The sequence below is a fragment of the Argopecten irradians genome, chromosome 11, assembly GCF_041381155.1.
Source record: "Argopecten irradians isolate NY chromosome 11, Ai_NY, whole genome shotgun sequence".
NCBI classification, from domain to species: Eukaryota; Metazoa; Mollusca; class Bivalvia; order Pectinida; family Pectinidae; genus Argopecten; species Argopecten irradians.
In genome coordinates, this window is record NC_091144.1 from 8,362,597 (window position 1) to 8,650,954 (window position 288,358).

At 36.1% G+C, this 288,358-nt stretch overlaps 11 protein-coding genes and 1 long non-coding RNA gene across 20 annotated transcripts; 5 read left to right on the forward strand and 7 right to left on the reverse strand.

Moving 5' to 3' along the window:
• Positions 1 to 20,567: 20,567 nt before the first annotated feature.
• LOC138335711 (uncharacterized) lies at positions 20,568 to 22,033 on the forward strand. Its single transcript, XM_069284871.1, has 3 exons — positions 20,568 to 20,944; positions 21,098 to 21,435; positions 21,720 to 22,033. Exons 1-3 carry the CDS (start codon positions 20,568 to 20,570, stop codon positions 22,031 to 22,033), a joined length of 1,029 nt encoding a protein of 342 aa, XP_069140972.1.
• A 6,535-nt stretch (positions 22,034 to 28,568) lies between these two features.
• Positions 28,569 to 43,728, forward strand: LOC138334683 (uncharacterized). The gene is made up of 7 exons (XM_069283344.1): positions 28,569 to 28,971; positions 29,657 to 29,834; positions 30,798 to 31,039; positions 35,611 to 35,709; positions 38,066 to 38,214; positions 38,525 to 38,732; positions 43,273 to 43,728. Exons 1-7 carry the CDS (start codon positions 28,713 to 28,715, stop codon positions 43,617 to 43,619), a joined length of 1,482 nt encoding a protein of 493 aa, XP_069139445.1. The 5' UTR covers positions 28,569 to 28,712; the 3' UTR covers positions 43,620 to 43,728.
• Positions 43,729 to 57,006: 13,278 nt separating this feature from the next.
• Positions 57,007 to 125,232, reverse strand: LOC138335712 (uncharacterized). The gene is made up of 9 exons (XM_069284872.1): positions 125,229 to 125,232; positions 124,738 to 124,768; positions 123,942 to 124,050; positions 122,632 to 122,719; positions 122,132 to 122,238; positions 121,459 to 121,582; positions 65,309 to 65,476; positions 59,640 to 59,734; positions 57,007 to 58,721 (listed from the first exon to the last, which is right to left on the reverse strand). Exons 1-9 carry the CDS (start codon positions 125,230 to 125,232, stop codon positions 58,377 to 58,379), a joined length of 1,071 nt encoding a protein of 356 aa, XP_069140973.1. The 3' UTR covers positions 57,007 to 58,376.
• On the forward strand, positions 66,692 to 119,808 carry LOC138334684 (sperm microtubule associated protein 2-like). Of its 5 annotated transcripts, XM_069283346.1 has the most exons (9): positions 66,808 to 66,829; positions 82,649 to 82,687; positions 89,233 to 89,263; positions 103,008 to 103,070; positions 109,133 to 109,267; positions 114,826 to 114,963; positions 115,988 to 116,041; positions 117,605 to 117,860; positions 118,312 to 119,808. In XM_069283346.1, exons 1-9 carry the CDS (start codon positions 66,823 to 66,825, stop codon positions 118,600 to 118,602), a joined length of 1,014 nt encoding a protein of 337 aa, XP_069139447.1. In that variant the 5' UTR covers positions 66,808 to 66,822; the 3' UTR covers positions 118,603 to 119,808. The 5 variants fall into 5 exon arrangements, with proteins under 5 accessions (XP_069139450.1, XP_069139447.1, XP_069139451.1 ...); XM_069283349.1 differs by lacking the exon at positions 82,649 to 82,687 and having other exon boundaries at positions 66,692 to 66,829; XM_069283350.1 differs by lacking the exon at positions 115,988 to 116,041.
• A 10,327-nt stretch (positions 125,233 to 135,559) lies between the features above and the next one.
• On the reverse strand, positions 135,560 to 179,263 carry LOC138334685 (transforming growth factor beta regulator 1-like). Its single transcript, XM_069283351.1, has 10 exons — positions 178,988 to 179,263; positions 177,266 to 177,399; positions 163,255 to 163,372; positions 162,687 to 162,757; positions 161,805 to 162,016; positions 158,276 to 158,412; positions 157,666 to 157,812; positions 156,942 to 157,039; positions 138,049 to 138,272; positions 135,560 to 137,694 (listed from the first exon to the last, which is right to left on the reverse strand). Exons 1-10 carry the CDS (start codon positions 179,258 to 179,260, stop codon positions 137,576 to 137,578), a joined length of 1,533 nt encoding a protein of 510 aa, XP_069139452.1. The 5' UTR covers positions 179,261 to 179,263; the 3' UTR covers positions 135,560 to 137,575.
• Positions 179,264 to 179,299: 36 nt separating this feature from the next.
• LOC138334686 (trichohyalin-like) lies at positions 179,300 to 187,263 on the forward strand. The gene is made up of 11 exons (XM_069283352.1): positions 179,300 to 179,477; positions 181,028 to 181,177; positions 181,787 to 181,922; positions 182,441 to 182,490; positions 182,665 to 182,781; positions 183,059 to 183,170; positions 184,360 to 184,473; positions 184,895 to 185,090; positions 185,571 to 185,762; positions 185,966 to 186,114; positions 186,434 to 187,263. The coding sequence occupies exons 1-11, from the start codon at positions 179,325 to 179,327 to the stop codon at positions 186,481 to 186,483; spliced, it is 1,419 nt and encodes a 472-aa protein (XP_069139453.1). The 5' UTR covers positions 179,300 to 179,324; the 3' UTR covers positions 186,484 to 187,263.
• Positions 187,264 to 188,748: 1,485 nt separating this feature from the next.
• Positions 188,749 to 201,835, reverse strand: LOC138334687 (post-GPI attachment to proteins factor 4-like). The gene is made up of 2 exons (XM_069283353.1): positions 201,713 to 201,835; positions 188,749 to 194,548 (listed from the first exon to the last, which is right to left on the reverse strand). Exons 1-2 carry the CDS (start codon positions 201,730 to 201,732, stop codon positions 193,300 to 193,302), a joined length of 1,269 nt encoding a protein of 422 aa, XP_069139454.1. The 5' UTR covers positions 201,733 to 201,835; the 3' UTR covers positions 188,749 to 193,299.
• A 6,506-nt stretch (positions 201,836 to 208,341) lies between these two features.
• Positions 208,342 to 227,311, reverse strand: LOC138334689 (protein TEX261-like). Its single transcript, XM_069283354.1, has 5 exons — positions 227,146 to 227,311; positions 226,607 to 226,686; positions 214,898 to 215,051; positions 211,669 to 211,736; positions 208,342 to 211,364 (listed from the first exon to the last, which is right to left on the reverse strand). The coding sequence occupies exons 1-5, from the start codon at positions 227,213 to 227,215 to the stop codon at positions 211,131 to 211,133; spliced, it is 606 nt and encodes a 201-aa protein (XP_069139455.1). The 5' UTR covers positions 227,216 to 227,311; the 3' UTR covers positions 208,342 to 211,130.
• Positions 227,312 to 233,274: 5,963 nt separating this feature from the next.
• Positions 233,275 to 236,418, forward strand: LOC138335713 (uncharacterized). The gene is made up of 5 exons (XM_069284873.1): positions 233,275 to 234,708; positions 234,864 to 235,103; positions 235,198 to 235,258; positions 235,578 to 235,773; positions 236,217 to 236,418. The coding sequence occupies exons 1-5, from the start codon at positions 233,275 to 233,277 to the stop codon at positions 236,416 to 236,418; spliced, it is 2,133 nt and encodes a 710-aa protein (XP_069140974.1).
• A 7,051-nt stretch (positions 236,419 to 243,469) lies between these two features.
• Positions 243,470 to 252,807, reverse strand: LOC138334690 (uncharacterized). The gene is made up of 3 exons (XR_011210134.1): positions 250,030 to 252,807; positions 248,193 to 248,467; positions 243,470 to 247,908 (listed from the first exon to the last, which is right to left on the reverse strand). It is a non-coding gene; the product is annotated as an uncharacterized lncRNA (long non-coding RNA).
• A 290-nt stretch (positions 252,808 to 253,097) lies between these two features.
• LOC138334691 (uncharacterized) lies at positions 253,098 to 262,735 on the reverse strand. 5 transcript variants are annotated; one of them, XR_011210135.1, is made up of 4 exons: positions 262,408 to 262,735; positions 257,493 to 257,588; positions 253,613 to 254,570; positions 253,098 to 253,489 (listed from the first exon to the last, which is right to left on the reverse strand). XR_011210135.1 is itself a non-coding variant. In XM_069283355.1 (3 exons), exons 1-3 carry the CDS (start codon positions 262,483 to 262,485, stop codon positions 254,397 to 254,399), a joined length of 348 nt encoding a protein of 115 aa, XP_069139456.1. In that variant the 5' UTR covers positions 262,486 to 262,735; the 3' UTR covers positions 253,098 to 254,396. The 5 variants fall into 5 exon arrangements, 3 of the variants coding, with proteins under 3 accessions (XP_069139456.1, XP_069139457.1, XP_069139459.1); XR_011210136.1 differs by lacking the exon at positions 262,408 to 262,735 and adding an exon at positions 258,991 to 259,139 and having other exon boundaries at positions 253,098 to 254,570; XM_069283355.1 differs by having other exon boundaries at positions 253,098 to 254,570.
• Positions 262,736 to 274,642: 11,907 nt separating this feature from the next.
• LOC138335714 (uncharacterized) lies at positions 274,643 to 278,372 on the reverse strand. Its single transcript, XM_069284874.1, has 2 exons — positions 278,312 to 278,372; positions 274,643 to 274,899 (listed from the first exon to the last, which is right to left on the reverse strand). Exons 1-2 carry the CDS (start codon positions 278,370 to 278,372, stop codon positions 274,643 to 274,645), a joined length of 318 nt encoding a protein of 105 aa, XP_069140975.1.
• Positions 278,373 to 288,358: the final 9,986 nt, after the last annotated feature.

The following is a 288,358-nucleotide window of genomic DNA, read 5'->3' on the forward strand; positions in this document are numbered from 1 at the left end:
ATTACAGGTGGGTGGTCTGACGCTCGGGTGTCATGTATGTTTTGTCATCGTATAAACTATGTTGGTCCTTGGGGCGAAGACAGGTAGCTGACCCACTGTGTTATATATTGTACGTCATAACTGCTGTGGTCGGCCCAGCCGGGGGGCGCATTGTTATTATCTTTGAATAAATGTTGTAGAAACTTATACGGAATTGCATTGTTTATTTGTGTATCACATGGAAACTCAGGCTAGAACCTGGGTAGAGAGGTCACTCCTCCTACACTACAATCGAAGGAAAGGTGAAAGAACTTGAGTCGGGTCTGAGTTTCGTAAATCAAGAAATCGAATCACTCAAAACAGTAAGCGTGAAGAAAACACATATCAGTGAGCTCGAAGAGCGTATATCTCTTCTTGAAAACGAACTAATCTATCAGGAATTCCGTAGCAGGAAATATAATTTGTTAATCTACGGTGTCAATGAGCCAAGTAATGAAGTGGTTGAAGATACCCTGTGTGATTTCATGAAATCGTCTCTTAAACTTGACGCTGATCTAGTTAAATCTATTTTACTGTCGGTCGCTAACGCGCATAGAATTCCAAAACTCATCCATGATGATACTAACGAGGCTGACAAATCACGACCCAATGCATTAATTGTCAAATTCACTCGGATAAAAATCAGGAACTTGGTTTTGGCTGCTGCGAAAAATATCGATAGATCCTCCAGAATGTCAGTACGCACTGATCTACCCGCCACCTTGAAGAAGGAGCGCTCTGAGCTTGCCAAAGTCGCATACAAGATGAGAAAGGATGATGGTCTCCAAACAGCGATAAGGGAATCTCCAAAGGGTGTTCGACTTGAATTTCGAAAGGACAAAAACTCTAGATGGGAAGTGTTCAAATCTCGCTAGACATTCGCCAAATACAATTTTTTACTTCAATTTCTATGATACAAATATCAGACTTTTTTCACACATTGAATTTGATTTATATTATTTATGTATCAAGCATTCTGCTTGAGGGAGCAAATACCTTAGTTTTTAGCTTTTGGTCGAAAAAGTGTATCGTTTGACGCGTTTGTGAATCTTAAATCTTTATTGCAGATAGCAATTTAGAAATATAAGTTTTTCTAGTCATGTTTATTTTTATTTGTTTAAATTGCATACCAGGCAACATGTCTGCATTCCGCCCAGGTTACGTACATTCTCAGTAGTCTCCCCTGACTATTGGTGTACAATGTATTGTTTAGACAGACTTGTACTCTTGCTATGTCGATCAATATTTTTTGTTTTGAAATCATGTTGATATGATACTAATATACCATAATTTCAGGTCAAGTTACCTTTGCCACTTGGAGTTTAATATATAGTGTCTGATATTTCCCTTAGAAGATAATCACCTACTTTGAAATGACCATATATATTTACCCCTATAAATATTAATGCTTACCTGTATTTTTGACGGGCTTTTTCCAGGGTTTCTTTCATGATCTGTCCATGAACGGAATAGGACTATCAATTTATATGTTTGTTTGTTTATTAGTGTGTGAGATGTGTGAAAATTGCTGCTGCTTCCTACTAAAAATGTTGCATATAATATTGCTTTCATTATGGCTGAAAACTTAAAGATTTTAAGCCTAAACTGTAGAGGTCTCAGAGATTCTAACAAACGTAAAGACGTTTTTAATTACCTCAGGCAAAAGAAATGCTCTATTTACTGTTTGCAGGACACTCATTTTGTTAACAATGATATTAACGTGATTAGAGCACAATGGGGTTATGACTGTGTTTTTAGTAATGGGAATCGCGACTCTAGAGGTGTATGTATACTTTTTAACAATAATTTTGATTTCAAACTATTATCAGTATGTATAGATGATGATGGTAATTATATTATTGTTAACTTAGAGATTCCAAGCAAGTTTAAAATTACCATAGTAAATATTTACGGTCCAAACAGGGACAACCCTGACTTTTATAAAAATTTAAAAAGAAAAATTAGTGAAAAAGAAGAGGAGTTCACTATCTTATGTGGTGATTTTAACATGGTTCAAGATTTCGAACTTGATTGTCTAAACTATGTTTCTAGAAATAATGTAAAAGCCAGTGAAGAACTTCGGAATATTGTGAATGAGCTGGGTCTTGTAGACCCTTGGCGAGTTAAAAATCCTAACAAAAGAACATATACTTGGTTCAAAAGAAACCCTACCAAAAAATCTAGACTAGATTTTTTCCTTATTTCAAATGAAATGATGTCCATATTAAACAAAGTGGAAATCTCACCTGGGTACAAGACTGATCATTCAATGATATCATTAGAGATTGCCTTATCAGATTTTAAGCAGGGTAGAGGCTTTTGGAAGTTCAATAACTCACTACTTAAAGATAAATCATATGTTGAAAAGGTTAAAGATGCTATTATTACAACTATGAAGGAATATGCTGTCCCTGTTTATAATCTTGATACTATCTATACCATTGATTTTGATATGTTTCAACCAATAGTTGATGACCAGTTATTTTTGGAAATGATACTTTTAAAAATACGATCTGTGACAATATCCTACTGTGCAGATAGAAAAAGAAGGAAAAAAGACAGGTATGTCGAACTTGAAAATCTTATAAAAGCTGCAAGTGAGGTAGCTATGGATTGCTCCGAGTCCAATAATGTATTTGAAGAAGTTCTGTCTGATTTGAAGTCCGAGTTAGAGGAACTTAGAAGTGAATACATGAATGGTTTAATAACTCGATCTAGGGCCCAATGGGTAGAGTTAGGCGAAAAACCAACAAAGTATTTTTGTAACTTAGAAAAAAGAAATTATATTAACAAGAATGTTACTAAGATTGTTAAAGCGGACGGTTCGCTCATTGATGATCAAAAAGAGATATTAAATGAAATAAAGGTCTTTTATCAGAATCTTTATCAGAATAAAGATGATGTTATTGAAGATGTTGATCTAGGTGAATTACTAAAATCTTACGATGTCCCTAAACTAAGTAATAAGTGTAAAAATATATTGGATCAGGAAATTACACTTGATGAGATTGCAAAATCTGTTAAAAGTCTTAAAAATGGAAAAAGTCCAGGTCCTGACGGCTACACTGTTGAATTCTTCAAATTTTTCTGGCCAGACCTTCGCTTTTTTATAACAAAATCCTTATTATTAGGAATACAAAGAGGTGAATTGTCTCACACTCAGAAACAAGGTGTCATATCCATTCTTCCTAAAGGTGACAGACCTAGAGAATTTATCAAAAACTGGAGACCAATTTCACTTTTGAATGTCTGTTATAAAATATTATCTAATGTGCTTGCGAAACGTATTAAATCTGTTCTTGACAACATAATTCACGAAAATCAAAAGGGTTTTTTAAAAGGCCGTTTTTATCGGCGAAAATATCAGACAGCTGTATGACTTGTTGCAATTTGCAGAGGAGAAAAATACTCCTGGTCTTCTTCTGCTGGTTGACTTTGAAAAGGCCTTCGATTCTATATCTTGGAGCTTCCTTGACAAGGTCCTTACTTTTTTTAATTTTGGTGATTTTATCAAAAAAGCAATATTTACACTAACAAACAATGCCTCTCTGACTGTTACTCAACATGGCTTTTTTTCTGAATTTTTCCATATCGGCCGAGGCTGCAGACAGGGAGATCCAATATCGCCCTATCTTTTCATAATCTGTGTTGAAATTTTGGGGATACTGATTAGAAATAATAATGAGATCAAGGGCTTTTCAATCGGGTCGAAGGAATTAAAATTATCTCAATATGCAGATGATACAAGTCTTACCCTTGATGGTTCAGAAAAGAGTTTAAAGAAGACGCTTGATCTTCTTGATCAATATGCCAAGTACTCTGGACTAAAACCCAATATCGAAAAAACTAAATGTATATGGTTTGGTAGTAAGAGGCATAGTGTTGAGAGGTTGTGCATTGAGAGGTCACTTAATTGGACTGATAAACCTTTTACTTTCCTGGGAGTTAAATTCAGTCTCAACATAAGTGATATTACTAAAATTAACTTTGAGAGTAAAATGAAAGAAATCAAAGCAATTATTCATTGTTGGTCAAGAAGACATCTTAGTACTATTGGTAGAATTACTGTTGTCAAAACAATTATAACATGTTTCAAAGCTAACTCATTTATTTATCAGCCTTCCTAAACCAAACAAGGAAATTGTTAAGTCCTTAGAACAGCTTTTGTACAATTTTATATGGAATGGTAAAAGAGACAGAGTCTCTAGAAACCAAATTGTTCAAAACTATAGTGAAGGTGGTCTTAAGATGATAAATGTTGATATATTTATCAAGTCTATGAAAATAGCCTGGATAAAGAGATTGATAACCAACAATAACACTTGCAATATTATTTTTGAAACAATTCTGGATAAAAGTAAAACATCACTATTCATATTTGGTTCTGATTTTCTAAAAATTAAATCAAATAATATAAGTAATTTGTTTTGGAAAGAAGTATTGGCTGACCTTCTTTCATTCTATAATCTAAATAGAGAAGAAAATCCTTTTTATGAGCCCTTGTGGTTCAATCCAAATATAAAAATTCAGAACAAGTCAGTTTTTTTCGATCAATGGTCAAAAAATGGAATAAATTTTGTTTATGACATGTGTAATGAGCAAGGAGAGTTGATACAAAATTACGAGGAATTTTGTGATAAATTCTCTTTTCAACCAATGATCACCAATTTCTATGGTGTAAGAAATGCTATTTTGTCAAAATGGTTTTTTCTTAAGAATCATAGAACTGATATAACTCTTCCACACTGTCCCCCTCATATGCATAAGGTTTTAACAAATAAAACACATGGTATTTCAGTGTATGACATTTTTATTAAAAAGTTAGCTGTTAAAAAGAATTATCAAGAAAAATGGTCATATGATCTTGATCTTCAGGCGGATCATTCCTGGTGGAAGAAGGCATGCTCCATTTTACTTAAATCTTCCTCTGATTCTAAACTTCGGTGGTTTCAATACCGAATTGTACATAGAATAATATCTACAAATAAATATTTATATACAATAAAAATAATAAAACTCTCCTCTTTGTTCCTTCTGCAAAGGAATTTCTGAAACTTTAATGCATCTTTTTTGTGAATGCCGTATTGTCTCAAACTTTTGGGAAGACTTTTCCTTGTGGGTTGAGACCAAGACAGGAATTGCTTTAGGACTTACCAATATCGGAATAATATTGGGTTTTCAAAGTCACAAATTTACAAATGTAAATTTTTTAGTTCTTTTAGCCAAATTTCATATATATAAGCTCAAATATACTAATGATCCCCCATCTGTCATAAGTTTTAAAAGAGATCTTGAATATTATTTCAGGTTAGATGAGTATACCAATAAAAAAAATCTAACTCTAAATGTTTTCAATAAAAGGTGGGAACACTTAAAATTACTTATTTCATGACTATCATAGCACTTTAATTCGATGCAGCTCATGTGTGGAAGTGTGAGTGAATGTTGTACATTCAGATTTTATATTTTCTCCTAACTCAACAATTTGTTTTTTTTTCATAAAGAAATATATAATTATAATATCTTTTATGAATGACTGTTTGTACATTCCATCAATTCATATGTTTTCTTCACTGTTAAATTTGTGTATTGTTTCTAATGATGTTTTTGGAGAATAAAAAAATTTGAAAGAGAAAAAAAAAAAACATTTTTAGGCATTAAGAAATCATGAAAATTTATCGCTGCGAAAATGTTTCAAATACAGTACAGGCAAAGTATGTATGAAAAGGGGAAATTAAGTCACAGTGAAAGTAAGTTGGTTTACAGTAAATATCCACAACATGTGTGTCTTAATGTACCTTACAGTGCATTAGTATGGTGCTGAATGATATTACAACTCGGTAAATAAAACAGATACAGAAGGATAAAAGTTCTATTCTGCATGCCTAAATGCATGTAATTACTGTATAGAGAGAAATGTGATTATTTTATTTTGTAATACATGTATTAAAGCATTTTGAATAAATAAATTTTTGTTTGGAGAGATTTTAAAGCTTTATTTTATGCATTTGTTAAATATTATAAATACATAACCAATGTGATAGCTATTGAAAAGGGAAACTGGTCTATAAAGGAATAAGTGTTTTAGGAATCACGATACTTGTAGTACGAGTAGGATTGTCTCCCTTTCTTTTGAATCACTTTTTAGCCCACCATCATCAGATGGTGGGCTATTCAAATCGCCCTGCGTCCGTCGTCCGTAAACAATGCTTGTTATCACTATTTCTTAAAAACTTCTGCAGGGATTTTGTTCAAACTTCACATGGAGGGTCCCCTTGGTCCATATTTGTGCCATACAGATTTTGAGGCTGATCGGAAAAACAAGATGGCTGCCAGGCAGCCATCTTTGATTTTGGCAGTTGAAGTTTGTTATCAATATTTCTTAAGAACTACTGAAGGGATTTTGTTCAAACTTCACATTGAGGTTACCCTTGGTCCCTATTTGTGCCATACAGATTTTGAGGCTGATCGGAAAAACAATATGGCCACCAGGCAGCCATCTTTGATTTTGGCAGTTGAAGTTTGTTATCAATATTTCTTGAGAACTACTGAAGGGATTTTGTTCAAACTTCACATGGAGGTTACCCTTGGTCCCTAGTTGTGCCATACAGATTTTGAGGCTGATCGGAAAAACAAGATGGCCGTCAGGCAGCCATCTTTGATTTTGGCAGTTGAAGTTTGTTATCAATATTTCTTGAGAACTACTGAAGGGATTTTGTTCAAACTTCACATGGAGAGTACCCTTGGTCCCTAGTTGTGCCATACAGATTTTGAGGCTGATCGGAAAAACAAGATGGCCGCCAGGCAGCCATCTTTGATTTTGGCAGTTGAAATTTGTTATCGATATTTCTTGAGAACTACAGAATGGATTTTGTTCAAACTTCACATGAAGGTTACCCTTGGTCCCTAGTTGTGCCATACAGATTTTGCGGCTGATCGGAAAAACAAGATGGCCGCCAGGCAGCCATCTTTGATTTTGGCAGTTGAAGTTTGTTATCGATATTTCTTGAGAACTACTGAAGGAATTTTGTTCAAACTTCACATGGAGGTTACCCTTGGTCCCTTTTTGAACAAGATGGCCACCAGGCGGCCATCTTGGATTTTGATAGTTAAGGTTTGATATCCCCATTTCTCAAAAAGTGCTGAAGGGATCTTTCTCAAATTTAATATGTAGGTTCCCCTAGGGCCCTTGTTGTGCATATTGCATTTTTGGACCAATCGGTGAACAAGATGGCCGCCAGGCCGCCATCTTGGATTTTGATAGTTAAAGTTTGTTATGGCTATTTCTCAGAAAGTACTGAAGGGATCTGTCTCAAATTTCATATGTAGGTTCCCCTAGGGACCTAGTTGTGCATATTGCATTTTGGGACCGATCGGTTAACAAGATGGGGGCCAGGCAGCCATCTTGGATTTTGTTATTCAAAGTTTGTTATCGCTATTTCTCAGAAAGTACTGAAGGGATCTGTCTCAAATTTCATATGTAGGTTCCCCTAGGGACCTAGTTGTGGCATATTGCATTTTGGGACCGATCGGTTAACAAGATGGGGGCCAGGCAGCCATCTTGGATTTTGTTATTCAAAGTTTGTTATCGCTATTTCTCAGAAAGTACTGAAGGGATCTGTCTCAAAATTCATATGTAGGTTCCCCTAGGGCCCTAGTTGTGCATATTGTGATTTGGGACCGATCGGGCAACAAAATTGCTGCCAGGCAGCCATCTTGGATTTTTAGGTCACCTGAGACGAAGTCTCAAGTGACCTATTCTAATCGCCTTTTGTCCGTCATCGTGCGTCGTCCGTCGTATGTCCGTAAACAATTTACATTTTCAACTTCTTCTCCAAAACTGCTGAAGCAATTTCAATGAAATTTTGCACAAACCTTCTAAGGCATAAGGCCAATCAAAATTGTGAATTATATGGTCCCCAACCCCCAGGGGGCTGTGGAAGGGGCCAAAAGGGGTAAAATTGAGTAAAATTTCAAAAATCTTCTTCTCTACTCACAGATGTGGTAGAATCAAATACTCTCCATAGATAGAAAGGTCTTAAGGTCCTTTACAAAAATTGTGAATTATATGACCCTGAGGTCTCTAGTTTCCTCCTGGGGAGGGGGTCAAGTTTACTATACTTTGTATTGAGAAAACACATTTTTGTGCATTATTTGGTCATTTGTAATAGGAAATGAGTCAAATGTTGTCAGAATTATCAGTATGAGATGGCCATTTAATCCTATTAACAAATTTTCTATAACTGACCCCCAGGGGCCTTAGAGGCGGGGTCAAAAGGGGTCAAATAGGCTAAAACTTCAAAAATCTTCTTCTGAAATTCTGGATATGGTAGAATCAAATACTTTTCATAAATAGAAAGGTCTTAAGGTCCTTTACAAAAATTGTGAATTATATGACCCTGGGGTCTCACGTTTCCCCCTGGGGAGGGGGTCAAGTTTACTATAGTTCATATAGGGAAAACACATTTATGAGCATTTTTTGCTAAATTTTCAACGAAACGAGTCAAACTTGGTAAGAATTATTAGCCTGAGATAGCATTTTAATATCATATCCACATTGGTTCTGGCCGACCCCCTGGGGGCAGAGGGGCGGGGCTAAAAAAGGGTCAAATAGGCTAAAACTTCAAAAATCTTCTTCTGAAATTCTGGAAATGGTAGAAACAAATACTTTTCATAAATAGAAAGGTCTTAAGGTCCTTTACAAAAATTGTGAATTAAATGACCCTGGGGTCTCCTGTTTCCCCTTGGGGAGGGGGTCAAGTTTACTATAGTTTATATAGGGAAAACACATTTATGAGCATATTTGCTCAATTTTCATTGGAAACGAGTCAAACTTGGTTAGAATTATTAGCCTGAGATAGCATTTTAATATCATATCCATATTGGTCCAGGCCGACCCCCTGGGGGCAGAGGGGCGGGGCCAAAAAGGTCAAATAGGCTGAAACTTCAAAAATATTCTTTTAAAATTCTGGAAATGGTATAATCAAATACACTTTATAGATATGAAAAGGTCTTAAAGTTTGTTTATAAAAATTGTAAATTATATGACCCTGGGGTCTCCTGTTTCCCCTTGGGGAGGGGGTCAAGTTTACTATAGTTTATATAGGAAAAACACATTAATGAGCATTTTTTGCTCAATTTTCATAGGAAATGAGTCAAACTTGGTTAGAATTATTAGCCTGAGATAGCATTTTAATATCATATCCACATTGGTCCTGGCCGACTCCCTGGGGGCAGGGGGGGGGGGGGCTAAAAAAGGGTCAAATAGGCTAAAACTTCAAAAATATTCTAAAATTCTGGATATAGTAGAATCAAATAATTATAGATAGAAAGGTCTTCAGGTGTTTTATAAAAACTGTGAATTATATGATCTTGGGGTCTCACGTTACCCCCTGGGGAGGGGTCAAGTTTACTTTAGTTTATATAGGAAAAACATATTTGTGAACATTAATATTATTTGCCCAATTTTCGTAGGAAACCAAACAGGGTCAAATTGATTAAAATTTCAAAAATACCTCTAAGTTCACAGGTTTGATGGAAGCAAATACACTTCATAGTCTAAAAAGGTCAAATTTATAAATCACTGACCAACTTCAAGGCCCAGCATATAGTGTTTATATGTCTTTAATTTGTTTCATTATATATTCTAACTAAGGTGACCGTTAAGGCCCATGGGCCTCTTGTTATATTCAAAGTTTGTTATCGCTATTTCTCAGAAAGTATTGAATGGATCTTTCTCAAATTTCACATGTAGGTTCCCCTAGGGCCCTAGTTGTGCATATTGTGATTTGGGACCGATTGATCATCAAGATGGCCGCCAAGGAGTCATCTTGGATTTTGATAGTTGAAGTTTGTTACCGCTATTTCTCAAAAGGTACTGAAGCGATCTGTCTCAAATTTTATTTGTAGTATGTTTGAAAAAGTTTAAAAAGTAGAGAAAAGATCCATCTTTCCTTTGTCAGATATAGATCATTCTTTGGTGGGCGCCAAGATCCCTCTGGGATCTCTTGTTAGGTCATCTGACCTGAAGGGTCAGGATGACCTATAGCCATCATGCTTCGTCCGTCGTCGTGCGCCGTCCGCCATCCTTAAACTTTTCACATTTCAATCTTCTTCTCAAGTTTGACCAGTGGAATTGAGCTGAAACTTACCTGAAATGATCCTGAGATGGTCCCGACAAAGTGTTCTTATTTTTCGGGTCAATCCGAAATCCAGGATGGCCACCACAGCAGCCATCTTGAAAACACATTTTGAACTTCTTCTCAAGTTCTACCGGTGCGATTTGGCTGAAACTTGCATGAAATGATCCTGACATGGTCCCAACAAAGTGTTATTTTTATTCAGGTCGACCCGAAATCCAAGATGGCCGCCACAGCCGCCATCTTGAAAACACATTTTGAACTTCTTCTCAAGTTCTACTGGTGTGATTTGGTTAAAACTTGCATGAAATGATCCCGACATGGTCCTGACAAAGTGTTGTTATTTTTCGGGTCGATCCGAAATCCAAGATGGCCGCCACAGCCGCCATCTTGAAAACATATTTTGAACTTCTTCTCAAGTTCTACTGGTGCGATTTGGCTGAAACTTGCATGAAATGATCCTGACATGGTCCCGACAAAGTGTTCTTATTTTTCGGGTCGATCCGAAATCCAAGATGGCCGCCACCGCCGCCATCTTGAAAACACATTTTGAACTTCTTCTCAAGTCTACCGGTGCGATTTGGTTAAAACTTGCATGAAATGATCCTGACATGGTCCTGACAAAATGTTGTTATTTTGCGGGTTGATCTAAAATCCAAGATGGCCACCACAGCCGCCATCTTGAAAACACATTTTGAACTTCTTCTCAAGATCTGCCAGTGCGATTTGGCTGAAACTTGCATGAAATGATCCTGACATGGTCCTGACAAAGTGTTGTTACATCTCTGGTTGATCCCAAATCGAAGATGGCTACCATTACACGATATCTAATTAATTTCCTATGTGATTATTGCCAAGGTAATCAGATGACCGTTTAGGCCCTTGGGCCTCTTGTTTTAAATGTTTACTGTTGGTTTCTATTGGTCTTTTGTTGTGCCAGAAATCAGCTTGATTCAATTGTAACTTACAGATTTATTGCCCTTTGCACTAATGATTATTGAACCTTCGTAACATAAAACTTTAGTAAATATGCACTGAGCGTAATGAAACTTTGCATATAGACTAACGTTTGAAATATCTCGAACAAGTTTGAAAATAAGCTTGATTCCACTGTAACATATGATCAAGTTATTGACCTTTGCACAAATAATTATTGAACCTTGTGAACACTATAATGTCAGTTTATATGCACCAAGGAAACTTTTGTATGTAGACCCATTAGATCTATATTACTATTTGAACAAAAGTCATAGATCAGTTGACTAGAAAATGACATAACTAATTTAAAGGGACAATTCGCTCTGGCTAATTCTTTACATAACCAAGAAGCAAAATATGGCATAAATGTATTGTTCTACATTTCTTATGAAACATATGACATAAAATATTGACAAATTCGACGTCATTGTTTAATATTTTAATTAATATCGTTGAAATATCAATTCGTTGATCAATACGATTAACAGACACAATATGGACGCTGTACCCCATACCCGAGCCAAAGTCACGCACGTTAAACAATTAAACTACATAACCACTGAGAAGGTGATAATAAAATGATTTTTAGGCAAGACAATTCGCCTAATAAGGTAAACACACTACTGTCAGAGCGATTTGAGCAGTTCTAGACAAAAGTTGCATTACTCTACCAGCAAGGGACAGGGTTCGGCATACAAGAAGTTCGACCACACTGTGTAATGGCGGACAGCGAGCGAGTTTGAACATCTACACACATGTCACAACCATGGGCTTTTCAGGCATATCACAGTAAAACCGACTGATCTAATTTCCATTAGAACTGGGTTTTTTTTCGATATATGTACAAATTTTAATGTTTTCTTAGACTGAATTGTCCATTTAATGTATCAAATATTTGGTGACCCTTAAGGCCCATGGGACTCTTGTCATGTACAATGTATGCATATTTCATGTGGTTACCATGGCAACTGAAACTACAAAATTAGAGACCTATCTTTACAATTAAATTAGGTATGTAATAATATGTAAAATCCAACAATTTAAATACTAAAAACAGTTTTGAAATACGGATTTAGGGGCCAAACCATTGATAGCCTTTTCATATGTAAATTCCTCTCGGACTCTATATAGATGTACAAATTGTGTTTTGAACCAATCTTAAAACAACATGGCTGATAGACAGCCATCTTTGAATCTGCGAGGATTGTTATCTCTATTTCTTAAAGATGCTCCACCGCTGACAAATGGTATTTTTGATGCTGTGAAACAGCATTCTTAGGTACGCTTGGAGAGCCTGTGCACATCAAAACAGTGAAACCACTCTGCGATGAAAATTAAAAGTTGTTTTGTTCATTTCACGTAATACTTGATGGTATGAAAAAATAAAATCCCAATATCCAAAACCAAAGACATAGAATTTGTACATACGTATACACCATGGATGGAGTGTTTTAAGTGTTCAGTTGGGACTCTATGATATTTGTATTACTCCCGAGAACACTGGTCTCCCGAAAATCATGAACAACGCCTTCTTCGCTGTCTTCCTCCGCGACAGACTTTCGGTGGATTTTGGATTGTGTATGTTCTCACATTTGCCAGTACGGCAGGTTCTTTAATGTCGGTATTGGAGTGATGATGATCTCACATTTACCAGTACGGTAGGTTCTTTAATGTCGGTATTGGAGTGATGATGATCTCACATTTACCAGTACGGTAGGTTCTTTAATGTCGGTATTGGAGTGATGATGATCTCACATTTACCAGTACGGTAGGTTCTTTAATGTCGGTATTGGAGCGATGATGATCTCACATTTACCAGTACGGTAGGTTCTGTAATGTCGGTATTGGAGCGATGATGATCTCACATTTACCAGCACGGTAGGTTCTGTAATGTTGGTATTGGAGTGATGATGATCTCACATTTGCCAGTATTGGAGTGATTATGTTCTCACATTTACCAGTACGGTAGGTTCTTTAATGTCGGTATTGGAGTGATGATGATCTCACATTTACCAGTACGGTAGGTTCTTTAATGTCGGTATTGGAGCGATGATGATCTCACATTTACCAGCACGGTAGGTTCTGTAATGTTGGTATTGGAGTGATGATGATCTCACATTTGCCAGTATTGGAGTGATGATGTTCTCACATTTACCAGTTCTGGAGTGATGATGATTTTCACATTTACCTGTACGGTAGGTTCTTTTCTGTCGATATTGGAGTGATGATGATCTCACATTTACCAGTACCGTAGGTTATTTTAAGTTGATATTTGGGTGATGATGTTCTCACATTTACCAGTACGTGAGGTTCTTTAATGTCGGTATTGGAGTGATGATGATCTCACATTTACCAGTACAGTAGGTTCTTTAATGTCGGTTTTGGAGTGATGATGATCTCACATTTACCAGTACAGTAGGTTCTGTAATGTTGGTATTGGAGTGATGATGATCTCACATTTACCAGTATTGGAGTGATGATGATCTCACATTTACCAGTACAGTAGGTTCTGTAATATTGGAATTGGAGTGATGATGATCTCACATTTACCAGTACAGTAGGTTCTTTAATGTCGGTATTGGAGTGATGATGATCTCACATTTACCAGGACAGTAGGTTCTTTAATGTCGGTATTGGAGTGATGATGATCTCACATTTACCGGTACAGTAGGTTCTTTAGTGTCGGTATTGGAGTGATGATGTTCTCACATTTACCAGTACAGTAGGTTCTATCTAATGTCGGTATTGGAGTGATGATGATCTCACATTTACCAGTACGGTAGGTTCTTTAATGTCGGTATTGGAGTGATGATGATCTCACATTTGCCAGTACGGTAGGTTCTTTAATGTCGGTATTGGAGTGATGATGATCTCACATTTACCAGTTAGTAGGTTCTTTAGTGTCGATATTGGAGTGATGATGTTCTCACATTTACCAGTACAGTAGGTTCTTTAATGTCGGTATTGGAGTGATGATGATCTCACATTTACCAGTACAGTAGGTTCTTTAATGTCGGTATTGGAGTGATGATGATCTCACATTTACCAGTACAGTAGGTTCTTTAATGTCGGTATTGGAGTGATGATGATCTCACATTTACCAGTACAGTAGGTTCTTTAATGTCGGTATTGGAGTGATGATGATCTCACATTTACCGGTACAGTAGGTTCTGTAATATTGGAATTGGAGTGATGATGATCTCACATTTACCAGTACGGTAGGTTCTTTAATGTCGGTATTGGAGTGATGATGATCTCACATTTACCAGTTAGTAGGTTCTTTAGTGTCGATATTGGAGTGATGATGTTCTCACATTTACCAGTACAGTAAGGTCTTTAATATCGGTATTGGAGTGATGATGCTTTTTACATTTACCAGTACGGTAGGTTCTTTAGTGTCGATATTGGAGTGATGATGTTCTCACATTTACCAGTACAGTAGGTTTTGTAATGTCGGTATTGGAGTGATGATGATCTCACATTTACCGGTACGGTAGGTTCTTTAATGTCGGTATTGGAGTGATGATGATCTCACATTTACCGGTACGGTAGGTTCTTTAATGTCGGTAGGTTCTTTAATGTCGGTATTGGAGTGATGATGATCTCACATTTACCAGTACAGTAGGTTCTTTAATGTCGGTATTGGAGTGATGATGATCTCACATTTACCAGTACAGTAGGTTCTTTAATGTCGGTATTGGAGTGATGATGATCTCACATTTACCGGTACGGTAGGTTCTTTAATGTCGGTATTGGAGTGATGATGATCTCACATTTACCGGTTCGGTAGGTTCTTTAATGTCGGTATTGGAGTGATGATGTTCTCACATTTACCAGTACAGTAGGTTCTTTAATGTCGGTATTGGAGTGATGATAATCTCACATTTACCAGTACAGTAGGTTCTTTAATGTCGGTATTGGAGTGATGATGTTCTCACATTTACCAGTACAGTAGGTTCTTTAATGTCGGTATTGGAGTGATGATTATCTCACATTTACCAGTATAGTAGGTTCTTTAATGTCGGTATTGGTGTGATGATGACCTCATATTTACCAGTACGATAGGTTCTTTAATGTCGGTAGGTTCTTTAATGTCGGTATTGGTGTGATGATGATCTCACATTTACCAGTACAGTAGGTTCTTTAATGTCGGTATTGGAGTGATGATGTTCTCACATTTACCAGTACAGTAGGTTCTTTAATGTCGGTATTGGTGTGATGATGATCTCACATTTACCGGTACGGTAGGTTCTGTAATGTCGGTAGGTTCTTTAATGTCGGTATTGGTGTGATGATGATCTCACATTTACCGGTACGGTAGGTTCTTTAATGTCGGTAGGTTCTTTAATGTCGGTATTGGAGCGATGATGATCTCACATTTACCAGTACAGTAGGTTCTTTAATGTCGGTATTGGAGTGATGATGTTCTCACATTTACCAGTACAGTAGGTTCTTTAATGTCGGTATTGGTGTGATGATGATCTCACATTTACCGGTACGGTAGGTTCTGTAATGTCGGTAGGTTCTTTAATGTCGGTATTGGTGTGATGATGATCTCACATTTACCGGTACGGTAGGTTCTTTAATGTCGGTAGGTTCTTTAATGTCGGTATTGGAGTGATGATGTTCTCACATTTACCAGTACAGTAGGTTCTTTAATGTCGGTATTGGAGCGATGATGATCTCACATTTACCAGTACAGTAGGTTCTTTAATGTCGGTATTGGAGTGATGATGTTCTCACATTTACCAGTAGAGTAGGTTCTTTAATGTCGGTATTGGAGTGATGATTATCTCACATTTACCAGTTATAGTAGGTTCTTTAATGTCGGTATTGGTGTGATGATGACCTCATATTTACCAGTACGATAGGTTCTTTAATGTCGGTAGGTTCTTTAATGTCGGTATTGGAGCGATGATGATCTCACATTTACCAGTACAGTAGGTTCTTTAATGTCGGTATTGGAGTGATGATGTTCTCACATTTACCAGTACAGTAGGTTCTTTAATGTCGGTATTGGAGTGATGATGATCTCACATTTACCGGTACGGTAGGTTCTTTAATGTTGATATTGGAGTGATGATGATCTCACATTTACCGGTACGGTAGGTTCTTTAATGTCGGTATTGGAGTGATGATGTTCTCACATTTACCAGTACAGTAGGTTCTTTAATGTCGGTATTGGAGCGATGATGATCTCACATTTACCAGTACAGTAGATTCTTTAATGTCGGTATTGGAGTGATGATGTTCTCACATTTACCAGTAGAGTAGGTTCTTTAATGTCGGTATTGGAGTGATGATTATCTCACATTTACCAGTATAGTAGGTTCTTTAATGTCGGTATTGGTGTGATGATGACCTCACATTTACCGGTACGGTAGGTTCTTTAATGTCGATATTGGTGTGATGATGATCTCACATTTACCGGTACGGTAGGTTCTGTAATGTCGGTAGGTTCTTTAATGTCGGTATTGGAGTGATGATGATCTCACATTTACCGGTACGGTAGGTTCTGTAATGTCGGTAGGTTCTTTAATGTCGGTATTGGTGTGATGATGATCTCACATTTACCGGTACGGTAGGTTCTGTAATGTCGGTAGGTTCTTTAATGTCGGTATTGGAGTGATGATGATCTCACATTTACCAGTACAGTAGGTTCTTTAATGTCGGTATTGGAGTGATGATGATCTCACATTTACCGGTACGATAGGTTCTTTAATGTCGATATTGGAGTGATGATGATCTCACATTTACCAGTACAGTAGGTTCTTTAATGTCGGTATTGAAGTGATGATGATCTCATATTTACCGGTACGGTAGGTTCTTTAATGTCGGTTTTGGAGTGATGATGTTCTCACATTTACCAGTACAGTAGGTTCTTTAATATCGGTATTGGAGTGATGATAATCTCACATTTACCAGTACAGTAGGTTCTTTAGTGTCGGTATTGGAGTGATGATGATCTCACATTTACCAGTACAGTAGGTTCTTTAGTGTCGGTATTGGAGTGATGATAATCTCACATTTACCAGTACGGTAGGTTCTTTAATATCGGTATTGGAGTGATGATAATCTCACATTTACCAGTACAGTAGGTTCTTAAATGAAAGTACGGTAGGTTCTTTCAGAGAGTTAAATGGTTTTATATTTAAATCTCTGGTTCTTTAATGTCTGTGACAATTTTAACGCAGAGACATCCAAAATGAGTTAATATACAGCATCTCAATATATAGACAATAAATCCCCAGGAATATATTAGCTTCATGCTTACATTGACAATCAAGTTTAATACCAGTATAATTGTAATTTCCCTGTCGTGATGTGGCAGTGGAAAAGGGACAGAAGAGGAAAGCAGTGAAAAGGTCAATCTTTCATTTGACTGATACACTTAATTCACAGTGTATGAACGGAAGTGTATAGTATTTTTTAAATTTCGTAGTTGCGAATCTGTATAGCGGTACTCGGGTCACTTGCTAAGACAAATGAAACAATGGATAGTCGATATTTCTGCCAATTTTATTTATTCTTTACGTTTTTTGTTGTAATCTAAAGTTATAAACGGCGTCATGGATAGCAATTTGAACTACCAGTGACTAAGGAAGTTTTGAGTGTTAACCGGCATTAACATTTCAGACACTCTTCGTGAGTTGATCTGCTGCTCATCATCGAAGAATTAAGACACTCGCCTAATATTTTGCACTAATGTATTCTGTATGGCTTTCATTATTTCAAGCACCATCATAGGACACAATATTTTATACTTAATTAGAGGATTACATGTTATACTTGATCATGTATGTGTCAGTATGTCACCAATTATCATGGTCTAGATCTAATTTACTTTGTTTGTGTTTTCAGACCGTGTTCATTGCTGAATAAATACCTTATGACGTAAACGGATTTGAGTCCCATTTATGAATACGTTGAAACCTCTACAGTTCATCCTACCACATCGCCACAATGCCAGCTGTTGCCTGCCCAATCCCCGACTGCGACTTTGTCACGGAGGACCTGAACGCCACTATCGTTGCGGCACTCATCACAGCTCACTCCGCTGTACACAACTCGGGACAAGCAGCAAAAGTTGAGAAAGTCAAACGACCAACGCTCAGCGCCGCAAGGACAAGTGAAGAGTGGGCCTACCTTAAATCCCGCTGGTCTGATTACGTTAGTGCCACGAAAATAAAGGGACGCGATAAAGTAGTTCAGCTACTTGAATGCTGTGACGAACCACTTCGCAAGGATCTAACTCGATATGCTGGTGGTAGTTTCGCGGACAAACCTGTTGAAGAGGTTTTAACCGCCATTAAAAAGCTAGCAGTGCGCGAGGAAAACACAATGGTCGCAAGAGTAGCGTAACATAACATGCGACAGGATCGCGACGAACCCGTCCGAAGCTATGGTGCCCGTCTTAAAGGACAAGCCGGTGTCTGCAAGTTTGTAATGAAATGTCCTGGAAGTGCAAACGATGTCAATTACACTGATGCTATCATGTGCGATGTACTAACACGCGGAATTTCTGACCCGGAAATACAGCTCGATCTGCTCGGACACAAGAATCAGGACATGACTCTCGAGGAAGTATTCCGATTCGTAGAGGCAAAGGAAGCCGGTAAACGTACTGGTTCTAGACTATCCGACTCCCACCCGGTTGAGGCTGCCAACAGTTCATGCAGGAGAGGCAAGTTTGACAGATCTGCACCAAAGGATACATCTAACAAGACAGATCCGTGTGCATATTGTGGAAAAGGGTCACGGCAAATCGGCCCCTGCTCGAATTCGCAAAACCGAGTACAGCGTATGGACACACGTGTGAGCATTGTCATCGACAACATCATTTTGAAATTATGTGCAGAATCAAGGATAATCCAAAACCATCCGATCGAGGCGCGATTTCTGGAAGTGCATTATTTGACGCTCTTTGTACTGGTCAAGACTACCATTGTCCGGCATGGAACGTTCTATCCGTATTGATCATCACATCTACGATGGAACTAACTAATTCCTGGGTGAAAAAAACGATCACAACCACAACCATTCGTGAATGTTAAGACTCGTGTTACACGAGAAGACTATGCGGCTTTAGGCTTCAAGCTACAACGTGATACCCGTACCATGTCATTACAGGCTATGGATGACACTGGATGCCAGGGTTGCCTAGCTGGCCTCAAAGTCATCCGCCGTCTTGGTTTACGCGAATCTGAACTAATACCGGTAACAATGCAGATGCACACTGCTACATACAGCGGCATCAAAATTCTCGGAGCAACAATTCTTCCTTTGGCGTCCGAAGACAAGGCAGGCAATACCAAGGAGACGAGACAAAATGACTTACGTTACAGACTCAACAGATAAGCTCTTCCTTGGTCGCGAAGCCTGTGCCATTTTAGGTATCATTCCAGAATCCTTTCCGCATGTTGGCACTCAAGACACCTCTGCATGCATTAATGCTATTTCGTCTCCCGTTAACCGCCAGGATGCACCATGCGATTGTCCTACACGTGAACAACCTCCACCGCCTCCGACGAAGCTTCCTTTCCCAGCTACAACGGACAATGTCGGCCGGCTAAAAGATTACCTCCTCGAGTATTACAAGTCGAGCAAATTCAATACGTGTGAACATCAGACCTTACCTCTAATGAACGGATCACCCATGGAACTCATGGTAGATCCCGATGCGAAACCGGTTGCTATCATACACCTGTACCCGTTCCGATCCATTCACTGGCAAGATGTGAAGGCTGGATTAGATCAGTACGTCCGTCTTGGGGTTCTCGAACCCGTACCGATCGGTGAACCTGTCACACTTGGTGCCATAGTATGGTTGTTTGTGCGAAAAAGAACGGTACACCTCGACGCACCGTAGATTTCCAACCCTTAAACGCGCATGCCACTCGCGAGACTCACCACACTCTTTCACGATTCCTCCAAGCGCGATCTATTCCACACGGAAAGAAGACATTATTCGATGCTTGGAACGGTTATCACAGTGTACCAATTCGCAAGGAGGACAGACACCTGACTACATTCATCACACCTTGGGGAAGGTACCGCTACAGAACTGCGCCCCAAGGCTACATCGCATCAGGCGACGGGTATACTAGACGTTATGACGAACTTGTCTCGGATATTCCTAACAAAACCAAGTGTGTCGACGATGTGCTCTTGTGGTCAGACACTGTTGATAAGAGCTTCTTTCAGGCTGTACAGTGGCTTGACATATAAGGCCGTAACGGGATAACCCTCAATCCTGAGAAGTTCCTATTCGCAGAAGACATTTTAGAATTCGCGGGATTTGAAATCACTAGCGATAGTGTTCGACCATCACAGAAATATTTACGTGCTATCTTGGACTTCCCTACGCCGAAGAATATCACAGGTATGCGATCATGGTTCGCACAAGTCAATCAGGTATCATACGCCTTCAGCATGGCCGAGAACATGCATCCATTTCGTGAATTACTCAAGCCTGATCAACCATTTAAGTGGACTGAAGATCTTCAACGAATATTCGATGAATCTAAAATCGTCATCGCAAACGAAATTAAAATGGGTGTTCTAATTTTCGATCCAAGTAAACCAACGTCCCTCGCGACGAATTATTCGAAGTCTGGAATAGGATTTTGGTTGCTACAAAAACACTGTACGTGTACCAATGATAGTTCCCTGTGCTGTCGCGATGGATGGAAAGTAACACTTGTCGGAAGTCGGTTCACGCACGCCGCGGAAATGCGCTACACTCCAGTTGAGGGAGAAGCTTTAGCCGTAGCGGATGCTCTAGATAAGGTTCGACACTTCGTTCTCGGGTGCGACAACTTGATCATAGCTATATGGAGATAGATCTTTGGAAAATGTTCCGAACAATAGACTTCGCAACCTCAGGAAAAGACACAACGTTATCGGTTTAGAATGCAACACGTATCTGGCATACGACATCGCGCTGCTGATTGAATCTCCAGACATCCTATTGGCGATACAGATAAACTCGTTCTCGAAGATGACGTTGCAACTATGTTCTCATCAACCACTGACTTCGGTGTACTACATGGTTTACGCACACCGTCCTCCGGATTAGCTTTTGTCGGGGAACATGTCATAGCGGCAGCTTTTACAACACTGAATGCCATCGATTTACGTTCCGTAACATGGGATCGTGTCAAAACAGCCACCACAAGCGATGACAACATGCAGGCGTTACACGCGTTGATAGAATCCGGTATGCCGAACGATCGGCATGAACTTCCGAAGTCACTACAGGAATATTTCACACTCCGTGATGACCTTCATACAGTAGATGGTGTGGTTCTTTACAAGGAGTGAATAGTCATTCCACCATCACTTCGACAGGAAATATTGGCCTCTCTACATTCAGCACATCAGGGGGTTACATCTATGACTTCAAGAGCTGAGACTTCAATATTCTGGCCTGGGATCACACCTGCTATCGCGTCGGTTCGGGCATCATGTAATCACTGCAATCGTATCGCCCCGTCGAACCCGAGTGCACCACGCCTGACTATCCGTTCCAATGTGTATGCGCCGGCTACTTTCATTACATGGGATGCAACTATCTCGTTATAGTCGTTCGTTATTCTAACTGGCCAATAGTGGAGAAAGCGTCCGATGGTTCTAGCGGCTTGATAGAAAGCCTCCGAAGGACATTTGTTACTTTTGGCATTCCAGATCAACTAGCCTCAGATGGAGGTCCCGAGTTTACTGCCATGAGCACACGACGATTCCTCGAAAACTGGGGCGTTCACCATCGCCTATCATCTGTCGCCTTTCCCCATAGTAACTGTTACGCTGAAGTGGGAGTCAAAACAGTGAAGCGATTGATCATCGGCAATACAAGCACCAGTGGAGATCTTGACACTGATGCGGTACATTCCACATGACACATGGATGGAAACCCTAGCAGCCCGCGAAGAAGCGTTACGGAACCGACATATGCGTGATAGCGAACGTTGGTCCGAACACCCTAAACGTCTTTCGCCACTGGTAGTTGGAGATCATGTGCGTATCCAAAACCAAGTCGGACCCCATAGCATCCCCTCAAATGGGACAAGACCGGTGTTATCATCGAGGTTCGCCAATTCGACCAATATGTACATGTAGTTCGGGTTGATGGGTCTGGACGTCCTGCGCAACAGGAAATTCATCCGAAAATACATCCCTGTTATTACCCCTCCAGCGCGTCTGACGATCGATAAAGACATTTCCATTGGCCTTCCTCATCGTGTATCGCTACCTACCTCAAATATTCCAGAAACTACAATTGCTGAGAAAGGGAAAGCTTTCAGTTAAAACACAATCGCGAGTCCTACTCCTTTCACACCGACGGTCACTAGAAATGAGGAGCATTTATTTCGCTCATCACCTGATGTAAATCACGATACTCCGCGATACTTGATCATGTATGTGTCAGTATGTCACCAATTATCATTGTTTAGATCTAATTTACTTTGTGTGTCTTTTCTAACCGTGTTCATTGCTGAATAAACACCTTATGACGTAAACGGACTTGAGTCCCATTTATTAATCGTATTTTGAAGTTGCTGGATGATCAGTTAAAATTGTATAGTCACTTGCATTGTTTTGAAACTGGCGATGTATAGTTGCTTGCGAGAACACTTGTATAGTCGCTTGTTATAAAGAGGAAATATATTCAGTGATAAAAGGCTCTGAAGCTAACAAATTCAACAAATCAGTCTAACAGAGTTATCAAATACACTATCAATTTAAACGTTTAGTCAACTTTGTTGCACAGATCATATATAGTCACAACAAAAATGCAATAGAATGCACCACGTTGATACTTAAGGTATACCTTGGATTTCCATGGACCAGTCATTACTTTAAAAAAAATGTCAGAATTACGAAGAAAACAATACTTCTAGAATCATAAAAGAAAATTACTTACGTTATTTCCATATTTCTTACGCTGGAAATGGCTGTTCACTTACAAAATTATTTTCATGTCTAACGTTATTCCACGGGGATTCGATTTCGCGATTTAAACTTTTTACTGTAATGCCATTGTTGCGGCGATTGATTTTCACAATTTCCTATCACCAGCTAAGTAATTAAATTCTAATCGCACGCGTAAATATATGTTGGGTTCAAATATACCTTACAGGGAAAAGAATAATTCCATTAGTATGGACATTTTCGAGGCGATTCCGTCCCATTATCAAGACACAAAAAGAACAATCAAAATTTCCTGATAATGACGTCGTGGTCAAAATGCACACATGCTCACATATTTGAATAATAAAATAAAAACACATATAGGCTGATTAATAATGATGATGATCATCCAATCTACCTTTGTAAAATTAATATATATGTGCGTCTGTATCGATCATCCTCGATACTCCAGGGGTTCCGATCATTTACGATCTCTACACCCCTGGACCATACAAAAAACAACTAATACTATACACTTCCGTTCATACACTGTGTAATTACTGGACGAGGATCCTTATATAATTAGCCACTATTCCACACAAATCAGTGCATTTAAAGGCCTACTACCTTTTCGAAACGGCTTTTGATTTTTAAAATGGGATCGTTGATTTTGTAGAGTCGCAAAAGTTATTAACTTACCGTTAATACTATACGTATTAATCGCCACTTCTGAATAATTTTATTAAAATAAATAAGATTTTAATTTTCATAACGCGGGTCGTTTTATGTTTCCCGCCTTCGTCCTAAATACCGCGCGGTAGTTGGCTATCACCGCACAGCGACAGGACTCTTCAATGTTTGTCATATATTACGCAGGAAATCTTGCATTTGTTTGGTATTGTAACCTCATCTTAGGCCATCGGTATATATTTTCTGACGTTATCAATGTTATTAAAGGCCCACTACCTTTCCGAAGCAAAATTTAAAGGTTTCTTAAAAACACTAATAACAAACGAAAATGCCTATCCATGGCCTAAGATGAGGTAACAACATCAAACATATGCAAGATTTCCTGCGTAATAATGATAACTGTGGAGATTCATTTCGCTGTTTTGCCGTCTGACGCAGTAATATTCAACTACTGTGCGGTATTTAGGACGACGGCGGGAAACATAAGACGACCCGCGTTATGAAAATTAACATTTTATTTATTTAAATTAAAATTTTCTGAAGATGAGGATGAGTGTAGTATTAAAGATGAGTTAATAACTTTTGCGACTCTACAAAATAATCGACGATCTCGTTTTACATTCCCATTTTAAAAATTAAAAGCCGTTTTGGAAAGGTAATGGGCCTTTAAGAAATGTTTATGCTTTCTCCGGAAAGGTAGTGGACCTTTAAGGCCCACTCTACCTTTCCGAAACAAAATTTAAAAGCAAATTGATCCGTAATCTATGTAAAGAGTGAAGTTTTGCTGCGTGTCACAGTGATAGTCAGCGTTATAACATTTAATTTATTTTAATCAAATTGTTCAGAATGCGATGTACATGTAGTAACTTGTACGTACAAGATACTTAATTGTACGTACAAGATACTAAATTGTACGTACAAGATATAACTTGTTCGTACAAGATAACTTGTGCGTACAAGATAATTAAAATTATGTAGTGGCCCTAATACGTCGCCGTAGTGATGATTATAACGGTAAGTTAAAAATAATATTTGCGAATCTACAAAATTATCAATCTCGTTTTACATACAATTTTAAAACTTTTCTGAAAGGTAGTGGGCCTTTAAGTCACCATATTATCTTTTTTTAAATATCAATATTTGCACAGAAATTTTGTTTTAAAACACAAGCATATACATGTGGCAATTCTGCTGACGAAACAGCCTGCAGAAGAAATCAATGGGCTGCCATATACAATTCAAGAACACTTCATAAGTTGGGGATTCCGAAGAAGGTGAAAATCTGAAAGATCTTAATTCCATACATGACCAGTGGCGTAGCGCCCGTGCATGCTTGCATGCTCAAGCATGCAAATAATAATCTGACTTACATTTTTGAACAGTCAGAAAAAAAACACAACATTTGAATACACGTAACGCTGCAGAATATAAATTATGTATAAATACATATGATATGCCCAACTGTATGCCTAACATTTTACTTTGTGCACATTTGAAAGATTTGAAGATTGGTCATTCTGGAAATTTATTAGAATAGTTGTTAAATATGTTTGAAATTTGTCGAAGACAATGTTAGACTTAAACTAAAGAAGAAGACTTCTTCACCAAAATCCCTCAAGCAATTGTGGATTTTGAATCGGGAAACACTTACGAATACCAAAAATAAACAACATCGCATGAAAAGTTCTAAAAACATATAATTATCTTAAAAATGATAACAAAACAACTTAAAGCAATTGCAACATGTTCTTGGCCTTAGTAACGAAAAAGTGAATTGGTCAATTTTGGTTCACTTCCCGCCCCGTTAAAACGCGTGTTAATCCGTGATTTCCGGTGTCACGAAATAGTTGGCTTTTATTTTTGTCGAATATGAATAGATTTTTGATTTAGAAAAAGAATTTTTGTTGTTGTAATTGTTAGAAATAGAACAGAATAAGTAGAAAAATAGGTAATTAATACAATATTTTTTTTTTATTGAGGTGGTCGAGGACTGGTCCCTTCTTACGCAATTTCCACCATTTTGACAGTGATCTTTGACTCGCTGTCATAAACAAACCAACACGTAAACTTAATTTTAATTTTGTTTAAAATATTCTCCATAAGTTTTTCATCAGTAAAAATAACACAAAATTCTGCCATTACTTACTAATTTAATATTTACAGCCAAAATCCGTGTTTTTTGTTCGAGCACTTGTCACGGGAGTCTAGTATACAATGTATATAGTTTTGCATGGTTATCACCTAAATATCGTGACCTCCATTTAACCATTTGTATATACGTTAAAAGTTACCAAATAAGTAAAATGGTTACTACATTGTAACAATTTCCCGTCAGCTTCTGGGGGGCTTCGCCCCTGGACCCTGAGCAGGGGGCTGTCGCCCCCCGCACCCCCAGGCATGCAGGCCTATCCAGACCTAGCTACGCCGCTGATGACCATTTAGATTTATGGGTCTCGCAATTCCTATTGTGTTAATTTGTTTAATTCGAAAATGGACCCAACAGCTACCTTCTTGAAAACGCATTTTGAACTTAATCTCAGGTTCAATCAGCAATTTAGCTGAAACATCACTGACATGGCAGAATATTTTTCTAGTTGATCCAAAATGGTCACAATGGTCAACATCTTGAAAACACATTTTGATTTTTTATGCAAGTTCTTCCAGTGGAATTTAGCTGAAACTTTACTGAAATAGCATGTTAATGATTCTGGTTGATTCTGCCAGGAACATAAATGGTTACTATTATTTTATGTCCATGTATATTGAATTAATTATATATATATTAATTAATACAATTTAATACGTTTTAATATGATAAATGATGGACGTAGGCTGCAAGACTCTATGTCCATATCATATAAACAATATACAGAATTATTAATTAAAAATAACGTCGGGTGTATAACTGTCCATTTCATTGTGTAGTTATATCAGTATTTAGATTGTTTTTTCCAGCAGTTATCCAACAGTACTTTGAATTCTTTCACATGTTTTTGGCATCGACAACATCATGCGGTACAATGTAGCTTCGACGGTTCCATTTGTCAATTACACGAAAGCTAAAAAGGTTTTTTTTCGTATCTCTAATCGACATTGTTTCTTAAATATTTTCTTCATATGACCTCTGGTTATAGGTTACATGTTTCTTGTATAATCTCATCAGTATCTCACCAGTCCAACATCAAAAGAAAACCTATTGGATTGTTAGAATGTATGGTTCTATTTACATATATTGTTAAATAAATTACGACGTGTGATTGCATGTATTTAAAATAGTTAATGGTACTTCCTAGAACTCAGCATGTATTTATAATGTCTATGTAGATATACACTGCTTGGATACGTATTTGTCCTAGTCTAGGTAGATGGTAGAAATTTTCTGACATCCTACATTTATTTATATAGACAAAAATATGGGGTAAAATGCATTACATTGACCGTCACATCGGGATGGTTTTTGAATAGTCAGTGGCGTCGCTAGCAGGAAATGAATGTGCACGCAGATTGTAGTCCGAGCGCCGGAGGCGCGAAAAATTTTGGTATTTCAAGGGGTCAGGGAGGGGGGGTTCCCCCTCTGGAAAAAAAATACGATTTAGAATAAATGAGATGAATTTTACGGTATATTTTTATAATTTTAAAGCTAATTTTTCGAATTTTTGAAAACGGATTGATTCATATTGCAGATTGAAAGTTAACGTTACCTACATTTAGAAATTATATAATTGTAAATGTCGTCGTATCTTTATGCTAACATGTACTGTATTTTTGCCAAACACGGCCATGTCTTTGATGACACTGCAATTAAATGGTAGGCCTAGAGCAATTTTGATAATTTTGTAAGAAAACAGAGTTTTAATAGACAGTCAATTTCTTCATGCATGCAAGTGCTGATACTCTCATTGAATCATTTCTACACATGAAAAGGCATAGTTTAAAAGTTAAATTGAATGCATAAAGGGGGACGAAATAAAAAATTGAATACAAAATGTACTCTTTATTTGTGTCCTTTTTTATTGTGATAGCGACGAAGATTAGCCACATATCAAAGTTCATTGTAATAACATCCTCCGGTTTTTTTTACCCATCGAAAATGTCAATAACGTTATCCACGTAGCCAGAACCCATGCTCGCAGGTTTTAGGGCCCTAAGGCGTTTCATAACACTCTATAGTCAAGTATGCTTCCTACTGCTGTTGCCGTTGTTAGTAGCATCGTTATTAAGATCTGAAAGATCTTGTGTATAGTGGGATATAAGTTTTTGTTAGTGTCTTGTTCATGTCGGGTTTTCGGCTTAAAAACGTCAATTTTCTGACACGACCTCGCACCAACTTTTAAACCCTGGAAACGGAACGGAAACATAATTTTCCGGAAAAAGTAAACCTAAAAAGTAGGCGATTCGGGTAACAAATTAAAATGTTTAATGTTAGTCTCGGTTACGTGTAGTTATGACTATGATTTTTTTTTTAAATTGATTGATGTGCACGCAGTTGCGTTTTTGCGTCAATGGTAGCTACGCCACTGATAGTTTTTCCCATGTCCTCTTGTTCTTGTATGCTTCTTAGGAAAATCTCTTCAAAAAAAATTATTAAAATTTCAAAAGTATATACACTGTAGGTACATGAATAAAGATTTATAGGAAAATAGCTTGATTTTAAAATTAAATGCGATGTTCTAAAATAAGCTGGGTGTTTATTTTGTCTGAAAAGGTGAAAAATTGTGTTGAAAGGCACAGTAGAATATGGACAATGGGAGATAACCCATTTTATTTGGCAAATCCGGATACTGCATTTGAGTTGGTTTTACGTTTAGAGATCACTGATAAACATCCGGTTTGAAATTTTCCCTATTTCACAACAAGAGGGACACACATAACTATAAATAGGATTACTTTAAGACAGTGTCAGCACAATTTAACTGGCACACGCCATAGAGCTTTGGTGTAGATGACGTCTGTTAGTAAGAGTCACTTTTTAACAAAATGAAATTCCTACCCGATGACAGTGACAGTTTATTTGTAAAAGTTTGTTATGCCGTTCCAATATCTTGTGTAACGTTTTTACTTACATTTTATTCCATTGCTTTGCTTTCGTCGGCTAATCGCAAGTATTACAGACTGCTGTTTAAACACTTCATTAACTTGATATCGTTTTATCAACAAAAGAAGACATGGAGGAAAAGAATAGAAACATTTGTTGCCAAGAAAGAAACGATTGAAACATTTACAACGTATGTTGTTGGTAAGTTCAAGACATTCCATGGACATAATATATATGAGATGATACTAAATGTAGTTACAGCGTATGTATTATACCATTGTTAACAAACAAATGTCCACAACATTTTATGCGTCAGAAAAATATTCAATAAAAGCAACTGTTTCATTGCTTGCATGTCATAAAATGTAATTCGGAAAAGCATATAAACTCCTGATGAAAATTTTCAAATTCAGTACAATATAATTAATCCAAAGGCTTTTGAAATCCGATTTAAAATAAGTATTTTGTCAGTAGAAAATTGATGCCAGACAACATTAACCTAAATACTTACAGCTATAATTCTAAGGAATTAACCTTCAGAATAATTTAAACTGTATGAGTCTTATGAACATGTACTAGGATTGGACATCATCATGACGAGACACTTTCGAAACATTACGTCATCTCGACAGTTCGATAAAAAACTGGCTGACCATGAGTTGAATTTCATGTTATGGGAGTATAGACTCATCAGTGACCTGACATTTGTAGCTACATGTAGCTTACCTCGGTAATCGTTAAAACATCTGGCTTAATTTTGTCCTGGATTAGATCTTGTTCTTACTGCTACATTTTCTCCACTCCAGTTATAGGTTATGTTCTTGAATATACTTACATGTATATATTAGTTATGCTTGATTATCTTTCTTTAATTTTTTCTCTAAAGAAAATCTTGGATCAGGTGTGCATGAAAAAACTTTGGAAAAAAGTTTACTACAAAAAGAAGAATCTGATGTCATCATCAATGTATACGTGGACTTGAAGAATACTTCGCAGAGAAAGGCACTGATTCAGGTCCCTTACCACTGCAGAAAATCCTGTGATCTGATGTCATGTAACAACACGTAAGAACCGTTTATATCAAAAGTCAAATCATGTGAATCGATTGATTTAGAAGAATGTTGAAAAAAAATCCTGTTGTAAATCATGCAGAGACAGGACTAAATCGAAGTCAAGATGAGCGATTATGATTCGGAATATTTTGATAAAAATCAAATAAATATTAAACATCGCTAGGTGGGTCCCACTTAGTCAAACTAGCCGAAGTTAGCCGACATTGTAACGTTGTTGCCGAGAACGTTATGTGACTACTGTAACTATGTAACGTCTGTCCGGTCTCTTCCGAGAATGGGTCATGAACTTTCCGACTTCCGTTCGGCAATAATCGTAACTTCTATGGCGACCATTTTAAAATGAAGGCATGTTTACATGTACATATGTATTGACTTTCAACAACTGCTGTACCAAAGTTATTGAAAAAAAAACCCATTATAAATATTCTTTAATATATCTTAATTTTAACTAAATCTACAAATACTTACAATATCGGAGTCAAATTTAATTTGAATTTTTGTTGATAGTTATGTATAGTGTGGCTTTAATACTGGTTATTCTAGTTAATGATTTTGAATCGTTTGAACTTTATTCGAAATATTGACAGAAATATTATTTTCAGATTCAAAACAACTTATTATAAACTATTTTAATTTTGAAATTTTAAACAAATAAATCTTTGTGTCTTTCTATATATACATGTATCATGGAGTTATTTTGCACAGTGATAGAGATAAGAGTATATGGATATTACAGTGCAGCAATGTCCAAGATACTTTCATTAGACTTAATTGGGACTACAGTGTATTTAATTTTATCTCATTGCTTGTTGTATTAAGCAAAATGATGGTGCCATTCAGATGTTTTAATCATAAAATAATTTTGCTTTATACTCAGGGTTATATCTTATATAGGTAATTCCAGAAGTACCTTGTACTCCTATATTTTCAAAGAGAAAATAATATCCTTTTCAGAAAAATAGATGACAGGAAAATTTCGATAAAAGTAGTAAAGAAAAGAAAACATTTACTGCAAAAAGACTTTAAATTGGTTAGTCCAAAACCATGCGTTATATCAACTGAAGAGAGACATTGTGATAATGAGGTTTGGAAAATGGGATCACATACAGAGTACCTGCTTATTGATGGAGGCAACAGCATCATGAACATTGATAAACAATTCTTAACAAGTGTCTTAACAAATTCAGATGAAGCAGGTAGGTTGATTTGTCTCCCTTGAATCAAGGCAAATTCTGTAAAATGTCATGGAAAGTACATGTATGTGTAACCAGGCGGTCAATACTAGCCGCGATGTACTTACTGGCCAGAGAGAACTTCTCTCTGGATCGGTAGAGTGATTTTGTTTATAAATACAATCGTGCGCTCTGTAACATACAGATGTATATGATGATTTCTTTCCGCTCTTTGATACAAATGTTCTTTATTTCTTATGTACTTATTTCTCTCCCCCATATCCTTGTACATGATCTGTTTATGAAATGAAATGATAACTTCATGTCTTCTAAACTTCAGAGGAATTATCCAGAAATCCTTCATGTTGATGATTGCTCTGAAGGTCATCTATTTCCTGAAACATAAATTCCATGACCTTGAACCTCAATAAGTAAACATCACTTAGCAAAAATGTGTAAAGCTTGCTATAGTTTATATATTTTTGATGCTGTGAAACAGCATTCTTAGGTACGCTCGGCGAGCCTGTGCACATCAGAAAAATGAAACCACTCCGCAGTGAAAATTAAAAGTTGTTTTGTTCATTTCACTTAATACTTGATGGTATGAAAAATAAAACCCCAATATTCAAAACCACAGTCACTGAATTTGTACATACATATACACCATGGATAGAGTGTTATAAGTGTTCCGTTGGGACTCTATGATATTGGTATTACTCCGAGATAGCAGTCTCCCGAAAATCACGAACAACGCCTTTTGCTGTCTTCCTCCGCAGCAGACTTTCGGTGGATTATGGATTGTGTATGTTTATATAAATTTTACGTAATTCATGCTACTGATCGATTACTGTAATCAAATAATTGGAAGGTTACTACAAAAGAAAGTTCTTATAACGCTTATAAAGTTTTTAGCTCACCTGGCCCGAAGGGCCGGTGAGCTTATGTCATGGCGCGGCGTCCGTCGTCCGTCGTCCGTCGTCCGTCCGTCCGTCGTCCATCCGTCCGTCCGTCTGTCCGTCAACATTTCCTTTAAATCGCTACTAGTCATAGAGTTCTGCATGGATTGTAACCAAATTTGGCCACAAACATGCTTGGGGGAGGGGGAACAGAACTTGTATAAATTTTGGCTCTGACCCCCCGGGGGCAGGAGGGGCGGGGCCCAATAGGGGAAATAGAGGTAAATCCTTTAAATCGCTACTAGTCATAGAGTTCTACATGGATTGTAACCAAATTTGGCCACAAACATCCTTGGGGGAAGGGGAACAGAACTTGTATAAATTTTGGCTCTGACACCCCGGGGGCAGGAGGGGCGGGGCCCAATAGGGAAAATATAAGTAAATCCTTTAAATCGCTACTTGTCATAGAGTTCTGAATGGAATGTAACAAAATTTGGCCACAAACATCTTTGGGGGAAGGGGAACAGAACTTGTATAAATTTTGGCTCTGACCCCCCGGGGGCAGGAGGGGCGGGGCCCAATAGGGGAAATAGAGGTAAATCCTTTAAATCGCTACTAGTCATAGAGTTCTACATGGATTGTAACTAAATTTTGCCACAAACATCCTTGGGAGAAGGGAACAGAACTTGTATAAAATTTTGGCTCTGACCCCCCGGGGACAGGAGGGGCGGGGCGCAATAGGGGAAATAGAGGTAAATCCTTTAAATCGCTACTTGTCATAGAGTTCTACATGGATTGTAACAAAATTTGGCCACAAACATCCTTGGGGGAAGGGGAACAGAACTTGTATAAATTTTGGCTCTGACCCCCCGGGGGCAGGAGGGGCGGGGCCCAATAGGGGAAATAGAGGTAAATCCTTTAAATCGCTACTAGTCATAGAGTTCTACATGGATTGTAACTAAATTTTGCCACAAACATCCTTGGGGGAAGGGGAACAGAACTTGTATAAATATTTGCTCTGACCCCCCCGGGGGCAGGAGGGGCGGGGCCCAATAGGGGAAATATAGGTAAATCCTTTAAATCGCTACTTGTCATAGAGTTCTGAATGGAATGTAACAAAATTTGGCCACAAACATCCTTGGGGGAAGGGGAACAGAACTTGTATAAATTTTGGCTCTGACCCCCGGGGGCAGGAGGGGCGGGGCCCAATAGGGGAAATAGAGGTAAATCCTTTAAATCGCTACTAGTCATAGAGTTCTACATGGATTGTAACTAACTTTTGCCACAAACATCCTTGGGGGAAGGGGAACAGAACTTGTATAAATTTTGGCTCTGACCCCCCCGGGGGCAGGAGGGGCGGGGCCCAATAGGGGAAATAGAGGTAAATCCTTTAAATCGTTACTTGTCATAGAGTTCTACATGGATTGTAACCAAATTTGGCCACAAACTTACTTGGGGGAAGGGGAACAGAACTTGTATAAATTTTGGCTCTGGCCCCCCGGGGGCTGGAGGGGTGGGGCCCAATAGGGGAAATAGAGGTATTTCCTTTAATTCGCTACTAGTCATAGAGTTCTGCATGGAATGTAACCAAATTTGGCCAGAAATATCCTTGGGAGAATAAGAACTGAGTTTGTATAAATTTTGGCTCTGGTCCCCGGGGCAGGAGGGGCGGGGCCCAATAGGGGAATTATAGGTAAATTCTATAAATTGCTACTTAATTGTCCTAGAGTTTTGTATGGATTGTAACTAAATTTGGCCACAAACATCCTTGGGGTTAGGAGAACAGAACTTGTATAAATTTTGGCTCTGACCCTCAGGGGGCAGGAGGGGCAGGGCCAATAGGGGAAATAGAGGTAAATTCATCAATCGCTACTTGTCCTAGAGTTCTGCATGGATTGTAACCAAATTTGGCCACAAACATCCTTGGGGGAAGAGGAACAGAACTTGTATAAATTTTGGCTCTGATCCCCTGGGGGTAGGAGAGGTGGGGCCCAATAGGGGAAATAGAGGTAAATCCTTTAAATCGCTACTTCTCATAGAGTTCTGCATGGATTGTAACCAAATTTGGCCAGAAACATCCTTTGTGGAAGGGGAACAGAACTTGTATAAATTTTGGCTTGCTGACCCCCAGGGGGCAGGAGGGGTGGGGCCCAATAGTGGATTTAGAGGTTAATATTAAAATTCCTTCAGAAAAGAAACAATGAACCTGTATTCAGAAAATTATTTGGCATTACAAACCAGGTGAGCGATACAGGCCCTCTGGGCCCTCTTGTCTTCATTCACTCGGAGTTGTGTCTTTTGTTTATCGACAACTGCGTTATATTGAAAGGGCAAAGGTACAAAATTTATCAACATAAACTTACAATATATAATGATGATATAGATCTATATATGTACGAGCATTTTAAAGAGACAAATAAACTATAATGCCGTGTAATGTACGGTAGCCTTATGAAGACTTGCTAAAGTCCGATGTATTGTATGAAGTTTTTTTGATGTTAGCGTTCTTATGAATTCAAAAGAAATTTGAGTGTTATAAGCAGCCAAATAATGTACCTTTTACTTGGCAAAAGTATATGGCCATGTTTCATCATGAGTCAAAAGTCAGCAAAGCACAACTCACAGTAGGCCTATAATGTTCTGCACGATAATATCTCGCCAACCAGTTAAATACTGTTAGGCTTACGAAAACATGCTAAAGTCAGGAACATTACATGAAGTTTTCTTGATGTTAACGGCTAGCGATCTTGTGAATTTAAAAGAAGTCTGAGTGATATATGTAATGAAATAATGTACCTTTAATTCGGCAAAAGTATCTGGCCATGATTTATTAGTCAAAAGTCGTCAAAGCAACTCCGTGTAAGTTTTCTAAAAAGGAAACCAAAACATGTCCGGAAATGGTAATATTTCTAATGTTATATTTTTCCGAAAATATTCTTCAATGTTAAGTGGATATTAAGATACGGATATGTTAACTTATTACTTTTTGTCTTTGAAGAGACATTGATGAAAATGATAATTTAGTAATTAAAAAAGAAAATTTTATAAAAAATGATACTCAGATTCTTAATGGTTTCATTTGGTGTCGAAATTGTTATTTCAGAAATAATTTAGATATAAATTTATTACAGTTATTTCAGGAAAATGAGTTATTCAACTTATTAATCTTGAAAAACTTTAAATATCATAAAATAATTACGGTATACTGTAAATATATTTTGTTAAACTCCGAAATTCAACACTGCACACTTAAAGTATACTAAATTCAATATTGAAATGAAAAACCAATTTCTTTATTATTTGGTTTGGATCCTTCAATCACAGCATCTATGAGTGGCTTTGGCACTTTGATATATAATTGAAATATATTATTATATATTATTTTGCTAGATCACTAGAAAGAATCATATGACAGTTGATGCTTAATTATCTATTAATGTACATAAACTGAACTGAGCCCTTGATTGGCTGAATCTCAGGGAAGGAATGAAGGAAAAAAGATTGCAAACATCTGAATTATTTCAGAACTTGATCAACTGTTACCAGCACATTGTAATTTTTTATACATTCATATGGATCACATTATTGAATTAAAAAAGATAATCGAGAGAACTGTAGAAAAATTGATATTTTTTTCTAGTTATGAGAAGATATAGCTGGCGATGTGTCCTAAAGTCAATCCTGTATTCTATTCCAAAGGAATCCAGTGTATGGTGTTAACCTGCAGAAACCTAAAGGAGATCAAACAAGCTGTGAGACTGTGTGAGAGATACCCAGGATACATGTACTTCACAGCAGGTGGGTATAATGTGACTGTGTGAGAGGTACCCGGGATACATGTACTGCACAGCAGGTGGGTATAATGTGACTGTGTGAGAGGTACCCAGGATACATGTACTTCACAGCAGGTGGGTATAATGTGACTGTGTGAGAGGTACCAAAAATACATGTACTTCACAGCAGGTGGGATAATGTGACTGTGTGAGAGGTACCCAGGATACATGTACTTCACAGCAGGTGGGTATAATGTGACTGTGTGAGAGGTACCCAGGATACATGTACTTCACAGCAGGTGGGTATAATGTGACTGTGTGAGAGAGGTACCCAGGATACATGTACTTCACAGCAGGTGGGTATAATGTGACTGTGTGAGAGGTACCCAGGATACATGTACTTCACAGCAGGTGGGTATAATGTGACTGTGTGAGAGGTACCCGGGATACATGTACTTCACAGCAGGTGGGTATAATGTGACTGTGTGAGAGGTACCCAGGATACATGTACTTCACAGCAGGTGGGTATAATGTGACTGTGTGAGAGGTACCCAGGATACATGTACTTCACAGCAGGTGGGTATAATGTGACTGTGTGAGAGGTACCCAGGATACATGTACTTCACAGCAGGTGGGTATATAATGTGAGCGGTGTATAATGTGACTGTGTGAGAGGTACCCAGGATACATGTACTTCACAGCAGGTGGTATAATGTGACTGTGTGAGAGGTACCCAGGATACATGTACTCACAGCAGGTGGGTATAATGTGACTGTGTGAGAGGTACCCAGGATACATGTACTTCACAGCAGGTGGGTATAATGTGACTGTGTGAGAGGTACCCAGGATACATGTACTTCACAGCAGGTGGGTATAATGTGACTGTGTGAGAGGTACCCAGGATACATGTACTTCACAGCAGGTGGGTATATAATGTGACTGTGTGAGAGGTACCCAGGATACATGTACTTCACAGCAGGTGGGTATAATGTGACTGTGTGAGAGGTACCCAGGAATACATGTACTGCACAGCAGGTGGGTATAATGTGACTGTGTGAGAGGTACCCAGGATACATGTACTTCACAGCAGGTGGGTATAATGTGACTGTGTGAGAGGTACCCAGGATACATGTACTTCACAGCAGGTGGGTATAATGTGACTGTGTGAGAGGTACCCAGGATACATGTACTTCACAGCAGGTGGGGTATAATGTGACTGTGTGAGAGGTACCCAGGATACATGTACTTCACAGCAGGTGGTATAATGTACTGTGTGAGAGGTACCCAGGATACATGTACTTCACAGCAGGTGGTATAATGTGACTGTGTGAGAGGTACCCAGGATACATGTACTTCACAGCAGGTGGGTATAATGTGACTGTGTGAGAGGTACCCAGGATACATGTACTTCACAGCAGGTGGGTATAATGTGACTGTGTGAGAGGTACCCAGGATACATGTACTTCACAGCAGGTGGGTATAATGTGACTGTGTGAGAGGTACCCAGGATACATGTACTTCACAGCAGGTGGGTATAATGTGACTGTGTGAGAGGTACCCGGGATACATGTACTTCACAGCAGGTGGGTATAATGTGACTGTGTGAGAGGTACCCAGGATACATGTACTTCACAGCAGGTGGGTATAATGTGACTGTGTGAGAGGTACCCCAGGATACATGTACTTCACAGCAGGTGGGTATAATGTGACTGTGTGAGAGGTACCCGGGATACATGTACTTCACAGCAGGTGGGTATAATGTGACTGTGTGAGAGGTACCCAGGATACATGTACTTCACAGCAGGTGGGTATAATGTGACTGTGTGAGAGGTACCCAAAATACATGTACTTCACAGCAGGTGGGTATAATGTGACTGTGTGAGAGGTACCCATGATACATGTACTTCACAGCAGGTGGGTATAATGTGACTGTGTGAGAGGTACCCCGGGATACATGTACTTCACAGCAGGTGGGTATAATGTGACTGTGTGAGAGGTAACTATTTATAATAACTATGAAACACTCATCATCAGTTTCCTACAAGATCAGCCTACACTTGGTTTCAGACTTATAAGTGTAGTGGAGTTTTGATACTGTGTTTTCTGAGGATGAGTAACAGTTTGCTGTCAGAAGGCTTTCTTAATGAAAGGTACTTGATAAAAATTCTTAACAAAAGGGCTTTTTATTTAGCCAACCATTGTCAGAAATCATTGTTGAATTTTCACATCAATTCATTTACCAATATTTATGAATGAAATTGGACATTTTGATATACATTAAGGGAAATCTGATGATGATGTTTTTTGGGCAACAAAATGAACTATTGCAGCTATTGAAGCTTCAAAATAAGTGATTTCATTGTTGATTATTTTTGCTACAGGTGTTGAACCATCTTACATTGATCAATGGAAAGAGGGCAGTCTTGCTGGGCTTGAAAAATATGCTGAACATCCACAGTGTGTTGCCATTGGGGAGTGTGGCCTTTTGGGAACTAGCAGTGACAAACAGGAGGAGATCTTCAGACAGCAGGTAGGTTATTGGTAGGGTATGTACACTAATACTGACCAATCAAGTACCTGCCCATATTTATTGATAGCTTGAGTATATGCTAATAAACATTACAATACACTTGTTCAGTACAATTAAAAGAAGATAATTCAAAAGATAATTAAGAAGGTCAAAGTAATTTGATTTGTAACTTGCCTACCTAAAGGGCAGGTGAGCTCTTTAAAAAATCATTTCATTTAGTAGTCTAGTACCTCAGGAATAAATCTATCTGAATTAAATGTTCAAAATACTTAAAAGCTTAATACAGTATTATACTGATGCTGTGTTTCAGATTGAGTTGGCGTGTAAGGTGAGGAAGCCTCTGTGGTTCTGTTCAGTGAAAGCTGATGACAGATTGATTCCCATCTTACAGGAGTACAAGGATAGACTGACCGGGATGTGTGTAGGGGAGTATGAACCTATGGGGAGGAAAGTATTTCCACACCTTATACCAAGGCTGTGGGAACTTCTACAGATGGGAAGTTATGTGTCTGTCTCCTGTAAGTACACACAACTACAAACAGGGAGATGTCAACACAAAAGGTTTACAGTGTTAGAATCTAACCCACATATTGATTGTAACTTCTCCCATGCTTAACAGGGTTATCTCGCAGTTGCTAGGGAAAAGATAACTCTGTCTTTTACCGGGGTAGGGAAAAGACAACTCACATGTGCGCTTGACAATGATATGACTTCATCGATACATGCAGAGACTATTGTCAAGGACATTTTGATGCTTATTCTGACTCAGGGCTGTTGATACTATTGTCATGAGAGTGAATATATATGGGTATGTTCTCTTCGTATGAAAAAGGAACCAACAACTGCATATAACTAGCTGACAGTTTAATTATACAAAAACGGAGACAGATAACCTGAAATAAAAAGAACAATACCTGACAATACATAGGGACACATAAATGTACCGGCTATTATATGCTATATTTATACTGTAAAGTAATAAATATAATATACAGGTATTTATAAATTATATGATTTTATAGTAAATTCTATTTTAATTTCAGAGCTATTACATTTAGTTTGCAATCACTTGACCCTATACATTAACCTAACCTAACGGACCATGTGCGGTTCTTTGTTATACATATACATATTATAAAGGTTTATGGACAAATTATTTAAAGAAGTTATAACACGGCACATATAACTTTAAGTGTATTAATTATATTGCATATGAAGAATGATTTAATTACTTTATTTCTAGTTATATATTAAATAAACATACCTTTCAGCACTGTGGCGGTAAAGCACACAGGCTTCCAGCTATAGGTGGCATCTGTCCGGTGCCTATTTTCCATGTAATTTGTGGACACGCTTCCACCAGGGTGGGCGTGCACGTGCAAGGACAGGGTCATGCAGGGTCAATGTGACACACTCAACCAATCCATTCACTCACCTCTCATACATCATCATAACAACTTACATACACACACATTTACATGTACAGGACATTGCATGACACAGGGACATGTAAATTCAGACAATACACAGCCCATGTAGTTTTAACTCCTAATATAATACATTATATACACAGTGAATTTAAACACCGCGACACTATGAAAAAATTTCTAAACAATAGAATTAATTATGGGAGAAAAAGAATCAAATCTTGTGAAAGATTTTGCCTGCGAACGCTTGGCAAGTCTCGGTTTGACCAGCCACAATCTTTCACTTAGGTAGAGTCCACATGACAGACTATTGTAAGATTCTAATATAATTTTAGGCAAAGCCTATATGAGAGCACAGCAGTTAATCCATTCTTTTGTTTGTTTGTTTTTTAACTGTGACACATATATAAGACAACTGTCTATAAAGGCACACGTATAAGACAATTGTCTATAATTAATTTTTAGGTCATCTGACCGAAGGTCAGGATGACCTATTGTCATTGTGTTTTGTCCGTCGTTGTGCGCCGTGCGTCGTGCGTAAGACTATTTATACAAAAGCCTACTCCTCCTTCATCCTTCAATGGATTTCATCCATATTTGGTTTGAAACATTATTGGGGAAGGACGATCATATTTTATATAAATGAGCCTGGTCTGACCCCTAGGGGCTTAGGGGTGGGGCCCGAAAAGCGCAAATTTTCTTATTTTAAGCTTTAAAATCCTACTCCTCCTTCAACCTTGGGTTGATTTCATCCATATTTGGTTTGAAAATTCATTAGGGAAGTACAATCATATTTTATATAAATGAGCCTGGTACGAGCCCTAGGGTCAGGGGCGAGGCCCCAAAAGGGCAAATTTTCTTAATTTTAGCTTTAAAATCCTACTTCTCCTTCATCCTTCAATGGATTTCATCCATATTTTGGATGAAACATTATTGGGAAGGACAGTCATATTTTATATACATGAGCCTGGTCCGACCCCTAGGGACTGAGGGGTGGGGCCCCAAAAAGGCAAATTTTCTTATTTTAGCTTTAAAATCCTACTCCTCCTTCATCCTTGGATGGATTTTATCCATATTTAGTGTGAAACATCATTGGGGAAGGACAATTATTTTTTATATGAATGAGATAGGTCCGACCCCTAGGGGCTGAGGGGTGGGGCCCCAAAAGGGCAAGTTTTCTTAATTTCAGGTTTAAAATCCTACTTCTCTTTATTCCTTTGATGAATGGCAACCAAATTTGTTTTAAAACATTGTTGGGAAAGGGCAGTCATATTTTATATAAATGAGCCTGCTCCGACCCCTAGGGGCTGAGGGATAGGGTCCCAAAAGTAGAAAATTTTCTAATTTTAGTTTTAAGTTCCTACTCCTCCTTAACCCGTGAGTAGATTTCATCCATATTTGGTATAAAATATTATTGTCAAAGTGCAATCATATTTTATATAAATGAGCTTGCTCCAACCCCTAGGGACTGAGGAGTGGGGTCCCAATAGGGGGAATTTTCTTAATTTTCTCAAGATGTTCATACACTGTGCAACTGCATTCTTGATTTGTTGCAGGTATACCTTGGAGATGGGGAGGGGGAGGGAGAGGGTCGTTTGGGGATTATTCTGTGCAACTGCATTCTTGATTTGTTACAACCGTCTATAAAGGTTCATATATAAGACAACTTTCTATAAAGGACACATGTATTTAGACAGTTTGTCTTATACATGCACCTTTATAGACAGTTGTCTTATATATGCGACTAGTCAGTTGTCTCCTGTATAACACACATACTGTACCTTTATAGACAGTTGGACACATGTCCTTATAGACAGTTGTCTTATATAGACAGTTGTCTTATACATAACCTTGATTTAGTTGTTGATACATGTATTGATAGACAGTTGTCTTATACATCATACCTTTATAGACAGTTGTCTTATACACATACCTTTATAGACAGTTGTCTTATACACATACCTTTATAGACAGTTGTCTTATACACATACCTTTATAGACAGTTGTCTTATACACATACCTTTATAGACAGTTGTCTTATACATGAACCTTTATAGACAGTTGTCTTATACACATACCTTTATAGACAGTTGTCTTATACACATACCTTTATAGACAGTTGTCTTATACACATACCTTTATAGACAGTTGTCTTATACACATACCTTTATAGACAGTTGTCTTATACACATACCTTTATAGACAGTTGTCTTATACACATACCTTTTACATATACCTTTATAGACAGTTGTCTTATACACATACCTTTACAGACATGTTGTCTTATACACATACCTTTATAGACAGTTGTCTTATACACATACCTTTATAGACAGTTGTCTTATACACATACCTTTATAGACAGTTGTCTTTATACACATACCTTTATAGACAGTTGTCTTTATACATGAACATACCTTTATAGACAGTTGTCTTATACACATACCTTTATAGACAGTTGTCTTATACACATACCTTTATAGACAGTTGTCTTATACATGTACCTTTATAGACAGTTGTCTTATACACCATTTACCTTTATAGACAGTTGTCTTATACACATGGTGACCTTTATAGGACATTATACATCACGAACCTTTATAGACAGTTGTCTTTTACACATACCTTTATAGACAGTTGTCTATATAAACACATAACTTTATAGACAGTTGTCTTATACACATACCTTTATAGTCAGTTGTCAGTTTATACATTGAACCTTTATAGACAGTTGACACATACCTTTATAGACAGTATGTCTTATACACATACCTTTATAGACATTTTGATTATACACATAGTTTAGACAAGTTGTCTTATACACTTACCTTTATATAGACAGTTGTCTTATACACATACCTTTACAAGATCTTGTTCTTGTACTATGACCTGTATAACTAGATGTCCTTATACACATACGCTTTATAGACATGTTCTTAATTACACATACCTTTATGTTCGACAGTTGTCTTATACACGAATACCTTTATAGACAGTTGTAGGTTAAACAATACCTTTACAGACAGTTGTCTTATACATGAACCTTTACAGACAGTTGTCTTTATACATGAACCTTTACAGACAGTTTGTCTTTACACATACCTTTTATAGTTCAGTATGTCTTATACATGAACCTTTACAGACAGTTGTCTTATACACATACCTTTATAGTGACAGTTGTCTTATACATGAAGCCTGTTACCATTATTGTCTTATACACAATACCTTTTAAGACAGTTTGTCTTATACATGAAATGTTTTATGACTTAACACATACCTTTATAGACAGTTGTCTTTACATGATACCTTACAGACAGTTTGTCTTATACACATACCTTTATAGACAGTTGTGGTTTATACACATACCTTTACAGACAGTTGTCTTATACACATACCTTTATAGACAGTTGTCTTAAATACATGTACCTTTACAGACAGTTGTCTTATACACATACCTTTATAGACCGGGACATTTTACTTAATTTATAGACAGTTTTGTCTTTTACACATACATCACATGTCCTTTATTACAGAGTTTTTTATATACAGGTGCAGGATTTACTGTTTTTATGTATTTACTGTTTTGTATTTCTATATCTTACGTGTTTTTTTCTCGCTCTTTTTTTTCCAGCCTGGTCTATGTCATTAGGTGGCTATACTACAAACTGGTTTAGAGACTGGCTAGATAAAGGTTATATATCACCATATAATGTCATATTTACTAGTACCGCCCCAGACACTGAAGTTTTTAACCATGACTTAAAGGATCTGATGAAAAAACGTGCTTCCGGGGGTTTTAAGTACCTCCAGAAAGGTACTGTGGAGAGATACTATATTAACTCGTCGGAGGAGATGGACGGTGATCCGAGCTGTCTGCCTGTCCTACTGGAGGTCATCTCATCTCACCTCAACTGCCCACCCCAAAAACTCGCTTCCATTACAACTAACAATGCTCAAACTTTTTTCAACTTTAAATGAATTTGAACACAGCCCCAAAATGCTCTACACTGACACAAACCTGACAACACACAGGCACAAAATGCCCTACACCGACACAAACCTGACCACACACAGCCACACATGCCCTACACCACACAAACCTGACACAAACCTGACCACACACAGCCACACATGCTCTACACTGACACAAACCTGACCACACCCAGCCAGACAAATATGCTCTACATTGACACAAACCTGACCACACACAGACACACATGCTCTACACTGACACAAACCTGACCACACACAGCCACACATGCTCTACACTGACACAAACCTGACCACACACAGCCACACATGCTCTACACTGACACAAACCTGACCACACACAGCCACACATGCTCTACACTGACACAAACCTGACCACACACAGCCACACATGCTCTACACTGACACAAACCTGACCACACACAGCCACACATGCTCTACACTGACACAAACCTGACCACACACAGCCACGCATGCTCTTCACGGACACAAACCTGACCACTGACCACACATGCTCTTCACTGACACAAACCTGACCACAAATGCTCTGACACAACTGACACAAACACCATGCTCTATACACTGACACAAAACCTGACCACACACAGCCACACATGCTCTACACTGACACAACCTGACCACTCACAGCCACACATGCTCTCTGACACACTGACACAAATGCTCTGACCAAACACTGACCACAGCCACACATGCACAAACACTGACACCACACACTGACACACATGCTCTACACTGACACAAACCTGACCACACACACAGCCACACATGCTCTCTACACTGACACAAACCTGACCACACACAGCCACACATGCTCTACACTGACACAAACCTGACCACACACAGCCACACATGCTCTACACTGACACAAACCTGACCACACACAACCACATGCACTTCACTGACACAAACCTGATGGACACAAACCACCACTACACTGACACAAAACTGACCACACACATGCCACACTTCTATTAACTGACACAAACCTGACCACACACAGCCACACATGCTCTACACTGACACAAACCTGACCACACACAGCCACATGCTCTACACTGACACAAACTGACCACACACAGCCACACATGCTCTACACTGACACAAACCTGACCACACACAACCACACATGCTCTACACTGACACAAACCTGACCACACACAGCCACACATGCTCTACACTGACACAAACCTGACCACACACAGCCACACATGCTCTACACTGACACAAACCTGACCACACACAGCCACACATGCTCTACACTGACACAAACCTGACCACACACAGCCACACATGCTCTACACTGACACAAACCTGACCACACACAGCCACACATGCTCTACACTGACACAAACCTGACCAACACAGACACACATGCTCTACACTGACACAAACCTGACCACACACACATGCTCTACACTGACACAAACCTGACCACACACAAACACACATGCTCTACACTGACACAAACCTGACCACACACAGACACACACATGCTCTACACTGACACAAACCTGACCCACACACACACATGCACTACACTGACACAAACCTGCTCTACACTGACACAAACCAGACCACTCACACAGCCACACATGTTCTACACTGACACAAACCTGACCACCACACACACCACACATGCTCTACACTGACACAAACCTGACACACACACAAACACACATGCTCTACACTGACACAAACCTGACCACACACAGCCACACATGCTCTACACACTGACACACAAACACTGACACCATCTGACACACACACACACATGCTCTACACTGACACAAACCTGACCACACACAACCACACATGCTCTACACTGACACAAACCTGACCACACACAGCCACACATGCTCTACACTGACACAAACCTGACCACACACAGCCACACATGCTCTACACACTGACACAAACCTGACCACACACAGCCACACATGCTCTCTACACTGACACAAACCTGACCACACACACACACATGCTCTACCTGACACAAACCTGACCACACACAGTCACACACACATGCTGACCACACACACACACATGCTCTACACTGACACAAACCTGACCACACACAGCCACACATGCTCTACACTGACACAAACCTGACCACACACAGACACACATGCTCTACACTGACACAAACCTGACCACCACACACACACATGCTCTACACTGACACAAACCTGACACACACAAACACATTCTACACTGACACAAACCTGACCACACACACCACACATGCTCTACACTGACATAAACCTGACCACACACAGCCACACATGCTCTACACTGACACAAACCTGACCACACACACACACATGCTCTACACTGACACAAACCTGACCACACTCTACACTGACACAAACCTGACCACACACAGCCACACATGCTCTACACTGACACAAACCTGACCACACACAGCCACACATGCTCTACACTGACACAAACCTGACCACACACAGCCACACATGCTCTACACTGACACAAACCTGACCACACACAGCCACACATGCTCTACACTGACACAAACCTGACCACACACAGCCACACATGCTCTACACTGACACAAACCTGACCACACACAAACACACATGCTCTACACTGACACAAACCTGACCACACACAGCCACACATGCTCTACACTGACACAAACCTGACCACACACAGCCACACATGCTCTACACTGACACAAACCTGACCACACACAGCCACACATGCTCTACACTGACACAAACCTGACCACACACAGCCACACATGCTCTACACTGACACAAACCTGACCACACACAGCCACACATGCTCTACACTGACACAAACCTGACCACACACAGCCACACATGCTCTACACTGACACAAACCTGACCACACACCTGACCACACACAGCCACACATGCTCTACACTGACCCAAACCTGACCACACACAGCCACACATGCTCTACACTGACACAAACCTGACCACACACAACCACACATGCTCTACACTGACACAAACCTGACCACACATGCTCTACACTGACACAAACCTGACTACACACAGACACAAAATGCTCTACACTGACACAAACCTGTCCACACCCAGCCACACAAGCTAGCTATTGGACTACAATGTATATAACCGACAATGAATTTTTACAATGTGATGTTCGTACAATCACATTTCTGTTTGTGTTACTTCTATAAGGAGCAAAATAAAGAGCGGAATACATGTTTAAGAGGAGGAGGAGGGGGGGGGGTCGACGCTATCTCGAACTCATTTCATTTTTTCCTGATACCTTATGTCCGAAAGAAGCCATATGCAAAGTTTCATGCTTTCTTCAAAGTTTGAACGATTTTGCCGAAAAACCGACCTTAGCCGCTCCACTATGTACCAATACCAACCCAGGGTGTATTGTTTTGCTGAAGGAGTATACAGCCAGCTGACAAGGATACAACACCTACCTAACAGACCTAAAAATAGCCATTTCCCATCGTATTTACCTGTATACTAATGGCAGCCTCAGGAACTTAATCCAACATTCTGCCCCGCTCTCACTTTTACACTCACACTTATATATACACTCAACACCAGACTATAGACCAGTCGCAACAAGAATACCTGACAAGACAATATTTCTCTGAACGCCAACATATTTATCAAAAATAGGTAGGTGTTGTTTTAGGAAAAAAAAAGAAGGCAATTATACTTTTTCACCAGTATCATAGGTAACATTGGTGGGTTTTGGAAAATAATTCCTTCAATATATATCTTACAATATACAATGTAAATTATTAATTATAGATAATCGGTGCTTTAATATACATAAAAACATAATCGTTGTAAATGCTACATGCGAATTTATATTAAGAACAATGCATTTTGGGTGCCAGGTGAAATATTTTTTTATCATATCTCAATTTTTTTCAGAAAAACAGGTTTCTCGATCAACATATATTCTAATGTAACTGTATTCTGTATTGACATAGGAGTTCTCCAGGGCTACATTCTTAGCCAATTTTCATTTCTTGTGACCGTGCATAGTTGTTTTCTGTTATCTGGTTAGAAAATGAGTGCAGAAAAACAAAATCATAAAAGTTTAAATTAATTTTGTCGGAAATTTTGACCTGTTGATTATAATTTAAGTTGGTAATCTTAAATGAAGCTGACACAAACACACATATATGACGTTTTATAAACATTGGTATTAATATATCATTGGTTTTTAATGCTCTATATGTATTTTAGATACAAAATATTTTTAGAAGTCACTTAATAATGTAAAAATACTAAATGAAATGAGATTGAAGATTGTTCATTTTAATACACATAATAGATGTTAATATAATGTAGCAATACTGGCAAAATTATTTCAAGTCCATCTGTTGAAGGTTTTGTAATTCTCAAAATGTTGCAAACTTTTAGTGCTCAGAATACCAAATTAACAGTTTTCGTCTTTTTTTCTGTTTAAAGATTATAGTACATATACCGATTTGTATCTAATAACAATGTTTGACCGAAAATCAACCATAGGAGAGAAATTTATATGTTATTTCTAACATGCACAAAAATATATCATTTTACTGCGCTGTTTCCGGACAACAGTTTAATTATTGGGTGCTCTTTTACTATAAAGACAGACATTTACATTATAATGTAATATCACGCTGATCTAGAAATACCATCTTAGGATAAGAAAGCAGGAAAATTATATAATTGTGATAAATGATGCATCCTAATGCAGCTTTCAAAATATAGTGTATGTTCTGTTAACTTAAAAAGGTCAGTCAAGTGCAAGTAATACATTTTTAAAGTTTGGAAACCATATTTGACATAAATTCGCTTACTCTTTAGGTAATTGATGCAGACGTTACATGTACTATATATGTATATAAGGTCACTTAACAGACATATATGGAAGACCATCTTGAAAAATATCACGTTTCAACAGGCAAAGGGCTTATATTATTTCAAACTTTTAATCGAATTGGTGTTACACTAAGTTGAAATAAGATAATTTCTTTTTGTAATTTTTTTTCTTTGATATTAATGAATGGGAAAGTTTACTTCCATGTGAAATAGGTTTCAAAGATTTTTGCTTGATTTTAGTATCAATCTATTGAAAATCTAATGAGATTTATACCAGAGATTTTAGATATATCAAGGATATCTTTAAAATTCTTGAAATAATATCATTGTGAATTTGATTTAATTTCATTCATAGACACTTAAAATTAATCAATATACATTTAGATAAGTATCAACACAGGTAACTTTTACAGGTAAATTTACCTGTTGACATTGGGACTCCTTTTAGGAAAAAGACTATAACCACTGTCACAACAAACTACCCTACAGGTAAATCCAAAATGTTGGCGTTCAGAGATATACCCGAAATTACGGGCAGAACATGTGTATTACAGGTGACAGTCAAGGGCAGATGACATAGAACAATGCACAGGGATTTGACACACTGACAAATAAACACAGTCGAACACACTTACAGCGTTCATACACCATTCGAGCCACTTTCTGTCACAATTAAATACAAGTAAACATGTCCCCCGCTACACATGTAGTATATGTACAACATAAATTCAGAATGCTATGTCTCCAACATATTTACATTCAGTTTTTAAATATGCTCAGAAAACTTTATATAAAAGTATAATGAGATTAATGATTTTACAGTGAACATATTTTATATGAATGTAATAATGAATTGTATGTTTGATTTATCTTATTTAATAAATATAAATATTTCTAAATTTGGATTTCATTTGGTGTGTATCTTGCTGTAAAGTCGCTATGATGTGGACATCATGGTTAAATGTACATTTCCAAAAAAACCAAGAAAACGTCAGACCAAATAAGAAAAAAAACCCTGATTTCTACAGAAGAAGGATTTTTTTGAAGAATTTGCTAAATTTCCCTTTTGGGGTGCAACCCTTCAAGCCTCTGTTTATACAAAATAATAAGGATATGGAATGGGATAATAAGGAACTGTCTGGCTGTAGACATCACTCTTGGTCTTCATACAACTTCTCTGGCAATCGATGGCATCGTTATATTTAGGATGAGGTTTAACAGATTCATGAATTTCAAGATGAGAGAGTCAAGGGTAAACACCAGAGTAGGAAATAAATGGTCAGGAAAGAAGAATATGAAAGAGTTAGTATCACAACTTCGACGTGGGGACATTGTAGGAACAGTAGCTGTGGGTAGGTAGACAAGGGCTTGGAGTGACAACGGGTAAAAACATGTAGGACATCAAACCAGGAGGAGAGGGAGATAAGTCGTACAGAGGGAAGTTCGGTTAGACCTACGGATATATGAAGAAAGAAGGAAAATGGCTAAATTAGGAAGGCGCCCGCAAAAAATTGTCATGGAGTGACATTTGGTGCATGAAGCCTCAGAGGCTGCAATTTCAATTAAATTCTGTCTTACGACACATTGCCGACTCCATCTAACTTTTGCAACGCGGGAAACGGCAGATGCCCCAGCTTGTAAACTCTGTGGCAGACCAGCCCATTTGACACATATCCTTTCTTTTTAGTCAGTAGCTCTAGTGGATGGATGGTACACTTGGCGTCATGACAAGGTTCTTTCTGTACTTGCAGACACCCTGGGAGAGCAACAGAAAGAGACCAAAGAGGGACAAAGGCGACTTGAAATATAGTAATTTCGTCAAGGTCGGGGAACAGACTTCGAAAGATGAGAGTGTGAAAGGGCTGTACTTACTAGGGAATACTTGAACTTAACCGACCCTATGGAAGAAGGCCAAATAGTTATGTGATGCCATTGTATAATAATTTAAAGATTAAAAGCATACACAAACAAGGAGCCGCAAAGCGTAGCATTATCCCCCGCGCCCCGCAGTTGATATAAAAACCCAAATACACAATTTTGTTTCCCATGGTAACGGGGAAAACTCCCAAAATAGAAGGTCTGCAATAGCGAAATGCACAACTTGGGCACTTGTCTGATATATTCAGAAAGTTTCATGGAGCTGTGTTAAATGGTTTTTGAGTTATAGCACGGAAAAGAATCTCGGACGGACGGACGGACGGAGCCCACCCCCCGCAAACGCGTTTCGCGGGGGATAATCACAAACCCATCTCGTTACATTCAGCTGTAGGAAAAATATTTTCATACATATCCACAACTAATCTTTAAAAACTCACTTTTCTTTTCAAGACGATCTGGGTCTATGTCTAATCATTCTACTGAGAAAACCAGTTAATCGAAATCAATCAAAATGTTTGATTACATTTGTAAAAGAACTATGATGTTTTATTTTTGATGAAATGTCAAAGGCATTTGACAGACTTTGTAAACGGGGGCTGATCAAGAAACTAAAATTCTTATGATATTGTAGAGATTTTCATAAACGGATAATTAATTATCTTAAAGACTGCCAGCAGAAAAGGTTTTTTCTTTATTTATTGGGGAATCATTTTCTAATGGTAAAATTTTAAAAGCTGGAGTACCTAAAAGCTCGGCCTTAGGTCCACTTCTATTTTCAGGTCACCTGACCATAGGCCATGTTATATGAAATTTTGTACGTAGACTAATATTGGAAAGATCTAGAAGGAGGTCGTAAATCGACTTGATTCGACTGTTACTTACGGAGTTATTGCCCTTTGCACTAATAATAATTATCAGACCTTGTGAACACGATAACTCGAGTAAAAGTAAACGGAGCTTAATGAAACTTTGTATTTAGACTATTAAAATATATATTTAACTAATGCAAATGCATAACAGGAGTAATTAAACAATTTTTATCATTTTTTAACAATATTAAATGAGAACACTTTGAAAATTAAAAGCTATGAAATGCAGTCAAAATATCCACCAAGCGAAGATGAGCACAAGGAATCATGAAGTTACATCACATCAACATATGGTTGTCCACACCACAGCCTCAGGTCGGTCACGTCCGATAACCGAGACATCGCCTGGCTACCAGTACAACCTATGTGCTCCAAAATGATAGGAAAATGTTCAACCAGAACCAAATTGACCCAACATGCCTTCTCTGTAAGAGCGCACCAGAAACCAGGTAACACTTCCTACTGGACTGTCCATCACTTTCTGAGGTCAGACGCCCATTTCACCTGACACTCTACACATATTTCAACACGATCGAGATTTCTACACAGTGTATACTGGACCCATCGTCAAGATTCGGCAGAAATTGGACTCGCGCAGACAGTTGTGAATCTGTTACCGGAGAATGGTCGCATGGCTGTTCATCACGCAAGAAATCTATTCTAGCAACACAGCCTGTCAAGATCAACGTGTGGTGCTGTGTTGTTAACCGATATATCCATGAACTGGTGCTGTTTTATAAATTTGATATATCCATGAACGCTTTTGATACATAAATACCACACAATAACTTAAGTAGTAGTGTATGTGATGCATCCCTGTATATGATAGAGGACACTTTGCTGGCAGACCCACTAGATTCTTTTATGGTGTATATGGCTGTACATAGTGTACATAGAGACTTTCAACTCACCCTAGAACTTTTACGATACCAGATACATGATTAATTAGGGGTGCTCCATATACTGGAGGGAAATTCCATACAACAACATCAATGGAGCGAAATCATAGGATTCGCATACGCGGCACTCAAGGCCACAGGGATCTGAGAATAAGTTACAGATTATATAATCATGGACCCACCAGACACAGGGATCTGAGAATTAGTTACATATTATATAATCATGGACCACCAGAGTGACCTAAGACCATTTTTAGACGTTTTAGAGGTTTAGATAAAAACGGTAAAAAATCATATTCTACATGGTACTATATACGAGAATGATGGAAAGCTCACAGCTCAAAATTTCTAACCCGCCTACCTTTAGCGGCTGTAAAACACATTTCTAGTACATCGTCATAAAAACGGTTCACTAACGTTGGAAAGAGCGATAATTTTCTTTTCCTTTCAAAATCAACCTATACCACAGCTATACAAAGTGCCGTCATTATGAAACACCACACCACCCAACACAACATACAAGAACACCACAAACACAACAACACAATACATCAACACACAACACCACACAACATCACACAACAACACCACAACACCATACGACAACACAACAAATCAACACACAACACAACATCATACAACAACACCACATAACAACACAACAACAAACAACAACACACAACATCACATAACACAACATAACACAACAAAACATCACACAACACCACACAACAACAACAACGCAATACACAACGATACAACAACACAATACACAACACAACATCACACAAAACCACATAACAACACAACACCACATGACCACACAACACCAAAAAACATCACACAGCCGCACAACACCAGTCAACAACGCAAAATAACAACACACAACACAACACCACATAGCAACACAACACTACAACACGACACAACATCACACAACACAACTATACCAAACAGCCCCACAAAACACAACACATCACACAACAACACACAACACTAACAACAACACACAACACCACAGAAAGCAACACACATCAACACGACAACACAACACACGACAACACAACACCACACAACACACAACCTCACACAACACAACATCACAACTATACGCAGATCACAAACAAAATTATCCATACACAGATATATAACACACGCACTCTTGTTTTACAGGGAATAAGATATATTAACATTCACCGAAGAACTATTCCAAGTAAGATTGGACAAATCATCTCAAATCATGGTGTTCCAAAAACTCTTATAACCGAGCAAGGGTGCGAATTTCACAACGTAATAAAAGAAGCTCTTTGCAAAAGAATGGGGATACAGAACCGAATAGCTTCTGCTTATCATCCACAGACCTTGGGTCTTACAGAGAAGTATAACTGGACACTATGTGAAATGATTTCGTCATATACAAACGAAAAAGGCGACGACTGGGACAAAAAGTCGGATTCTACCCTGTTTGCATACAGAACGACGAATCACGAGTCTACCATAATGGACCCATTCTCATTACTATATGGTAGAAACGTTGTGCTGCCTGTTGAACTGGATTGTCTGTTGTTGGAGAGGATTTACCAAATGAGCCGCTCTGCAGTTGAGGATGAAGAGTTTCGTCAACTTAGCTGCATAACGGAAACAGTCATCGGAACACGTGAATCGGGCACAGGGTCGACAAAAACATTATTATGACAAGAAAGCGTCCTTAGCAAAATTCCATAAGTCCTTTTTCATAACACCAGAAAAACACGAGAAAAGGAAGAAAGCTTGATTCCTGATGGCTTGGCCCATACAAGATTGAATCTGTTCTTCCGAAAGGGACATATCGCCTTGAAGGTTTGCGTAGCATCATGCTAGTGGACTGAAGCACCACTTGCAGGACACCCGATGTTCTGACGCGGGTAGTAGTGAAATAATGGGAAAAAAGGAACAATTGATCTAATACCATTATCCAAGCATGGGAATGTGGATATGAGTTTTAACTCTACACAGAAGGAAAAGGATCCTTCTCCGGATTCTGATTATTCAGGAACAACTTGTTCGTACGTGTACCAGTCAGAGGTACAGGAAGGAGACGACACAATTACTTGCACGCATGTTGAAACAGAACGCGCAAAACCTATTTTGTTTAGGAAGGTGGACAGAAAATTGCAGGATGATAAATCCACTCAGTTTGGAATTAATAAGGGTAAAGATATATCACCTAGACTCTCTTCACGTCCCAATACAATGATGTATGTACCCGTCCCGGGAATACGATTCCAAGAGAGAAGGAAATTGCGTATTCAGAGCATTCAGTTACGTGTTGTTTGGGGGTACAGTCGTATCGGTTTGATAAGCGATTACATCATTGATTACATGAAACAAAATGAGAATAGGAGAAGTTGGCACATGGGGCACGGAAGTAGAAATATTGGCTACGGCATCGAAACTGAACACAAACATATAGTTATATTGTGAATACAGCGAGGATGGCGAATGTTCGTGGCTGTTGTTTGCACCACTTAGGAATACGGGAAAAGTAGTTGAAGATAAAAAACATTTATATCAAAAACATGCATTTTGAGCCCGTCGTTTATGTCGATACCGAGGAAAACGCATTGATAAAGAACCCGTATATTGGAATAAAGCACAGTTTACTCGGGGGCTCTGGATGGAATTCTTGTAGACAATCACCACGACGAGGATATTTGTATGGAGCAAGGCCATGTCCAGGATATCTTTGTGAAGTCGTACACAGATGTTCCATACAAAATTAAGGTAACGGAGCAATAGATCCGAATGTGTTTAACCTTCTATGTGACACCGAGAATTTCGCTGAGTTGTTGTTAAGTTGAAGTACTTGTAAGCTGCATGTACATGCATTTATGCACAATAGTCATTTTTCAGATTATTAAGGGACTTCTATCAAAATATTGTGTGAATGCGATTCTCGGAAAGATATTTATGGTAAACGTCGAAATAGTTTTAAGTACATACTCAAAGAGATATGTGCATGCGCATCTGTCACGAAAAATTATATTAAAATTTGAACACTTGAGTGGTATTGTTGGTCTTGTTTTGTTTATATTCATAACTTAGTACACATCTCCAGAAGAGAAGTGATAGCTGCGAAAGCGCTATAGATTGCAGCCTTGTTTTGATTTTTGTTTTAATGCCTTCAAATTGTGTTCCTGTACGCAACCCTCATAAGGCGAGTTCAGTTGTTTGTCAGATACAATTTGTGACGTAAAATAAATTGTCGTCTTCGAAATATAATCATAAAACAAACATTAAAATCAAATTAATAATATCCCATAGTTATAGTTTTGTAACACAATCCACTGGTACTCGGAAGTGAATATCACACAGTACAAACTTTGCATGCAGTTTATAGTTATATAGCAATTCCTCAGATAAAGAACACTTAACAGTATCTACACGGATGGACAGTCAAAATGACTATAGAAAAATGAAAGTTTTGAAGTGCCGTATTCTTCTAAATAAACACACAAGCACCTAAAATATTTAAATGGGGTATTTGTTACGATGATAGCAAAACAAAATTTCAATTCTAATCGCGGTGATTACGTAATTATATTAAAAGGAACGACAATAACAGAGTTCGAGAATTATGTTTGTGCAACAGCTATATATGTGTATGTACTAAGGTCATTTTTCAATAGACCATCCGTTGAGAGTTTGCCAAGGTCATTTTTCAACAGACCTGCCGTTGAGAATTGACCCTAGACGCAATCTGATCAGGGGGTCAGAGCCAAACTTTATACAAGTTCTGTTTCCCTTCCCCAATGGATAATTGTGGCCACAATCCATGCAGAACTCTAGGAAAGGTAGCAATTTATAGGATTTACCTCTATTTCCCCTATTGGGCCCCACCCCTCCTGCCCCCGGGGGGTCAGAGCCAAACTTTACACAAGTTCTGTTCCCCTTCCCCCAAGGATGTTTGTGGCCAAATTTGGTTACAATCCATGCAGAACTCTAGGACAAGTAGCGATTTATAGGATTTACCTCTATTTCCCCTAGGACAAGTAGCGATTTATAGGATTTACCTCTATTTCCCCTATTGGGCCCCGCCCCTCCTTCCCCCGGGGGTCAGAGCCAAACTTTATACAAGTTCTGTTCCCCTTCCTCAAGGATGTTTGTGGCCAAATTTGGTTACAATCCATGCAAAACTCTATGACTAGTAGCGATTTAAAGGAAATGTTGACGGACGGACGACGGACGGACGACGGGCGACGCGCCATGACATAAGCTCACCGGCCCTTTGGGCCAGGTGAGCTAAAAATGACCCGAGGTCAATTTTCAACGGAGGTCCATTTTCAACGTTACACCTACTATAAAAAAAGTCTAGATGTGCATCTACAAATGTTTATATGGATTTCGCCGTTACTATTCAAACATATACAACTGTGTACTTTTTATCCGAAATGTTACACTATTTCAACTCATTCATTTTCAATTTCCTTCAAAGTCCTTGTGAAATATCGTTTCATCAGACCAATTTATACTATACAAAGGTTCTTATTATTCAATTCTGGAAAGTAACATATCTGTATTGCCAACCCCGTTATTGTTTTACATCACATATGACAAAAGATGTAATCCGAAGAACGATTACATCTTTTACACTGTAGTATACATATGAAAATTAAACGTGTATATATACATTACATTAAAGGCCCACTACCTTTCCGAAGCAAAATTTAAAGGTTTCTTAAAAACACTAATAACAAACGAAAATGCCTATCCATGACCTAAGATGAGGTAACAACATCAAGCATATGCAAGATGTCCTTTAATACATTTTTTTTTTTTTTTTTTTTGCTGTAAGTGAAAATGATAACTCACAAAGCTGTAAAAGTCTTTAAAACTCATTTATTTAGTTGTAAAACAAGTAAATGTATTATGATCTAATCTCGGTAAAGCATGCAGAATATGTAAAAAGTAACATCAATATAACATGGACATCTAAGGCTTCTAATCAAACTGTATGGCAAGTCAAAGAAAAGTGACTGAACACAATTTAATCAGTAAATAGACTTCGATAGCAAAGACCGTTAATGATTAAACACATCCCGGACTGTTATAAAGCCCGATACACGTTTAATATCTTCAATTATTATATTACATATTGACTGGTGACTGTAATATGCAGAAAACGGTCTGCATGTGTAATTAGAATATGCTAAATCAAATACGCCCTTAATTGACTTGATTTTAGAATATCTGGCTCTGGCCTGTGATAAAATAGGTTTTAGTGTTGTGTATAAAGAAAACCTAAATATATTGATTATGAAAATGGGTGATAAAAGATAAAGGATACAAACTGACTATCAAAACATATCGACAAATGGTCCAATCACTGTAAAATAAACATCTCAGCATCAACTGATACATAACAACGTAAAATAAAGTGACATCATTCTGATGTTCTATATGGCATTATTAAAATATATACAAACTAAATCTTCAGATTTAGGACGAAAAAAAAGTGTTAACATGTTTTTTTATTTTATCACTAGTTTAACAACAGTAAACCTATATAAAACAACTCAACAACATAACAACAAATCGTATATCTATATATATACAAATACAGCACGTACATATGTACTAAGGATCTAGTAATGGGTATGAAATCTATGAATTAACACAAAAAAGCACTGTGTGCGAACAAAGCCTAAGACATAACTCAAGTTTTAAAATTGTTTTTCAAAATGAAATTTGTCATTATAAAGATTTTTAAATACCAATGCAATACCTATGTACTTAAATTGTGCAAATGAACTAAGAGAAGGAACAGAAACAATGTGAAATTCAAATTCAATAAATTCTGCACATTGGTTGTTTCAGATTGTTTTTCAATAGAAAAAAGATACATCACTCAATGAGATTCCCAAAGAGACGCTTTAACTTCAGAAAAGAATGATCTAAAACATGCCTTGAAACAAACAGTAAGATAAGAATCAACCGTACAACTTTTACATGCAGATTGATTTTGTTTGGTGAAATGAATATGATAGACACCCTAGTTTGTTTTGTATGTTACAGAGCCATCTCTGTCTTGTGGTTAGTCATCTATTTTACGTCATGTTTTTGTGAGCGTTACGTTAGAAAAAACGACGTTATTTTTTCTCACAACGTGATGACGTCACGATCTAAACTACATACAAGGACAGAAAACTCTGTGCTATACAGAGAATGATTAGGGTAGTCGACTGACTCGGACTAACGGCCTCGCTGTCGGCCCCTGTCTAGGGCCTTCACCAAGCTGGTCTGTTCATGAGAAGCATGCACTCGGTAACCATCCGTTTGATTTCTTCGAAACAATCGCAAACTTCTTGCGATTTGAGTGTGTGTTGAATCCTTTTCGGTGATTTTTAAGTTTGTAAGTTCGGGTGATGGATGGAGTTTAGATCCACGATTTTTTGGCGTTTCTACATGACACTGACCCCAAGTTTTAAAGGATGACCGTAGCCGTACCGGCACAACGTAAGCGGACGTCATATTGAGGAGGCAGTTCAGTTCCCTGGTCAAACCGCTTCTGGCAGCTACATCTCTCTTTGGAGCTTTCTGGGTGATAAAACAGAAGTTATATTACTGCAGAAGCAATGGACGAAATGAAACAATGAATAACATCAATCCGTGTTTAAAAAAAACAACCCATTAATAATGATTTATTGCCAATTCATTGTGTTTCTGGACTTCTTAGGTAGTATAACAGTTATTTCATGCCATAACGGTTAACAATCAAATTTCTTTCCCCTGGTGATGTGACCAACCCAATACATGTAAACTGTTTCCTGTAAACACATCAGTATCAACAGGCTGATGTTGTTTCTAATCGATCTGTGCCATCAAATCCATAGCATCGTGAAAACATTAAAATTTGTACATAATATCGAAAAAAAACCCAGTTCTAATGGAAATTAGATCAGTCGGTTTTACTGTGATATGCCTGAAAAGCCCATGGTTGTGACATGTGTGTAGATGTTCAAACTCGCTAGCTGTCCGCCATTACACATTGTGGTCGAACTTCTTGTATGCCGAACCCTGTCCCTTGCTCGTAGAGTAATGCAACTTTTGTCTAGAACTGCTCAAATCGCTCTGACAGTAGTGTGTTTACCTTATTAGGCGAATTGTCTTGCCTAAAAATCATTTTATCACCTTCTCAGGGGTTATGTAGCTTATTTGTTTAACGTGCGTGACTTTGGCTCGGGTATGGGTACAGCGTCCATATTGTGCCTGTTAATCGTATTGATCAACGAATTGATATTTCAACGATATTAATTAAAATATTAAACAATGACGTGGAATTTGTCAATATTTTATGTTATATGTTTCATAAGAAATGTAGAACAATACATTTATGTCATATTTTGCTTCTTGGTTATGTAAAAGAATTAGCCTGAGTGAATTGTCCCTTTAATTCAATTGTAAAACATTTGCTGCTAATTTGCAGTATAAGTACATGCTGCCCCTTTATCTTACCGAGGTTGTGGCGGGTTTAGAGCTGGAGTTGGACCGCGACCTCGGGGGAACTCGTCCGAAATGTAGCTTTCTTTTCACTTTGTGCCAAGGGATAGCTGTCAAGAAAACAAAAATCTTATTATGAAAAATAACGCCAATGATTAAGAGACTTTCGTTAGTGTACAGTTGTACAAAAAATATATTCTTAATGGAGCGATGTCGTGCCGTCTATGCATATTAATTTACAGTAATCTTACCAATGGCTAGTTTACCTGGATACCAAAGGCTGGTCAATGGATATGTACTGGTATTGACAAGTGTATGACCAAACTACGTTCAAATATACGTTACCGAATTGTGGGATTAATCAATCTTTAAAAGTCACCAAAGCAAAGAAATGAATTCTTTAACCAATGCCGACAGTGAGGACTAGTGACCTTATGCTTATTTAAAAAGGGAAATAGGGGTATATTAATACTTGACCAATTCATCATGTTTGATTGAAATCTGGGTGGAAATAAAGTCACTGACAAAAGGTCGCTTTGAACGTACACCAATGCATGCTCAGACAACCAGTGAATGAATCACAAAAAGTTGAAAATAACGAGGTCGAGAACCATCTTTAGTAAACCATACGTCCATTACATTAATTCTTCGCTTTACGTCAGGTTACGCAAATGTCTTAGATAGTCATCACACGTACGTATATACAAGAGATCCAAAAGATGACATCAAACATCGAATCAAAGGTGGATCTTTTGTTAGCGCTCCCGACTTTCGATTCATTCCCCCTCTTTTTAAATCATGTATATTATAACATAGGAAAACTACAGTTAGTCTTAAGCGGTAACAACGTACATGGCATCGAGAGGAACAAATGCCAACTGTTGAAATCTGAAATGACTGACTACCTTTGATATTATTTACTTTGCTTGTGGAGGTACATTGTACAAACGGAGGGACAGACCACAGGCGTTTGACTCTAAGATATTTTCTCCTCGACACAGTATTACATTACTTAATCATAGAACCAAACGCCTGTGGACAGAACATATGGATGTATGTGATATGTGGCCTCGTTTAAAGTGTTTTCCATTTGTGGAGAAGGCGCCACGGTGGTGATGATGCGTACAGTTTATGGGTTTTTCACCTTCTACACCAACTTCTGTATCCCTCTTGCATTCGCATGGCTTCATATCTTTCATATCTTTCCCAACTGATGAGTTTAAGAGAAATAACTGCCAAAGACTTTAGATGCCAGTGTATTTACTCCATCTATTCCATGATAAAGACAGACTCTAGAGGTATAACAACGCTAAAGAGTGAAGACGAGTTGTACAACAATACTGAAAAGTGTTAGAAACATATAAGAAAACTGGACGTCGGGAATAAGAGAGTATATTAACGGTGGTTTGAAATTACCCATTGGATAATTAATTGACCTACTCTCGATATGGGTTCCGGTCACGTGACTTAGGTAAACAATAACAATTCACGGAGGTCCAGTAAAGTGAAAATACCGCGGTTATCCGAAGAGACCAAAGTTACCCAAAGACGGATAGTCTATTTAAGACTTCCTGAGGGTAGTCATTACAAAAAACATCAATCAGTGGGTAGAGAGGCGATGTAATCAACTGAAATACGAACCATGTCAACACAGTCTTCAAAGAACAATGGCGGCGTCCTTAGCAACGCACAGAAAAAATCCCGTGGAAGGCCTCCCGGCTCCAAAAATGTGTTGAAAACATCCCAAAGAGAGATGTCAACTGGCTCAAACTTCATAACAAACTATGATTTACTGAATAACAGTGATGAAGAGGATTTGGGATGGAAATGCATTGATTGCGATAATGTATTTTCCGATCCAGAGGACAAAATGTTAGAATGTGAACGCTGTACATCGCGTCATTGTATACGATGTCTAGGGAAATCGGAAGATGAATATAGAATCCTCCAAGATTCTGATTACATGTGGTTCTGCATGTCTTGCAGAGAGAATGTACAGAAAAACATAGCAACAGATCTGAAGATCGAGGAACGTTGCCAGGCTATTATGGAAAAATATGAGAAAAGAATAACAGCTATGGAGGATCTGATCAAAACCAAATGTTCGCAGTCCGAGGTGCGAAATATCGTCAAAGAAATGAGAGCGTCAGAGCAGGAAAACAATATTGAATGGCCTAAAATTACTGACATCCCTCAATCCCGATCACCACCACAGGATATCAAGAATGTTTTCTCTGAGATAAACGAAAGAAAAGCTAGAGAGAGCAATATAGTGGTATACGGTGTTCCAGAAACTGAATCTACGGACAGTAAAGTAAGGAAGGAACACGACACAGGTATTGTCTATAAAATCCTCAATAAGTGTGAAGTACATGATCTTGAAGGAAAGGTTACCAGATGTTCCAGAATTGGACAATATCATCAGAATAACAAGGAAACAAATAGGAAAAATAGACCTATGCTTGTGTCGTTGAACAATCTTGAAACAAAAAAGAGTATTTTCAGGAACATCAAAAACTTAGGCCACGACCAGGAACTAAAAGATATAAGAATAAGCAACGATCTCACTAGGGCAGAAAGGGAACAAGAAAAACAGTTATGGGAACTGGCTAAGGAAAAAAGACAACAAAATTCCTCGGGGGAATATACCTTCAAAGTCCGAGGACCTCCCTGGGCCAGATCAGTGAAAAAAGTGAGGAAAGCAGGTTTTTAAATGGAAACTTCAACCATGAAGATAAAGACAGAAAGCAGAGGCTTGTCGAACACCTAAATTGTATGTATACTAATGCGGATCAACTAAAAAACAAAATGACAGAATTAAACATAAGAGTGAGTAACTACAAACCAGATGTAATCGGAATTACTGAAGTGAAAGCAAAAACTAGATTACAAAGTTACAAGGAATCAGAATACAGCCTAGATGGAAATGAAAATTATTCACTGTTCAGCAAGAACATTGAAACCCCTGCGGGTAGGGGGTTACTGATGTTAATAAATTCCAAGTTCATAGCAAAAGAAGTAATAATGGAAACACAGTTTCGTGAAAATCTGTTTGTAGAAATTAAAACTGGGAAAACTACAAAACTGCTAATAGGATTGATATACAGATCGGAATCGGGAACCATGGACAACAACAAAAAATTACAAGATTTGATTGAAGAAGCCGCTCAGAAAAAAACACAACAAACTTTTGATAATGGGAGACTTTAATTATCCAAATATAAACTGGGAAACATGGAATACAAAGAGCGAGAATACAGATTCTCAAGAATACAAGTTCATTCAAAAACTCCAAGACAACTTTCTTTTCCAACATGTCCAAGAACCAACAAGATGGCGAGGTCAAGAAAATCCGAATGTCCTAGATCTTATCATAAGCAAAGACGAGCATTCACTATCAGATATTGAATATCAAAGCGCTTTAGGTAAAAGTGATCACTGTGTACTACTGTTTAAGGTCATTTGTAAAGTAAAGATAGCTCTACAAAGCAAGAAGAAAAAGAGTTATAAAAATGCCAATTATGAAAGGATAAACGAGGAGATAAATGATACCAACTGGGACGAAATAATTATGAACTCTAACAACATCAACGAGAATTGGAACACTTTCAAAAAGGTGGTCAAAGAAATAGAAGAAAGCCATGTCCCTACAAAAATCATTAAAATAGGTCGGAACAACAAGCATAGTTTCCCAGCAGATACAACAACACTTGAAGCCATAAAAAAGAAGCATTCGTTATCAAGGAAGGCTGCAACTACAAAGGATATGAACGTGAGAAAGGAATACAATAGGGTCAGAAATAAAGTAAGGAAATTAACACGCAGATTGAGGAAAGAATATGAGCACAATATAGCGATAAAGGCAAAGTCGGATCCAAAAGCAATTTGGAATTATATAAAATCTAAATCTACGTCGAAATCAGAGATTGGAGAACTATATGCAAAACCAGCGGACAAAACTTCAACTAAAGTTACATCAAATAAGGGAAAAGCTGAAGTGTTATGTCGGTTTTTTAGCAGTGTATTCATACAGGAATCGGACACGACCCCTCATCTGTACATAAGAGAAGTCGCCGAAGAGATGTCACAAATGAATATAGAACAAGAAGCTGTATCAAAGATCCTAAAAAATCTCAAACCGGATAAATCCCCCGGACTAGACGAACTCCACCCGATGTTCCTGAAAAACACCTCTGGTACAATATCATATCCAATAACGAAGTTATTCAACCAATCAATTTCAACAGGAACTCTCCCGGATGATTGGAAAAGGGCTCGAGTGTGTGCCATTTTCAAAAAAGGAGATAAGTGTGAACCGGGAAACTATAGGCCTGTAAGTCTCACGTCAGTTGTTTGTAAAACACTAGAAACTCTAATAAGGGATCATATAGTAACATTTATGAGGAAAAACAAGTACTTCTCCAACAAACAATACGGTTTCTTATCAGGTAGATCAACAACATTACAACTTTTAGAAGTTTTGGATAAATGGACAACTGCTTTAGATAAAGGTGACGTAGTCGATTGTATATACATGGATTATCAGAAAGCTTTTGATACAGTTCCGCACAACCGCTTACTGAATAAATTAAACTCATATAATTTCAACCAGCAGATGAAAACTTGGATTTCATCTTTTTTGAAAGGAAGACATCAAATGGTAACAGTGAATGGCAAAAATTCCGAATGGTCAAGTGTAACATCAGGAATTCCACAAGGATCGGTTCTTGGACCCTTATTATTTGTGACATTTGTTAATGATCTTCCAGATATAGTGCAGTCAGACGTATACTTATTTGCGGATGATACTAAAATATTCAAGGCTATCCGTGGCAAAGATGATGCTTTAGATCTGCAAAGTGATTTAGATACAATGTCGAAATGGAGTGAAACGTGGCTTCTAAAAATGCACCCAGATAAATGTAAATACATGAGGATACACAAACAGAGAACAAGAAACCAATGTGAGGAAATTATACAATACCAGCTCAATGGAAAAACACTGCAACATATAGACCAAGAAAAAAGATATAGGAGTAGTTGTAGATTCCACGTTAAGCTTCGACACCCATATATCAGAGAAAGTAAAAAAAGACAATTCCATGTTTGGACTTTTGAGAAGAACTTTTCAGTTTTTAGACATCAAATCATTTATTCCGCTATATAAATGCTTAGTTCGGTCTCATTTGGACTATGCTTGCCCCGTATGGGCGCCTTACCTACAGAAGCATATAGAAATGATAGAAAGTGTCCAAAGAAGAGCGACAAAATGTCTACCAGGAATGTCACATCTAGCATACAGTCAAAGGCTGGAGAAACTGAAATTACCAACATTGGCATATAGAAGAATACGAGGAGACATGATAGAACTCTTCAAAATTTTAGATGGAATATATGACTCCGAATGTTGTAACATTTTATCTTTATGGAAAAGATGCAACGGACCGCGAGAGCAGCAGGGGGCATAGGAGGAAGCTATTCCATACAAGATCAAACTATGAGATTAGGAGAAACTTTTTTCACTAAGAGCTACTAAGATATGGAACGATCTATCAGAGAATGTAGTGATGGCGCCAAATATAAACTCCTTCAAAAATGCGTTAGACAAACATTGGAAAGAACAAGAACCAGAAATAAACTTTGACCTATTCTCAATATAAGCCCCTTATATTCAATGTACATACCTTCCGATTTAGCGGCGCTGTTTCTGACGGGGGTGGGGACTCTTCCCGGGGGTGTGGTATAATGACCGTTCCTACGTTTTGCTCGGCGTTTCCTGGTATCGTGTTTCCGTACCACACCCATATCTATGGTCCGCGGTGGAGGCGTACTTCCTCCCGCCAGCCACACATCTGTAACAAACACGATAGATTGTCGTTAGGCAACACGGATAATAATGATTACGTCACGATGTTAATGGCGTCATAATTGATTCCGCAAATATCACTTCCTTATAAGTGGTTGCGGTCGATGCGTAGACAATAATATAGTTTTGAACTCCGTCTAAAAGTATTTAAGATTGACATCGAGATCCCAGATCGCAGCCAAGGGCATGTAAGGCCTACCATGTATGTGGTGTATTGCGTGTATGAAGTGCGTAGTACGTGTTTTTGGGAGACTGCGGAAAATTCGTGTTGCGTCATCTATTAAAGTGGAACTATCGTACTACTGTGGTGAATTGATACTGAAAAGAAGTTGGCGGTGTTTTTATGAAAAATAATTTGAACTGAAATATGTTCTTAAAATACACGTCTAGTTCTATGCACTTGTTTTGGGGGTGCAAAGACAATTGTCTTTTTTTAAATAACAAAAAGGCTGTTTATTGCCTCGCCCTGTATCAATGGAAGTTATATACCCAGTACCTTTGGTGGTTGAACTTTGCAGATTAGAGCCATTTTGTACTGAAGAGCTTCAAAAGCACTAAAAGGGGACATGTTGATAAACTTAACGCCGTGTGGTCTAATAAGCATCGGTCCGATTGTAATTATTACATAATGTAGATCTATTTAATTGACCGCGCGTATTACCCACCCAAAATCTGGTCACCACATTATTTTTTTCTTTTTGATACTAGAAGATTCTTATCTGATTCAATTCACCACCGAATAGTAGGGTATAAACTCTGATATTTCAGGGTGGCAATTCAATAGGCCAGGACACAATTTATAGAAGTTAACTTCAATAAAACTCCATAATGCCAATTACAAAGGAGATTAAATGTTGTTTGTATACACTTAAAATAATTTTTATACTTTCAACAATCAATACAATAATGGCTAGGCCTAGTTAGGCCTTATCTAGCTATTCATTTGTCATCATTTGAAGAGTTACATGTAAGGTGCAGGTTGGAAAAGAGGTCCATTGGAATAGCCTAAACGTGTACAATAAATTACAAGTATATTGGCAATAGTAGGGCTCCATACAAATAACCGATATTTTGGATTATTTAATAATGTATCTTCCTATTGCTAGAGTCACGTTTATCTAACTTTATCTACAAAGAAATCGATATTGCATGCCAACACACGAGAATAACGCTTTCCGCCAATTGTGACGTCACATGGTTTATTGGGGTCAGGGGTCGTTGCTACGAGCGCTATTTCTGTACTTTCCCTTCGCTCTGCTCTGTGGCCATGTGTGTGCTGCACATTTGATCGTTTCTGTCAACAGCTTCGGGTAACGGGGATTTAAATCGAAAATGTCAGGTAAGTGATCCCTCTTATAAGTTTGAGTAAAACTTTCAAAACTGTGCAGAATTGTTACATTAAATTACCTACGTCGACAGCAGACTAACATCACCCGCTAATTAATAGATGATAATTTGACAGGTGATCCGCTAATTGAGAGTAATGTATATGTCTTGGACACTGCGATGATTCTATCACGCAGCCACTAGAAGATTGTATTACATATAATTTGGATAAATTACTTCAGAAGGAAATCTTGACAAAAGTTGGCGAAAGTATAGATTAATTTTTTTTTCTTGCTAGCCAATACACGAGTTTACGAGTATTGGCTTATTACCTGAATGTAATTGAAGCAGACGACAGTTGGGTTCAATGGAAAGCTTTTGTTCGTTTATCACGGTGGGCCGAGTTATTCAGATAATCGCTTTAGCCGATTATATCCGTCTGATTGTATTAAATAAATTTGACACTGTTTAAACTTATTTGAGGTAGGTATAGAATGTAAACGGATCCAAATAACTGTCTGTTTCTATAATCACATAGGACTGGTAATATTATACTGGTAAAGCTGATCAAATAAAACCTATCTACCACTGTCAATAGATACAGTTGATACATAGTCACTTAATTTGTCAGTATAAATCGTCTGGTCGTATAGCCTGATAAATCAACAAGGCCTTTATTAAAATCACACTAATTGACTCATTAAAGATATATGATGATATCATTGAAATCCTTGATACTACATGCCATTTGTTAAACAGTTTACATTTCACTGATAAAGAATGATACCACTGGTCAGTGTCAGTAACATAAAATCTTTATGTATTTTGAAATCTATTCGATGATAAAACACATGTAAATCTATAGCTTTGGTTTGATCAGTTTTACCACTTAATTATTAAAACTGAGTTCAACCATTTATAAAAAGTTTACTTTCACACCTATATTGCATTTTAACAAGCTATTAATAGACCTATCAAGAAGTTACCATGTGAATTCTTGTGTGTGATAATTAATAACCTGGTATATTTCTTTTCAAAAAAAAATCAATCATACAACCACTAAATTAACTTCTAAAACCAAAATTGCTGATGGATGAAATTGGACAGCCAGATTATTTCAAACTGAACAGTAAGACCTTGGTATGTAAAAATATGAATTTCCATTTAACCTTCAGCAAAGTGGCAGATTTGTCCCTTCAATATTTGTTTCCCTATTATCCAGGTCGTTATCACTGGGAAATGCATTTGAGCTCAAAATTACAAAAAACTTAAAAGATTTTAATAAGATGACCAAGTGATTTTAAACATTGTAATATATATAATGAAATGTTTAAAATTCCCAAAAAGAACTGGGGGAGAATTGAAATATGAATATCTTAGATTTATCATCAATCAAAATAGTTCATTTAGGGTACTTGCTTTTGACCTGTGGTATAAAATGGTGTATTGAGAATTTATCAGTCGCGGACATAAAACATGTTGATATACAATAAGGTGAGTGATGATTAAAGTCTATTTATCAAGGTAAGATCAATATAATATTCCATAGTTGTGAACAACACCACAATACCACCATATATTGGACAAACATTCCACCTTGAATGATAAGGGATTTATGGTAATGTCATTATTAAATCTAATTAATTATATCGGTGAAAAGATTTTCAGGACTTTATAAATTTGATTAAATTGACACCAAATGAAAACTTTTATGTGCCTGTCAAATGAAGGGGTAGTTTTAATCAGAGCTAGCCGACTTACATTGTGTGTATGGTGTTAATGTACCAAAGGTGTTGGTACTAATCCGCAAGGCTGTATTGTCTGGCCATATAGAGAGTTCAGAAGTGGGCTTTTGTGGATGTCAGAAATTGTTTTAGACAATTTCAAAGGCAAACTTGACTTACTTCCACCTGTGAAATATTTTTATAAGCTTTGGCTTCTGGTTATGTTGTGAGAGCATCTCCAACAGTTCTGTTTACATCAATGAAACCATCTTTATCGAAAGTATATATTTTAAAGCTCTTCGGGTAACTATTGGAACATTTTTTTTAATTGCTTTCAAGCTTCATGTGTTGTTCTGCCTTTACATAGTAAAAGCGTTCTGCTTCTACATAGTAAAAGCATTTCTCACAATTCAATTCCATTGAATAAGAATAATCATGTTTTGTTAATTTTTTTTCTCATTTTCAAAGATCAAAACTATTTGGGGGAGAACTTCCAAAAGTGTTCTGTGATTGTTATATTATAAATAGGAGTGACCTGCATGTATATCTTTAGAATAGTGTAATTGCATACATGTAGTGCACATGTCCTTCCAGCCCTACAGATATAACGATAAGTTATTTTGCTCTTATTACCTTCGGTAAACATGAGAGTTTGTGACAGTGTCAAAGTTCACAATACATTATAAACTTAAACACCTACCGGTAGTAATGTGCTATTATCATCTTGTAAATATTCATAATATTATTTATAATATACCAGGTATATAAGGTTTTTGACTATAACTTAGTGATAAGCTCTTTTCATTATCAATATAAATTGTGTGTCACTCTACTGATCAAAGGCTTTTGTATTCCCATGTGGTCTCCAGTTTATGTTAAACATTTAAAATTATGATGAAACTTATATCTGATACTTCTTAAAGTACTGGGGAAGTTTATTGAAATGAACATTTAAATGATAGACCACAAAATGGCTCTTCTATAACTTGTTTTTAACTTAAATATCAATTTCTATGTCTACTGAAAAGTCTGAGTAGAAAACCATATACAAACTGATCACATGCACCACACTGCACTTTCACTAAGTGTAAATTTTAGATCTTATAACAGTATGCTGTACATTTCTGGATAGATGACTTTCTACACTCACATCTGACTACAACCCTGCAGGTTAAGAGCATACAAAATGCACCTGCTATTCAAATCCAATATCTTATATATAATTATCTTTGAACAGGTACACTTTGATATTTTATTTTTTTTCAAAGTAACTTTTTGAATTGTTTTTGAGTAGAGTCCCTGTAGCTGTGATGTTTTTTTTTCTGGCAAAAATATCAATGTGGATGTACCTAAGTCTATTAATTAAATCATATTTGTAGTCTCAGCTTACATGTTTTAAACTCATGGAATGGGAACTAAGTTTGACCAGCAGTTAGCCAGGGTTTATCAGTACCTTGTTGGGTTTAGTTGTCAAACCAAAGAAGACTATATCCAGTGGCTTGTTGTCTTTGGCGGTAGGCAGTGTCTTTTGTCAGGTACATGTAGGGTCGAATTACAGGTCTTGTCTTCTAGAGAAATTTGGCTATATTTTCCAAATCTCATATGAATATTTTTCGAATTAAAGGAAATACACAAATATATCTCCAAATTATTTTGAGGAAGCAAAAATGTACTAATTTCTAAATTTAAAAGGTTCAGGACCCTGAAGTTCTGTTTTTGCATATTACAGAGTTATCTGCCCTTACAGGTAGAAATTGATTGTCCCATTATGTGTTTGCAAGCGTAATGTCATACTTTTGAGAGAATAAGATGTGAATTTCACTTACAGAATAACGACATGGATACCTTCCCATAAGGAAAACCTGTGGCAATACATGTATGCAAAGAAATTATTTAGGATAAAAATCATGATCACTGCAGGTATTAAGGTAACACTATTGATCTATAATGGTTCCTCAACATATTATCTTTATACTGCTCCCAATGGAGGCCTTTGCTTCCAGCATTTTAATGAGGTCATAAGGTATGAAACATCATATAACCATTGTGACATCACAATAAGACTTCCTTACCCAGGCGCTTGCACAATAAACATGTACTATGCACAAGAGGTCTACTGATAGTCTGGTAGACTAAGTGTTGGTGTCATCCAGACTATAAAGCTTTGATTGAAACATTTGTTAGATGTTCTGGTAGTGTTGTCCTGACTAAAGCTTGGACTTGGAGTGAAACATTTGTTAGAATTCTGGTAGTGTTGTCCAGACTAAAGCTTCGAGTGAAACATATGTTAGATTTCCTGGTAGTTTCGTCCAGACTAAAGCTTCAAGTGAAACATTTGTTAGATTTCCTGGTAGTTTCATCCAGACTAAAACTTCCACTGAAACATTTGTTAGATGTTCTGGTTGTGTTGTCCTGACTAAAGCTTCCAGTGAAACATTTGTTAGATGTTCTGATTGTGTTGTCCTGACTAAAACTTCCACTGAAACATTTGTTAGATGTTCTGGTAGTGTTGTCCTGACTAAAGCTTCCAGTGAAACATTTGTTAGATAGTCTGGTTGTGTTGTCCTGACTAAAACTTCCACTGAAACATTTATTAGATGTTCTGGTAGTCTCGTCCAGACTAAAACTTCCACTGAAACATTTGTTAGATGTTCTGGTAGTGTTGTCCTGACTAAAGCTTCCAGTGAAACATTTGTTAGATGTTCTGGTAGTGTTGTCCTGACTAAAGCTTGGAGTGAAACATTTGTTAGATGTTCTGGTAGTGTTGTCCTGACTAAAGCTTGGAGTGAAACATTTGTTAGATGTTCTGGTAGTGTTGTCCTGACTAAAGCTTTGAGTGAAACATTTGTTAGATGTTCTGGTAGTGTTGTCCTGACTAAAGCTTCAAGTGAAATATTTGTTAGATGTTCTGGTAGTGTTGTCCAGACTAAAACTTTCAGGAAAACATTTGTTAGATGTTCTGGTAGTGTTGTCTTGGCTAAAGCTTTGAGTGAAACATTTGTTAGATGTTCTGGTAGTGTTGTCCTGACTAAAGCTTCAAGTGAAATATTTGTTAGATGTTCTGGTAGTGTTGTCCAGACTAAAGCTTCAAGTGAAACATATGTTAGATTTCCTGGTAGTTTCGTCCAGACTAAAGCTTCAAATGAAACATTTGTTAGATTTCCTGGTAGTTTCGTCCAGACTAAAACTTCCACTGAAACATTTGTTAGATGTTCTGGTAGTGTTGTCCTGACTAAAGCTTCCAGTGAAACATTTGTTAGATGTTCTGGTAGTGTTGTCCTGACTAAAGCTTCCAGTGAAACATTTGTTAGATTTCCTGGTAGTTTCGTCCAGACTAAAACTTCCACTGAAACATTTGTTAGATGTTCTGGTAGTGTTGTCCTGACTAAAACCTTCAGTGAAACATTTGTTAGATGTTCTGGTAGTGTTGTCCTGACTAAAGCTTCCAGTGAAACATTTGTTAGATTTCCTGGTAGTTTCGTCCAGACTAAAACTTCCACTGAAACATTTGTTAGATGTTATGGTAGTGTTGTCCTGACTAAAACTTCCAGTGAAACATTTGTTAGATGTTATGGTAGTGTTGTCCTGACTAAAGCTTCCAGTGAAACATTTGTTAGATGTTCTGGTAGTGTTGTCCTGACTAAAGCTTTCAGTGAAACATTTGTTAGATGTTCTGGTAGTGTTGTCCTGACTAAAGCTTTCAGTGAAACATTTGTTAGATGTTCTGGTAGTGTTGTCTTGGCTAAAGCTTTGAGTGAAACATTTGTTAGATGTTATAGTAGTGTTGTCCTGACTAAGGCTTTCAGTGAAACATTTGTTAGATGTCCTGGTAGTGTTGTCCTGACTAAAGCTTTCAGTGAAACATTTGTTAGATGTTCTGGTAGTGTTGTCCTGACTAAAGCTTTCAGTGAAACATTTGTTAGATGTTCTGGTAGTGTTGTCCTGACTAAAGCTTCCAGTGAAACATTTGTTAGATGTTCTGGTAGTGTTGTCCTGACTAAAGCTTCAAGTGAAACATTTGTTAGATGTTCTGGTAGTGTTGTCCTGACTAAAGCTTTCAGTGAAACATATGTTAGATTTCCTGGTAGTTTCGTCCAGACTAAAACTTCCACTGAAACATTTGTTAGATGTTCTGGTAGTGTTGTCCTGACTTAGAAGCTCTGAGTGAAACATTTGTTAGATGTTCTGGTAGTGTTGTCCAGACTAAAGCTTCCAGTGAAACATTTGTTAGATTTCCTGGTAGTTTCGTCCAGACTAAAACTTCCACTGAAACATTTGTTAGATGTTATGGTAGTGTTGTCCTGACTAAAACTTCCAGTGAAACATTTGTTAGATGTTATGGTAGTGTTGTCCTGACTAAAACTTTCAGTAAAACATTTGTTAGATGTTCTGGTAGTGTTGTCCTGACTAAAGCTTCCAGTGAAACATTTGTTAGATGTTCTGGTAGTGTTGTCCAGACTTAAAAGCTCTGAGTGAAACATTTGTTAGATGTTCTGGTAGTGTTGTCCTGACTAAAGCTTCGAGTGAAACATTTGTTAGATGTTCTGGTAGTGTTGTCCTGACTAAAGCTTCCAGTGAAACATTTGTTAGATGTTCTGGTAGTGTTGTCCAGACTAAAGCTTCCAGTGAAACATTTGTTAGATGTTCTGGTAGTGTTGTCCAGACTAAAGCTTCCAGTGAAACATTTGTTAGATGTTCTGGTAGTGCTGTCCTGACTAAAGCTTCCAGTGAAACATTTGTTAGATGTTCTGGTAGTGTTGTCCTGACTAAAGCTTCCAGTGAAACATTTGTTAGATGTTCTGGTAGTGTTGTCCTGACTAAAGCTTTGAGTGAAACATTTGTTAGATGTTATAGTAGTGTTGTCCTGACTAAGGCTTTCAGTGAAACATTTGTTAGATGTCCTGGTAGTGTTGTCCTGACTAAAGCTTCCAGTGAAACATTTGTTAGATGTTCTGGTAGTGTTGTCCTGACTAAAGCTTCCAGTGAAACATTTGTTAGATGTTCTGGTAGTGTTGTCCTGACTAAAGCTTTGAGTGAAACATTTGTTAGATGTTCTGGTAGTGTTGTCCTGACTAAAGCTTCCAGTGAAACATTTGTTAGATGTTCTGGTAGTGTTGTCCTGACTTAAAAGCTCTGAGTGAAACATTTGTTAGATGTTCTGGTAGTGTTGTCTTGGCTAAAGCTTTGAGTGAAACATTTGTTAGATGTTCTGGTAGTGTTGTCTTGGCTAAAGCTTCTAGTGAAACATTTGTTAGAATTCTGGCACTACCAGATGATATTGGTACTCATTTATTGATCCCAAACAGACAATTACATTAATTATTCAGTTGGACAGAGAAATTGGTAGATCAGCACCAACTTCATACCTAGATCTTCACGTCTTTTCTCTTGTTCATATTTTTATACTTTGATGTAAAGATAGATTTACTCTAATTGCTCCTAATCGTAGAGTACATTCACGACTCTTTACCACGGTATTAACTCCCCAGTATTCTGATGTATAACATATAGGTAGACAAATTTGTTAGAATGCCTTCTCAAGCATTGTAATGACTATGGTTAGTGGCCAGACATTTAAGCTGCTTTGAGGAAAGAATACTTAATTTATTGATTGTAAACTCTTAAGATCCCAGTGTTGACCAGTGTGGTTACTGCTTAGATGATTGTTGGTTGAATCAAGATGTGTTCTCAATTATACTGCATGCACATTACTTGTTTAATAGGTGAAATGAGACGTCTGAACAATCAAAGCCGTATGCCATTTTAGGATGGAACAAGGTACAGGATGATATGTATTGACTGATGTAATTCAAACATGTCTTTCTTTCTAACAGCAGAATTTTCCCAAGGAGACCACCAATATTTTGAAGGTCAAGGTAAAACTTCTCTATCAATGACCCAATTATTGTTTGAATTACCTAACCTTTGACCTAAATATGATTACCATAATCTATGTATAACATCTAGTTACATTATGTATTTGAACAAGAATTACACTGAACTTCAAAGCTCAGGTCAGTATTATTAAAAAAAAAATTCCTTTTCAAAATTAAAAGGAATTTTTGAAATATTGTAGAATTTTAGAACTACAAATTTTCTTCTCCAGTAAAAAATATTGTAGGTATAATTGTTCTACTCACGATCCTACCTATTTTGCATATGTCATTAATTGTTCTAACTATGAAAATGACTTCCTAATTAAATCCTTGAAATAATTCCCATGTGATATGGTGTGGAGTTGTCTTCCTTTTACGTTTCAAAAAAGCAGAATTGTTTCCCCTGGTTGTGTGATGATATTACTTTATGTGTTGATTTGCATCCTTTTAACAAATATAAATTAGATATTGTTTCATTGACTGATTGCATTGTTACTAAACAGAATGAAGAGTTATTTCCCTTTGTTCAATTAGTATGATAATTAAAGTGTGAAGTACTGTGATAATTTGCCACCCCAAAGTGTAATTATAATAGTGTAAAGTAAAACAATATATTATTGATCAAATAATTGTCTTCTTTGGTACAAGTGTTGTAAAGCATGTTGTCCATCACCATTAATTGTTGATCTATAAGTAGAGAAAAGTTACAAACTGACACAGTGTACAAGTGGGTTAGTATGGTAACTATTATCTACACTGATAACATTAACCTAAATACACTAATTGTGATCTGATTGTCACACAGTTATGTGTGTCTACAACATGTTATAATCTATACCACTGGATTATAGTGGTGTAACAGTCCGGGTATAATACCTCCATTTACACCTGTGTAATTCTGTAGGACTTTATTACAGGTATAAGTGTATTACAGGTAATACCAACAGGTATAAGTGTATTACAGGTAATACCAGAGGAGTTCCTTTAATACCTAAAATGTGACATATACATGTACTTGATTAGGAATGCTATACTGTGGTATTTCATCAATCACAGTTGAGTTCAAAGGCTTCCTAAACACCAAAGCTTCCATATATCCTAAAATACCAAGATCTCTGTCATAAAGTACCCTGGCAAGGCATCCTAACATACCAAAGGTTTCTGTTCTAAAGCACCAAAGACTTCTGTCCTAAAGCACCAAAGACTTCCGTCCTAAAGCACCAAAGATTTCTATTCTGAAGAACCCAAGGCTTTCGTCCTAAAATACTATAAAGACTTCTTTCCACATGTTACACTGATTGATTAAGTGTGAACAAAATTAATAAAAAAAAGCTTATAATTAAGATATTGGTCATTTCACAAAACCTGTGTATAGTAACCATGTATGATAACTAAACTTTCAGCAAAAAGCAACAACACCATGCATGTGCATGTACATCTAAATATGGTCCTCAATGTTGCTGCCAAAAACTGATCCAATATGTCTGGACAAATTTTTCTATCGACAGACAGACAGACACAATGATTTCAGTATCCATCCCGCTAACTTCGTTAAGGGAGGTATAATGAGTGTAGTATAGATAATTAATTAGGACATAGTACATAAATGATTAATGACTTTGAGATAGAGAGCACTGAGCAAGTGTTACAGAACTTTGATGTTCACTTCTGTCGAGTGCTTAAAAGCAGGTATTCATTTCTATAATATATACACATGGATGTACATGTAAGTATGTATGTAACACTGACCCAGTACTATACGTGTACTTATATAAAGATCTGTGATGCGATACTTTACTCACTTCAATTACTAAATTAGATGGAATAATTAATTGTCAGTTCTCAAAATATTACAGAAATATAAGAATCTTTCAATGAAAGCTACAACTATAATGAAAATTGATCCTTTAAAATTAGATGTATTTTACTCAGATCTGTCGCAAAAAATTGACCAAAGTTCAAATTGAAATGTCTGTGTATACGTACCTGGTAGATAAAAAAGCATGTTCATAACAGTGAACAACAAGTACAGACTTCTTAAAACTTGCCTCTAACCTTGCTAATATCTCTAATTAATTTTATCAGTTGGATCTTAGATCCTGATACTATCATGTTGTATAAATGAAGATGTATTTACTTCTGCAAAATTTAAATCAACCAAATCAATATCAAACATTTTACTATATGAATATTAAAATATCAGTCTACCATGGCCACATTAACAGTCATTACCATTAGACGGCTATTACAGAAATTCTAATGAATATTTCATAATATATTCAGTCAGTGTACATATGGATTTTGGAATTTTTAAAAGTATAGTACTGATTCCATCTACATATTAAAATGTATCATTTTCATAAGCCAATATAACCCTTTTGTAATACAACTGCTAATATGTATTTTCAAATTTGGCATTGTAATGCAATTGGTGATTATCAGGATTATATATTTCGCCATCATGCTAATTTTGTATTTTATTCACCAGATAATAACTCCTGCAGTTCTGTAATCCATGTACATGCTGTTCAGAACTAATTGAATGCTGTCGCCCAGCAGTACATAACAATTAATATTAGGGTATTGTTATATCAGCATGTAAAATGAAATTATTAAACTGCAAACTTTTCCATTAAGGTATTGATTAACAGGTGGTTCTGGCTGTATAAAACTCTTTATCAATTCACTTTACACAATACCATGTACATTTATTATGAGATTCTAATTCAAAGCAGTTATTTATATATTGTACAATGGCACATTGTTAGATTTGCTTCAAATTGATTATTTTGTTATACAACGTAATAATAATTCTTGTTCATTCCTGTCAAATGGCTTTATACTATAAATCAATTTTATTTTGTGTACGATTAACTTTCACGAATTTCATGATCTAAGTAAATTCGTGAAAGTTTATCTCCACGAATTACCATCTTCGTCATATTTTATTGATAGAAATTTCCATATGATTTTTCAATCTGTGAATGTTGATCTTTGCAAATTAACTTGTTGAAATGAAAATTTAATAGCTGTGAAAGACAAGTTGGTTTACATTATTCAGGACTGACAAAAATGATATGTACACTTTTACACATGTACATATTATATACCCTAATACTATATACCTGTACACTCTTATACATGTACACTCTTATACATGTACACTCTTACAGTATATAAGGTTTTTGACTATAACTTAGTGATAAGCTCTTTTCATTATCAATATGAATTGTGTGTCACTCTCCTGATCAAAGGCTTTTGTATTCCCATGTGGTCTCCAGTTGAAACTTATATCTGATACTTCTTAAAGTACTGGAGAAGTTTATTGAAATGAACATTTAAATGATAGACCACAAAATGGCTCTTCTATAACTTGTTTTTAACTTAAATATCAATTTCTATGTCTACTGAAAAGTCTGAGTAGAAAACCATATACAAACTGATCACATGCACCACACTGCACTTTCACTAAGTGTAAATTTTAGATCTTATAACAGTATGCTGTACATTTCTGGATAGATGACTTTCTACACTCACATCTGACTACAACCCTGCAGGTTAAGAGCATACAAAATGCACCAGCTATTCAAATCCAATATCTTATATATAATTATCTTTGAACAGGTACACTTTGATATTTTATTTTTTTTCAAAGTAACTTTTTGAATTGTTTTTGAGTAGAGTTCTTGTATCTGTGATGTTTTTTTTCTGGCAAAAATATCAATGTGGATGTACCTAAGTCTATTAATTAAATCATATTTGTAGTCTCAGCTTACATGTTATAAACTCTCACGGAATGGGAACTAAGTTTGACCAGCAGTTAGCCAGGGTTTATCAGTACCTTGTTGGGTTTAGTTGTCAAACCAAAGAAGACTATATCCAGTGGCTTGTTGTCTTTGGCGGTAGGCAGTGTCTTTTGTCAGGTACATGTAGGGTCGAATTACAGGTCTTGTCTTCTAGAGAAATTTGGCTATATTTTCCAAATCTCATATGAATATTTTTCGAATTAAAGGAAATACACAAATATATCTCCAAATTATTTTGAGGAAGCAAAAATGTACTAATTTCTAAATTTAAAAGGTTCAGGACCCTGAAGTTCTGTTTTTGCATATTACAGAGTTATCTGCCCTTGTGGGTAGAAATTGATTGTCCCATTATGTGTTTGCAAGCGTAATGTCATACTTTTGAGAGAATAAGATGTGAATTTCACTTACAGAATAACGACATGGATACCTTCCCATAAGGAAAATCTGTGGCAATACATGTATGCAAAGAAATTATTTAGGATAAAAATCATGATCACTGCAGGTATTAAGGTAACACTATATAATTGATCTATAATGTTTCCTCAACATATTATCTTTATACTGCTCCCAATGGAGGCCTTTGCATCCAACATTTTAATGAGGTCATAAGGTATGAAACATCATATAACCATTGTGACATCACAATAAGACTTCCTTACCCAGGCGCTTGCACAATAAACATGTACTATGCACAAGAGGTCTACTGATAGTCTGGTAGACTAAGTGTTGGTGTCATCACCAGACTATAAAGCTTTGATTGAAACATTTGTTAGATGTTCTGGTAGTGTTGTCCTGACTAAAGCTTGGACTTGGAGTGAAACATTTGTTAGAATTCTGGTAGTGTTGTCCAGACTAAAGCTTCGAGTGAAACATATGTTAGATTTCCTGGTAGTTTCGTCCAGACTAAAGCTTCAAGTGAAACATTTGTTAGATTTCCTGGTAGTTTCATCCAGACTAAAACTTCCACTGAAACATTTGTTAGATGTTCTGGTTGTGTTGTCCTGACTAAAGCTTCCAGTGAAACATTTGTTAGATGTTCTGATTGTGTTGTCCTGACTAAAACTTCCACTGAAACATTTGTTAGATGTTCTGGTAGTGTTGTCCTGACTAAAGCTTCCAGTGAAACATTTGTTAGATAGTCTGGTTGTGTTGTCCTGACTAAAACTTCCACTGAAACATTTATTAGATGTTCTGGTAGTCTCGTCCAGACTAAAACTTCCACTGAAACATTTGTTAGATGTTCTGGTAGTGTTGTCCTGACTAAAGCTTCCAGTGAAACATTTGTTAGATGTTCTGGTAGTGTTGTCCTGACTAAAGCTTGGAGTGAAACATTTGTTAGATGTTCTGGTAGTGTTGTCCTGACTAAAGCTTGGAGTGAAACATTTGTTAGATGTTCTGGTAGTGTTGTCCTGACTAAAGCTTTGAGTGAAACATTTGTTAGATGTTCTGGTAGTGTTGTCCTGACTAAAGCTTCAAGTGAAATATTTGTTAGATGTTCTGGTAGTGTTGTCCAGACTAAAACTTTCAGGAAAACATTTGTTAGATGTTCTGGTAGTGTTGTCTTGGCTAAAGCTTTGAGTGAAACATTTGTTAGATGTTCTGGTAGTGTTGTCCTGACTAAAGCTTCAAGTGAAATATTTGTTAGATGTTCTGGTAGTGTTGTCCAGACTAAAGCTTCAAGTGAAACATATGTTAGATTTCCTGGTAGTTTCGTCCAGACTAAAGCTTCAAATGAAACATTTGTTAGATTTCCTGGTAGTTTCGTCCAGACTAAAACTTCCACTGAAACATTTGTTAGATGTTCTGGTAGTGTTGTCCTGACTAAAGCTTCCAGTGAAACATTTGTTAGATGTTCTGGTAGTGTTGTCCTGACTAAAGCTTCCAGTGAAACATTTGTTAGATTTCCTGGTAGTTTCGTCCAGACTAAAACTTCCACTGAAACATTTGTTAGATGTTCTGGTAGTGTTGTCCTGACTAAAACCTTCAGTGAAACATTTGTTAGATGTTCTGGTAGTGTTGTCCTGACTAAAGCTTCCAGTGAAACATTTGTTAGATTTCCTGGTAGTTTCGTCCAGACTAAAACTTCCACTGAAACATTTGTTAGATGTTATGGTAGTGTTGTCCTGACTAAAACTTCCAGTGAAACATTTGTTAGATGTTATGGTAGTGTTGTCCTGACTAAAGCTTCCAGTGAAACATTTGTTAGATGTTCTGGTAGTGTTGTCCTGACTAAAGCTTCCAGTGAAACATTTGTTAGATGTTCTGGTAGTGTTGTCCTGACTAAAGCTTCCAGTGAAACATTTGTTAGATGTTCTGGTAGTGTTGTCTTGGCTAAAGCTTTGAGTGAAACATTTGTTAGATGTTATAGTAGTGTTGTCCTGACTAAGGCTTTCAGTGAAACATTTGTTAGATGTCCTGGTAGTGTTGTCCTGACTAAAGCTTTCAGTGAAACATTTGTTAGATGTTCTGGTAGTGTTGTCCTGACTAAAGCTTCCAGTGAAACATTTGTTAGATGTTCTGGTAGTGTTGTCCTGACTAAAGCTTCCAGTGAAACATTTGTTAGATGTTCTAGTAGTGTTGTCCTGACTAAAGCTTCAAGTGAAACATTTGTTAGATGTTCTGGTAGTGTTGTCCTGACTAAAGCTTTCAGTGAAACATATGTTAGATTTCCTGGTAGTTTCGTCCAGACTAAAACTTCCACTGAAACATTTGTTAGATGTTCTGGTAGTGTTGTCCTGACTTAGAAGCTCTGAGTGAAACATTTGTTAGATGTTCTGGTAGTGTTGTCCAGACTAAAGCTTCCAGTGAAACATTTGTTAGATTTCCTGGTAGTTTCGTCCAGACTAAAACTTCCACTGAAACATTTGTTAGATGTTATGGTAGTGTTGTCCTGACTAAAACTTCCAGTGAAACATTTGTTAGATGTTATGGTAGTGTTGTCCTGACTAAAACTTTCAGTAAAACATTTGTTAGATGTTCTGGTAGTGTTGTCCTGACTAAAGCTTCCAGTGAAACATTTGTTAGATGTTCTGGTAGTGTTGTCCAGACTTAAAAGCTCTGAGTGAAACATTTGTTAGATGTTCTGGTAGTGTTGTCCTGACTAAAGCTTCGAGTGAAACATTTGTTAGATGTTCTGGTAGTGTTGTCCTGACTAAAGCTTCAAGTGAAACATTTGTTAGATGTTCTGGTAGTGTTGTCCAGACTAAAGCTTCAAGTGAAACATTTGTTAGATGTTCTGGTAGTGTTGTCCAGACTAAAGCTTCCAGTGAAACATTTGTTAGATGTTCTGGTAGTGTTGTCCTGACTAAAGCTTCCAGTGAAACATTTGTTAGATGTTCTGGTAGTGTTGTCCTGACTAAAGCTTCCAGTGAAACATTTGTTAGATGTTCTGGTAGTGTTGTCCTGACTAAAGCTTTGAGTGAAACATTTGTTAGATGTTATAGTAGTGTTGTCCTGACTAAGGCTTTCAGTGAAACATTTGTTAGATGTCCTGGTAGTGTTGTCCTGACTAAAGCTTCCAGTGAAACATTTGTTAGATGTTCTGGTAGTGTTGTCCTGACTAAAGCTTCCAGTGAAACATTTGTTAGATGTTCTGGTAGTGTTGTCCTGACTAAAGCTTTGAGTGAAACATTTGTTAGATGTTCTGGTAGTGTTGTCCTGACTAAAGCTTCCAGTGAAACATTTGTTAGATGTTCTGGTAGTGTTGTCCTGACTTAAAAGCTCTGAGTGAAACATTTGTTAGATGTTCTGGTAGTGTTGTCTTGGCTAAAGCTTTGAGTGAAACATTTGTTAGATGTTCTGGTAGTGTTGTCTTGGCTAAAGCTTCTAGTGAAACATTTGTTAGAATTCTGGCACTACCAGATGATATTGGTACTCATTTATTGATCCCAAACAGACAATTACATTAATTATTCAGTTGGACAGAGAAATTGGTAGATCAGCACCAACTTCATACCTAGATCTTCACGTCTTTTCTCTTGTTCATATTTTTATACTTTGATGTAAAGATAGATTTACTCTAATTGCTCCTAATCGTAGAGTACATTCACGACTCTTTACCACGGTATTAACTCCCCAGTATTCTGATGTATAACATATAGGTAGACAAATTTGTTAGAATGCCTTCTCAAGCATTGTAATGACTATGGTTAGTGGCCAGACATTAAAGCTGCTTTGAGGAAAGAATACTTGATTTATTGATTGTAAACTCTTAAGATCCCAGTGTTGACCAGTGTGGTTACTGCTTAGATGATTGTTGGTTGAATCAAGATGTGTTCTCAATTATACTGCATGCACATTACTTGTTTAATAGGTGAAATGAGACGTCTGAACAATCAAAGCCGTATGCCATTTTAGGATGGAACAAGGTACAGGATGATATGTATTGACTGATGTAATTCAAACATGTCTTTCTTTCTAACAGCAGAATTTTCCCAAGGAGACCACCAATATTTTGAAGGTCAAGGTAAAACTTCTCTATCAATGACCCAATTATTGTTTGAATTACCTAACCTTTGACCTAAATATGATTACCATAATCTATGTATAACATCTAGTTACATTATGTATTTGAACAAGAATTACACTGAACTTCAAAGCTCAGGTCAGTATTATTAAAAAAAAAATTCCTTTTCAAAATTAAAAGGAATTTTTGAAATATTGTAGAATTTTAGAACTACAAATTTTCTTCTCCAGTAAAAAATATTGTAGGTATAATTGTTCTACTCACGATCCTACCTATTTTGCATATGTCATTAATTGTTCTAACTATGAAAATGACTTCCTAATTAAATCCTTGAAATAATTCCCATGTGATATGGTGTGGAGTTGTCTTCCTTTTACGTTTCAAAAAAGCAGAATTGTTTCCCCTGGTTGTGTGATGATATTACTTTATGTGTTGATTTGCATCCTTTTAACAAATATAAATTAGATATTGTTTCATTGACTGATTGCATTGTTACTAAACAGAATGAAGAGTTATTTCCCTTTGTTCAATTAGTATGATAATTAAAGTGTGAAGTACTGTGATAATTTGCCACCCCAAAGTGTAATTATAATAGTGTAAAGTAAAACAATATATTATTGATCAAATAATTGTCTTCTTTGGTACAAGTGTTGTAAAGCATGTTGTCCATCACCATTAATTGTTGATCTATAAGTAGAGAAAAGTTACAAACTGACACAGTGTACGAGTGGGTTAGTATATATGGTAACTATTATCTACACTGATAACATTAACCTAAATACACTAATTGTGATCTGATTGTCACACAGTTATGTGTGTCTACAACATGTTATAATCTATACCACTGGATTATAGTGGTGTAACAGTCCGGGTATAATACCTCCATTTACACCTGTGTAATTCTGTAGGACTTTATTACAGGTATAAGTGTATTACAGGTAATACCAACAGGTATAAGTGTATTACAGGTAATACCAGAGGAGTTCCTTTAATACCTAAAATGTGACATATACATGTACTTGATTAGGAATGCTATATTGTGGTATTTCGTCAATCACAGTTGAGTTCAAAGGCTTCCTTAAACACCAAATCTTCCATATATCCTACAATACCAAGATCTCTGTCATAAAGTACCCTGGCAAGGCATCCTAACATACCAAAGGTTTCTGTTCTAAAGCACCAAAGACTTCTGTCCTAAAGCACCAAAGACTTCCGTCCTAAAGCACCAAAGATTTCTATTCTGAAGAACCCAAGGCTTTCGTCCTAAAATACTATAAAGACTTCTTTCCACATGTTACACTGATTGATTAAGTGTGAACAAAATTAATAAAAAAAAGCTTATAATTAAGATATTGGTCATTTCACAAAACCTGTGTATAGTAACCATGTATGATAACTAAACTTTCAGCAAAAAGCAACAACACCATGCATGTGCATGTACATCTAAATATGGTCCTCAATGTTGCTGCCAAAAACTGATCCAATATGTCTGGACAAATTTTTCTATCGACAGACAGACAGACACAATGATTTCAGTATCCATCCCGCTAACTTCGTTAAGGGAGGTATAATGAGTGTAGTATAGATAATTAATTAGGACATAGTACATAAATGATTAATGACTTTGAGATAGAGAGCACTGAGCAAGTGTTACAGAACTTTGATGTTCACTTCTGTCGAGTGCTTAAAAGCAGGTATTCATTTCTATAATATATACACATGGATGTACATGTAAGTATGTATGTAACACTGACCCAGTACTATACGTGTACTTATATAAAGATCTGTGATGCGATACTTTACTCACTTCAATTACTAAATTAGATGGAATAATTAATTGTCAGTTCTCAAAATATTACAGAAATATAAGAATCTTTCAATGAAAGCTACAATTATAATGAAAATTGATCCTTTAAGTTAGATGTATTTTACTCAGATCTGTCGCAAAAAATTGACCAAAGTTCAAATTGAAATGTCTGTGTATACGTACCTGGTAGATAAAAAGCATGTTCATAACAGTGAACAACAAGTACAGACTTCTTAAAACTTGCCTCTAACCTTGCTAATATCTCTAATTAATTTTATCAGTTGGATCTTAGATCCTGACACTATCATGTTGTATAAATGAAGATGTATTTACTTCTGCAAAATTTAAATCAACCAAATCAATATCAAACATTTTACTTTATGAATATGAAAATATCAGTCTACCATGGCCACATTAACAGTCATTACCATTAGACGGCTATTACAGAAATTCTAATGAATATTTCATAATATATTCAGTCAGTGTACATATGGATTTTAGAATTTTTAAAAGTATAGTACTGATTCCATCTACATATTAAAATGTATCATTTTCATAAGCCAATATAACCCTTTTGTAATACAACTGCTAATATGTATTTTCAAATTTGGCATTGTAATGCAATTGGTGATTATCAGGATTATATATTTCGCCATCATGCTAATTTTGTATTTTATTCACCAGATAATAACTCCTGCAGTTCTGTAATCCATGTACATGCTGTTCAGAACTAATTGAATGCTGTCGCCCAGCAGTACATAACAATTAATATTAGGGTATTGTTATATCAGCATGTAAAATGAAATTATTAAACTGCAAACTTTTCCATTAAGGTATTGATTAACAGGTGGTTCTGGCTGTATAAAACTCTTTATCAATTCACTTTACACAATACTGTGTACATTTATTATGAGATTCTAATTCAAAGCAGTTATTTATATATTGTACAATGGCACATTGTTAGATTTGCTTCAAATTGATTATTTTGTTATACAACGTAATAATAATTCTTGTTCATTCCTGTCAAATGGCTTTATACTATAAATCAATTTTATTTTGTGTACGATTAACTTTCACGAATTTCATGATCTAAGTAAATTCGTGAAAGTTTATCTCCACGAATTAACATCTTCGTCATATTTTATTGATAGGAATTTCCATATGATTTTTCAATCTGTGAATGTTGATCTTTGCAAATTAACTTGTTGAAATGAAAATTTAATAGCTGTGAAAGACAGTTGGTTTACATTATTCAGGACTGACAAAAATGATATGTACACTTTTACACATGTACATATATACCCTAATACTATATACCTGTACACTCTTATACATGCACACTCTTATACATGCACACTCTTATATATATATATATATATATATATATATATATATATTAATTACTATGTACATGTACACTCTTATTACATGTACACTTTTACACATGTACACTCTTCCTATATAGATGTACACTCTTACAAGTACACAATTACTATGTACATGTACACACTTAAAGTGTACATGTACACTCTTACACATGCACACTCTTACTTTGTACATGTACATACTTTCCATGTACATGTACACGTTTACTATGTACATCTACATACTTACTATGTACATGCACACTCTTACATGTACACACTTACTATGAACATGTACACACTTACTATGAACATGTACACACTTACTGTGTACATGAACACTTTTACTGTGCATATATGTAAACACTTACTATGCACATGTACACTCTTACATGTACACAATTACTACGTACATGTACATACTTACTATGTACATGTACATTGACATCATCTTATATAATTAGTTTGTATTTATATACAACTTAAGAAATTCAATCCATTTGATATTCATAACTTTCTTTATCTGGGTTAGGGGTTGATTATTAAGGCCAAAGTGAGGCTGTTGCCAGGTATCAATACATTTAGTTGTTTTTCTCCAAGCACTCCAGTTTTCCTCCACCTAAAATGACCTTGTCTGTTGATAAGTTTAAAATCATACATGTCTTATAAGATGTACATGCCCTCAAATGCCCCAGTCACATATATCAATGTGGACCGACCACATGACAGTATAGATATGATTAAATGTAAACTTTTTGCCCCCTCCCCATTTCATGACTGTAACAGCATAACAAAAACGAGTCACAATATGATAGAACAGTAAATATTTGGATTAGTAATACCTTCTCATTGTCAGTTTGGTAATCGCAGCTATCTCTCTGTTAGGTCAGTTACCTGGGTAGTTATGTAATACACATTAGGTAATCCTACCCGGCTACAGGTAGTCGTACCAACATCGAGATGTAATCGATCAATCTGTCACCAGTCTAGACAATTAACTCCTTATACTGTGTATTAATATCTCATCTGATTTTATCTGGCTATAACACTGAAACCATAAGATCAGTATTTGCTCCTGTTTTCAATCATTGACAGTTATACAGATTACATAATCTTGTGATCATGTCTGTACGAGAATGTCTGTCGTACCTTGGAAGGACAACCCACTTAACCTTTAGGTATGGAATGGTTTTTTGCCAGCTATTATACATTGATTGTCTGATCTCATATTTATCTTATACCCCTTACTGGTTTGCCTCCTGGCCTTCTCTCTTTTTCTTTGCTTACTTTGATTTTTTATGTATAGTAATTATAATATAAGTCCTGCTATCCTTTAAGTCCTTGCTATGCCCTGCCCCCACCTTTCCAGATGTGTCTTAGGACCTTATTTATCAATCATTACTTGTTCTCACACTTTCCTAGTTTCTACCAATCGTTTCTGTTTATCTTTTTCTTGTCCCTTAAATGACATGTGTCCTTCCCTTATTGAAATATAACTCTTTTGACCTCCCCATCGGCAGTCTAACAATCTTTTGAAAACTGTAATATCTTGGTTTGAGAGAACTTCTCTTTACCTCAACCTGTTTAGAAGGAGACTTAAATCAGAGGTCTGGAGTTTGATCCCTATATATATGGTGGAGGCAGTGATTATACTTAGAATCGTTTGCTCTGTAAGATTACCATTAATCCATTGATGTCCTTCTAACCGGTACAAAGCTGTCCGTAACTGTAGTTTTAGTGAGGAAAATCAGTTGGCCATAGCTCTTGGTAATATGCTAGGCTTTTAAACCTAAAATCTTAGGGGCACAATCACCATAAATTACATGTATAGCCCTATAGTCCTTAAACACTAATTCAAGGCTGTAAAAAATTAGGGTTTTCTTCTTTGGTCTGTTAAAGAGTCTAGGTGTAGAATTATACATAATAGTGTGGTGCTCACCTGTAACCAATGTCACAAAGCCGTATCTAGTGAATCAGAGGTGTTAACGTTGGGTTACGATCACGTTATTGTTGTGTTACAATGACTTTGTCGTCTTACAGTGACCTTGATGTAAGGTTACATACATACCAATTCTTATCAGCTTCACAAATATACAATACCCAATACTGTAGGTTATAGATAAAACTTCTAACGCTGACTGTGGTAATAGTTGTCAAAGTCTGGTTAGCTTCATGATTGGGAGAATATCGTATGTGTTTTTATACGCTTGAATATTTGTAATTTGTAAATTAACATAATTTCCCTAAATAAAATATAGTTGTATACAGGTTCTAGATTATAAAGTATATAATTGATTTACCTTCTTTTCTAATCAAGGTATCGTAGTTTTAATTGGTTCCTTGTAAAGTTTGATATCCTTGGCATTGTGTTATTAAGACAATAAAACATTTCACCTTAAGTCTGTCATTAGTAATGGATTAGTGTGTTACATGGCTGGAACAAACAAACAATATCAGTAAGGTTTACCATATTTTTTGGCTGCTCAATGGTCTGGTGCTAAAACCTGGAAATTATGAATGAGAAAACTATGGCTACAAACTGGCTTCATCTGAAATATTGAGTGATTTGTCTTACAAATTTTAAAATGGTTGCCGAGGCCAAACAGAAGCAAACAGGTAGGTATATATGTGATGGATACAAAACATCCAACTCTGTACAAATTTGCCAGGATATATTGTCGTTACAATAACCTCGCATTGTTTTGATATATATCTGTACATTGATACATTGATGTATGGTAATTAATGTAACTCAGGACTGGTATTGCAAGATAATATAACATGATGAAACCATATGTAATCTGTTCAGTTTTGTCGAAAATATCACTTTATAGATAAACCAAGATTGACATTATTCTATATAAATATATTTCTTTTCATCATCTTTTTTTTTTTTTTTTTTTTTTACATTATTCTTTTTAAAATTATAAATCAAGTAGCACCTTTGGAGGGATTTATTTGAGTACATATCTATATAGTCTGTATTAGGAACATTTAAGAATTTTCTTACATTTACATTTTCACTGCAACCCCACTTAATGTGACCTTACCAAATGCAATTGGCCTTGTTCAGTATATGATCCCTAATTTTGATGCATATATTTTTGTATATTTATAATCGTTGCCATGCCAGCGATTATGGAATTTGGCTGTTACAATTGCTGTTCCATCCTTGAGGATAATGAATTGTTTATAAATTATGAATGTAAAATCTCATATTTCAGCTGACAGCTAGAATATTAGCTGTCACATGGGATGTTACCATTTTGATTGCAGATACGTACTGTACATAAATATATAATCCCTACACTAGTACTCTAACTATTAACTTATTACTCTACATGTTAACTTTAGTTTTCTGCTTGTTATTTCAGTGGAGTTTGAGCAGATAAGACAAAGCGGCAGGTAAGGAGAAATTATTCCGATAATTATTGCTCTGTTTAATGTAAACTACACAATCTGACCAATTATTACATTACTTAATACATTACTTAACCTAACGGTTACACAAGCCATAACTATGTGCATTTCTCACAACCAACAATTTTAAGGTTCTACTGTACACACAAACCAAAATGTCCAGACTAACAAGGTTCTATTGTACACACAAACCAAAGTGTCCAGACTAACAAGGTTCTACTGTACACACAAACAAAAGTGTCCATACAAATAAGGCTCTACTGTACATACAAACCAAAGTGTCCAAACTAAAGGTGCTACTGTACACACAAACCAAAGTGTCCAGACTAACAAGGTTCTACTGTACACACAAACCACAGTGTCCAGACTAACAAGGCTCTACTGTACACACAAACCAAAGTGTCCAGACTATCAAGGTTCTACTGTACATACAAACCAAAATACTCGGACAAATAAAGTTCTACTGTACATACAAATCAAAATGTCCAGACTGACATACGTTCTACTGTACACCCAAACCAATGGTCCAGACAAATAAGGTTCTACTGTACACACAAACCAAAGTGTCCAGACTAAGAGGTTGTACTGTACACACAAACCAAAGTGTCCAGACAAATAAGGTTCTACTGTACACACAAACCAAAGCATACAGACTAACAAGGTTCTACTGTACACACAAACCAAATTGTCTAGACTTACAAGGTTCTACTGTGCACACAAACCAAAGTGTCCAGACTAACAGGTTGTACTTTACACACAAACCAAAGTGTCCAGACAAATAAGGTTCTACTGTACACACAAATCAAAGTGTCCAGACTAACAAGGTTCTACTGTACACACAAACCAAAGTGTTCAGACTAACAGGTTGTTCTGTACACACAAACCAAAGTGTCCGGACTAATAAGGTTCTACTGTACATACAAACAAAGTGTCCAGACTGACATATGTTCTACTGTACACCCAAACCAAAGTGTCCGGACTAACAAGGTTCTACTGTACACACAAACCAAAGTGTCCAGACTAATAAGGTTCTACTGTACACACAAACCAAAGTGTCCGGACTAACAAGGTTCTACTGTACACACAAACCAAAGTGTCCAGACTAATAAGGTTCTACTGTACACACAAACCAAAGTGTCCGGACTAACAAGGTTCTTCTCTACACACAAACCAAAGTGTCCGGACTAATAAGGTTCTATTGTACATACAAACAAAGTGTCCAAACTAACAAGGTTCTACTGTACACACAAACCAAAGTGTCCAGACTAACAAGGTTCTACTGTACACACAAACCAAAGTGTCCAGACTAACTAGGTTCTACTGTACATACAAACAAAGTGTCCAGACTGACATGGTTCTACTGTACACACAAACCAAAGTGTCCAGACTAACAAAGTTCTTCTGTACATGCAAACCAAAGTGTCCAGACTAACAAGGCTCTACTGTAAACACAAACCAAAGTGTCCAGACTAACAAAGTTCTTCTGTACATGCAAACCAAAGTGTCCAGACTAATAAAGTTCTTCTGTACATGCAAACCAAAGTGTCCAGACTAACAAAGTTCTACTGTACACACAAACCAAAGTGTCCAGACTAACAAGGTTCTACTGTACACACAAACCAAAGTGTCCAGACTAACAAGGTTCTACTGTACACACAAACCAAAGTGTCCAGACTAACAAGGTTCTACTGTACACACAAACCAAAGTGTCCAGACTAACAAGGTTCTACTGTACACACAAACCAAAGTGTCCAGACTAACAGGTTGTACTGTACACATAAACCAAAAGTGTCCAGACTAACAAGGTTCTACTGTACACACAAACCAAAGTGTCCAGACTAACAAGGTTCTACTGTACACACAAACCAAAGTGTCCAGACTAACAAGGTTCTACTGTACACCCAAACCAAAGTGTCCAGACAAACAAGGTTCTACTGTACACACAAACCAAAGTGTCCAACTAACAAAGTTCTCTGTACATCAAACCAAAGTGTCACAATAAGGCTCTACTGTACATACAAACCACAGTGTCCAGACTAACAAGTCTACTGTACACACAAACCAAAGTGTCCAGACTATCAAGGTTCTACTGTACACACAAACCAAAGTGTCCAGACAAATAAAGTTCTACTGTACACACAAACCAAATGTCCAGACTACAAGTTCTACTGTACACCAAACCAAGTCAGACATAAGGTTCTACTGTACACACAAACCAAAGTGTCAGACTACAAGGTTCTACTGTACACACAAACCAAAGTGTCCAGACAAATAAGGTTCTACTGTACACACAAACCAAAGTGTCCAGACTAACAAGGTTCTACTGTACACACAAACCAAAGTGTCCAGACTAACAAGGTTCTACTGTACACACAAACCAAAGTGTTCAGACTAACAAGGTTCTACTGTACACACAAACCAAAGTGTCCAGACTAATAAGGTTCTACTGTACACACAAACCAAAGTGTCCAGACTAACAAGGTTCTACTGTACACACAAACCAAAGTGTCCAGACTAACAAGGTTCTACTGTACACACAAACCAAAGTGTCCAGACTAACTAAGGTTCTACTGTACACACAAACCAAAGTGTCCAGACTAACAAGGATCTACTGTACACACAAACCAAAGTGTCCAGACTAATAAGGTTCTACTGTACACACAAACCAAAGTGTCAGACTAACAGTTGTTCTCTACACACAAACCAAAGTGTCCAGACTAATAAGGTTCTATTGTACATACAAACAAAGTGTCCAAACTAACAAGGTTTTACTGTACACACAAACCAAAGTGTCCGGACTAATAAGGTTCTATTGTACATACAAACAAAGTGTCCAAACTAACAAGGTTCTACTGTACACACAAACCAAAGTGTCCAGACTAACAAGGTTCTACTGTACACACAAACCAAAGTGTCCAGACTAACAAGGTTCTACTGTACACACAAACCAAAGTGTCCAGACTAATAAGGTTCTACTGTACATACAAACCAAAGTGTCCAGACTAACAAGGTTCTACTGTACACACAAACCAAAGTGTCCAGACTAACAAGGTTCTACTGTACATACAAACCAAAGTGTCCAGACTAACAAGGTTCTACTGTACACACAAACCAAAGTGTCCAGACTAACAAGGTTCTACTGTACACCCAAACCAATGGTCCAGACAAACAAGGTTCTACTGTACACACAAACCAAAGTGTCCAGACTAACAAGGTTCTACTGTACACACAAACCAAAGTGTCCAGACAAATAAGGTTCTACTGTACACACAAACCAAAGTGTCCAGACTAACAAGGTTCTACTGTACACACAAACCAAAGTGTCCAGACTAACAAGGTTCTACTGTACACACAAACCAAAGTGTCCAGACTAACAAGGTTCTACTGTACACACAAACCAAAGTGTCCAGACTAACAAGGTTCTACTGTACACACAAACCAAAGTGTCCAGACTAACAAGGTTCTACTGTACACACACAAACCAAAGTGTCCAGACTAATACAGGTTCTACTGTACACACAAACCAAAGTGTCCAGACTAACAAGGTTCTACTGTACACACAAACCAAAGTGTCCAGACTAACAAGGTTCTACTGTACACACAAACCAAAGTGTCCAGACTAACAAGGTTCTACTGTACATACACAAACCACAGTGTCCAGACTAACAAGGCTCTACTGTACACACAAACCAAAGTGTCCAGACTAACAAGGTCAACTGTCATACAAACCAAATACTCGACAAATAAAGTTCTACTGTACATACAAATCAAATGTCCAGACTGACATACGTTCTACTGTACACCCAAACCAAAGTGTCCAGACAAATAAGGTTCTACTGTACACACAAACCAAAGTGTCCAGACTAAAGGTTCTACTGTACACACAAACCAAAGTGTCCGGACTAACAAGGTTCTACTGTACACACAAACCAAAGTGTCCAGACTAATAAGGTTCTACTGTACACACAAACCAAAGTGTCCGGACTAACAAGGTTCTACTGTACACACAAACCAAAGTGTCCAGACTAATAAGGTTCTACTGTACACACAAACCAAAGTGTTCAGACTAACAGGTTGTTCTCTACACACAAACCAAAGTGTCCAGACTAATAAGGTTCTATTGTACATACAAACAAAGTGTCCAAACTAACAAGGTTCTACTGTACACACAAACCAAAGTGTCCGGACTAATAAGGTTCTATTGTACATACAAACAAAGTGTCCAGACTGACATATGTTCTACTGTACACCCAAACCAAAGTGTCCGGACTAACAAGGTTCTACTGTACACACAAACCAAAGTGTCCAGACTAATAAGGTTCTACTGTACACACAAACCAAAGTGTCCGGACTAACAAGGTTCTACTGTACACACAAACCAAAGTGTCCAGACTAATAAGGTTCTACTGTACACACAAACCAAAGTGTCCAGACTAACAAGGTTCTACTGTACACACAAACCAAAGTGTCCAGACTAACAAGGTTCTACTGTACACACAAACCAAAGTGTCCAGACTAACAAGGTTCTACTGTACACACAAACCAAAGTGTCCAGACTAATAAGGTTCTACTGTACACACAAACCAAAGTGTCCACACTAACAAGGTTCTACTGTACACACAAACCAAAGTGTCCAGACTAACAAGGTTCTACTGTACACACAAACCAAAGTGTCCAGACTAACAAGGTTCTACTGTACACACAAACCAAAGTGTCTAGACTAACAAGGTTCTACTGTACACACAAACCAAAGTGTCCAGACTAACAAGGTTCTACTGTACACACAAACCAAAGTGTCCAGACTAACAAGGTTCTACTGTACACACAAACCAAAGTGTCCAGACTAACAAGGTTCTACTGTACACACAAACCAAAGTGTCCAGACTAATAAAGTTCTTCTGTACATGCAAACCAAAGTGTCCAGACTAACAAAGTTCTTCTTTACATACCAACAAAATTGTTCAGACTAACAAGGTTCTACTGTACACACAAACCAAAGTGTCCAGACTAACAAGGTTCTACTGTACATACAAACCAAAGTGTCCAGACTAACAAGGTTCTACTGTACACACAAACCAAAGTGTCCAGACTAACAAGGTTCTACTGTACACACAAACCAAAGTGTCCAGACTAACAAGGTTCTACTGTACATACAAACCAAAGTGTCCAGACTAACAGGTTGTACTGTACACATAAACCAAAGGTGTCCAGACTAACAAGGTTCTACTGTACACACAAACCAAAGTGTCCAGACTAACTAGGTTCTACTGTACATACAAACAAAGTGTCCAGACTGACATGGTTCTACTGTACACCCAAACCAAAGTGTCCAGACAAACAAGGTTCTACTGTACACACAAACCAAAGTGTCCAGACTAACAAAGTTCTTCTGTACATGCAAACCAAAGTGTCCATACAGATAAGGCTCTACTGTACATACAAACCACAGTGTCCAGACTAACAAGGCTCTACTGTACACACAAACCAAAGTGTCCAGACTATCAAGGTTCTACTGTACATACAAACCAAAATACTCGGACAAATAAAGTTCTACTGTACATACAAATCAAAATGTCCAGACTGACATACGTTCTACTGTACACCCAAACCAATGGTCCAGACAAATAAGGTTCTACTGTACACACAAACCAAAGTGTCCAGACTAAGAGGTTGTACTGTACACACAAACCAAAGTGTCCAGACAAATAAGGTTCTACTGTACACACAAACCAAAGCATACAGACTAACAAGGTTCTACTGTACACACAAACCAAATTGTCTAGACTTACAAGGTTCTACTGTGCACACAAACCAAAGTGTCCAGACTAACAGGTTGTACTTACTTACACACAAATCAAAGTGTCCAGACAAATAAGGTTCTACTGTACACACAAATCAAAGTGTCCAGACTAACAAGGTTCTACTGTACACACAAACCAAAGTGTTCAGACTAACAGGTTGTTCTGTACACACAAACCAAAGTGTCCGGACTAATAAGGTTCTACTGTACATACAAACAAAGTGTCCAGACTGACATATGTTCTACTGTACACCCAAACCAAAGTGTCCGGACTAACAAGGTTCTACTGTACACACAAACCAAAGTGTCCGGACTAACAAGGTTCTACTGTACACACAAACCAAAGTGTCCAGACTAATAAGGTTCTACTGTACACACAAACCAAAGTGTTCAGACTAACAGGTTGTTCTGTACACACAAACCAAAGTGTCCGGACTAATAAGGTTCTATTGTACATACAAACAAAGTGTCCAAACTAACAAGGTTCTACTGTACACACAAACCAAAGTGTCCAGACTAACAAGGTTCTACTGTACACACAAACCAAAGTGTCCAGACTAACTAGGTTCTACTGTACATACAAACAAAGTGTCCAGACTGACATGGTTCTACTGTACACACAAACCAAAGTGTCCAGACTAACAAGGTTCTACTGTACACACAAACCAAAGTGTCCAGACTAACAAGGCTCTACTGTAAACACAAACCAAAGTGTCCAGACTAACAAAGTTCTTCTGTACATGCAAACCAAAGTGTCCAGACTAATAAAGTTCTTCTGTACATGCAAACCAAAGTGTCCAGACTAACAAAGTTCTTCTTTACATACCAACAAAATTGTTCAGACTAACAAGGTTCTACTGAACACACAAACCAAAGTGTCCAGACTAACAAGGTTCTACTGTACATACAAACAAAGTGTCCAGACTGACATGGTTCTACTGTACACACAAACCAAAGTGTCCAGACTAACAAGGTTCTACTGTACACACAAACCAAAGTGTCTAGACTAACAGGTTGTACTGTACACATAAACCAAAAGTGTCCAGACTAACAAGGTTCTACTGTACACACAAACCAAAGTGTCCAGACTAACTAGGTTCTACTGTACATACAAACAAAGTGTCCAGACTGACATGGTTCTACTGTACACACAAACCAAAGTGTCCAGACAAACAAGGTTCTACTGTACACACAAACCAAAGTGTCCAGACTAACAAAGTTCTTCTGTACATGCAAACCAAAGTGTCCAGACTAATAAAGTTCTTCTGTACATGCAAACCAAAGTGTCCAGACTAACAAAGTTCTTCTTTACATACCAACAAAATTGTTCAGACTAACAAGGTTCTACTGTACACATAAACCAAAGTGTCCAGACTAACAGGTTGTACTGTACACATAAACCAAAAGTGTCCAGACTAACAAGGTTCTACTGTACACACATACCAAAGTGTACAGACTAACAAGGTTCTACTGTACACACAAATCAAAGTGTGCAGATTAACAAGGTTCTACTGTACACACAAACCAAAGTGTCCAGACTATCAAGGTTCTACTGTACACATAAACCAACGTGTCCAGACTAACGAGGTTCTACTGTACACACAAATCAAAGTGTGCAGATTAACAAGGTTCTACTGTACACACAAACCAAAGTGTCCAGACTATCAAGGTTCTACTGTACACATAAACCAACGTGTCCAGACTAACGAGGTTCTACTGTACACACAAATCAAAGTGTGCAGATTAACAAGGTTCTACTGTACACACAAACCAAAGTGTCCAGACTATCAAGGTTCTACTGTACACATAAACCAACGTGTCCAGACTAACGAGGTTCTACTGTGCACACAAACCAAAGTGTCCAGACTAACAAGGTTCTACCTAACAAACAAACCAAAGTGTCCAGACTAACAAGGTTCTACTGTACAAATAAACCAAAGTGTCCAGACCAACAAGGTTCTACTGTACACACAAATTAAAGTGTCCAGACTAACAAGGTTCTACTGTACACAGTGTATAATCCAAAATGTCCAGACTAACAATAGTGTACTGTACACAAACTATTTCACGAATTGAACACAAGACTAATATTGTTTATTAATTTACAAAATAACGTATAACTAATATTGGTTTTTAACTAATTATAATTATTAGGTTTTTTTTATTTAATTTCCCATAAGTTTCTTATGTACTGTATATCATTTGGGAATTTATTTTGTAGTTTACTCCGTTATATTTCCTTGATTGATTTTAAATAGACAATCAGTAATGATAATAATTCACCGATATTTTAGCCGTTGACAGAATCAGTTGACTAAATCAAGGAGGGTTGGTACACAGTAGATAGGGATTATAGAATACTGATCCATGCTGATAACAGTACATTTAAAATGACCCGTAAAAAAGCCAGCTCTATCAATACATTCGTATCACTTGATCAGATGTTTCTGCTCTGATAATATGCCAGATAAAAACATTCAATGTAAATAAAGTAAAAAAAAAAATTATACAATTGTATGTTCTAATGACAACTAGCTTCAGCATCCTTTGTGTATTTCAAGCAATACTCTTACAATTAAAATATTTGGAATTAATCCCCTAGCTCATTTTCAACAGTTACAATCATGCTTAGTAGGCCTGGTAATGTGTAACATTTAATTAACTTACATGTTTTTTCTCTATATTCTATCAAAATAACTATCAGAAAAAATTGTTTGTGGAAAACTTCAAAAAGTTCATAAATTATTCTTTATCATTATTTTAGAATTTTTCTTCATTTTTGAATTAACATTTAAATGTCACAGAACTTGAGTTTCCATCAAAAACTTTTTATTCAAAATTTCAAAACCGTTACTATAAAACAGAATGTTGATTGATACCGGTATATATTTTTGATATTTGGAAGATTCAGTCTTTTTGGGAGAAGTCAGCATCCGATGACAAAGACTGCCTTAACCTTAATACCAGGCTGCCAAGTAGATCTGATCTAGAATTAAATATAGACATATTAATACCCGTTATCAGGGGCATTATATCTGATTACTGTATCCAATTTAATTTGCGAAATCATAAGGTGTTTTATTTTGTATGACAATATGTACCTCCTATAGTGTCCGTCACCTGCACCTAGTCAAGCACGACCAAACTTGTATCAATGGCCGTTGGCAGTTCATTCATACTGCGACTGCCAATAGACTTCTTGTCATTAACGACTCCTATTAATTGTCATTGAAGCATGTGATTTGATCCACTAGCCTGTACGGCACAGCAAAACTTCTATATTATGAAACACTATTATAACAGTGCAAACTTCACCCACGGAATAATATATACCTATAGCGAAAATGCCTCAGAGCGGATTCATTACAATAAATTATACAAAATTAAACAAGGGGCTGCAAGTAGGGGAATTAAATATAATTGAAATTTGAAACTTTGATTTTTTCCTTTCAAAGGATAAGTAACATATTAATCGAGTTTTCAATATCAGTTAAAAAAACAAGAAATTTTGATTGGCTGATTTATAACTGATTTGAATAGTTGAATGATTTAATTGGTTGGGTAATATAAGGGTCAGTGGGATACCTGCCAGACAGAGAAAATCCTACCCCACACATACTAGTTACCACTGTCTGTGGCTAATGTTGACATATTAACATTCGAGCTTGCTGCATGTTTATTATATGGCACATCTGATCATGCCAAAATGCCGGATGTAAGACCGATGCAAAATTTGTATGGATTTTATGAGGATGAAAGGTCTGATTTTGATCTCAGGTAAGCACTATCTCGTTAACAAAGGTGTGATGAACAAAGGTGATAGGGATGGTCTGGATGACCAGAAGGTAGAGTGATGGTCTGGATGACCAGAAGGTAGAGTGATACTTCCCTGTATTGCCACGTGCACCCTAGCTTACACTTTTATTGACATCAAACCTTACTAAAAAATCAAATTTTGAATAGAGTAAATGAATAACTTACACAAATTGAAAGATCTTGAGAGTCTTGACTCTTCACATAAATGTACATAGCCTAAGGTTAATGTTAGTAAAAGGTAAAATATCTATCTAGATTGAGTGGAGAAATAGATATAACTTCATTTACATATAACTATATTCATCAGCGAATTTATTAAATAAGCGCAAGCTTGATTGCATTTCAAATTGAACTTAAGTATTAGGAGAACCCTAGCTGTCTAATGGCCATGCAGTATGCCTTAGTTGTATTCCCAATTGTATGATCGTAAAACTGGTGACTAAATTTAGGATCTTTTCTCTTCTTCCCAACTGACTCTTTTTTCCCTAACCCCTCACTTGACATTGCCTCATTTTTTGCCTTTAATTGAGCAGTTGCCCCTGTGAGGTAGACTCTGGGCTCTGTCCCCTGGCCGCGACACACCAAAGTCTATAAAAGTGGTAGTTTCTTCTCTTGTTTAGCACTCAGCATTAAGTATAATGTGACTGGGTGGAGTGTGTTGCTTAGTGTCTTTTTGGGCATGCTTAAGTGATATAGCACTATAAAAAGGGCAACAGTTCATTATACAAGAGGACAAACACATCTTACTCATTACAGTATAGAAGCTGTCTTGAGAGACCACTCCTCATCTTACTCAGTACAGTATAGAAGCTGTCTTGAGAGACCACTCCTCATCTTACTCAGTACAGTATAGAACTGTCTTGAGAGACCACTCCTCATCTTACTCAGTACAGTATAGAAGCTGTCTTGAGAGACCACTCCTCATCTTACTCAGTAGAGTATAGAACTGTCTTGAGAGACCACTCCTCATCTTACTCAGTACAGTATAGAACTGTCTTGAGAGACCACACCTCATCTTACTCAGTACAGTATAGAAGCTGTCTTGAGAGACCACCCCTCATCTTACTCAGTAGAGTATAGAACTGTCTTGAGAGACCACTCCTCATCTTACTCAGTACAGTATAGAAGCTATCTTGAGAGACCACTCCTCATCTTACTCAGTACAGTATAGAAGTTGTCTTGAGAGACCACACCTCATCTTACTCAGTACAGTATAGAGGCTGTCTTGAGAGACCACTCCTCATCTTACTCAGTACAGTATAGAAGCTGTCTTGAGAGACCACTCCTCATCTTACTCAGTACAGTATAGAGGCTGTCTTGAGAGACCACTCCTCATCTTACTCAGTACAGTATAGAAGCTGTCTTGAGAGACCACTCCTCATCTTACTCAGTACAGTATAGAAGCTGTCTTGAGAGACCACACCTCATCTTACTCAGTACAGTATAGAAGCTGTCTTGAGAGACCACTCCTCATCTTACTCAGTACAGTATAGAAGCTGTCTTGAGAGACCACTCCTCATCTTACTCAGTACAGTATAGTAGCTGTCTTAGAGACCACTCCACATCTTACTCAGTACAGTATAGAAGCTGTCTTGAGAGACCACTCCACATCTTACTCAGTACAGTATAGAACTGTCTTAGAGACCACTCCACATCTTACTCAGTACAGTATTAAACTGTCTTGAGAGACCACTCCACATCTTACTCAGTACAGTATAGAAACTGTCTTGAGAGACCACTCCTCATCTTACTCAGTATAGTATAGAGGCTGTCTTGAGAGACAACTCCTCATCTTACTCAGTACAGTATAGAACTGTCTTGAGAGACCACACCTCATCTTACCCAGTACAGTATAGAACTGTCTTGAGAGACCACTCCTCATCTTACTCAGTACAGTATAGAGGCTGTCTTGAGAGACCACTCCTCATCTTACTCAGTACAGTATAGAACTGTCTTGAGAGACCACCCCACATCTCACTCAGTACAGTAAAGAACTGTCTTGAGAGACCACACCTCATTTACTCAGTATAGTATAGTAGCTGTCTTAGAGACCACTCCACATCTTACTCAGTACAGTATAGAACTGTCTTGAGAGACCACACCTCATTTACTCAGTACAGTATAGTAGCTGTCTTAGAGACCACTCCACATCTTACTCAGTACAGTATAGAAGCTATCTTGAGAGACCACTCCTCATCTTACTCAGTACAGTATAGAACTGTCTTGAGGGACCACTCCTCATCTTACTCAGTACAGTATAGAAGCTGTCTTGAGAGACCACTCCTCATCTTACTCAGTACAGTATAGAAACTGTCTTGAGAGACCACTCCTCATCTTACTCAGTACAGTATAGAAACTGTCTTGAGGGACCACTCCTCATCTTACTCAGTACAGTATAGAAGCTGTCTTGAGAGACCACACCTCATCTTACTCAGTACAGTATAGAAACTGTCTTGAGAGACCACTCCTCATCTTACTCAGTACAGTATAGAACTGTCTTGAGGGACCACTCCTCATCTTACTCAGTACAGTATAGAACTGTCTTGAGGGACCACTCCTCATCTTACTCAGTACAGTATAGAAACTGTCTTGAGAGACCACACCTCATCTTACTCAGTACAGTATAGAAACTGTCTTGAGGGACCACTCCTCATCTTACTCAGTACAGTATAGAAGCTGTCTTGAGAGACCACACCTCATCTTACTCAGTACAGTATAGAAACTGTCTTGAGAGACCACTCCTCATCTTACTCAGTACAGTATAGAACTGTCTTGAGGGACCACTCCTCATCTTACTCAGTACAGTATAGAACTGTCTTGAGGGACCACTCCTCATCTTACTCAGTACAGTATAGAAACTGTCTTGAGAGACCACTCCTCATCTTACTCAGTACAGTATAGAAGCTGTCTTGAGAGACCACTCCTCATCTTACCCATTACAGTATAGAAACTGTCTTGAGAGACCACTCCTCATCTTACTCAGTACAGTATAGAACTGTCTTGAGAGACCACTCCTCATCTTACTCAGTACAGTATAGAAACTGTCTTGAGAGACCACTCCTCATCTTACTCAGTACAGTATAGAACTGTCTTGAGGGACCACTCCTCATCTTACTCAGTACAGTATAGAACTGGCACAAACAGTAGTTGAAGAAGAAACCTCAATAGTTGTCACAGACTAATGGTATAACATCAACAATGGTGAGTTAACTGTGAGTTAAAAGAAAAGTTGCTCATTTTAAGAGAAGGATGATTGACGGTCTAATCCACAAACAGATCAAGTGAACATCACCACATCAAAACTCAAACACTTTTCCATACAATGATCTCTAATCCATGACTTCCAAACCTGAAATGTCTCGTATAGAACCAAATTAGAATTAAACTCTCATTCAAAAATGCCCCAATAATCTCCTAAAATAAATTGCAGCGAATCATAAGTGAACTAATCTCACTAAAGTAGCTTTTTGACTTTATGTTGCATTATTCCTTTGCTGCTGATATGTAGGCAAGCTTGGCTAGGAGCGAATATTACAGTAAAACAATATACAGTTTTTGTATACTAATTTCCAATACTTTTACAATGTAGAGGCTGTCACTCTCAAACTATACTTATTCTAAAACAAGTTTCACAAAAACATACACATAAAACTCCAAAGTTACCAATACATTCCAAACATCCCTCGAATATTGGAATATCTCGACTTCAATACACATACTAATGAAAATAATGTGCATGTACATTATGGCTGCTATGTGACTGCTGATCCCAAATTAATTTGCTTTTATGCCCACGAATACCGTATAGCCTGTTATTTTCAAAAATAAATGGGTCATTGCTATGATGCGAAAATTTGATCCACGAAATATTGAGATATGGTTGAGTCCATATGTATCATTAATATCAGATCGCGAGAATTTAAAACTGTTAAAATTTAATTTCATTGTTTGTGACCCACAACAATAACCATTTATACAGTAACCTAATGAAAAATAAACATACCAACAATCAGCTGGTAATAGTGAAATGTATAAATCCACAACTGTACCAAGTGAACTTGTTAATTTGTGTATGACATTCATTATATTAATCCAATCTTCCACCTTTTACAGGGAGAGATTACAACAACTATCCAGACCTAAAGAACCAAAAATAGAATGGTGGACAAATGTCGGGTAAGAGTTGAAAAAGTTAACAAAACCTTTTTTTCTGGATTTTCATTGAATGCAGTACACTTGCTTAAATCTTTGACATGTAACTTATACCTTCGGTGACATACAATCACTTGTTATATGTGTTACAGGTAGTTATGTCAAAGATTTCATTGACTATCAGTGACATACAATCACTTGTTATATGTGTTTCAGGTAGTTATGTCAAAGATTTCATTAACTATCAGTGACATACAATCACTTGTTATATGTGTTTCAGGTAGTTATGTCAAAGATTTCATTAACTATCAGTGACATACAATCACTTGTTATATGTGTTTCAGGTAGTTATGTCAAAGATTTCATTGACTATCAGTGACATACAATCACTTGTTATATGTGTTTCAGGTAGTTATGTCAAAGATTTCATTAACTATCAGTGACATACAATCACTTGTTATATGTGTTTCAGGTAGTTATGTCAAAGATTTCATTAACTATCAGTGACATACAATCACTTGTTATATGTGTTTCAGGTAATTATGTCAAAGATTTCATTAACTATCAGTGACATACAATCACTTGTTATATGTGTTTCAGGTAATTATGTCAAAGATTTCATTGACTATCAGTGACATACAATCACTTGTTATATGTGTTTCAGGTAATTATGTCAAAGATTTCATTGACTATCAGTGACATACAATCACTTGTTATAATGTGTTTCAGGTAGTTATGTCAAAGATTTCATTAACTATCAGTGACATACAATCACTTGTTATATGTGTTTCAGGTAGTTATGTCAAAGATTTCATTAACTATCAGTGACATACAATCACTTGTTATATGTGTTTCAGGTAATTATGTCAAAGATTTCATTGACTATCAGTGACATACAATCACTTGTTATATGTGTTTCAGGTAATTATGTCAAAGATTTCATTGACTATCAGTGACATACAATCACTTGTTATATGTGTTTCAGGTAATTATGTCAAAGATTTCATTGACTATCAGTGACATACAATCACTTGTTATATGTGTTTCAGGTAGTTATGTCAAAGATTTCATTAACTATCAGTGACATACAATCACTTGTTATATGTGTTTCAGGTAGTTATGTCAAAGATTTCATTAACTATCAGTGACATACAATCACTTGTTATATGTGTTTCAGGTAGTTATGTCAAAGATTTCATTGACTATCAGTGACATACAATCACTTGTTATATGTGTTTCAGGTAATTATGTCAAAGATTTCATCGACTATCAGTGACATACAATCACTTGTTATATGTGTTTCAGGTAGTTATGTCAAAGATTTCATTAACTATCAGTGACATACAATCACTTGTTATATGTGTTTCAGGTAATTATGTCAAAGATTTCATCGACTATCAGTGACATACAATCACTTGTTATATGTGTTTCAGGTAGTTATGTCAAAGATTTCATTAACTATCAGTGACATACAATCACTTGTTATATGTGTTTCAGGTAGTTATGTCAAAGATTTCATTAACTATCAGTGACATACAATCACTTGTTTTATGTGTTTCAGGTAGTTATGTCAAAGATTTCATTAACTATCAGTGACATACAATCACTTGTTATATGTGTTTCAGGTAGTTATGTCAAAGATTTCATTAACTATCAGTGACATACAATCACTTGTTTATATGTGTTTCAGGTAGTTATGTCAAAGATTTCATTGACTATCAGTGACATACAATCACTTGTTTATATGTGTTTCAGGTAGTTATGTCAAAGATTTCATTGACTATCAGTGACATACAATCACTTGTTATATTGTTTCAGGTAGTTATGTCAAAGATTTCATTGACTATCAGTGACATACAATCACTTGTTATATGTGTTTCAGGTAGTTATGTCAAAGATTTCATTGACTATCAGTGACATACAATCACTTGTTATATGTGTTTCAGGTAGTTATGTCAAAGATTTCATTACTATCAGTGACATACAATTCATTGACTATCAGTGACATACAATCACTTGTTATATTGTGTTTCAGGTAGCTATGTCAAAGATTTCATTAACTATCAGTGACATACAATCACTTGTTATAATGTGTTTCAGGTAGTTATGTTTAAGATTTCATTAAGTAAGTGAAGAACAAAGCACATGGATGCGGTTGATAGAATTCTGGTGGTAATACAATAGATCATATGATAAGCATTGTCACAGAATCACATGCATGAATAGGTGACATGTTGAAGGACAAGTCGAATAGCAACTTTTGTGTATAGGTTTTGATCTGCCAGTTGGACACTTTCCAATATGGCCGATCTCCATCGCTGTCCGTAGAGACGAGATAACTCCCTAAAAGTACTTGATATAATTTCACCAGTCTTGTATGTTACTGGTGGTCCTGGTTTACCCTAATCTTTTCAAATGTCAGATTATAACAAGTAACTATGCTTACTATAATTTGAACCTGAAAGTATGATATCTATATCTATCTATTATGGCCTAGTTGAGAGGGCACTGTTGCCTTACAGTATTGTTGGGGATGAAACAGTGCCCAAGACCCCTTTTCATTTCATAGTAACCAAAAAACTTCAAGCGGCAACTCGCAATGCTACCTTCATTTCCACATGATGTTGTTACCTTATATAAATTGTCACAGAAATCTGTTAATCAGTTTCATGAAGATTGATAGTAGATAAATATAGACCTAATTAACTGTCCTCTGTAGACACACAACATTTCTTCCTTCACCGTACACCGCAGCCTGCCTGCCATCTTTATGTCTTTGACAAGGCACAACAATATAATGATGTCATGTAGTATAGTGATGCCACAACAGATTCACATTCAATCTCGCGCCATTTCAATATGTTAATGTCCGCTTACTTGGGCACTAAAGCAAATAATGCCCATGTGTGTAACCAATCAGAATACATTTTGTTTGTTTGATTAAATTTACATCCTACTCAGGACTATTGTTATGTGGTGGACCAGGAGATGGTCTATTGAGAAATTATTTTGTTTGTTTTCAGGCCCAATGATATGTTGGGGACCAGGAGATGGTCTATTGAGACAATATTTTGTCTGTTTTTAGGCCAAATGTTATGTGGGGGACCAGGAGATGGTCTATTGAGACATTATTTTGTTTGTTTTCAGGCCCAATGTTATGTGGGGGACCCAGGAGATGGTCTATTGAGACATTATTTTGTCTGTTTTCAGGCCCAATGTCATGTGGGGAACCAGGAAATGGTCTATTGAGACAATATTTTGTCTGTTTTTAGGCCAAATGTTATGTGGGGGACCAGGAGATGGTCTATTGAGACAATATTTTGTCTGTTTTCAGGCCCAATGTTATGTGGGGGACCCAGGAGATGGTCTATTGAGACATTATTTTGTCTGTTTTCAGGCCCAATGTTATGTGGGGGACCAGGAGATGGTCTATTGAGACATTATTTTGTCTGTTTTCAGGCCCAATGTTATGTGGGGGACCCAGGAGATGGTCTATTGAGACATTATTTTGTCTGTTTTCAGGCCCAATGTGTTGTAGGGGACCAGGAGATGGTCTATTGAGACATTATTTTGTCTGTTTTCAGGCCCAATGTAATGTGGGGGACCAGGAGATGGTCTATTGAGACATTATTTTGTTTGTTTTCAGGCCCAATGTTATGTGGGGGACCAGGAGATGGTCTATTGAGACATTATTTTGTCTGTTTTCAGTTTTCAGGCCCAGTGTTATGTTGGGGACCCAGGAGATGGTCTATTGAGACATTATTTTGTTTGTTTTCAGGCCCAATGTTATGTGGGGGACCAGGAGATGGTCTATTGAGACATTATTTTGTCTGTTTTCAGGCCCAATGTTATGTGGGGGACCCAGGAGATGGTCTATTGAGACATTATTTTGTCTGTTTTTAGGCCCAATGTTATGTGGGGGACCAGGAGATTGTCTATTGAGACATTATTTTTGTCTGTTTTTAGGCCTAATGTTTTTGTGGGGGACCCAGGAGATGGTCTATTGAGACATTATTTTGTTTGTTTTCAGGCCCAATGTTATGTGGGGGACCCAGGAGATGGTCTATTGAGACATTATTTTGTCTGTTTTGTTTTCAGGCCCAATGTTATGTGGGGGACCAGGAGATGGTCTATTGAGACAATATTTTGTCTGTTTTCAGGCCCAATTTTTTGTAGGGGACCAGGAGATGGTCTATTGAGACATTATTTTGTCTGTTTTTAGGCCAAATGTTTTGTGGGGGACCCAGGAGATGGTCTATTGAGACATTATTTTGTCTGTTTTCAGGCCCAATGTTATGTGGGGGAACCAGGAAATGGTCTATTGAGACATTATTTTGTCTGTTTTCAGGCCCAATGTTATGTGGGGGACCCAGGAGATGGTCTATTGAGACAATATTTTGTCTGTTTTCAGGCCCAATGTTATGTGGGGGACCAGGTGATGGTCTATTGAGACAATATTTTGTCTGTTTTCAGGCCCAATGTTATGTGGGGGACCAGGAGATGGTCTATTGAGTCATTATTTTGTCTGTTTTTAGGCCCAATGATATGTTGGGAACCAGGAAATGGTCTACTGAGACATTATTTTGTCTGTTTTCAGGCCCAATGTTATGTGGGGGACCCAGGAGATGGTCTATTGAGACATTATTTTGTCTGTTTTCAGGCCCAATGATATGTGGGGGACCAGGAAATGGTCTATTGAGACATTATTTTGTCTGTTTTTAGGCCCAATGTTATGTGGGGGACCCAGGAAATGGTCTATTGAGACATTATTTTGTCTGTTTTCAGGCCCAATGATATGTGGGGGACCAGGAAATGGTCTATTGAGTCATTATTTTGTCTGTTTTTAGGCCCAATGATATGTTGGGAACCAGGAAATGGTCTACTGAGACATCATTTTGTCTGTTTTCAGGCCCAATGATATGTGGGGGACCAGGAGATGGTCTATTGAGACATTATTTTGTCTGTTTTTAGGCCCAATGTTATGTGGGGGACCAGGAAATGGTCTGAGACATTATTTTGTCTGTTTTTAGGCCCAATGATATGTGGGGGACCAGGAAATGGTCTATTGAGACATTATTTTGTCTGTTTTTAGGCCCAATGTTATTTTGGGAACCAGGAAATGGTCTACTGAGACATTATTTTGTCTGTTTTCAGGCCCAATGATATGTGGGGGACCAGGAGATGGTCTATTGAGACATTATTTTGTCTGCTTTTAGGCCAAATGTTTTGTGGGGGACCCAGGAGATGGTCTATTGAGACATTATTTTGTTTGTTTTCAGGCCCAATGATATGTGGTGGGGACCAGGAGATGGTCTATTGTGACATTATTTTGTTTATTTCAGGCCCAATGTTATGTGAGGGACCCAGGAGATGGTCTATTGAGACATTATTTTGTTTGTTTTCAGGCCCAATGTTATGTGGGGGACCAGGAGATGGTCTATAGAGATATTATTTTGTCTGTTTTCAGGCCCAATGTTATATGCCAGGAAATGGTCTATTGAGACATTATTTTGTCTGTTTTCAGGCCCAATGTGTTGTAGGGGACCAGGAGATGGTCTATTGTGACATTATTTTGTTTATTTCAGGCCCAATGTTATGTGGGGGACCCAGGAGATGGTCTATTGAGACATTATTTTGTCTGCTTTTAGGCCCAATGTTATGCGGGGGACCAGTCGATGGTCTATTGAGACATTATTTTGTCTGCTTTCAGGCCCAATGTTATGCGGGGGACCAGTCGATGGTCTATTGAGACATTATTTTGTCTGTTTTCAGGCCAAATGTTTTGTGGGGGACCCAGGAGATGGTCTATTGAGACATTATTTTGTCTGTTTTCAAGGCCCAATGTTATGTTGGGGACCCAGGAGATGGTCTATTGAGACATTATTTTGTCTGTTTTCAGGCCCAATTTTTTGTAGGGGACCAGGAGATGGTCTATTGAGACATTATTTTGTCTGTTTTCAGGCCAAATGTTTTGTGGGGGACCCAGGAGATGGTCTATTGAGACATTATTTTGTCTGTTTTCATGCCCAATGATATGTGAGGGACCACGAGATGGTCTATTGAGACATTATTTTGTCTATTTTTAGGCCCAATGTTATGTGGGGGACCCAGGAGATGCTGTGGCCCATCAGTCAAGAAGCCAAGGAAGCCGCACCCACAGAACGTGTCATCAACCTCGCTACACCGAAAAAGAATTTCCAAACAGGGATGCATGCGGGCAGGTAATTCACCTTTATATATAGTGTTATACCTAATCCAGCTAAACATGTAGGACTTCCTTAGGAGATTTGTTATCAAACAAGAGGCCCAGAGGGCCTGTATCGCTCACCTGGTTTGTAATGCCAAATAATTTTCTGAATACAGGTTCATTGTTTCTTTTCTGAAGGAATTTTAATATTAACCTCTAAATCTCCTATTGGGCCCCACCCCTCCTGCCCCCTGGGGGTCAGAGCCAAAATTTATACAAGTTCTGTTTCCCTTCCACAAAGGATGTTTCTGGCCAAATTTGGTTTATATCCATGCAGAACTCTATGAGAAATAGCGATTTAAAGGATTTACCTCTATTTCCCCTATTGGGCCCCACCTCTCCTACCCCCAGGGGATCAGAGCCAAAATTTATACAAGTTCTGTTCCTCTTCCCCCAAGGATGTTTGTGGCCAAATTTGGTTACAATCCATGCAGAACTCTAGGACAAGAAGCGATTGATAGAATTTACCTCTATTTCCCCTATTGGGCCCCGCCCCTCCTGCCCCCTGAAGGTCAGAGCCAAAATTTATACAAGTTCTGTTCTCCTAACCCCAAGGATGTTTGTGGCCAAATTTAGTTACAATCCATACAAAACTCTAGGACAATTAAGTAGCAATTTATAGAATTTACCTATAATTCCCCTATTGGGCCCCGCCCCTCCTGCCCCCATGGACCAGAGCCAAAAATTATACAAACTCAGTTCTTATTCTCCCAAGGATATTTCTGGCCAAATTTGGTTACATTCCATGCAAAACTCTATGACTAGTAGCGAATTAAAGGATTTACCTCTATTTCCCCTATTGGGCCCCACCCCTCCAGCCCCCGGGGGGCCAGAGCCAAAATTTATACAAGTTCTGTTCCCCTTCCCCCAAGGATGTTTCTGGCCAAATTTGGTTACAATCCATGCAGAACTCTACGACTAGTAGCAATTTATAGGATTTACCTCTAAATCCCCTATTGGGCCCCGCCCCTCCTGCCCCCGGGGGGTCAGAGCCAAAATTTATACAAGTTCTGTTCCCCTTCCCCCAAGGATGTTTGTGGCAAAATTTAGTTACAATCCATGTAGAACTCTATGACAAGTAGCGATTTAAAGGATTTACCTCTATTTCCCCTATTGGGCCCCGCCCCTCCTGCCCCCGTGGGGTCAGAGCCAAAATTTATACAAGTTCTGTTCCCCTTCCCCCAAGGATGTTTGTGGCCAAATTTTGTTACATTCCATTCAGAACTCTATGACAAGTAGCGATTTAAAGGATTTACCTATATTTCCCCTATTGGGCCCCGCCCCTCCTGCCCCCCGAGGTGTCAGAGCCAAAATTTATACAAGTTCTGTTCCCCTTCCCCCAAGGATGTTTGTGGCAAAATTTAGTTACAATCCATGGAGAACTCTATGACTAGTAGCGATTTAAAGGATTTACCTCTATTTCCCCTATTGGGCCCCGCCCCTCCTGCCCCCGGGGGGTCAGAGCCAAAATTTATACAAGTTCTGTTTCCCTTCCCCCAAGGATGTTTGTGGCCAAATTTTGTTACATTCCATTCAAAACTCTATGACAAGTAGCGATTTAAAGGATTTACCTATATTTTCCCTATTGGGCCCCGTCCCTCCTGCCCCCGGGGTGTCAGAGCCAAAATTTATACAAGTTCTGTTCCCCTTCCCCCAAGGATGTTTGTGGCCAAATTTGGTTACAATCCATGTAGAACTCTATGACAAGTAGCCATTTAAAGGATTTACCTATATTTCCCCTATTGGGCCCCGCCCCTCCTGCCCCCGGGGTGTCAGAGCCAAAATTTATACAAGTTCTGTTCCCCCTCCCCCAAGGATGGTTGTGGCAAAATTTGGTTACAATCCATGCAGAACTCTATGACTAGTAGCGATTTAAAGAAAATGTTGACGGACAGACGGACGGACGGACGGACGACGGACGGACGGACGGACGGACGACGGACGACGGACGACGGACGCCGCGCCATGACATAAGCTCACCGGCCCTTCGGGCCAGGTGAGCTAATAAAAACATATCTGCATGGTTGGCTGAAGAATTTGCCCATTCATTATGTATCAGAGAGCAGGATTGACAATAAATAGAATCACTGCGCATGCCTCTGTCTAGGATTGAATTTGGGATATTTGGATTACTAGCTTATAGTCCGATGCTGAATCTCTGGATTACTAGTCTGATGTTCAACTGATCAAGCTAGAGAAGTTCTCACTAGCCGAGCGGCATATTGTGGCTTGTATAGACCAAGTTACATACTCACCTTCCAGGAACTGTCCATGAGTTTCCAGGGGTCACAATTATTTATAAACTAACGTAAGTTTAATTAGTTTTGCATGCTTATATGATGATATCATTACCTTTCAGGGTCATAATGGTCATTGATTGATTGTTTTTTGTCTTTTGTTTTTGTTTTGCAATCATAGATAAACACTGTGAAAGGCAGTAAATGTTATACACTCAGTAAAAAGTCAAATAACCATACAACCTGTCTTCAGAGTCCATCCATTCTATCTGTTTATAAGATGGTAAAATCAGTAGAAAGTCAAATAACCATACAACCTGTCTTCAGAGTCCATCCATTCTATCTGTTTTATAAGATGGTAAAATCAGTAGAAAGTCAAATAACCATACAACCTGTCTTCAGAGTCCACCCATTCTATCTGTTTATAAGATGGCAAAATCAGTAGAAAGTCAAATAACCATACAACCTGTCTTCAGAGTCCACCCATTCTATCTGTTTATAAGATGGTAAAATCAGTAGAAAGTCAAATAACCATACAACCTGTCTTCAGAGTCCACCCATTCTATCTGTTTATAAGATGGTAAAATCAGTAGAAAGTCAAATAACCATACAACCTGTCTTCAGAGTCCACCCATTCTATCTGTTTATAAGATGGTAAAATCAGTAGAAAGTCAAATAACCATACAACCTGTCTTCAGAGTCCACCCATTCTATCTGTTTATAAGATGGTAAAATCAGTAGAAAGTCAAATAACCATACAACCTGTCTTCAGAGTCCACCCATTCTATCTGTTTATAAGATGGTAAAATCAGTAGAAAGTCAAATAACCATACAACCTGTCTTCAGAGTCCACCCATTCTATCTGTTTATAAGATGGTAAAATCAGTAGAAAGTCAAATAACCATACAACCTGTCTTCAGAGTCCACCCATTCTATTGTTTATAAGATGGTAAAATCAGTAGAAAGTCAAATAACCATACAACCTGTCTTCAGAGTCCACCCATTCTATCTGTTTATAAGATGGTAAAATCAGTAGAAAGTCAAATAACCATACAACCTGTCTTCAGAGTCCACCCATTCTATCTGTTTATAAGATGGTAAAATCAGTAGAAAGTCAAATAACCATACAACCTGTCTTCAGAGTCCACCCATTCTATCTGTTTATAAGATGGTAAAATCAGTAGAAAGTCAAATAACCATACAACCTGTCTTCAGAGTCCACCCATTCAATCTATTGTTTATAAGATGGTAAAATCAGTAGAAAGTCAAATAACCATACAACCTGTCTTCAGAGTCCACCCATTCTATCTGTTTATAAGATGGTAAAATCAGTAGAAAGTCAAATAACCATACAACCTGTCTTCAGAGTCCACCCATTCTATCTGTTTATAAGATGGTAAAATCAGTAGAAAGTCAAATAACCATACAACCTGTCTTCAGAGTCCACCCATTCTATCTGTTTATAAGATGGTAAAATCAGTAGAAAGTCAAATAACCATACAACCTGTCTTCAGAGTCCACCCATTCTATCTGTTTATAAGATGGTAAAATCAGTAGAAAGTCAAATAACCATACAACCTGTCTTCAGAGTCCACCCATTCTATCTGTTTATAAGATGGTAAAATCAGTAGAAAGTCAAATCACCATACAAACTGTCTTCAGAGTCCACCCATTCTATCTGTTTATAAGTTGGTAAAATCTTACCTGTAATTTTCATTTGTTTAGAAATTATTATCAAGGATGAAATCTCTTAATGGATTATTTTTCATGTTGTACATGTGATATTTTGAAAAGATTGATATTATAAATATGCTTATTCTCTAAATTGAAGAAAGATTCCCCCCCATTATCGTTGAAGTTTACAAGTTGAGCTAGATTAGTGATGAAAGTGTGAATCACATTATGGTCAATCACACACCAACACTTACCTATATAAATATGATTATATACCTGTTTCATAAATTTCCTGAGGCAATACATATATATCACTTTTAATATAATATTGTAATACAATAATATATACCATTCAGTAACAATTTCACATACTTCAGAATAATTACCATATTTAAATTTCAATTAAGTAGGAATCAGATTAGAAATCATATAAAGCTGTGATACATGTATTTAAATCTAATCCCTTTCTCCCTGAATAATTGTCTTAATCCTCGTCAACTCAGGTGTTCAAGATAGGTTAGCTTAGCTTTCCATTAAATTATTATTTCTTTTGTTTGGAATAGTAAATCTGAGGAGGGGGGATCTTCATTTTTTCATAATGATGAAGCAATAAATTTGATTCTTCAAATACTATTTGAGAATATCTTTTCATTAGATTGTGTTTATACATTGAATAGATCGGGTACTAACATGAGTTAACATGTGTAGTATTTAAGTACGAGGCCCATTAAATTACGATGTTAAGGTGTGACGTTTAGCTATATAGTAATACTACTTCCTTCACAACGCCACCCCGTCTTCCTGTTGAACTTTTCCCAAGTCTGCCTGATCAAAGTTTTTGTTTCATTCTTGATAAAAGGAATTCAGCATCTAAATCTGGACAACAGAAACATGCATCAGTGCTGAATAGTGTGAATTTCTGTTTTTGTGACATTCAGGATTAGAAACTCATGGAATTAACTATAACAAATAGGTTGGCTACTAAAATAAGCAATTTTGATTAATGGATTTGATGTATTAGCATTTGTCATGATTAATTTATTGGACAAGTGATGAAATGCAAAATTTGAATATCTGGACTTAAATTTGAGAAGATTTTAAAGGATACAATTATGAAGTCGGATGTGAAGATCACAGTAATTGATGAGAAAGGGGAGAAAACCAGCAATGCCTTTGTGAGGACACCTACTCCCCCTAAATCACCCGTGATGCCCCCTCTATCCAACCACATCATGTCGAGTCGATCCTTCCTAGAAGCCGACAACGACCTGCTGGTGAAGGATTACAGTGTGTATAACAGATATGATAAATATGATACGATACGCAAAAATGGAGCCCAAACTAATATTCAGAGTATGTACATAGGCAGTGATAAGAAATGGAAGTTCATTGAACACCGCTCACAAGGAGAAAATGACCAAAGCAATATGAGGTATGTGCATGGTTACAGTATGGTGTATGTGTAGGTTCAGCAGGATAACGCTATAGAGGAAGTCAGTAATTTATTTATATAGTCTTACACTAGCGTATTGTTACTAGCTGTACAATCCAGTGTGATAACACTATAAATGTGTGACTCTATATACCTATCATTATCATGTCGGTTTTTTGTCTGTTTCAGACCACTATTTTACTACAGCTGTGGTCGCCCGTCCATGATATGGGAGAATAAGTCGGATATAAAGGAAGCTAACGAGCGGGTCACAGATCTATCAGCACCTAAACAGCCGAGTAAGGAATTCACAAATCAGGAAATCAAGTAAGGATCTAACTACAACTATAGAATAAATAGTGTGATACAGGGTACTGGGTCTGTAATAGATTTCAAATATCATATATAGCCATACAAAGCTATGTGTTCTAGCTAACAGTGTTCATAACACTATGATCTCACAAACACTGAGGGTAGGCCAGAGGGGATCGAGATAATGGATTTTACAGATTAATTATAATCATATAAAGCTAATAGTACTAGTGTTTATAACACAATTTCACAAATGCTGATAGCAAGGGATAAGGGAGATAATCAATTTCACAGCTCAGTAAAAGTAATGTTACATTTGTATATGTATTTAACTAACAGTGTTCATGTATATGTAAGTACTTATGTAGATACATCAGACAAGTATAAAAATCTTACAGAAGATGCTGATTCAGCGATAAAAACTGATTTCACAAACACTGATAGCAGGTCAAAGGGAGATAATCAATTTTACAGAACCTGCATAACACTATTAATGATATTACACAAATAAAGGGGAGATAATTAATGTCATAGATCAAATATAACTGTATGTAGCTGAAAGTGTCCATATGTTCATAACACTGATATCACAATACTTTCAACTTCAATTGTGTCACAGTTTAAATGTCACTGTTTCTGTAACTGCATGATTTTCACAATTTAAAAGGTCACAAAGTCAACATTAGATTTCACAGAATGCTGATGAAATTAAAGTCACAGGTTAACAAGTTTCCTATTGCTAGGATGATTTCTTATTATATTAGTAACAATTCAAATGTAAACCTAAAACATCAGAAAGAAAAACTATAATGATAAAATCACAAGAGTAAAATACCTTGGCTTGTAAGTAGCCACGAAGACAATAGGAGTAGCATGTTGGGAAATAATGTATTCCTTCAACATCACTCAATATCCAACTCATTCAGTTACATTTTAAAAATGAGTTGAAAACTGTAAACAATTCTGTAAGATATCCCATTCATTGCGAGAGGTATAGAATACTAGGGTTTGTGTTGATGAAATAAAACCTCTATTGTAGCAGACAACCTTTCAGCGAACAGGACATGAAAAGAATGTTTCCTTATTCAAAAAGGTGGTGTAGTTATTTTCACTAAAATGTCAGTGTTAACACGACTAATATTGAAGTATGTACCAATACCAATTAACCTCACATATAATCTCCCAAGGCTGAGGTATCCCATATCTCATTTAATACAGTAAATGTAAACATATATATTCTCAATGTTACAGCTGGACAATATGTGGTATAGAGTTTTTTTTTTTTTTTTTTTTTTTATCGCTAATGGCTTAATATCAAAGAGAATCATACCACATTTTCACAAATTCAAATCCTGCATCAATCTCAGAAATTATTTCAATTTTGAGAGGTTTATGGTGAATGTTATTACATAGGTGTTTCCTTTGTTTTGTAATGGGGCTAAATCTATTTACCTTGCCCAAATAACAGTATTGAATCTTAGCATAAGAGTTTGTTTACTAATTATGAAATTTTAGATTTCCTGGTATACATTATGGGATCCGAAGATTGCCATTCCTTCCAATGTAATAAGCATAGGAATCATATTCTGTGTTTGCATCCTAAGTTATCTGCCCTTGCAGGAAGAAAATTTATTATTATGGCATGTGTTGGTGAGCAGAACATCATTCTTCTCAATAGTGTGTAACACAACACCTTGTTACATGTAAATAGTTATTGTCACCTGCTTTCACCGAAACAGGGAATATTTATTTGGATCTGTCTGTCTTTCCATCCGTCTGTCTGTCTGTCATGCTTGGTTTCTGTAAATTCCTTGAATTTGCTTGTTTAAGATAAATTGTAAATCATTTGAAAAGAAAAGGAAATGGCAAACAGTATACCAGCAAGGGCACATAACTCTCATAAACATATACAGTATGATAAAAATAGGCAGTGGTGTCATTTTCCTTAGAGGTTTGACTGCAACCCATGATGATGTATATTTAACCTTAACCATCCTGAGACTTTGTGTGAAAACCAACTAAATGTTTTCTGATATTAGTTATGGGCTTTAGTAAATGTTTTATACTTAATAATTGTAATGTGCTAGCTCCTTTGGTGTTGCTTTCTTACCTAAATATACATACTGTACAACAAAAATGATGATGTTTGATATACTGTATGTACCAGTCTCAACTATCACAACCAAATGAAGGAGATTTTACCAAAAATATTCATTTAGTTTTGCAACAGAAATAATGAGATCAACTGTTATTCTAAAATATTTCTAATGCTTTGATGCAATTTCCTTATAAACAAATGTATAATATTATAATCACTGCTTTATTAATTCTTAAATCTCCATTTATATTTTTATTTACTGTAAGGCAATGCAATCATGTACATTGTATATCTACCTAACATGTTGTATAAATGTGTCCTGTGTATTAAACTTACTGCTAATTGATTTTCCACATGTCAGTCATTGTCATGGGATTATCTTTGTCCTTACAAGATAGTTTTGCAAAATAAGTATTTTAGAGCAATAAATCAATATTCATCATGTAAGATGTCACCTATATTATACTTCCTTCATCACAAATGTCATAACTTGTCACATTTGCATGTACTGTTATAAAACAAAAACAACCTTTAACCTCATCAACATCCTGTTTTCAGACCGCAATACCTGTTTAGTTGTGGAAGGTCCAGCCCTATCTGGACAGTCCAGAAAGGAGCCCTGTCAGCGGGTGACCGTCCCCGCACACAGACCCTGGCCAACCCCCGCCCCCCACACAGGGACTTCCAGCCGAGCCGACAGGTGGAGTCTATCATACCCAATGGAGCTCTCAGTGCCTCTGCTTCTGAACGGATACACACCCTAGCTACACCCAAAGAGAGGCCTAATGGGCCATTTAGGTCTCCACAGTGGCCGGTGAGTGAATTGATTTATGTGAAAAGTAATTGAAAGATTCAAAATAAAACAGTACTACTCGGTACTTATATTTCAGTTGAAATATCATCATCATCAAATGGAAGATAAGGCTTTGTTATGGTACAAAACTATTTTTTAAGTTTATTAAGAGCCAAGTTTCATCCTTAGATTAAAATTCCCTATTGAAACGCATTACAAAAATATGGGGGAGGGGGGAAATATCAGATTAAGCCGTCTCTAACTTCTGTAATGCTTTCCTGTGGAGAGGAAATTGGGCCCCAAATAACTTTTATGTAACTGATAACTACACAACCATATTTCTCTGTGGTGGTATACCCCGATATCATAACACAATCAATAAGGTGTAACTGAAAGGTACCAGCTACTGTTATTAGTGCACTTTTATGTAAGGTTTCATCATTAATAGATGTTTCCCTTATCACATTACCAGGTGTCTCCCGGGGCTAGGAATGCGATATCCTCCAGTAGATGTGCTGACCTGGCTCGTCCCAAGGCTACCGTAGAAGGCTACCAGCTACCACGTGATGAAATGTGGCCTGTGTCACGTGCGGCCAAGCGTGGCACTGCGTCAGGCAGGATTCAGGAACTATGTAGACCACTAGTGAGAGCATCAATGGATCATGTGCAATTTAATCCAGACGCTTTCCTAGTCAAGGAAACAGCTTTAAAGGGAGTGGTGCCCAGACGTGTCGAGGAATTATCTCAACCCATCCAGCGCTAATTAACACCTAACAACTAGAATTCTTGCCCCTGTGATAATATTTATATATACAACCAGGTTTTGGTGTCCATGATAACTATGGAGACAGGCTTGGGAAGCTATTGAAAGGGAGACAACTGTTACCCATTATTAAAACACAATTTGACAGTATTACAGTGTTTATATGCCACTAAACAGTATTATTGTTATATTTGTATGTTTGATTTATGTCCTGTGCTTGTTTTAGTGATAGTGAACTTATTTATACATGTATATGCACTCCATGAAATGGATATGCAGTTGAATTATTTAAATATTTTTATATTTTACTTTAAAATCAGATAACCTATTTATGTGATTTACAAATGCTTATACAAACAATATTTGAAGTTTTGCTTTGAGAATGTATTGAGAAGTGGTAGGTTCAGTTTCTACCAGATTTTAATTGAAATCCGGCATGCAGTAACCATGAACAATTATTCCGCTCATATTTCAGTAACTGGTCTAGTTGATACACACTCAAAATAAATAACAATTCATACAAAAATTGAAATCGGTAAAAATCCTAATGGGAACACTTTTGAAACACAGTTATCAAAATATGTACAGTGGATGGGATGTTGGTCAGCCAATGCATTGTAAACAACCAGTAAAGGGGAGGTAATTTATCAAACCATGCAAATTTAAAATGATTGTTCAAGTCATGACAATGAAAAGAATATGTTTAAATTTAATAAAAACGCCTTTTATCTAACTTATAGAGATTACGTTACCTTGACAAACTGTATGTGTGATATGATCCGGAGAAAGGAATTGGCTCCTTTATAATGTTAATCTTAAACTGTTCCAATATTGCTCTCTTTCTATTTATTTCATCTAAACAAATTTAAAGATATCAGATCAGCATGAATGATTTCCTTTTAAATTCTCTAGTACAAAAATGGTTTGTTTGTGAATTTATGCATATTGTATAATTTAATTTAAAAACACATATCTTTGTTAGTCTATTATAATCTCTGGTTCTCAAATATATCTACATGTAATATTTACATTGTAATATATGTGATGGTGATTATTGTGTGAGCCTCATTGTTACAGCTATTGTTGTCTGGTTAGGTTTTGTTTCATATCCTACTTATTACCATATAAGGAGTGAGACAAGTGCAGCAAAGGATCTTCTACATGTGTGTTATGTGAATTAAAATATCAATACAATATTGGACTTCCCAGACTTCTTGGTTTTCATTTCCTCCAAACTTAGATGCAGAAAAAAGACTCCAAAAATAAATCAACATTATCTGGTGGAAATTTGCAGTACATGTAGTATCAAGCCTACAGTTAACGTTTCTAAATCCTTTTACATTCAACTTGCTAGGATAATTATGACAAATATACAGTATCTCTGGACTGTATTAATCTTTTAGTGCTGCCATCCATTGGAATTAGGGTTACAATGGAAAAGCCTCCTCGTCAAACTCACTAATGAGTTGGTCCAGTACTGACATTCATAAAGTGGAATCACAAAGGTTAAATTTAAATTCCATGATTTATCATATGCAAAATGATTAAAAGAAAATTGACTGTTATAATATGGTTAAATTTCATTATAAAAGCAACAACCTGTTAACTGAACCATGGCTGTTGATTTCACTTTTATTCAAGGTAATTAGGAGGATATTGTTGGCCTGTCTTGACTCTTTTTTGAAGTTTTATCCAATGGCACATGTACATTTTGTACTATGGCCTTGGCTTTGCGGCAATGATATATTTAGTTAGTTTTGGATGAAATGTAATATCAAAATTTGAACAAATTCACGACTATAATTTTTCATTTCTGATAGATAGGGCCCATGTTTTCATTTAAAATTATGATGTGAAAAGTGTCTCAGGATTTTGAGAGAGAAATGGACAGAGTATTACAAACTCTTTAACCTACCAAGATCTCAATGTCAGCATCACCTCACTCCAAATCATTCCTTGTCTTCTGTTTTATATACTTGTAAAGTTAACTTTGTTAAATAAATTTACATGCTTTGTGGAAGCTATGAGGTTTTACTGAACTATATCAAATCTGACCAGTCACAATGTCTCCAGCATTTGTACAGTAATATTTACTGGCTGGGTGACTTCTGGTAGTTAATGCATATTACTAGAAAGTCGTTTTAGAAGATTTCATTTTTCTTTTGGTTGTTCATTATTCATAAAAATGTATACATCAAAACAAAACTCCCTTTTCCTATTTAGACTTTAACTTATACCTTTATTAAATGGCCAGTTACCAAACAACATAAATGGAACAAAAAAAGATAAATATCAGATAATGATGACAGCAAAATATCTTCAATAATTTAAAACTCTCTGATGATTGATTAATCTAGATAGGAACATTTGATAGAGTTTCTGTTCTGGGAAATGATCCACAAGTTGTCAATAGACACTGGCTCACTTCCAGATAACAGGCAAGATGGAGAAACAATCATTTATTATGAGAGTAATGATGTGTGATTTCTAATGACTTCCTTCGCTCATCCTGTAAAATCAGATCACTTACAACCTGGCTAGTAATACTAGTATATTCATTTGAGGAAAATAGTGTCTTCTGACTCTAGTCCTGTCACTTCCATTTCAACTCTAGCCAGCATTGGTAATACTAGTACTGTCCATTGTGGCTGTCTAAACGATTGTGTTTTCTCATCATTCAATGTTTATGAAATAAGTAACTTGTGACAATCTCTCCACAACATCCCGATCAAAAGTTAATCTTGGTAGAAATATAGTCTTCAGGTTACACAAGCATTGATTTGATTGGGTAGATGATGCTGACACTTGACCTCTCATGCTGACAATTTGACCTTGATTTCTGTCATGACGACGTACCTGTCATTCCTTTCTGTTTGAGGTACTCTCCATACTGTTCAGGGACACTTTTGAAGGCTTTGATCTTATTCTTTATCTGTTTGGGCGTGTCCTGGTAGTAATTCTTTAGGTCCCGTGCCATGGCCTGTGTAATAACCAAATTTAGCCTGTATTACTGTAATATTTCAGTAAAAGTAATTGGTTTATAAGTCAAATCCCAGCCTGAATGGATGAACTTTCAAGTCCGAGTCAGCTCAGTTACAACTTGATTAGCCTGATCTAATTAGTCCAATATTTCAGGTCTGTTGCATTAAACAAGTCCAATAACAAAACGGTTATATTTTGTTTATAAACTTGTTTGGTTAAAAAGGATTCATTCGAAAATTGAATGCCTTAATTTATGGCTAGTCTAAAATAATAATTCTGTTTACCAATGATAATTTGTTTCAAAATGATTTTCAAAATTGCAAATTCAAACAAAGTTCAAAATCTGATCAAATAAATCACAAACATATTGTCTCTGTACATTTAAAACTAGGTAGCCTTTTCAGAAGTCATGGAAGTTACAATTTTGGATAACTCAATGATAGAAGAACTTCAGGAAAAATCCTTTCCTTGCTTATAATTCAAACAACAAATGACCCTATGTTGTATCCCATCATTTAATGTTTGACCTTTACCCTGTGACCCTCACCTTATAATCTTCCCCATATTTCTCCATCATGTAGATACAGTAGCGTGTCTCAGGTTCTGATAGTCGTAATCGTCGTTTCTGAGGAATGTTTGCTTCAGCCTCCAATTCTGTAAGTATGTCAAAACACCACCATATTGATCTACATTGTATGTAAAGTATTGAAGAGTTATACTAAAGAGTTGATATAGAAGTCAGAACGGATAGCTATCTCAGGTACAAAGGCATTGCAGCTTTGCATAAAAAATTCTTTGAAAGCTGAATTAAAATTTTGAAGAATTTCATTTATCAATTTATCACAACAATTTGATACATATACGACAAGCATTATTAGCTCAAAGTTAATTAGTTACAACAGCATTAAAGTAAAGTTTACTTTTGATATTTAGTGAAAGCTTTAAAAACCACCAAGATACTCTGAATAAACATCATGTTCTCGAGTTAGTTCATGAAAATCAACTGAATATCCATTTAGAAAGACTTGATTGTATAAATCTGATTACCCAAAGCTACGTGCTGTTTAACAGGTGTAACTTCCTGTTTCTCTGCTGTCTTTTTGGACGATCCAGGAATACTTGTAACAAAGGAATCCTGAAAAGAGTTAAATGTTATAGAATTACATCCAATATCTCCTTATCAATCAACATAGTAGGATAATAGTGGTTCAACAGCATATCAAACATCAGGCCTACCTCTTAGTTTATTAGGGGTCCCGGAAGGGCCATCGCAGATGTGGGAACTTTACAGTATAGGCCTAATTCATGTACTATGTGATACCCCATAACCTTAGTGTGTGGGACTAGTATCTCCAGTGGTGATGAAACATAACAAGTTAGAGCGGGAAACCATCTTAAAGCAACATTCCATCTCCATTAGAATAATAGAATTTTACATGGGTCTGTCAATTTTGGCTTGTCAACCTGAGGCTAGCTGATCATGAGGGTTGACGGCAAGAATCTTTCACGAAGGTTGAGATATCCCTGTCAACTTGACAGGCTCATGTAAGATTCTTTTTCTCCCATACTTAGTAGAAAAAAAAGGTGAAATTCCAGTTTGTTTCCAGCTTTTTTGTCGCACCATTATGAAAGAACGATGTTATGCATCAAAATTGATGACATCGTCTACAATGCATGTCACGTTTACGCCACATATATTATTGACTTAACATAATCTAACATTGGTCTGTCAATTTTGGCTTGTCAACCCGAGGCTTGCATAGGATTGACAGCAAAAAATCTTTCACAAGGGTTGAGATATCCCTGTCAACTTGACAGACTCATGTAAGATTCTTTTTCTCATATACCTAGTAGAAAAAAAAAGCTGAAATTCCAGTTTGTTTCCAGCTTTTTTGTCGCACCATTATGAAGGAGCATTGTTATGCATCAAAATTGAAGACATCATCTACATTGCACGCCACAGTTACGCCACATGTATTGATCACGAAACGTAATTGGTTAGCGCATGAGCTGTCTTACACCCTCCTATGTACAGTCTATGTGAAGATTAAAGATGATTTATTGTAAGAAAAGTATCTTATTCATAAACAAATTGTTTCCTTTGAATAAGCATCTTATTTGATTCCACATTTCACTATTAATGACTTAAAAAGTTCCCAAAAGGCCCCAGGTCCAGGTTTTCAAACTAAAGAATAGGCCCTGACTTAATTAATATAAGTTGTAGAAGTCTTTGTCAGCTCTGTGTCGACTTCAATTGCTTGACTCCTTTAGTTTAACCAGAATTGAGATTAGTTGCTAGATCGTCCTTGGCATCGAGTATCTTTTGGGCGAGGAGTGACCTTTAACCTTATAATTACCTTCGTTTTGGGAATCTTTAGGGTTTTGTTGGGGTCTGTAGCTAGGCCCATTTGCTGCATGTTCTCCTTGACTGATCTGGTAGAGTCCCAGGCATTCTTTATTTGTTTACTGTAATGATAATTAAAATATAAACAGTAATAGAAAGACTTAAATCACAATAAAAAACTACATCTGGTACAATATGCTCGATTGGTCTAAGTCTGGACAGCGCACCATATATAGGTGAAACCAACCGTTGCTACAACAACCTAACCTACATACTAAACATAACTTCCGCTTCCATACAGACATGGTTCAACTGACCGATAAACACCACCCACGACGTGTACTACGGCCACTGACCAACAGTTGGGGATTGGCAACTGAGTTAATTGGTGTGACCATCAATAGGAAACACACCCTAGATAAGACCTGTTCTCATGATATTCCCCCTGAATCAGGGTGAAAGATACATAAACAGATCACTGAAGTGAAGACTTAGAAGAGCACAATAACAAATATACATACTGTACTAACAAATGTACCAATGACAGAAACTCCTAGCATCTACCACACAATAAATCAAGAAAACAATAGAACATCATTCTCTAGAATGAAACAGACAAGAAAGGACTGACAATCCTAACATTCCAGTCCAATACGCTCCCATTACATTATTCTATTCAGTATTGAGGACATCAACTGATTGAAGATTGTGCAAGGTGTCATGGATTAGCTAACCAATCCACAGGGATTTGCAATGATAACCTAAAATAAAAGTGATCAAGAGTCAAGATCTTGATATATGATACAAACCCCCTGTGCCCAGTCTGACCATAATCGCAGGCTCATGTCCCTAGTTATGTTCAAGACGTCCAAGAATCAGTGTTTCAATAGCCATCTTTGAAGACCAAAAGTTTAATTTTAACTGCCAATCAGAATCGCCGAATTTCAGCGGAAATCGAGCTCAGCTGTCTGATTGGGTGTTAAAATTAACTTTCAGTCTTCAAAGATGGCTATCCAAACATTGATTCTAGGACGTCTCGAACATAACTAAGGACATAGCATCATTAATGTGATGAGTTGGGATGCGACATGTATTAAAGTGAGTGCCAATTGTTTTCTTTTAACTATCAAGACCTCTTTGGCCCCAATTAAACCTACAGAAGTCCTACAATCGCTGTCGCCAGATTTGTACTACAATCCCCGGCTTTTCAAGAGCAGTAGGTAGCTGACCATAAACAGGCAATCAGTTAGAATTTTGAGCCCGTGATTATGGTCAGTTTTAGCGGGCTAGTCGATATTGCCCATCTCACTTTTGATATTTGTACTAAATTCCCTGATGGCTATACACTGTAGTCAATGGTAAACACCATCTTCCAGCAAAGTGACACAACAAAATTTGATTAGTTGAAAGGCATTCTAAAAATTATGACGCCTTTTTTGATAATTTTTAAAACAACATTATGTGTGTAATAGGGAGGGTTTTCCTCAAGAGACCCGGAGGGGCGATCCGACTGTAGCTCCCGTTATATGTATAAGTCCCAAATCGTGATCGTATAGTATTTTTAGTATACAACAGAGTCCACAGTCGTCACAAATCCTCTCCGGATCCCGTTTCCTCCACAGGTTACAGGCCTGTATCTCAACAGGTTCGATCTCTAGGATGTAGCGGAAGCACTGACACTAATCCAATAACTCAACTAGGTAAATACAGGTACAAATAACTATTTATTATATAAAAGACAAGTAGATTAAGTATTACATAGAAGATTCACAATAGTGCCCGTTACAACAGATAACAATAAGAGATATAAGTGCCGAAGCAGTTACAATGTATCCAAGATTAACTATGGCCAAACATTAGGCCTAATTAGCTAAGTCCTGTGTGATTACCACGTTCCCTAAACAAAGCCTAACACCTTACGGAGCCAACTAACCACCTACAAGTGTTCCTAACTCTAGAGGTATATCAAAGTACTGAAAGTACTAAATGGCTCGGTCTCAATGATTGGAGGATATATTTCTAAAGTCAACATTTTTTTGGACAATAAGAAATAAAGTTTGCTAGTGTTCCTTCCAGTTTGGACTTTTGAGGATTCCTTGGACACCAAGGTGTTAAATAAGAAACATATACTATACTCTTAGGAGCCCATTCTAATATTTCCTATGGTGTTATATGCCAAATGACTTTATAGCATCTTTAACCTTTTCCTTGTTAATTTGATGTCAATTAAAATATCCATTCTGAATTGCTATTCTCATTAAGTTCCTGGGACCAAAGTATCAGTTAACAAGTATTGTTTTGCAGCAGAGACAGACAAGAGGCATATTTTTCTATGCCAAAATGTCTTAAATATAGAATATGTCAGTCCTCAAGAAGACTTATCAATATAGTCATACCATTTCTGAATAAACTGGTCAATTGGTCTACTTTTAACAAGTTTTTGTAATTAGTCTTTTGTAAAACAGCAAGTTGATTGATATATCCAAACATGATTTAAACTAGCTATGATAAAATATCTTAAACATCTTACAGCCATTTAAACAAGAGCTGTCGGAGAACGGTAAAGCTCGCCTATTCAGAAGAAGTTGTTGTTCAAGTATTTACTATTTAAACATGGAAGTATGACAAATTAACAGACTAAAAAAAACCTAAAGGGCCCCAAATTGGTTGTATTATCACGTTCAGCATCCATACACATTAGGAAAATAAAATCATAAACATTTATGATGACTTAAGCTTAAACAATTGACGAAACAGAAGCTTGCTCAAAAACTTTACCGTGAAATGGGACGCCAACGCTGACGCCGACGCCGACGCCGGGGTGACAACATTAGCTCCCCCTATTCTTCGAATAGGCGAGCTAAAAACGTATGGTCTATTTTCATGTTAAGTATACATTATGCCAAAAAGTAATTATTCTACATTTTATTCCAATATCAATTGGGTATCTTGTTAGCTCGCCATAAACCATGAATTGTTTTATACACTTTTTTAACTTGAGGAAATTACAAATGATTTTTTTCTACAATATTTGTATTTTCAAATCCCCATACTTCTGATGAGTATAATAAAACTGGCATTACAAGTGACTAAAATATTTTCAGTTTAAAATCAACAGGAAGGGATACATTCCTTTGTTTCTTAAAAATAGTAGACACTGATTTTATTGTTTGTTCAGCAGTTTTTTCCTTTTCTTTAAAAACGCTACCATTAATGTTAAAAAATATACATAGATATGTATACCCTTCTTATCAAAATAATTCTATATCCCATAACGTAAACTGGTGTTGTTGGGCCAATTTACGTTTTGAGAATATTACAACTTTTATCTTTCTGATATATTAGATAATAATTTCCATGTAATGCAATAATGTAATGCAATATTATTCAAATCTGTTTAACATTTGTTGTAGAACAGTGTCATCGCCATATAAAATGATAAAAGTTTGGGATACATTTCAATATTATCTGTAAATAATTTGTCAATAGTTGTCAGACAATTAACATTCTTTTTCCGCCAGATAAGATTCCAAGTCATCAAGGTATATTGAAAATAGGAAAGGAGATATAAATAAGGTACCATACTGTGCATGTATATGTTCAATGTAAATTAACAATGTAAGCTGATCTTGCAGAATTGCCTTACAGCGTTATAATAAATGCAGTTGTCTCATTGCATTGGATATAATTGATTTAAGGCAGTTCATGTGGCGACCGAAAAAGGTAAAATCACCATTTTCAGAGTGATCAGAGAAGATTGATAGTCAAGGAGGGAAAACATAAGACAACCTGTGTTATGCAAATTATTTATCTAATTTATTTTGAATAAAGTATGCCGAAGATGATGATTAGTGTATTATTAACAATAATCTTAATATGTTTTCTAACAAGAGATCCCAGAGGGATCTTGGCGCCCACCAAAGAATGATCTATGACTGACAATGGAAAGAGGGATCTTTTCCCGGCTTTTCAAACTTTTTCAAACACACTACATATAAAATTTGAGACAGATCGCTATAGTACTTTCTAAGAAATAGTGGTAACAAACTACAACAATGAAATCTAAGGTGGCGGCCGGTTGGCCATCTTGTTTACCGATCAGTCCCGAAAGGCATTATGGATTAGTCCTAAAAGGTACTATGCACAACAAGGGTACAAGGGGAAACTATGCATGGAATTTGAGAAAGATCCCTTCAGTACTCGCTGAGAAATAGCGATAACAAACTTTAACTATCATAATCCAAGATGGCCATCGGTCGGTCATCTTGTATACCGATCGGTCCAAAAATACAATATGCACAACTAGGGTCCTAGGGGAACCTGTATATGAAATTTGAGACGATCCCTTTAGCACTTTTTGAGAAAAAGTGATAACAAACTTTAACTATCAAAATCCAAGATGGCCGCCTGTCAGCAATCTTGTTCACTGATCGGTCCCAAAATGCAATATGCACAACTAGGGTCCTAGGGGAACCTGTATATGAAATTTGAGAAAGATCCCTTCATCACTTTTTGAGAAATAGCGGTAACAAACTTTAACTATCAAAATCCAAGATGGCCGCCTGTCGGCCATCTTGTTGACCGATCGGTCCGCAAATACAATATACACAACTAGGGTCCTAGGGGAACCTGTAGAAGACATTTGAGAAAGATCTCTTCAGCACTTTTTGAGAAATAGCGGTAACAAACTTTAACTATCAAAATCCAAGATGGCTGCCTTTCGGCCATCTTGTTGACCGATCAGTCTCAAAATACAATATGCACAACTAGGGTCCTAGGGGAAACTGTATATGAAATTTGAGAAAGATCCCTTCTTCACAATTTGAGAAATAGCGGTAACAAACTTTAACTATCAAAATCCAAGATGGCCGCCTGTCGGCCATCTTGTTCACCGATCGGTCCCAAAATACAATATGCACAACTAGGGTCCTAGGGGAACCTGTATAAGAAATTTGAGAAAGATCCCTTCAGCACTTTTTGAGAAATAGCGGTAACAAACTTTAACTATCAAAAACCAAGATGGCCGCCTGTCAGCCATCTTGTTCACCGATCGGTCCCAAAATGCAATATGCACAACTAGGGTCCTAGAGGAACCTAAATATGAAATTTGAGAAAGATCCCTTCTGTACTTTCTGAGAAATAGCGGTAACAAGAATTGTTAACGGACGGACGGACGGACGGACGGACGGACGGACGGACGACGGACCACGGACGAAAGGCGATTTGAATAGCCCACCATCTGATGATGGTGGGCTAAAAATATTAACAACTAATGTCATATTGTGTTATAAATTTAATGTTTTATTTATTCTTTTTATTTCAAGCATGTAGATGTCATAGAAAATAAACAAATACCAAGTATATGCATATTAAAGTAAAATTCACAAATCACACCACTTATGTGTATTGTATATATGGAATGAAGATGATGATGGTAATTATTTGTGCCATGTCAAAATTATTACGCCCTTTTTTGATAAAAAAAAGTTTAAAACAGCTTCATGCATTTTTCTTACACAATATTCCTCATTTGGGTAACTTAGTGATTACTCAAACAGGTAACTGTTACTCAAATGGGTAACTGTTCCCCCATATGCATGGTCGTGCCCAACCGGTTTGTAACATTACAGTAGCTAGGGAAAATGTAGTGGCTAGGCAGAGACCACCGGGAATCAAACCCAGGACCTCTGAAAACTTGCCAAATACTCAACCGACTGAGCTATATACATTTACTTCAATCCTGCTACACATTCATGGTATCGTTATCTTCTTCTTCTTTATAATGATGCTGTCCATCAATGATGATGATTATAGGCATCAGGGCTCTGGCATATTTTGCACAGCAGCGTACGTGGGGAGGGTTATTTCAGTGCAATTTTTATGTTACTTGTGCTGAAATAGATAAAGGAATTGATCCAGGTATATTTCAAATTTCAAGTTGATACTTACATCTACGATAATATTATATCATGCTCTGTGCTGACAGATCTATTTATGACATATTTTGGCCACCATATCTATATATAGCTACAGATGACATAACACTTAACATATACATTTCCAACCACATCTCTTGTTCCAGATAATTGCAAAATATGGTACATAGTGTCACATATTCAGTTTAAGAAATTAAAGAATTGCTTATTAACTAATGTTGCACATTTCTTTGTGTTTTAGGACTGGTCGGAAGTATCGTCACATTACTCTTTGGAGTACAAGCTACATTCAAAGGACAAGCTAACAGAAGCTATCGACTGATGCATTTACGCTATGGATTTGGTTTATTTACTTTTGGATCAATGCTTGGCTGGCAACACCTACAGACACGCATTTATCGAGAGCGTTTAATTGCTCTTAAAAAAGAATTGTTAGAGGAACTTGGTGAAGATGAAAATAGTTTAAATATGCTGTAAAGTGGATGTGCTGTTTTAATTGTTTACAATAATGACATATAGAGTGATATGGTATACTAACTTGTCAGGCCATATCAAAATGACATGGGTACAGTACAATTCACAGTTTAGTCCCACCTTTCCATAATTGACTAATTGTGACATCATCTTTTGGTGTGAATAATAGTAGTAGCTTCTTACCAGGAGAATCATGAACTTGGTGCAAGATGTCATTCAAATATGATCTACAGAAATAATCATCATTTGGAACTAGCATATACAAAGATATATTCCTGGCTAACAACAAGAGGTTAAGGTGGTGAGAGGTTCTGTCAAACACCAAACTGTATTTATAATGTTGATGATAAATTAGTGAACTCTTGGAAAATGTGGGTCTCTCCAGCTGCTGAGGCAGTTTAGTGGAACATTTCACCTGGCACTGTTGTCTGTACTGTCTCTCAAAGCGATATATTGGTAATTTTATTAATATTTCCAGTCAAGGTAGTAAAAATTTTAAAGTGAACAGTCGGGCAAGGATGGCTAAAGTCGGTAAAAATGGTGTGAATGTATCCAGTATAATTTCTTATGAAATGGAAAAATAAAATCTCTCGTCAAAATCTGTCTGCGTACGAAGAAATTGATTTAAAGTTTGTGAATTCTAAAACGTCCTCCCGGCTCACTATGTCCGTGGTTACATTTCCACACAGCCTCGCTTTCAATGCTTTCAACTTTTCTTTACTTTAATGGTCAGAACTGGGAAACTAAGCAGAACTTTACCGTCGTATTGATATGTGAGAACTTTTGGAAGGCCAATGACCGCATTTAGACTGGTTTTCTTTGCCCGACTATTCACTTCAATCAGTCAAAAGAAGATGAGAAGTAAAGATATACGGTACCAATTCTAAAACAAGCCTACAATGGTCATGTATATATATGTGTCAGTACAAATGTATGTAAAATATGCAAATTCAAACAATATCACAGAATTTAATTTACTTCAATATTGGTGTACTTATTATACATATTAAGGGACAATTCAGTCTAAGAGTACATTAAAATTTGCACATATATCGGAAACAAACCAATTCTCATAGAAATTAGATAAGTTGGTGTTACATGTATTGTGATGTCAGAAAAGCCCACTGTAGTGAAATGTTCAAACTCTCTTACTGTCGCCCATTACACAGTGGTCGGATGTCTTGTATACTGAACCCTGGCCCTTTTCAGTGTAGTAAAGAATTTTTTGTCAAGAACAACTCGAATCTCTCACAGAGTTAGCCTCACTGAATTGTCCCTTTAATATATAGATATTTTGATATGAGTGTCATTGATGGTTTGTGTGTGTATGATGAGTGATATTTAGGAAGAAGTGTGGAGATACATGAACATGTATGTTTGTTATGAATTTAAAATGGTTTGCATGACAATGAAATGATAATAAAAGTTTAGACTTGTGTTATTCTCTTGTGGAAAATACAATGTTAACAACAATACAATAAATTAAATACACGTACAACAACTACTATTGCAGGTTTGATGGTGTCCTGTTGACTTTAAATTTGTTTCTTCAAGTTTTGTGAGGGTATACGAAATATATACAATAGGGTACTTGTATCTGATCTATATAGTCTTTTATTATATAATCTGCCTGATATCTAGTGATTTCGCCTTTGTAATATTTTCCATATGTCACTAGGGTAATATGACCTGGAACGATTTTCATTGGCTGGAAATTCGTTTGTAACGTCAAGACAGAAACAATAAAATGACGTCCGGAAAAATGACGTGATATCAGGATTTTGAGGATAGCAGGACAAAATGGCAACGACCACTGGATTTTCGAAATACATTTTGACATAGGATTCTTCAAAATGTAGGTTTTTGTAGTTATGTGATATTTAGTATCTTAAATGAGTGTTTACTTCATATGAGATTTCATGAAACTTGTCTCAAAGTTTTAATTTTTACTTGCAAAGGCTTGCAAAAATTAAATCTTCTTAGAATTCATAAAATCTCCTATGAAATGAACATTCGTTTAAGATCCTATATTTCTGTAATTAAGCAGAAATGCACAAAAATGTAGTTTCATGAATGACTTATTTCCCTTGTGATTTCTGTAAACATACTTATTTTAGCACTTTTCACACTGTCTTTGAAGCGCTATTTCAAATAAAGGGTATTTTGGTACTAGAACGTAACAGTATACATATATTGAACCACTGAATTGCACTATATCTGCGCTAATAAATCATAATTTACATTTTTCCGTATACACTGGTCGAATTTGCACTTAAAATTTGACTGCGCTAAAATAAGTACAGAGGTCAAAGGTACGCTACTTCACACACACTGTAATCAGTACTCAAATGTTTGATCTCAGCGACTGCGGTCGTTAGACAACTTTGGCGGGGCGAAAATGACTGGCCGTTATCCACATTATAAATATAAAGAAACAAGAAATCCCAGAATGATCTATGTCTGACAATGGAAAGAGGGATTTTTTCTCTGCTTTTCAAACTTTTTCAAACATACGACATATAAAATTTGAGACTGATTGCTTCAGTACTTTCTAAGATATAGTGGTAGTGATCTTCAACTATCAAAACACAAGATGTCGGCCATCTTGGTCACTGTGCAGTCCCAAAATGCAATATGCAAAACTAAGACCCTAGGGGAACCTGGATATGAAATTTGAGACAGATCTCTTCAGCACTTTCTGAGAAATAGCGGTAACAAACTTCAACAATCAAAATCCAAGATGGTGGCCTGTCGGCCATCTTGTTCACTGATCGGTCCAAAAATGCAATATGCACAACAAGGGCCCTAGGGGAACCTACATATGAAATTTGAGAATGATCCATTCTTGACTCTGAGAAATAGCCATAACAAACATTAACTATCAAAATCCAAGATGGCTGCTTGGCGGCCAAATGCACAATTAGGGTCCTAGGGGAACCTACATATGGAATTTGAGAACAATGCCTTCAGTACTTTCTGAGATATAGCAGTAACAAGTATTGATGGTGTTGGACTAAAAATGCATGGGGAGTTTAACAAGAGGCCCAAGGGCCTAAACAGTCATCTGACTTCCTTGGCAAAAGTCATATAGGAAATTAATTAGATATTGTGTCATGGTAGTCATCTTTGATTTGGGATCAACTAGAGATGTAACAACACTTTAATTTGTCAAGATCATATCAGGATCATTTTAGACAAGGTTTAGCCAAATTGTACCAGTTACACTGGTATCAAAATTTGTTTTCAACCCTGACAGAAAGCTTTAGTGTGCAGCAATATTGCTGCAATAGAGCAGCTATATTGCGGCACCCTGATCTGTATGCAGCAAGTTACTGCAGCAATTTAGCAGGTTAGTGCAGCTAGCCGCACCGTTCTGGCACTATTGCCGCACTAGTACTTTGTTACAGCTATATTGCTGCAATATTGCAGCTTTCGTGCAAGAAACTTTTCTTCAAAAACCTGTGTGCAGCAATAGTGCCGAAAATTGTACTAGAAGCATCCTACACAGAAAACTTTAGGAAGGTTGCAGCAATATTGCAATATTGTGCTATATTGTCGCAGTATAACTTAGAATTATGGGTACTCCTTTGCTAAAGGTTAAAATTAGTAGACCTCAATTCAAACATTGATTCAAGAGGTCGTGGTGAGGTAATGGAAACTTCTTTCATTGAATTTATGATAAATTACAAGTGGATGTAGTCTGATAGTTTCATTGGATTTGATAAGTTTATAAGCAATATAATTGTTTTTATTGGCTTATAGTCATTTTATGTCACAAACACTTTAATGTGCATGTATATATAGCATTATTCAATTCATGTTTCCTGGAACAATAATTTTCATGTGATGCTGACAAGGTAATTCTTGATCAAGATAAAGACCAATTTCAGTAACAAATGAATTCAAAAGGTCATTGCATAATACATGTACAAGAATCAAAAGAATGACTCTTGTGATTTTTCCAATCTTTTCTATATATACCTTTGTACTTGTTTAAATATAAACCATGCAGGAAGCTAACGGCTATGGTGCCACAAGTATGTGCGGCTTTGTTGCGGCAAATGTGTGTGCTGCTTTAGTGTGACAAGTATGTGCGGCTATGGTGCAGCAAGTGTGTGCGGCAAACTCATTTCCATACAAAAAGTATACATGTATTGCAGCAATATTGCTGAAACATTGCTGCAACTGTGTGCCAGAGGCCTTATATTTCTGCAAGGGAAGATGGATCATTTCATGCAAGTTTCAGCCAAATCACACTTAAAGATGCTCCACTGCTGACAGAGCATAGTTGAGATTTTACATATATGTCTAATTAGCACAGAAAAATATATACAGTGTATAAGATCATTTCTTTTACTTTTGGTGCATGTGCACTTAGTACTTCATGCCATATAGGAAATAGTGCCACGGATTTTTTTTGGATGCAATTATTTTCAATATTTAAGTTTTTTTTTTTATCTTGAAGTGAAATGGGAAGCTCAAACTTTTCAGTGGTGGTAACAGTGAAGGGTAAGTAACTTTTGCAACTGAAGAAAAATACCAATTCTAGATCTTCTGCTCGTGTTTTTGATAGAGAAAAAAATACCATTTATCAGCGGTGGAGCATCTTTAAAGAACTTGAGAAGAAGTTAAAAATGTGTTTTCATGATGGCGATTGTGGCGGCCATCTTGGATTTCGGATCAACCCGAAAAATAACAACACTTGGTCAGGACCATCATATGTCAGAATAATTTCATGAAAGTTTCAACTAAATCACACAGGTAGAACATTGTCAACTTGAGAAGAAGTTCATAATGTCTATTCAAGATGGCGGCTGTGTTGTCCATCTTGTTTTTCTCATCGACCCGAAATATAACAACACTTGGTCATGATCAGGACCATGTCAGGATCATTTCATGCCAGTTCCAGCTAAATCACACAGGTAGAACTTGAGAAGAAGTTCAAAATGTGAAAAGTTAACACATGACGGATGACAACGGACGAAACATGTTGACTAAAAACCGGTCGTTATGGACAGGTGGTAGTTATATACAGGCAGCCATTAGAGCAGGTTTTACTGTATGATTACAGTATATTTATCAGTTTAATGTATGTTAGCAGTATTCTTAGGGGTTGAGGAATATTGACTAAAACTGGAGCCAGAAAAACTACTTCCAAATACTGCCACTATGTACCAACATTTAAATGTTCTCACCACAATTAGATTCAAAAACAAGAAAATTGTGTCCGGTTTAATTTTATTTAACACATTTAGTGACAAAACTAGCCAGTACAGGTACAGGTTGACCTGTCCAGTATTTACTTCCATTCTGGTAGATAAGGGAATTTTCACAGATAGCACAAACCTTTTAACCCGAAGAAGATGCATATATGTTGCATAATAATCTTGGCATACATTGTCTATGACATACTCAGTTTTGAAGAACAGTTTAGAACACTCTGTATCAATTTATCATACATGTATCTCAATACCACTGGCCAACATCCGTTTTACTTGACTTATAATTATTAATCAGTATAACATTTACTTTTATATGCCCATATTAAGACTCGGTAGATGATATCACTGGGTATTTTTTCAGCTCGGATGAAATTTGTCTATCAGTTTAAACTCTTGACATTTAAATAAGATACAGTTTCGCTCCTGACCACAATATCACTGGCCACAGTATGATAAACCTCCATATTGTGTAAGATTATACATCCCAACATTAGCAATGGGCACAGTTTTCCAGCTTGTATTGATCATGATTTCACTTGTTCTTGTTTATGTATTATCTCCACATAGTTTATCCAAACAGTCTTGTCCTATATTACCACTGAGTGCTGTATTCTTGTGGATGTTGAATCTCCACAGTTGATCCAGTCTTTGTCTATATTACCACTGGGGGCTGTATTCCTGTAGATGTTGAATCTCAACAGTTGATCCAGTCTTTGTCTATATTACCACTGGGGGCTGTATTCTTGTTGATGTTGAATCTCAACAGTTGATCCAGTCTATGTCTATATTACCACTGGGGTCTGTATTCCTTTAGATGTTGAATCTCCACTGTTGATCCACTCAGTCTTTGTCTATATTACCACTGGGGGCTGTATTCCTGTAGATGTTGAATCTCCACTGTTGATCCACTCAGTCTTTGTCTATATTACCACTGGGGGCTGTATTCCTGTAGATGTTGAATCTCCACAGTTTATCCAGTCTTTGTCTATATTACCACTGGGGGCTGTATTCCTGTAGATGTTGAATCTCCACTGTTGATCCACTCAGTCTTTGTCTATATTACCACTGGGGGCTGTATTCCTGTAGATGTTGAATCTCCACTGTTTATCCACTCAGTCTTTGTCTATATTACCACTGGGGGCTGTATTCCTGTAGATGTTGAATCTCCACTGTTTATCGTCTTTGTCTATATTACCACTGGGGGCTGTATTCTTGTTGTATTGAATCTCCACTGTTTATCGTCTTTGTCTATATTACCACTGGGGGCTGTATTCCTTTAGATGTTGAATCTCCACTGTTTATCAGTCTTTGTCTATATTACCACTGGGGTCTGTATTCCTGTAGATGTTGAATCTCCACTGTTGATCCACTCAGTCTTTGTCTATATTACCACTGGGGGCTGTATCCTTGTTGTATTGAATCTCCAAAGTTTATCCAGTCTTTGTCTATATTACCACTGGGGGCTGTATCCTTGTTGTATTGAATCTCCACAGTTTATCTAGTCTTTGTCTATATTACCACTGGGGGCTGTATCCTTGTTGTATTGAATCTCCACAGTTTATCCAGTCTTTGTCTATTACCACTGGGGGCTGTATTCTTGTTGATGTTGAATCTCCACTGTTTATCCAGTCCACTGGGGTCTGTATTCCTGTAGATGTTGAATCTCCACTGTTGATCCACTCAGTCTTTGTCTATATTACCACTGGGGGCTGTATTCTTGTTGATGTTGAATCTCAACAGTTTATCCAGTCTTTGTCTATATTACCACTGGGGCTGTATCTTTATTGATGTTGAATCTCCACAGTTGATCCAGTCTTTGTCTATATTACCACTGGGGGCTATATCTTTATTGATGTTGAATCTCCACAGTTGATCCAGTCTTTGTCTATATTACCACTGGGGGCTGTATCTTTATTGATGTTGAATCTCCACAGTTGATCCAGTCTTTATCTATATTACCACTGGGGGCTGTATTCTTGTTGATGTTGAATCTCCACTGTTGGTTACGTTTGATCTCACCCCACAGTACCACTTGGTGCCTTGTTACCACCTGTATTGGGTTTGCTGGTCAGTAAAGACCTTAGACTGGTAGAGGTCTCTAATAAGGATGTCGCCTTCCCAGGTACCAGACCACCTGCAGCAGTAATGATAAGTCATCATATTTATATGCAATGATAGCCATTCACTTCTGAATTTGTTGCTGGACCAATTCTGGACAAAATGTGGTGGTATAACATGGGACTACTGTACTTCTTAAGTCGTTGCCAGACAAATTCAACAATTTTGATAAACGAAAGAAATTAGTTGATTGTTTCATATGCAATACTTTATATCATGAACATGTTTCTTCGATGTAGTGAGACTGGCTGCTGTGATGTTTATGTGAAGCTAGTTACCTTTTTATAAGAGTTTGAATGCCTCAAAGCTGATTGAAGGATTATTGATGTAGTGAGACTGACTGCTGTGATGTTTAACTGAAGCTATTTACCTTTTGACAAGAGTTTGAACGCTTCAAAGCTAATTGACGGATCATTGGTTGCGTCAGTCACCAGGTTTTCTACACTTTCCATTTTGTTGATCTCAAACTTGACCCATTTGTATCCTGTGCAACGTTTGGAGCCTGGACAGCTTTGTATTAAGTTCTGAACAACAGGATGTGATAGACCAAAGAATTCTGCTCCTTTACCAACCAAGTCCAGCATGTTGTTTCCTCTAAAGGTAAGAATAGCATACACATAAACAAAGCAACAACATCAGTTTAGAAGCAAATCTAAAGCTATCAATCAGGCCCAAATAGAATCACTTACTGAATAACTTGATAATGTAATAACAGGCTCAAATAGAATCACTTACCAAGTAACTTAATAATGTAATAACAGGCCCAAATAGAATCACTTACCAAGTAACTTAATAATGTAATAACAGGCTTAAATAGAATCACTTACTGAGTAACTTGATAATGTAATAACAGGCTTAAATATCATCACTTACTGAGTAACTTGATAATGTAATAACAGGCTCAAATAACATCACTTACCAAGTAACTTAATAATGAAATAACAGGCCCAAATAGCATCACTTACCGAGTAACTTAATATTGTTATAACAGGCCCAAATAGCATCACTTACCGAGTAACTTAATATTGTTAATAACAGGCCCAAATAGCATCACTTACCAAGTAACTTAATATTGTAATAACAGGCCCAAATAGAATCAAACTTATAAAGTAACTTAATAATGAAATAACAGGCCCAAATAGCATCACTTACCGAGTAACTTAATATTGTAATAACAGGCCCAAATAGCATCACTTACCGAGTAACTTAATAATGTAATAACACGCCCAAATAGAATCACTTACCGAGTAACTTAATAATGTAATAACAGGCTCAAATAGAATCACTTACCAAGTAACTTAATAATGTAATAACAGGCTCAAATAGAAACACTTACTGAGTAACTTAATAATGTAATAACAGGCCCAAATAGCATCACTTACAGTAACTTAATTGTATAACAATATGTAATAACAGGCCCAAATAGCATCACTTACGAGTAACTTAATAATGTAATAACAGGCTCAAATAGCATCACTTACCGAGTAACTTAATAATGTAATAACAGGCCCAAATAGCATCACTTACCGAGTAACTTAATAATGTAATAACAGGCCCAAATAGCATCACTTACTGAGTAACTTAATAATGTAATAACAGGCTCAAATAGCATCACTTACCGAGTAACTTAATAATGTAATAACAGGCTCAAATAGCATCACTTACCAAGTAACTTAATAATGTATAACAGGCGCCAAAATAGCATCACTTACCGAGTAACTTAATAATGTAATAACAGGCTCAAATAGAATCACTTACCGAGTAACTTAATAATGTGATAACAGGCCCAAATAGAATCACACTTACCAAGTAACTTGATAATGTAATAACAGGCCCAAATAGAAACACTTATCGAGTAACTTGATAATGTAATAACAGGCCCAAATAGAATCACTTACCAAGTAACTTAATAATGTAATAACAGGCCCAAATAGAATCACTTACCGAGTAACTTGAAATGAGTAACTAGATCATGACCGATAATAATGTAATAACAGGCCCAAATAGAATCAAACTTATCAAGTAACTTGATAATGTAATAACAGGCTCAAATAGCATCACTTACCGAGTAACTTAATAATGTAATAACAGGCCCAAATAGCATCACTTACCGAGTAACTTAATAATGTGATAACAGGCTCAAATAGCATCACTTACTGAGTAACTTAATAATGTAATAACAGGCCCAAATAGCATCACTTACCAAGTAACTTAATAATGTAATAACAGGCTCAAATAGAAACACTTATCGAGTAACTTAATAATGTAATAACAGGCCCAAATAGCATCACTTACCGAGTAACTTAATAATGTAATAACAGGCCAAAATAGAATCAAACTTACCGAGTAACTTAATAATGTAATAACAGGCCCAAATAGCATCACTTACCGAGTAACTTTAATAATGTAATAACAGGCCAAAATAGAATCAAACTTACCGAGTAACTTAATAATGTAATAACAGGCCCAAATAGCATCACTTACCGAGTAACTTAATATTGTAATAACAGGCTCAAATAGCATCACTTACTGAGTAACTTAATAATGTTATAACAGGCTCAAATAGCATCACTTACTGAGTAACTTAATAATGTAATAACAGGCTCAAATAGAATCACTTACCGAGTAACTTAATAATGTAATAACAGGCCCAAATAGAATCACTTACAGAGTAACTTAATAATGTAATAACAGGCCAAAATAGAATCACTTACCAAGTAACTTAATAATGTAATAACAGGCTCAAATAGCATCACTTATCAAGTAACTTAATAATGTAATAACAGGCCAAAATAGCATCACTTACCGAGTAACTTAATAATGTAATAACAGGCCAAAATAGAATCACTTACCGAGTAACTTGATAATGTAATAACAGGCTCAAATAGCATCACTTACCGAGTAACTTAATAATGTAATAACAGGCCCAAATAGAATCACTTACCGAGTAACTTGATAATGTAATAACAGGCTCAAATAGCATCACTTACCGAGTAACTTAATAATGTAATAACAGGCCCAAATAGCATCACTTACTGAGTAACTTAATAATGTAATAACAGGCCCAAATAGCATCACTTACCGAGTAACTTAATATTGTAATAACAGGCCCAAATAGCATCACTTACCGAGTAACTTAATATTGTAATAACAGGCCCAAATAGAATCACTTACTGAGTAACTTAATAATGTAATAACAGGCCCAAATAGAATCACTTACCAAGTAACTTGATAATGTAATAACAGGCCCAAATAGAATCACTTACTGAGTAACTTAATAATGTAATAACAGGCCCAAATAGCATCACTTACCAAGTAACTTAATAATGTAATAACAGGCTCAAATAGAAACACTTACCGAGTAACTTAATAATGTAATAACAGGCCAAAATAGCATCACTTATCAAGTAACTTAATAATGTAATAACAGGCCCAAATAGAATTACTTACCAAGTAACTTAATAATGTAATAACAGGCCCAAATAGCATCACTTACTGAGTAACTTAATAATGTAATAACAGGCCCAAATAGCATCACTTACTGAATAACTTAATAATGTAATAACAGGCTCAAATAGCATCACTTACTGAGTAACTTAATAATGTAATAACACGCTCAAATAGAATCACTTACCAAGTAACTTAATAATGTAATAACAGGCTCAAATAGAATCACTTACCGAGTAACTTAATAATGTAATAACAGGCCCAAATAGCATCACTTACTGAGTAACTTAATAATGTAATAACAGGCCCAAATAGAATCACTTACCGAGTAACTTAATAATGTAATAACAGGCTCAAATAGAATCACTTACCGAGTAACTTAATAATGTAATAACAGGCTCAAATAGAATCACTTACCGAGTAACTTAATAATGTAATAACAGGCCCAAATAGCATCACTTACTGAGTAACTTAATAATGTAATAACAGGCCCAAATAGAATCACTTACTGAGTAACTTAATAATGTAATAACAGGCTCAAATAGAAACACTTACCGAGTAACTTAATAATGTAATAACAGGCCAAAATAGAATCACTTACCAAGTAACTTAATAATGTAATAACAGGCTCAAATAGAATCACTTACCGAGTAACTTAATAATGTAATAACAGGCTCAAATAGAAACACTTATCAAGTAACTTAATAATGTAATAACAGGCCAAAATAGCATCACTTACCGAGTAACTTAATAATGTAATAACAGGCTCAAATAGAATCACTTACCGAGTAACTTAATAATGTAATAACAGGCTCAAATAGAATCACTTACCGAGTAACTTAATAATGTAATAACAGGCTCAAATAGAATCACTTACCGAGTAACTTAATAATGTAATAACAGGCTCAAATAGAATCACTTACCGAGTAACTTAATAATGTAATAACAGGCCCAAATAGCATCACTTACTGAGTAACTTAATAATGTAATAACAGGCCCAAATAGAATCACTTACTGAGTAACTTAATAATGTAATAACAGGCTCAAATAGAAACACTTACCGAGTAACTTAATAATGTAATAACAGGCCAAAATAGAATCACTTACCAAGTAACTTAATAATGTAATAACAGGCTCAAATAGAATCACTTACCGAGTAACTTAATAATGTAATAACAGGCTCCAATAGAAACACTTATCAAGTAACTTAATAATGTAATAACAGGCCAAAATAGCATCACTTACCGAGTAACTTAATAATGTAATAACAGGCTCAAATAGAATCACTTACCGAGTAACTTAATAATGTAATAACAGGCTCAAATAGAATCACTTACCGAGTAACTTAATAATGTAATAACAGGCTCAAATAGAATCACTTACCGAGTAACTTAATAATGTAATAACAGGCTCAAATAGAAACACTTACCAAGTAACTTAATAATGTAATAACAGGCCCAAATACAATCACTTACCGAGTAACTTAATAATGTAATAACAGGCCCAAATAGCATAACTTACCGAGTAACTTAATAATGTAATAACAGGCCCAAATAGCATCACTTACCAAGTAACTTAATAATGTTATAACAGGCCCAAATAGCATCACTGACCGAGTAACTTAATAATGTAATAACAGGCCCAAATAGAATCACTTACCAAGTAACTTAATAATGTAATAACAGGCTCAAATAGAATCACTTACTGAGTAACTTAATAATGTAATAACAGGCCCAAATAGAATCACTTACTGAATAACTTAATAATGTAATAACAGGCCCAAATAAAATCACTTACCAAGTAACTTAATAATGTAATAACAGGCTCAAATAGAATCACTTACTGAGTAACTTAATAATGTAATAACAGGCCCAAATAGAAACACTTACCGAGTAACTTAATAATGTAATAACAGGCTCAAATAGAAACACTTATCGAGTAACTTAATAATGTAATAACAGGCCCAAATAGCATCACTTACCAAGTAACTTAATAATGTAATAACAGGCCCAAATAGAATCACTTACCGAGTAACTTAATAATGTAATAACAGGCTCAAATAGCATCACTTACTGAGTAACTTAATAATGTAATAACAGGCCCAAATAGAATCACTTACTGAGTAACTTAATAATGTAATAACAGGCCCAAATAGCATCACTTACTGAGTAACTTAATAATGTAATAACAGGCCCAAATAGAATCACTTACTGAGTAACTTAATAATGTAATAACAGGCCAAAATAGAATCACTTACCAAGTAACTTAATAATGTAATAACAGGCCAAAATAGCATCACTTACCAAGTAACTTAATAATGTAATAACAGGCCCAAATAGAAACACTTACCGAGTAACTTAATAATGTAATAACAGGCTCAAATAGAAACACTTATCGAGTAACTTAATAATGTAATAACAGGCCCAAATAGAATCACTTACCGAGTAACTTAATAATGTAATAACAGGCCCAAATAGCATCACTTACCAAGTAACTTAATAATGTAATAACAGGCCAAAAAAGCATCACTTACCAAGTAACTTAATAATGTAATAACAGGCCCAAATAGAATCACTTACTGAGTAACTTAATAATGTAATAACAGGCTCAAATAGAATCACTTACTGAGTAACTTAATAATGTAATAACAGGCCAAAATAGCATCACTTACCGAGTAACTTAATAATGTGATAACAGGCTCAAATAGCATCACTTACTGAGTAACTTAATAATGTAATAACAGGCCCAAATAGCATCACTTACCGAGTAACTTAATAATGTAATAACAGGCCAAAATAGAATCAAACTTATAAAGTAACTTAATAATGTAATAACAGGCTCAAATAGCATCACTTACTGAGTAACTTAATAATGTAATAACAGGCCCAAATAGCATCACTTACCGAGTAACTTAATAATGTAATAACAGGCCCAAATAGCATCACTTACTGAGTAACTTAATAATGTAATAACAGGCCCAAATAGAATCACTTACCAAGTAACTTAATAATGTAATAACAGGCTCAAATAGAAACACTTACCGAGTAACTTAATAATGTAATAACAGGCTCAAATAGCATCACTTACTGAGTAACTTAATAATGTAATAACAGGCCAAAATAGCATCACTTATCAAGTAACTTAATAATGTAATAACAGGCCCAAATAGAATCACTTACTGAGTAACTTAATAATGTAATAACAGGCCAAAATAGAATCACTTACCGAGTAACTTAATAATGTAATAACAGGCCCAAATAGAAACACTTACCGAGTAACTTAATAATGTAATAACAGGCTCAAATAGAAACACTTATCGAGTATCTTAATAATGTAATAACAGGCCCAAATAGCATCACTTACTGAGTAACTTAATAATGTAATAACAGGCCAAAATAGAATCACTTACCGAGTAACTTAATAATGTAATAACAGGCCCAAATAGAAACACTTACCGAGTAACTTAATAATGTAATAACAGGCCCAAATAGCATCACTTACCAAGTAACTTTATAATGTAATAACAGGCTCAAATAGAATCACTTACTGAGTAACTTAATAATGTAATAACAGGCCCAAATAGCATCACTTACTGAGTAACTTAATAATGTAATAACAGGCCAAAATAGCATCACTTACCAAGTAACTTAATAATGTAATAACAGGCCAAAATAGCATCACTTACTGAGTAACTTAATAATGTAATAACAGGCCCAAATAGCATCACTTACTGAATAACTTAATAATGTAATAACAGGCTCAAATAGCATCACTTACCAAGTAACTTAATAATGTAATAACAGGCCCAAATAGAATCACTTACTGAATAACTTAATAATGTAATAACAGGCCCAAATAGCATCACTTACCAAGTAACTTAATAATGTAATAACAGGCCCAAATAGCATCACTTACCAAGTAACTTAATAATGTAATAACAGGCCAAAATAGAATCAAACTTATAAAGTAACTTAATAATGTAATAACAGGCTCAAATAGCATCACTTACCGAGTAACTTAATAATGTAATAACAGGCCCAAATAGCATCACTTACCAAATAACTTAATAATGTAATAACATGCCCAAATAGCATCACTTACCGAGTAACTTAATAATGTGATAACAGGCTCAAATAGCATCACTTACTGAGTAACTTAATAATGTAATAACAGGCCCAAATAGCATCACTTACCGAGTAACTTAATAATGTAATAACAGGCCAAAATAGAATCAAACTTATAAAGTAACTTAATAATGTAATAACAGGCTCAAATAGCATCACTTACTGAGTAACTTAATAATGTAATAACAGGCCCAAATAGCATCACTTACTGAATAACTTAATAATGTAATAACAGGCTCAAATAGCATCACTTACTGAGTAACTTAATAATGTAATAACAGGCCCAAATAGCATCACTTACTGAGTAACTTAATAATGTAATAACAGGCCCAAATAGAATCAAACTTATAAAGTAACTTAATAATGTAATAACAGGCTCAAATAGCATCACTTACCGAGTAACTTAATAATGTGATAACAGGCCCAAATAGCATCACTTACTGAGTAACTTAATAATGTAATAACAGGCCCAAACAGGAAACATTTACCAAGTAACTTAATAATGTAATAACAGGCCCAAACAGGAAACATTTACCAAGTAACTTAATAATGTAATAACAGGCTCAAATAGCATCACTTACCGAGTAACTTAATAATGTAATAACAGGCTCAAATAGCATCACTTACCGAGTAACTTAATATTGTAATAACAGGCCCAAATAGAATCAAACTTATAAAGTAACTTAATAATGTAATAACAGGCTTAAATATCATCACTTACCGAGTAACTTAATATTGTAATAACAGGCCCAAATAGCATCACTTACCGAGTAACTTAATATTGTAATAACAGGCCCAAATAGCATCACTTACCGAGTAACTTAATATTGTAATAACAGGCCCAAATAGAATCAAACTTATAAAGTAACTTAATAATGAAATAACAGGCTCAAATAGAATCACTTACTGAGTAACTTAATAATGTAATAACAGGCCCAAATAGCATCACTGACCGAGTAACTTAATAATGTAATAACAGGCCCAAATAGAATCACTTACCAAGTAACTTAATAATGTAATAACAGGCCCAAATAGCATCACTTACCGAGTAACTTAATAATGTAATAACAGGCCCAAATAGAATCACTTACCGAGTAACTTAATAATGTAATAACAGGCCCAAATAGAATCACTTACCAAGTAACTTAATAATGTAATAACACGCCCAAATAGAAACACTTATCGAGTAACTTAATAATGTAATAACAGGCCCAAATAGAATCACTTACCAAGTAACTTAATAATGTAATAACAGGCTCAAATAGAAACACTTACCGAGTAACTTAATAATGTAATAACAGGCCCAAATAGAATCACTTACCGAGTAACTTAATAATGTAATAACAGGCCCAAATAGCATCACTTACTGAGTAACTTAATAATGTAATAACAGGCCCAAATAGAATCACTTACCGAGTAACTTAATAATGTAATAACAGGCCCAAATAGAATCACTTACCAAGTAACTTAATAATGTAATAACAGGCCCAAATAGCATCACTTACTGAGTAACTTAATAATGTAATAACAGGCCCAAATAGCATCACTTACCAAGTAACTTAATAATGTAATAACAGGCTCAAATAGAAACACTTATCGAGTAACTTAATAATGTAATAACAGGCCCAAATAGAATCACTTACCAAGTAACTTAATAATGTAATAACAGGCCCAAATAGCATCACTTACCAAGTAACTTAATAATGTAATAACAGGCCCAAATAGAATCACTTACCAAGTAACTTAATAATGTAATAACAGGCTCAAATAGAATCACTTACCGAGTAACTTAATAATGTAATAACAGGCCCAAATAGCATCACTTACCGAGTAACTTAATAATGTAATAACAGGCTCAAATAGCATCACTTACTGAGTAACTTAATAATGTAATAACAGCTCAAATAGAATCAAACTTATCAAGTAACTTGATAATGTAATAACAGGCTTAAATATCATCACTTACTGAGTAACTTAATAATGTAATAACAGGCCCAAATAGAATCACTTACTGAGTAACTTAATAATGTAATAACAGGCTCAAATAGAATCACTTACTGAGTAACTTAATAATGTAATAACAGGCCCAAATAGCATCACTTACCAAGTAACTTAATAATGTAATAACAGGCTCAAATAGAATCACTTACTGAGTAACTTAATAATGTAATAACAGGCTCAAATAGAATCACTTACCAAGTAACTTAATAATGTAATAACAGGCTCAAATAGCATCACTTACTGAGTAACTTAATAATGTAATAACAGGCCCAAATAGCATCACTTACCGAGTAACTTAATATTGTAATAACAGGCCCAAATAGAATCAAACTGATAAAGTAACTTAATAATGTAATAACAGGCCCAAATAGAATCAAACTTATAAAGTAACTTAATAATGTAATAACAGGCCCAAATAGAATCAAACTTATAAAGTAACTTAATAATGAAATAACAGGCTCAAATAGAATCACTTACCAGGTAACTTAATAATGTGATAACAGGCTCAAATAGAATCACTTACTGAGTAACTTAATAATGTAATAACAGGCCAAAATAGAATCACTTACCGAGTAACTTAATAATGTGATAACAGGCTCAAATAGCATCACTTACTGAGTAACTTAATAATGTAATAACAGGCCCAAATAGCATCACTTACCGAGTAACTTAATAATGTAATAACAGGCCCAAATAGCATCACTTACCAAGTAACTTAATAATGTAATAACAGGCCAAAATAGAATCACTTACCGAGTAACTTAATAATGTGATAACAGGCTCAAATAGCATCACTTACTGAGTAACTTAATAATGTAATAACAGGCCCAAATAGCATCACTTACCGAGTAACTTAATAATGTAATAACAGGCCAAAATAGAATCAAACTTATAAAGTAACTTAATAATGTAATAACAGGCTCAAATAGCATCACTTACTGAGTAACTTAATAATGTAATAACAGGCCAAAATAGCATCACTTATCAAGTAACTTAATAATGTAATAACAGGCTCAAATAGCATCACTTACTGAGTAACTTAATAATGTAATAACAGGCCAAAATAGCATCACTTATCAAGTAACTGAATAATGTAATAACAGGCCCAAATAGAATCACTTACTGAGTAACTTAATAATGTAATAACAGGCCAAAATAGAATCACTTACCGAGTAACTTAATAATGTAATAACAGGCCCAAATAGAAACACTTACCGAGTAACTTAATAATGTAATAACAGGCTCAAATAGAAACACTTATCGAGTATCTTAATAATGTAATAACAGGCCCAAATAGCATCACTTACTGAGTAACTTAATAATGTAATAACAGGCCAAAATAGAATCACTTACCAAGTAACTTAATAATGTAATAACAGGCTCAAATAGCATCACTTACTGAGTAACTTAATAATGTAATAACACGCCCAAATAGAAACACTTACCAAGTAACTTAATAATGTAATAACAGGCTCAAATAGCATCACTTACTGAGTAACTTAATAATGTAATAACAGGCCCAAATAGCATCACTTACCAAGTAACTTAATAATGTAATAACAGGCCAAAATAGAATCAAACTTATAAAGTAACTTAATAATGTAATAACAGGCTCAAATAGCATCACTTACTGAGTAACTTAATAATGTAATAACAGGCCCAAATAGAATCACTTACCGAGTAACTTAATAATGTAATAACAGGCCCAAATAGCATCACTTACTGAATAACTTAATAATGTAATAACAGGCTCAAATAGCATCACTTACTGAGTAACTTAATAATGTAATAACAGGCCCAAATAGCATCACTTACCGAGTAACTTAATAATGTAATAACAGGCCCAAATAGAATCACTTACCGAGTAACTTAATAATGTAATAACAGGCCCAAATAGCATCACTTACTGAGTAACTTAATAATGTAATAACAGGCCCAAATAGCATCACTTACTGAATAACTTAATAATGTAATAACAGGCTCAAATAGCATCACTTACTGAGTAACTTAATAATGTAATAACAGGCCCAAATAGCATCACTTACCGAGTAACTTAATAATGTAATAACAGGCCCAAATAGAATCAAACTTATAAAGTAACTTAATAATGTAATAACAGGCTCAAATAGCATCACTTACCGAGTAACTTAATAATGTGATAACAGGCCCAAATAGCATCACTTACTGAGTAACTTAATAATGTAATAACAGGCCCAAACAGGAAACATTTACCAAGTAACTTAATAATGTAATAACAGGCCCAAATAGCATCACTTACCAAGTAACTTAATAATGTAATAACAGGCTCAAATAGCATCACTTACCGAGTAACTTAATAATGTAATAACAGGCTCAAATAGCATCACTTACCGAGTAACTTAATAATGTAATAACAGGCTTAAATATCATCACTTACCGAGTAACTTAATATTGTAATAACAGGCCCAAATAGCATCACTTACCGAGTAACTTAATATTGTAATAACAGGCCCAAATAGCATCACTTACCGAGTAACTTAATATTGTAATAACAGGCCCAAATAGAATCAAACTTATAAAGTAACTTAATAATGAAATAACAGGCTCAAATAGAATCACTTACTGAGTAACTTTATAATGTAATAACAGGCCCAAATAGCATCACTGACCGAGTAACTTAATAATGTAATAACAGGCCCAAATAGAATCACTTACCAAGTAACTTAATAATGTAATAACAGGCCCAAATAGCATCACTTACCGAGTAACTTAATAATGTAATAACAGGCCCAAATAGAATCACTTACCGAGTAACTTAATAATGTAATAACAGGCCCAAATAGCATCACTTCCCGAGTAACTTAATAATGTAATAACAGGCCCAAATAGAATCACTTACCGAGTAACTTAATATTGTAATAACAGGCTCAAATAGCATCACTTACCGAGTAACTTAATAATGTAATAACAGGCCCAAATAGCATCACTTACCAAGTAACTTAATAATGTAATAACAGGCCCAAATAGAATCACTTACTGAGTAACTTAATAATGTAATAACAGGCCCAAATAGAAACACTTACCGAGTAACTTAATAATGTAATAACAGGCTCAAATAGAAACACTTATCGAGTAACTTAATAATGTAATAACAGGCTAAAATAGCATCACTTACTGAGTAACTTAATAATGTAATAACAGGCTCAAATAGAATCACTTACCAAGTAACTTAATAATGTAATAACAGGCTCAAATAGCATCACTTACTGAGTAACTTAATAATGTAATAACAGGCCCAAATAGAATCACTTACTGAGTAACTTAATAATGTAATAACAGGCCCAAATAGAAACACTTACCGAGTAACTTAATAATGTAATAACAGGCTCAAATAGAAACACTTATCGAGTAACTTAATAATGTAATAACAGGCCCAAATAGAATCACTTACTGAGTAACTTAATAATGTAATAACAGGCTCAAATAGAAACACTTACCGAGTAACTTAATAATGTAATAACAGGCTCAAATAGAATCACTTACTGAGTAACTTAATAATGTAATAACAGGCTCAAATAGCATCACTTACCGAGTAACTTAATAATGTAATAACAGGCCCAAATAGCATCACTTACCAAGTAACTTAATAATGTAATAACAGGCCCAAATAGCATCACTTACTGAGTAACTTAATAATGTAATAACAGGCCCAAATAGAATCACTTACCAAGTAACTTAATAATGTAATAACAGGCTCAAATAGAATCACTTACCAAGTAACTTAATAATGTAATAACAGGCTCAAATAGCATCACTTACTGAGTAACTTAATAATGTAATAACAGGCTCAAATAGAATCAAACTTATCAAGTAACTTGATAATGTAATAACAGGCTTAAATATCATCACTTACTGAGTAACTTAATAATGTAATAACAGGCCCAAATAGAATCACTTACTGAGTAACTTAATAATGTAATAACAGGCCCAAATAGAAACACTTACCGAGTAACTTAATAATGTAATAACAGGCTCAAATAGAAACACTTATCGAGTAACTTAATAATGTAATAACAGGCCCAAATAGAATCACTTACCAAGTAACTTAATAATGTAATAACAGGCCCAAATAGCATCACTTACTGAGTAACTTAATAATGTAATAACAGGCCCAAATAGAAACACTTACCAAGTAACTTAATAATGTAATAACAGGCTCGAATAGAATCAAACTTATAAAGTAACTTAATAATGAAATAACAGGCCCAAATAGCATCACTTACCAAGTAACTTAATAATGTAATAACAGGCCCAAATAGCATCACTTATCAAGTAACTTAATAATGTAATAACAGGCCCAAATAGCATCACTTACCGAGTAACTTAATAATGTAATAACAGGCCCAAATAGCATCACTTACCGAGTAACTTAATAATGTAATAACAGGCCCAAATAGCATCACTTACTGAGTAACCTAATAATGTAATAACAGGCCAAAATAGAATCACTTACCGAGTAACTTAATAATGTAATAACAGGCTCAAATAGAATCACTTACCAAGTAACTTAATAATGTAATAACAGGCTCAAATAGCATCACTTACTGAGTAACTTAATAATGTAATAACAGGCCAAAATAGAATCACTTACCGAGTAACTTAATAATGTAATAACAGGCCCAAATAGCATCACTGACCGAGTAACTTAATAATGTAATAACAGGCCCAAATAGCATCACTTACCGAGTAACTTAATAATGTAATAACAGGCCCAAATAGCATCACTTACCGAGTAACTTAATAATGTAATAACAGGCCCAAATAGAATCACTTACTGAGTAACTTAATAATGTAATAACAGGCTCAAATAGAATCACTTACCAAGTAACTTAATAATGTAATAACAGGCTCAAATAGAATCACTTACCAAGTAACTTAATAATGTAATAACAGGCCCAAATAGAATCACTTACCAAGTAACTTGATAATGTAATAACAGGCCCAAATAGAATCAAACTTACCAAGTAACTTAATAATGTAATAACAGGCTCAAATAGAATCAAACTTATCAAGTAACTTAATAATGTAATAACAGGCCCAAATAGAATCACTTACCGAGTAACTTAATAATGTAATAACAGGCCCAAATAGCATCACTTACTGAGTAACTTAATAATGTAATAACAGGCTCAAATAGCATCACTTACCGAGTAACTTAATAATGTTATAACAGGCCCAAATAGCATCACTTACCAAGTAACTTAATAATGTAATAACAGGCCCAAATAGAATCACTTACCAAGTAACTTAATAATGTAATAACAGGCCCAAATAGAATCACTTACTGAGTAACTTAATAATGTAATAACAGGCTCAAATAGAAACACTTACCGAGTAACTTAATAATGTAATAACAGGCCCAAATAGCATCACTTACTGAGTAACTTAATAATGTAATAACAGGCCCAAATAGAATCACTTACTGAGTAACTTAATAATGTAATAACAGGCTCAAATAGAAACACTTACCGAGTAACTTAATAATGTAGTAACAGGCCCAAATAGAATCACTTACCGAGTAACTTAATAATGTTATAACAGGCCCAAATAGCATCACTTACCAAGTAACTTAATAATGTAATAACACGCCCAAATAGAAACACTTACCGAGTAACTTAATAATGTAATAACAGGCTCAAATAGAAACACTTATCGAGTAACTTAATAATGTAATAACAGGCCCAAATAGAATCACTTATCGAGTAACTTAATAATGTAATAACAGGCCCAAATAGAAACACTTACCGAGTAACTTAATAATGTAATAACAGGCTTAAATATCATCACTTATCGAGTAACTTAATAATGTAATAACAGGCCCAAATAGAAACACTTACCGAGTAACTTAATAATGTAATAACAGGCTTAAATATCATCACTTACCGAGTAACTTGACAATGTAATAACAGGCCAAAATAGCATCACTTACCGAGTAACATAATAATGTAATAACAGGCTCAAATAGCATCACTTACCAAGTAACTTAATAATGTAATAACAGGCCCAAATAGCATCACTTATCAAGTAACTTGATAATGTAATAACAGGCCCAAATAGCATCACTTACCAAGTAACTTAATAATGTAATAACAGGCTCAAATAGCATCACTTACTGAGTAACTTAATAATGTAATAACAGGCCAAAATAGAATCACTTACCGAGTAACTTAATAATGTAATAACAGGCCCAAATATAATCACTTACCAAGTAACTTAATAATGTAATAACAGGCCCAAATAGCATCACTTACCAAGTAACTTAATAATGTAATAACAGGCCCAAATAGCATCACTTACCGAGTAACTTAATAATGTAATAACAGGCCCAAATAGAATCACTTACTGAGTAACTTAATAATGTAATAACAGGCTCAAATAGAATCACTTACCAAGTAACTTAATAATGTAATAACAGGCCAAAATAGCATCACTTACCAAGTAACTTAATAATGTGATAACAGGCCCAAATAGCATCACTTATCAAGTAACTTAATAATGTAATAACAGGCCCAAATAGCATCACTTACTGAGTAACTTAATAATGTAATAACAGGCCCAAATAGCATCACTTACTGAGTAACTTAATATTGTTATAACAGGCTCAAATAGAATCACTTACCAAGTAACTTAATAATGTAATAACAGGCCCAAATAGCATCACTTACCAAGTAACTTAATAATGTAATAACAGGCCAAAATAGAATCACTTACCAAGTAACTTAATAATGTAATAACAGGCTCAAATAGCATCACTTACCGAGTAACTTGATAATGTAATAACAGGCCCAAATAGAATCAAACTTACCAAGTAACTTAATAATGTAATAACAGGCCCAAATAGAATCAAACTTATCAAGTAACTTGATAATGTAATAACAGGCCCAAATAGAATCACTTACCGAGTAACTTAATAATGTAATAACAGGCCCAAATAGCATCACTTACTGAGTAACTTAATAATGTAATAACAGGCCCAAATAGCATCACTTACTGAGTAACTTAATAATGTAATAACAGGCCCAAATAGCATCACTTACTGAGTAACTTAATAATGTAATAACAGGCCCAAATAGCATCACTTACCAAGTAACTTAATAATGTAATAACACGCCCAAATAGAAACACTTACCGAGTAACTTAATAATGTAATAACAGGCCCAAATAGCATCACTTACTGAGTAACTTAATAATGTAATAACAGGCCCAAATAGCATCACTTACCAAGTAACTTAATAATGTAATAACAGGCCCAAATAGAATCACTTACTGAGTAACTTAATAATGTAATAACAGGCCCAAATAGCATCACTTACTGAGTAACTTAATAATGTAATAACAGGCCCAAATAGCATCACTTACCAAGTAACTTAATAATGTAATAACAGGCTCAAATAGAATCACTTACTGAGTAACTTAATAATGTAATAACAGGCCCAAATAGCATCACTTACTGAGTAACTTAATAATGTAATAACAGGCCCAAATAGCATCACTTACCGAGTAACTTAATATTGTAATAACAGGCCCAAATAGCATCACTTACTGAGTAACTTAATAATGTAATAACAGGCCCAAATAGAATCACTTACCGAGTAACTTAATAATGTAATAACAGGCTCAAATAGAATCACTTACCAAGTAACTTAATAATGTAATAACAGGCCCAAATAGAATCACTTACTGAGTAACTTAATAATGTAATAACAGGCCCAAATAGCATCACTTACTGAGTAACTTAATAATGTAATAACAGGCCAAAATAGAATCACTTACCAAGTAACTTAATAATGTAATAACAGGCTCAAATAGAAACACTTACCGAGTAACTTAATAATGTAATAACAGGCTTAAATATCATCACTTATCGAGTAACTTAATAATGTAATAACAGGCCCAAATAGAAACACTTACCGAGTAACTTAATAATGTAATAACAGGCTTAAATATCATCACTTACCGAGTAACTTGACAATGTAATAACAGGCCAAAATAGCATCACTTACCGAGTAACTTAATAATGTAATAACAGGCTTAAATATCATCACTTACCGAGTAACTTGACAATGTAATAACAGGCCAAAATAGCATCACTTACCGAGTAACTTAATAATGTAATAACAGGCCAAAATAGAATCAAACTTATCAAGTAACTTAATAATGTAATAACAGGCTCAAATAGAATCACTTACCAAGTAACTTAATAATGTAATAACAGGCCCAAATAGAATCAAACTTATCAAGTAACTTAATAATGTAATAACAGGCCCAAATAGAATCAAACTTATCAAGTAACTTGATAATGTAATAACAGGCCCAAATAGCATCACTTACCAAGTAACTTAATAATGTAATAACAGGCCCAAATAGAATCACTTACCGAGTAACTTAATAATGTAATAACAGGCCCAAATAGCATCACTGACCGAGTAACTTAATAATGTAATAACAGGCCCAAATAGCATCACTTACCAAGTAACTTAATAATGTAATAACAGGCCCAAATAGCATCACTTACCAAGTAACTTAATAATGTAATAACACGCTCAAATAGAATCACTTACTGAATAACTTGATAATGTAATAACAGGCCCAAATAGCATCACTTACCAAGTAACTTAATAATGTAATAACAGGCCCAAATAGCATCACTTATCAAGTAACTTAATAATGTAATAACAGGCTCAAATAGAATCACTTACCGAGTAACTTAATAATGTAATAACAGGCCCAAATAGCATCACTTACCGAGTAACTTAATAATGTAATAACAGGCCCAAATAGCATCACTTACCAAGTAACTTAATAATGTAATAACAGGCTCAAATAGAATCACTTACCGAGTAACTTAATAATGTAATAACAGGCCCAAATAGCATCACTTACCAAGTAACTTAATAATGTAATAACAGGCCCAAATAGAATCACTTACCGAGTAACTTAATAATGTAATAACAGGCCCAAATAGCATCACTTACCAAGTAACTTAATAATGTAATAACAGGCTCAAATAGAATCACTTACCAAGTAACTTAATAATGTTATAACAGGCTCAAATAGAATCACTTACCGAGTAACTTAATAATGTAATAACAGGCCCAAATAGAATCACTTACCAAGTAACTTAATAATGTAATAACAGGCTCAAATAGAATCAAACTTATCAAGTAACTTAATAATGTAATAACAGGCCCAAATAGCATCACTTACCGAGTAACTTAATAATGTAATAACAGGCCCAAATAGAATCAAACTTATCAAGTAATTTAATAATGTAATAACAGAGTCGTGAAGTGAAACTAAGATGTCTGACAGTAACATTTTCAAATATCAAGACACAAACAATTTATTCAAGGAACATGAAAAAGTCTTAATACAAGTATTCTAAACATGGATAGAGCTTCTGAGAAGAAAATGTTTTAATTGTGCAAAATTATTATTTCATCATCGCTGACAACAAGAAGGTCAACCACAGAATACTCCACCATCTCAGATTACCTGACTCCAGCATCATGAAACATTCTTAAGTTTAGACTTAGCCAATCAGTAATGACGTAACTTTTTGTAACGTCATCTTTGATTGACTAGGTGAAAACTTGAGACAGTGTTGGACTTCAGATTGCTCCATGATCCCGAGGCATGATGTAGTACAAACCTGCTTTTGTTGACAGCTGTAATAAGTAAGTTGTGACAATCCGATGGAGAATCACTCCTCAGTACACGATCTGTATTGTCTTCTGGGGCGATCTCAAACTGTTATAACAATACATAGATTCAATAACATTGGTTCATTTCATTTCATTTCAACAAATTTTATTGCAAAAAAAATATGCAAATGGATTTGGCAACAGGCAAAGCCTATATTAGCCATCTCCAAACAAATCCGGTATAGTACAATTATCAACAAAATATTTTAACATTTAACATTACATTATAAATGAATATTATTATTAGTGTATCTCCCCAACCTATCATAGTAGAAAAATCTAAAAAAATCTTTTAGTTTCAGATATATATTCTGATATGCATTGCAATAAATATGTATTTTTTTCTTCATCACAATTGTCACAACCATGCAGTAGACTTTTTGTGTTAAAATGCCATTGGTTATTTAAGGACATCCATATAAATATAGTGGGTTGGTTATTGCTACACAAAATGATGTTATGATATATTGTAATTTATTGCAGTAATTTCAGTGTTTGTCAAGTCTTACAGCAAATCTTTGTTTGACATCGTAGTTTGAATCAATATAAAATAGTACACTATAACAAACATGTTGGTTTAATGTGGTTTATTTATAAAAAAAATTGATTCTGAAATGATTTTTCATTTTGTGTATCTAATCCATACTGGCCAATGTTAATTGGCATACTTACGATGGGTCCTTTCCCTCCGTCTGATATCTTACATGTATACAGACACTTCTGATCATCCCCACTCGTACTGGCAAACACTCGGGTACTACAGTAGCCCTCAGGATAAATACACTTGGGAGTATGGAATCCTGGCCGATCTGTCACAATCTTGGAAAAAACGTAAAGTTCACATCAAAATAATTTGTTTCTGAATGAGAAACTTGTATAAATAGAACGTCCTTGTTTGAACTTTCAGTTTTCAGAACGACAAAGTGAGTTTTCCAACAAAGTTTGTTCAAGGTCATAGAAGTCAAGGGAGAATTGTCAATTTGGGCCCTATAGTAATTTTATTTGTTGCATACAGATCATAACTTCATATTAGTTCATATAGTTGGTCATATTGGACATGAAAGCAAGGTAATACATGTAGACCATTTCAAAATACGAAGGATAAAATGATTGCGATCAAAATTTGACCCCAGACATCTCAGACCAGATCTTAATTTTACATAATATCATGACCAATAACCTTAAATTTATTTTTAAACAAATTTGACCCAGGCTTTCTTGTTTAAGTATATCAATAATGTGTATCGCTAGGTAAGATCATCATTATGATGTTAATTGCTACCTCTCCAATACTGTGAATTGTTAATTCTCCCAGGGCTAGTGGGAACACAGGACGTCCTGTTGAATCTAGCTGCAGGGGAGGAATCACTTTCTTTGTTATTTGACTTTTACTCTTCTTTGGTTTCACCTGGGCACCATCTGTACATCACAAAACCGAACAATCAGCAAACAATTATGTACATTCTTGATATCTTGCGTAACTAGAATATATATATTTCCTGTGACAGAATTATCTGTACTTGTGGATAGGTATTGATTGTGATGTCAATACTTTGATAATGAATCTTAGATCGTTTTCCCTGAATACATGTAATACAACATTTTGCTCATAAAGGCATGGCAGAGAATTCGAAGGGCAGACAACTTTATTATGTGCAAATACAGAATAATATCAAGCATGAAAATTTCAAATACAGTCAAACCTCAATGATTCGAACTCCGATGAATCAAATTTCTTGCTGTATCAAACTTTTTGTCTGGTCCCAAATTTCTTCACTATATAACATAACTAACTAACCCATGTATGAATCAAAGTTTTATGAATGGAAGTTCTTGGTGTATCAAATTTTTTTCATGGACCATTTGTTATAGAATCATAGGTAACTGACACTCGATGATTCGAATAACAAGAGGCCCATGGGCCTTTACGGCCATCTGACTCATGGCACAAAACAACAAAGTCACAGTATAAAGTAGTGGTTAACAATTAATATTGTTAGGTCTTAGCCTGGTCCTTTATAAAACATGATTGTCCTCACCTAAAGTTCCCCCTTCTGAATCAATTAAAACCCCTTTAGACCAATTTTCATTGAGATCTGGAATGAACCCGAACACAGGAAGTGGGCCAGCAGCCATCTTGAAATAACAAAATTTTTACGAAAATGTTTGCATGTTGTTCGGCATCAATTAAAACCCCTATAGACCAATTTTCATTGAGATCAGAGAGTGAAACCTCAAAACAGGAAGTGGGCCAGCTAAAATTAAAAAAAGTTTGCCCTTTTGGCCCCCCCCCCCTTCAGCCCCTAGGGGTCGGACCAGGTTCATTTATATAAAATATGATTGTCCTTGCCCAATGATGTTTCACACTAAATATAAATGAAATCCATCCAGGGATGAAGGAGGAGTAGAATTTTAAAGCTTAAAATAAGATTATTTGCCCTTTTGGGGCCCCACCCCTCAGCCCCTAGGGGTCAGACCTATCTCAAATATATAAAATATGAATGTCCTTACCTAATGATGTTTCACACTAAATATGGATGAAATCCATCAAAGGATGAAGGAGGAGTAGGAATTTAAAGCTAAAATAAGAAAATTTGCCCTTTTGGGGCCCCACCCCTCAGCCCCTAGGGGTTGGACCAGGCTCATTTATATAAAATATGATTGTCCTTTCCCAATTATGTTTTAAACCATATATGGATGAAATCCATCCAAGGATGAAGGAGGAGTAGGATTTTAAAGCTAAAATTAAGAAAATTTGCCCTTTTGGGGCCCCTAGGGGTCGGACCAGGCTCATTTATATAAAATATGATTGTCCTTCCCTAATGAAGTTTCACACCAAATATGGATGAAATCCATCCAAGGATGAAGGAGGAGTAGGATTTTAAAGCTAAAATTAAGAAAATTTGCCCTTTTGAGGCCCTGCCCCTCAGCCCCTAGGGGTCAGACCAAGCTCATTTATATAAAATATGATTGTCCTTCCCTAATGAAGTTTCACACTAAATATGGATGAAATCCATCCAAGGATGAAGGAGGAGTAGGAATTTCAAGCTAAAATAAGAAAATTTGCCCTTTTGGGGCCCCACCCCTCAGCCCTTAGGGGTCGGACCAGGCTCATTTATATAAAATATGATTGTCCTTCCCCAATGATGTTTCAAACCAAATATGGATGAAGGAGGAGTAGGATTTTGAAGCTAAAATTAAGAAAATTTGCCCTTTTGGGGCCCCGCCCCTCTGACCATAGGGGTCGGACCAGGCTCATTTATATAAAATATGATTGTCCTACCCTAATGAAGTTTCACACCAAATATGGATGAAATCCATCCAAGGATGAAGGAGGAGTAGGATTTTAAAGCTAAAATTAAGAAAATTTGCCCTTTTGAGGCCCTGCCCCTCTGACCCTAGGGGTCGGACTAAGCTCATTTATATAAAATATGATTGTCCTTCCCTAATGAAGTTTCACACCAAATATGGATGAAATCCATCCAAGGATGAAGGAGGAGTAGGATTTTAAAGCTTAAAATAAGAAAATTTGCCCTTTTGGTGCCCCACCCCTCAGCCCCTAGGGGTCGGACCAGGCTCATTTATATAAAATATGATTGTCCTTCCCCAATGATGTTTCAAACCAAATATGGATGAAATCCATCAAAGAATGAAGGAGGAGTAGGCTTTTGTATAAATAGTCTTACGCGCGATGCACGGCGCACGGCGCACGACGACGGACGAAACGCGATGACAATAGGTCATCCTGACCTTCGGTCAGATGACCTAAAAATTTACCTGTACAGATCAGGTGTTCGCCGATACCCTGCGGCATGCTGTCACACCTAGCTGTCTCGCGACAACCCTTCGCTGGACAATAGGGATTATGACAGCTTGTGTTGCTTGCTTGATGTCATCAATATAATTAAAGATAATTAATATCATTGATCAGGCCGATACCCAGTGCTTTGTTTTTACAAGCTGCATTATTAAATCATTAGTACGGCAAAAATACAGTTAGTTGTGTTTTTGATGTTCGCCGCCGACATAGGTAGTGGTTTGTAGAATTTACGTAACGGTAAATAGCGAGCCACATTATTAGTAACTCATACTCAAACTTATTACATCGCAAAACTTTGGCATTAATACTGGAGCAAATTGATTATTCTAAATCGAAGTATTTTGAAGGTGTTCTAGCACTTTCGGTTCCTCCTTTTTAGTTTCGCTTTAACAACGTGTTTTCATTTTTATATTCATTCCGTAATATTTACCATTGCTTAAATAGTCACCAAACGTACACATGTACATTGGTTAGGCCTAGCTATATATATATATATATAGTACACGTTAGTCTTGTTTATCATATACATGTATTGCTAATGCTAATGACAGCAATACATGTGATTAATTGCATACTTCATTTTTATTATGTTTTGTTTGTGGTAAATACAATGATTATAAAGTTTACAGAAGGGAGACATTATGTACACAACAACCACAGTTGGTCATGGTAAAAAAAAACCATTGGTCTAATTTCAACCGTGAATATTTCTAAGTCTCGATGTTTTGAAGTTTTTCTGACGGTCCCTTGAACTTTGATACATCGAGGTTTGACTGTATTCCAATATCTTCTCATAAAACCATGATTCATGTCTCAGATGTAATAAATGAGTCCATGTCAGACAGCTGCAGACACATAAACTATGCTTTCAAAAGCATAATTTCATCATCTATTTTAAATCATCATAATATCTAGCATAAGCATCTTAAACTGATTGTAGAAGATTATGAACATTCTATAAATAAAACAAATGTTCTGATCATCAGTTCACCTAATAATTCTTTGGTAGTAGTGGCTTTCTTTCTCTCAGCAGATGGAACCTTTTTCTTTGTTTTGCTTTTGACTTTGACAGTTTGTGGGTCGGAGCTTTCTCCGGGAGACAAGCCGCTGAGTTTCACAGGAGCGCCACCTGGTGAAGACTTGTCAGACGAGAGTGCCCCTTCTGTGTAGGACTGGTAATGTAGCACCTTACGTAGCAAGAACCTGTCACAAAAATATAGGTAATTCAAAAACGAGAAATCCTTTTGTGTAGGACTGGTAATGTAGCACCTTACATAGCAAGAACCTGTCTCAAAAATATAGGTAATTCAAAAACGAGAAATCCTTTTGTGTAGGACTGGTAATGTAGCACCTTACATAGCAAGAACCTGTCACAAAAATATAGGTAATCCAAAAACTAGAAATCCATGTATTAACCAGAAAAATATCATTAGTATGCAGAATACTGCATAGTTTATAGGTTTCAACTTGTACTAATTGTAATTTTTCTTTCTAATCGAGATGTTGTACATAAACTGTTTTGTAATTTTGTTTTCTAATTAAGATATTTAAAAACTCTCACTGTCTTTTAAAACCAAGATGGTAGCAAGATGGTGACTTGATCAGTAAACAGTGATTCATTTTCCAGATGAAGGCTACGCAGTCCAAACTTTGGAGCAGAGACAGTTTATATTATGTATATTGTAAATTATGTTCCCTTTGGAACACTTATGAGAAGATATAAAATGGAGTGTTTTACAATTTTGCAATGTATTTTCGACGAAATACGTCGATATACATTTCAATGTTCTTATTTTCACTTTATGATATTCACTTTTATTAGAAATCAGCATGGTGACACATTAACATTAATATCGTCTGGGTGTATATTTACCGTCTTTCCTCTTTCGCTTTTGCAACCTTTTCCTCAACTCTAACCACCTCGTCACATATTGCAGCATTTACCTGGATGTGAAGCAGAACAATTTTTCAGTCTTAGAAATGGGATCTTCTAGTACAGTAACATTTCACTTATCACTGTTTACATTTCATCAGAAGAAAGGGACATAACTTCCTCTGAAATATGCAGCTAAATACAGATTCAATAAGTGCATTTGCTGTATTTACTTCAGTATAGAATCAAATGCAATACAGAAGAAACAGCATATAATTGGTAAGATTGATTGTCTATAAAATGAAATATTAACCGACTGACTTATTAACCTAAAATGCTATATTTTTTTTTTATCTTTGCTTTGCAAAATGTTTTTAATTCAAAACTAGATGGTCACTTCTACACTTTCGGTTGCAGATGCTGTTTATGGTTTATGACATTATGGTGAGAGTTATTAACCTTCTCTTTAATAATATATATATTTTTTTAAATACCCAAGTGTCAACTCTTTTTAAAACTGGTGGGTTGGTCCATCCCAAACAAAGGATATCTTAATTATGGTACTTACAAACATGAGATCCTTGATGACTTTTTTTAGTCGTCTCCATTTCCTAACGTAAGGGTTTGGGGCCAGGATTGGTCTGGTTATAATCCTACCTGGTACAGGATGAGATCCAGCAGGAAACCTAGAAAACATCAAATCACAACTTAATACATCAATACATCAAATCACAACTTAATACATCAAATCACAACCTAATACATCAAATCACAACTTAATACACAAATCACAACCTAATACATCAAATCACAACCTAATACACAAATCACAACCTAATACATCAAATCACAACCTAATACATTAAATCACAACCTAATACACAGATCACAACCTAATACATCAAATCACAACTTAATACATCAAATCACAACTTAATACATCAAATCACAACCTAATACATCAAATCACAACTTAATACATCAAATCACAACCTAATACACAAATCACAACCTAATACACAAATCACAACCTAATACATTAAATCACAATCTAATACATTAAATCACAATCTAATACATTAAATCACAATTTAATACATCAAATCACAACCTAATACACAGATCACAACCTAATACATCAAATCACAATCTAATACATTAAATCACAATTTAATACATCAAATCACAACCTAATACACAAATCACAACCTAATACATCAAATCACAACCTAATACATTAAATCACAATGTAATACATTAAATCACAATCTAATACATTAAATCACAATTTAATACATCAAATCACAACCTAATACACAGATCACAACCTAATACATCAAATCACAATCTAATACATTAAATCACAATTTAATACATCAAATCACAACCTAATACACAAATCACAACCTAATACACAAATCACAACCTAATACATCAAATCACAATCTAATACATTAAATCACAATTTAATACATCAAATCACAACCTAATACATCAAATCACAACCTAATACATCAAATCACAACTTATACACAGATCACAACCTAATACATCAAATCACAACCTAAAACATTAAATCACAACTTAATACATCAAATCCCAACCTAATACACAAATCCCAACCTAATACATCAAATCACAACCTAATACATCAAATCACAACCTAATACATCAAATCACAACCTAATACACAGATCACAACCTAATACATCATATCACAACTTAATACATCAAATCACAACTTAATACATCAAATCACAACTTAATACATCAAATCACCAACTAATACACAAATAACCACCTGATACATCAAATCACAACCTAATACATCAAATCACAACCTAATACACAAATCACAACCTAATACACAAATCACAACCTAATACATCAAATCACAACCTAATACATCAAATCACAACCTAATACACAAATAACCACCTGATACATCAAATCACAACCTAATACACAAATAACCACCTGATACATCAAATCACAACCTAATACATCAAATCACAACCTAATACATCAAATCACAACCTAATACATCAAATCACAACCTAATACACAAATAACCACCTGATACATCAAATCACAACCTAATACATCAAATCACAACCTAATACATCAAATCACAACCTAATACATCAACTCACAACTTAATACATCAAATCACAACCTAATACACAAATCACCGCCTAAAACACAAATCACAACCTAATACACAGATCACAAACTAATACATCAAATCACAACCTAATACATCAAATCACCATCGTATACACAAATCACCGCCTAATACACAAATCACAACCTAATACACAAATCACAACCTAATACACAAATCACAACCTAATACACAAATCACCTATGATGTTTATAATCTTGTGTGTAGTTTCGTAGGTTGTTGTGGTGTGTATAGATGTAGAACTCCAACGCAGATTCAGTGAATGGTACGATACGTTTATTGGAGTCTTAGGAATCGACTCTGTACAGAGATTTTTGGCGAGTTAATATAGCAGTACATCAGGATAACATATGTCAATATTTGGGTATGAAAGCCAATACCTGACCAGATGACCCGACGCAGATGCTGTATTACATAGGGAAACATGTTTACTCATTATAACTTATCATGTAACATAATTAATAACATGGCTATGTAATTAGTAGCAATACAATGACCCTAACAGAGGTTGGTTTCCAATAGACTTTACATGCACGTACATATACTATTGTAAATATGAAACACATGTGCTTGACCTACACAGTGTAACATACCTGAAAGATATATGTAGATAATTATATATTAGTCCAAATTTCAAAGTCTAAAATTCTTATCATTTATATATAATACTACATTCGTCGCCATGTTATACATTATATCAAATTAGATATAATTTGATATAATAAATTATAAAATTTCTAAAAATCTTATCATTGATCATTATTATATTATCATTATGACCATTATATTCTAAATTACTGAATCTAGAACTGTAGAACGAACTGCATGTATATAGATATAAATAATACAATGAAAATTTACAGTTAAGTTAAAATGAAAGTAACACACTTTCAAATAATTTTCAATATTTTGATTGAAAATAAAATATAAATAAAGAAAATGAAATTATTGATATAAATGTTGCTTGAAAAGAATATATATAAAGCATAATAAGTATAGTATGTAAAACATAGAGTTCCGAATAGATTATTAAAAACACAGTATTCAAAATATAACTTTAAAATGTCCAACGTAGATATAGAAATGTTTATAAATATGCCGTCGCGTGATGAAAAGTTAATGAGTGTTGAAAACGATGTACAACCATCTTGAATCCAACGGTGATTTCTTGCACAATAAGGCTAAGAATTATTTAAGATGAGAGTTCCGTGTAAAAATTGTAAAATATAAGTTAAACTAAGTGTAATGAGTCCTCTCCGGAGATGAAAATATAAAACACGTTTTCCCTGGCATTAGACTGCATCAGGTATTTCCAAATCCGTTGAGCACTTCGAAGAGATATGTTGACGTGGAAGGTGTTGTGTTGACTTCATCGGAAAAGGAGATTCATACAATTTTCCCGGCATTAGACTGCTTCGGGTATTTCCAAATCCGTTGATGATAATTGTGTTGACGTGGAAAGGTGTAGTGTTGACTTCTTTGGATAAGGAGACTTTAGACAAACATTCCGGCATTAGACTGCATCGGCTCCTCCCTATCCGTTGAATATGTAGGTGTTTTTTGAGTGAATGTTTATGTCTTCAAGCACAGAGATATAATTGAAAATTTGCGTGAAATAACACGTCACTATCTCTGACTCTGACATAGCCTGGCATAGTCCTTATAACAATTTTCACCTGGTGTTTAATCACTTCAGGGGACTATCCAGAAAATATACGTATGTTGAAATAATAGATGTTAAGTTTCTTTTGTGGAGATATAGATATATTCACGGGAACTCCAATGATAGAATGAAGACGGCATACACAAAACAAGTCAAATATAAACGAAGACAAAATAAAGTCAGAATTATGATGGGCTACTGATCCACTTCTACCACTGGCGGCGGCATTATAGATGACAGGCGTGGGTATATAGCTGTATTCAGGTGTTGGTAGTCATAACGTGGTGGTATGAGAACTCCCGTAGCATGTGATGAAGATGATACCTCGGGTGGACTGTTACTGTTACTTCCTTTCTTTTGAACACCATATGTTACATTTTTAGTAGATTCAACATTCTTTTTACACTTATGTGAACATTTGCAATACAATAATATCGACACTATAAATAAACAAATGACACCTATAACTGAAACTAATGGAATAATGTATTGTTGTATACGTGAAAAATTATTATCAATAGGTTCTATAGATGAAAGTTCAGAAATTAACGATGCCATCGATAGTTTGTCCATATGTTTTAAGTGAGTAGGTATTGTTACAGCTGAATAGTTAGGGAATTTTTGATGAAAAGGTATCCATAAAGAACTCATAGAAATATTTAGATGTTTGTGTGTAGGAAAAGTAATATTTAGTGCACGAGTTGCCATAGACTTTTGAAAAGAGGCTGCCAAAATGATATGATCGCTGGATGCGGAGCATGAATAAGGCACATTTATAATTTGTATGGGAGGTTTTACAAGTATTTGTGAAGTTTCATCAGGTTTCTGGCACACAATGGAAAATCTCATTTCTATGTTGGTTGTAATGGCCCAAGAACCATTTTGTATGTGAAAACCTAACGGAAGTTGTGAGTCTGGGACAACAATTGTGACACAATATTTGTTAATATTCAACTTATTGTTTGTAAATAGGGCAACTATACAATGAGTACTTAGATTAATTGGATATACTGCGGAAGTAAGCTGACATTGTTTATAAAAAGGATGGGAACAAATACGAGTATCGTGGTCATTTAAAAACATATATTTAGAAACTTCTGGGTTCACAGCAATAGAAGACGTTTCTAATTGGTATTTAGCAACTAATTTACAAGCTCCACAATCTTGTTGATTTGAAGATTTTGAATTTGAAGGTAGAGGCATAGCTACTGGAATATTAAAAACTTGATATACGCGAAACTTATTCACTGCATCCATTAAAGGTATGGGTATAACAATTATAATTTGTTCAGAGTCAATTAATGTAGAACAAGTTAAATATTGATAGTATTGCCAAATATCATATTGAGGATTGGATGGAAGCTCTAATGTGCGTGGTAGTCTGTTTTGAATATCTAACAGTGTTTGTCGAAGTTGAGATGGTGTAATAGTGCTTGGTGAAAGGTGATTTAATGAGAGCATGTTGAGTTGAAGTTTTAAGTTTTGAATGTGAATTATTGCATTTTCCAGAATAAGTCTTACGTGTGAAATGAAGGAAGATACATGAGCAAACGTCATAGTGAAATAATAATTATTTGCTACGGCTCTGTGTAAATAATTAGTACCGGAAAGGACCGTTTCTTTGAATGTACGAAAAGAATTTATAAGCGAATTAATTTTCTGGCGATTAGCTTCAACGTCAAATCGTGTGGCGTTTAAAACAGACAAATTAGCTTCCATAATATGTTTAATCTTTTGTTGATTTTTTGAAATAACATTAATATGTGTTCTAATAGATGAAAGGTCACTTTCGGATGTGGTGCCAAAAAGAAAGCTAAGTGCACTGCCTACAAAGGGTAGAATAGATCGTTTTGTGAGATGTAAGGATTTAATGTCAGCGAGAGTTGATAACAATGCGTCGTGTTCTGTGGTAAAAAGATCTAACTGTTTTTGCAATTGTGAAAATATAATAGGTACTTCAGGTCGTGTGGTGTGGTTTAAAGAATCCTGTATCAAAGTTGTTGCCGTATTGATATCACTATAGACACTTTTTATGAACCTGTCATAGTCATGAAAATTAATGGCATAAGAAATTAGCCATTGGGATTTTGTAGATGTTATTATATTGGTTTCTTTAAAGATTACATTTTCATTAATTTTGAGTGCTATTGCTATGGTGATCAAGCAAGAAAGTATTAACAGTCTCATTGCGACTTTTCGAGTGTCTGTAATGAGAAACAAAAAATAGATTTAGTTGAAAAAAATTAAACATTATATCAATAAAAATAGATACATGATAAAATAATATAGACTGATCAAGGTAGTAAATTGACCAATGTTTCGTGTGTGTTTAACATATGTTGTATCACCGCTTTGTATGATTGTATATGGTCACTATCTGTACCGTCTTGTGCTGTATTTGTATCTGTTTGTGTGGAGTTGTGAACTACCTTGTTCTGGCTACAATCAATGGAAGTGATGTTTGTGTTGTGCTGTTGCTTTTTATTTCTGTGACTGCGAAGTTCCATGTGTGGGACAGGTTCATCATCAGAGGAATTGTCGCGTTGATGTTTAGTGCGATTTACAATTTGTGGGTTGTTTTTTCGAACTTGTGTTTTTGTGCGGGGACGGGTTGATGGTGGTGGAGGAATGTCATCATCTGTGTCACTGTCGCTTCCGTCATCGCTGGAGGGCGGACAAGCGTAATGTGCTTTGCGAGTAGGTCTGTCTGTACTGTTTGGTAGTGGAATGTCCCATTCAAGTTTGGCTGGTTGCAAGTGGCGAGCATGCGTTTTGTGTGTGGAACCATCTAACTGGTTTTTAATGATAAATGTGGATGGAGATGTTTGTTCTATAATGCGATAGTGTGGTGTCCATTTTGGTTCAAGTTTGGTGTTGCGTTGGTGATTACGCAAGTAGACTGCGTCATTTACCTTAAATGGTGTCTCGTGTACATTGTTGTTAGCTTGTTCTGTGCGTTTGGTTTTAGCTGCTTTTAGATTTTTTACAACTCTTGTCATGGTGACGTGTTGATCTTGAATGACGTGTTTGTGGAAATCTTCGCCTAGGTATTTTCTACGTGGTTTCAAGAGTGTGTCAATAGGTAATACTGGGTCTCTGTGATATAACAGATAGAAAGGACTAAATTTTGAAGTTTCATTGACATGAAATCTCATGCTGGCTAATGCATGGGGTATGTTTTCATCCCAGTCATTTGAAGTTTCAAGCAAAAGTTTTGACAAAATGCCATTCAATGTTCTGTGGCTTCTTTCCACCATGGAATTACCTGTTGGATTGTAAAAACTGGTCGTGATGTGATTGATATGTAAATAGCTCAAGACGTCATGTATAAATTTTGTTGACAAATTCTTTTCCATTGTCAGAGACAATATGAAGAGGGCAACCAAAACGTGGGAAAATCTGTCATGATAATGTGTGCAACATTGACAGCTTCTTTTGTAGGAAGAGGGAAAGCTTCTACCCATCCTGTGAGACAACAAACAAAGCTTAATATGTATTTGTTGTTACTGTGAGTTGTGTGATGTGGTCCTGAGATATCCATCTGCACTTTTGCAAAGGGAAATGCTGGTGTATCTGTTTCTTGTTGTGGAACTTGCGGTGTAAATGTGGCTGTCTGTCGACATGGAAGACAAGATTTGATGTATTTGTCTAAGTGTTTGAATATATTTGGCCAATAATATTTTCTTTTGATTGCCTGATAAGTTCTGTCTATACCTTGATGGCCTGTACAGTCATGGTATTGTTTTATGACAGCTTTTGTCAAATGTTCTGGTATGTAAAGTCTGAGTTCTGCTTCTGAGTCTGGTTTTGTTATGTAATATACTATGTCATCACATAATATAAATTGACGTGTTTGTTTGTCTTCCCTTCCTTCTTGTATTTTTGTTTTGATATGGAGAATGTTAAAATCTTTAGATTGTTCATGTGCCATGTTATAGTTTTTGAATGTGTGACTGTCAATGTCTGGAATATCCTCAGTGGGCATTCTGAAATCTGAAAACTTTTTAGGGTTGAAAGCATTTGAATTCAGAGCATTGACCTGAAATGTGTTGTCAGAGATATCAACAACGTGTTCGTCATTGTCATCATTGTCATCACTGATTGTATCTGTGTCAGGTAGTCTAGATAGCATGTCAGCAATAATATTCTTACCGCCTTTGATGTATTCAATGTTTGCATTGTACGACATGATCGACAAGGCCCATAATTGCACTTTGCGATTCTTGACGTCAGAGTTCAGTAAAGCTTTGAGGGGTTTGTGATCAGTTTTGATAGTAAATGTAGCACCATGCAAGTAATGATGGAGTTTGTTCAGGGCATAGTGAATAGCATATGCTTCTTTTTCAACTGTTGACCACTTGCTTTGCGTTTTGTTAAGTTTGTGTGATAAAAAGTAGATAGGTTTCTCATTTGTTTCTCCTGGTATTATTTCTTCTCCAGGATCGCAAGGTTGTGTAAGAACAGCACCTATACAGTGATCAGAAGCATCTGTGTATAATGTATATGGCTTTGATACATCAGGAAAACTGAGTAGAGGAACAACTGACAAACTTTCTTTTAAAAAGTTGAATGCTTTTTGGCATTCCGATGTCCAAAGGAACTTTGCATACTTTTTAGTAAGGTTGATCAAAGGAGCCGCAATTGCTGAAAAATTGGGAATAAACCTTCGATAGTAACTACAAAGTGATATAAATGACCGACACTGTTTCACATCTGTTGGATGTTTCATTGATTTTATTGCATCAACCTTATTGTGATCTGGTTTTACTCCTTGACGATTGATTTGAAATCCTAAATAATTGGTTTCTTGTTTAAAGAAGGAGCATTTTTTCAATTTTAACCGGAGGTTATGCTTGCGAAGCCTTGAAAAAATTTCTTGAATATGTGACATATGCTCTTCTTCTGATTTAGAGAAAATTAAGATGTCGTCAAGGTATGCAACAGCGAATGCTTGTAAACCGTTTAACAGCTTAGCGATAGCTGACGAAAATACCTGTGGGGCATTCATGAGACCAAATGGACATACGTTAAACTCATATAAACCTTTATGACAGGTGAAAGCGGTTTTCTCTTTGTCTTCTGGCTTAAGGGGTACTTGCCAGTAACCACTTTTAAGGTCAAGTGATGTAAAATACATACTTTTTCCAAGTCTTGCTAAAATATCATCAATAACAGGAAGTGGAAATGAATTTGGTTTCGTGATAGCGTTAAGCTTCCTGTAATCTATACAAAATCTTAGACTACCATCTTTCTTTTTGACTAAGACACATGGAAAACTCCAAGGAGAACTAGAAGGTGAGATAATATTTGCTTCTAACATGTCGTCAATAGCGTCTGATATTTTCTCTTGCTGTTGTAATGGTGTACGATATGGACGTAGTTTAATGGGTGAATTGTTACCTGTGTCAATAGACATTTGAACTAAGTCCGTGCGTGTGAGATCTGTGTCCTTTTCAGCAAAAATGTCTATATTGTCTTCAACTAGTTTTGTCATCAAATTCTTATGAGAACTTGGTGTGTCAAGATGTTCAAGTGAAATATGAGATTGTTCTTGTTTAGGTTCTTTTGAACTAGTGTCTGATATAACAGATGATATCTCATTTTCATGTGTTTCTGTAATCTTCGCAATTGAACATCCCCTGTGTAATATGATTGTTCTTTGTGAGGAATTTACAATCGTGAGAGGAAGTTTAGCTGAGTAATCAGAAATGGTACAAATTGATTCAAGTACTTGTATGTCTGGTTCATGTGGTGCTGATGTAGAATGATTGTGTTCTATGTGAAATAGTTTAGAACCATGTAGTTGTCTGTAATGAGGAAGTTTACCTGTACACACGGTGCTAGATTGAGGTGGTAACACAACTTTTTGTGGAAGACGGACAATAGACGATACAAAATAATCATCAATGATTGGTACTAAGATGTTTCGAACTTTTAAAGCATGTTTATCAAAATGAAGACTAACTCCTTCTTTTACAAACCAATCTCTGCCTAAGATAAAGTTTCTAGACATGTCCTTTGATACACAAAAAGTGTGTGAAAATTTAACTCCACGAATTGTGAAATTTAAAGATATTTTCCCCGAGACATCAAGCTTGTTACCATTTACAGATTTCAAGTAAACAGAACTTCTTTGAATGGAATGTGTAAGATGTAATTGTTCAATAACTCTGTAATGAACGAGGCTCAAATCAGCACCGCTATCTAAAAGACTCCTATATTTCTGTTTGCCTATTTTGATCTGACATGAATTCGGAGTACTGCCTACAGTATTAATTGTGTAAGATAGCCGATTTGATTGTGACCCGATATCAGCCTCGCGAAATCGAGCCTTAATTAGTTTCCCTGGGGGTAAGATCTGTTGTGTTGGCGTGATCTACCATTGTGGTGAGTGTGTGATGAGTGATAACTATGATCAGGTGTATATCTGTAGTTCTGGACGTGACCCCTAGGGTGATGATACTGAGATTGGTGTGAGCTGGACTGGTATGCATTTGGTCTACCTGGATTAGGTAATAACGCACGAGAGCTGTGTGTATGGTTGTGTGTATCATGATGTCGATTACGGAGTGGAATGTGTTCATTATGATGTGGATAAGAATCTGTGTGGTTGTTTGGGTAATGACGTGTATTGTTATATCCGTCATTGTATTGAGATGTGTGGTGGTGTTTGTGAGTATATTGGTGTGGTCGACTCCTTGTAGTGCTTGCCTGTGTTTCATTGTGATCATAGGTACATGCATTCACTGATTTTAATCTTGCGGCGTCAATTTCCATTGGTTCCTCTTCCCTAATTGACTGATTATGTGTAAATGGTGTGGTGTGTGTAAAGTTTGTAGATGGTGTTTGTGTTGATGGACGATCTTGACAACGGATGTTGAATTGATGGCGAATATTCATTTCACGCATTGCACAATTGACTGCCTTATCAAAATTTGTGTATTCGCCCCGCATAACTTTTAAACGAATATCAGGAATTTCTAAACCATCTTCAAAAAATCTGACCAACTGTTGTGCAACTATCGGTGAACCCAGATTATGACCCTCGTAAACCTTCTCCGCTAAAGATAAAATGCGTTGCGCAAATAGTTGAACCGGTTCATTGGGCCTTTGCGTGATTTGTTTTAATAGAGCAAAAGCATGTGATGCTCCCTGAATGTCGCCAAAACAACGAGTAAGTTGGTGTTTTAGGTCAGCCCAATCAGGACTTTCAATGCCTTTGATATAGCGTTGTATAAATTCACAGACAGGACCTGTGGAAGATTGGAGTGCAAGAATGTGTTTTTTATTGTGATTGCCAGTAATGTGTGCCTGTTTATCAATGTCCCGCATCCATTGCTCAAATTGAGAGCGATCCCCATTGAAAAGTTTTCCTGCACACCAAGAATTGTCTGCAAGGATTAATTTATTAGTCGTATTTTCTAAAAGTTTTAGCCTCTGAGACTGATTATGAATTAAAGTTGTGACACTTGTGGCGTTGGCCGTTAAAAGTTCAATAGCGTATGTTGTAGGAGTGTGTTGTGGCTCTGTGTTTTGCTCAGTTGACATTGTCAATATGTGTGTAGTGTTTTATAAGAGTGTAGCGAAATGTGAAATTAACAAAATAAAATACCTAGGTGGACAAACTAAAAGCAAATGTTCACAAAAATGGATCAAGAATGTAAAATCTACATACCTGTAAACCGGTGATCAATCGTGGTAGTAACTTCCGAAATGTCCGAACCCAGGTTCTTTCAGCACGGCGCCAATATGATGTTTATAATCTTGTGTAAATGTATGTTGAGGAAAAGTAGATGTAGACTCCAACGCAGATTCAGTGGATGGTACGATACGTTTATTGGAGTCTTAGGAATCGACTCTGTACAGAGATTTTTGGCGAGTTAATATAGCAGTACATCAGGATAACATATGTCAATATTTGGGTATGAAAGCCAATACCTGGAACAGTTGACCCGACGCAGATGCTGTATTACATAGGGAAACATGTTTACTCATTAGAACTTATCATGTAACATAATTAATAACATGGCTATGTAATTAGTAGCAATACAATGACCCTAACAGAGGTTGGTTTCCAATAGACTTTACATGCACGTACATATACTATTGTAAATATGAAACACATGTGCTTGACCTACACAGTGTAACATACCTGAAAGATATATGTAGATAATTATATATTAGTCCAAATTTCAAAGTCTAAAATTCTTATCATTTATATATAATACTACACACCGCCTAATACACAAATCACAACCTAATACACAAATCACAACCTAATACACAAATCACAACCTAATACACAAATCACAACCTAATACATCAAATCACAACCTAATACATCAAATCACAACCTAATACATCAAATCACAACCTAATACATCAAATCACAACCTAATACACAAATCACCACCTAAAACACAAATCACAACCTAATACACAAATCACCACCTTACCTAATACACAAATTACAACCTTAAACACAAATCACCATGTTATACACAAATACAAATCATATGCATGGAATCAATAGAAAGTTATTACAGATAAGGTATAGGGCTAAAAATGCTACATGAACAAGAGGCCCAAAGGGCCTTAACGGTCATCTGACTACCTTGGCAATAGTAAAATTAATTATATATGGTGTCACTTTGTCAGGACCATGTCAGGATCATTTTCCATTTCCTTCAACAAATTTTACTTCAAACAAGAGGCCCAAGGATCTTAACAAAATGTGTTTTCAAGATGGCGGCTGTGGCGGCCATCTTGGATTTCGGATCGACCCAAAAAATATTAACACTTTGTCGGGACCATGTCAGGATCATTTCATGCAAGTTTCAGCCAAATCGCACCAGGAGAACTTGAGAGGAAGTTCAAAATGTGTTTTCAAGATGGCGGCTGTGGCGGCCATCTTGGATTTCAGATCGACCCGAAAAATAACAACACTTTATGGGGACCATGTCAGGATCATTTCATGCAAGTTTCAGCCAAATCGCACCGGTAGAACTTGAGAAGAAGTTCAAAATGGGTTTTCAAGATAGCAGCTGTGGCGGCCATCTTGGATTTCGGATCGACCCGAAAAATAACAACACTTTGTCGGGACCATGTCAGGATCATTTCATGCAAGTTTCAGCCAAATCCCACGGGTAGAACTTGAGAAGAAGTTCAAAATGGGTTTTCAAGATGGCAGGTGTGGCGGCCATCTTGGATTTCGGATCGACCCGAAAAATAACAACATTTTGTCGGGACCATGTCAGGATCATTTCATGCAAATTTCAGCCAAATCGCGCCGGTAGAACTTGAGAAGAAGTTCAAAATGTGTTTTCAAGATGGTGGGTGTGGCGGCCATCTTGGATTTCGGATCGACCCGGAAAATAACAACACTTTGTCAGGACCATGTCAGGATCATTTCAAGCAAGTTTCAGCCAAATCGCACTGGTAGAACTTGAGAAGAAGTTCAGACATGTTAACCCTACCGATTCTGGCGGAAGTCTACCGCTTTTGAGACCGATATTCCGCCTACCGCTTTAATATCCAAATATTCCGATTTCTGCAAAACATCGTCAAATTTTTTTTTTTCCGATTTCTGAATTTTTCATAGTCGGTTTGGACTGCCTGGTGGCTACAAAATGTATACCAGACTGAGTAGGGTGACTTGCTTCATAATTAAGTAAACAAAGGAGGTGTGAACACTCCCTGACCAACACCCACTGGTGCTAATTAGCAGCCTGGGGCTAGTTCCACCGCTTGGTTGTGTCACTTGTGTCTGAGTGTAACGATGTGTGTTACGAAGGCCTACCATACCGTAAGGAAACAATCATCTGGCCTTTCAATAAATTTTGTGCTTAAAACTAGTAAGCATCATTTCAAAAACAAACACTACTTATAATTGAAATGATTTACTCACGTTTTTAATGTAAAATAGGCATACAGTGTCTGCTGAAAATCATAAACTTTGCAATCGTAATGGCCGCCATTTTGGAATGGGGTGATTCTAATAAAGGAGCCGGATTTTGGTATATTTTTTCAGGATATCACTAAAAAAAAAGTTATTATTTTTTTCAGGGTGATTATTTCTCTAGAATATTGGTGTAAATTTTAGAAACAAATATTTGTATTTTTTCTTGCATAAATCAAAAGAAAATGAGTCAAGTATGTATTACAAAAAAAAAAAAAAATGAAAAAAAAACCCAAAACAAATAGACAAAATGTATAGTATACAATGTATTTATTGGCATTTTTCATCTTCTAAATTTAATGTGAGCCTTAATTAACATTTAAAAAATACAAAATGAGCCACCAATGCAAGGCCTATGGTAATAATTAAAGTTAAATCATAATTTGTTAACAAAATATGTTTTTGTAATTATTTTGCATATTATTGATATTTATATATCTCTGACGTGTCGCGAAAAAATGCCGCATGTAATGCTACCGCTTTTGAGTCAAAAATCGACCTCTTTTTGCTTACCAAAGGTTAACATGTCTGAGAAGTTCAAAATGTGAAAAGTTAATGCACGGCGGACGGCGCACGTCGCACGACGACAGACGAAACATGACGACTATAGGTCATCCTGACCCTTCGGGTCAGATGACCTAAAAATCATAATACAAACTAATAGCAATGATTTCTTTGAGATTAAAACCTAAATCATCCAGTAACTGTTTCCTTCTTTTTATTTACTGTTGTTGTTTTGCCTATTGTTGAATTTAAAACATCTGTTTAATCACCTGACCGGATTCCGGGCGAGCATTGCATGGGTGACTGATGCAGGTGAGCTTTGGCCTAAGGAGGGATGAGAGCCTTGTATAATATTCTGTTTAGGTCGTACAACACCAGCTGTTCCAGTAGGCTGTGTTATTGGCTGTGGAATAAAACAACAATAAAACAGATGTAAATAATCAAACCTATTTTGGGTGCATCAATTACACAACTTAAACATGCAGGCGTTGTTATTTTAATGAACATCAGCAGAGACAGAGTACACTTTCGACAAAAAGTTAAATCTAACCTTCAGATAAACAACACAGTGAATATACATGTACGGTTTAATTGAAGCATTGTGTTTGAAATGTTTTGAAGTCAACTGAAACTTTTATCAGTTTCAGAGAAAATCTGATCAAATACATACCTTTGGGATTCTTAACGCATTCTTTTATATTGTAGTAAATAGTCTTTCTTTAATGTTAAGCTATATATTTAAGCATATATTCTGGTAATTGCTATGTTAGAGTATATATACAGTAGTAATACCATTTCAGTGACAAAACAACTTTGTTCAACTATTGTTTGTGCATTCTGTGATACTTTATTATGCTACGTACAGCAGTACTGGGACCCAAAATAGTAGTCATGACGTGATTGTATGCAAATTTTCATGTGCATCCAGATTTCTGAATATCTGGAGCTGTTGACGAATACTTCATCAGGTTGGGCATAACCCTGCATATATTGGCCCTGCAGGTAGGACGTTAGAATTGTACCTGCTGCCCCTATTGCATGATCGTAAAAGGCGACTAAATTTAGGATCTTATCTTTTCTTTACTTCCTAACTGACTTTATCTTTCCTAATGCCTCCCTTGGCACCGCCTCACTTTTGGCCTTGAGTTGAGCGTTCGCCCCTGTGAGGAAGGCTCTGGGTTCTGTCCCCTGGCCGAGACACACCAAAGTCTATAAAAGTGGTAGTTTCTGCTCCTGCTAAGCGCTCAGCACACAGGGAGTGGGACGACTGGTTCGCCCGTTGTCAGTATAATGTGACCGGGTGGAGTGTGTTGCTTGGTGTCTTCGGCGGCATGCTTCAGTGATATAGCACTATAAAAAGGGCAACAGTTCCACAATACAAGAAATAGCTTACTATGGTGCTAAAAATAGAACACAGGTTAAATTCATTCAACCATGACATTTGCACTGAATTTCCTTGATGGCTATACATTGTAGTCAATGGAGAGCACCTAAACAACAGACAACAGAATTTGATATTTCACCCACAGAAACATAGAGTCTTGGATCAGTTGCAAGGCAATCTAAAAATTATGGTGCCCTTTTTTGATAATTTTTAAAACAACATACTCTGTTTTCCTTTCACAGAATTCCTCATTTGGGTAACTTATTGATTACTACAAACACGTAACTGTTACCCTTATTCAGGGTTGTGCCCAACCGAACCTGTTCATGATGATGTGCTCTTTTGTTATATAAGGTGAGAACACTTACTTTTTTCTAATGTTCGTTCACAACAACAGGTGGTCACAGTAGCTAAATTGCCACCTACCCAAAAGCTATGGCTTATTATAATACAGGGGGGGGGGTCCATGGTCGTTTCGCCCCAAAGCCATGCTGAAATACTACCATGTAATTCTAAAACAGAGAGCGAATTCATAAAGATCCAGTCCTTTCTTCTAACTAAACGGTTCTCTTTTCATGCTTTGCAGCAGACTTTGATAGCGTTATACCTGACCAGTGATCCCCGGCAAAACAGTTTGGTCTTGTGTTGGAAAACCAGTGCCGACTTTCCCCGTCAATAAACTGATGTGTTGTGATGCTGTTGGTTTCACATTTTGTTTCTGAAGCCCTGCTTGGTATTGCTGTAAAAAGGCGGAATCCTGACTGAAAATATTCTTGGATGCATCGGCTGGTGCATGGCTTCTATCCATTCTTGATTTGTCTGCACATTCGCCCCAGTTTGTTAGTATTCTGTGTGGAACTCTTCTATTTTGGATCCACATCACTCAAACGCTTGCAAAGCGTTTGAATACTAACCGTTAAAATGACCCAGATCGTTGTTTGAAAATGGCGTCCAAAATAAGACCAGCGAGTGAAAATTGTCTTAGAAAAATATCAAAACCTGTTATTAGTACCGATGTTATGGGGAACAGGAATGTTGAAGTGAGAGCAGTTGGCGCATGGGTCCAGCCAGCTGTTTCTGTACATTCTGAAGGCGTTGTACGTATTCAAAATGATATTGCAGTCAGTTACAAAAAATATTATTGCATGTCTGAACTTGAACTTAGGCCTAGTTGAAGAAGGTTACATTTGATGTGTCTTGTAATTGTACCAGAGCATCTAGTTGGCCATTGAGTTTTAGCAGATTAAGAAATCAAATCTTTATTTCTCATAATTCTGAAAAGTTAAAACAAATGACAAATAAACATGTGCTTCAAATCAGGAGTCATATATAAAAAATACAGGATGACGTCGATACAACATACTTTATTTATCGTCAAATATGTTAAACAGTGAACGTAAGCTCCGACGAACTTGTGATTCTGATGTACAGACAGTTAATATAGACTAAACACACAGATAAAGATTATGTTTAATGACTAATGACTTTTCTGTTCAGGAGACCTTAATTTCTCAATAAATTCATTTGGTCCAAGGATTTATAAGTAAGAAGGATCTGTCACTGTCTCATTACACTAATAAACACCATGCGAAATGCCTATGAACCAGGAATAAAAACCATTTTTCTCAAAAAATACCTGTCTTATCGATTCAAATGAAACACCAGTGTAAAGCTAATAAATTTCACAATGTCTTGAGTACTTGGTTTAAGGACGGAAGACATAGAAGAAATGTCTTTAATTTTCATTCAAAAAAATATGACATCTCATGAAATGACGACCTGCTTCAGAAAATAAGATTGTAAGCCTCGATCTCGCTACGTACAGTGTACATCAAAGGTTGCGCCGGCGGATATCAAAGGAAATCAGTCGTCGCCCAACGTTACGGTCACTGCACAAACACAAAATCGCTTACCACGTAATCATCAAAAACCCCAAGTGACTTATCCTTCTCATCTATGTCCTTGATTTTGTCCAGTAGAATGTTGTTTGTTAACTAGTAATTTGTACATGTACAGTTACACACCAGTGGCAGTACGTACAATTGCAGGTACTTGAAGCTCTAAAGCTACTATAGCTGACTCAGACTGTAAATAGAAAATTATTTACAAGCATTAAAGTATAAAAACAAATTAAACAGGCTACCAGTATTACTTTTTTTCATGGTACAGGGGGTAAACGTAAAATTATCATATGTTGGTCCTAGTCAATGTCAATATGAAAATTGAAGGAAAAAACAGTATATATATATATTTATGTGTATATATATATATTACTGTAAAAGTATTGGATTCATCCACATTTACAGATATGCAGGACATAAACAAGGGGTAGTATATATATGAATGAATCCAATACTTTTACATCTGTGTACTGTTTTCTTTTTCAGCTTCCATACTGATAAATATTTACAGTTACAGTTTAAACACTAGTACTTCATTTACCATATATTCACAGATAATTCACATGTAATTGGCTTTGTTGTACCTGTAAGTCTGAAGACTTGTGATTGAGGCAGACTCCAGAGGCTTGGTGGTTATATATTCTACTATATTGACATTTATTACTTCAAAGGTTATGTTATACATGCATGATTATAATGTTTTAAAAGAGATGTAATATATAATTATGTTTTGATATTTCATTCAGACTGCAGCTTACGAAGAAGATGCTAGAATTAAAAAGATACAACAGGAGAAGGAAGCAAGACTACAAAAATTTAAAGATGATGTAAAACATAGAGTAAGGTTATTGGAAAAAGCCAGAAAACAACAAGAATTGGAAAAGAGTTACAAAGCTGTAAGTTTCATTAGAAATAAAAAGACATAATGGAGACCACTGTATTCTATACCCTTTTCACTATTAATGATTTCTTCAATACATGCATATCAAATAGAGAAAAATATAGTGTAAAGGATTTGAATTCGAATAAAAATTATGTTTGAGTGATAATTGTTAAAATTAGTAATGATTAATTCAATAAATGCACATCAGAAAGGAGAGCAAAAAATTGTTGAAAGAATTTAATATATGTTCAATTGATTTTGTAAATCATAATTAATAGAATTGAATAAAAATCATAGTATAACAGATATGATGTTCTGATTACCCATATTGTCAGTACATGATCATGATACTGGCGATCAGTTGAGAACAAAAATAAAATTGATCAGGTTATGGAGTATCATGAAATCAAAGCGGCACTGTTAAAGTCTTAAGTCTTCCTTATACTACATAATCATTACCAGTACCTACAAACAGACATTTCTTTTACATAGTAAAAAGTCACATGGACGAGATGGTTGAGATAATAAGCTTAAAAACCTTTTTCAAAATATACAGACAAAGATATCTCGTTTGTTTTAAAGTCAACTAGATTTTTCATCTATTTGATATATTTTTTTTAAGATTGAGCATGAAAGAAAAGTTGTGAGACAAAGTGCCTTTTCGAAGGAAAACACACTTCCAAGGAAAGATAACTGTATTGTACAGCGTAACCATGCCCTAACAATCAAACAAAGGAATACATCATCATCTTTTGCAGGTATGTATTATTATATTGTTCATCTTTTCTGTTTTAAATATAATATTTCATTATACCACATACAAGATGAAATGGAAAGATATATTTTGCTTAAACATGCATGGAATACATCCATGAGATAATTTTGCTTACATGTCAATCTTAATCTGTTGCCAATCACAATGTTTGATTTTTTTTTCTATTTACATTTATTATAAAATAACAAGTTCCATCATTATTTGATAAATAAGCAACAAAGTCCCAACTTGTCCATCCATATACAGTAAATAATGGTAGACAAAACAACTCTTTGGAAAGTACATTGGCAAGCCATATTGATCCAGCCATTTCTCAGTTAGCTAGATAAGTATACCAATCCTGAGTTTGAATGCTCTTTGATTCATATTGTTTCATCATGCTGTTTTCTATTGCTGTGATAAATGATTTTTATGAAATATACAAAGTAGCATTTAATCATTAGCAGTTTATATTGTTGTATTTGTGTTCTGAATATGTCTTTATCTACACACTTTTAACAGAGGAACTCCAGGATTCTACTTATAAAGCTTTTCAAGATCAGACAAATCAGGTAAATTAAATCATATTTTTTTTAATTACACGTAAGCTCAAACTCAAAGGCTCTTTATTTATGTTTTTCATACAGTTTTTGTGAATCAGTGCATGATATTGAAAATGTTGTTATAGAAAAATGCTTAAGGATCATCCTGGTGCCTTTATATCAAGTTTTACCTTGCCTTATCAGATCCACAAGTTCACAACACAGGCGCGTAAGAAACTCAGTTCTAAACAGGTGATCACAGAAGACTTCATCCCAGATGATTTACCTGGTGGAGTCTGGAAAGTATCTAGGACAAGAGATGTAAGTGAGGTTTTCATCATCAAACTTGAGACTTTATTTACTTAAGACTGTTTTTGATGATGATTTTAAACTACAGGGTACTTGTATTGCTACCTTTTTTCTTAGAGAATTGAGTGAAAATCATTTTTTTTCTCTGGCTGTACAATGTATATGACCAGGTTTGTAAATTTTTTGCTTCATTTGTAGCATTTTCACCACAAGGAGATTCACAAAATGTAATGAACTTTTTTAATTGCTGATACTGTGTATGTATTTAAAAATATTGACACATTTACAGCATCCATCATCCAGACAAACTATGGAGCCGGCAGTTATTGAATTAAATGAAGAAGATGAGACTGGAGGATGGACATCGAGAACCGACCAGCCAAAAATTGTCATTCCTACAGGTCAGTTTGAAGTAAAATTTTGTTTTCTTCTTTGTTATATTAATATGAACTTATCTAGTACAGACAAAAGGCAAACAATTTCCGTTCTAGACCCAATTCACTTTTGTTTCTATAAATTGAATGAATACAGTAATGTAAAATTACTTAATTTCGCAGACATTTTTTTGTGTGTGTTTTCATGCCTAACAATATTTACAGATAGATTTTGTTCGCAATTTAGATTGTTTTTTGAAGAATACCGTGGCTAGCAATTTTCAATGATTCTAACTGCTCATGAAATACACGAAATTTAATCACACTTGAAAATTAGTTGGTTTACAGACATATTTGTATCGTTCAACAAGAGGCCCAGAGGGCCTGTATTGCTCACCTGGTTTGTAATACCAAGTAATGTTCTGAATACAGGTTCATTGGTTTTTTTGGAAGGAATTTGAATATTTACCTCTAATTCCCCTATTGGGCCCCTCCTGCCACCAGGGGGTCAGAGTCAAAAATTTATACAAATTCTGTTCCCCTTCCCCCAAGGATGTTTGTGGCCAAATTTGGTAACAATCCATGCAGAACTCTAGGACAAGTAGCGATTTATAGGATTTTTCTCTAATTCCCCTATTGCCCCCCTCCTGCCCCCGGGGGGTCAGAGCCAAAATTTATACAAGTTCTGTTCCCCTTCCCCCAAGGATGTTTGTGGCCAAATTTGGTCACAATCCATGCAGAACTCTAGGACAAGTAGCGATTTATAAGATTTACCTCTAATTCACCTATTGGGGCCCCCCTCCTGCCCGGGGGGTCTGAGCCAAAATTTATACAAGTTCTGTTCCCCATCCCCCATGGATGTTTGTGGCCAAATTTAGTCACAATCCATGCAGAACTCTAAGACAAGTAGCGATTTATAGGATTTACCTTTTATTCCCCTATTGGGCCCTGCCCCTCCTGTCCCAAGGGAGTCAGAGCCGAAATTTATACAGGTTCTGTTCCCCTTTCCCCAAGGATGTTTGTTGCCAAATTTGGTTACAATCCATGCAGAACTCTATGACTAGTAGCGATTTAAAGAAAATGTTGACAGACGGACGACGGACGCCGCGCCATGACATAAGCTCACCGGCCCTTTGGGCCAGGTGAACTAAAAATTAGAATTTAAATTGAATAAGTTTTTATTTTCTAATTTATGTTTCTTTTGGTTCATATGAAGGAAGTCAAGATTATGATGAAAATACAGAAAAGACACAGCAAATGAAGATGGTGCACTTTGATTTGGAACCAAGCAAAGACGAATCAAGACAGGAAAGAATAGCAAGAAAAACAAGTATATATTGCATTATTTAATTACATTGTATTTTTATTTCATACCACACCATGAAACAAAGCAAAATAAATCATTTTAGATATTTTTTGTGTGTGTTAATTAGACATATGTATACACGATTGAACACTAAATATTGTTCAAATGATGAGTATTGTTTATGCTCTGTTGGTGGTGGAGCATCTTTATATATACATGTACAATAACATTTAAGAAAAACTCTCTTCTCTTGTCTCATGACTGTGCGCCAGTGTTAACCTCCATAATCAGTTCCATAAATAACCAGGTTTAACAATAAAATATATTTCATCTTGGTAGGGTTTTAATAAGGTATGTTACTGAATGTCAACAACTAGAGATATTTATTTTCTTGTGTCATTCTTGGTATATTGGTAAGTACAGCAGTCTGAAATATCACTTACAGTTACAACCATCAGTGGTACCCAGATCAACAGAAATATCCCACATGTACCGAACATTTACATAGGGGTACAGTCGGAGGAAGAGAAACAGAGAATAAAGAGCCAACAAGCCACCTATCGAAGGCTATTCATGGACATCGAGAGAGAACAAGTGAAAGAGAATCTCAAACGCAAAGAGCACAGAAAACGAATTCAGAGGCAAGTACAGCTAGTACAATATTTGTTTTCAATCATCAATAAAAACTGTTGTTTTGATGAACTTAAATCAAATACAATACCCATGCACTAAAATCAGAAATGTATTCAAAGGCAATACTGTAAAACCATTAAATTTTGTTGGACATTTAGTTTTGTTTATTTCGTGGGGACATAAAAAACGAAGAAAATAAAACACAAACAAAAAATTTAACCAGAAGTATATAAATCTTCATTATGTCCAAAAATAAAAAGAACAACGAAAATTCCCCCCAATGAAAATGTTTTGGACATCAAAGAAAGAATTTTCATCTCCCAAGTTAAATGTTTTTACAGTACGTTACCCTAAATGTACTAAAATTTGTAAATACTGTACCTGGTACATGTAAATTTTTTATATTAAGAATAAAAATATATCAATCAAGAATTGTTTCCACAAAATGTATATTGTATATATTTATTTGAATCAATCCAATTAAATAGACTGAAGAAGGAAAAAGAGGAAGAGAGGAGAGAAGAAGAGGAGAAATCTCGTCGCTTTGTTGAGCCCCGAGACCCTATCACTGGAGAAACCTCGCTCCAGGCCTTGACCCGAGAAATTGAAGAGCAGGAGCAGGTCAAGGAAACACTGCGACAGAACCAACTACGATTGAAGAAACTCCGGGAAATGGAAAGGTGAGTCACTTTGAAAATGTACACACTTTTAGTCTCACTCAAGGCACTTACAGCTGTATCTCAATGGTTCAAGTACTAATGTCCTTCTACCATTTGGACCCTCTGAAGGTTTCTTAAACGTTTGGCTAGCAGGAGCTCAAATTGACCTTCTATAAAGTTCTCACTTTTACATCACTATTCTTAATGTGTTTGTTATGTTCAAGGTTTGTGGAGGCACTAAGAGCACAACTCCGTGAGAAAATTGAGCTTAAAGGAATCCAGTTACCTCCCCTTTGTTGTTGTGGTAGCACAGTGTGGGACACTAACCCAGAAACGTGTGCAAACAATTGTGTATTCTACAAAAACCCTAGAGGTGAGACACCTTTCGTTGTCTAACTGGTGTTAGTGAATATTTGATTATCTGTCATTTACTTAGCCAATGAAAAAAGTAATTCTTTAACTAACAAATACCATTGTCTACTGATCAGAATTTGATTACACATGCTGTAGCTGATAATTTTATCCTTAAAATAAAGAGTAATTGCAGTAAATCATGTACATAGTATATAGCCAGATGATGAAATTTTAATTCTGTAAAATAACTTTTTGAGGTTTTAGACCAAAATCATGCATCTCAATAAGAATCTGCTTCCATATTTTCTAATTTTCATTATCTTTGTGTTCTTCCAAAGGTTTCGCCAAAGCTCTACAGTCACTGCTGATATCCTGTGATGTGTCCTGACAAGGGAAGATAATTATGTGTTCACTAGACTTCACCACACATCATTGAGTGATGATTTACAGCATTATCCACCTTTTATACAAAGTGAAATGGAGGGAATAGTATCTCTGTCATTCTGTCATTCCATTCTGGATACTGAATACAGCTAAAATCTGCATGGAGTCAATCGTCATGGAGACCAGCTGGTGTAGTGGCAGAGTGTAGCTTCTGTATCATTAAAGATCAAAAGATGTTACATCAAGGATCGCACTTCACTTGGAGAGTTTTCAATGTCTGTGCATCCTCTGTGAACAGTGTGGTCATCACCAGCAGTTGCGATGGATACACATGTAATATTAATATCCATTTCAGTGAAATACTTGGCTAATATCAGTTCGAGATTTAAATTTTCTGTTTCCTAATATAGAATAATCTCTTGACTGGTACATTTACCTTCATGGAAAGTGTAGACATTACAGTAAGAGAAAAACAGACTGCATGATTACAAAACTTTTCCTAAGGAACATGTGCAGGTCATGTATTTATATTCTTGGTTTTTCCCCCAAATGCTCTTAAGTACAGTGTACATGCATTTAACAAAAATAGACTTCTTATTTGTGCTGTCTGCTAGTAATGCTTAATAATAGAAACTTTTAATTTATTCTTGATAGTCAAAGTTTTCAACTTGAATTCATTAAGTATTTTCAGTTGATGTAAATTGACTATTTTAAATGACACTTGTTTTATACAGGTACATTATGTGTTAATCATTATGTTTTAATTAGTAAAATATTATTTGAATGTATGCATTATTTTTTCTGTATGGGCCATATCTACAAGTCTGAAGTGATGTTTAATATATAGGTTACAAGCTAGGGTAAATTATTAAAGGGACAATTCAGTAAGGCTTATCCTGTTTCATAACCACAAATCAGAATATAACATAAATGTATTGTTCTTAATTCTTTATGAAACATATAACAAGAAATATTGACAAATTCCACGACATTGTTTTAAAGTATTTTGATCGATACCGTTGAAATTCCAAATTGTTGATCAATACGATTAGGCAGGTATAACATTTACGCTGTACCCAAACCCGAGCAAAAGTCAGGCACGTACCTGGTACTTCTTTTTGTTAATTTCTGTAATAATTATAAATAATTAATGTTCAGATTTTCAAGAAAATTCTAAGCAAGCTATAACATTGATTGATCAGCAGAACTTCTTTGGTCATAAATCCTTCTAAACCTAGAATGTCTATCTGGTTATACTCAATTTATATTCATAGAATTCATAGGGATAGCATTATGCAACTCAGTTTTAAATAAGTACATGTAGCAATTTTGTTCATAAAATTATAAAATTTAAATCAGTGTAATCTGTATTTGCACATGGACCATGAACCATGTGACCTAGTCTTAAAGTCCGGCCATTACATTTCCAAACAGAAATTTAAACTTTATCACATGTGATAAAATTGTCAGAACATCTATATTCATATTCTAGGTTTTAAAATATATATAAATAGAACACATAAATGTGCATGTCTGAAAATAGCCTATGTGTCTGTACATACCCTAATACCTGATCACCAGGTGAATCCCAGCAACAACATTGGGAAATCTAGAACATGTTTAGATTTGTTCAATGTTTTACATTAGTCAACATCATAAACCTGGTTTTTCTTTCCAATATACAAAACACAATACTTCAGTAGAACTCCATTCTGACAACTTCAAACACACACTTTTACACCAAAACTACAAAAGAGTGAACTATTACTAAGTAGAGAATACCCCCCAGTTGCCTCTTAATCACATGTACCTGCTTCGAACTTACCTGTAAGTGTAGAGTGCCTTGTATGGTCTCGTGCAAAACTGTTGGCTTAATACTTACTTATTCCCAAGTAATTGACTTCCAATGGTTAACTCCCTAACTGTTTTCATATGTCAATCTCACCAATCTCTGATAATAAGTTATAAAGGATTTTAATTAATGTTTAAAGAGACCCATTCATAAAAACGACGAAAATAAAATGAGAATGCATTAGCATTGTCTGTCAATATATATATAACAGTTGACAAACATACTTTGGGTCAAAGGTTATACAAAGCGGTTCTCATATGTGATAGCATTCAAGGACAGTATCTCTCTGTGGTATGTAATTTGATGCATTTGTTAGTGCTTCTATATTTAGGATATCGGAGACTGATTGTGTCTCACTGTAATAGAAACTTTTAGCTATCTTACTTTAGTACAAATGAAAACACCAAACAGCACAAGTGTGGACTCAAAATTTTAGTATCAAAAGTGAAAAGAACATAAATTTCAACATACAATATTTTAACATGGTTTTAATGTCATACAAGTTTTTGGCTCTAGTGACCTTGAAAGTCGCCTGGTCAAAAGCATACAAAAAACAAGAGGCCCAGAGGGCCTGTATCGCTCACCTGGTTATTTGTTAGTAATTATCACAAGGCTCTGACAATTAGAAAAATAAGCAAAATTGACTCCCAAAGTTTAATTTTGAATCACAACCATACAATGATGCTATTGATACCATACAAATATGCTATCCAATACATAGGTTCAGAGACAAAGTAATATATATAAAAGTAGAAGCCTAATTGACCTTTTTGACCTCGCATCTATTGCCGTCTAAGGCCCCGGGGGTCAGCCCTATCATTTGTACAATTTAAAATCCCAACCCTATAAGGATGCTACCATTGCATTATAAGTGCTCTTCCATTCTTAGTTGCAGAGAAGAAGTTGTTTATATGGAAATAGCTAAATTAACCCCTTTTGATCCCACCCTTCAGGCCCCCGGGGGGTCAGCCCCATCATTTGCAAAATTTTGAATCCAAACCCTGTAAGGATGTAACCATTGCATTATGAGCATAATCCCATGTTAAGTTGCAGAGAAAAAGTCATTTATATGGAAATTTGCCACTTTTGACCCCGCCCCTCAGGCCCCCGGGGGTTAGCCCTTTCATTTGCACAATTTGGAATCCCCACCCTATAAGGATGCTACCATTGCATTATGGGTGCTATACCATGCTTAGTTGCAGAGAAGAAGCCATTTATATGGAAATAGCCAAATTGACCCCTTATGACCCCGCCCCTCAGGCCCCCGGGAGGTCAGCCCTATCATTTGCACAATTTTGAATCCCCACCCTATAAGGATACTACCATTGCATTATGAGTGCTATCTCTTGCTTAGTTTCAGAAAAGAAGTCGTTTTAATGGAAATAGCCAAATTGACCCCATTTGACCCCGCCCCACAGGCCCCCGGGGGGTCAGCCCCATCATTTGTACAATTTTGAATCCCCACCCTATAAGGATGCTACCATTGCATTATGGGTGCTATCCCATGCTTGGTTTCAGAGAAGAAGTCGTTTATATGGAAATAGCCAAATTAACACCTTTTGGCCCGCCCCTCAAGCCCCCGGGGGATCAGCCCCATCATTTGTACAATTTTCAGTTAGTAGCCCATAAGGATGCTACCAGTCAAATTTTGTTGAAATCCGACCAGCGGTTATGGAGAAGAAGTCGATTGTTGACGGACGACGGACGCCTGACGCTGCGGTATCCCATAAGCTCACCTCGGTCCTTCGGACCAGGTGAGCTAAAAATGTAACCTGTTACTACAGCATGCTACTAATCCCATGAGATGTGTACCATTCACAGTGATGTCACCAAAGTTTATCCTTCTGACAATGAAAGTAGCGCAATTTCATCCACTTAATATCAAGTTATCATTCTGTTAGCTAATATCTTGATCTGAAATTGGCAATTTAGTAGAGTGAATTTTCTAAAAAAAAAAAAAAAAAAAAAAAAAATACAAGGACATAGTCATTCAGATCCCCGCCAATGGAGATATCAAAGCTGAAGTAGGTTTGAATGTGGAGACTTATGTGTATGAAAAAAAACAGGAAAAAGGAAGTTGAGCTAAAGAAAGATGGAGTATAATTCAAGTAGAGCGGGGCTGCAATTGTTGAATCAGGTATACAGCCTTGACATTTATATTAGACTATATACACAAAGATGGGTGGAGTTTTGCAAAGTAACATTTACCATTTACCATGATATTTTCAGCAATGTTTCCATGGTAACGGAAAAAGTGCAAAAAATGAAACCTAAAAATAGCAAAAGGCACTACTAGACCATAAGAACAATGTGTCTATGAAGTTTCATGGAAATATCTCTGCTGGTTTTAGAGTTGTGCTCCGGAAACGATTCTTACACAAAAATCTGCCATTTTCAGCAATGTTTCCATGGTTACAGAAAAAAAGTACAAAAAGTGAAAACCTTAAAATAGCAAAAGGCACTACTAGACCGTAAGACTGTGCCTATGGAGTTCCGTGCATATATCTCAACCGGTTTTCCAGTTATGCTGCGAAAACGAACCTGGTACAAAAATATGATATTTTCAGCAATGTTTCCATGGTTACGGAAAAAGTGCAAAAAATGAAAACCTAAAAATAGCAAAAGGCACTAATATACCATAAGAACAATGTGTCTATGAAGTTTCATGGAAATATCTCTGCTGGTTTTAGAGTTGTGCTCCAGAAACTATTCTTACACAAAAATCTGCCATTTTCAGCAATAAATGCAAAAAATGAAAACCTAAAAATAGCAAAAGGCACTACTAGACCATAAGACCAATGCGTCTATGAAGTTTCGTGGAAATATCTCTACTGGTTTTAGAGTTATGCTCCGGAAACCATTCGTACGGACGGACGGACAGACGGACGGACGGACGGATGGAACCCATTTGTATATCCCCCGCCATCTTCGTTGGGCGGGGGATAAAAAAACTGTGACCAAGGTTATCTATATGAAAAACTAATAAGCCTTTGAAGTTGAACATGGTTGATCCAATAATGAATAACATATCTCTGGGCCTCTTTTTAACATATGTATATAAGAAGTTAAAAACTGAAATTATTTCTGAAATAACAGATAAAAGGTAATATGTGAATATGTGATACAAGATTATAGTTCAATTGAACTAAAAATGGACACAAGTAAGTCAATATAGTTTATTTGCAGTTATAATAAAACAAAACTCTACATCATAAACATGGCACTATGAAAATACTAAAACCTTGAAAATTGCAAAAATACACAAAACAATTACAATCTTTCTAAATGCTAAGTTATGTATATTAAAAACAAAAACGCAACAATAATTTATAACAATAAAGCTTACATGACATGACAACATTGAATTATATAATTACAAGTAATTTCGTTTACCATATTTACTGTAATTAGTGCCCCTTCCCCCCTTCTGGAGAAGAAGTTGAAGTATATAAATGCCTCCCCTCCCCCTACTACTTGTGATGTTTATGACATTTGTATTGCATCCCATATTACATGAACTTGCAAGTCTTTCACATGTGAAAATCATGAATTTAATAATCAACGTATCTCAAAGGAAAGTAGACATATGTGTGTTTGTTGTATCAGATTGATGTGACATGAGTACAGAAAGAGTTAAAATATTACTTTTTTCTCTCTATTTTTGTCATCCACAACTTATATTTTGGTTCCCTAATAAGCGTTACATTTTTGTTAGCGTCCAGGGCGCTAATTATACCAAATACACTTGTACATTTATTCTCAATAGATATATTTAAAGTATCTTTAGAGTGTTACCGACTCCCCATATAATATTTATGTTAGATTTAGAGCGTCAACATACAAATATATTAGTGAAATCACAAACATACAACTTTAAACGTTTGCAGTAGTATAAAATGCAAGCTATATCAATATCAACATTATTGAATAAATGCACTTGTGTCTATATATTTTATGGAATGTAAGAAATTTCAAATATAATGTATAGTTGAACCTGGCATTACTAGTCAACCTAACTTATAATCAGTATGGGATATCTCAAATTTAGTTAGACTAAACTAAAACACAAAGTTATTTGGGCATATCATTAATTAGGTTTATATCTGAAAGAATAATGCATAATTATTGTCTTTGATATACGAAGTATGCAATATATATAAGGTCAACAAGGTTTTCCTGTAAGTGTGTTTAATAAAATCCATTAAATTGAAATTTAATGCACGATATACTTTAGCAGACTTCCTACATGACTTTAATTTCTCAGCTTAAATCTAAAACTAAATTATCTCCCCTTAGTTTGGAAAATGGTGAAGTGACCAAAACTATAAACTATACACTGTGTAATGTACGACTCCACAGTCATTAAAATTATCTCCTAAACAGTCCCGCAATCACTTTGTGTTTGGTATCCCACAAACCCATGTGTACCATGACCAAATAACATTGTAAATTTTGACCGATCAGAGACGTCCAGTTAATACTAATGTAAACTAATCTTTTATTTTTTTTTGAAAAGCTTGTTATATAGTGATCTGTACACCAATATTCAACATTTTCCGAGGCTAAATTAAGGCCTTGGCAGCCATTTTGGATTTCCGAGGTGATCCACCCAATAGTTTCCAAGATAATAACTTAAAACCTGTACAGTGAAATAATGTGGAAAAAATAAGTATTGAATCTATTAAAACTATGCCCCCTAATTATTTTTGGGAGACATATTAAAAACAGAATAAAACAATGAAGATACACTGAAGAAATTGTATACCTGCTTTACCTTAGGGATATCACTGTAGTGTTATTCAAACTTTTACATATCACAGACTTTTAATACAGCTGTTATACATAATCCTAAAGTCCAGACTGAATCTGCAACCATCACAATCACATATTCAGAACTCTTCAGATAATAAATCACCTGAGTTTAATTATCGGAGGGTTTAACTACCTGAATTAAGATGTACACATGTATCATACAATAAATGGATCTAACACTTCATTACGTAGAGAGGAGTACATTCCTATGTGAGTAAAAAGGTTTGGTTGTACCATAAGACCAGTCTTTTTATGCGTAGTTCTAAATTCCTCCAATGCGTAGTCTTTCCCAAACTTTTCCTTACATTTCACAGAAGACAGGTATCTTAATACCTCCTCCATGCCATCTCTTGGATATAAAATAGCTGGTGTACAGCAGGCGGGAGCTGGGGTCACCTGGTACAGCTGACTCGACACACGCCGTAGTTCTAATAGGTTCTGACGACCAATGAAAATAAAAAGTACACAAGAATAAATAAAGAAACATAGCCATATGATATGAGTGTACGAAGCGGTCACTGGGCGATATCTCTGATAGCAAAGTAGCATTATCAGGCTCAAAATGCAACTCAAACACAAAAGCTCCGGAATTCTCTCTGGCTCAAGGCTAAGATACCCAAGAAGTCGTTCTGGGTGATAAAACTTTATGTAAGTTACATTTTTCTTGTAATGACCTCCATTATTGATGGACTTATCAAAAACATTTGAGATCACTCGATCTAAGACAGGCAGGAGATCGTCATGGGGAAGGGCGTCGTCTTCTACAAGAAATATGCTGGATACATTTGCATTCAATGTCTTCCGACCACAGAACACATAATCACGTTTCTCTTTCTCCAACCGGTCACTGATAGTCATCGTTTGCCACACGACTGGGTTATCTAAATCACTCCCAAATCTTTGAAATACAGGTAACAACTTAGCTAACGGTTTTATCTCTGAATAGGAATCAGGAATGGGGTCGACATCACACAAGAAAAGTTGATACTTGTGTTTTAGATCAGGGGTTTCCTCAATGGCCTTCATGAACTTGGCAACAACCTGTGTCAAATATTTTGGTTCATAGTTATCCAAACGATGGCGATTCCTGGAAACTGTTATAATTGTTATACCTATGTCGGCATGACTAACATTTTGATGACCATCAAGTTGAGATCTAGCATCACTGACTTTCTTCAGAAACGCAGTAGCATCTTCTATTCTTTTGTTATTTTCCATTCTCATTTGGTTGCGACCTCGGGTAACATTCTTCTCCCATAACAGGTAGTATAAAGAGTGCCGCAGATGGAAGCAGATGATGGGAAGGATAACACAGAAAGTGATCACACACAGGCATATAAACTGTTGAACAAACACCCGGTCAATTGTCTGGAAACATCTGCATCTTCTGAACATCATTAAAATCCTAAAAAAGGAAAAAACAGAACTGTCTTACAATTAGAAGCAAAATGAAAGTAGAACAGGTTCATGTACAAGTACTGTATAGACATCTACTTCTGTTGACAGCTGGTACATGTAATATTAGATGGCTGCCAGACACATTGAGACACAACTGGCCTTTAATCAGTGAAGTATTTAATTCTCCATTTAATTAATATTTTTGAGTGTGCAGTACATTGCCTGAGAGAGTGTGAGTTTTGTAATACCATTAATAGTGCTATGAAATTATCCATTTCTGCTGTCTCAGAATAAATATTATTACCTCTCACAACAGGGGGATGAAAAAAAGGTGGGGTATATATGTTATCAGCCATTATACTTTGTCTGAACCTTCCTGTCTTTGGGAGGTATATCTATGTGTACCAGCCCTTTGGTCCAGTTGAGCTAAAAATTCATGAAAAATAAGTCACAGGGGGAAACGGTTACAACAATGTATTTTTTAGTCTCAAATGGGGAATTTTTAATTTTCAGTGGAATTTTAGGCTAGATGGGAATTCATTTCTTGATAAGAAACTACCCATAAACGGTAATAAATCAGAGTTAGATTCATAGATTGATCCCTGAAATGGGTGTCAAAATTTTTAGATGGCATTGGCATCACCACTAAAACAACTTTCAACATTATTACCCAAATGAACAACTTTCAACATTATTACCCAAATGAACAACTTTCAACATTATTACCCAAATGAACAACTTTCAACATTATTACCCAAATGAACAACTTTCAACATTATTACCCAAATGAACAACTTTCAACATTATTACCCAAATGAACAAATTTCAACATTATTACCCAAATGAACAAATTTCAACATTATTACCCAAAAGAACAACTTTCAACATTATTACCCAAATGGAGACAAATCTCATTGACTGATGTTTTGTAAGTCACAAACAAAAATTTAAAAATCACCTCTATTGCTTACGATGGGGCTAAAAGTACTGTATCACATGTAAAACTCGATCATGACTTTTGCAATAAATCCTTTCCTTGATGGCTATACACTGCAGTCAATCGAGAGTACCTTAGATAAATATTGTCATTGATGACAAAGTGAGACAATGTATTATAGCAGGGCTCAAAATTAACTTTATTGATAACTTGCCTTGTTGGGCAGGTGACCACAAAAACCTACCTGCCCGACTGGAAATTTGACTTGCCCAATAAAATTTAATGAAAAATGATAAAATTTCTCCATCTTTATGATTGATTTATCATTCCTTTTGATTTTCTTAATTTTTGTTTTATGTATGAGCATATTGATACACTGTAGTAAACTTTTTATACATTTAATAACAAAATATGTCCTGTTAAGATTATAATTAGTTCCTACATTTCAATCGGCCTAGTGATAATATCAGGAACCTTCCCCACCTCATAGCTCCCCTGACACTACCAATCTACTTTGATATATTTTATTCTTAGTTCACACAGTATCAGTGATTATTTAGATGAACAGGTGTCTTAGCAAGCAATATTCTACAGGCAAAAACTGAAATAGTAAAAGATTTATTAATTAGTAGACTATAGGTGGTGTGCAGCTTGCACGTCGAACAGAACATATAAATTTCTTGATTTTCAGTCAATAGCTGGTCATGTGTACTATAATTAATTTTGCACAAGATGATAAACCTTTGATTTCCACTATTGTCATTCCGTTGCTTTTCAGCTACCATTTGTTACATCATGTATTAACAGGCCTCGTAGCTCAGATTTTGTTCATTGGTCCCTAATTTTATTTTAATGACTGACATCTCTACATCAGCCTATAAAACAAGTATCAATGGCACTAAAATATCCACCTGCCCAGTCGGACAAGTCACAGACGTACTGTAATTGATCTGCCCGACAGGGGGTCTGACCTGCCCCGGGTGGTGACCGCCTTATATCCCTACAGCCCAATAGTCCGAAAGCCCGTTAGTCCGAAGGGCCGATAGTCAGAAGGCCCGTTAGTCCGAAGGCCCGATAGTCCGACAACAGATAACGTAACTTGAATTTATGTGCTAACAGTATCCGAAATGAAACAAACATTTATTACAGTGTTCGATACAAAAGACCCTGTACGTGACTCTGAAAAAAAGAACGAAATGTAGCGTAAAAAAGAATTTTCCTATTTATACTTTATTTACAGCAAGAACGATGGCTACATGACGTCACCCTGAAGAACTCAACGTTTGGGTAATGATGTCACAGAAGTTATATTAATTAACTAATAGTTTCTAAAAATGAAAAACTTTGAGTCGATATGTTAGAGTATATATCGATCCTCACCTGCCATGTATTAACCAATGTATAAAAGTCATTTTTTGTAAGATTTGAAGATTTATATACATCATCCATTCATGGAGTAATGTACACAATCAAATAACATTGCACACATAAGGTTTACTTTCGGACATCTTAAAGCTTGTATGTTTGTAAGAAAATTCATTGAATGTATGCTTATGAGATATTTTATACAATGTGAGACATTTTCTTATCGAAAACATATCAAACTATGAAAGTACGTGAATTATAACAATTGGACTATTGGGCCTTAGGACTGTTGGACCTTCGGACTATTGGGCCTAAGGACTATTGGGCCGTAGGGATATAAGGGTGTCACCCCCCGGGTAGTCGGGCAATGTCGAGCCCTGTATAGTTCACACACATTATTGTAGTCTTCAGTTGTAGAACTACTAGAAGAACAGAGAAAATACACATGATTCCTGTCGAGTGCCACAACCAGGAATCGAACCTGGATCTCTGGCGTGGAAACCTTTGACTCTACAGACTGAGCCAAAGAAGCATGCTCCGTCAGCTGAGTGACTAAGAAAGCTTATCTACATGTATGTACAAGCCACACCGACCCGTTGCTTTTATACAGTAATATGGCAAATAAAGGCAATTTGGAAATTATGACGCCCTTTTTTTGTTAATCAAAACTTTATCTATTTTTATTTCACATTTGGGAATTTAAAAAAAGATAACTCAAATGCATGACTGTAACTCAAATGCATGACTTACTTATAAAGGTCTATAGAAAAGATAGACTTACAAGTGAGGGAGGAGGTGTCTTTATAGCTATCAAAGATGATTATATAAGTGACTCTGTTGACAATCGAAACCCCCCTGAAGATTATGAAATTATTTGGGCAAAAATCCAAGTATTGTATCTGTTCTTACTACAATCCAAAAACAGGCAACAAAACTAGCATAGAAATGTGCCATATATCCCTACGTGGAGCTAGCTGGATCCCAAAGTCGTCACTTTTCATTTGAGGAGACTTCAATCTTCCAGGTTGGAACTGGGACAAAAACATAGTAAAACCACATACTACCCATTCCAAATTACACCATAATTTCGGCAATCTTCTTAATGACACTGGGTTAACCCAACTTATGAAATTCCCGACTAGAAATAATAACACTCTAGATCTTATGATCACAAACAATCCCAGCCTAGTCACCAGAATTGAACCATTACCAGGCGTTTCGGACCATGATATTGTCTGTGCAGAATTTAAATCTGTACCACAGAAATTGACAGAGAAACCCCCACTCATTCCCTTATACAGAAATTGACAGAGAAACCCCGACTCATTCCCTTATACAGAAATTGACACAGAAACCCCGACTCATTCCCTTATACAGAAATTGACACAGAAACCCCGACTTATTCCCTTATACAGAAATTGACACAGAAACCCTGACTCATTCCCTTATACAGAAATTGTCACAGAAACCCCGACTCATTCCCTTATACAGAAATTGACACAGAAACCCCGACTCATTCCCTTATACAGAAATTGACACAGAAACCCCGACTCATTCCCTTATACAGAAATTGACACAGAAACCCCGACTCATTCCCTTATACAGAAATTGACACAGAAACCCTGACTCATTCCCTTATACAGAAATTGACACAGAAACCCCGACTCATTCCCTTATACAGAAATTGTCACAGAAACCCCGACTCATTCCCTTAGACAGAAATGCAAACTGGGACATTATGAGAAACGAGCTTCAGGAATTCCATCTTGAACTGTCAAGTAATAGGGTCCTAAAATTTCTTATACAGAAATTGTCACAGAAACCGCGACTCATTCCCTTATACAGAAATTGACACAGAAACCCCGACTCATTCCCTTATACAAAAATTGACACAGAAACCCCGACTCATTCCCTTATACAGAAATTGACACAGAAACCCCGACTCATTCCCTTATACAGAAATTGACACAGAAACCCTGACTCATTCCCTTATACAGAAATTGACACAGAAACCCCGACTCATTCCCTTATACAGAAATTGTCACAGAAACCCCCGACTCATTCCCTTAGACAGAAATTGACACAGAAACCCCGACTCATTCCCTTAGACAGAAATGCAAACTGGGACATTATGAGAAACGAGCTTCAGGAATTCCATCTTGAACTGTCAAGTAATAGGGTCCTAACGATAGAAGGGCTATGGGTAAACTTCAAACATTTCATCAATAATCTGGTTAGGGAACATATACCATGTACAAACAGGCTAGAAAAAAGGATGGGAATCCGTGGCTAACACACGAAATTAGAAACTAATTAACAAAAGAAACCGTCTATATTAGAAAGCTAAAAAATCTGGAAATCTGTCCATCAAAGAGAAATTTAGATCACTCAAACACCACATCCAAACACTACTGAGACAAGCCTATTGGAAATATATTGAAGATGTGGTCACCTCAAACTCAGACACAATCCAAATTCACAAGATTATAATACCAACAAATGAAAAAAATTTGGACCTACATTAAACACAAAAAATCGGATTACAACGGAGTAGGCCCACATGAAAGTAATGGCAAACTACATACAGATCCTGTACAAAAAGCCAGGGATCAATCTAGGTTTTGGGGGAAAACTACCCTTTTTCAAAATAGGGGAAAAGTTTAGCGAAATATAGGGGAATTTGAATCTTCTTATTTTGGTCCAAAATTATATGCATTTTGAAGAAAAAGTACTGTAAAACAACTAATTTTATTTCTAGATTTAGTAAAGCAAAATTTTAAGCTCAATAATGAAAAATATGAGTTGATCATAAAATATGCAATAGCTGATTAGCTGTATGATAAATTTGAAGAAATTTGCAAACTAAAGTCTAAAAAATATTTGAAAAATAAGTCACAGGGGAAATTGTGTTATAAAAACGGTCATTTTTTAGCTTCAAATGGGGAATTTTTAAATCTTCAGGGAAATTTTAGGCCAGAGGGGAATTCATTTCTTGAGGGGAAATTTACCCATAAAGGGTAATAAATCAGAGCTAGATTGATCCCTGAAAGCTAACATCCTAAATGAACAATTTCAATCTGTCTTCACTAGCACTGATAGCTCAAAAGCTCCTCCTGTAAGTAACAACACTCAAACCAAATATCGTAAACTGCCTGATTTTCAAATATCATCTTATGGTATCTGTAAACTACTTAAAAATCATGATGCATCTAAAGCTGCTGGGCCTGACCAAATCAAACCCAAAGTACTTAAAATAAAGAGCTAGCTGTAGATATTTCCCCCATTCTGTTTCATCTTCCAAAGTTCACTAGACACAAGTCATGTACCATCAGACTGGAGAAGAGCCTACATTAAGCCATTGTATTTAAAAAAGGTCAGAAATTCAATGCGGAATTACCGTCCAATTTCTCTCACTTATATTTTGCAAATTACTCGAACATGTCATAGTGAGTAACATCATGAACCACGCTGACAAAAGCAACATATTATATCCCTTGCAACACGGTTTTAGGCAATCTAGATCATGTGAGAGGCAGCTCATTGAATTGATAGATGACATTACAACAAATCTAGAACATGGTAAACAAACAGACATTCTAATCATGGATTTTAGTAAGGCATTTGATTAGGTGAGTCACGACCTACTTATTCATAAATTGGAAGGCTATGGTATTACAGGAAAAACAAACACCTGGATACAAAATTTCTTAAATAATAGATCCCAACATGTCATTGTCGAGGGGGAAATGTCCAACTCTGTCCAGTAAGATCAGGGGTCCCCCAGGGGTCGGTCCTCGGTCCGAGTCTTTTTCTTTATTATATCAATGACATTGTAGATGGCATCTCTTCTTCCATTAGGCTCTTTGCAGATGATACCATTATGTATTTAGCAGTTGCATCCACAGAGGATGCCATATACCTGCAAAGAGACCTAGACAAGTTGGCCCAATTGGAGAAAAAATAGAAAATGGCTTTCCATCCTGGGAAATGCCAAGTCCTTACTGTCACTAAAAACACCAAACCCACCATCAACCCATGTGTACTTCATGGTCAAGAACTAGAACATGTGACTGAGGCGAAATACTTGGGTGTCACCATTAATTTAGATCTAAAATGGGACACCCATATTAATAACATCAGTAAAAAAGCTAATTCCACCCTTGGCTTCCTGAGGCGGAACCTCAAAATATCATCGTGTTCCATCTAAGAAAAGGCCTATAAGTCCCTGGTCCGCCCTCAGGTTGAATATGCTAGAGCAGTATATGGGACCCCTATTTAAAGAAAGATATAGATAAGGTGGAAATGGTACAGCGCTGAGCTGCCTGTTTTATCTCCAACTGCTTCCATAACACATCTAGTGTCGGAAGTATGTTGGAAGTACTAAACTGGCGCAGTCTCGAAGATCGCCGTAAAGACGTGAGAATGACCATGATGTTTAAGATCATCCACCAGATGGTTGCTATTACAACAAAGCACATCATTCAAATCAAAAGATCCACAAGACACAACCACCACTTAACATTCCAATTAACATCATGCAGAACAACTTACAGAAAAGATTTTTTTTTCTTCTCAAGAACAGTAAAAGAATGGAATCTCTCACCTCCGTACACAAATGATATCTTCTGAAACTGTACCCTTATTCAAATCCGCAATCTCAAAACACAAATATTAATTTCCAATTCCCATATTTCATGCTCCACAACCATTCGACATAATCTTCACCATGTTGGAGTAGGTCGATAACCGGTAGAAGTAGAACTAGAAGTAGAAGTGTGGGAGTGCCAACCTGTTTAGAGTGCAATTACGGACTGTGTCAATTTAACAAGTGGAATCAGTTTGGGGATTGAGGAAAGCCTTTATACTAACCGTATGAAATTAAGCAGCATTGTACAGTTCCAGACTAATCTTGATCAGCATATCAATATCATTTTCAACTTCATCTACAGTACCGACCGCGAGTTAGTAAGCTTAGTATTCCGGTGGAACTCTTCAGTGTTTGGAAACAAAAAATACCTCAAAATGAAAGTGAAACTGAAAGTGAAACACTGAAATCGTTGATTAAATCAATTATACAAGATCGAACTACTGACCATGCAAATTTATACTAGACGCCATGGGAAGATTTTCTTAAACGTCTTGTAAGAACATTCACGAATACGTTCACGGATATTGATGTTAATGTTTACTCGATCGTCTAACTGTTACACGTTCAAGTATAAATGTACATTAGGCTATTGCATATTACAGAGTTAGCTCCCTTGCGGGTAGGATTATGTAAGCGCAATTCACGTCGTTTTCCCCGAAAAGTATAATGTTACGCTCGCAAACACATGATGCCACAATCAATACCTACCCACAAGGGTAGATAACTATGTAATATGCAATTACATAATACATGTAGCAGCTCAAAAGACTTTCAGACAGAAAATGTTGTCGTCTAAGAGCTACAATTGGTGCATATTATGGTGACACCCTTATATCCCTACGGCCCAATAGTCCGAAGGCCCGTTAGTCCGAAGGCCCAATAGTCCGAAGGCCCGTTAGTCCGAAGGCCCAATAGTCCGAAGGCCCGTTAGTCCGAAAATTAGTAAATATTGCAAGTTATAGAGTTGTTATAATTAACATATTTTTACGAAAACATTTTTCGGCACTGCTGATCTGACAATTTCTATAGACAGCAAGTTGTCATTTCTTCATGGCGCAATGTCAGGTCAAAATTACATCAAAATAAAAAAATAAAAAAATAAGAATAATAAAAATAGCATCTTACATTTTATAGGATATCTCACAAGCATACATTCTATGGATTATCTTACAAATATGCAAGCTTTAAAATTCCGATTGTTAGCCTTTTGTACACTGTATTGCATTAGGATTAACATTGCTCCATGAATTAATAATGTATATAATCAAATCTTACCGAAAAATGACTTTTATTATACCTGTAAACGTCGTTATATTGTACAATATCTACATGTATTTAACGACTTAATTTTACTTCCCCATTCTTTGAATTGTTTATTCTACCCATAATGATGGAAATGGTCCGCATAATGATATTTTTTGGGGGAAATATTAAACAGGATTGCATTGTACATATAAAAAATAATACTCTTTAATATCAGATACGTTTATGTATTTCAAGATAATGCTCTTTTTGAAAATACGCTACATTTCGTTGTTTCATATCATTTTCCGTATCAATTCTATAGTCACATACATGTAAGTATACCTTAGCAAGTTTACAACAAATCTTTTGCATCGAAAACTGTAATAAACGTTTGTTTCATTTCAAGCACTGTTCGCATATAAATCCCAATTATATTATCTGTTTTCGGACTATCGGGCCTTCGGACTATTGGGCCTTCGGATTAAAGGGCCTTAGGGCTATTGGACCTTCGGACTATCGGGCCTTCGAACTATTAGGCCGTAGGGATATAAGGGCGTCACTACTGCTAATGGAGCAAATCATTGCCTTCGTTTAAGGGCACTATTTATGTATTATTGCCTTCTTTTGAGGGCACTATGGTCTATGACTATGGTTGTCGAGGGATGGTATAGTACCCGAGGTGATACCCTTATATCCCTAGCTACGGCTCAATAGTCCGAAGGCCCGTTAGTCCGAATTTCCAATAGTCCTAAGGCCCAATAGTCCGAAGGACCGTTAGTCCGAAAATTAGTAAATATTGCAAGTTATACCGTTGTAATAATTCACGTTATTTTTATATGTTTTCAACGGGTTTTAATAAATATATATTTTTTGGTACTGCTTTAAAGTAATTGATCAACCATTTATATGGACGACAAGTTGTTATTTCCTCATGTAGAATTGCATGATCAAACTTACATTAAAAATTTTAAAAAGACTACAAGTGGACACGGAGTGCACGAGGTAGACACGGAGTGCACAAGATTTAGACTACAGGTAGACACGGAGTGCACAAGATTTAGACTACAGGTAGACACGGAGTGCACTACGTGTGAACACGGTGTCCACTACAGATGGACATCGTGTACAGGTAATATGTCCACAAAATTCAGACCACAGACAGACTAGATGATGTGTTAGGAGATATGAGAAAAGACATATTTATTCTGTAGTCTATATTAGACTTTGACAGATAGAAGTATTTATTGCGATCAGAAACATAACATTTTACACATGAAATTGCCGTTAATTACTGGAAATCATTCGTACTGTAATGTTTATTTGAATCGATACATATAAAGTAATATGTATCAGTACATTATCATATAATTTAATTGATAAATGAGGACATTTAATAGAAGTTATAATTAATATAAAAGCAAATTAATTGCGTAGCAAATTAACTGCGTACAGGTCGTTACGGTAACCCACTGCTGGTTATGTCTCATCAATGGATAGTTCAACCCGAATTTTCCCAGAAAAACTGTTTTTCTTAGCTTGTGATAGATAGTTAAAACATTGACTTTTTATCTAATAAGTCTAACTTGGGTAGTTCGAACCAAGGACGTAGATGAAATTCTTGTTCGAACACATAAAGTAATTAACTTACGTGAAGTCAGAGATTTTCAGTGTTTTCGTCACCCAAAAGATATTTTGATCAGCAAAATATTTTGATTAAAAAGGAAATATTGTTGGGCATAATAATTACAAGGACATATAAACATAAACAGAGTAAGTACTTCATAAAATGTTTAACTATGTATGTATGGAATATAGTTTTCAAAACGGCAATGTGCGTGAAATAGTTTTAAATGCATACTTTTGCTACATGGAACCTGGCGCGTTGCAAAGCATTGGAAATGTGAGAAATCGTCCATATGTAGACCTTAAAGGTCGGCATTAGAATTAAATACCATATTATTGTGTCAACCGATTGAGGAACCTCTACGCACTGGTTTAAGCAAGAAATAATTGAGTATCGGGCATGTGGTTGCTCGCAAGCATCAACACTGATAAATACGGTGGCTGGGAGCGGACATGAAATAAAAAAAATTATTGCGTGTGAACGCAATAGTATTGCGTGCGAACGCAAAAGTATTGCGTGTGAACGCAATAGTATTGTGTGCGAACGAAATAATTATTGCGTGTGAACGCAATAGTATTGCGTGCGAACGAAATAATTATTGCGTGCGAACGAAATACTATTGCGCGCGAATGAAATAATTATTGCGTGCGAACATAAGCAATAATTATTTCGTTCGCACGCAATATAATTGCGTTTACACGCAATAATTATTGCGCTCGCACGCAATAATTATTTCGTTTGCACGCAATAGTATTTCGTTTGCACGCAATAATTATTTCGTTCGCACGCAATAGTATATCGTTCACAAGCAATAATTATTTCGTGTCTTTGGCACATAGAATGATTTTATCTAAAATGATAGAAAATTTCCTTAAACGGACCTCGGAACCGGTTCCTAGTTCCGTTTTACTTAAACGGAACTCGGAAATGGGAGTTGATGAAAAACTAAATTAAAGTGGATTAACCAATATTAATCCATTGAAAAAAGCCAACAGGCAACATTTCTCATATGTCTTTGGCATATAGAATGATTTTATCTAAAATGATAGAAAATTTCCTTAAATTATCTATGGCAAAACACAACAGAGAACATTTGTAATATTTTCAAATTACTTAAACTGAGTTTATAAAATTTTATTTAAAAAAACAAAATCCTAAATCGGAGTTCTGTTTAGCTTAAACGGAACTCGGAACTCGAAACCAACTTCAGCCTCCCAGGTCACTGGGTCATATGTCAGGGTGTGTTGTGTAACTAAAGACAAGTTCACTGGGTCATATGTCAGGATGTGTTGTGTAACTAAAGACAAGTTCACTGGGTCATATGTCAGGATGGGTTGTGTAACCAAAGACAAGTTCACTGGGTCATATGTCAGGGTGTATTGTGTAACCAAAGACAAGTTCACTGGGTCATATGTCAGGGTGTTTTGTGAAACCAAAAACAAGGTCACTGGGTCATATGTCAGGATGTTTTGTGAAACCAAAGACAAGGTCACTGGGTCATATGTCAGGGTGTGTTGTGTAACCAAAGACAAGTTCACTGGGTCATATGTCAGGGTGTGTTGTGTAACCAAAGACAAGTTACTGTGTCATATGTAAGGGTATGTTGTGTAACCAAAGACAATGTCACTGGGTCATATGTCAGGATGTGTTGTGTAACCAAAGACAAGTTCACTGGGTCATATGTCAGGGTGTGTTGTGTAACCAAAGACAATGTCACTGGGTCATATGTCAGGTCACTGGGTCATATGTCAGGGTGTGTTGTGTAACCAAAGACAAGGTCACTGGGTCATATGTCAGGGTGTGTTGTGTAACCAAAGACAAGGTCACTGGGTCATATGTCAGGGTGTGTTGTGTAACCAAAGACAAGGTCACTAGGTCATATGTCAGGGTGTGTTGTGTAACCAAAGACAAGGTCACTGGGTCATATGTCAGGGTGTGTTGTGTAACCAAAGACAAGGTCACTGGGTCATATATAAGGGTATGTTGTGTAACCAAAAACAAGGTCACTGTGTCATATGTCAGGGTGTATTGTGAAACCAAAGACAAGTTCACTGGGTCATATGTCAGGGTGTGTTGTGTAACCAAAAACAAGGTCACTGGGTCATATGTCAGGGTGTGTTGTGTAACCAAAGACAAGGTCACTGGGTCATATGTCAGGGTGTGTTGTGTAACCAAAGACAAGGTCACTGTGTCATATGTCAGGGTGTGTTGTGTAACCAAAGACAAGGTCACTGGGTCATATGTCAGGGTGTGTTGTGTAACCAAAGACAAGTTCACTGTGTCATATGTCAGGGTGTGTTGTGTAACCAAAGACAAGGTCACTGGGTCATATGTCAGGGTGTGTTGTGTAACCAAAAACAAGGTCACTGGGTCATATGTCAGGATGTGTTGTGTAACCAAAGACAAGTTCACTGGGTCATATGTCAGGGTGTGTTGTGTAACCCAAGACAAGGTCACTGGGTCATATGTAAGCGTGTATTGTGCAACTGAAGACAAGGTCACTAGGTCATATGTCAGGATGGGTTGTGTAACCAAAGACAAGGTCACTGGGTCATATGTCAGGGTGTGTTGTGTAACCAAAGACAAGGTCACTAGGTCATATGTCAGGGTGTGTTGTGTAACCAAAAACAAGGTCACTGGGTCATATGTCAGGGTGTGTAGTGTAACCAAAGACAAGGTAAATGGGTCATATGTCAGGATGGGTTGCGTAACCAAAAACAAGGTCACTGGGTCATATGTCAGGGTGTGTAGTGTAACCAAAGACAAGGTAAATGGGTCATATGTCAGGATGGGTTGCGTAACCAAAAACAAGGTCACTGGGTCATATGTCAGGGTGTGTAGTGTAACCAAAGACAAGGTAAATGGGTCATATGTCAGGGTGTGTTGTGTAACCAAAGACAAGGTAAATGGGTCATATGTCAGGATGGGTTGCGTAACCAAAAACAAGGTCACTGGGTCATATGTCAGGGTGTGTTGTGTAACCAAAGACAAGGTCACTGGGTCATATGTCAGGGTGTGTTGTGTAACCCAAGACAAGGTCACTGGGTCATATGTAAGCGTGTATTGTGCAACTAAAGACAAGGTCACTAGGTCATATGTCAGGGTATGTTGTGTAACCAAAGACAAGGTCACTGTGTCATATGTCAGGGTGTGTTGTGTAACTAAAGACAGTGTCACTGGGTCATGTCAGGGTGTGTTGTGTAACCAAAAACAAGGTCACTGGGTCATATGTCAGGGTGTTTTGTGAAACCAAAAACAAGGTCACTGGGTCATATGTCAGGATGTTTTGTGAAACCAAAGACAAGTTCACTGGGTCATATGTCAGGGTATGTTGTGTAACCAAAAACAAGGTCACTGGGTCATATGTCAGGGTGTGTTGTGTAACCAAAGACAAGGTCACTGGGTCATATGTCAGGGTGTGTTGTGTAACCAAAAACAAGGTCACTGGGTCATATGTCAGGGTGTGTTGTGAAACCAAAAACAAGGTCACTGGGTCATATGTCAGGATGTTTTGTGAAACCAAAGACAAGTTCACTGGGTCATATGTCAGGGTATGTTGTGTAACCAAAAACAAGGTCACTGGGTCATATGTCAGGGTGTATTGTGAAACCAAAGACAAGTTCACTGGGTCATGTCAGGGTGTATTGTGAAACCAAAGACAAGTTCACTGGGTCATATGTCAGGGTATGTTGTGTAACCAAAAACAAGGTCACTGGGTCATATATAAGGGTATGTTGTGTAACCAAAAACAAGGTCACTGTGTCATATGTCAGGGTGTATTGTAAAACCAAAAACAAGTTCACTGTGTCACATGTCAGGGTATGTTGTGTAACCAAAAACAAGGTCACTAGGTCATATGTCAGGGTGTGTTGTGTAACTAAAGACAGTGTCACTGGGTCATATCAAGGCCACAACAATGTTTATAGCTAAATTTCTGGTTTAACTTTTAGATTTGAATAAAAATCACGTATTTCAACAAACTGTTCGATTGCAAATTTTATTACCATGCTCAGTACAATTGCATCACTAATTCTATAATCGACACCATGCATATTTTAATATAACAAACATATCATTATATAATATAAAAAACCAAGATGCACTAATGAAGTGAAGTGCATCCATTTCGTTGAAAAGTCGTGTAGCAAACATCAATTAACAAACACATATTGTTAATATGAATAACAAATTAATACTAAAGGGAAAACATTAATTCAGTCTTTCCTGTTTTAAACATTTGCTAACAATTGAACAAAGCTTGAAATAATGTACTGATCAAGGTTGTGGTTTTAATAAGTAGAAAACTCATTTCTCTGTGCCACACAAATTTTATTGTCATGAAAGTGGCGAAACATTTTCATCTTTCCTTCATATACCAACACCCCCCCCCCCAACCTAAAGGGAAAAAAATGAGTTTAAACATGCTCATCTTTAAAAAAATGTCTCATTCAGAAGTAGAATATGTCTTTTAGTTCCAAACTTACTTTTGTTCATAGTGTTCATAGGAATATTTCTTTGGTGTTTATAAAGTGAAAATAGTCCATCTGTAAACTTTAACCATAAAACAGCATTGAAGTTTGAAAATGATTCCATGCATGAAAGTAGAGTTTTAGCATCATGCAATTACCTCAAAATCTTGTTTAAAGTGTTTTGTAGGTATTGACCAGACTTTTTTTTCTATATTCCAGTAAACTCAAGCTACTACAACGCTTTGTGGTACTAAAAAAACTGACCATGATAACCATTGAATACACTACCATTGTATGAAGGATATTGCAAAGTTTTTTTTTACTGGTTTCCTGCAATTAAGCAATGTGACATCTATATTCCATCATCACCGTTGAAAACCAAAGATAAACCAACGTGGGTTTACAACAATGGTATTCCATTAGCTGTGTTGTTATTTGTCTAGTACTAATGTAGAATCAAAAACCAAAGATAAACCAACGTGGGTTTACAACAATGGTATTCCATTAGCTGTGTTGTTATTTGTCTAGAACTAATGTAGAAACAGAGTTACGTCCCTTTGATTGATTTACAAATGACATTTGATGACATTTACTTAGTACTCACAAAAATATAATATGACCTTGGTATACACTTGAATAAAATAAGTTTAAAGTGAGAATTCACAGTATTATCTTTGTATGATAAGAGATGGAGCAGCTATATATATAGCTAGTGTAATATTAAATAACACAACTTTATTTTCATGTACCTTGCAAACCATATACAAGTCAATTGTTATCGTTTAATAATAAGACTTACCATTGTATAATTGCAAACCAATCTATAATCTATACAAACAATTAATGATGGATTTCTTCAGAGAACAATAGGATTTGGGTAAAAACTTCATCATTTAATATGTACTGTACAAGGCAAAACATCCTATAAAGTAGAAAAGCGTCCAGATCTGCTATCTAATTAAACCCTTTTCTTAATTGATGAATACTTTATGTATTTTGTTCTTGTGATACACTCCCTTAATTTACAGTAATAAGTGTGCATTAGCTAGAACTCCATTGAATGTTAATTTGATTCAATAGCATTAATCAATGATAGCTGTACTTTTATAAACACTAGAAATGAGTTCAGAATTTCAATAACTTACTATAATGTACATTGTATTTACAACATAACAGCATTTCATTGAATAGTTCTAAATCAATTTTCATATACACAACTGTACTTAAAATAAGCTTCAGAGGAAATGTCAAGTATTAGAGGTACAAATGTACCATTTTTGATATTCCAGGGGTTACTATCATTGTGGTGATATCCATACCTGGATTTAACAATATTGGGAGTACTTTACATACTTCTGAACTAAATATGTATATTTAGCATCCCTAGGTGATTCAACGCTGGGTATGTACAATTGTATGATAGTACCATTTACACATTGAAAAAATTGATTCACACAAACATCAAATCAAATCACATTAAGCAAAATTTCACACCAAATGAATACATAGGAGGGGTTAATTATCACACCCAACAAATAACACAAAAGCTTACATACATTAAAGTCACTGAATACTTTAAATGATAATAATGGTTGTTCTAGTTTGATACTGCATATAAACCAATGAAAAGCAAACCAACTTCACCTGAACACAATGTGATGTTAAACATAATCTCATTTTATACTTATCAACACCTTGCTATAGTTGTCAGGACAAGTTATACTTTGTATAATATTGACAGTCAAGAAAAACATACATCTAAATAATATAACTAGATGGTGGGTAGACTTGTACGTTTCTGATCACATCTTCACAGCACCTCCTCCACAGTTATTCCTACTGTACCTAACATGAAAGCTCTAGTTGTATATCTTGGAAATCCTTAAAAAAACATTCATAAATATCAATTATTTAATTGGTACTTCAATTGCATATTATTTCCTTACAAAAATTGTATATGTACCAAGAACAAACTTTTCCTCTAACCACATAAGTATTTTTTTCCTTTTTTTCAGATTTAGTTGCCCTATAATACTACATAAACACCTTTTACAAAGCACAAAATAAAACACATCTATAAGATTACTTGTAAAATGATAATGAATCAAAAACATATTTTTTCAGGATGATGTTATAACTGAAATTTGTCCAATATCTTATCATAAAACACACTTTCCTTCTACTATTGGAACATAACTTATTCCCTAAACACCAATCTGAAAAGATATGGGGGGCTTTTCGTTATAAAATTGCACCAATTCCAATGTTCATGTTATTTGACATCTACTACTGTTCCGTCCACTAGTAATGTTTTCTGACACGATCTGGTAATATGCTATCTTGAGCAGATTTCAAAAATGAAAGAAGCCCATATTTCTTTCCTTTAGCCTTGAAGTAATTGGATACAACATCTGCCGAGTCTTGGCTTTGAGGTCTCGCTTCTGTCATGGTGGGTAAGACATTTTCATTGGCTGACAGCGATACAAAAAACGCGAATGGCACCAACCACAGACATAGTGTAAAGTATGACAGTACCTGTAAAAAAGGATACATCGAAACATTCATAATACTGGTTTAAAGATATATTTAAATAGTTGCCCACTTATAACCAGTAACTGATTCATAGAATGATATCTTAATTTTGAAAACTACTGAAATTAAACCCAGTGACAAAGTCAATGCCTTTTCATTTTGGTTTTGTTATATGATCATACTGACACAAATAAGTCTAATTAACATACATAATCTATCTGAACTCCTTCTCTTATAAAATCCCTCCATGTAATTATTGCCAGTTTAATTGATACAGTAGCTTACAATATACCCAGTATGTACTTACATCTGTAAAGGGGAACCAAATCGATGAAAAATATTGGAAGGCCAGGTAATGGTTGATAATAACAAAAACTGAAATGAAAACATGAAAATCATAAACATATATGCTTGTGGACAAGGGGGGAGGGGGGATAATTTAGAACACATACAACATTTAGTTCCAAGTTCGCGAGAATGATCATCTGACTTGGATAAGCTGTTCCATGTTATATATGAGGCCATAGAAGTAGAGTGGTTATAAGAGGTCCGATATATTACCATAAACCCTTCACCTCTGGGTTGTAAGTTTGAATCCTAAGTGGGGCAGTTTCCAGGTTATAACTGCTGATCAGTGGTTTTTCTCTGGGTACTCTGGTTTTCCTCCACCATCAAACCTAGCAATATCTTAAATGACCCTGCCTGTAGAGCAGGACGTTAAACTAACAAAGAGCAGCACAACGTGGTATTATCCCTCGAGCACTGCAGTTTGTATAAACAAGAGGCCTATGGATCTCAACAATCACCTGAGTTCATATACAGAATGAAAAAAGACATATAACCACTATATATTGACCCATCAGGCCCTTGAAGTCAGTCAGTGATTTTATAAATTTGACTTTTTAATCTAGCTATAAAGAGTATTTGGTTCCATCAAATCTGTAAATTCAGAAGAAAGATTTTTGATCCATTTTTACCCTGGCCTTCTGGCCCCTGGGGGTCAGCCAGGATCAATATGGATATGACTATGAAATGCTATCTTAGGCTAATAATTCTAACCCAGATTGACTAATTTCCTATAAAAACTAAGCAAATAATGTTCATAAATGTGTTTTTCCTATATAAACTATAGTAAATATGACCCCCTCCCCAGAGGAAAATTTGAGATTCCAGGGACATGAAATTCACAATTGTTGTAAAGACCTTCCAATCTATGAAGAGTATTTGATTCTATCAGTTCCAGAATTTCAGAAGAAGATCTAAGTTTTAGCCTATTTGACCCCTTTTGGCCCCATTCCTAATTAAGGCCCCTGGGTGTCAGTCATTAAAAATATTTTCAATTGCCATCTCATAGGGATATTTCTGCCAACATTTGACTAATTTCTTATTATATATGACCAAATAATGCTCAAAAATGTGTTTTCCTTATAAAAACTATCATATACTTAACCCCCTCCCCAGGGGGGAACCTGAGACCCCAGGGTCATATACATAATAATGTAATTCACAATTTTTGTAGAGGGCCTTAAGACCTTCCAATCTATGAAGAGTATCTGGTTCCATCAAATCTGTGAATTAAGTAGAAGATTTTTGAAATTTTAACCAATTTGACCCCTTTTGGCCACTCCCCTCTGGCCTCTGGCTGGCGGCCAGGACCAATATCGTTATGGTGTTAAAATGCTATCTTAGGTTAATAATTCTAACCCAGTTTGACTAATGTCTTATGAAAAATAAGCAAATAATGTTAATGTGTTTTTTCCTATATAAACTGTAGTAAACTTGACCCCCTCCCCAGGGGGAAACAGACTCTAGGGTCATATAATTAACAATTTTAGTAAAGGACCTGAATACCTTTCCATCTATGAAGAGTATTTGATTCTACCAGTTTCATGCAGAATTTCAAAAGAAGATTTTTAAAGTTTTGACCTATTTGACCCCGCCCCTAAGGTTCCTGGGGGTCAGTCATGGAAAATTTGTTAATAGGATTCAATGGCCATCTCATAGGGATATTTCTGACAACATTTGACTAATTTCCTATTATAAATGACCACATAATCCCAAAAATGTGTTTTCCCTATATAAACTATAGTAAACTTAACCCACTCCCCAGGGTCATATAATTCACAATTTTTGTAGAGGGCCTTGAGACCTTTCTATCTATGAAGAGTATTTGATTCTACTACATCTGTGAGTGGAGAAGAAGATTTTTGAAATTTTAGCCAATTTTACCCCTTTTGGCCCCTCCCACAGCCCCCTCAAGGATGGGGGTCATATAATTCACAATTTTGATTTGCCTTATGCCTTAAAAGGTTTGTGCAAAATTTTATTGAGCTTGCTTCAGCAGTTTTGGAGAAGAAGTCAAAAATGTAAAATGCGGACACAATACGCATGACGATGGACAAATGGCGATAAAATAGGCCCTTGAGACTTCGTCTCAGGCAGTGATCTTCTTACTCAATAATTTCAGAGGTCTGTACCTTTTCAATTGGGAAAAATTTACATAGTATTTTCTTGAAATATGTAAATTTTAGAGAGTTTTTCTTTATTTGGGAAAATATTTACATGAAACTGGGAAAATATAGCAAAATTTCTCTAGGGGAAGGGGCCTTTATTCAGCCCCAAATGTACCTAAAAAAATCATTGTCAGGTGACCTAAAAACCCAATTACATCAAGGTCAAAGTAACAATTATTGAAGTATAACAATTACATCAAGGTCAAAGTAACAATTATTGAAGTATAACGTTAAATGTATATGAGTATTGTAAAACTAAAAAAATATTAACAGCAGGTAACATAAAGAAACTAAAACTTAGTATATTTTTTTTCATTTTCATTTCCTTGGTAACAGAAAAAAATCCAAAAATTGAAGGTCCGCAATAGAACAAAGGCACAACTAGGGTACCTGTCTGATACATTGAGCTGTGTTGAATGATTTGGAGTTAAAGCCCAGAAACAAAATGTAATAGTAATTTGGTATTTTTTAATTAAGTTTCCATGATAACAGAAAAAACACTTAACATGGAAGGTCCACAATAGCAAAAGCCGCTACTAGGGCTCTTGTCTGATGTATACAGAAAATTTCATGGAGTGATATTGAATGGTTTTGGAGTTATAGTCCGGAGACAAAAGGAAACAGTGATTTGGTATTTTTGACTAAGATTCCATGGTAACAGGAAAAAATCCCAAAATGGAAGGTCTGCAATAGCAAAAGGCACAACTAGGGCACTTATCTGAGCTATAAATACCTTTTTGGGATTCAATTAATCCTATTTCAAAAATTTTAAAGTAAAGAAACAGGGTTTGCGATATTCCTGTCAATGTAAAAAAAAAAATCCCAAAATGGAAGGTCTGCGATAGCAAAAGGCACAACTAGGGCACTTATCTGAGGTATAAAGAAAGTTTCAACCAGCTGTGTTGAATGACTTTTTAGTTAAACCTTTATGCGATTCAATTAATCATATTTCAAAAATTAAAGTAAAGAAACAGGGTTTGAGATATTCCTGTCAATGTAAATGAACAATGTACCAATACTTACCTACTGAGCCAACAAATGCAGGAGAACTAATGACAAAGTAAGGGAAAGTCTTTAAAACCAAGAAAAATGCCACATTGCCCAGGAGTCCCGAAACAACCATCATCAAAGGGAAATCTTCTAATAGTAACAATCCCACGAAGACCGCTGATGTGCTCTACAAAACAATTATAAATATAATTATAAATAGTACCAAATCCAAACGAGAGATCCCAGAGGGATCTTGGCACCCACCAAAGAATGATCTATGTCTGACAATGGAAAGATGGATCTTTTCTATACTTTTTAAACTTTTTCAAACATATACTACACATACAATTTGAGACAGATCGCTTCAGTACTTTCTGAGAAAAAGCAGTAACAAACTTCAACTATCAAAATCCAAGATGATTCCATGGCGGTCATCTTGATGATGATCGGTCCCAAATCGCAATATGCACATCTAGGGCCCTAGGGGAACCTACATGTGAAATTTGAGAATGATCCATTGAATACTTTCTGAAAAATAGCTATAACAAACTTTAAAAATCAAAATCCAAGATGGCTGCCTGGCGGCCATCTTGTTGACCGGTCGGTCCCAAAAGGCAATATGCACAACTAGGTCTCTAGGGGAACCTACATATGAAATTTGAGACAGATAATTTCAGTATTTTCTGAGAAATAGTGATAACAATCTTTAAATATCAAAATCCAAGATGGCTGCCTGACGGCCATCTCGTTCACCGATCGGTCCCAAAACGCAATATGCACAACTAGGTCCGTGGGGGAACCTACATATGAAATTTGAGACAGATCCCTTCAGTACTTTCTGAGAAATAGCGATAACCAACTTTAGATATCAAAATCCAAGATGGCTGCCTGGCGGCCATTTTCTTCATCGATCGGTCCGAAAAGGCAATATGCACAACAATGGCCCTAGGGGAACATACATATGAAATTTGAGAAAGATCCCTTCAGCATTTTCTGAGAAATAGCGATAACAAACTTCAGCTATCATATCCAAGATGGCAGCCTGGCGGCCATATTGTTCACCGATCGGTCCCAAAACGCAATATGCACAACTAGGTTCGTAGGGGAACCTACATATGAAATTTGAGACAGATCCCTTCAGTACTTTCTGAATAATAGCGATAACAGACTCAGGTATCAAAATCCAAGATGGCTGCCTGGTGGCCATCTTGTTCACATATCGGTCCCAAAACGCAATATGCACAACTACGTCCGTAGGGGAACCTATATATGAAATTTGAGAAAGATCCCTTCAGTACTTTCTGAGAAATAGCGATAACAAACTTTAAATATCAAAATCCAAGATGGCTGCCTGGCGGCCATCTTGTTCACCGATCGGTCCCAAAATGCAATATGCACAACTAGGTCCGTAGGGGAACCTACATATGAAATTTGAGACAGATCCCTTCAGTACTTTCTGAGAAATAGCGATAACAAACTTTAACTATCAAAATCCAAGATGGCTGCCTGGCGGCCATCTTGTTGACTGATCCATCCCAAAATGCAATATGCACAACTAGGGCCCTAGGGGAACCTTCATATGAATTTTGAGACAGATCCCTTTGGTACTTTCTGAGAAATAGCGATAACAAGAATTGTTAACAGACGGACGGACGGATGGAAGGACGGTTGACGGACCACGGACAAAAAGCGATTTGAATAGCCCACCATCTGATGATGGTGGGCTAAAAAGCACCGCTGACATGGGCTATGGACGAGTGGTTTTGATGTCCCAACATATATAAGCTTTCCAACTCTGGCTCACAAGTTCAAATTGCCAGGTACTGATCATGACCGGACTTGGTGAACTTGGATAATCTGGTGTAGCATGGTATTTTGAATAAATGGTATGTTGACCCCGGAGTCAATATACCATTATGGTGAAATGACCCCGGGGTCAAAATACCATTATGGTGAAATGAACCCCCATGGTAAAGTGACCCCCCTCCCCTTCTAAAAGTTTTTAAATACATGTTTTTTTCTTCTCATTTATGATAAATCCTCTATTGGGGTTAAATTTGAAGACCTATGGCTAGCAGTTAAAACGCTTTTTTATAATGAATGTGTGTTTCAAAATACCAGCGAATGGACAGATGTGAAGAAGTGGGTCCCCCAGGGTTCTATTGTCGGACCTCTGATTTTCAAAATTTTTATGAATGATATTTTTACCTTTGTTGACAAATGTGTTTTATATAATTATGCAGATGATAAGACTCTCCCTAAGATAGGTGATAGTTTTTTTACATCTGAAAGATTGCTTAATTAGAAAAAGAGAGTAAAGTTCTGATAGACTGGTTTTATTTTAATAGTATGAAGGCCAACCCAGAGAAGTTCCATGCTATATGTTTTGGAAAGAAGACAAAAAATTCTATTAAATCTTTTAACATCGATGGCCTTGGGATTATATGTGAAGATACTGTAAAACTTTTAGGTGTAGATATTGACTTTTGCTCTTAAATTCGATGCACACATATCTCGACTCAGTAGAAATGCTGCCAAACAACTTTCTGTTTTAAATAGACTGGGAAATAATCTTACAAAGAAGGGGAAAATTACCATTTTTTAGTCTTTTATACTTTCAAATTTTAACTATTGTCCACTTGCCTGGCACTTTTGTACATTGACAAATACTAGGAAAATGGAAAAAGTCCAGGAGAGAGCACTTCATTTTATTGACAATGACTACCGGTATGTTTCCCCAGACTTCGATATTTTAAGGAGGCACAAAATTAATTTTTTACATGTAAAGCATATGAAAGATATGGCCTCTGAGGTTTTTAAAATTTTAAATGATATTTCTCCTCATATTTTACAAAATCTTGTTGAGAAGAAAGAAGTTCTTTATAATCTTAGACAGGACAACCTGGTAAAGATTCCAAGGGTAAACACCTCCACTTATGGTAAGAGATCTTTTCATTTCGCTGCTTCTCAGGTGTGGAACAGTTTGCCAAATGAATGTCGGCTAGCTGAAAACTACAATTCGTTCTGTAGACTGCTTCACACATTGGATACACAGATCTGCTCCTGTACCATCTGTACACGCCATATATGATGAGTTGTTTCCCTTTTGGAATCTACCTGATTGAAATTTTACCATACAACCTGTGATATTTCAAACCTTTTCAAAGATCAGTACTTTTATAAACCTTATTTTAGCTTATTGTTTTCTACCTATGACTTCAATTTCTATTTTTAATTCACACTATGTTAGTGTATATACTGTAAATTTTTATACTTTGCTATATTAGCATTTATGTACATTACACTTTAGTGTCTTAACCTATTTTGTGTAACATTTGTGTGACATACAAGTGTAATTATGTTATTAGTTTTAAATTAAATTTTCTTATTTCTGCTAAACTGCGATAGCTGTTTCCAACTAAATATTATGTATCTATTGCATACTTGTTATGGTTAAATTGTTGTCTCTCTATATATGAATTACCTGTTTGTAGTGTAATATTTTTACATATGTTTGTCGCAAGAATAGCACTACAGTGCTAATGTTATTATGTTCCTCATGTATGCGACTCTAAATAAAACCTTGCCTCTTGACATGGTCATGGCGAAATGACCCCTTTTAGCCTATACTCCAGTTTTTAGCTCACCTGGCCCGAAGGGCCGGTGAGCTTATGCCATGGCGCGGCGTCTGTCGTCCGTCGTCCGTCCGTCCGTCCGTCCGTCCGTCCGTCGTCCGTCTGTCCGTCAACATTTCCTTTAAATCGCTACTAGTCATAGAGTTCTGCATGGATTGTAACCAAATTTGGCCACAAGCATCCTTGGGGGAAGGGGAACAGAACTTGTATAAATTTTGGCTCTGAGCTCCTGGGGGCAGGAGGGGCGGGGCCCAATAGAGGAAATAAAGGTAAATCCTATAAATCGCTACTAGTCATAGAGTTCTGCATGGATTGTAACCAAATTTGGCCACAAGCATCCTTGGGGGAAGGGGAACAGAACTTGTATAAAATTTGGCTCTAACCCCCCCGGGGGCAGGAGGGGCGGGGCCCAATAGGGGAAATAAAGGTAAATCCTATAAATCGCTACTTGTCCTAGAGTTCTGCATGGATTGTGACCAAATTTGGCCACAAACATCCTTAGGAGAAGGGGAACAGAACTTGTATAAATTTTGGCTCTGACCCCCTGGGGGCAGGAGGGGCGGGGCCCAATAGAGGAAATAAAGGTAAATCCTATGAATCGCTACTAGTCATAGAGTTCTGCATGGATTGTAACCAAATTTGGCCACAAGCATCCTTGGGGAAGGGAAACAGAACTTGTATAAATTTTGGCTCTGAGCCCCCGGGGGCAGGAGGGGCGGGGCCCAATAGGGGAAATAAAGGTAAATCCTATAAATCGCTACTTGTCCTAGAGTTCTGCATGGATTGTGACCAAATTTGGCCACAAACATCCTTAGGAGAAGGGGAACAGAACTTGTATAAATTTTGGCTCTGACCCCCTGGTGGCAGGAGGGGCGGGGCCCAATAGGGAAAATAAAGGTAAATCCTATAAATCGCTACTAGTCATAGAGTTCTGCATGGATTGTAACCAAATTTGGCCACAAACATCCTTGGGGGAAGGGGAACAGAACTTGTATAAATTTTGGCTCTGAGCCCCCGGGGGCAGGAGGGGCGGGGCCAAATAGGGGAAATAAAGGTAAATCCTATAAATCGCTACTTGTCCTAGAGTTCTGCATGGATTGTAACCAAATTTGGCCAAAAACATCCTTGGGGGAAGGGGAACAGAACTTGTATAAATTTTGGCTCTGACCCCCGGGGGGCAGAAGGGGCGGGGCCCAATAGAGGAAATAGAGGTAAATCCTATAAATCGCTACTTGACCTAGAGTTCTGCATGGATTGTAACCAAATTTGGCCACAAACATCCTTGGGTGAAGGGGGACAGAACTTGTATAAATTTTGGCTCTGACCCCCCGGGGGGCAGGAGGGGCGGGGCCCAATAGGTGAAATAGAGGTAAATCCTATAAATCGCTAATAGTCATATAGTTCTGCTTGGATTTTAACCAAATTTGGCCCAGAAACATCCTAGGGGTTAACAGAATTTGTATAAATTTTGGCTTTGACCCCCTGGAGCAGAAAGAGTGGGGCCCAATAGGGGAATTAGAGGTAAATATTCAAATTCCTTCAGAAAAGAAACAATGAACTTGTATTCAGAACATTCCTAGGCATTACAAACCAGGTGAGCGATACAGGCCCTCTGGGCCTCTTGTTTTAAGTTTTTTTTTTTAGTCAACTGACATTTAAGGTGGTTCGATACAGTTAGGCCTAAAAATTTTCCCTCGTTTAATTTTCTTTAAATTTTGCCCACTGAAAGATTGGTTGATAAACTGTTTATTAAGGCTTTTATTTGAAATTTGACAGTGCGGTTTTGGAAATATTGTACTCTCAATAACCCTACCTCAACATCTGTTTTTCTCAAAATACAATTTTACACACATATTTTCAAAGCTTGGTAATGGACTGAAATATTACAAACAACAACATTTTTTATCTTTAATATGTAAGTTCATATGGCTATCAATGACCTAAATGTCGTTTCCACTCTTAAAAATACAATAATTGTGAATTTTTCATGCGAATGCATGTAAATGAGGCCAAAAAAGGGCCAATTTTTGTATTTGAATTTCAACTTAAATACCTAATTTTCAAAAAAATGTGTTGTTTAATTTTCTTTATTTTTGTCCACATAATAAGACAGTTGTTTGGGTTATGATGAAAGAATATAAAAAAAAAATGACCGCGGATTTTTTTAGTAATTAGCCTTTCTATACCCCTACCCCCTAAAAAATGACTTTTTTCACAATTATATTATTAGACCAAAATTGAGCGGTAATATTTTCATAAAGAACATCTTATACATGTATATTGAATATTATAAAGTGTAATAGTCTAATAATATAAATTGTTATACCTGTTAATTTTATGTCATGATGCCACCAATTTGATGCTATACAAAGCTAAGAAATGGCACAAATAAACCATTATTTTACCTGGATACAATATTTGAAAAATGAATATGAAAAATTCTGTGTAAAGATTATACTTCAATTAACCTTTAGACATTCCAAGATTTTATATTGTTTTAGCAGAAAAATGTTTTTTATCAAAATCTATCTTTCCATCGTCAAGATATCTTAGCTTCAATAGTCGTTTGAGGCAGATATTCAAGCATAAATTTGAATTTGGCGCCAAAATTGTAACGATGAAAAGCGTCTACGTTACAACAATCAAAGTTGATTAAATCGGTGTCATCATACATAACTGATGTCTTTGTATGTTTTTTGAGGGGATATCTGCATATCTAATACATATAGATATATATTTATTATCCGAAGTAAACTTTAACAGATTTTTGGATCCTCTATATAACCTATACGGCAAGTAGAATCTATACACCTAAGAAAAAAATCTCTTATTCTGAATCCTTGATCTACGTTCAGCTGATTACTGTAGACAGGAAAATAATAAGTCTATGCCTACATGTACATGTTTAGTTTCTATATCACAGATAAATACTGATGTTGACACTAGCTTACATGTGCTTTTTCGTAAGATAGTATTTTATCAACTGAATCAGAGTAAAAAAAGCCTAATAATATAGGCAGGTTTAGCGGACTACACGAACGTGTTAGTGCTTATTGAGAATCATATTAGCTAAACATGATACATGTAGACATCTACATACGCAATATTCATGAAATACATATATCACATATATATGTGTATACTAGCTAGCTTGTACAAATTGAACGAAAAGCAGGGGTGTCGGAGTTGAACAGAAAGTGTTTTAATCACTTGATTGTTATGAAATCTCATTTTATTCAGTACAAGATCGACCCGTATCAGCATATATCAGTCCGTTTGTATGAGGTATGTAATGTGCTTCTCAAAAGATACATGTGGCTTCATGTTATATTAGCCTAGCCAAAGTCAAAGATCTGACAACATCATTTTTTTCTAGTTTGTCGAAACTAGGTCCTACACCTACCGTACAAACTTTGATTTTCACCCGGTATCAAGCTTTCGGCAAACCTAACTAATTACAATATCGACAAATACGCCGTTTATCGACTATACTATCCCGATTTTAACGTTAAAAGGTCAGATATTGTTAGACGGATAACATATAGATCGCTATTCTTCATAATCTTAGTCACAAAAGAGTTTTCATGTGCAGTTCCGAATGCACTCATTGACCCGAGGAGATCCGAACGAACGGCGCATTCGATCACTGTTCGGAACATCCTTAACTGCTTTAAAATACAATAAAATCATATACATCTATTTATGTATGTTATGATTTCAGTTAATTATAAGTGTTATTTATAGAAACTATGACTATGATGAGAAGTTCAGTTTAGAAGGGGAGTGGGCTCAGTGGGGTGGGGGAGTACGTGTCAAAATACCATGGTCATGTTGAAATGACCCCCCTCTCCCTACTTAAGTTTTTTCTTCATTTTTTTCCTTCATCTGACATTTAACTGCCTCAAGATATAATAAAATCATATATATTATGATTTCAGTTGATATTAAGTGCTATGTACAAAAACTATGACTATGAGAAAAAGCTTCAGTTCAGAAGTGGGAGGAGGGGGGTCAAAATACCATGGTGAAATGACCCCCCCCTCCTCTCTCCAATTATTTCTTTTCAACTGACAAATTAACTGCCTTAAAGGTGATAAAAACAGATTTTAAATATGCTATTTTTGTGTTGATATTTGTTTATTGTGGTGCACTTTATGATTTCCAACAAAAAATACAGGTTGTATTTGACGTAATTTCCATAAAATGTGCTTGAAACGAAGTCCACAACGACCCTTGTCTAGAACGATCGCATCGCTTATTGCCCCTGATATCACCAGGTGGCCGTTGATTCATGACGTCATCTGAGACAAACAGCTATGACAAGATCTGGGAAATTCATATGGGGCAGTGTTGCGGTATTGGTGATTATAGATATTTAAAACAGTCGCTCTACGTGTAATTGCTATATTGATAAGTGGACATGTATCTGTATATATAATATACATGTACAATCTATAACATACCCTGAAAAATAAAAACGATCGTTTACTCATTCTAATCGTCATATTCTGGGCTATAAAATTGTTATATTCTTTAGGTCAAAAGTCATTTGACATCGTGTAGGCTACAGGTGTGTCAACTCAGGTTCGAGGAGGTTACGCTTGACTTTTGTCTATAAATTAAAACTCTAAACATAGACTTTAAAGTTTATATCAACAATAAGAAATATAAGTTTGCAAGAAAATGGACCAAAACATCAATGACACTACATGCTACATGTACATACATATAATGCATATAAAGTAGACACCGCTACCTTTCATACCCTTTCTAAAATCCTATCATACCGTGACAAATATGCCCCTATCCCGCCTTATATATGTACTACACACCTCTATTTCCTATTTGGAACTTAATCATTCAGAACACCGCACAGAAAGGGTTAGGCTTATTAATTTTTTAAAGTTCTGTAATGAGTTTTACGGATTTATTCGTCAAAATTTCGGGGCTTTCCGTGTACGAAAATAGAATAACATGTACAATAGTAACACTACACGCAAGACCGATAAAAAAAAGACGGGACAAAACACAGGTACTAGATACAATGACCAAATATGCATGTCATGTACTCGTGGACAAGATATGCATGTTCAATATAACACAGGGCCATGCAACAACATATTTCTTATAAAACACAAATCATTCACAAGACCGCTTCATTATATATTATCTAAGCGTGCGCAGTTTTGGAAATAACAAACCTGTCGACCTTAAGTAAATTTTAAAAGTATACGAACAGTCCACAGTGATTTGAGAATTATTTAGTTTATATCAATATGGACACACTAGATAGCCTATTGAACACTATGAGACGATTTAGGGGTCTAGTTAAAAAAAATCGGTATTATTCGTATTCTACATATACGCAAATGTACTATGTAGAATATAACAGGAAATTAATGAGTATGCAAATTGGCCAAATTGGCGAGCATTGTGGTGTTTTGAGGGTTCGGAGGAGACCCCCAGGAAATCATATTACGATTTAGAATGGCTGAGATATGAGTTTCACGATGTATTTTAATGATTTTGCGAGCTGCGAAGGCGCAATATTTTGGTGTTTTGAGGTCCGAAGGTCTCCCCCGAGAAGGAAAAATATTACTGGCTGTGATGAGTTTTACGATGTATTTTGATAATTTTAAAGCGTTTTTAACCATGTAATTTTTCGATTTCAAATTACCTGCATTTAAATAATGAATTAATTATCTTGCTAAGATTTTTTGAACTACATGCAGTAGAATCCCTAAAGTGAAGTATGAAAACTGTTTAGGAGGACCCTTTTTTCTTTTAAATGCGCAGAACATTTTAGTCGACGAAAAAGGGGGGCAAAAAGACACAACAGATAAATAATCTGAGTGTATTTTTTATGTCTCCGTATGCTTGTAACGGATGATTTTTTTCATCAAAACGTAGGTCTAAAGAGGTGGGCCGCAATAATTGTCCATTTCCACTACAATCTTATTTTGCACATAAAATTACCAGTATGTATATCAAAACTCCCCGGTTAATTTTATGTGTCAACTATAAATTACATACATGCACAGTCGTATTTACTCCAGGGTGGACTGAATAGGAAAGTAATACTTATTCATTCGTGAAAAATGACCTTATATTTAACCCTTCACATGATACTCCACATGATATATATACTCGACATTAATGACATCATCATTTACATATAGTGACGTCATATTATAGGTTATGACGTCAATAATGTGTCATTATGTAGGGGATAAATCACGCTACCCTATAAGTCGAAATATAACATATTTTTCTCCGTGTGTATTTCCGTAAGTACTAAGACCTGTGGCTAAAATACACATGCATGTTGACAGTTCCGTGATCGGCACACCGGCTTGCGGTAGTTGATTGTCTCAGATGATCATAGCTCATCATAACTCAAGGGAGGTAAGTCATAGAAAAAAATCTGTCGTCGAAAAGATGTGAAGATTACTTTCATTAATTTTACTATTTAGAGACAAAATATAAGCAAATATCAAACTGGTATATGTTTAGATAGGACATACAAATGTTTCTAGCGTATTATCTCATTTTCCATGTCCCTTCTGTTTTTATCACCTTTAAGATACAATAGAATTATATATATTATGATTTTAATTACTTTAAAGTATTATTTACAAAAACTATGACTATTAGAACTTCAGATTAGAAGGGGAGGGGGTCAAAATACTATGGCAATGGTAAAATGATCCCCCTCCCCACACCAATTTTTGTTTTCAAATGACATCTCACTGTATTAAATTACAATTAATATTAACTGAAATAATAACATATATAATTTTATTAATAACTGTATAGTGAGGTGTTGTAGAGTAATAGAAGATTAACATGTCTAGTATAGGAGAGTGTAATAGTGTAATAGAGGACTGACATGTCTAGTATAGGAGAGTGTAATAGTGTAATAGAGGACTGACATGTCTAGTATAGGAGAGTGTAATATAGTATAGGAGAGTGTAATAGTGTAATAGAGGACTGACATGTATAGTATAGGAGAGTGTAATAGTGTAATAGAGGACTGACATGTATAGTATAGGAAAGTGTTCATATACAGTTACAGATACACATGTATATATTCAGTAACTTTCATATTACAATTTTGCAATTTAAAGCTCCCCGTAAAATCATAGTTGTTGAATACACTGCCGCTAGGAGCGCAAGTATCTGCTCAGAAATTCTTAGCCAATGATATTGAAGAAATCAACTGAAAGAGAATCCATGAAGCACCACGATGAGGTTGTAATGACCTCGCCAAAAATTGTAATTTGACTCCTGAATATGCGAAAAGTCAAGACTCAACTGGATGCCCTGAAAATTAATACAAAATTTTCCTGCCTTTATAAAAAATACACATGAACATAGCATCAATATTTTTTTCATTTGAAGGATCTTACATCAGACTTTGTATTCCATCAATGATGAAACACTATACATTTATTGTCCTGGCAGTAGGGAGACATGACGCTTTGTTTTAGTTTACCCAAGGTATGTCATGTTTCCTTTGGGCTAAGTCCTCGAGAAATATGACTTGCCAAGGGTAAATAAGCATCATGTCTCCCTACCGCCAGAGCAATTAATTGTTTATTATACCGAACAAATAAAGTTTTTCTCGTGCCAGAATACAAGTCTAAAGTATTGGCTAGAATTTAAGTTGTTTGCTCTAACACTGTTGGGCTAACGTTAAATCTTTAGCGTGATTTAAAGTTATGTTAAATCATAACTTAAATCTACTGTATCTTTCAACCCAAATCCAACTCCATAATAGTAAGTTACATCAATGATGATCATATACACATTACATTGAGTGTAATTGTGTTAATGTGTCTCTTATCAATGAATGATGATTTTTTAACATGACGTTCAGCGGGATACTCGATGTTTTGTCGCCCAAACATGTGACGTCTCTCGACCAATCAGCTACTGTGACTCATCAGTGAGGTATAATAATATGTACAGTAGTACTCTGTATATCTTGTCCATGGTAAGCAAAGTAACATCAGAAAAATCTAATTTGCTGACCAGTATATATAGCAGTTCCATTCATGGCATCCGCATCTGCTAATTATAAAGCCTTTTATATAATTATACTTACAAATATCATATACTTGATGATTTTAGCTGTTAAAACAGTGTATTCTTCAACCAATTCAGCCAGGTAGTAAAGACCAGCAGCTAAGAAAAGAAATATTTAGAAGGTTCTTCTAGTAACTAAATATATCATCATTGGTTTTGCAAAATATCAGAGGACTGGCGACCAAATGTTAACGTTAGCAAATAAAGTATCTAAAACACTAGGCATACAGTAGTATACAAGACTAGCATGCAGTCATCATTACTGACTAATCATTATCATTTGCTTTAAATATTAACCTTTGCTTTGGGTTTTTTATAATACAAATGACCTTTACTCTTTTTCTGTGATTTGCTTGACTGAAATGGCTACTGTGTATATTATGAGTAAAACACCTTTTGCGTCTTCAAACAAAATAAAATATTTATAAGTACACAGTACATGTAAATTACGGAAAATTCTTTAAATCTGGTGGTCAACAAATTCAATGCAAGAAATTCAAAGTTTTGGATAAAACGAGAGTCGAGCTTTGGTCGGATACAAAACTGTTTCTTTCTTACCTATTGACAAGGTTATGATGATAATCTGCAAAAGCAATGCAATCCAACTTATGATGTACATAAACCACATTTTGACCGATAAATTAGGTCACTTCAAACCTGCATCTCCAGCAGAAAAGATTTCACGTTGGCAGTATCACCGGAAGTTTAATTTTAATGACTAACTTACCGAAACAAATGCGGACCGGATTTAATATACAATAATCACGGATCAGAGGTACAATATATTTCGTAAGATAATCCACATATAACATACATAAATAAGTGTAATTAAAAAAATAATAATGTAAATTAAATATAAAAAAATAAGCAATAGATCCCATATTTCCCCCGTAGTTCAATATTTTTATACATGTAACGTTACTACACTACAGCAGAGATTTTAATATAATTTAATATATATTACTATACTATTTAAATCTCTGATGTTACGTCTTTGTGTCAGAAAATGCGACTGCATCACGACTGAATATAAATCCATGTGATGTAGGCTCAATATAATCCTTAATTACACAAGAAATGCTTGAATATTAAGCTTAACTGTCTAGAATTATCAAGGTCTTTACTATTAAAGAAAACTGAACAAAGACGTAACCAGTAATCAATTATTTCGCTTCTTGTTGCATCTTTACTGAGACTCTCAAATTTGTCGTTTTTTTCATGTTTTACTACGTTGAACCGTCAGAGAATATTAATAAATTATGCAAACTATTATTAGTATATACAATAAAATAGCAGACTTTCAAATACCGGTATATATAGTCCGCTAAACCTGCCTATATTATTAGGCTTTCTTATTTTTATTTATTTTTTTAAAAACCACGTGTAGTTGAAAGATAAACAAAATGCTAGCCAGTTAGAGTTTTTATAGTGAAATTATGGTCGACATACACGACATGTTGTCAAATATTCAAATTGAACACGACTATTGCTGGTACCGCATCACTTTCGCGATATTCACGTTGCATATATACATGTAGCATATACACAGTTGAATTTTGTTTATCTTTCAACTACACGTGGTTTTTTAAAAATAAAACCGGAAGCGAAGTTTTGCTCTACTAAATGTGTATACGGCGGCCATTACAAATGTGTGAAATAGAAGGGTCTCGGAAGTATTTCATTGTGCAGAGTTGTTTAATTTCATAAATGGGATGTAACATGGGGGCAGTGGAGTACATAAGATCCCAATATATAGGTATGTGTATGTTTTCCTGGCATTGCATGGACGATCACAGGGACCTGAAACGCTTTTTTTTTTAACTAACAGTATACATATATATATATATTATAGTATCAAGGGTATGAACTCGGCGGTCGAGAAAAACGGACCTATTTTTTTTAAAAACCGTGAGTATTTTAATAAATGGGTTCTATACAGTATTGACGGATATCTTATCTTAAAGATAAATAATTCATCTTTCCACTGAGTGCTTTATGAATAAAATTGGCCAAGTATTGACGAAGTTATGGCTTGATGAATCGGGAAATTTACGAAAAATATGCGAGGTAGACATTTCCCTGTCCGGTCGAAATGTCGTCTCGGCTTTAATGGGCGCCTCAAAAACCAAGCCAAAATCACAAAATCTACGCTTGTGGTGGTAAACAGTACCCATAACTGTGTTCATCCACAATCTCCTTTGGAGGGTGTCATGACCCGTACTTTGTAGAAACTCCATTTAAACATCGTGTAGCTCACTTACTTTAACCGTCACCGCCATGTTCATTTGTTTTTCGGAACGCTTCTCGAGTTTACCCACAAGCACAACATTACATAATTTGCATAATGTAGTCCCGATAGGTAAAGTCGAGAAGCGATCCGAGAGAAAAATAAACATGGCGGTGACGGTTAAAATAAGTAAAGTATGTTTGCAAATAGTGATTATTAGACCACAGTGGCTAGGAAGATGAAACGTGATGGGGGGGGGGGGGGCAAAGGTCCTCTATGTTTCGTAACACCCCCCCCCCCTCTCGCGCGCCCCTCATCCACAGGAGATATACTTTTTCATATATCAGTACATGTAATCCTTGTACACATCTTTAGACAGTGGCTTCGCTAACTGGAAATTAATGAATACGCAAATTAGCGTGCGAGTTTGGGGGGTCTGGGGTATCCCCTGGAAAAACATTACGATTTAGAATGACTGAGATGAGTTTTACAATGAATTTTGATGTTTTTTTCGGGGGCCTGTGACTACTCCAGTCCCTTAATCCTTTAATTGCCTTGGCCCGTTAATTACCTCAAGGGTGCCGATAATCCCTTAATTGGAGTTTCAAGTTTCAAGTTACGCTTGTGTTCCGCGGGAGGTTGTTGATCCACTGAAGTTTATGGTTTTAATGACAATCTCGGTTTTTGTTTTCATAAACATTATAAGGACCGAGTTTAACACAATAATATTAATTATCACAGAAAGATGTTTATGCAGTAATTCAATCCATGTCCAGTGGACTATGTTGTTTCTTTAGCTTGACCAATCGGGAATTAATTCTAATCATTTAGCCAATGATTACCATCGGACACTAATCAAACAATGACGTATTGATTATTAATAGCCAATCCGATACAAATGGTTTTCAAATTGTTTGATCAAATAAGTATATTAATATTTGGTTTAGCTCATAATTAATCATAACTTCGAATTGACATTACAATGCCTGTTCGCAAGAAGGTACAATGGCCCTGTGAGGTCTGTAAAAAGGAAACACACGTTTGTGAGTTTGGCTCCATGCTAAGTGCGAAAACTTGAACATTGATCAACACAAGGCTTTCACCGCATCATCTTAAAGATCGATAATGAAGTGTAAATGTTAATTATGAACGAAGGTACTAACTTGGAACGTGTAGTACGAATTAAGTATAAAAACTCAAGCAGTCTTTCATATAAATGTACAATCAGTTATGATTAGTTTTAATATTATGTTCGTATCTATTTTTTCTGCAGTTTAACATGAAAGATATTAAATATCAATTGTTTGACAAATATAAATATGTATATATCATTTATACTAGCTGTCTGTGACATTAAAAGGATTTTGTCATTCAAACCATAATTAAAAAAATACATAGAAAATATTTACTTTGGTCCAAAATCTCTCGGTACACAATTTTTTATAATATTGCTCCTCAAAATTGTGGTATGTTTATGTTTGTTGTTACAAATAATAGACATCTGCTTTTAGTAGCACTAGTGCCTTCACGTTAGATTAGTGGTTCATAAATAAATTGTCAATCATCTGGTTACGAAACTAAGGCATTAGCCACCAGACAAACCTTAGAATTTCAGGCCATTGAAACCATATTTACAATGGCTTTATCATGGATTCTTATAACTGACTTGAGGTTGGTTTACCCCCGTTTCATCAACACACTATGCTAGTACCCCCTCCGAACCAAAGAGACAAAAGAAAACTGAGAAAACTTCGAAAAGAACTTTGAAATTATCAAAAGGATAAAAAACAACACACCCTATTGAAGAGTTAACATTCAAAACTCGCAATCGATTCGAATGTTTGAGTGACTCTGATGATTGTCAAGGCATAGAAAATGTAAACGTGATATTCTCCGACAATGAATCTGTCCACCATGTTCCATCTGACAATGAAGCTGACCACCATATACCATTTGAAGCTTCCTATAGTCCAGTGAACACATCTAACTCAGAACATTTACCTCACAATGAATCAGTAGAGATAATTGGTGTTTATTTCTAACTGTACTGGAGAAGGGGGTAGTGTAGTGGGTATGGACCGGACTTTTAATCTAGTGAAATGCTTCGTTACTCCAATAACCTACAAGAATCAGGGAGTTCTAAACAACACGACAGACGACCATCCGATTATGTTAGGGCCATTATTCATACACTGGGACGGAGAAAAGAAGACATACAGGACTTTATTAAATCATGTTAGAGGGGAGGTAGGGAAACAAAAACTAACTATAGGGACGGACGAAGAAAAAGCCATGACAAATACACTGTACGACATATTCCATGATGCAACTTTCTTGTTATGTACTAAACATATCCAGGACAATCTATACAGATATTTGGAAAAAAGTAGGCACACCGCTGCAAATTCGAAAACAAATTAGGGACATCAACTTTTTGGACGAAAACACAAAATTCAGATCTTACTGGGAGAATTATTTAGAGCCCAAATTGAAGAAATTTGTCATAGAACCATTACAAACTCCCCGACCTGGTAGAAAAATGTCTCTTGTGTCCGAAATGCAAATGTTAGATTTACGTAGAGCACTGCATGGAACAGGGAATTTTCGGTTACCTAACCAATCACAAACTTTCTATGTAGCGCCCTACATCTGGCAAGAAAAACTCAAACAGACAAAAAGGCATATTTCAATCGATTTTTAAAAAGCAAAAAAGGGAAAATCAGCAACTTTGTTTTGGCCTCTCGTGCTGACTTCCACTGTCCGAGGCCAAAACAAACATGCGAAAAAAACCGCATGGGTAAAGTACATTAACTTTGATAAGTCCCACTATCTGGTGATAATGACGTTCATAATTAACAGAAGGTGCTACTGATCGACGGATGTACAGATATTTCATATATTGATTGGAGGGAATGTTTCCTTCACTATTAGTGAAGGAGAACTGAATGATTTCAGAATAAAATCTGTCGTCTATGTGTACAAGATGTGTAAATCATATTATGCTTAATCATGTATTGACTGAAAAAAGAGGAGTTGATATATTTTTAAAGTATAACACAATTATAGAATAGATGTGCGAGCCCGTAACGCCTCGCTGGTACTTGTACGGCTCTGCCCACCCCTACTGTTAGTTGTATGATTTTGTTATAAATTTCATATAGCAAAAGAATAATGGGTAATGAATAATAATAAGATAATAAAAAGCATCGGGTTTCACACTTTGTTATGCCATCCTATATTTAACGTATTAAGATATTTTGTATATACTTATACTTATATTATTTAACAAATAACTATTTATTAATGCAATGTTTACTTTGTATTACTCTTATATCTAAAAATGCTTTGTATATGTATTTGTGTTTATTATTCATGCTTTTGTAATCTTCAAATTTGGAGGCAATAAAGAGAATGATAATAAAATCTAAATATTCCAGACTCAGCAAATGTTACTAACTTTACGAGAAGAATATTTTGGGTAGGTTTTGGGAAGTTTTGGGTAGTTTTGGGTAAGTTTTTGGTAGTTTTGGGTAAATTGTTATGCCCCGTTAGGGGTTACGTTCTGGTGACCTTTCAAATTTACCAATCAACCTTTTCTTAACTTTTCAATTCTGCATAGGAAAGCATTACGGATTTTTTTAACTTAGGATTTCGTATGGAGAAGTCTAAGTTAAGGAAAGTTCGAGATACTGGTACCTAAAATCTTGGAAGTGAATCTCAGCGGACCAGAAACATATAATATATATATACATAACTATGTAGATCTATATATATGTTTCTGAGCGGACTAAATAGATTGTCTAGTTGGGAAAAGATTTGGTACAAATTTGACATATTTTTTGCGATATTTTCAATATGCATTCCTTGAATGTTTATCAGTTTCTGAGAAGGACTGCCTCTTGGGTGTACGTCCACAATAAAAAAATTATCGTCGTAACTGCAAGCTAAAAATAGACCGGTTTTATTCCTCACTACGTCACTTCTGGTTTTGATACAGCCAGGGGACCCCTTTTGGTACGCGGGACATTTTGCTTTGAGATTCTCGATTGGTGTGCTGAAATTTTAATGTATGCACTTTGATCGAAAAGTATGGTATTCATTCATCATTCTTTAAGTCTGTCTTTGATATTTACCGACGATTATTTAAAAAGTACCGCAATTCAAAACACTATCCAAATCTGGCTAGGCATTTCCCGTATTTTTCAGTGAAATTGAAAGACAGTTTGGTGATCCAATTAAAATATGCAGAATGTCCACTACACTTCTTCATATAAACTGATTTAAAATAGAACATACCTCTATCAATACCAATTTTCCAAACTTTTTAAAATATGTTATCAAAACGAAACAAGCACCTGCTCATTTGCATATCAACTTTGATATAACATTCCCAAGGATTTATAAGTGAGAAGGATTCGTGACTGTCTCTTTACATTTGGTTTCATAGGAAATGCCTAGATATGTCAGTGGGCGACTATATTAGCCTGGGTAATTCACCAACAGACTGGTACTGTTTTAAGTGTTCATTGCCCCCTTTTACCGAGTCATTTTTTAATAACAGTGATTCAGATGTCTCTGATACATCAAGCATTGACTGTAACTACATGCAGAGTACTCTCCCCTTACATAACTCTCCGCACTCAGAGGTGATTTCCGTACATTCTGTAAACACTGCGGAGGAACACACTGACAGAAACAGTTCTTATGACCTGAAGAAGGTGAGAGAGACATGTAAGAAAAACATTGTCGTGTGTTATTTAAACATAAACAGTTTCAGAAACAAGTCTTCTGAAATATGCTCCATTTTGTATGAAGGACTGTGCGATATTTTATTTATTGGCGAGTCCAAACTAGATGACACTTTTAGACAATCGTGTTTCGATGTGCCAGGTTATCGGTGCTTTAGGAGAGACCGAAATGCACACGGAGGAGGACTCATGGCCTACGTTCGTGCTGACCTTCCTTCACGTAGACGTAATGATCTCGAACTCAGAGATGTGGAATCCATCGTTATTGAGTGTTCCATACAGAAGAGGAAGTGGGCTTTTATTGGCACATACAAACCCCCTTCTATGCACGATAACGATTTTATGAACGATGCCGTTTTATCTATTGATCGTGTATCTACAAAGTATGACAATTTTATGATTTTAGGTGATTTAAACTTTGATTGCCTAAATGAAAATAAAGGTAAAACACTGTCTGATTTCTGTGACATGTTTGACCTGACAAATAAAATTACAGAAGCTACATGTTTTATGAAGGATTGTATCCCTTCACTAGTTGATGTCATCCTAACTAATTGTCCTAGTTTCTGTTTTAAGCCTATAAATTTTAACTGTGGTCTTAGTGACTGCCACAATCTTATTGGAATTGTTATAAAAGGCACAGCACCATGCTTGCCTAGGGTTAAAAGTAAGTTCCGTAGTTTTAAAAACTTTGAACAGAATGTTTTTAACTCTGATTTATCTAATGTACCTTTCCATGTGGCATATGTGTTTGATGATACTGAGGATGTCTACTGGGCTCATGATAAATTATTGAGGGAAGTAGTTGATGAGCATATACCTATTAAAGAACGCAAACCTCGTTTAAATAGACCTCCGTTTTTAAACAGTAATCTTAGAAGGGCTGCTTTTAAGAAAACTATGTTGCGTAATAGATACAACCGCATGAAAACACCTGCTAACTGGGAAGCCTACAGAAAGCAAAGAAATTATGTAGTTAAACTCCGTAGACAGTCTGTACGGCTCTATTTCCAGGAACGATGTGGTGGAGGCCCAGCCTCTAAGGATTTTTGGCCTACTATAAAGCCTTTTTTATCCAACAAATGTGTTAATGATCAGAAAATTATTTTAGAAGAAGATGAAAGCATTGTATCCAGACAGAGAGAAGTTTGTGATGTTTTTAATGGTTTTTTTTCTCTACAGTTGCAGATGATATTGGTAAGGATCTGGAGGGTGTGTCAAATTTTACTGACCACCCAAGTGTTGTTAATATTACAAAGACCATGTGTGAAGGAAATGAAAACAATGCTTTTAATTTTCAGCCTGTGTATGAGGGTGATGTAAAAAACATTTTGTCCTCGATGATTGTGAAAAAAGCTACAGGTTTTGATGGTATCTCCTCAAAAATGTTAAAAGCTGGTTCAGTAGCTTTTACTCCTGTTATAACATCCCTTTTTAACCATTGTGTAAAGTTTTCCCATTTTCCCAATGCCCTGAAGAAAGCACAGGTCTTACCGATTTTTAAGAAAAACAACCCTATGGATAAGAGTAACTTCAGGCCTGTAAGTATTTTACCTTCTATGTCAAAAATTTTTGAAAGACTTATTCATAACCAATTAGGTGAATATTTTAAGTCTATTTTGAATCCCTTCCTAGCAGCTTTCAGGAGCGGTTATGGGTGCCAGTCTGTCCTGCTGCGAGCTCTTGAGATCTGGAGGTAGGCCTTGGACAGCAATCGGCATGCAGGAGCTATTCTGACGGATCTGTCCAAGGCTTTTGACTGCATTCCTCATAACCTGCTACTCGGGAAGCTGCAAGTTTATATGTTATGGTCTGGGTAAGTCAGCTATTGACTTCATCGGCCAGTTACCTGAGTGACAGAATGCAGCAGGTCAGACTGGGGCCAGAGACCAGCGAATGGACAGATGTGAAGAAGGGAGTCCCCCAGGGTTCTATTGTCGGACCTCTGATTTTCAATATTTTTATGAATGATATTTTTACCTTTGTTGACAAATGTGTTTTATATAATTATGCAGATGATAATACTCTCTCTAAGATAGGTGATAGTTTTTCACATATGAAAGATTGCTTAGAAAAAGAGAGTAAAGTTCTAATAGACTGGTTTAATTTTAATGGTATGAAGGCCAACCCAGAGAAGTTCCAGGCTATATGTTTTGGAAAGAAGACAACAAATTCTATTAAATCTTTTAACATCGATGGCCTTGAGATTATGTGTGAAGATACTGTAAAACTTTTAGGTGTAGATATTGACTTTGTTCTTAAATTTGATGCACACATATCTCGACTCTGTAGAAATGCTGCCAAACAACTTGCTGTTTTAAAAAGACTGGGAAATAATCTTACAAAGAAGGGGAAAATTACCATTTTTAAGTCTTTTATACTTTCAAATTTTAACTATTGTCCACTTGCCTGGCACTTTTGTACATTGACTAATACTAGGAAAATGGAAAAAGTCCAGGAGAGAGCACTTCGTTTTATTGACAATGACTATGTTTCCCCAGTCTTCGATATTTTAAGGAGGCACAAACTTGATTTTTTACATGTTAAGCGTATGAAAGATATGGCCTCTGAAGTTTTTAAAATTTTAAATGATATTTCTCCTCATATTTTACAAAAATCTTGTTGAGAAGAAAGAAGTTTTTTTATAATTTTAGACAGGACAACCTGGTAAAGATTCCAAGGGTGAACACCTCCACTTATGGTAAGAGATCTTTTCGTTTCGCTGCTTCTCAGGTGTGGAACAGTCTGCCAAATGAATGTCGGCAAGCTGAAAACTACAGTTCGTTTCGCAGACTGCTTCACACCTGGGATACACAGATCTGCTCCTGTACCATCTGTGCACACCATATAGGATGAGTTGTTCCCCTTTGGAATCTACCTACTTGTAATTATACCATATAACCTGTGATATTTCAAACCTTTTCAAAGATCATTACTTTTATAAATCTTTTTTTTAGCTTTTGTTTTCTACCTATGACTTCAATATCTACTTTTAATTCACACTATGTTAGTGTATATCCTGTAAATTTTTACACTTTGCTATATTAGCATTTATGTACATTACACTTCAGTGTCTTAACCTTTTTTTGTGTAACATTTGTGTGATATACAAGTGTAATTATTAAGTCATTACCTTTAAATTAAATTTTTTTATTTCTGCTAAACTGTGATAGCTGTTTCCATATCATGTATCTATTGCATGCTTGCTATAGTTAAATTGTTGTCTGTCTATATATATTTTACCTGTTTGTACTGTGATATTTTACATATGTTTGTCGCAAGAATAGCACTACAGTGCTAATGTTATTATGTTCCCCATGTATGCGACTCTAAATAAAACTTCTTGACTCTCTTGACTCTTGTCTTGACATTACTAAACAACACGCAAGACGCCTATGAACCGCGAATAAAAACCGTTTTTCTCAACAAATACTTGTCTTATCGAGTCAAACGAAACACCAATGTAAAGTTAATTAAATTTCACAACGTTTATAACTTGTTTTTAAGGACGGAATATTTAGAGGATATGTCTTAAATTTTCGTTAAAAAAATACGACAGCTCATTAAATGACGGCCCGCTTCAGAAATTAAAGTAAGACGGTAACCCTCGCACCCGCAAGCTACATCAAAGGCTGCGCCGGCGGATATCAAAGGAAAATCAGTCGTCGCCCAACGTCACGGTCAGTGCGCTGCACAAACACAAAAGCTCCTGCCTTGTACTCCCCCAAAACTCAGTGTGACTTATCCTTCTCATATACGTCCTTGAACATGCCTAAACAGTCCATATTATAATTAGGCCTATAATATAGATCTAAATAGAACATAATTATAAGATATGGTATCTTGTTTTATATGATCAATTTATTTTAATGTAGTGTACATTAGTATACATATTGTAAAAAGAGCTTGTTTCTGTGTCTATGTCAAATGTATAGCCTTATGATGTGCATGTATTTAATTTGATAGACTTCCTGATCCCGGCATGGTTACTTCCTCGATCGGTATAATTGCGGTGTTATACTAAGAAAAGTGTCGTATCTGCGTTAATAAAAGGGATATAGAGATTCATTTAATCCGTTTACTATTGTTGAAAATGGATAACAATGTAGCATAAAATAGCTGTCGAATGGCTCCACGGCACCCACTGCTAACATTTACGGCCATTTCGTCCATTTCTAACATAAATCGACGATCGAAGTCAAATTTGAGCTTAAATTGTCATTTTATACTTGTACTTCATATCACAATAGTATAAACAACAAAACACAGTAACTAGGATTTTAGAGGGGAAACCCCGAATTTTGTACCAAAAGGGGTCGTGTACCAAATCACAGGGACCTGGCACGAAAATTTTGAACCAATAGTATACATATATATATATGAAACTATAATATATACATATGTATACTGTTAGTTTAAAAAAATTGTGCCAGGTCCCTGTGTACCAAATGGGGTAGGGTCACGCAGTCATCAAAGCCAATTGCCTAATCTTTGAATAAGTGTATAAATAGTATTGAATTGTTGGTAAAGGCTATGATGTGAATTTGGCAGTAATTCTAAATTTAAAACTGACATAGTTAATTTGTCTGATCATTCATGTTAGGCCATACAAAAACTATTTGTGTTTCCGGTAACCAGACCAATTCAAATCATTGCCTACTCAAAAACTTTTTATCAGTTTTGTCCTCACGCAAACAAATAACAACCTAAATTTGATTGGTTTTGCACAAAATTAGGAATGTGGGTACAAATGCTGTAAATTTAAGACACTAATAATAACCGGGGAACCAAATCCATGGTTTATATAAGGTTTAATAAAGTCAATTTCAGTTTTTTTTTACTGCAAGAAACTGGGATGAAGAGAAAAAAAAAATATATAAAAAAAATTTAAGGGTGTTACCAGAAACAAGAATATTTTTAGGTCAGCTGACCCGAAGGGTCAGGATGACCTATAGTCGTCATGTTTCGTCCGTCGTCGTCCGCCGTCCGCCGTCCGCCGTGCGCCGTGCGCCGTGCGCCGTCCGCCGTGCGTTAACATTTCACATTTTGAACTTCTTCTCAAGTTCTACCGGTGCGATTTAGCTGAAACTTGCATGAAATGATCGTGACATGGTCCCGACAAAGTGTTGTTATTTTTCGGGTCGATCTGAAATCCAAGATGGCCGCCACAGCCGCCATCTTGAAAACACATTTTGAACTTCTTCTCAAGTTCTACCGGTGCGATTTGGCTGAAACTTGCATGAAATGATCCTGACATGGTCCCGACAAAGTGTTGTTATTTTTCGGGTCGATCCGAAATCCAAGATGGCCGCCACAGCCGCCATCTTGAAAACACATTTTGAACTTCTTCTCAAGTTCTACCAGTGCTATTTGGCTGAAACTTGCATGAAATGATCCTGACATGGTCCCGACAAAGTGTTGTTATTTTTCGGGTCGATCCGAAATCCAAGATGGCCGCCAAAGCCGCCATCTTGAAAACACATATTTGAACTTCTTCTCAAGTTCTACCGGTGCGATTTGGCTGAAACTTGCATGAAATGATCCTGACATGGTCCCGACAAAGTGTTGTTATTTTTCGGGTCGATCCAAAATCCAAGATGGCCGCCACAGCCGCCATCTTGAAAACACATTTTGAACTTCTTCTCAAGTTCTACCGGTGCGATTTGGCTGAAACTTGCATTAAATGATCCTGACATGGTCCCGACAAAGTGTTGTTATTTTTCGGGTCGATCTGAAATCCAAGATGGCCGCTTGTGGCGGCCATCTTGAAAACACATTTTGAACTTCTTCTCAAGTTCTACCAGTGCAATTTGGCTGAAACTTGCATGAAATGATCCTGACATGGTCCCGACAAAGTGTTGTTATTTTTCGGGTCGATCCAAAATCCAAGATGGCCGCCACAGCCGCCATCTTGAAAACACATTTTGAACTTCTTCTCAAGTTCTATTAGTGCGATTTGGCTGAAACTTGCATGAAATGATCCTGACATGGTCCCGACAAAGTGTTGTTATTTTTCGGGTCGATCCAAAATCCAACATGGCCGCCACAGCCGCCATCTTGAAAACACATTTTGAACTTCTTCTCAAGTTCTACCTGTGCGATTTGGCTGAAACTTGCATGAAATGATCCTGACATGGTCCCGACAAAGTGTTGTTATTTTTCGGGTCGATCTGAAATCCAAGATGGCCGCCACAGCCGCCATCTTGAAAACACATTTTGAACTTCTTCTCAAGTTCTACCAGTGCGATTTGGCTGAAACTTGCATGAAATGATCCTGACATGGTCCCGACAAAGTGTTGTTATTTTTTGGGTCGATCTGAAATCCAAGATGGCCACCACAGCTGCCATCTTGAAAACACATTTTGAACTTCTTCTCAAGTTCTATTAGAGCGATTTGGCTGAAACTTGCATGAAATGATCCTGACATGGTCCCGACAAAGTGTTGTTATTTTTCGGGTCTATCCAAAATCCAAGATGGCCGCCACAGCTTCCATCTTGAAAACACATTTTGAACTTCTTCTCAAGTTCTACCTGTGCGATTTGGCTGAAACTTGCATGAAATGATCCTGACATGGTCCTGACAAAGTGTTGTTTTTCGGGTTGATCTGAAATCCAAGATGGCCGCCAAAGCCGCCATCTTGAAAACACATTTTCAACTTCTTCTCAAGTTCTACCAGTGCGATTTGGCTGAAACTTGCATGAAATGATCCTGACATGGTCCTGACAAAGTGACCCCATATGTAATTAATTTTACTATTGCCAAGGTAGTCAGATGACCGTTGTGGCCCTTTGGGCCTCTTGTTTTATTTGGCCTTAACCTGACCCTGATCAGAACCTGCAGCTCGTTTGCTGCTTTAACTCACTGCAATCAAAGACAACATAATCAAATTGATGTTGAAATGGTCATTTATTTGATGACGTAGTTATCATCAAAAATTGGTTGTCATAAGTATTGTAATTGCATTACGTTATAAATGAGAAACAGCAAAGATGGGGTTCAAATCTTGCCATCTTGCTGATACAAGATATATCGTGTACATGTGTTCATGACCAGGGCTAAAAACCAGAGATAAAACTGTAACACAGAAAAAACTCTGGAAAACTTTCTGAAAATAGTGAAACATAAAAAGTTGTCATACACAAAGAAAAATATGTAGTACATGCATATAGAAATATAAATGAGAAGCAGCAAAGATGGGGTATAACATACATCTTGCCATCTTGCTGATGCAAGGATATATTAGTCTTGTATTCATATCCAGGGTTAAAAACCAGAGAAAAAACTGTAATACTGAGAGAAAAAAAAAAAACTCTGGAAAACTTTTCTGACTATAGTGTAACCACAAAAGTTGTCGCACACAAAGACAAAACAAATGCAGTAAACACATATAGTAAGCACTTCCTAAATATATATAAACTAGCATTAAATTAGGACGCGAGTCATAAGTGTGGCTTAATAAGTAATGAAATTAAAATACAAATTTCTTAATCACCGTACAATGGCTTTTTCTTGAAAAGTTATCTGCAGACTGGGAAGTGACAATGCCCCCCACATGCGGTATATGTAGACACATTGATACAATATAATCTTTTGTATTGATGTCCGAAATAAAAAACCAGAGATAAAACTGTGATACAGAAAAAAAACTCTGGAAATACAGGAAAAAAACCTCTGGAAAACCCGACAATAGTTTACCATATAAAAGAGAGGCAGCAAAGATGGGGTATAACATACATTTTGCCATCTTGCTTTCATATCCAGGGTTAAAAACCAGAGAAAAAACTGTAATACAGAAAAAAAACCTCTGGAAAACTTTTCTGACAATAGTGTAACCACAAAAGTTGTCGCACACAAAGACAAAACATATATATAGACTAGCATTAAATTAGGACTTGAGTCATAAGTGTGGGTTAATAAGTAAGGAAATTAAAATACAAATTTCTTAATCACCGTACAATGACTTTTTCTTGAAAAGTTATCTGCAGACTGGGAAGTGACAATGCCCCCCACATGTGGTATATGTAGACACATTGATACAATATAATCTCTTGTATTGATGTCCGAAATAAAAAACCAGAGATAAAACTGTGATACAGAAAAAAAACCTCTGGAAAACCTTCTGACATTAGTGTAACGACAAAAGTTGTCATACACAAAGACAAAAATATGAAGTACATACATATAGATATATAAATGAGAAGCAGCAAAGATGGAGTACAAATCTTTCTGATACAAAGATATATCACTTTTGTATTCATGTCCAGGGTTAAAAACCAGAGATAAAAATGTAATACAGAAGAAAAAAACTCTGGAAAACCGACAATAGTTTACCATATAATAGAAAAGCAGCAAATATGGGGTACAAATCTTGCTGACACAATTATACTCTTGTATTCATGTCTGAGGGTTAAAAACCAGAGATAAAAAACTGTAATATAGAAAAAAAAACCTCTGGAAAACATGACAATAGTGTTACCTAAAAACTTGCAATTATACAGTACATACATGTACATATAGAAAACCCTTAGATATAAATGGGAAGGGAGTCATAAGGGGAAGTGGGGGGTTATTAAATAATTAATAAGTAATGTTGGTAAATTTCATAATCACTGTACAATGGTTATCTCGTTTTCAGATTTCATTGGTCAAATAATCTGCAGCTGATAATATAATATTGTATCTGGTATTCATGTCCAAGGTTAAAAACCACAGATAAAAAACTGTAACACAGGAAAATAGATCACCTCTAGAAAAAACTTTTGACAATAGTGTAACCTATAAACTTGTCATACATAAAGACAAAAAATGCATATACCGGTATATATATATATATATATGGGTGGGTGATTAAACAACAAGTGTTGGTATTAATATATATTTCCTAATTTAGCCTTACAATGGATATCTCTTGAAAAGTTATCTGCAGACTCGGACAAGCGGGGCCCTTTGATTGATGGATTGGGCTTAACGTTCTTGTTCAGCCCTAATGCGCAGTACCTCATGTAGTCAGATTTCATTGGTCAAATAATCTGCCACTGAAACTTTAACTGACCAATGATTAAGTGCAGGATTCAAGGTTTATTTATTCTCTCTGACTCATAAAAGTATGTAAGAAGTCAAATTTTTGTAATAAGTATGTGATATATGGCATAAAGCAATCAAAATATTAGTGCTCTTAGCATATATACATATATAATTGAAAAGTAATCAAGAGCACTTAACAGGTAATGAATTAGGTCAGAAAGGCCACTTGATAAAGATTGATTTTGAATTAGTTTACATAAATTTTCTAAGAATCTGCCATTTGTATCTAGGTTTTACCATTAAATATATTGAACTTTCCTTGCATTAGTTCTTGACTTGAATAAGTATTAGTGCATTTATTTTAGAATAAGATTTATTTCTTAAAACATTACTGATTCCTGTGCTCATTTTAAAAAGATAAAATACATTGCCAATGTTGATTTACATAAATTACAATTTCTCTCATTTTGCAGAATACGAAACTATCTTCGACTCATGATTCTTCATGTAGATTATATAAGCGGTTCTAAATGTATACATAATTTTGCTACCATTTCATTAAGTTCTAATAAAATACTTAAATATGTCAAACTGTGTCAATATCGTCATACAGTTTCTGAATAAATTGATGAATTAAGTCTTAAATTCATCTTTTGTAAACTAGCTATTTGATTATATATATTCAAACATTACTTTAAGTCAGCTCTGGATAAAATATCTTTAACATGTGACATTAATTTAAAAGAGTTTACAAAAGTTAATTGATCTAATATCTTTAACATGTGACATTAATTTAAAAGAGTTTACAAAAGTTAATTGATCTAATATCTTTAACATGTGACATTAATTTAAAAGAATTCACAAAAGTTAATTGATCTAATATCTTTAACATGTGACATTAATTTAAAAGAATTTACAAAAGTTAATTGATCTAATATCTTTAACATGTGACATTAATTTAAAAGAATTTAAGTTACTTGATCATTTACGTAATGTTATAAGGTTGTGCAAAACATAATTCTGCATTTTATTTCAATAGCAAGCTCGTCAAAGAGCATGAAATTGTTTGTATACTTTCTTAATTTAAGAATGCCTTTACAAAATTGCAAATGTCTTTTTCTATAACATTTGTATTTTCAAATCTTCACACTTTGTATGAGTATACATTTTCAAAAGAACTGGCATTACAAGTGAATTGAATATCAACAGGAATAGATAAGTTTCTTATAGATAGCAAACAGCAAACTCTTTCAGCAGTTTCCTTGCTTTAAAAAACTTAACATCAAAATTAAAAAAAAATTATATACCTAGATATGTATACCCTTCTAATAAATCTAATTCTGTATTAAATAACTGGAGTTATTGGATTGATTTACAATTTTGAGAATATTATGATTGTTCCCCTTGATTAAATAGGATTTGACGTTTGAATCTATTTGATGTTGATAAAATGATAATTTATTAATTAGGTTAAATAATAATTATAAAAAATTGGTTGTCATACAGGTATTGTAATTGCTTTACATTTCTATTCAGCATTATAAATGAGAAGCAGCAAACGACGGGATTCAAATCTTGCTGATACAAATGTACAATGATATAATACTCATGTATTCATATCCAAGGTTAAAAACCAGAGATAAGACCAACATAGTAAAAACTCTGGAAAACCTTCTGACAATATTGTAACATAAAACATTGTCACACCAGAAACATATGTTTTTGTCGACGGAAGATGGACCTCTGGTTTATACATTATAAGCATTTTCCCTCGGCTAACTTTAATTCATATTTTTGCATCAATACAAAGATTAAACATATCATGGTCATGATTTATGAAAGCATGAAATAAGAAAATTATACTTTAATTTTCGACAATCAGACATTCAAAACCGGAAGTGCATTTTGTATTACATTATTGTATCCAAGTTAAAATATTATTTTTTCTTTCCAAAGTCTACTAAAACCATCTGAAAATTATTGAACTTTTGTATCATATCAAAGTTATTCTCCTAAATTTAACTATTTAAGAGCATATCTAAAGAGCATATATATCGTTAGCCTATACAGAAGTACATGTGCCAATCTAAAAATGGCCAATATATATGTTTTAAGACCAAAAAATGCAGTACATACCGGTACATAGAAAACTCATGAATTTTTGTAGACACTTGATGATTATTAACAGATGCCTTAAGCGCTTTAATTCTTTTGAAATCATACATAAAAATTATATACACCTATTTGTTTCAAAATAAAATTCATAAATCCCATAATTTTGATTTTTTGTTCACTTATGTACCGATGATATCTACAGTACCTAGGTGATATTAGAAATAAAGTGAGATAGCTCCTTAATTGAATTTGTTATCAACGACAAATTAAGATAGTATAGTTTTAAATTGATCTATCTTGCTAAATCTTATTCCATATCATATTGATTTTCCAATGATTATTTTAATGACACACTTTTTTCAATGCTATTTTCTGGTCTACAAGGCAGATGGTCATAACAGCTCAAGCCAGTATGTGTAGAAGGACAATATTTTCAAAAATAAAAAAATATAATTTTTGAAGTTTATCTTAGAATTATTGACTAAAGAATATAGAAATGAAGTCCTTTGCAGTGAGAATGTGAATTAGTAGTTTTAGTGATAGGGTCAGTTCGTACGCGCCTCCCATGTCAGTCCCGTCTAGTCGATTGTGTCCTGTCAGTTGGGAGGTTTTTTGTCAATGTCTTGCAGAGTGAGTAAAAGGATTAAAGAACTTTACTTTTCTATATTCATTAATTGAATAATATAAAACGAAATTTGGAAAAGAAAGAAATTACCCAAAACAGGCCACACAATGACAATTTTTCCAAAGATTATGATCAAGAATTATTTTTCAAAACATACTTGTTATTGCAAGAGCAAAAAATGACCCTTCTGGCCTTCATAGACTAAAACATAACATTACTAAATGTGTCAATTTTAGAATCTGAAATTCTGAATTATTTGGAAAATATAAGTACAATGTAGTTTGAAATTAGAAAATCAAAGCAGAGACAAGAATTTGAATTTTTTATCTTCAGATGTTAGATTTTTTAGAATAAATAGATATAATTATAATGTATATTCTTAACCTTTAGACTTTATTTTAAAATGATGGGAGGTTTCTGTTATGATGAAAAAAAGGCATTTGTCTTTTATAAGAATAAACGTGCAAAAAATCTTTTGTCTCTCTTGACACTAGTTCACTAGGTAAGTCTCTTTATTTCGCAGAAATCTATCAAAAATAGTTTTCTCCTTCTACCATCATACTGATATGATCTAGTTGCAAAAAACATTAGGATGATCCACATACAGTATTTTTTCTCTATCAAAAACAGGAGCAGATGAATTAGTATTTTTCTTCAGTTACAAAAGTTACTTACACAATTACCACCATTGAAAAATTTGAGCTTCTTTTTTTATTTCAATACAAAAATATTAAAAATAATCAATTTTGTCCTGAAAGAAATCCATGGCACTATGCCCTATATGGAATGAAGTATTGATTTTGCATGTACCAAAAGCAAAATAAATGATTTAATATGTATTGTTGTATTGGAGACATACATACATCATTAACTATCATTTACCGTTCAAATAATAATGGGTATCGTTTATGCTCTGTCGGCGGTGGAACATCCCAGAGTAACAAAATTCAATGAAATATTTCATAAATGATTTTGGCACTAGTGTGAAAACCTTTTTATTAAATCGATCCTGGTATTAAGGATCTGCTCTGGTTAAAAGTCAAATTTGTCTGACTATACAAACGATAATCTAAAGCAATATTTTGCAAATTAGTTGTCTGATAATTTTAATATTCATGAAATTGACAAAACCAAAAGTTTGTTTTAAAGCAAAAATAATAACACACTGTCAACCCATATTTTTTCTCAGAACAACTGTGTATGTCACCGCTACCCCCTAAATTTTGAAGGTGAAAATACCTCGTTTTTGCCAGATTTAACGCTTCCCAAAAAAGTTCTGATGAACGACTTTTTCTAAGATTTTGCAGCTCAAAGTTGTTTCTAAAACCATCATAAAAACAGGGGGTCAGTGTGTTTGATATTTTGTCCCATTACAATTTTCTTTATTTTTCAGCTTTTCTTGTAAAAAATTCAAAGAAGTTGATCTTTCAGTAAAATGTAAAAAATAAAGACCAATATGTTATTATTCCCCCCTTAAATGCTTATCATTGACATCTCAGTGATCATACCAAACCGATTTACAACAAAAATTAACTCAATATATCTAAAACTGTTGTTGCACTGACAAACTAAGTAAAACTTTTGAAGCTAAAAAGGTAAAATTTCACCTCTCTACAAATTTAAAATGCAAAAAATGCACATTTTCAAAATGGCTGCCAAATCAGACTCATATGAAAAATTTACAACAAAAAGAAGTCTACTTCGTAACATATTTTTATATAGCAACTTGCTACAAATTAAAAGGTGAAACTAAGTTTTTAAAAATCTTTGATTAAAGATGAATCGAGACTTCAACGACGAGACGGAAACCTCACCAGAGCAAATCCATTAGTGGTATTCAGTTTGTATTTATAGTGTGTATAACTCGAGTATTGACCTTACAGTTTAATAATTCATTAACATCTTTATCTCTCTTTAATGAGTGAAAAAAAGAAATTGACTTTGATTTAATTTACTAAATTTCATAACAGTACCTGAATGGAAAGGTACCGGTATCTGCCAATCACTATTTGTCACTATCGGGGATCGTCTGCCATTGGGTGTCAATATCCTGATAATTGACACTATCTTGATGGTATCACTATCGAACATTTTGGATTGTCAACAGGAGTCACCAGACTTCCTTCTTTTGAAACGAGATAAGAGCCAGGCACCAAATGAGGTGCAGATACTGGAGTTGCCATTCGGGTTGTCACTATCCTGGTGGTTGTTACGATCCAATGGTGTCACTATCTTCATGGTTGTCAAATTTCTGGCTATAGGTTCGAATCCCATGTGGGGCAGTTGCCAGGTACTGTTCACTGGCCAGTGATTTTTCCCCGGGAACTCCGGCTTTCCTCCACCAACAAACCTGACGCATCCTTACATGACGCTGGCTCTTACTATTCTGATGGTTTCCACTAACCTCATGGTGGTCACTATCCTGACGGATGTCACTAACTTGATGGTATCACTTTCCTCCGATGCCTACCGTTTTGGGTTTGCCAACAAGAGTCACCAAACTAAAACTTCCTTGTCTTGGATTGAACAGCCAATGAGTACAGAGCCTTGCAGAACCCCAAAAGTGGTCAAGATACTGCAGCTGTCATTGGAGAGAAATAGTGAAATCATTCAGTAATGTGGAAATCATGATATGACATGTTTATGGTTTCTTTTTAAAGATTGCGGTTACAAAATTCCACTATTAAAAGATAGCTGCACGTTAGCTACTTCGCAGACATATTTTCCCCAAATTACTACTCAAGGGTACTAGGGAAACATATATAAAGATAGTATGTTGATTCGAAATAACATGAGCAATAAAACTGCAATTTAACCTTACAATTAGATGTAAGCTTTACACATGAGGTTTTATAGTAAATGTACCTGTTTGGAGCTCTGCTAATCACTAATGGTCACCATCACGGAACGTCTGCCATCGGGCATCTCTATCCTGATGGTTGTCATTTTTTTGATGGTGTCGCTGTAATTCTGATGGTTTTCAATATACTGGTTGTCACTATCATGGTGATCATCACAATCCGAAGATGCCAATTATTTTGAATTACCAATAACAGTTACAATAATAAAACTCTTTTCTTGGGGGTGAACAGCCACTTAGAAGAGTTATGAACCTCGTTGATCACCAAAAGATACTGCAGCTGCCATTTGGGGAAAAAAAGTGAAATCAGTTAGTTTGGTGAAAATTATATGATATGATTGAACCCAGTGGTTACAAACTTAACTATTCAAATTCAAATTAGCTGTCTGTTAGCTATTTTAGACATATGAGCCCCAATATTCAATGTGCTCAACAAGGGTACTAGGGAAACCTTTATTCTTGCATGAAAATTGAGAGAGATCCCTTTGTAGTTTTGATAAATTATTAATGGACACAAGAATTCCACGGAAGTGGATGTGTCGCCTGCACAGTATCACAAAAAATAGTTATTTACAGTTGAAAATATTGTTAATTATTAGGTGAAGTTATCAAGTCTCGTAACTCTTGCAAATATGGATGGATTTGGACCAGCATCAAACCACTCCGAGATCTTATTAATCAATATACCAAAGGACTAGATACGGTAATGGCTCTTTTTGGCCCCTAAATCTACCAAAATTCAAATTAAGTATTTAGAAATTAACTTGCTGCGTTTGAAATATTGACAGAAAGTATGTTTTTGCTTTATAACCATGGTAACTTTGCATAAATTATGCAAATTTGAAAATTTGGTCAATTTTGGCATATTGTTTTGATAGTTTTTCTTTTAAAAGCAATGGAGCGCAACCTAGAACAAACTTTATATTTTACAGGAATTAGCAGACACGAAGAATACATCATTTTGAGAAATATAAAGTTTGTTCTAGAATGTGCTCTATGTTTACTAGATGAAAAACTGCATTAAAAAGGTCAATTTTGATGAAATTTTCACATTTTGCATAATTTATGTGTAATAAAAATGGTTGCCATGGCAACTAGAACTGCTATAATACCTAATAACACTATCAAATATGTCGTGTATGTAGTTAAGATTTGAAATGCAATATTTACATCTTAAAATAACAGACTTTAAAAAATAGCGGATTTGGGGGCCACAAAAGACCCTTACCATACCTAGTCCTTTGGTAGAAATTGGACAATAAATACTAAAGTTATCTAGTGAAAACCATGGATTTATCTGTTTTGACAATTTTAAAGTCGCATTACTCTTGGAAATATTGATGGATTTTGACAATTATTGAACTCATCCGAGATCACATTGATAAAAAGCAATATACCAAATGGTTGAAATTCGACAATAAATACTAAAGCTATTAAGTGGAAACCATGGAGTTATCTTTTTTGACAATTTTAAGGTCCCGTATCTCTTGTAAATATTGACAGATATTGACAATTATCGAACTCGTCTCAGATCTTATCAATATAAGGCAATGAACCTTTGGTTGAAATCAGACATTAAATATTTAAGTTATCGCACGGAAACCATTTCCCAGGCGCCGACAGAGCAGACATAGTGATACCTAAGTATTTCCCTTGCATTGTAGGCGACACAAAAATGATGGACGAACGGACGCTGGTCCAAGGATAAAAGATAATTTGAATGACCCACCACTTGATGTTGATGGGCACAAAATACACACATGCAGTTGCAATAACACTGTAGTTTAATTTTACAATTCAATTATAGCTTTTTTTAATATGAGTTTTTAATAGTAAATGTACCTGAATGGAGCTCTGCTTATCACCTATGGTCACCATTACGGAACGTCTGCCATCGGGTGTCATTATTCTGATGGTTCTCAATATCGATGGTTATCCCTATCCTGAAGGTTGTCTCTATCCTGATGGTTGTCACTGTCCTGATTGAATCACTATCCTGGTCCAGATGCTCTGCTAAGCATTATGGGTCGCTATCAAAGAACGTTTGCTATCTAGTGTCACTGTCCTGATGGTTGTCGCATATCTTCATGGTATCACTATCCTGATGGTTGTCACTGTCCTGATTGAATCACTATCCTGGTCCAGATGCTCTGCTAAGCATTATGGGTCGCTATCAAAGAACGTTTGCTATCTAGTGTCACTGTCCTGATGGTTGTCGCATATCTTCATGGTATCACTATCCTGGTGGTTGTCTCTATCCTGATTGAATCACTGTCCTGGTCCAGATGCTCTGCTAAGCATTATGGGTCGCTATCAAAGAACGTTTGCTATCTAGTGTCACTGTCCTGATGGTTGTCGCATATCTTCATGGTATCACTATCCTGGTGGTTGTCTCTATCCTGATTGAATCACTGTCCTGGTCCAGATGCTCTGCTAGGCATTATGGGTCGCTATCAAAGAACGTTTGCTATCTAGTGTCACTGTCCTGATGGTTGTCGCATATCTTCATAGTATCACTATCCTGAAAAATATGAAAATATTTAAAATTAGTATGACATCAGGATCATGTCATGTATTGCCATTGTGAATTTTTTTATTTACAATATTTACATTTTTATTTACAATATTAACATTTTTTTTTTATTTTTTTTTTTTTTTTTTTTTTTTTTTTTTTTTTTTTTTTTTTTTTTTTTTTTTTTTTTTTTTTTTTTTTTTTTTTTTGTTTTTTTTTTTGGTTTTTTTTTTGTTTTTTTTTTCATTTTTTTCATAAAAACACAATTTTAATACCCCAGAACATTTATACATTTGAAAGCTGCCAAGGTTGGGGCCTTGGGGTCAGCCTTTTAAATATAAACAGATGTCCCCTCACAGGGGGGCTTTCATTCGTCACATGTTAACACTAAAGATCTTTCTAACTAACTTTCTTTCTAACTTTCTTACAAACTTTCTTAAAACTTTCTTACAAACTTTCTTACAAACTTTCTTTCTAACTTTCTTACAAACTTTCTTAAAACTTTCTTACAACTTTCTTACAACTTTCTTTCTAACTTTCTTACAAACTTTCACAAACTTTCTTACAAACTGTCTTTCTAACTTTCTTACAAACTTTCTTAAAACTTTCTTACAAACTTTCTTTCTAACTTTCTTACAAACTTTCTTACAAACTTTCTTTCTAACTTTCTTACAAACTTTCTTACAAACTTTCTTACAAACTTTCTTACAAACTTTCTTTCTAACTTTCTTACAAACTTTCTTACAAACTTTCTTTCTAACTTTCTTACAAACTTTCTTACAATCTTTCTTACAAACTTTCTTTCTTACTTTCTTACAAACTTTCTTACAAACTTTCTTACAATCTTTCTTACAAACTTTCTTTCTTACTTTCTTACAAACTTTCTTACAATCTTTCTTACAAACTTTCTTTCTTACTTTCTTACAAACTTTCTTTCTAACTTTCTTACAAACTTTCTTTCTAACTTTCATTTCTTTTTTTACATACAATTTAATTCTACAACTTCTCTACCTGTTGTCCTGGATTTAGATGGCATTGTGCGGGAACGGGGAAGGAGGAGTTTGCAAGGGCAAATGGATACTTTAGATACCTTAAATACTTTAATGTGATACTTTAAGGTCGACCCGAAAGTTCAGAATAACCTAACACTTTCGCAGAAACTTGCCTAAATTTCCAATATGGTCCCAACCAAGTGTTTTTTTCGGGGCCTATGCAAAATCCAAGATGGCCATTACAGTGTCCATTATTTAAAACTACTTCTACTAGTATGATTTAGTAATACTTGTCTGAAATTATCCGGACATGATTTCAAACATATGCTATTTTTTGGATTGATCCGAAATCAAAGATGCCTACCCTGACCACCATCTTCTATCTATCCACGCAACATGTCTAAAACGATCCTGACATTGTCCTTACCAAGTGTACTTTAAAATAAATTTTGAACGATGGGCACAAAAATTGCCATCTTGTAAAAAAAATTCTTTTCCTTTTTCAATGGAGCCAAGGTTGTTAAATGACTTTATGGTCTCCTGTATTTTAATTAGGGACCTTTCACCTTTTGATGACCAGTTCAAATCCCACGTGGGGCAGTTACCTGGCATTCATTGCTGGTCAACGGCATTTCTTCACCGATGACCCTGGCTGTTAATTTGGTCAACTGCGAGTGTACATATAGAAAGTAGCGGTTAGAATGTTATTTACTAAATGCGTGCTTAATTGTGCTAGGGTATATGGGAAGGGTAATGTGAGTATTGTTAGGGACAGGGACGAAATATTCCTATTAACTACTTTCTGTACACTTCAGTTGAGTCAAAATTAAAGCATTGCAGTCGTATCACTGCAAGTGTTCAGTGTCCTCAAAATCTTAAGTTATACCTCAAATAACAATAATTGGGTCACTGCAAGTGGTCAGTGTCCTCAAAACCTTAAGTTATTCCTCAAATAACAATAATTGGGCCACTGCTAAGTGGTCAGTGTCCTCAAGATCTCAAGTTATACCTCAAATAACAATAATTGGGTCACTGCTAAATGGTCAATGTCCTCAAAATCTCAAATTATACCTCAAATAACAATAATTGGGTCACTGCAAGTGGTCAGTGTCCTCAAAATCTATTATACCTCAAATAACAATAATGGTCACTGCAAATGTCCTCAAAATCTCAAATTATACCTCAAATAACAATAAATTGGGTCACTGCAAGTGGTCAGTGTCCTCAAAATCTCAAATTATACCTCAAATAACAATAATTGGGTCACTGCTAAGTGGTCAGTGTCCTCAGGATCTCAAGTTATACCTCAAATAACAATAATTGGGTCACTGCAAGTGGTAAATGTCCTCAAAATCTCAAATTATACCTCAAATAACAATAATTGGGTCACTGCTAAGCGGTCAGTGTCCTCAAGATCTTAATTTATACCTCAAATAACAATAATTGGGTCACTGCTAAGTGGTCAGTGTCCTCAGGATCTCAAGTTATATCTCAGATAACAATAATTGGGTCACTGCAAGTGGTCAGTGTCCTCAAGATCTTAAGTTATTACCTCAAATAACAATAATTGGGTCACTGCTAAGTGGTCAGTGTCCTCAAAATCTCAAATTATACTTCAAATAACAATAATTGGGTCACTGCAAGTGGTCAGTGTCCTCAGGATCTCAAGTTATACCTCAAATAACAATAATTGGGTCACTGCTAAGTGGTCAGTGTCCTCAGGATCTCAAGTTATACCTCAAATAACAATAATTGGGTCACTGCAAGTGGTCAATGTCCTCAAAATCTCAAATTATACCTCAAATAACATTAATTGTGTCACTGCAAGTGGTCAGTGTGTCCTCAGGATCTTAAGTTATACCTCAAATAACAATAATTGGGTCACTGCAAGTGGTCAGTGTCCTCAAAACCGTAGTTATACCTCAAATAACAATAATTGGGTCACTCTAAGTGGTCAGTGTCCTCAAAACCTTAAGTTATACCTCAAATAACAATAATTGGGTCACTGCTAAGTGGTCAGTGTCCTCAATATTTTGTGATGTATTTCAATTAACACCTTATTGGGATCACTGCATAAGTTCAGTGTCCCACAAAAACTTTAAACCTTAAAACTATATTTATTGTATACCAATTTACAATACCAATAGACCAAAATTTCAGAAATTTCTCAAGAATTTAAAAAGTGGACACTTGCAGCCATCTTAGAATGCAATCCTGAAAAAAAAAACCTTTATACACACTCCAAAGAGTATGTCTGTCAAAACCTTATAGCATTACATGATATACCTCAAATAACCGGAAGTTGTATCACTACACATGTTCATGTGTTCCTCACAACCTACCACATAACCATATCACTGAATGCATTCCGTATCCCAAAAAATCTTATAAAAATGTACCTCAAACAACCTTAAGTTGTAATAATAGTAATTCGAAACGGAGCAAAAACAATGTCCCTTCTTCGTTTAGGGTACAAAGTATGGAACGGAATTTGGGAGGAAATTACCATTGACCAAATCATCTAAATGGGGATTGATCTTAAATGTTGTAATGAACAACCAATTAATGGTGTATACTACTGTATACATTTTTGGGTGAGGGACAGGAATTGGGACGATTTTTGAGGGGTTACCACATCCTCAAGCAACATCATTCCATGGACAAACAGATAAAGGATATTACATTACAATACATTATATATGACATCACATAACGTAATCCTTATGCCAAGCTGGTCTGCGGGTGGTACGACCAGATCTGCGGATAGGAACAGGTGATGCGGGGACTGGTACTGCGGGGACAACAGAGCTGGAGCTAGGCTGGTCAGCAGCAGGGACAGGGAAAACCTCTCCTCGGCAGCAGCAGGTAGCGTACACAACCTGCAAGATCACAAGTACACAGTTCAGTAAACAAGTATAGGCGCATATTACAAAATATTCAGCAGATATACAAGAGAGAATATTGCTGAAATATTGGCCAGATATGTTCATGGTTTATCAAAAAATGATATCATTTATGAATATGAAAGACTCGTGAGTATGTGAATATGAAGGATATGGATATACCAGTAATCAACTTGAGGGCAAAGAACGATATTTATTTGTACGTCACAATTTATTTTTAAAAAATGTACGTACATTTTTTGATCCCGAGTGCAGATTATCCTTATTCTTCCTACACATACATAATATGTATATGAAAGGAACCAAGGATTTTATAAGTGAGACCATATACGTCCTTGAAGGAACCATGGCACAAATAACTTCTCCAAATATTGTATTAGATTTGTGTTCTCAGCCATGTTCCTTTTTGCTCAATTTTGACCAATTGTATTCCATGGCGGCCATCGTGGTTACTGGTCTATAAAAGTTGCACAAAAAAATGACCTCAAAATAATTTTAGCCGCTAGTAACACTTTAAAAACTGCTAACGGATCCCTGCTGAGCAGTGAATAAAGAGAGATAACTCTTACTGGTTTTAGAAAATTTGAAACCGTGACGTTATTTTACTCATAATTATGGTATTTTTCACTTTAAAAATTTAGAATCTGATTTAAACATCTTTGATGCTGGTCAAAAAAGATTAAACCGGTCGACACATCTGCAGGTCACCAGAAATGACCTCACGAAATTTCATGGCGATCCGACTTAAAGTTTGAGAAAATGGTCAGACAAAGTCCCGGCAGAAAAAAGAAGACCCAGAAGAAGAATAACTTATTAAGTCAGCTAATGTATCAAGAAAATATGTAAGAATCTGAATATAACCTTAACTTGTTAAATAAACTAGATAGACCATTCATACCTAGTCATATTCATATTTTATTTAAAAGTATTAAGGAATGTGAACACAACGTATTTTTGTCTAATTGAAAAAATAACGGAGAGGAAATGGAAGCAACAAGCACGTCTTTAGAAACATGCTTACACTGGAAAAAACTAATATAAAAATACCTTTTCAAATTACCAAAGATACATCAATACAATGGTTCCAGTATAGACTACAACATTGTATATACATACTCCCTTTGAATAATTACTTAAAAATTATAAATATTTCTGAAATAAATTTTGTAATATCTGTAATACAGAAGTTGAAACCAAAGACCACCTGTTTTGGTATTGTCAGAAATCTTTCCATATATGTAAAAACTAATAATGTTATGGGACTTAAATTAGAAACAGTACATGTTTTGGTATTGTCGAAAATCCTTCCAAATATGGCAAGATATGAAAAGAAAACTAATAATGTTAAAAAACTAATTTTGTTATGGAATTTAAATTAGATACAGTACTCTTTGGTGAGACTGATAGTTTGTCAATACCACTCAATTTTGATATTCTATAATAAATTATGAAGTTTTGTATTTTTTCCTGCATCATGAAAAAAAAAAAAATACATAAATATGGAAGGTTTGACGGAGTTTTTGTTTACAAAAAATGAAGTTGGAAAAAAAACTGTCAATACCAAATAGGTGTATTGAGAAATTTGATCAAATATGGATCAATTGGAAATACATTTTTGAATAGTTCTTGAAATATGCCAATCAATGTTTGTATGATGTTTTATGTTGTAGTACTTTAATATGTATGATTTGAATTCTTTTTGGTTTGTTTGTGTATTGTCTATAATTCTTTCTATGTGTGTGTGTTTTTTTTCTATTTTGTGTTTGTTGATACAAACATTACATTCTCTCTACTACAATTATTAATAAAAAACAATAAATTCTAAATCATTGTTAACAGAATACTCAATACACATGTAATTTTCTTGCATATGCATGTCCCTTCAACTAAAATGGCTTTCAAAATTTATCTGTAAAAATTACATTTATATTGGTGCATGCTTTGCGAGGACAATATTGTTCGAGGAGTTGATCTCAGGGCACCTAGCTCTGGTAGCTGCAATATTGTAGCTCAAAAGACTTTTTGACAGAAAATGGTGTCGTCTTTAGAGCTAAAATTGGTGCCTATTAATTTACTGCTAATGGAGCAAAGTAATGATTATACAAACCATTATAAAACGTTTGTTTGCATTTTTATTGTAATTGTTTGATATCGCTTACCTTCTAGGCAATAAAACTGAACCACATAAAATATCAAATTCTCATCGAGGCATTATTTTTTTACATAATACATATGAAGGTCTTTCTGAAGGGAATTTATACGGCAAGTCCACAAATTGTGAATTTGACGTCTTGTGAGCGGTACGGTAGATATTAAGAATGGTAGTTATGTTTGTTTTGGACAAAAAATCATATGCAAATGCATGTATACGCATAAAATAATTTGAAACCTACAAAAAAGTAAAGAAAACGATGCCCGAGTGATTTTCGGAGGCAGTGCTCCACTACGACACATAAGGACCAATTCGTACCCAGCCGAAAGGTATAGTAGGCCGGGTACGTATATTCGTTCTACCAGCTCTGGCAGCTCTTACCAAAACACTAATGTTTATGTATATACACATCATATACCGCGGGGGGGGGGGGGGGGAATAAAATATTTGTACTGTAAAAAAAAAAAAAAAAAAACACACACACACAATAAGTTCCTACTCCAAAAAAAAAAAAAACACAACACACACACAATAGTCCTACTCCATTGGGGACTTACAAATTGTGAACTATATGACCCTGAGGTTTCTGCAAATTTCTAATGAATTTGGTTAAGTGGTTTAGGAGAAGTCGTCGAAGATATAAATTGTTTATCGCTATACAAACAGAAGGCGATTAGGTTAAGTCTCACGTGACCTGAACACTTTTTCACGGTAGGGAATAATGAATTTTACATCTAAAATCTTACCACAGCCTCCGCAAGAGAAAGTCCACGGCTAACCACCACTGCGAGCGACGTCGCAACCCGGTCAACCAAACTGCGGAAGGAAGTGTAAAACACAACCTGCAAGAACAAGAACGACAGAAGTTCAGATAAGATAGTAAAAACACGACAAACATCAACAATTGCTTTAGATTTATACCGGGCGTGTGTAATATTATGAAAAAACACATGGACAATATCAAGATTTTCTTAGGATTTCTTTGAAATGGGGAGAATCCATTGCTGTTAATTTATCGAAACCCTATACATATATGCTTGCATACATACCAAGCTGGATACACATTCCCTAGGTGAAGGACACATGGCAAATGATGAGTGACCTTATAAACCTATTTCATTTGTCTAGGAAGCTGTTCCTGTTATTTACATCACAGGGATCTGAGAATTAGTTACAGATTATATATAATCATGGACCCACCAGAGTACTCCAAGACCATTTTTAAACGTTTTAGGGGTCTAGATAAAAAAAAACGATCATGTGATTTGCATATACATGTATTGGAAATTGACTTGCAGTCGCGTTTTTTTTCCAAATTGATTTCTCAATGGCGGGATATCCCAGTTGTACAATACTTATATGAACTGACTCTATAGTACTTATATATTTCGCTGGTAAACATACAATTGTATCTATGTAGTGTTGAGAGTTGGTGAACATACAATTGTATCTATGTAGTGTTGAGAGTTGGTGAACATACAATTGTATCTATGTAGTGTTGAGAGTTGGTGAACATACAATTGTATCTATGTAGTGTTGAGAGTTGGTGAACATACAGCGTTGGTGAACATACAATTGTATCTATGTAGTGTTGAGAGTTGGTGAACATACAATTGTATCTATGTAGTGTTGAGAGTTGGTGAACATACAATTGTATCTATGTAGTGTTGAGAGTTGGTGAACATACAATTGTATCTATGTAGTGTTGAGAGTTGACACTGCAATACAAGGAAAAAACACCAGCACATAACGTTACACAACTACATATAAAGGATGTATGTACATTATCGTATTTTTTGTATTTAATCGAAGCAGTTTGTGCGTTTCTGAAACCTTGTACAATTTACCTGTACTCAAAACAATATACATCTGGTATGTATCACAATTTAAAGACCAAATCAATGTACGTTACTATTCATTCATCTTTGTAATCGCAAACATTTACAATGATCGAACATTGTACAAACGATCTAGAATAAGATGAAAAACAAGTACCATGACCTTATTCCGTGCAGATAAACCTACCATATCGAACGGTCAAAGATTGTCTTGTAGTTCAAGTTTGTTAACATGTCTGCCATCTTGAAACAGTCACAATTGCTAAACCGACAATTGCCGAAGCGTTTCGTAGATAGGGCCACAGGGACCTGGCACAAATATCTAACCAACAATAATATATATGGTTGGAATTACTTCCTTGTCCCATATTTACCATTTGCAGTAATACGTATCCAACAGACTTACGTTTGATTGGATCTCGTGTCATCTGGAAAATCCTGTTGATATTACTTCTTTGACCCCTATATATGTATTATAGTATTAAGGGTATGAACTCTACGGTAGAGAAAAACAGACATATTTTTTGTATCCGAGTTGTTTTTATAAACGGGCTCTACATATAAGTGACGCATATCTAACATTAAAAAGAAATAATTGATACTATGAAACATGTATATACTATTGACTATAAATTTGTGTTAGGTCCCTGTGCTTAGACTTGCACATCTAAAATGTTTGTGTTTTCCCGTGCGAAGTTGATCGGGTCACGACAATTACGGAAGCGTTTCGTATGTTCACTGGAGTTTGACGTTCTGTCAATAATATATAGTTGAAATATATATATATATATATAAATACCTCTATATACTATTTTATATAATGACTTATGTATAGTATAAATATATATAAAAAACAACTTTATCCTATTTTATATAGTATATAGGGGTATTTTTTATATTTTTTTATACTATATATTATTAACAGAACGTCAGACTCCTGTGGTATGTGCCTTTAGCCTATACATTGTAGCTTCTAGTATATCGATCGGGTCAAGAAAATGTTTTCCGGAGTTTCCGTGAATTTATTGTGCGCCACATTAATTATTTCATATTTTTTTCAAAACTTCACATTTGGTGTCATTAACGTATTACCTAGTTTTGTTTTAGCCAACATTTTATGCAGGGATCTAGAGAACGTGGCAATTTTCTTGTAAATGTTTGCGATTACCAGACGGTCACCTGAGTGCTGCTACAGAAAGAGCATTGCAAAGTTGGTTCAAATCTGTAAAAAGTATTTATGAATCAGAATAAACTTTAAAGTTGAACCTTCGTATTAGAATTTTTATTTTCTTGTTTTTCATTATGATAGTAAGTGTATTATGTTACCAAACCTTATGCTTAAAATTCCAATTTGCTTTGCCAACGTTAAACAACAAAACCAAACTAGAAGTCAGTCAGTGTCAGTGATTTTATAAATTTCACTTTTTTATCTATGAAGAGTATTTGGTTCCATCAAACCTGTGAATTCAGAAGCAGATTTTTGAAATTTAAGCCATTTTGACCCATTTTGGCCCAGCCCCTCTGGTCCCTGGGGGTCAGCCAGGACCAATATGGATATGGTGTTAAAATGCTATTTCGTGGCTAATAATTCTAACCCAGTTTGACTCATTTCCTATTAAAACTAAGCAAATAATGTTCAAAAATGTATTTTTCCTATATAAACTATAGTAAATTTGACCCTTCCCCAGGGGAAAGTCTGAGATCCCAGGGCCATGAAATTCACAATTTTTGTAAAGGGCCTGATGACCTTCCAATCTATGAAGAGTATCTGGTTCCATCAAATCTGTGAATTCAGAAGAAGATTTTTGAAGTTTTAGCCTATTTGACCCCTTTTGGCCCCGCCCCTAAGGCCCCTGGGGGTCGGCCAGGACCGATATGGATATGACGATAAAATGCTGTCACAGGCTAAAAATTCAAACCCAGTTTGGCTAATTTCCTATGAAAAATAAGCAAATAACATTCATAAATGTGTTTTTACTATATAAACTATAGTAAATTCGACCCCCTCCCCAGGGGGAAATATGAAACCCCAGGGTCATATAATTCACAATTTTTGTAAAGGACCTTAAGACCTCTCCATCTATGAAGAGTATTTGATTCTACCAGTTCCAGAATTTCAGAAGAAGATTTTTGAAGTTTTAGCCTATTTGACCCCTTTTGGCCCCACCGCTAAAGGCCCCTAGGAGTCGGTCATGGAAAACTTGTTAATAGGATTCAATGGCCATTTCATAGGGATAATTCTGACAACATTTAACTAATTTTCGATTATAAATGACCAAATAATGCTCCAAAATGTGTTTTCACTATATAAACTATAGTAAACTTAGGAGGAAGAGACCCTAGGGTCATGTAATTCACAATTTCTGGAATTTGAAGTTTTAGCCTATTTGACCCCTTTTGGCCCCACCCCTCAGGCCCTGGGACCATATAATTCACAATTTTGGCTATCAAAAGTTTCTGCAAAATTTCAACAAATTTGGTTCAGTAGTTTTGGAGAAGAAGTAAATTGTTTATCGCTGCACGACGGACGACGACGGACAAAAGGCGATTAGAATAGGTCACTAAAAACTGAAAAGTTACCTATATTGTACCTTTAACAGAGGTCTATCTAAAGTTTACATGTATACTATGATATATTGTCAATCTCCTTATTTATTACATATAACTAACAATATTCAGCATCAAAATTACATCAGCCACCTATTTCAATCATTCGCTAAGTGGAATTAAAGTTATAGTAATAGCACAGGCGTTTGGCTCTATAGACATTTTCTCCATATATATATGTATGATACTGTACAGTATTACATAAAGAGAGCAAAATGTCTATAGAGCCAAATGCCTGTGGTAATAGTAAGTATACCTAACAGGCTTTACAACCTTTAGAAGTATTTATACATGTACAGTATCTTTACTATACGAGTTTGAATGTATAATTAAGAAAAAAGCACAGACCACATACTCGACTGATGAAGTTCATGCTTACTTCCCACATGTTTCTGGCATCATAGGCTTATTCTGTATTTGGACTAATCCTAACACAGGTACTTGACACAAAATGTACCACTCAATCTCACATAAATTGTTTATACATCATCTTCTATTTCAATCAGTCGTTAAGTGTAATTATAACTTTATTAATATTAAAATATTTTTAAAATCAGAATCATCTATTATATATATATTAAACGTTGGTTGGAAAGTGTACAATGTATCATCTGCTTGACTAATAAACTGGGACCACTTATGATATTTCACAGTACCTACTGATTAGGACAAAATATGTCTGTTGAGGGTTACATTGGCAAAACATTGGGTCGGTAGGTAGGGATTTCTTTTTTTTTATATTTTCTTGTCAAGTTCAGATGCAATAGCCAATAGCGAGCTGTTTTCTAAACGATATATGGCTAATATTTATCAATAAAATTATATTACTAGAACTATACTAAAAGCTTGGGGGTCACAAAAGACCCTTACCATACCTAGTCCTTTACATATTTTTCATAATGAATTTTATTGTTTGTCCTTGTCAAGCATTTAACTAAATATAGATCAAAATCGGAATTTGTCGTTGGATGCAGAATAAAAGAATTTTATGTCACAATTGCAAAGCCAACATGATAAGATTTTACATAGACCGACCAGATTTTCTTTAGCCTCGGGCCACCTTAAACCGTGAACCACTGCCGTGAATATGAGAAGTCTTCATAAGTCGAAATAACTTGTTCCCGACCATTGTTCTTATACAGATAAAAAATGTTTTAAATAAGAAAATAACTTAAAACTTTAGTCTGGACTAGGAATAAAAACGAACGTTACATACCTTACCACAGTACACAAACTTGCCTAGACACTGAAGGATCACCTCCAATGCCAGGAAGAGCGCAACGAAGAGTTCCATGATGAATCTTGGATAGGTATAGCAAAGAGCGTGCAGTATCGTCAGAGAAAATCTGAGAAGTGGGCAGAGATCTGGCGCCAATTTCAGAACCAACAATAGTCCTCGTGCCACGTGACCAGCATATTCAATCCAGCCAATAGGATACTACGACCGGTTAGTGAAAAGTGGTCAACTCACCATATCACGGGGATCACACAGGGATACGAGAATTACTGATTTCTGATTTAGACCTTTAAAACGTCTAAATATGTCTTAGGGCACTCTGGTCTAAACTGTAACTAATTCTCAGATCCCTGTGGAGGATCGGGGAATTAGTTTAGAACGTTTCTAAATTTTAATTTAGATCCTTAAAATGCCCGATATTCCCAATGAACGTCTTAGAATAGTCTAAGACCTGGCATGAATTTCGAACAAACAGCATAAATATATCCAGACGTCCTGTGTCTTTCACCTGTTTTTTTTAGTATTTATCACATAGACTCTTACAATTAGAAAATTAGATAATTAGCAAATTGACCCACGATTTGTTTGTTTTTAAATCAAAACCATAAAATGATGCTATAGATACCATACGAATATCCTATCCAGTACATATTGTCAGAGAGGAAGTAATTTATATGAAAAAAGTAGCCCAATTCACCCTTTTGGCCCCGCCCCTCAAGCCCACGGGGGTCAGCCCAATCATTTGTGCAATTTTGAATCCCACCCTATAAGGATGCTACCATTGCATTAAGATTGCTATCCCATGCATAGTTTTTGAAAAGTCGTTTATAGGAAATAGCCAAATTGACCCCTTTTGACCCTGCCACTCGGTCCCCCATGGGATCAGCCTCGTCATTTGTACAATTTTGAATCCCCACTCTATAAGGATGCTACCATTGCATTATGAGTGCTCTTCCATGCTTAGTTTCAGAGAAGAAGTCGTTTATATGACGGGGAGTCAACCCCATCTTTTTTACAATTTAAATCCTCACACTATAAAGATGCTACCATTGCATTTTTAGTGCTCTCCCATGCTTACCTACAGAAGAAGTCGTTTACATGGAAATAGCCAAATTGACCCCTTTTGACCCCGCCCCTCAGACCCCCGTGGGTTCAGTCCCATCATTTGTACAATTTTGAATCCCCACCCTATAAGGATGCTACCATTGCATTAAGAGTGATATCCCATGCTTATATGGTAACAGCCAAATTGATCCTTTTTGAACCAGCCCCTCAAGTCTCGGGGGGGGGGGGGGGGGGGGGGGGGGGGGGGGGGGGGGGGGGGGGTCAGCCCCATCATTTGAACAATTTACAGTCAGTAATCCATAAGGATTCAATTCTTTTAATTCCTTGAACCTTACGGTTCATCAGAAAAAGTGCATGAATATACAACATAGATATTTAACACACAGACACACATACATAGTACAGATACACCCAACACGTGCACGACCGCTACGCTAGTGTAGAGGGTGTTTCTACATTTGTTTCAAACAGTGTTTATTCTTTTTTTCATGGCAAAAACTGTAAATTTTCCTATAAATTAGATAATTCTTTATTATTTCTTTTTTCCAGAGGTTGAATAAATTTGGCCATGCTAGGATTATTATGATAATATTTTTTGATAAAACGGTTTCTAATAACTAAGTAATTATTGCATTTAATTATGAAATGGTACTCGTCTTCAATGTCATCATTATCACAACATATACATTTTTGAATGTGTCTGTCTATATTTCTATATCTACTGGTTTCTACATTTAATTTATGAGAAGGATGTTATCATTCAAATTTTGTGAATTCCGACGAGTGATTATGGGAAGAAGTCGATTGTTGATGGACGGACGCCGGACGCCACAGTATCGCTTAAGTACAAAAATATAAAAAAAATAGCTTCTCTCAAGCGCTTTCGCGGCTCTTGTCGTTCTTCAGAAGATTTCATGGTATTTGTAATAAATCACACAGAATAACTTACGTTTGAAGAGAACGTGTCCACCACTTTAGTCTGTCTAAGTGTGGTAAATACATGTAGATAGCAATGAATAACGATGTCCAGCCGTCTCTGTCCAGTGCGTGAATGCGAACATAAAGAACGTACAGGTGCACGAACAGGTACACAAATCACGTGACACATTTGCATGACACTTTTAAAGCACGAGGACTGATGGCACATACCACAGGGATCTGAGAATCTGAGAAGATTTGCGTGTTATTTTTTTTACAGTGACAGCACTTTGTATAGGTGTGTGAGGATGATTTTGAGAGGGAAACTATCGCTTTTTCCAATGGTAGTAGCCGTTTTTGTGAAGACGTGCTAGAAATGCGATTTTTAGCCGCTAAAGCTAGGTTGGGTAGAAGTTTTGTGTCGGGGAGCTTTCTGCCCTTTAGGTGTATAGTAAATGTAAAGTATGATTTTTACCGTTTTTTTATCTAGACCCCTAAAACGGTCTATGGGCACTCTGGTGGGTCCATGAATGATATAAACTGTAACTAATTCTGAGATGGTTCCAGGGTTGAAAATATTCGAATACGTAACAGATTACATAGAAAATGAAAAAGAAAAAGTATAAGTAACATCACCTCAGGACCACAGGGATCTGAGAATTAGTAACAGATTATATAATCTTGGACCCACCAGAGTGCCCTATAACCATTTTAGACGTTTTAGAGGTCTAGATAAAAAACGGTAAAAAATACTCTATATAGTACCATGTAGTGTAACTTGCAGTCGGCCGGAAAACATAGAAGGTCGGGTATATACATAGACCCTACGGGACATTAGTTGTCAATGGCAACAAGCATAAAATGAAAAAAAATATGTTCCAAAAAACAGCCAGAGAGGTACATGGGAACCTATTTCTCCTCCCTCACTGTTAAGGATGATGGTGTTTAACAGGATGATGGTGTAGAGAATCAAATAGTGTAAACATGCTATCTGACGATATTCTATGAATTAAAGAGAAAGGTCGAGTATTATATCTGTATAGACGATTTGATAAGGGCGCAGCCCTTCGTGCCCGAAGCACTTCTAAGGTAACACATACACGGAAATACAAGGAAAAACACAATCTTCAAAATTCAATCCTCATTCATATGGGGAGGTAGACTGGATTACCTGCCTTAGTACCAATTCTCTCCGTTAGGCTGCGCTCATAAATACTGTGTCGTGCATGATTTTAATGCCTTGCTTTCAGTCATATTACCCCTAACTCACTAGCACCCCCAGTAGACGGGTTGGAATTCTGGTGCAAGCTCCGCATATGGATAAATAACGTCATAGTCCGTTTAGCCAATCAGGCGAGGCTTTATATTTATAGCTTTGTGACGGTAGATTTCCCGCGATCCCGTAGAACATCCGCGTGATGCTGACGGATGAGGCGGCATGCTGAAAACAAAACAAATGGATTGTGGAAGGTAAGCTTTAACAGAGAATTAAACTATTTTATCTGTAATATTTGCTAAAATTATAAATAGCGACTGAGATAAGGACGAGGGATACGGATAATGTAAAGAGCCTCCGGCACAAACGGGTCCTTCTTCAGGTCCCGTTCAGGTCCTTAGTACTCCAGTCAAAGGTGCCTGGCTCCCTAGCTACTGTTGTAGCGGAAAAGATATCACCTTCTGACCGAAGGTGATATCTTTTCCGCTACAACAGTAGCTACTGGCTCCCCAGTTCTCGCTAGGTACAGTTGGTAGTAGACTAAAGGTTAAACATTGTGCACACGATGTGAATTACGAGTGGACACGGAGTGCACGAGGTTTAGACTACAGGTAGACACGGAGTGCACGAGTTTTAGACTACAGGTAGACACGGAGTGCACGAGGTTTAGACTACAGGTAGACACGGAGTGCACGAGGTTTAGACTACAGGTAGACACGGAGTGCACAAGATTTAGACTACAGGTAGACACGGAGTGCACAAGATTTAGACTACAGGTAGACACGGAGTGCACAACGTGTGAACACGGTGTCCACTACAGGTGGACATCGTGTCCAGATAATATGTCCACTACATTCAGACCACAGACAGACTAGGTGATGTGTAACAGAGATAGTCTATATGGACTAGATTAGATGGAAATATTTATTGCGATCAGAAACATAATATTTATTGCAATATAAAATTGCCGTTAATTACTGGAAATCATTCGTACTGTAATGTTTATTTGAATTGATACATAAAAAGTATAATGTATCAATACATATTATCATACAATTTAATTTATATAAGGATGTTTAGTAGAAGTTATAAAAGCAAATTAACTGCGTACAGGTTTAAGTTAAACCACACACTGGTTATGTCTCATCAATGGATAGTTAAAGTCCGCATTTCACAGTAAAAACTATTTTTCTTAGCTAGTGATATATAGTTTAAACATTGACTTTTTATCAATCTTACTCTGGATAGTTCGAACCAAAGACGTAGATGGAATTCTTGTTATAACACATAAAGTGATGAACCTTACGTGAAGTAAGATTTTCATTGCTGCCGCCTAAGAGATATTTTGATCAGCAAAATATTTTGATTAAAAAAGGAGATATTGATGGGCATAATAATATTAAGGACATATAAACATAAACAGATTAAGTCCTTCATAAAATGTTTAACTATAAGTGTAAATAAAAATATTTTACAATAAAATACATATTGAAACATATGATATTCGTACATTTTACTCTGTTTATACTCCAGTTTCGACCGCTACGAGAAAACACGGTCGCCATTACATTACAAGATACATGATACAAGACACTTTATTTAGTGTCGAATATATAAAAAACATGGTAACATAAGCTCGGTCGAGCTTGTATTTCGACAAAACAAAGTATATTGTATATACAACAGAAAATTAAAACTAAAGCATCACAGACTCACAGTCGTCAGTAATTATAAGTACAGGCACTATGTAAGCTATCACAGAATTGTTCACAGATTTATATTAAAAGGGGTGGCAACACAAGCAACAAAGCAAACGAAAATAAAAATAAAATAAAGACATAAAGACATGTGTTACACCACAGGATACAGGGAGACATTAAGAAAAAAGTTTACACTTACAGTCCGGGCCGTCCCACTTACGGAGCAGCCTCCGAAACTCTGCATAGTTTTCAACCTTACGCAGGTCATTTGGGAGGCTGTTCCATATGCGGGACGCCTCGTACCTGATTTATTTGTTTGTTTGTTAGATAGGAGTGAGTAAAATATGTGTGTCCAATTCGGAGCCGAGGGAGAACAACTTCCTCTCTGCGGTCTCTCCGACTGGACAGGTTAGGATTAAATGTAGGTTGTATTTTAAACAGTTTATTGTTTGTTTCGGTAGACCACCTTTGTTGCCAATGGTGTTTAATGGCTGACTGAATGTAAGGTTTGATGTCAGTGTATGGTAGTTTCAAATGTGTTTGTGCTAGGCGAAGAGCAGTCTTAGCTGCTTTATCGGCCTTTTCATTTCCCTTTATACCCACATGGCTGGGAATCCAGAGATAAGTAATTTGGGTTTTAGAAGACAATCGAAATGTTCGGATCAAAAGATTTTGGATTAATGTGTTTCTAGGGTTTCTTGATTTCAAAGCCTGAAGAACCGAAAGAGAATCGGAACAGATAATTGCCTTTTCAATGCGGTGTTCAAGCGCCATATGGTCAAGCGCCAGACCGATAGCACAAGCTTCCGCAGAGAAAATGGAGGAAATATCCGGGAGTCGGATAGAGGAGCAGTGATTAGATGTACAGCATGCTGCCGCAACATTATCACCATCTTTTGATCCGTCAGTGTAGATCTGAACATGGTCAGGGAAAGCCCTAATGCACTCCCGAAAGGAGGATTTGTATTCTTCGGGTAATGCACTGGATTTTGCCCTCTCATGTAGAGATAAATTGATATCAGGTGTTTGAATGAGCCATGGTGGTACATCCGATACGGTGTACTCGTCAATGGTGTCGAAATTTATATTTAGTTCCAGCAACAATTTTGAAATTCTAATGCCAAATGTTGGTATGAGCTTTTGATTTTGTGTAAATATTTCTTGATGTTGTGGATTGAATACAAGGTTAAATGCGGGATTTTTGGGGTTGGATTTCAGTTGAACAGCATACTGTAAGGATAATTTCTTTCGTCGATCGTCTAGAGATGGCTCATTAGCTTCCACATGGAAACTCTTCACAGGTGTTGTTCGAAATGCTCCAAGTGCGAGACGCAGTCCCTGATTCTGTATAGGGTCAAGCATCTGTAGATAGGAGCTGCGAGCCGATCCATAGACAATAGAGCCGTAGTCAAGTTTTGATCTAATAAGTGCCCGATAGATACGTAGAAGCATTTCACGGTCTGCACCCAATTCAGAATGGGAAAGAACTCGTAGAATGTTCAGCACCTTCGAGCACTTATCCTTCAGATGTTTGATATGTGGAACAAAGGACAGTTTCGAATCAAATATTAGTCCAAGAAATTTAGTTTGTTCAACTACTGGAATTTTAATTCCATTGAGTGTGATGTCAGGATCATTGTGCGGTTTTTGATCTTGAAAATCTAAAGCCATTTTCGTCAGCCCAATTTTGTAATTTGCCTAAACATTGTTGTAGTTGTCGTTCTATAGTGTGCATGTTTTTTTTTATCTGTAACAGATCAAGAAATCATCCACAAATAGAGACCCTTCCGTAGATTGGCCAAGACATTTAGTTATGCTGTTAATTTTTAATCCAAAAAGTGTGACGGACAGGATACCACCCTGAGGGACGCCCATCTCCTGTGTTTCTGTTTCTGAATAAGTTAACCCGTTCGAACTTTGAAATGCCTGTCAGATATAAAATTTGAAATAAACTTTGGCAAATTACCACGTATACCGATATCATGGAGATCGTTCATGATTCCATATTGCTAAGTTGTGTCGTATGCCTTTTCAAGGTCAAAGAATACGGCCACAAGATGTTCTTTCTTGGCAAATGCTTCTCGTATAAATGTTTCTAGTCTAACTAAGTGGTCTACCGTTCCCCTGTGGTTTCTAAAGCCGCTTTGCAAAGGACTTAAAATATTGTTTGATTCCAGGAACCAAACTAATCAAGTATTTATCATACGTTCTAGAGTTTTACAAATACAACTCGTCAATGAAATAGGACGATAGTAATTGGTATCAGTAGCATCTTTCCCGGGCTTCGGAAGGGGTATAATAGTAGATTCCTTCCAAGACTCGGGAATTTTGCCAGAAGAGTAAACTTGATTAAATATAGTTAAAAGACATTTTAGTGAAGAGTCTGGTAATTGTTTTAAAAACATAAATGGAATTTCGTCTGGTCCAGCTGCCGAGTCCTTTGATTCCTCAAAGGACTCGAGCAATTCTGGTATCTCGAAAGGCCTATTGTAACTTTCACTATTGGAGGATTTAAAATTAAGACGTCTCTTTTCCTTTTCTTTTTTAAATTTTTTAAATTTTTTGGAATGATTTTTGACGGATGAATTTTTAGCAAAATTTTTGGCAAAGGCGTCAGCTATTTCGGATTTTGAAGAAAATATTTTATTTTTGTTAATGAGGTGGGAGGATGGTGTTGCTTTTCTTTTCCCACTGATTTTACCAATCATTTCCCAAAGTTTCTTCGAAGATGTATTGGAATTAATTTTTGAGACGTACTCTTTCCAAGTACTTTTCTTGTCGGATTTGATAGACCTTCGAGCTTTTGCTCTCCATATTTTAAAATTGTTATAGTTTGAGACGGTTGGCGAAGCCAAGAACCACCTCAGAGCGGAATTTCTACCAGATCTATTGATAAATGAATCATTTGAGAGACGAAACTTTGTAGGTTTTGGCACGGATTTTGGTATGGTTTTTGTAGCGATAGAAGTGAGCGCTTCTGTGAAAATTTTAATGGGGTCATCGAGGTTCAAAAAATTATTCTCGATGAGCTCCTCTGCGCACAAATTTTTAAATTGAACCCAGTCCGCCTTATGTAGATTCCAACGAGGAATAGGCTCCTCAAGTTTTGGTGACCCTATGTTTTTAAGTATAATTGGAAAGTGATCGCTCCCACAAAGATCATCGTTGACCATCCAATCATAATCCAGAAGAATTGATGGATGGCACAACGATAGATCAATGTGGGTAAGCGAGCCAGAGGCAGGGTGTAAATATGTTGGGGCATTGGTGTTATAAAGACATAAGCTGTTTTTATTAATAAACTCTTCGATACGTCTACCTCTATCGTCAGTGCATGGGGAGCCCCAGAGGCTATTATGACCGTTAAAGTCACCCATGATAATATATGGCACTGGTAGTTGTGATACGATGTTACTCAGTTCCTCACAACTACATGGAGTATTTGGAGGTAAATATATAGAACAGACTGTTATTTTTCGGTGAAGAGTTGCGCTTATAGCAACAGCTTGTAAGGTGGTATTTAGCTGAATGTGTCTGTGAGGGACGTTTTTATGCACCGCCACCGCCACACCACCTGATGCGCGGCCACCTGTTGTTGGAGTTTTTGTGTATAGTGTAAATTGTCTGAGATTGATGGTGTCTTTCAGCATTATTTCTTGAAGGCAGAATATGGATGGGTTTTTTGTTTGTATAAGATTTTTAGGTCACCTGAGACGAAGTCTCAAGTGACCTATTCTAATCGCCTTTTGTCCGTCGTCGTCCGGCGTCCGTCGTGCGTCGTGCGTCGTCCGTCGTATGTCCGTAAACAATTTACATTTTCAACTTCTTCTCCAAAACTGCTGAAGCAATTTCAATGAAATTTTGCACAAACCTTCTAAGGCATAAGGCCAATCAAAATTGTGAATTATATGATCGTCACCCCCCCAGGGAGCTATGGGAGGGGCCAAAAGGGGTAAAATTGACTAAAATTTCAAAAATCTTCTTCTGCACTCACAGATGTGATGGAATTAAATACTCTTCATAGATAGAAAGGTCCTAAGGTCCTTTACAAAAATTGTGAATTATATGACCCTGGGGTCTCAGGTTTCTCCCTGGGGAGGGGGTTAAGTTTACTATAGTTTATATAGGGAAAACACATTTTTGAGTATTATTTGATCATTTGTAATAGGAAATGAGTCAAATATTGTCAGAATTATCAGCATGAGATGGCTATTGAATCCTATTAACCAGTTTTCCATGACTGACCCCCAGGGGCCTTAGGGGCGGGGTCAAAAGGGGTCAAATAGGCTCAAACTTTAAAAATCTTCTTCTTAAATACTGGAAATGGTAGAATCACATACTCTTCATAAGGTGTTTTATGAAAATTCTTAAGGTGTTTTATGAAAATTGTGAATTATATGACCCTGGGGTCTCACGTTTCCCCCTGGGGAGGGGGTAAAGTTTACTATAGTTTATATAGGGAAAACACATTTATGAGCATATTTTGCTCAATTTTCATAGAAAAATGTGTGAAACTTGTTTAGAATTATTAGCCTGAGATAACATTTTTATTATCATATATCTATATTGGTCCTGGTCAACCCCCTCGGGGCAGAGGGGTGGGGCCAAAAGTGGCAAATAGGCTCAAACTTTAAAAATCTTCTTCTTAAATACTGGAAATGGTAGAATCTAATACTCTTCATAGATGGACAGGTCTTAAGGTGTTTTATGAAAATTGTGAATTATATGACCCTTGGGTCTCATGTTTCCCCCTGGGGAGGGGGTTAAGTTTACTTTAGTTTATATAGGAAAAACACATTTATGAACATTATTTAGTCATTAAAATAGGAAATTAGTCAATTGTTGTCAGAATTATCCCTATGTGATGGCCATTGAATCTTATCAACAAATTTCCCATGACTGATCCCCAGGGGCCTTAGGGATGGGGCCAAAACGGGTCAAATAGGCTAAAACTTTAAAAATCTTCTTCTGAAATACTGGAACTGGTTGAATCAAATACTCTGCATAGATGGAAAGGTCTTAAAGTCCTTTATAAAAAATGTGAATTATATATGACCCTGGGGTCTCAGATTTTCCCCTGGGGAGGGGGTCAAATTTACTATAGTTTATAAAGGAAAAACACATTTATGAACATTATTTGCCTATTTTTCATAGGAAATTAGTCAATCTGGGTTAGAATTATTAGCCTGAGATAGCATTTTAACATCATATCCATATTGGTCTTGGCCGACCTCCAGGGACCAGAGGGGCGGGGCCAAAAGGGGTCAAAATGGATAACATTTCAAAAATCTTTCTTCTGAATTCACATAATCTTCATAGATTAAAAAGTCAAATTTATAAAATCACTGACTGACTTCAAGGGCCTGATGGGCCAATATATAGTGTTTATATGCATGTCTTTGTTTCATTCTGTATCTGAAATCAGGTGACCGTTAAGGCCCATGGGCCTCTTGTTTAATTCTTCTATGATCGCTTTAAGTCCGCGTATGTTCCATTGTATGATAGTGTTTGTCTCTATGTTGGTCCCTGAGGATAGTTTGTCGGACCGACAAGACTACTTGAAGTAGGTTGTTTGGTGGCGATAAATGTGTTGTCACCAAACTCGCTGTCGTCCGATAGAACATAATAGATGTTCCGTCCAAGGATAGGGTCATCTGATCCCTTACTTGGTTTGTTGTTTAGTGCAGGGAGCCTCGCCAGCTTTACCTTGGTGGTTTTGGTTTGGCGTTGCTCCTGCGGTGGTGTATTTGCTGGACGCTTGGCTTTTTCGGGGAGTTTTTTAACGTCAATAGACGGCGAAGATATAGCACGTGTATGACGAGCAGCGGTAACTTTTTTTCTGATGTTCGGTGTTTGAATTTGGTGTTGTGTAAGAGACGCCGGTGGGATTGGCGTTTTAGCTCCAGGTGGCCAAGCAGGTGGTTTTTGTTGTGGTTTGTGTTGTGGCTTAGATGGACCCGACTTGAACCTGTTCGGGTCCCCAATGATTACTTTGCAGGCCTTAGCATCAGCCATATCTGGGACATCATTGTGCCAGTTAGGCTTGTCAACCAAGGCCTGGACCGACGCATGTTTGTCGGTGACACTGTCAACAGGCGTCTTTGCGCGGGTTATCTGAGCATAGGTTGCCACATTCAGGTCTGAACGCTCGATTATCCTCCTAGCCTCGGGGAAAGAGACACCTTGGGTATATTTGACCCGTAATATCTCCCTCTCCCGAGTCCAGGCAAGACAGGTGCGAGCAGACGCAGCATGGTCACCCCCGCAATTGACGCAGTGACGGTTGACAGTAAGTATGACAGTATGTCGGCCTCATTGTCATTGCGCAATGATGAGTGTGGTTTTACACACACAGTGAGGCCGGCAAAACTGGTGGTTCCAAGGAGGTTCTCCTCTTGTTGCTTGCGGAAAACCTCTATTAGGCTCTATAAAGGCTTAACAGATTTGACATCGCCGGCAATGCCTTTGATGCCCTTTCGCAATATCAAGGGTGATAAACCTGCAGTGGTCTTGGTGATAAACCTGCAGTGGTCTTGCCGCTCTGTGTAGAGGACATGACCAGAAACTGTGGGAATGTGTTTGTTGTACCGCTTTTTGTTTGTTGATTTGTGGTTGATTCCTTTTGGGGAGATTTTGGATGTAGTTCATTTTGTTTGTTTTAGGAAGCCATCTTTAAGAGTTTTTACTATTCGCTAGCTGTGCCCCACCCACCTCGAAGCCCAACAGGGGGACACTCATGATGACATGGATATCCAGTGTCAAAGTGCCAGGGTTACACAGATAGTATATTCGGAAGAATATTTCGAACGAACATAATTCAAATCAAGCTTGCGACAGCACGCTCGCAAGATTGTACACCCGCAAGATCGATCAGAATCAAGACAATCCAAATTAAACTCACGATTGACCCTAAGCCACCGCCTTCTTGGAGATCTACGAACCAAGGGCTCGGCATGACCAGCCGATTGATAATACAGGGCCCATATTACCTCTCGTCTAACCGGAGTCTGAAGCCAAAGTAGTGTGTAGCAGTAAAAAAGGAAGAAAAAAGAGCAAAACCTATTCAACAATTTTGGAATTTCTCTGGATTTGCCTTCATTCCATTTATGTTAAACCACTTAATTAAAACACTGGCTTCATCTTCTAAAACTCTCTTAAGATTGTTTATATTTTGACTAAAATAACCTAGGGTATTGTCGTCGGCATAGCTATATAATGTAGCTTCTTTGATGAAATAAAATATATCATTGAAAAAAATGTTAAAAATCAAAGGCCCCAGTATCGAGCCCTGGGGGACGCCTTTAATGAGGGACACTCACTCGCTGGTGATGCCCCTCAAACCAACCCTCTGCTTCCTGTTCCCCAGGTAGCTACCCATTAGACCACCAGTATCAGCTGATGCCCCATAAGTTTGCAGCTTCCTGAGGAACAGGTCATGCGGAAGACAGTCGAAGGCCTTGGAGAGATCCATCAAAATAGACCCAACCTGGTTGCGGCAATCCAAGGCCTGTCTCCAGTCCTCCAGCATACGCAGCACAGTGGTCTGGCACCCAAAGCCCGATCTGTAAGCCGCTAAAAATGGATGGAAGATATCTTTAAAAAAGGATGAAAGCTGATCATGCAGAATTATTTCGAAGATTTTAGAGATGCTAGGAAGTATGCTCACTGGTCTATAATTACTTTTGTCTAAAGGGTCGTTTTTTAATACTGGTGTTACTTGAGCATATTTTAATTGATCCGGAAAGGTACAGTGGGATATAGAAAAATTTAGGAGATCCGAAAGAATTGGGCTAATAGAATCATTACACGACTTCAGAATTCTGCATGATATGCCGTCAACCCCTGTGGCTTTCTTTTTTTTCAGTTTCGTAATAACCTTTGACACATCTTTATTTTCCACTCGAGAGAAAGTAAAATTGGTGGTACTGGTAGGGTTTACGTGATCTTCAATGTTAACAATACTTTCATGAGTATCAAAATTTCTGTCTACCATGTTTTATCCTATGTTCTCAGCCACAGTGCTAAAATATGAGTTAAAGTTTTCACAGACTTTGGTTTGTTAACTTAAAACTTTATCTCCATCACATAGTATAATATTGTTGTCCCCCTTGACAACTTTCTTCGATAAAAAAGGTTTGATGGTAGGCCAAAAATCTTTACACTGTGGACCTTCGCCACATCGAGCTTTGAAGTATTCTGAAATAGATTGCTTTTTTAATTTATTCACAAAATTTCTCTGTTTCCGGTAGCATTCCCAGTTTTTGGTAGTTTTTGGTAGTTTTAGAATTTCGATATTTATTAAAGCTCATACGTTTTTTTATAAATAGCTCGTCTGAGGTTTCCATTCATGTAAGGTAATTTATTTGGTCTGTTACGCCTCTCTTTAATAGGAGCATGATCATCAATGACATCCTTTAAAAGTTTCTCATGAGCCCAATACACATCATTTGGGTCATCAAAAATATAACAGACAGAAAAAGGTATTTTATTTACATCATTGTTAAAATTTTCTTCATCAAAATGTTTAAAACTTCTATATTTACAGCTAGATTTCTCGAAACGTGGAGTGTTTCCTTTTATGACAATATTAATCATGTCATGCCAATCACTGATGCCACATTTACAGATAAAGGGATTTATGCATTGACAGATATATTGCAAATATCAATTTGAAATTAGAAATTAAATTCAAAGTCCCCCAAAATATAATTAATAAGCAATTACTTTTTCGAAGTCTCAATTGGTAAAACACCTCACGATGTGAGATTATGACAAAATTAAACATTTACTTTCGTAGATTACCCCAAGCCCACGGCGGCCATTACACTACAGCCGATATCCCGAATTTCGTCCATTTTCGGAGTCATAAAATTCCGTATTCTGGTTATTTTTTGGTCATAAATTTTTGGATTTAGTTTATAATATACAAATAGGTCAGTTTGCAGGTTCTTTTTATCATATTTTTTAACAAAACTTTGAATATTTTAGGATTCTCGAAGCCGTGCGCAATGTATCCTGGTCGGCATTTACAGTACTACGATATGTAAATTATACCAATTGAAATGAAGTCTACCTAATATCAGAGATTTAAATAGTATATTTAAATCTCAGCTAATATGTATTCAAATTATTTAAAAGTAATATCACACCAATTTCAGACTAAACACAGCAGTCCATGGCATAAAAACGATTGAAATTGGTAAAAAAATAAGAAATTAAATCTGCAGCATGAAAACTGAACAATTCCTTCATTTTATTTTTCGAGATCGGCAGCCATATATGTACGTGTAACACAGTAGTTTACTGTTCGTTATTTTGTTACGATGCAAGAGCATTCAAAACAACACGTACATATTAAATAACGAAATATATATCTTTAAAAGTTCTTTCTGATATAAAAGTGCTGGTAATTATTGATATGATTTATTTCCCAAACAAAGCTGTGGCCTGCGGTGATCTACCAGCGACGAAGCCATACACGAGCGGCCGTGGTCTGGTCAGGTGGTTCACGTTTTGTATATCATATCGTGTTGTGAACAGCTTTTTCATGTATAACAGAAACGTGATACATTGAAATAAATCATCTATTTATAAAAACTTTTTTCAAAACCTGAATTTCTACGTATGAACAAAATCGGGTACGTGTGATGGCCCGGCAGCGCTTCGATAAGTGGCTTCGACACTAAATCTACACAAGTATATTAAGCAATAAACAAATGAAAATATAAAAATGTAAACATCCACAACCACTGAAACACTTTTTTTTTTTTTTTTTTTTTTTTTTGGGGGGGGGGGGTGGGGTGGTACGAGGGTCTCCCGCTGAGAAAAAATATTACGATTTTGTATTTTGATGATTTTAAAGCATTCTTAACACGGCAATTTTTCGATTTAAAGTTACCTGCATTTAGAAATGATAATTGTGAGTGTCATCATATAATTATGCAACCCTGCTCGATCTGAACATACCGGATTCACACCATCAGCACATTGTTGTGTAACTCAAAATAGTAATGATTTGATTGTCTTGCCAAGATATATAAAGAAACTAGTATTTTATGAAGCTTTTTTCCTAAATAGTATAATCCCTTAATGGGTATTTTTAGTCTAGTTTGTAAATTTTCTAAAATGAAGTACAAAAATGTGCAGGAGAGCCTTTTTTCTTTCAAATGTGCATTTTTAGAAAATTTCACTCGGCGAAAACGGGGGTGGGGGGTGGGCAAAGAGACATGTTTGCCCACCCATTCTGCCCCCCCCCCCCCCCCCCCCCCCCTTCCTACGCCCCTGGACCATGACGTAATATACGGTCAAGATAACTTGCACTTGCAGGGTTGGGATCATAAATATATTGTGTTTACCAGTGATTAAGAATCAAAACAAAAATCCTACAATAAGTGGAGGACGTCACATAGTTTGAAGTGGATTTAATTTTGCATGATCTTTTATAGACGTTCAGTTTTTAATGAAAGATACGTAATTAAGCTATTTTACGTACACTACTTTTAGAACTTAAACTAGCAAAGAAAAATAATATACTAGTGTATATATTTTAATGAAAGACAATTCACAAGCGCTAGATAACTGATTGATGTGCTCCGTGATCAAGCTCAATCCGTGGTTCGCTTTTTTGCCGAAATGCTGGAACGTCGGTGGTGGCTAAATCTTGTATCCCGTGCCGCGCCCGCGCCAGGGACCCACGCCGGAGCTGTGGTTATTTTCACTTTTCTCCTTAACGACTGCATACATTAAAATACTATTTTGCACAAGTAGTCTGTGATAATCTTTATCTTTCCTCGTAAGTTATGTTATTTGAGATGATTCGAAACTTTGTAAAATCGACGATTTCAGTTGGCGAGTCGAGTTTGTTTACCCCGCGCTCAAGCGTTTGGTTTCAAGGTTTTATGCAGATCATTTAAAATTTAAGCATTTATTGCTTTTTTATTAACCGTGTCCACTGGCGCGGGCCTCGCCGATCTCATTTGTTTACTCGAGCCCGCGCCCGCGTTAAGGGTAGACAACTCTATTGACCTTGCTAGATATGCGTGCATATTCGTGTATTGCCAAACAGTAACAATATTAAACCGTTTCATTGCTTATTTGAAGTTGTTGTAATATATAACTACATTTTAAAATATGAATTACATATATATCCATATGTATTAAATCAATACTATTACCAATTATGTATATCTTTTATTCATGTGTTACATACATGTATATTAATTTATATTTTATAAAGTATACATCTTATAAAATGTAGAATAATTTTTTTAAATCGTTCTACAGTAAATGTTTTTTAATGCTAATTACCAAAGGATGATGAGTTTTTCCATGGATAGTAAGCTAATCCAAGGTGTGAAGTGTAATGCGACAATTAGGTTAGAGCTGGTGGAGTCATTATACAAACATCGGTATAGCAACCCCAGCTTCTTTAATCCGCATAATTAATTGAACTAACAAAGAAATCGCTCACAGCCACCGTCTTAAGCTTGTTATTGGCTTCATGCAGAAACTGATATTGATTATATCGTATAAAGCTCGAAAATTACGCTCTCTCTACGCATTACGCACCATGTCAACTCTTATTGTTGGACATTCACAGGCCAAGTACTTCCATAAGTACTTGCGCCCTAGTGATGACATTTTTGTTCTCTAGAAGCGGCTACCGTGTGGAGGAGATGTGGATCGAGATAGAGGAGTTGGTGCCCAAGTATGACATTTGTGTCATACATTGCGGCGCGAACAACCTCGGTCGAGATTCCGCTCCGATGTTACATAAACGGTTTCAGCGACTGTGTCAGCAGATCTGGTCAGTGTCGGCACGCACGCAGATCGCAATTTCAGCTATTCTCCCTAGGATTGACTCCAGATTTGAAGACGCCACCCCAGACCGAATTTCCTAAAGACCGTCAACGACAAGACTAGAGAGATCAACACCACCCTCCAGAAGATCGCTGAGACCCACCCACGACTCACTTACATTCCACACCCAGCATTCGCCAGGAAGCAGGACCAGGCTTTTCTCCTCAGCAGAGACGGTCTTCACCTGAGTTTCAAGGGAACAGATCGGGTTGTGAACGATCTATTGATTGCGATATCAACTCTACGTTCAGCGACCACCACGCCAGTACCACCGACGACCACCACGCCAGCACCACCGACGACCACCACGCCAGTACCACCGACGACCACCACGCCAGCACCACCGACGACCACCACGCCAGCACCACCGACGACCACCACTCCAACACCACCGACGACCACTGCTCCAACACCACCGACGACCTATTTATACGCTGATGTACTTAACTCAACCCTAGTGCTGGACATATCGCCGATAGTTATTGAACCATCCTTTATACCCAGCGACGATCCCGACTCATGGCCAGACTCCAGCACCGAGACCGACAACCACTATTCCAACACCGAGACAGACAACCACTACTCCAACACCGAGACAGACAACCACTACTCCAACACCGAGATAGACAACCACTACTCCAACAATGACCGACAACCACTACTCCAACACCGAGACAGACAACCACTACTCCAACACCGAGACCGACAACAACTACTCCTGCACCGAGACCGACAACCACTACTCCAACACCGAGACCGACAACCACTACTCCAGCACCACGTACGTCGATACCACCTACTCCAACACCACGTACATCGGTACCACCTACTCTAACACTACATACGTCGATACCACCTACTCCAGCACCACGTACGTCGGTACCACCTACTCCAACACCACGTACGTCGATACCACCTACTCTAGCACCACGTACGTCGATACCACCTACCTATCAGGTATACAAACAGGAGGGGGTGGTGGGTTATCGTACCGTAGTGTAGCGTATTCATGTGGTTTAAAAACGTTTTTAGGGAGTGATAAAATATTGTCAATTCTTAATAATGCAGATAAGAATAAGGATAGATTATCAGATATTCCGACGTTAAGGCCAAAGGGAGGGGATGCTTTTTTGATAACCGATAGTGGAGATAATCGTAGGGTCGATGATTGGTCATGTGATGGTTATTTTTGGATAAATAGGGGAGGTCAGGGGATTCCTAGACAAGGGCCAAAGATGTGGAAACGATCTTATTATATTAGTGTAAATAAGGGTGATAGTAAAGGGTCGAAGAGCTTTCAGCGTAGAATGTATATGTTTCAGAAGGGAAAAGTTACTTACAGGTTTGTTCAGTAGATAGGTGACGAGACAATTTTTGTCCCCAGGGGAATAGTATTGATGGGAATGATTATAGGAGAATTTTCCCCTCTGTTTTAAAACAAATTAAGGAGTCTAGTACAACTGATAGTAATCCTTCTTCTGTGTTTAAGCGAAATCAAACTGATTATCCGGTTAAGGTAATTTACAGGGTAGGGCTAATCTTAGGTGTCCCCAACAGGCTAAGCATCAGTTAAAGGTCTCAAGGGACGAGAAACGGCTAAGTCATGACGAGACATATAGTACTTTAGAGTTAACGTATCACTTAGACGGTTATATTCATGAGTTGGCTATAAGTCCAGATCTTATGGTCATTTTGGGTGTTAAGGACTAACTAAATGAGTTAAAGTACTTCAAGTTGAGTCTGACGATAAGTTATATATGTCTTATGACACAACCTTCAAGTAGGAGATTTTTATGTTTCAGTCTTAGTTTTTAGGCACGTTTTATTCAAAGATAACAAAACCATTCCAGTAGCTTTTTACATACATGATAAGAAATCGACCAAGATTCACGAATTCTTTTGGAGGACCATCAAATCATTTGTACCAAACTAAGGGTAGTCATGTTATTGTTGTAGATAGAGAACTAACCATCAAAAATGCTATAGAAGAAGTTTTTCCAAACGTTAAGTTAGTTTTTTGCTGGAATCACATTCGTAGGGACATCAGGTTTTGGTTAAATCAGCATAAGGGAAGTAGTGATATATCTATCTAGATGGAGGATATTTTGCAATTATTGAGGTGTGATAGTGAAAGCGATTTTTTAACTATGTTAGATAAGGTCTCTGAGAAGTGGAGGTAACCATTTGTAGATTATTTTAGTTCTAATATCAAGGGAGATATAGTGAAATATACAGGTTGGTGGGTACTAGCTGAATTAGGTATAGGTAACAAGTACATGGGTATTACAAATATTACAAATCTTTAAATACATGGAAAGAGATACCTTGTGCAGTTTTGTCATTTTATTATCTCCAAAAATACTATAGCAATGAGATCAAACGGGGGTTAATAGGAGTAGGTACATACCAGCTGAAGGCTATGCATAAAAGTGCTCAGTTAGATCCAGATGATGTAGAATTTTCAAATAAGGTTTGCCATCCTGACGATGTATTAGATTTAATCAAGGGTAAGATTAGTGAACGAGAGACAAGTGTCCCGGACGAGCAGGCTGACGAAGAGGTACGTGATGATGGTGCCGTAACTGATACCGCTGTGTCGGATGTTCCACAAACAGGCACGCTTACTTCTCAGAAATCGTTAGCACTAGCCGCAATTAATGATAATAAGGTAACTCATGTTCCGTCAGCTAGGACGTTTATAGTTGAAGGGTCACAAGGAGATAAGTATACAGTTCAATTACATCCCAAACAGAAATGTCAGTGTCCCTCGGTAAGTACATGCATAGGAATAGATGACTCGGTAGGTAAGAGGAAATTACATATGCCCAACTTAGGCGTAATTCTAGAAAAAAAGTAGATAAGAAAGCAGGTAGGAAAAGGCCACGACCTTGTGATAGAGATGAAAGTGATATTGTTCCCGCACCAGACAGTAAGTTAACTAAACTAAGTGAATATTAACTTGTTTGTTCTACACCTAATACAACTATAGTTTCTCCACTTAAGTCGGCTCCCACCTCTCCTCTCCATGACATTTCAGACATCGGTACCCCCAAAAACCAAAGCCTAGGTCTAGATTATCCTTAACTAGTAGATTGTCCAAAATTATGGAAGAAAAAGAAGACGTCACAAAAGGGGTAAGTATAAAACAGTCAGAGGAAAATACCTTAAATGATGTAATTATGAAACAGTCAGATGGCCTCGAAAACGTAATTACTGAAAAGTCAGAAGAAAACACATGTGCTGATAACCAAGTAAGTAATAATGAGTGTATTATAATCAGTAGTCCTCAGGTAAAACCAAATAGAAAGAGACTATCGCTACCCAAAAAAACACAAACTAAAGCTAAGTGGTATTTTAGATGATCTGTCATATGATAGGCCGTCAAACGTTAAACCAGTAGAAACAAAACGTATTTGGATGGATAATGGTAAGAGTACAATCAGTTTTAAAGAAAAGAATGATATTTTAATGGATAGGAAACTTTGTGGAAATACTATGTGTTACGTTCAGGACATTTTAAAGAGGCAATTTTCGAATATAAATGGTATGCAAGATACGGGCTATGCTCCAGTTTTAAAAAATAGTAAGTGGGATTATGCATTAAGATTGAAACCGACTTCAGCATCAGCAGCACAGATCCATCATACAGGTGAGGACCATTGGGTAGTGTCAGTTTAAGAGGAAGATTGTGGTGATGTATATATACTTGATAGCTTGATAGGTGAAGACACCGTAAAGGAGCATGGGATAAGATATACGTTTACTTATAAGAACTTTCTTTTGCAATTATCTTCCTAACATTTCATTACATTAATCGTTCAGCAGCATGATTTACGTAAAATTGAAAAAAAAACATACACAATGCAATTCCATCGAAAGTCTGCCGCAGAGGAAGACATCGAAGTTTGTTTGTTTGTTTGATTAATTAACGTCCTATTAACAGCTATGGTCATGTAAGGACGGCGTCCCATGTATGCGGTGTGCGTGTATGTTGTGCGAGGTGCGTGATTTGGGAGACTAGGCATCGTTCGTGATTTTTGGGACCATACATGACGCGTAGGTATACATAAATCATAGAGTCACTACTAAACACTTAAAACATACCGTCTATGGTGTATATGTATGTACAAATTCAATGTTTGTGTTTTTGAATACTGATGTTCGATTTATTCATACTATCAAGTAATATGTAAAATGAACTAAACATTAAATTTTCAGCGCGGAGTGGTTTTATTGCTTAGATGTGCACATGCAGGCTCTCCGAGCGTACCTAAGAATGCTGTTTCATAGCATCAAAAACTAGCTGGTAAAACATAGTAAGTGATGCTGAATACACCTACATGTAAATTATTGTCATGACAGACAGCCGTGAAGTGGAGCTGACAGGAGCTGTACTATGCGTAAATCAAGCACGTTTGGCACAACCATGCATTTACCAATAATACATGTATATGTACATATTATGATCAAAATTAATTTAGATGTTTTATAATCATAGTCAGAATAGTCAGTGTCAAAAAAAAATAATAAAAAGCAATTTGATGGAATTGGATATTCCAATAATCTAGAAATAAATGTTTTTCTTAATTATACACCACCTAAGAACGGCATGCTATAAATTGACCTCCTGGGGTTGGGATAAGGTACGTATACTGGTGTTGTTAGCTGTGGTACACCTGACTGAACATATAGGAGATTTCAGAAAAGATGGTGTGACGTCACAGAAAGTTTACATCCGGGTCCTCAAAGGTACAAACACAGTATGGCGATTGATAAAAACAATAACAGATACGTACATCCCTGCTACACAATCTATACTTTAACAAAAGTTTACACTTTCATACTTGCAAATTCTGGTTTTGAAATGGTTTCTTATTGTTTCAGTGGTTGTGGATGTTAACATTTTTATATTTACAACGTTGCATCTCAGCCAATCTGGTATAATAATTACATAAAAATTGATAATAATATAATATTCTTTTATAAATATTTATTAACAAAAGTTACAGAAGTACCAAAACAAAGTCAAGATTCCTGACAGGACATGATCCATGTCAACATTCCCAAAGAATCCTGGTCAGAGTTTTACTTAATTCCAAGATATATTACAGATGACACAATTTTGCAAAATTTCCAATTCAAACTTCTTCACAGAATAGTATATACAAATACTAAATTAATGCAAGTTAAATTGAGCGAAACGGAACGGTGCGCATTTTGCGAAGTGGGGAGAGAATTGTTAATACATTTGTTTTGGGAATGTTGCCATGTACAATCATTTTTGTCATCTTTTCTATGCCTTTTAAGAACGAAATATCACTTAGAACTGCCAAGGACAACAATTATCATGTTTCTAGGAATTTTGGATAATAAATAGAAAGATGTTATCAATTTTTTTATTCCTTATGATAAAATATTATGTATACTTATGTAAATTGAAGAAGAAAATAAATCCCTACAATTAGCGACTGGAAAACACACATGTTTTATTATAGAAATGAAGAAATGTATGGGTTACAAATTTATTCAAATAGGAAACAAATTATTATAAATCAAAAATGGAATTTCATTGAAGGTCTTTTAGAATAATTATTAAAGTAATGAAATTTCTATTAAAATACTCTGCCATATTTAATAAGGCAACGTCATTAAGTTGTTCTTCATGTTTTTTTTTCTAATTTAACTTTAATACTAACGTATATTATATCTGGTTATGTATGGATGAAATAGCATTCTAACTTTGGGTCTTCATAATTTTTGTTTTTGTTTTTTGTTGCCTGCTTAAAGTCCTATGAATGTTATCACGCAAACTCCCGAGTGGGTTTTTTTTTCAAGTTTACATAACAAACATTGAATAACATCATATATGTTTTCCTTTAACCATGTTGTTGTTTTTTGAGTGTGCTTGTTCAAACAAAAATCAAGTAAATTTTATAATATCATCTAATAAAATGATGTAGACAACACTTTCTTTTTATTGTAATTCAAACTATATAAGACATATGAATATGACATCAAAAATTGAAAAAAAAACAAAAACATTTTTATATTTTCATTTGTTTATTGCTAAATACAGAGATTTAAACTATTTAAATCTCTGACTACAGTAACTACACAGAAGTGAACAAACAATATTAATTGGTAGCCCTTCATGCCGACATGAAACAGGTATTGACCTCTAAATTACACGTAGTTACTGACAAGACGTCATTTAAAAAATTTACACTTGAAGTGGAAGTCAATGTCATTCAATGAACAAACTCAAACTTAGTAGCCCGGCATGCTACAGTGTATATAGCTACATGACCACTATTATTAGTATCCTTGGGTCAAAACACATAACAGTGGCATAGGAAGATGAAACGTAATGGGGGAGGGGGGCAAAGGTCCTCCATATTTCGTAACCCTCCCCCCCCCTCGCGCGCTCCGCACCCACAGGAGATAATTGATATATTTTTTCATATATCATTACATATAATCCTTGTTACTACCATCATCTATAGACAGTGGCGTCGCTAACAGGAAATTAATGAATAAGCAAATTATCGTGCGAGTTTTTTTTTTTTTTTTTTTTTTGGGGGGGGGGGGGGGGGGTGATATCCACTGGAAAAATATTACGATTTAGAAAGGTTGAGATGAGTTTGACAATGTATTTAGATGATTTTTCGAGCGCCGAAGGCATGAGATTTTGGTGTTTGGGGGGTCCGGGGGTCTTCCCGGGAAAAAAATTCGATTTAGAATGGCAGAAATGAGTATTACAATGTATTCTGATGAATATACGAGCACCGAAGGCGTGATATTTTGTTGTTTGGGAGGTCCTGGGTTCTCCCCTGGGAAAAGAATTTACGATTTAGAATGGCTGAGATGAGTTTTACGATGCATTTTGTCGTAGAATTTGGGAGCGCCGTAGGCGCGAGATTTTGTTTTTTTGTGATGTCCGGGTGTCTCCCCTACGATTTTGTATTTTGATGATTTTTGAGCGTTCTTAACACGGTAATTTTTCGATATTAAGTTACCTGTATTTAGAAATGATAATTGTGAGTGTCGTCTTACCATAATGCAACCCAGGTCGATCTGAACATACCGGATTCACACCATCGGCACATTATTATTTTGTGTAACTCAAAATATTAAAGAATTGATTGTCTTGTTAAGACATAAACAAATTAATCTTTTAAGAAGCATTTTTTGAAGTAGTATAATCCCTTGATGGACATTTTAGTCTAGTTCGTGTGTATTGAATTTTCATTATGAAAGGTTTGAGAAATTTGAAATTTGAGAACGATCCCATCAGTACTTTCTGAGAAATAGCGATAACAAACTTATACTATCAAAATCCAAGATGGCTGACTGGCGGCCATTTTGTTGACCGATCGGTCCCAAAATGCAATATGCACAACTAGGGCCCAAGGGGAACCTACATATGAAATTTGAGAACAATCCCTTCAGTACTTTCTGAGAAATAGCGAAAACAAACTTTAACTATCAAAATCCAAGATGGCTGCCTGGCGACCATCTTGTTAACCGATCGGTCCCAAAATGCAACACGCATAACTAGAGTCCTAGGGTAATCTATATATATATGAAATTTAAGAAAGATCCCTTCAGTACTTTCTGAGAAATAGCGATAACAAGAATTGTTAACGGATTGACGGACGGACGACGGACAAAATACGATTTAAATAGCCCACCATCTGATGATGGCGGACTAAAAAATATCCGAAGAAGTATCATCATCTTTATTATCCGTATTTGCATTCAAAGTAGGCCTACAGTATACATGTACATGTACACACCATGCAAACACTGTCTGTCCTCTGTACATTGAAATGAAAGTTATGAAATGCAGAATTTAGTCTTTGGGTCTATATCGCGTTCGTAGTCTCAAACGTCCATGACAAACATTTAGCAGCCCAACGGTCATACCATCAATATGATTCAATAGGCTAGGCTATATAACAGTAACTTTTCTCTGTTGAAAATCAAAAATGGTGGCTCGCTCCACTTTGGCCCGCATCACTACTCTGATAACGACACATCGGTAGTCGTTCCGTCTCGGTTATCTCCATTTTTTTTTCGATAGACATTATTGATATATGATCAAATTAAAAAACATTTTAGAAATAATTGAAATGTGTCATTGTTGTATTTCAAATCAAACTGCAGCTATAACATTCAACAATTGGAACTACATGTATATCTTTGGCCATCCTGACTACCGTAGTTACCCAACTTAGCAACCAACACCGTTATAAATTTGACGACGAACATAAAAGTAGACTTATTTTTGTAAATATATAGATTGAACGGTGTTTTGATTGTGACGCAATTAAATACAGACATATTCAATGTAGCGCTAAAGCTTCGAATTCTATGTACACTTTCAATGAAGCGTGAAGTCGAGGGCTAATAGAAGTGCTTACCAGAGATCGAGTAACTTTTTTAAAAAGACCGCTAAATCGTCGCAGTTATAAGAGTATGACTCGTTCTTACTCATGTTCCAACGAGCCCATTTGTGTTATTTCACTCGTATTCAGCGAGTTTTAAGCTTATTTCGGAATATGTCATTTTCATGCGTACGTCATCACAAAGTTTGTTTGGGAAATTCATTTTTTTCCTGTCTGTCCATGCAAACTCGTGGCAAGACTCAGAATACGAATCTTGTACGAGCGGTTTTCTATTGTTTTGAAGAAAAAAAGTTGGGCATTTTCATATTTTCATAAGGATATATGCTTTGTCATTCAGCAAAGTTTGGTAATTTATGGCGATAAGTTTCCACAAAAACATAATGGGACATTATATCTCTTGATGTGAAGTTAATATCGAGATACCTTACAATAGTATTGGGAAGGACATCGGCCTCTGTGTTCCTAACTTTCTAACCTATCGCATTGAAAACAAATATCGTTCTGAAAAATTGTTGATGCATCCATGAAATGTTGCATTAGTGAAAAATCGAGAAAGGGGATTCAGTGAAGTGTTATTGGAAAAAAGAGATTCCCGAATGTTCCCTCTGAAATACGTAGTTGGTTCAGGAGTAGCAGTGCTCATCGGGGCTACAACCTGATCTAAATTCGCCATCTAAGTGGAGGTTCCATTGCTAGGAAGTGATATAATTGGCAAAGGAGAACTAAGAGCCTTCTTTTGTGACGAAGAAACATTTCGTGTGACC

Excerpts from the sequence above, each read along its gene's own strand:
- LOC138335711 (XM_069284871.1), top strand. The coding sequence starts at position 20,568 with ATGGCCGAGAACATGCATCCATTTCGTGAATTACTCAAGCCTGATCAA. Across the intron at positions 20,945-21,097 it reads GTTCGACACTTCGTTCTCGG|ACATCCTATTGGCGATACAG; the intron begins GTGCGACAACTT and ends TTGAATCTCCAG. Across the intron at positions 21,436-21,719 it reads TGACCTTCATACAGTAGATG|TCGTTCGTTATTCTAACTGG; the intron begins GTGTGGTTCTTT and ends ATCTCGTTATAG.
- LOC138334683 (XM_069283344.1), top strand. The coding sequence starts at position 28,713 with ATGAAATTCCTACCCGATGACAGTGACAGTTTATTTGTAAAAGTTTGT. Across the intron at positions 35,710-38,065 it reads ATACATGTACTTCACAGCAG|GTGTTGAACCATCTTACATT; the intron begins GTGGGTATAATG and ends TTTTTGCTACAG. Across the intron at positions 38,215-38,524 it reads AGGAGATCTTCAGACAGCAG|ATTGAGTTGGCGTGTAAGGT; the intron begins GTAGGTTATTGG and ends GCTGTGTTTCAG.
- LOC138334684 (XM_069283346.1), top strand. Across the intron at positions 103,071-109,132 it reads GAATGGTGGACAAATGTCGG|GCCCAATGTTATGTGGGGGA; the intron begins GTAAGAGTTGAA and ends GTCTATTTTTAG. Across the intron at positions 114,964-115,987 it reads TTCACAAATCAGGAAATCAA|CAGACAACCTTTCAGCGAAC; the intron begins GTAAGGATCTAA and ends CCTCTATTGTAG.
- LOC138335712 (XM_069284872.1), bottom strand. Across the intron at positions 122,239-122,631 it reads TAAACAGCACGTAGCTTTGG|AATTGGAGGCTGAAGCAAAC; the intron begins GTAATCAGATTT and ends ACATACTTACAG. Across the intron at positions 58,722-59,639 it reads CTAAACCCGCCACAACCTCG|AAAGCTCCAAAGAGAGATGT; the intron begins GTAAGATAAAGG and ends TTTATCACCCAG.
- LOC138334685 (XM_069283351.1), bottom strand. The coding sequence starts at position 179,260 with ATGTGGATCCAAAATAGAAGAGTTCCACACAGAATACTAACAAACTGG. Across the intron at positions 162,017-162,686 it reads AAAGCGAAAGAGGAAAGACG|GTTCTTGCTACGTAAGGTGC; the intron begins GTAAATATACAC and ends TTTTTGTGACAG. Across the intron at positions 158,413-161,804 it reads TACTACCAAAGAATTATTAG|ATGGTGCCCAGGTGAAACCA; the intron begins GTGAACTGATGA and ends TGTGATGTACAG.
- LOC138334686 (XM_069283352.1), top strand. The coding sequence starts at position 179,325 with ATGGCGTCCAAAATAAGACCAGCGAGTGAAAATTGTCTTAGAAAAATA. Across the intron at positions 182,491-182,664 it reads TTCAAGATCAGACAAATCAG|ATCCACAAGTTCACAACACA; the intron begins GTAAATTAAATC and ends TTGCCTTATCAG. Across the intron at positions 183,171-184,359 it reads AAAAATTGTCATTCCTACAG|GAAGTCAAGATTATGATGAA; the intron begins GTCAGTTTGAAG and ends GTTCATATGAAG.
- LOC138334687 (XM_069283353.1), bottom strand. The coding sequence starts at position 201,732 with ATGCTGCTTAATTTCATACG. Across the intron at positions 194,549-201,712 it reads ATGCTGCTTAATTTCATACG|GATTTTAATGATGTTCAGAA; the intron begins GTTAGTATAAAG and ends TTCCTTTTTTAG.
- LOC138334689 (XM_069283354.1), bottom strand. The coding sequence starts at position 227,215 with ATGTGGTTTATGTACATCATAAGTTGGATTGCATTGCTTTTGCAGATT. Across the intron at positions 226,687-227,145 it reads CATCATAACCTTGTCAATAG|CTGCTGGTCTTTACTACCTG; the intron begins GTAAGAAAGAAA and ends TTCTTTTCTTAG. Across the intron at positions 215,052-226,606 it reads TCATCAAGTATATGATATTT|AGCACATCAGCGGTCTTCGT; the intron begins GTAAGTATAATT and ends ATTGTTTTGTAG.
- LOC138335713 (XM_069284873.1), top strand. The coding sequence starts at position 233,275 with ATGTCAGTGGGCGACTATATTAGCCTGGGTAATTCACCAACAGACTGG. Across the intron at positions 234,709-234,863 it reads TTGTATCCAGACAGAGAGAA|CCTGTGTATGAGGGTGATGT; the intron begins GTTTGTGATGTT and ends TTTAATTTTCAG. Across the intron at positions 235,259-235,577 it reads CGAGCTCTTGAGATCTGGAG|ATGATAATACTCTCTCTAAG; the intron begins GTAGGCCTTGGA and ends ATAATTATGCAG.
- LOC138334691 (XM_069283355.1), bottom strand. The coding sequence starts at position 262,485 with ATGGAACTCTTCGTTGCGCTCTTCCTGGCATTGGAGGTGATCCTTCAG. Across the intron at positions 257,589-262,407 it reads AGTTTGTGTACTGTGGTAAG|GTTGTGTTTTACACTTCCTT; the intron begins GTATGTAACGTT and ends TTGTTCTTGCAG. Across the intron at positions 254,571-257,492 it reads TTTCTCTTGCGGAGGCTGTG|GTTGTGTACGCTACCTGCTG; the intron begins GTAAGATTTTAG and ends GTGATCTTGCAG.
- LOC138335714 (XM_069284874.1), bottom strand. The coding sequence starts at position 278,372 with ATGCACGCATATCTAGCAAGGTCAATAGAGTTGTCTACCCTTAACGCG. Across the intron at positions 274,900-278,311 it reads TAACGCGGGCGCGGGCTCGA|CGGCTTACAGATCGGGCTTT; the intron begins GTAAACAAATGA and ends ATCCATTTTTAG.